The sequence below is a fragment of the Balaenoptera acutorostrata genome, chromosome 5 (genome assembly GCF_949987535.1).
Source record: "Balaenoptera acutorostrata chromosome 5, mBalAcu1.1, whole genome shotgun sequence".
Classification (NCBI taxonomy): Eukaryota; Metazoa; Chordata; class Mammalia; order Artiodactyla; family Balaenopteridae; genus Balaenoptera; species Balaenoptera acutorostrata.
Window position 1 is genome coordinate 142879553 of NC_080068.1, and position 243793 is coordinate 143123345.

At 49.0% G+C, this 243793-nt stretch overlaps 5 protein-coding genes across 14 annotated transcripts in view; 4 read left to right on the top strand and 1 right to left on the bottom strand.

The window, feature by feature from the left end:
* The window catches only part of ZFYVE28 (zinc finger FYVE-type containing 28), a 118168-nt gene extending 96452 nt beyond the window's left edge, over positions 1–21716 (top strand). For all 3 annotated transcript variants that reach the window (XM_057546543.1, XM_057546544.1, XM_057546545.1), the window contains 5 exons: positions 15008–15141; positions 16658–16774; positions 17853–17957; positions 20145–20248; positions 20422–21716. In XM_057546543.1, coding sequence (XP_057402526.1) covers positions 15008–15141; positions 16658–16774; positions 17853–17957; positions 20145–20248; positions 20422–20553 — 592 coding nt within the window. In that variant the 3' untranslated portion in view covers positions 20554–21716. The remainder of the gene's footprint in view (positions 1–15007; positions 15142–16657; positions 16775–17852; positions 17958–20144; positions 20249–20421) is intronic.
* A 9071-nt stretch (positions 21717–30787) lies between these two features.
* MXD4 (MAX dimerization protein 4) lies at positions 30788–45631 on the top strand. The gene is made up of 6 exons (XM_057546596.1): positions 30788–31017; positions 31118–31217; positions 34841–34870; positions 40727–40841; positions 41860–42022; positions 42323–45631. Exons 1-6 carry the CDS (start codon positions 30954–30956, stop codon positions 42475–42477), a joined length of 627 nt encoding a protein of 208 aa, XP_057402579.1. The 5' UTR covers positions 30788–30953; the 3' UTR covers positions 42478–45631.
* A 3764-nt stretch (positions 45632–49395) lies between these two features.
* On the top strand, positions 49396–86028 carry HAUS3 (HAUS augmin like complex subunit 3). Of its 8 annotated transcripts, none has more exons than XM_057546574.1 (6): positions 49396–49455; positions 50916–50971; positions 63927–64071; positions 76455–76534; positions 78481–78984; positions 85510–86028. In XM_057546574.1, the coding sequence occupies exons 2-6, from the start codon at positions 50948–50950 to the stop codon at positions 85708–85710; spliced, it is 954 nt and encodes a 317-aa protein (XP_057402557.1). In that variant the 5' UTR covers positions 49396–49455; positions 50916–50947; the 3' UTR covers positions 85711–86028. The 8 variants fall into 8 exon arrangements, 7 of the variants coding, with proteins under 7 accessions (XP_057402557.1, XP_057402554.1, XP_057402555.1 ...); XM_057546571.1 differs by lacking the exon at positions 49396–49455 and adding an exon at positions 50014–50143 and having other exon boundaries at positions 85510–86021; XM_057546572.1 differs by lacking the exon at positions 49396–49455 and adding an exon at positions 50026–50260.
* Positions 86029–87964: 1936 nt separating this feature from the next.
* On the top strand, positions 87965–230117 carry LOC103003599 (DNA polymerase nu-like). Its single transcript, XM_057546330.1, has 21 exons — positions 87965–88022; positions 88964–89024; positions 89118–89230; positions 99199–99356; positions 102242–102310; positions 103543–103603; positions 104297–104361; positions 117770–117853; positions 118167–118262; positions 126524–126580; positions 128151–128216; positions 163819–163876; positions 164830–164904; positions 165821–165935; positions 207528–207610; positions 212202–212333; positions 216947–217057; positions 219331–219409; positions 225595–225662; positions 228686–228747; positions 229833–230117. The coding sequence occupies exons 1-21, from the start codon at positions 87965–87967 to the stop codon at positions 230010–230012; spliced, it is 1851 nt and encodes a 616-aa protein (XP_057402313.1). The 3' UTR covers positions 230013–230117.
* A 1693-nt stretch (positions 230118–231810) lies between these two features.
* NAT8L (N-acetyltransferase 8 like) lies at positions 231811–242273 on the bottom strand. Its single transcript, XM_057546594.1, has 3 exons — positions 240266–242273; positions 238748–238912; positions 231811–236662 (listed from the first exon to the last, which is right to left on the bottom strand). Exons 1-3 carry the CDS (start codon positions 240639–240641, stop codon positions 236295–236297), a joined length of 909 nt encoding a protein of 302 aa, XP_057402577.1. The 5' UTR covers positions 240642–242273; the 3' UTR covers positions 231811–236294.
* Positions 242274–243793: the final 1520 nt, after the last annotated feature.

Consider the following 243793-nt stretch of genomic DNA (forward strand, 5'->3'; position numbering starts at 1 on the left):
GTGGCCTTCCTCCTCTGAGCACAGCCTGTGGCCTGTGACGGGGGAGGTGGCTCTGACGGAGCCCAGGTCCACCCTGCTGGCCGAGGCCACGCCACCAGTCAGTCGCCAGGGCAGGATGGCTCAGTGAGGACGGCAGGCACCAGGCAGGGTGTCTGCCCTCTGTCCTCCCTGCCTGGGGAAGCCGCGGGTTCCCGGAACTTCCTCAGCCCCTAAGGGCTCTGCAGAGTGTCCCTGGTGACGAGGGGTTGGCTGCTGCTCCCTGGCTGTTCCCCATAAGTGTCGCGGGGGACGTTCCTTCTGGATCACCATAGTGATCACCAGAGACTCCAGGTGGGCACAGTGGGACGTGTGCCCACAGACCAGCCTGGGGCAGACCTCGGGCACTCCTGGACTGGGCCCTGCTTGATGCCCAGCTCCTGCATGACCTTCCGGGGCTGGCCTCTTGGACCACGGTGGTGGTGGGAGCCTGTGGCCCTGAGGCCGCCCCCCCACCCCCAGCCTCACAGCTGGCACCCCCGGCCCTTTGCAGAGGCTGTGATTAGCCCCGTGTTACAGACCCAGGGCCACACAGCACGAGGCTGACTCGCGCACCCACCATCCCACCCCCACTGTGAGTCCTTCTCCAGAGGACCCTGAGTGGTGGTACTGTTTTCCCATTTTACAGACAAGTAAACTGAGGTCCTGGGAGGTTACATTCTCCTGCCTAGACAGCAGGGGAGTGATGCCCAAAGGCCCTTAGCCTGAGCTGTCTGACCTCTCCTGACTTCCCAGCCCCACCCTGGGAGCCCTCCCCACGGCAGGGCCTCCCCTCCCTGCCACCAGCCCAGGGCCCATCGAGGGCAGGTGCACCCAGCTAGGGCCTCATGTGCCCCCACCCCCAACCCCGTAGCAGGTGCTCACCTGACTTCACAGATGGGCCTGACCTCCTCAGAGCCAGGCCCTCTTCCAGGCTCCTGGTTGATTTTCCTGGGCGCTGGCCCTGGGGCCAGGATGGGGGCCCGGGAGGCAGAAGCCCTTGCCCAGGGGGAGGGAGGCCGGCACTTCTCAGATGCTGTGGTCAGCAGCTCTGTGGGGAGTGGGCCATGAGGCCAGAATCTGCGAGAAATGCCCCACCCGGGTACAGGCAGGGCTACGGGGTGTGTGTGCGGTGGACAAGCACCACGCCGGAAGGTGGCGGGAAGGTGGGGAGGCGGGGAGCCCTGAGGGTTCCGGTTCCGCAGGGGTCGCAGGCAGCAGAACCAGGTCAGAGCTTATAGGTGGCAGGCGCCGGGTGGGGCTGCCCAAGGCTGGGGAGGCGGAGTCCTCGGGCACTATGGGCCCCGTGTGTGGGGCGGCTGGGGTCTTCATGGACTTACAGACGGTAGAGTCACGCCTCTTGCCAGGCCGTGCTTCCGCCCGCAGGAAGCCCTCCCTGCTGCCTGGTGACTGTCCCCAGCTGGCATAGGCGCTGGTGGGATTCTGATGACACGATACTTGCTTCTGTCTCCCCAGATGGGAGCCCTGATGGGCCTGGGCAGGGCAGGAGCCTGTGGGCTTGGACGGAGGTGGGCAGGAGACAGTCTGGAGAACACAAAGGACGCTTGTTCCCTCCTACCGGCTCATCTCACGGGACATCAGTGGTCGTGCTGCTTAACTAGAGGAAACGGGAAATGAGCTAGTTTTCAGTGTCTTGTTTACATTTAGTATTTGGAACCAAGCTGCAGTCTTTACTGTCCTTCAGTGATCTCCCCGGGGGCCCTCAGAGGTCCTGCTGACCTCGTGGAATGGGAACAGCAGCCGTGAGGGCCCCAGGGAGGGGAGGCAGGGGGGTGGGCTGCACCCCAAGCGCCACGGGATCCCACAGTGCGGATCTGTGTGTGACGGTGCCTTGTTAAAACGCTGTGTTGTTGTTTTGGCTGTGGACTCACTGCTCTATTTCCTTAATCTCCAGTCTTGTGGGAATCCAGTGGGAAAGTACTGCAGCTTCCGGAGCATTTGTCCTAGGCCAGGCACGTCCGCTTTCAACGCACTGTCCCTAGTCCTTGCCATGTGGGTGTAATTATTCCCATGTTATAGAAGAAAATGATGAGGCCCGAAACCATCCCTTGAGGGACGGCGTGTGAATGAGACCCCGGTGTGCACGAGTGCAGCATGCGGAGACCGCTGCTGTTTCCATGGTCACGGGAGCCTGAGCGTGTGTGCTCTCGTGTCACACTCGTCCCCACACCCACACGTGCCCCGACGGCTGTGCAGGCCTCCACCCTTAGGGGCCTGCCCACTCTCTGTGTGCATGTCTCTGTCCTGGCCCCCACCCCGTGGCCACAGGGACTGACCAGTGAAGACCAGGCTCCTTCCCTGGGCCTCCCAGGGGGCTGGTGGGGGACCCCAGTGGTGCAGGCCCCTGGCTGCCCTCCCCGCCCCAGGACAGATGGCGCCCAGGAGGCCGCGCTGGCCCGCGGGGAGGAGATGTCTGAGGGCACAGCCCTGCTCGGTAAGTGGATGGTCCAGCCTGACAAGCTACAGTGTTTTCCCATAACAACGGTCTCTCTGTAGCATGTAACACACCTGGGATTTCATTTAAAGTCCTTTCCGGGACTTCCCTGGCGGTCCAGTGGTTAAGACTCTGCACTTCCATAGCAGGGGGCGCAGGTTCGATCCCTGGTCAGGGAACTAAGATCGCGCAAGCCACACAGAGTGGGCACCCCCCGCCAGACAAAACCTTTTCACTTTTAAAACATGACGGGATTCATTTTTAAAGGAATGCACAGATAATATACAAATAAATTATATCTTCTAAAAATATGAGCTCTAGCGCAACGTGTTCTAGAAATGGGTTTGAAAACCACCACAGAACCAGGTCTGGTCACAGGTAGGCGGGGCTGGAATATGTGAACTCGAGGTTGCAGCTGGTCCTCAAATGAGATGAAAGTCAGGGCTTATCTGGGCACAATACGTACTGGGCCGCTCTTTGGGATGGTGAGCCCTCGGGGTTGTCCTCGTGAGCCCCGTGGTCTCTGCTCGGAACTTCGGGGAAGATGCAGCTGTGATCTTCTGGGAGGCTGTCATCACGGTTCTGGGCGGCCCCCACCCTCTTGCCAGTTCGGGGCCCACTGGCTGAGGGGAAACCCGGGCGGGGAAGGGCCGTCTCACTGCCAGAGACCCCTGAAGGTGCCCCGTCTGTGAATTACGTGGTCGGTGTGCCCGCTGCTTTGGACACTTCCGTCACTCGGGCCCCCTTGCTGTGGCCTCACACTCCCCCACCAGCGCTTGGGCGCCGAGGCGTCCGCGATGGGCCCGCCCTTCAGACGTGGTCGTCCTTGTCCTCACTGCACCCACCCGCGATTATTTTACTGCCCGTTCTGGGCCTGAGCAGCAGGGTCTGGGCCACGTCACCCCCTGGGTCGCCCGGCGGGTGAGAGATGGACTCGGGACTGGACCACAGCCTCCCCTCTGGACTGGTGTCCTGCGGTCCCATACGGAGCACTACAGACTGGACGGCTTCAACAGCAGAGATGTACAGTCTCCCGGTCCTGGAGGCCGGAAGTCAGGCTGCGGGCTGGGCGGCAGCCCCGCTGGAAGCTCTCGGGGATGGTCCTTCGTCACCTCTTCCGGCTCCTGGCGGCTCCAGGTGTTCCTGGGCTCGTGGCTGCCTCACCCCAGTCTCTTCGTCATGCTCGCGTAGCTGTCTCCCTGATTCTGTCTTCTCCCCTTTCCCTTGTGAGGACGCTTGTCATTGGGTTTAGGGCCACCCAGGTAATTCAGGATATTCTCGTTTCAGATCCTTAATTTCCTGACATCTGCAAAGGCATTTTTTCCAAATAAGGTCACGGTCACAGGTCTGGGGATTTGATGTGGACATATCTTTTGTGGGGGAGGCCCTCGCGAGGAGTCATTTCGTCAGACACTTTCTGGATGCAGCAGGAGAGGAGGAGGACGCAGAGACAGAAACCTCCAAAGCTGTGAGGTTTCAGGAGGCCCTGCGGGTTGATTTGTTCACGAATCCGTCTGGCACTCGACCACAGGAGAAAGCCTTTATTCCCACAGACAGCCCGCACCTAGTTTTCCTCTGTGTCTAATGAATTTGTGCCGTGTGTTCAGTGGATACAGATTGGGAGGCTCGCGGGGTGGGGGGTGGGATGTCTTTGATGCTGGGCGCAGAGCAGTGAACAGAACAGACAGAAGTCGCTGCGCGGCCGGCCCCGCGTTCTCCGGAGTGAGACCGCTAGTCGGCACACGCGTGCTGCGTCAGGGAGACAAGCGCCCCAGGAGCAATAACGCAGGGTGGGGGAAGGAAGTGGAGATTCTGTTGGTGGCCAAGGAAAGCGTCTCTGTTAGAGGATGTTGGAACGGATATCAAAAGAATGGGGGCCTCTGGGGGCGTCCAGACAAATGCATTCTGGGCCTAGTGATGTCCATGCAACGCCCTGTGGCCGTAGTGCGCTTGTCGTGTCTGTGACAGCAAGGAGCACGGCTGGGAGGCGCCTACAAGCAGAGAGTGGGAGAGGAGGTTGACAGAGAGAGGGCCAGAGCACGCCGGGCCCCTCGAGCCTCAGGAAGGCTTTCTGGCTTTTACTCCAAGTAACCTGGGAAGCAGGGAGTGAGACGTGTCTGCAGAGGAGGGATATGGTCTGAATTTTGTTTGAGAAGATTTTCTGTCCGGGGCCTGCGGGGTCTTGGTAGGAGCTGCAGCTCCTGTGGCAGCCCCTGACAGGGTCAGGGGAGTTGTGCCTGGCGGGTCCTGGGTGCTGGGCTCCCCGCCAGGGGCCGCCCCGTGTGCACAGCGCACCAGGAGGGGCTCTGTAGCAGCCCTGGGGCCTGGCCTTTGAACAGCCCCCCCCCGGCATTCAGTCCAGGTCTGTGGTCAGCAGTGGAGCCCCAGGCTGCCTGGGCCTTCCCCACCCTCAAGCCCTGCCCAGAGGTGAACACGCCCGCACCCCCAGAGTCCCCAGGCTGCCTGGACCCGCAGCAGCCCTCATCAGCCTCCTGCCTCCGCGGGGGTGGGGACAGGCCCCGGCAGATGCGACGCGTGTGGAGACCGGGCGTCTCCCTGTAGGTGCGAGTGCCCCTCTGTGTTTAGCTTGCGTGGTGGCCGCTAGAGGCCTGTGCCTGCCCTTGGTCAGCAGTGGGGGAGGCTCTGAGGCCAGCCCCTGTCCCCCAGCACCACCCTGCAGTGCCCTGAGAGGGCGTCTGTCCCTGGGCAGTGTACGTGGCTGCCGCTGCCATGGGGGACCCATCACTTATTGTCCACTTGCACAGGCTCTTCTCAAGCTGACCAAGAGTGTCAGGCACAGGTGCTGGGTGGCGGCCACACTTCCTCCTGCTGCTCCACAGGACCTGGGCCCTGGTGTGGCGACCTGCACGGACTCAGGTGAGCCCCGGGGATGCCCCGAGCCTCCCAAGACAGGAGCTGTTAGTGGACGTACCCGCCAGGTCAGTCTTCTCTGCACCAAAGTGGTTTCATTTTGCTTTCAGTCCTGACTCAGGGTGCCGGCCTCCACTTGGTCACTCAGTTACAACATCTGCCCAGTTGTATTAGTCAGCTATGCTGCGTAACAAATTACCACACACTTAGTGGCTTCTAACAGCACCCGTTCATCATCTCACAGTGTTGGTGGGTCAGGTGTCCGGTGTGGTGAGAGGGGTTCTCGGCTCAGAGTCTCACCAGCCAGGCATCGGCCAGGCTGCATTCCCATCTAGAGCTGTCGGTGTTTCTGTTGGCCGTCCCTTGGTGAGAAGAGACTGAAACAACCCCTTTGGGTTGTTTCCTGGGTCGGCACCAGCCCTCCTGGTCCCAGTCATTTCTTCTTGTTCTCTTGTTCCCTCTGTGGACCTGAGCCGTGTGCTGTGGTCTCACTGGGGAGAGGGGTTTATCCTTCCTCCCACTCCCTCCCAGCCTGTGCTCACCCCAAGGGGATGTTGCACTGGAGTAAGAGTTGTCGTCCTTCCCAACGCAGAGTCATTCATTAAAACCACTAGAAAAAAGACTTTGCAAATGGCTGGAGAGTAGAGGAAGCAGGAAGATCTGGTCTGTTCACAATAAATTAGCATATTTGCTGCCCCAAAGATATTTGTGCTGACACCCCCTGGGCAGCCTGGGCCTGTCAGCTTTGTGCCATCACGTCTGTATTCGTTTGTAGGGTTGCTGTAACAAAGTACTACAAACTGGGGGTAAACCATAGAAATTGATAGTCTCAGTTCTGGAGGCCAGAAGTCCTGGATCAGGGTGTCAGCAGGGTGGTTCCTTTTGAGGCCATGAGGGAAGATCCGTTCAGGCCTCTGCCCTCTCACTTCTGATGGATGCCGGCAATCCTTGGGGCCCCTTGGCTTGTAGACGCTAAGCTCTGATCTCTGCCTTTTCTTTACATGTCATTCTCCCTCTGTGTGCACCTGTGTCCAAATTTCTCATTTTTAGAAGGACACCAGTCATATTGGATTAGGACCCACCCTAATGACCTCATCTTAACTAATTACATCTGCAGTGACTCTATATCCCAATAAAGCCACTTTCTGAGGTACTGGGGGTTAGCACTTCAACATATGAATTTGGGGAGACACAATTCAACCCATATCAGCACACACATACCTCCCTGCTAAATCCTCACCATACTAGGATGAATGGATGGATGGATGGATGGATTTTGTAAGGAGGAGCTAACAGGGCCCAAGCTGGCTCATTAGAATTGGTATGTGGTTGTGCAAATGTCCCAACTTTCCATTTCCCCACATCCAAGCATAAACCTTGCTTCTGGATTCCATCAGTCCCTCCTGTTCCTCCTTGTTTTTCTCTTACTTAGGCCTTTACAAAGGGTTTCAAAGGCTCACAGATTCGTCCATGTGATGTCATAGCCAGAAACAACTCGTAATGCTATTAGTTTTTCCAAGTTGTGTTATCTCTTATTTCACAGACCCCTAGAACTTCAAAATGACAAAGTCCTTTTCCTGTCAAAAGGCCGTTTTTTCTACTCTGACCATGGAATCAGATGCTTCTCCATGTGTGCCTTTCGAGGGTACCCTTTGGAAAGTTTGTCGCTATGCTGGGCCCTGACGTGGACTGTGGCCAAAGACACAGGCTGGACAAAACCTTTGGTATTAATGTAACTTTAGAATTGCGTTGTCTTTTGCTACTAGAAAATTGACACTTCCTAGTAATTCAAACCTAAGTGGAGTTGTTACGGGGAATACGTGCTGCCTTCGATAAAAGAAAGTGGCAGGAAACAGAATCCAGTTGGCCATCGGTCACAGAAGGTGCAGGACTTTCTGACATCCAGGTGACCATGCGGATTTGAAGTTGAGTGCCTGGTTAGATACGGCTGGTGACAGGAGCTCAGACTGCTTGGTGAGACAGAGGAAGCCCTTGGCAGGTGGGCGCCCCTCACGCCTTCACCCTAGCCTCTCTCGCTCACTTTCCCTCTGCGTCTCAAGTTCCGGCCATGTCTCACCCCCACTGTTCCTGCCCTCACCATAGACCTGGACCACTGGGCGCCAGCCGGCCTCTCAGCTCTGTCTTGTTAAAGCGTGTGACTCCCCCACTAGACTGGGCTCTTGGGGGCCACACACAGGGTCTGATTCATCCTTGGGCCCCTCTTCCATGTCCCCAGCCTGCTGCATAGCAGCTGCCCATGGAGGACCAGCGCCCTTCCAAAAAGGTGGCCCTGGGCAGTGTTCCTGGGGCCCCCGGTGCCCAAACAATGCCCATCTATGTGGCCCCTAGGACTGGGCTGACCCGGCCGGGCCCCAAGCTCAGGCCCCAGGTGACATCCCAGGCCCCACCCCCCGTGTTCTGTTCTTTTGTTCCCAGTGGCCCTTCCAAGCCCAGCTGGGTTGCCCGCGGGCAGCACCTTGTTGGTTCTTCTGCCTAGGACCAGGCTCTTTATGCAGCCTCTGGCTCTCTTTCCATCCACACCCGCCCCCAACACACACACACACACACACACACACACACACACCCACCCACCCACCCACCCACCCACCCACCCACTCTGCAGAGCAGCAGGAGAGGGCTTGAGGGCTTGGGGTTGAGACCATGGCTGCAATCTGACCCGCCCACCACCTGTGGGCCAGCCTCGGTCTCAGTCTCCTGGGAGGGTTCATTGCTCTTTTAAGGCGCAACATGAGCCTCAGGCTTCGTAGCTCTCAACGCTCAGCTGACAGTCAGGGCCCTTCCCCTGGTTTCTCGCAGGCGAGCTGCCTGCCAGCCGCAGCACCTTGTCCAGAAGGGCTTCCCCGCTTCCAGGGCTTTATCTGAGGGGCAGGGGCTGCGGGGCTGAGCCCCAGGGCATGCCTTCCCTCCACTAAGAAACAAACTCTGTGCCTCAGGAGGGCTGCAGTGGCTCCTGCTGTAGGCGCTGCCTCTCCTCAGCCTAACAGTTATTCTTCTGGTCGTAGAAGTAATACTCAATCTTAGAAGATGCTCAGAAAATAATCCATAGTCCTACTATTCAAATAAATGTAATGTTAATGCTTTGCCTTGACTATATTTCCCCAAATCTCACTTATGTACATATGATAGCTCTAATTTTTAAAATGCTACCTTTTTATTTAATATTTTAGCATTTCCAGCGTCATTAACTGTCCTTCGTGGAAACTGTATGACTGAGCTAATTTACTGAATCAACCCACTATTGACGGGCATTTAGCTTGAGCTCTTTCTTGAATATGAGTTCGCTAGATCATTACAAGGAAAACATCCTTTTATTCTTTTTAAAGTGTACAATTCAGTGGTTTTTAGCATATTCACAAAGTTGTGCAACTGCCACCAGTATCTAATCTCAACATTTTCATCACCCCATAAAGAAACCCCAAACATTCTCCCCTCCCTTCTGCCACTGGCAACCATTAATCTACTTTCTGTCTCTTGGGTTTGCCTAGACTTTTCTAGACTTTTCAAAGAAATGGAATCATACAATAAGTGACCTTTGTGACTGGTTTCTGTCACATAGCCTAATGTTTTCGAGGTTCATCCACGCTGTAGCACCTATCAATACTTTCTATGGCCAAAAATTAATCCCATTGTGTGGCTAGACCACATTTTGTTTATCCGTTTATCGGTTGACTGACATTTGGGTTGCTTCCATTGTTCGGCTAGTATGTATGAACATTCACGTACAAATTTTTGTGTGAATCTATGTTTCAGTCCTCTTGGGTAGATACTTTGAAGTGGAATTGCTGGGTCATACGGCACGAGGAACTGCTGAACTGTTTTCCAGAGTTCGGTAGCATTTCAGATTCTCACCAGGAATGTACAGGGGTTCCAATTTCTCCATATCTTCACCCACACTTGTTATGTTCTGTTTTCTTTTTAAACTCTTAGAGTTATCGTAATGGATATAAAATAGCACATTATCATTTTAATTTGCATTTCCTAAATGACTAATGATGGCATCTTTTCATGTGTTTACTGGCCATTTGTATATCTTCTTTGGAAAAATGTCTTTTCAAATCCTTTGTCCATTCTTTTGTTGGGTTATTTATTTTTTTATTGTTGAGTTGCAAGAGTTTTCTGTATTCCAGATACTATACCCTTGACAGATACATGATTTGGAAAATTTTTCTCGCATTCTGTGGGGTTTTTCACTTTCTTGAAGGTATCTTTTGAAGCACAGAAGTTTTTAATTTTAATTTTTGTGTGAATATGTGTTTCAGTTCTCTTGGGTAGATACCTCAGAGTGGAGTTGCTGTGTCATACTGCCTGAGGAACTACTGAATAAGATATTTGGTTTTGGTTGCTCTGTTTTTGGTTTCACACCTAAGAAACTGTTGCCTAATCCAAGACCACAAAGATTCCTGTTCTTTTCTAAGAACTTAAGAATTCTTTTAAAGAATTTAAAATTCTAAGTTTAAGAATTTTAGAATAGATACAGGCCTTTGATCTATTTGAGTCAATTTTTGTATATGGTATAAGGTAAGGTCTAACTTCATTCTTTTGTGTGTGGAAATGCAGTTCTCCCAGAAAAAAAAAATTTATTGAAGTATAATTGATTTACAATATTGTATTAGTTTCAGGTTGTACGACATAGAAATTCAATATTTTTATAGATTATACTCCATTTAAAGTTATTCTAAAATACTGGCTGTATTCGCTGTGCTGTTACAATATGTCCTTGTAGCTTATTTATTTTATACTTAATAGTTTGTACCTCTTAATCCCCTACCCCTATCATGCCCCTCCCTCCTTCCCTCTCCCCAGTGGTGACCACTAGTGTGTTCTCTATATCCGTGAGTCTCCTTCTGTTTTGTTATATTCATTTGTTTATTTTTTAGATTTCTACATGTAAGTGATAACATATAGTATTTGTCTTTCTCTGTCTGACTAATTTCACTTAGCATAATACCGTCCACGTCCATCCATGTTGTTGGAATTGACAAATTTTCATTCTTTTTTATGGCTAAGTAATATTCCATTGTATGTATATACCACATCTTCTTTATCCATTCATCTGTTGATTGACATTTAGGTTGCTTCCATGTCTTGGCTATTGTGAATAATGCTGCTGTGGACATTGGGGTGCATGTATCTTTTCTGTTTTCGTTTTCTTTAGATATATACCTAGGAGTGGAATTGCTGGATCATATGGTAGTTCTATTCTTAGTTTTTTGAGGGACCTTCCATACTGTTTTCCAAAGTGGCTGCACCAATTTACATTCCCACCAACAGTGTGGGAGGGTTCCCTTTTGTCGACATCCTCAGCAACACTTGTTATTTTTGGTCTTTTTGATGATGGTCATTTGATGGGTGGGAGGTGATATCTCGTGGTTTCGATTTGCATTTCTCTGATGATTAGCAAAGTTGAGCATCTTTTCATGTGCTTTTCATCTGTATGTATTCTTTGGAAAAATGTCTATTCAGGTCTTCTGCCCATTTTTTAATCTGTTTTTTTTTTTTTAATTGAGTTGTATGAGCTGTTTATATATTTTGGATATTAACCCCTTGTTGGTCATATCTTTTTCAAATATTTTCTCCCATTCAGTAGGTTATCTTTTCATTTGGTCGATGGTTTCCTTTGCTGTTGCAAAAGCTTTTAAGTTTAATTAGGTCCCATTTGTTTATTTTTGCTTTTGTTTCCTTTGCCTTGGGAGACAGAGCCAAAAAAAATATTGCTATGGCTTATGTCAGAAAGTGTTCTGCCGGTGTCGTCTTCTACGAGTTTTATAGTTTCCAGTCTTCCATTTACGTCTTTAATTCATTTTGAATTTATTTTTATATGTGGTATGAAAAAACGTTCTAATTTCATCCCTTTACATGCAGCTTCCAGTTTTCCCAGCAGCACTTATTGGAGAGACGGTCTTTCTCTATCTCAGCACCATCTTTTGAAAAGACCCTTCTTTCCTCATTGGATGATCTTGGCACCCCTTTTGAAAATCAGTTGCCCACAAATGTGTGGGTTTATTTCTGGACTCACAATTCTCTTCCATCGTCATGTGTCCTATGCCAGTGCCTCAGTCTTATTTACTGGCGTTTCATACTAAAGTCCACGTCATGAGTGTGAGTCCTCCAACTTGTTTGTTTCTTTTTCAAGATTGTTTTGGCTGTTCTGAGTCCTTACATTTCCATATGAATTTTAGGATCAGCTTGTCAACTTCTGCATGGAAAAAGAAAAGGCGGCTGATATTTTGATACAGATTGCATTGAACTTATTGACCAATTTGGGGAGTATTGCCATCTTAACGATATTAAGTCCTCAACCATGAACATAGGATGTCTTTCCATTTATTTAGGTCTAATTTATTTCAGTGACGTTTTGTAGTTTTTCGTGTGTAACTCTTGCACTTTTTTGTTAAGTTTATTCCAAATATTTAAATCTTTTTGATGCTATTGCAAATAGGGTTGTTTCTTAATTTCATTTTCAGTTTGTTTATTGCTACTATATCTTAATATAATTGGGTCTTTAACAGTAACTGCTTTATTGATATATAGTATATATACCATTCAGTTCACCCTTTAAAAGTGTATAATTTTTGCTGTACACCTGAAACTAACACAACATTGTAAATCAACTATACTTCAATTTTTTAATTATTAAAAATATGTACTATAAAAGTGTATAATTTAATGGTTTTTAGCATGTATTCACTCTTAACCTGTTGTATTGATGCCAAATCCATCAGCTCTCTTCGCTACTTAGACTTTTCAGTTCCCTTTCTTCTGCTCTCCCCTGTCCTAAATCTTTTTTTTCCCTACTTTTTAATTTTGGCAAAATACACATAACATAAAATTTACTATTTTAACCATATGTAAGTGTACAATTCAGCGGCATTGTACACATTCACAATGTGGTATAACTATCACCACTCTCTATTTCCAGAACTTTTCATCATCCCAAACTGAAACTCTGTCCCCATTAAAGCCCCCTTCCCCAGCACCCGGCACCCACCATCTGCTTTCTGCCTCTGTGAATGTGACTCCTCCAGGGACCTCACGTAAGTGGAGTCACACAGTGTTTGTCCTTTTGTGACCGGCTGCCGTCACTGGGCATAATGTCCTACAGGTTCATCCATGTGGTAGCTGGTGTCAGAATTTTCTTCCTTTTTAAGGCTGGATAATATTCCATTGTATGGCGGGACCACATTTGGGTTATCCATCATCTGTTGATGGGCACTTGGGTTGTTTCCCCTTTGGGCTCTTGTGAATAACGCTGCTGCGAACATTGTGTATAAGTATTTGCTTGGGCTCCCGCTTTCCAATCTTTGGGTGAGGCTGGGAACTGAGACTGGGGGTGTTGATGGAAGTTGACACCCTGGACACTGATGTTCCGTCCCCTTTCCTTACTCAGCTCCCAGGACAGGGGCCGCCAAGTCCACACGCCCCAGGCAGAAAGTCAGGGGCTACGTCTCTGGAAACCTGGCAGGTGGTCTGGGAGGGCAGAGCTGTAGATCCTCACGAGGGTCCCAGTGGAGCAGTGCACCCAGCGTCACCCTCAGCCTCCCATCACTCCTCCACGTTCTGGTGAAATATTACTTATAAGGGCACTTCCCTGATGGCGCAGTGGTTGGGAATCCGCCTGCCAATGCAGGGGACACGGGTTCGAGCCCTGGTCCGGGAGGATCCCACATGGCGCGGAGCAGCTGGGCCCGTGCGCCACGGCTGCTGAGCCTGCGCTCTGGGACCCGCGAGCCGCAACTGCTGAGCCCGCGTGCCACAGCTGCTGGGGCCCGTGCGCCTGGAGCTCGTGCTCCGCAACAGGAGAGGCCGCCGCGGTGAGGGGCCCGCATGCAGCAACGAAGACACGATGCAGCCAAAAATAAATAAATAAAATAAATTTTTTTAAAAAAGAAATATTACTTATAAACCAATGTTGACGTCGCTAGAGTGTGCCAGTCAGATGCGCACGCGTGCATCCCCACTTGGCTGAGCAGGCGGAGCCCGTGAAGCCAGCCTGGGGCCCCTTCCAGCCCCAGCGCCGCCTGCACTGAATTCTCGGCGCGTCACATCTCCGAGCTTCCTGATGGTTTGACACCAAGGGACGTTCCCCTAAGCGAGACATCGGGCGGCTGTGCGCGTCTCTGCCATGTCGGCGAGGGTCGTCCACGTCCACAAGGGGCCAGGGCGGCTCACCCGCCACGATCAGGCGGGCCACGGCGTGACAAGATGACAGTGGATTCTCCTCCTCCATCACTGGTGGATGTTACTGGAACTTCCAGAACCGCCCTGAAGATTCTGCCACATCTGCAGTTGCACAGGGCAGGGTCTTGGGTGTGTGCCGACCACGGCCCCCGGGCTGAGGAGTGTACCAGCTTCACTGAGATGGTGCCAGAGCGTCTCCCCAAAGTCATCCACCAAGTTACACTCCCACCAGTGATGTGAGGACGCCCGCTCTTCCTCCCATGCCGGGAGGCCACGCCAGGGCCTCTCTCTGACAGGGGTCTCTGTGCATTTGAGGCAGGCCTCTGGCATGAAAAAACCCAACTCCCCCACAGAAAAGCAGAAACAGAGATAGTGCAGGCCACCGAAGGCAACTTTTACAAAATTATAATGAGGGACTTCCCTGGTGGTCCAGTGGTTAAGACTCCACGCTTCCACTGCAGGCGGCACGGGTTCGATCCCTGGTCGGGGAACTAAGACCCTGCATGCCTCGCAGCGCAGCCAAAAAAAAAAATCCAAAAAAAATTATAATTAATGTTTCTAGATAGATAAAATATTTCACATCCATGAAACAACAGAGAGAGCAGGAAATTAAAAACCTGGTAGCAAAAATGTCAAGGGGAAAATCGGAGAAAAAAAAAAAAAAGGAGGAAATTTCCCATAAAGTGGGACAAAACGGTAGAAATAGAAGATGGGAGATAAATGATTTAAGAACAGGACGGTCAGTGGACGCCCTAACAGTCTAGGCTCAACTGCGGCCACTACTTAGGGCGCAGGGTGACCCCTGAACAGCAGAGCTAGCAGCACCTGCAGCAGGAGCCCTGGGCCGTGGGAAGGGATGTGCGTGGTGGGGACGAAGGACGGGTCTTAGTAAAAGAGCACCACGACCTGGGGGCTGGCTCTAAATAGCAGAAATCTCTTCTCTCACAGGCGGGAGGCCAGAAATCTGAAACCTGACAGGGCTGCCCCCGCTCCGGAGGCTCTGGGGGAGGGTCCTTCCTGCCTCTTCCAGCTTCTCGTGGCTCCGGGCACCCCCAGGCTGTGGGCACATCCCCCTGATCTCTGTATCGTGGTCACTTCGCCTCCTCCCCTCCCCGGTGTGTCTGTGTCTCCTCTTCCGTCTCCCACAAAGACATCTGTCCTTAGATTAGGGCCACCAGATAATCCACGATGTCTCCTCTCAAGATCCTTACCTTGATTGCAGCTGCAAAGACTTTTCTTCCAAACAGGTCCTGCTGGCGGGTCCAGGGGTTAGGGTGTGCACACATCTTTTGGGGGCCCATCAGCCCACTGCAGAGGGTGTGAGTAGGGGCGGTGACTCTCCCACGGGAGGGACTCAGCGCGTGGCGTTAGCCCCAGTGCGCTCCCGCAACGAGGGGGCCTCCGGGCAGAGCTTTCGCCTTCCGTCGCCTCCTCCACCCACGCTCCTGTGTTTCCTTCTCTGCACAGCGGCTCCGTGGCGGGATCCTGCTCCTCAGACGAGATGGGGCCGGACGCAGGCCCCGTGGCCATCAGAGAGAAGATCCGGTCCCGGTTCCACGGCAGCCACGACCTGATCCACCGCCTGTTTGTCTGCATTTCAGGTGCCACTTCTGGGCCTGGGGCGGGGCGTGGGCTTGGGGACACACGGGGCGGGGGGCCGTGCTTTAGGGGAGCGGCTGGCCCTGGTGCGGGAGGTTCCCCACTGATGCTGGGCTGTGGGGTGCCGGCCCTGCCTGGGGCCTTCCCCACCACGTCACTTCGTCCTTCGCCCGCGAGCCCCGCCACGAGCCCGGCCCGGTAAAGAGGCGGGCGTCGTGCTTCGCCAGGCCCTCCCGTGGAGGGTGGGGGACCCCATTCTGGTCCCAGTGGCCTCTCGCCGCCCACACCGGGAGACTCTGTTCAATTCGTAGGTCAGAGTTCATCGTGCGTCCTGCCCCGACTGATGTTGCCTCCTTTCCTCTCTTGGGGTGGCAGGCGGGGACGATGACTTTTGTCTCCCTGGGGAGTTCAGTGAGGGGAGTGAGCACAAATGGGGTCTTCTTAGCAGCGCTTTCCCTAGTTTTGTGTGTTCTAAATAGCTGCCGCGTTCTCATGGTTTAAAAGTATGACAAGTGTGCGGTGAAGTCCGCCCTCCTGGCCTCCTGCCTGCCTTCCCGACACCTCCCCGGGGCGGCCGGGTGCAGACAGTGTCCGTCCCGCAGCCCAGCTCCCCTGGCCTGGAGCTTCCGCGGCGCTCCCGGGCCCCCGGCTGCAGGGGTAGCCTGTGGGCTGGCGGACGCTGCAGAGTCGGGGTCACGATCCCCCGGGGTCCCTCCGCACAGCCGCCAGCCAGGCCGGGTGGGAGCGCGAGGACCTCGGGGTGACTCTGAGCTCTGGTTCAGACATCTGCCGCAGTCCTACCCGGGTTCGTTCAGAGGTCTGGGGAGCATCATGCCAGCTGGTGCTCAGCACGGCCGCTGGCACGCAAGGACGCGCCGGCCACGGTATCAGCGCAGCGGTGGGTCCCGGGGCGCCCACGTGCTGCTGGGATGTGCACGGCCACTCCCTGGCTTTGCTGTTAACGGCAGCCCCTCGTGCCCCTGGAGAGCTAGCAGCGCTCTTCGCTGAGAAGGGCCGAGTCCACCTGATTGGGGGACAGAGGAAACCTCTGCAGATGAGGGTGGAGAAGCCTTGTCCTGCCAGGGAGTGGGGGCCGGCTGGCGGCGGGTGCCGAGGAGCCGGTGCTGGGCCCCACGTCTGGGCAGGGTCCACCCTCGGCCCCCAGCCACGTGGAACCTCACTGCATCCCCGCAGTCGAGGTGGCCGTGGGGGGAAGGTGCTGCCATGCGGGTGGGCACAGTTGGGGGCTCTGGGGTCGTCCCTCAGTGAAGGGCCAGGATAAAAGCACGAAGGCGAATAACTGACCCCCGGGGGAGGGCTGCTGGGTAGTTTGCCCCCGTCCGCCACCTTCCCTTGACTCCTGAGCTTTTGCTTCTGCCAAAGGAGCTGTCACGGGGGCAGGGCGGCCTCTTCTTGCGCCCACTCATCCGAGGACATGTTGGTCTCTGACCATGAGCCCTGGCTGGGTTCACCAGCTGCCAGCACCTAACCGCCCCCTCCTCGGGCATCCTCCCCCAGGCGTGGCCGACCAGCTGCAGACCAACTACGCCAGTGACCTCAGAAGTATTCTCAAGACCCTCTTCCAGGTCATGGCCACCAAGCCGGAAACGGACGACAAGGAAAAGCTAAAGAAGGGTGAGTGCCAGCTCGGGACAGGCTCTGAGGCCTAGGCTGACCGTCATGCCCACCGCCCCCGGAAGTGGGGGACCTGCGGAAATCTGCACCCCCAGGCCTGGCCCAGCACCGCCACCCGGCTTTTGTGGGCAGGGGGGCACACACCACAGGCCCTGGGTACCCCGAGAGGTGGGCTTCGGGACGCATGGGGGTCACAGCCCCACGTGCACACGCCCTTGCGTGCAGCTCCTGTTCCCCTCCCTCTGCACACGCCCCAGCCAGGCCACCCCACTTCCGACGGCTGACGAGCCTGGAGACGGGACGCGGAAGTGGTACACTGCCACTTCTACCAAACTCCCGTCTGTCAGAGCAGCCAGAGGCCAGCCGAGAGCCAAGGAGGGGACATGGGTCCCCTGCTCGGGGGAGCGGCCGTCTGTGAGCTGCCTCACACACTCACACACGCGTGCACACACACACGCACACAGAACAGAGTTACTTGGTGAGGGAGCAGGTGTCAGGCAGGGAATGCTAAGGCACAGGGAGCTTGGCCCCTTGCTCCCTGGAAGGAGGTGGCAGGGTCCCAGCGTGGGGAAGGGGCCCGACCCCTGCTCGCCCACCCTCTGCTGGGCTGAGGCTCCCATTCTGGGCGAGCAACCTCCATCATAGGGGCTTCTGCTCAGGAACGTCTGGACACACGGGGCAGCTGGCCCAGCCCTGGAGGGCACGTCCTCGCCCACAGGGAGGAGAAGTCTGTACTGTGTGCCAACCCAGCTGTGCCCCCCAGGGTCTACACCACTGGAAACACTGCCCCCATCTGCCAGGGAATTCTGGGCGGGGCTGCCTTCTTGCTCTGCAAGCAAGGAGGGTGGGCCCCGGGGCTAGGAGCCCACAGGCAGGACCAGCTGCACACCTGAGGGCACTCGGACGGAAAGGCCCCCTGCGGGGTCAGCACCCAGCCTGCGGGGACGGTGGGTGAGGGCTGCGGTGACCCACTCTGCACGCGGGACTGTGGGTTGTTCGGGGGCTACTCCCTGCTGGCGGCACCTCCCAGGGACAGGCGGTGGCCCACTGACCCCAGCGGCCACCCTGTCTCTTCTAGTCACCCAGACCCTGCGGAGCGCGGCCTTGGAGGACTGCGCTCTGTGCCAGGAGACCCTGTCATCCTCCGAACTCGCAGCCAAGACCCGAGATGGAGACTTGGAAGGTGCGTGAGGGGCTGGGAGCCGGGGCCAGTGCACTGCGCGCCGAGCGGAGAGCGGAGCCCTGTCTGGATGTGTCCACCGCTCCGCGCTGGACTGCAGGCTCGGGGCGGGCAGCGCTCCTCCAGCGGGGGCCCCGCCCCAGAGGCCTAGACGTGCCGCTCCCCAGGGGCTGCAGCCTCTTACTCCAGCTTCCCTCCTGGGCTCCCAGGGTGGGCACAGGTCCTCTGAGCCGCCGCCACCTAACCTCAGGCCCGTTATTGAACATCTCAGCTTGGGGGGCAGGGGGAGGGTGTGAGGAGCAAGGAGATGCTGGGGTCCAGGCCGTTGGCCGCAGCTGGAAGTGGCTGGTCCCAGGCCACAGGCACACTGCCGACCCCCCAGGGTTCACCTGCCCCGCAGGAAAGGCCTCCCGTAGCTGCCTGGGAGCCGGGAGAGCCCGCTCCCCCGTTAGCCTGGAGGTCGGCCGGCTGCAGTCAGGGAAGGAGCGTCCAGGGTGGGCTGGGGGCACTGGCAACACACCTGGGGGGAGGGGGCCGCCCAAGGCCTTTGGAAGGGGCCGGAGGCCTGGAGAGGTGCTCAGATGGGCAGCGGCAGACAGGCCTGAGCGAGCGTCGAATGCGACCGGAGCTGAGAAGGAGGCTAGCCCCGGTGTGCCTGGCCGGCGGCGCTGGCCCCTGCTGGTCCCGGCTCAGGGCCTCCCTCACACTGCCTGGTGACCCGGGTGTGCAGTGGGGCTGCCTTGGCCAGGATCCCCTGGGGGCGGCCGCACAAGCTTCCCTGCTTCCTAAACGCCCTGAGCCCTGGTCTTCTCTACCCTCCTGTGAAAATTGCACGCGGGCCATAAATAAAGCTCCTGCCGGGAACTCGGAGCGCCCTGCTCGAGGAGCGTGCAGGGGGTGAACTGCGAGGTCTGGAGGGGCCCAGCCCACAGCCAGGGCCACGTCCCCCCGTGGGCCACCAGTCCAGCCCCCTCCTGGGAGTGGCTCGCGGGGCAGGGCCTGGACCCAGCAAGTCCTCAGGACCCTCACCATCCTCCTCGGGCGGAGGTCTCGACTTGAGTGTTGGAGCTGGCCTCGTGGCCCGGCGTGGCCCCGGAGCTGCCGGGCGCCGTCCAGGGCGTCGCTGGGGCCAGCCAAGGATTTCCCACGGGGGCGGGGGCGGGTGGCAAGCATGAGAAGCCATCTCCCTGCAGTCGGGGGTGAGCTGATGGGGGTCTAGAGCAGAAGCGGGAGAGCTGGGTGGGAGGGGTCAGGGGGAGGGGCGGTTCTGTGCGGCAGGCGGGGGAGGGGCAGGTCTTCAGGTGCAGGTTGGTGAGGAGAGGGGGCAAGAGGGAGGCGAGGAGACCCCGGTCTCTGGTGGGTGGGCGGCCTTGATGAGTTCCCTTGGGGGTTGTGTGAGAGTGGACGGGAGACCCCTGAGCCCACGGTGTGGCCCCAGGGAGCCGTCCAGGTGTTCGCTCCCCCTCTGGGCGGCGGTACTGGGCTTGGGGTTGGTACGCAGTGGGCATCTTATGTCTGGGGTGGGAGGAAAGGCATGTCCACCTATGCAAGATGGCTTCTCCCAGTGCCGACACACACTCTCCCACCCAAATTCCAGAGCAAATGCCCAGAGGCTTCCCCCAGTGATCGCCTGGAGAAGTGACATGGGACAGGCCCACAGGCAGCTGCCGGGCTGCACAGGTGTCGGAAGGGGCCGGGGCCAGGGCCAGCCTCAGTCTCTGTGAGACGCCCTCAGCACCCGCTGCTCAAGAGCCTGAGAAGAGCCCTGGAGCTGGGGTGGGCGGGGCTGATTGACAGAGGGGTCCACAGAGGGGGCTGATTTCTTCATTTCTCAGCCCCCATTTTTGCCCAAGGGCCCTGCCAGGCTGGGTACCGGCCGGGAGAGGCTTGGGAGAGGGTTGTCCGGGTGGACGCTCCCTGCCCGTGCCCCGAGTCCTGGGGCGAGGTGCAGTCCGCAGCTGGGGTCCGATCGATGAGCACGGCCGACAGCTGCAAAGATTGACCTGTCCATGGGACACCGTCAGTTTCCTGAAACCGCAGCCGGTACCGAGGCTCAGGGAGGACCGGAGGGGGGAGTGGGGGGCAGGCTGCCCCACCGGAGGCTCCTGCACACCCGCCAGCCACCGGTCCCCACTGCCGCCACCGCATGGGTCCCTCTGGCTGACGTGTCCCCCCCTGTCGTTGTCATAGACCCGCCCGAGTGGGTCCCAGACGAGGCCTGCGGCTTCTGCACCGCGTGCAAAGCCCCCTTCACCGTCATCCGCAGGAAGCACCACTGCCGGAGCTGTGGGAAGGTAGGTGGGGTGGCCGAGGTCGTCCCGCGGCCCCTCGGGCTGTCGCTGCGGGCATCCCAGGGGCCCTCGCAGACGTGGCGCTGAGGTCCGGAAGTCGGGAAGGGGTGGGGCGCAGGCGCTGCTGGGGGCCCCGCCCAGCTCACCGGCCCCGCCGCCCGCTGCTCGCCTTCCAGATCTTCTGCTCTCGCTGCTCCTCGCACTCGGCGCCGCTGCCCCGCTACGGGCAGGTGAAGCCCGTGCGCGTGTGCACGCACTGCTACATGTTCCACGTCACGCCCTTCTACAGCGACAAGGCGGGCATCTGACCCGGTGCCCCAAGCCCACGAGGGCCCCAAAGGACTCCAGGGAGGAGGCCTCCAGCCACGGGAGGGTCTTCACCACCTTTCATCCAGCTGCCACCACCACCGCTGCCGGAGCTGCGGGCCGCCCTGACTTCCAGCACGTCCAAGGCCTCCGCCCCACCCGCCCTGGCCTCCGCACCCGTGGGGACCTCGGGCCAGCCGCAGGGGCCAACAGGAGGGCAGCTTCAGCCAGTGGGGGGACCTGGGGGTGCCAGGCGGCTGCCTGGGTGGGGTGGGCTTTCCTCCTGCCCGTCCGCCTGCTCCCCTGCCCTGCTGAGATGCTGCCTTGAGGCTGAACCGTAGCAGAAGGTCCGCCCTGGAAGGGGAAAGTGGGGATGGTGTCTGAGCTCAGGGCAGCCTCAGCCCCTGGGGCTGAGTCTGGGGAGATGGTGGACACCTTTGGGGGGGGGGGCCTGGGGCACCGCAGGGCTTCCCCACATGCTGGCCAAACCAGAAAGACTAGGCTGTCCTTTCTCTGTCCAGGGCCCTGAGCCCACAGCTGCCCACGCCCTGCTCCCCTCAGGACCTTGTCTCAACAGCATGAGTCTCGTTTCTTGTCGGAGAGGGGACGTGCAGAAGCAGGCCTGGTGGTCCTCTGGGCAAGCAGGCGCGCCCCTGCTGCCGTCTGCCCACCCAGGTCCGCCAGCCGATGGCGGGGTCAGGCGGCGGGCAGAGGTTTCCCAGCTTCCGAGGCCAGGGCTCTCCAGGGGGCTGAGGACCCCCGATGTTGCCCGCTTGGCTGCCACTTCCCCCTTCCCTCTGCACCCCTGGGACCCTGGCCCACCTCCTCAGACCCCAGAGTGGCCCCGGGCCCCAGCACGGACACGTCCTCAGGCTTAAATCTCAGGCTTCACATTGCAATGACGATTGCAGTTTTATTTTTAGAGAGATGACACACCTACTGCTTCTTTTATAGGATAAAATCCAATTACTATTTGACACTGGAATACATACGCACAAAAACAGCTTCTGTGGGAGAAGAAAAGCATATAATGGAGGGTATATTATGTATGGAGATTATTTTTATTTTCTAAATGCTGTAATTCAAAACCATTTCCATAAATCTATTTAAGGATTGCAGACACTCTTATTCCTCATGTGAACATGGATGGACTCCTTTTTCTCGGTCTGGCAGGTGACGGGGTTCTTGCTAAAGTTCATTGTCCTCTAGGAAGCTGGGGGCTTCTGGACTCCTGGGACAGTTGAAGGGCAGGACTTGACTTCCCACCAGCCCCCAGGAGAGGGGTGGCCGCCCCCCGGCCAGCTCCCGCTGCCTGCGATGGCTCCAGCCTCCCCACTGCCCGCCCCCCCTGCCCAGCTCCTCTCCTCGTGTGTCTTCAGCTCAGACCCCTGGCCTCTGTGTGCATTGGGGTGGGCAGTGCTCTTGGACACCCCACCTGGGGCCCTGGAGAGAACGCAGGAGGGCAGACCAAACCCTGGGGTTGCCAAGGCGATGGGGCCTTCCCTTGGGACTTGGGTGCCCAGTCCCTCTGAGGTGGGCGTTGGGAGGCCAGAGAATGGGGGCATGGCTGCAAGAGGCCCCAATGGCCACCACACCCATTTTCTTTCTGGTAGGTGAGAAAGTGTTTCAGAACGCAGGGGCTCCTCTGAGCAGCGCTGAGTCCTTTGGGAGCAGAAGAGAAGTGGCGTCCAGGGAGACCTGCGTCCTTAGCTGCCCAAGACCAGGCCTGCCCACCTGGACAGAGTCCCTCCCACCCCTGTGGATGGCGGTGCCTGTGCCACTGGCTGGACAGCAGTGCCTTCAGGAAGTCAGCCCCCTGCAGGAAGCCCCCGTGAAGCTACGCTCTGGGGGTCCCCCTCCCTCTACTCTAGGTACCCACAGTTGTCACCTTCCAGACCTGGGACGTGGTGGTCCTCCTCACTCACCAGGTCGGGGTGGGAGAGGGAGTGGAGGCCCAGGAAGGAGGGTCTGCCCCAATGCCCACCCTCAGCCCAGACACAGCTGCCCTCCAGAGGGACGGCCTAGACCCCGGCGGACAGAGGGGTGGTCTCCAAGACAGTCTTGGGCCGCCTTTGTGCAGTGGGAGGGGATGGCAGCCCACCCCCCAGCTGTCCTGCAGGAAGGCCTGTGGCCACGGGAGCCCCCAACGAGGGTCAGTAGCCGTCCCATCTGCCCCGAAATTGGGATTTTCCACGCTAAGTGGGGGACGTGTGGTCACTCTACCCTTCTACAGGGCTGTCCCCACCCCAAGGGTAGAGCCAGGACCTGGGGGTGGGGAGGGGTTGGTCCAAGGCAGAGTTTCCCGCTCAGGAAGGATCTGGAAGGAATGACCTGCTGCCCACCTACAGCAGGGGCTCGGGACTGGTGGGGGCAGGGGTTTGGAATCAACCCTTGGGAGCCAGCCTTGGACCTCGAGCAGGTGCCCTTCCGGAGCCTCGGCTTCCCCGTTGTCCGCGTTCCTGCTTCTGTTTCCTGAGGGCCGTGCCCGCCACTCCCCATGACAATCCCCCAAGTGACAGTCCCTTGAGGGGGCAGGATCCCATGTCATAGATGGGGAACCGGGGCTCACAGAAGTTAGCAGGCGGCCCATCCGGGCCACGGGGCTTTAGGAGGGTCACGCGAGAGGCAGAAGGGAGCCCTGTGACCTGGGGGTGCTGGGAAGCACCGGCCCAGCTGGCTGTGCCTGGAGGGCCACCTCCAGGGACGGCAGCTTGGACACAGCGCCCATGGCACGCCGTGGGCTGGTGGCTGGAGGGGGGCTGGGGAGCTGCCAGGAGCCCGCCCCACCCCCTCTCGGGGCAACGCTCAGGCCTGGGGAGAAAGCCGCGGGAGCGCTCCAGCACCTCCCCCCACGAGCTTCCGGCGACAGGCGGGGGCCCTGGGCCTGGCTGGGTCCCCCACAGGCTCTCAGGACCCAGACGCAGGCTGCAGCATCCCCGCAGGGCAGGCCACCAGGTCCAAGGAGGGAGGGTGTAGGGGGGGAGCACCCAGAGCTCTCTGTGTCCCAGCGGTCGGGGAGGCCCTGGGACAGGAAGAGCCACTGAGCCTGGTCCCCGGGGAGGTGGGGAGAAGGCCGCCTCCTCTCCCGGTCCCGGTCCTGCCCTTTCCACCGCAGGCTCGGCTCAGGCCACTCCCACTCCCACACACCCTGGCCTCTGGAGGCGCCCCTGCTGCCGGCCCCCATCCGTGGCTCATCTGCCCCACAAATATGCCCACGTACAGCCGCCTGCCCCCAGGCCCGACCCACCCCCCAGGCAGGCAGGCAGGCAGGCAGGCAGGTGGACACCCACACGGGGCGGGGCCGCGGGAAGGAGAGGGGAAAGACCGTCAGTGCCCTGGAGGCTGATGCTGCTGGTGGGGCACTATCACCCCGGAGGCGGGTGGGCGGGGCAGGGCTGGGGACACTACCCTTCCCCCACCAGGGCACCGGGTGGGCTCCTCCAAGGTCCCTGCTGCAGCCCCTAATGGCCACCAGGGGGCGCCCCGCCCAACGCCTCCTCTCCCACTGTGGCCCGGCGGCCAAGGGGTTGGGGCAGCTGGAGCGCTGCCTGCAGGAGCTGCCCCACTGTGGGTGGGCACTCCAGGTCCAAGCAGGGCCCCCCGCACAGACGCACCCAGTGGCCAGGCCCTAGTCCTCCAGAGAGCGTCCTGGCCCAGCAAGGACCACAGGCAGGGCAGACCACGCCCCAAACGGCTGGGGGAGTGGGGAAGAGGGGTCCTGGTCTGAGCTGGGCATTTCAGACCACCAGGGCTGGGGGTGGGGGCTGACACCCCACGGGGAGGGGTGGCTTCCCGGCCATTCCCAGCTCTTCCTGTTCTCTGGACTCTGCAGTGGAAGCTGGGGGGAAGGTGAGCAGGACCCAAAGTGCCCGCCCTAGGCCACCGCCATGACCTGACCCAGAGTCCTGGCGGCTCTTGTCTCTTCAGCCCACCCAGAGCCACCTCCTCCAGGCAGCCTTCCCAGACAGGGGCGCCCCCCAAGCCCCCACCCTCACACACATTTTCAGAGCAGAGTCTGGGACCCTTTGCAGGAGTCAGCGAACCCCTCAGAGCCTCTCCTGCCTCTGAGACTGTGGAGGGGCGGATTCCAGGCCAGCACAAGCTCAAACTTAACCTCACCCCAAAGACTTAAAAACATGTGGCTTGGGTTCTGCTGGTGTGCTCATTTGCTTCCAGGAGTTCAGGACTGGATCCTGCACCTGAACTGGGCAAAGATGAGCACCCAGACACTCTAGACCTGCCCTAACCCTAACCCTTGGGGGGCGGCAGGTCTGGGAGCCACGCAAGCTGGCTGAGCTGACTGGGCCTTGGCGGGCAGGCAGGATGTCAGTGGAAAATGGGGTACCAGAGCTGCAAAGACACAGCCTAGTTAGAAATGGTGATGATCCCATTGGTGAGGGTGAGGGTGGAGCGCAGATGGGGAACAGGACTGGGTCACCCCAGGCACCAAATACTGGGCTTTTGCTGAGCAGGGGAGGACATGGTCAGATTTGTGGTTTGGGCCCCTCGGAAGGAGGGTGAGTTGGTGGGGCTGAAGCCAGGGCCTGCACTGCTCCATCAGAGGCAGTAACATGGCTTAGCCAGGGTCACTGCTCTGACCTTGCCATCTCCCCCGCCCCCATCACTCAGGACCCTGTTGAGCCGCGTGGGCTATGATCTGAGAGGCCTCTTCACCCTCCGACGGAGGCGGCTCAGGGCACACTTGCCAGAGCCTGATCTGCTGCCTTCTGGGTCTAGAAGCAGCTGGATGACTGACGGGGGGCCTCGGCGTGGGGGGCAGGGCTGGGTTTCCCGGGCTCAGGCCCTCAGGGCATCCAGCCTGAGACTAGGAGGTCTCCATCTTATGATTGTGTGTAGCAGCCAGGGCCAAGTGAAGGCCACCTGGGCATGGCCTGGAAGGCCCAGAAGGCTTCCTGGAAGAAGTAGGGAAGCAGGCCAGGAAGGCCTAGGCCAGAGAACCCTAGATGGTAGGACTGGGAGAGGGGTGTTGGGGTGAGCCCTGAAGCACCTATTGTTCAAGAGAGGGAGATCTGCCTGTTTACTCCAGGTTCATCCTCCCCAGGCCTCGGGGAAGAAAGGGCCCTTAGACACAGCCATTATGGCCCCTGGAGCAGCAGCAGGGCCAAGCTGGGCCCCTTGTCCTGCCCCACCTGAGCCTGGGTCCAGCCCCTGGGAGTGGAGGAGGCCCTGAGCTGTCAGAGGTCCAGACCCTCTCATTTTTGGAGGCCACACCTGACACCACAGCAAGTGCCTGAATCTGCATTACATCCCTCTTCCATAACTTTTTTTTCCTGTAAAAAATTTATAAAAGAAAATTTCATTGTCTTGCTTTTGGACATTTTTGGCTACAAGAAATTAATTCAATTTGTCTAAATTGTCTAACTTGTTCCAGGGTCATTGAGTAGAGTGGGAAAGTCTTGTAAGGTGAGAAAAAAATCTACCCCACACATTGTTCACAAGTATAATGAACTTTTTTCTTATTTTAAATTTAAAAATGATATTGACATTATGTTGACTATGCAGACATTTATTACATCTTCATGCATCTTGATTTTGCTGTCTTCTTGTATTCTGGAGACAATTTTTCCTGAGTGTTAAGCTTTTTAGAAGGCCCCCAAATGCCCTTGGCTGGGTGGCTTGGGCGCTCTTTGACGTGACTCTGATACTGACCGATGGTGACTGGACAGGCCCTGCCCCATTTCCCCACGTGGAGGGCCTGGGTTAGAAGCACTTGCTGATTTGGGGCTGACGTTAACACCCCTGCCACTTCCTGCCCCCACCCAGAGCCCACTGCTCCCCAGGGCTTAACACACATCCTTCATCACACCCCACAACCACCCTAAGAGGTCGCTACTGCCAACTCCATTTTATAGCTGGGGAAACCGAGGCTCAGAGAGGTTTAAGGGACTTGGCCAAGGTCTTGTGGCCAGACTAGAATCCAGGGTGGCTTTGGGGGAGGGACCCAGTGACAGAAGCCCCCAGAACTACCCCTGGTCCTGGCACACACCAGGCCGTCTCAGTGCAGGGCAGCCAAGGCTTCTGGGATGCCGGTCGCAATGCTGGGCTAGGCCCAGCCTTCTAGCACCTGATAACCCCAGAAGTCATCTGTCCCCAGGCCCCACAGACCCAGAACCTGCCGGAAGGGAGCTGTCTGAACCTGCCACCGCCTGGGGTCTGAGGAGCAGCAGTGTCCGGCTGGGGGAGGATTCCAGCCCTTGGAGACAGTCGGAGAGACCCTCACTCCCAGCCTCCTGCCCCGAATGCTGGGCCTGGGGACGCTGGTGGTAGCAGGAATCCACCCCAGTGACCGACGATGGGGCAAGAGAGGAGGCAGGGCCAGGGCCAGGTCATCCTGGAGGTGTGAGGGGTGTTCTGGAGGAAGAAGGGCCTCACACACCTCCTCACCTTGGGTAGCGGCGGGGGTGCTTCCTGATGCTGCGCGGAGAGCCACGGGCGTGTCCCCAAATCAGTGTGTGTGGTGGCCAGGTGGGCGGGCGGGGTGGGATACGGGGTCCGAAGAAGGGGAGCCCAGGCCCACTCAGCATGGGGGAGGCTAGGAAGTAGTCTCCCAGAGGTTTCTTTCCCTTGGGCCTCCTCAGAAGGATCCCTGGCAGGCTCCCGGGGGTGGGAGCAAGCCAGCCTTTCCCAAGCTTCCCACCAGACTCCTTCCCCCAGTGCCCGGAGCTGGGCACTGCCGTTCTCAATTGAGGGCCAGGGAAGCTGAGGCTGTTGAAACGCCGGGAGCAGACCCCGCCTTCCACCCAAATCCCTAAGTCCCTTCTGGATTCAGGCCCCACCCTTGCTCCCAGAGCCCCTGGCTGGGAGCTCGGGAGAGCTGGGCTTCCCCAGAGGGCAGTGAGGGAGAACAGTCCAGGAGGATGGGGCAGTAAGGGTAATGCGGGCTGGTCCAGGAGGGATGCACTGCAGGGGGGCCCCTAGGGGCCTGGGTGCACGAGAGGGGATTCAGGGCTGAGGGCAGGAGCAGCCCAGGCCCTGTCTTCGGCTCTCAAGGAAGGTAAGGGTGGGGTCCTGGGCTCCCAGAGGGAGGAGGCCTGAGACGCCCGTCTCCTCTCTCCCCGGCATGGGCTTTGCCGGTTCCCACTCGGAAGGTCCCCGCACAGGAGAAGGGGCAGTAAGAGCTGGGTAGGCGAGGAGGCAGCAGGCCCAGCCTGGGCTCCGAGAAGGCTTCCTGGAGGAGGTGATTTGGCCCTGTTGGAGACCTGCCGTATGGAACAGGTCCTAGGGGCGTCACCTCGCGCTGTCCTCAGGCCTGGACCAGCCAGCGCCGACCCAGGGCCGCCAGCGGCGCCCACGCCGCTCCTCCCACCTGGGGGCAGGGGCTCACTGAGGCTCGCGTGTGGAGACTTGACGGGTCCTGGGCAAGGCCATCCCCCCATATATCCTCCCCCCTCCCAGCACTCCAACCCGCGGTTCATCGTCCTCCGGAATCTCCCCGGGGAGCTCTGGACTCGCTCACAGCTGCGCGTCGGGCCGGAGCGAGGTCCAGCTCGAGGACACGCCCGCTGCCCCCGAGGCCTCTCTCCTCCCCCCATCCGCCGTCCGGCCCACGTGGCGCCGCAGGGCTCCCCTCTGCCTGGGACCCCGACGCTTCACTCACGTCGTCGGCCCCGCCCACTTCTCCCCGCACTCCTCGCGGCGCGGTGGTGCCCACGTTCACAGGCAGTGTGGACCCCGCGGGCACCGGGAAGTGGCCCGTCCCGGGTGTGGCTGGGGGAGGGGTCCCCCAAAAGGCCTAGATGTAGTCGGAGGCAAGGTGGGGACCACGCCCCTCCCCTGCAGTCACACCTCGGCACCAGCACCTGTGCTGTCCGCTGTGGCACAAAGCTCACGTCATGTCCCGTGGCAGGAAGGACAGTGGGCGTTCAGCAGGTGCACTCACACCGGCATAAGTGTAGGCTTTAGGACTGGGGCCAGCCCCCCTTCACATAAGTAGGGATGGAGTGACCTTGCAAACACCAAGTGGTGAGCCAGGTGTCCTGCCGCCCACACCCCACAGCCCAGAATGCACCCAGCCCTCCCCAGAGCTGGGCGCCCTCCGTTACCCACACAGCCCTGAGCAGCCCTCCAGACTAAGCTGGAGGGGCACAGCACCCAGCCCTTGATAGGGCTCTGCCCTGGCCCTGGGGTGATTGTGGAGCAGGGGCAGAAAAGGCCAGGGTTAACGTCGAGGTTTTTGTTTTTGTTATTTTTATTTATTTTTAAAATTTATTTATTTCATTTATTTATTTTTGGCTGCGTTGGGTCTTCGTTGTTGCACGCGGGCTTTCTCTAGTTGCGGCGAGTGGGGGCTACTCTTCGTTGCGGTGTGCGGGCTTCTCATTGCTGTGGCTTCTCTTGTTGCAGAGCACGGGCTCTAGGCACGGGGGCTTCAGTAGTTGTGGCACGCGGGCTCAGTAGTTGTGGCCCGTGGGCTCTAGAGCCCAGGCTCAGTAGCTGTGGCACATGGGCTTTGTTGCTCCGCGACATGTGGGATCTTCCCAGACCAGAGCTGGATCCCGTGTCCCCTGCATTGGCAGGCAGATTCTTAACCACTGTGCCACCAGGGAAGCCCTGGTTTTGTTTTTGGTGTTTTTTTTGGCCTCGCGCGGCATGCGGGAATCTTCATTCCCCGACCAGGGATTGAACCAGGGCCCTCTGCAGTGAAAGCGCAGAGTCCTAACCCCTGGACCGCTAGGGAATTCCCTTGAGGTGTTGTTTTAATGTCCACGCAGAGCTGTCTAATGCCAGTTTCCAAGTTCCTCACTGGGTCCTGACACCCTAGGGGGGCACACATTCCTAACCCCATTTCTCAGATCAGGTTGTGCTTGCTGGTCCAGGAGGTGATTTGGTCTCCACGCTCCTGCGTCACCAGCCCTGGGTCACGTGTATGACAGCACTGATCTCCATTCCGCTGGGACTGCTGGGAGACGCTGGTGAGTCCCTAAACCTCAGGATTCCCAGCTTCTTGTCTGTAAATTGAGGATGTGGAAACCCATATAGAGCAGTCAATAGGTCCTAGGACTGAAAGTGCTTGATTTTTAGTTTTCGTTCTGTTTTGTTGGCAGCAGCAGTGGGGGTGGGGTGTGGTGGGTGGGTACAGTCACTTATACCCCACACTCTCCAGCCTGAAGGTCCCCTCCGCAGGAGCCCCCCAGGCCATCAATCTCAACAACCTGTGAGAGGGAACATCAAGGGGGACTGAGGCCAATCCGGGGCTGCCCCCAGGCTGCCAGTCCTGCTCCTATGGGCCAGCTTAGGGTCAGGGGTCACCAGGGCCATCGGCCAGCCAGCCAGCCGGGAGCTTGATGAGGAGCTCTTTCCCCTCCCAGGAAGGGCAATTCTCTTCCCTAGAAAGCGCTTCCGTGGCCAGAGGGGACAAGTGCTAGCCTCTTGGAATGTCCCCACCCTTTGGGCCAGACGTGAGCACCAAGTCCTCCACTCATGGGAGCCCTTCTGGACTGTGGCGGCAGATCTCTGTCCCCTTCTCTTCTCAGACCCTTCCTTCCACTGGGCAGCTCTGAGGGATCCCTCCTGCCCTGGGCCTCAGTTTCCCCACTGAGATCCTCAAGGAGGCCTGGCTCTTAGGCTCAGACCGTCTACGCTCCTTCTCCAAGCCCCAGCCTTTTCTGGGGTCGCGCTATGTCCGGCGGGGAGGGTTGTGGTTTTGCAGCCCCACGGGAGACCCCGAGCTTCCGCGAAGCCAGTGTGGCAGCAGGCCCGGGGTGACAGGTTCCTGCGTAGAGGGTGCAGACCCGGCGGACCGACGAGGCTGTCCGTGACGCTCCCAGCGCCCTAACGGGCCCTCGCACGGGGCCCGGCAGCGGGCTGTACCACCGCGCTCCGCTTCCTCTCGGCAACTAGTCCGGCCGCGGAGCCCTCATTGGCCGCGCGCCCCGCAGCCGGCCATTGGTCCGCCGTACCTACTTTACATAGACCGCTCTGGGCCAATCGGCGCGCGTCGCCTACTTAACATGCACGCCGGCCGCCAGTCAGCGAGCGCGGGGGCCGGGCCACCACGTGCTGTTGCTAAGCTTGAGCTTCTAAATTGTTACTACCGCGGCGGGCCTATCGGAACCGAGCTTCGCATCTGTCAACATTCTCGGCCCGGCCCGAGGCATTCGGCCGGCTCCCATTGGCCCCGGCGCAGCCGAGCGCCCGCCCCCGAAGCCGGAGTGCCGGCTTCCATTGGCTGCACCGGCCGTCGCTCGCCCTTATGTGTCAATTTGAGAGCCTGAGGCGGAGGGTGGTGGCCGAGCGCACAGGGAGTCCGCGGGAGTCGGGGAAGTGGGGCCGCCGGGCGCGCGGGGCGGGCGGCGAGCGGAGCCGGCCGGAGCGGGCCGGACAGCGGCCGCCGCCGTCCCGGAGCGCGCGCGTGCGCGCGGTCGGGCTGGTGGGCGGGAGGATGGAGCTGAACTCCCTGCTGATCCTGCTGGAGGCGGCCGAGTACCTGGAGCGCAGGGACCGAGGTAGCGCCCGCGCCCCTTTGTGCGCCGGGCCGCGGGCGGGCGGGCGGCGACGGGGCCGGGGCCGGGGCGGGGGCCCGCTGACCGCGCCGTCTGTCCGCAGAGGCCGAGCACGGCTACGCCTCGGTGCTGCCCTTCGACGGCGACTTCGCCAGGAAGAAAACAAAGGCGGCCGGCCTGGTGCGCAAAGCCCCGAACAACAGGTACCGCCCCCCGCGCGGCTTCCCCCGCCCCGGCCCGACACCAGGGGCTTACGCCCCCGGAGCGCCCTCCCCAGCCCAGGCCCCAGCCCGTAGCCCGGCTGCCGCCGCGCGCCCCGGCGGCCAGCCTGGAGGAGGAGGCGCGTCCGGGCCGCGGCAGCCCCGCCCGGCCGGCCCCGCCCGCACCGTCGCCATCTTCCCGCGGGCCGCGCCTCCTCGGCCTCTCGCGTAAACAGTGCCACGCGTACAGCGCCCGCCGCCCGGGGTCTCCTCCCGCATCAGCTCCCCGCCCCCAAGTTGTTCTGGACTTTAACGGGCAGGAAAAGTGTTGTCAGGGGCGCTGGCCGGTGTCCCGTGGGTCTGGGGAAACTGAGGCTCGGCGCAGAGCAGCATGGAGCTGCCCGCCCTGACCTCTGCTCGCCGCGGGCGGGTGGGCTGCATCTCTCCGACTGTCTCCAAGGGCCGAGCCCCGCTACTGGGCTGAGTCCTCCCACACTCAGGGGTTTGCACGAAGAAGGCAAGAAGGAGCGTGGAGGCCTTGCCCTGGGCCCCCACCGCTCGCATAGTGGTGCCCACCGCTCGCACCCAGCCTCCTGACACAAGTGAAACTCCAGCGACCAGTGTAGGGGCACTCTTCTTTGGGCCAGAAGACCTTTTCTAAGGGACCGGAAGAGGCTGCAGGCTGCTCTGCAGCAGTCTCTCCTGGTGCCAGTAATCCTCCCCTTCCTCTGGCCTTGTACCCAGGCTGTGGAATCCCGAAAGCCGGCGTGCACAACCCTGGGTGGGAGAGAGGACCCTCAGCTAGGGCTCCCATGGGATTCCACTCCCCTGGCTGCCGTGGGGACCACAGCACACCTGGCACTGCACAGGGGCCCACTTTGGCCCTGGACCGTGTCACCAGGCTGGGAGCTGTACTTCCAGGGGCTTTGGGGCCCCTTGGCAGAGGGTGTGGCTCATTCCTGTGGCCTACTTGTTCTTGGGAAACAGAAAGGCTGGCACAAGAACCCATCTCCTGTGACGTCCTGGCGCCCTGGGCCTGGCAAGGAATTGGTTTAGTCTCCATCTGCTCTGGCTGGACATGCCTCTGAGTCCCAGCCCTTGGTGCCCTGCTGGGGACAGTTTGGGAAAGGACATGCATGGGTGGGGGGACACCATTGCCTCAGGCGTCCTTAGTGAGCGAGCTGGGCCCCTGCTGTTGGTTCTCACTTGTTGATCCCAAGTGCCCTGCCACCCGTGGAAAACTCTGGGCTGTGACCTTTTACTTCTGTGGTATAGGGTACCCAAAGCTGATAACCAGGATCATAGCTAAGGTTCTCACACATGTGCTAGTTAATAGTCACCCCACTGCCTGAAGGAAATGTTATTTTTATCTCTACTTTAGGGCTGAGGCACAGGGAGATTGAACTACTTGCTAGGGCCACCCTCCCATCTCTAGGGCTCCTGTTCTGAGGTGGGATCGCGGCCCCCTACATTCTGCTGGGATGGAGACCTTGAGGGCACCGCGGAGGGACCGAGAGGGTCTCCCGAGCCAGGGTGCACCTCCCTGCTGCTCCTCTGGGTGGAGCCCCGCTCCCCCAGTGCTTCAGGCACCCCACGGCTCACTGGCGGCCCCGCGCGGCTGTCCTGGCCCAGCGGGGCCTCAGCCAGCCCAGCCCAGGGTCCAGGGTGGTGCAGGGTCCAGAGGATGCAGAGCCCTGACTTGGCAGGGCAGCTCCACACCTCCAAGGCTCTGTGTCCCCCTCAGGTGAGGGGAAGGAATGGGCACAGCGAGGAGCAGGATGAGGCGTGAGTCATGGGGCAGAAGGGCAACGTGTGTTGGAGGAGACGGCGGCCTCCACGGTTGCCGGGGCTTCAGCAAGGGCTCTCGGGGGCAGTGGTTCAGCAGGAGGGGGCTGGAGCCAGCCTGCCAGGGATCAGATCCTGCAGGGAAGTGGGCAGAAGGGTGCCTACTTCGAGGGGTTGAAGGCATGAGTGAATGGTGAAGCTGGGAACCCACTTAGCACGGCCCTGGCCAGGGAGTCCCTCCCCTCCCCAGGCCACTGTGCTCCTGGGACCTGAGTGACCATCTTCCCACAAGGCTCTACGAGTGTCTGGACCAGGGGAGGCCTTCAGGAGGGCTCTGGCCCCTCTACGTCCCCCGGCTGCCCGAGCAGCGCCCCGTCCGTCCAGGATGGGGTCCAGCCAGCCGTAAGGGGCAAGCTGGCAGGCTTCTCTGCACTGAGGGACGCTCGCTGCCCCCTCACATCCCTGACAAGTGAGCAGACCCACAGATCCACAGTGCCGGGCTGCGGTTCAGGCCAGCGAGGAGCCTGATGGCCGTGCCCCCTCCTGGCCCCAGCCAGCCCTGGCAGAGGTTCGGAGGCTCCTTGCCCAGCCCATGTGACCAGCAAGGCCCTCGAGGCCCTGGAACCTGGGTCTGGAGGTTCTGAGGCTACACAGGGCAACCCGGGAGCCAGCTGCCCTGGTGGGAGGAGGGGAGGCCTTGGGCCCCACTTGGCTGTGGTGGGACCATGAACCCTGGCAGGTGCGCAGGCAGGCAGGATGGGCAAGCCCGAGGGGTAGGGATGGGAGACACCTACTCCTAAGCTCCTGGAGCAGGAGAGGGCGAGGGCAGGTAGGCAGGGGCGGCAGAGTGTCTGGGAAGGAGTGAGGGGTAGCGGTCGCAGGGCCTGGTCTGGGTGTGCTCCACGGGGGCCTGGGTCCTCTGCTCCCGTGTGAGGCCGCCTGGGAAGCCTCAGAGCCCTGGCTGGCCCCCAGGATTCCTGGCTGGACGAGGAGGGTGACCTGGAAGTGGGAGCTGGGCTGCACTGCCTCCCTGTCACCGTGCTCCCGCTCTCTGTGGTACGCAGGCTCTGTGCTCCTGTCTGAAGGCGGGCAGGGCTTGGGCAGCAGATGGGGCCGCCACCCCCAGAGAGGCCAGTCCTGCCAGGCCCTGGCCCCTCAGGGAAGCAGAGGGGCCAGCCTCGGTCTCCCCACTGGCCCAGAAGCATCCCTGTCCCAGAGCCCCCCTTTTGGGCTGATCCCTCATGGGCCGGGACCACTCTGTTGCCAGGTGTCCCCGTTGGCATGGTGGGCTATGATCATGCAGGTGTATGAGCCGGGTGGGGTGGAGATGGTTCTCTGGCTGGTGATACTGGGCCAGGACGCCCGTGTCCTGAAGTCCTGGCCTCTGTGGTCACCTGCCCTTGGCCTTCTGTGCCAGCCCAGGTGGCTCCCAGGACACCGCTAGCCTCGGGGAGTGGGGAGCCGAGAAGGCAGGTGGCTCTGTGCCCAGGCAGCCTTGGAAGCACTGGGTGGCGCAGCCCCAGGACCGGCTACTGCGGCTCCTCGGGCCCGGCCCACTCCTTCCGAAAGGGAACTGGACCCTCCTGCCAGCTGGGCACCCCTGGACACGGCTGCACCTCTGTGTGTCTCATGTTCGTCACTGGGTGTGAGGTCCTCCAGCTTTTGGTCAGTAGCTACTCACCTGCCCCAGCCCTGCCTGTCCTGGGCCATCCTGGGGCCCAGACCGTCCCCACACTGTCTGCAGGTCCCCGGGCCCCTGAGTAGGGCCCTCATCCTGTGCTCTGGTGGTGCTCTGGTGGTGAGCAGCTAAGTGAGCTCTGTCTTTGTGTCTCTCTAAACAGGTCTTCACACAATGAACTAGAAAAGCACAGGTAAGTGATCTCCTGTTCCCCACGCTCCGCCACGTGAGCCGCCTGGTACATCCCACCCACCCTTCTGCTGCGGGGATGCTGTGGCCAGCCCCCAGCCCCTCTCCCTGCCTCTGTGTCCTGGCTATGGCTCAGCATGCTGCCGGGCTGTGCCCTCGTCTTGGGAAGGGGCCTTCTTGACGGAAGAGGCCAGGCTCTGCTCTCAGGCACTCCCATGCTAGCAGGCAGGGGTGGGGGGCCAGGCCCTGCTCTTGGGAGCTCAGCCTGGGGTCCAGAGCCAGGTGGGGGTCAGTGACTTGGGGCAGGGCCCCTTGTGCTGTGTGTCATTCAGGGCCAGCTCCCTGGAAGAGGAGCTCCGTCTGTTTTGGGGGGTCTGAGCCCTTTTGGGAGCAGGTCCTTAGCTCTTAGGTTGCTGGCCTGCCACCTACGAGTGGCAGTCCCTCTTGGTCTGGGACCCCTTGTGCCCTGGGGCCTGCCTTCCAAGGAGTTCCCAGTAGAGTCTTGTCCACGGGCAGTGGGATGGGCAGCCAGTCGCTGGCCACGTGGGCCTGCTGGGAAGCTGTGGCCCAGGGCAGGATCCAGGGGAGTCCACTTCGTGCCCGCCCATCGACCACAGGGATGGGTCCATTCTGGTCCTCCTCTGGGGAGTTGGGGGGCTTGCATGAGAAGCAGGAGGGACAGCATGGATGCCCGAAGGGCCTCTGCCCTCCAGCCCCGGTCAGCCCCAGGGCCCTGTGCTCTTGACTGCCGTCCCCTCTCCCTGGCTGGCTCAGCCTGCTACTCGAGCTCCAGGCCTCCCTCTGCAGTGGGGACGAGGTGCGGTGGACAGGTGTCCTCATGGCCAATCGCAGCCGGGCTGGTGGGAGCTGTGTGTGCGTACAGGGGCCCCAAAGGCAGGAGCCCTGAAGCCAGGCCCAGGGGTGACTCCCAGAGGGATGCTGTCGGTAGCTTTCTCCTGACCTTTGCTCCCATCTCCAGAATGGGCCAGTTCTTTCCTCCTTTCTTGGCTTGGGATGGGGTGGGGAATGGGGGTCTGCACACAAGATGAACTCTCCCAGGCTGCCCTGGAGCTCAGCCAGCCCTGTGTCCCCACCCCCCATGTATGCACCCACGGCAGCGCCAGCTGCTTCTCCCCTGGGATCAGGGCCTCTGCTGGGCGGGCGCTGAGCGGGGCCAGGACGCTCTGTTCTCTGGAGGAGTCGCACTTCCTGGACTGCTGCTGTGCGTTTGGGGGGTTCCTGAGGGACCATGGAGGTGGGGCAGGTGCAGGCGCCCAGAGAGCCAGCCTGGCCCTGGGGTTGCTCCCTGGCTGGAGGAGACGGCCAGCCTTGACTGGGGCCCGGAGCCGGGGCAGGCACGTGGGGCTGTTCTGGGGATGGCTTCCCACGGTGGCACCTGGAGAACAGCCCCTGAGCTCAGACAGGGGCGGGGGGGGGGGGACGTGGGGGGAGGGTGGGTGGCCAGGGCATGGCAGCCTGTGGAGGAGGACGAGGGCTGGCCTTTGACCCCCACAACTGCCCCTTGACCCTGGTCTTGGCCTCAGCCTCCTCCTCCCAGAGCCTGCCCTTAGGCTGGGCCTGGTGGGGCCCTTTTGAGACCCAGAGGCGGGGCGGGTGGGCAGCCTGGGGTCTCTCTGTACTCCCCCCAGCCCAGTGCAGGGGCCTCTGTTCCTGGCTGGCCCGTAAGCAGGTGTGGTCCGCCCTGAGGAGCCCACAGACCTGGGGCTTGGGACACTGTTGGGGCCCTCGGTCACGGCTGTACCTGTGGCCGCCTGATGCAGATGCCGGATGCCCCTGGCTGCTGGCCACAGGAAGGGCTGTGTGCTGTCCCAAGGAAGGAAGGAAGCACCTGGCTGGGTCACCCGGCCGGTCCCCGGGGAGGTTGGCCCTGGATGTCGCCTTCCCCGGGAGGCATGCCATGTTGGGCCTGCGGGACTTCCCCTTGCCGGTGCTTGGAGCCCGGAGCCAGTGGCCCACCCTAGGCCCACCCTAGCCTGCCCTGTTCCTCCTCCCCTCCCTCCCCTTCCCCTCAGAGACAGCAGCTCCAGCTGGTCTGCTCAGGCCAGTGCTTGGCTCCTGACCCCGGGGACCGGGGTTTGTGATGGCCATGTGTTCCTTGGCAGGATGCTCCCGCCCAGGCCCAGCTCCAGGCTTTCGCTTTTGGGGGGGGGAGGGGGCCCTCAGCATCCCCCTGGCGGGGCAGGACCCATCACAGAGGCCAGCCCAGGGCCCTCAGTGGAGCTGCCCACCTCTCCCCAGCATGGAGATGGTTATTCGGGTCCTGGGTGGATCCTTCCGAGGGAGGAGGGAGGCCTGCTGTGCAGCTGCCCGTCTGCCTGATGCAGCCACACGAGACCTCCCAACAGCTAGGAAATACAGGGCGACAGGGAGGACCGGACTACCTCGCTCCCCGTCCCACCCCCTGAGGAACCACGGGTGGGTGTCCTTGTCGCCTCTTCCCGAAGCCAGGCTTGGGGAGGTTCAGAGCGTGGCTTTGCCCGGCGGCTGGGGGATCTGGTGTGGGAGCTCTGGGTCCTCTTCTGAGGGGCAGGGGGCTCTCGGTGAGAAGCTGGGTAGGCCTGTGTCAGGGCTGGGCTGGGGCCAGCCGCACGGGCAGGAGCTGCCGTTCACAGCGATGCAGGTCTGCACAGGGTTCCTTCAGGAAGTGGCGGGTTTTCAAAGCTCCCAGGAATGCTGGGCGCAGCCGAGGGGCACTGGCGCAGGGCTTGGGCACCGTAGCTGCTTCAGAGGAGGGCCGAGCGAGAGCCCAGTGTAGCCCGGGTCCTTGGCACCCCCTCCAGCTCCAGGGAGGTGGTGGCGATGCCCACTCCCCACAGGGGTGGGGCCCTGGGGCTCAGATGGGTGGGGGCCTGCCCGGGGCCCCGCCGGAGCTGGTTCCCAGCCCTGCAGCCCCGCTGGACGCTCTCCGGGAGTTGGCTTGGCGTGTCGTCCGGTGTTGAACATGGCACGGCTGCAGCCGGCGGCCTCTCTTTGTCTCTTGAGAAGCCTCTGCTTTATGATTACTAAAGCGGTCTGTTCATGGACGTGCGAGGACCCGCCTGTGCCCCACCCCAGAGACGGCATCCTAGGCAGCGGGGAGGCCAAGCCTGCATCCTCCGCCTCCTCCTCCTCCTCCACACGGGTACTGAGGGATAAGAACAGAACCTCGTTACCTGCTATTTCCTAACTTGACCCTTCCCCTGACACCCCGCGGGCCCTGTCTGCCTGTGTCCGTGCATCCTCCTCGTCCCCTAGGCCGGGTGCCCGCACGGGACATGCAGCTGTACTGCAGGGTGCTGAGTGATGGCTCTCCAGTAAACACAGACGGTGCTGCAGTCTGCTGGGTCTGGTGCTGGGGGGTAGATTTGTGGGGCCGCAATCCTAGACCCAGAAATGCCGGTTGAGGGCTTGAATCGCCTTGGTGGCCCTTCAGAACTGCCATCCCACCGGGGAAGCCGGAACTGCCTGCTGGCCAGCTCGACAGCTAGTTGCACCTTTTCATTTCAGCCCAAATTACCATCTCCTTGGTAAGCTTTCCTTTTCTAGATCGCTGCCAGATGGAGTTGATTTTGTGTTAGGTTAGCTGTTTGTGTTCTGCAACTTGCCTGTCTGTGTCCTTTGCCTGTTTTCACGTTCAGATACTCCTCTTTTTAGTTTTGGTGTGTATGAACTCAAAATGGCATGAATACTAACGGTTTGTCTTTTATGTGTATTGCAGATGTTTTTCTGCTGTTATTTGTCTTTTACCTGTGTTTTTTCTTTCATGTACAAATATGTTCTTTTCTGATTGTAAAAGTAATATGTGGGTTTTTTAGCATAGAAAATCTGGAAAATACAAAAAACGCACAAAGCCAAAGAAATAAACGTTGCCAACCACGTCACGCGGAGACGCATGCTTCCTGCTCTTCATTGTGTCTCGTGGAGTCTCTCGTGTGCATCTGTTGCTTTATTTTTTGACCCTATCTTGGGTTAGTTGTCACATAGGTGGTTTTGTATTCTGATATTTTCACTTCTGTTTGTGATGTGAAAATGTGGAATATACTGAAATGATGATATGCTTGCCTCTGGGTGGTAGAATTTGGGGGGTACTTTTCATTTATTTTTTTCTTTTGATTTGCATCTTCCAATTTTCCACAAAGATCACGTACAGTGTATGTACTCAAATGGTAGATTGTAAGAATTGTCATTTGCCATGATGAGTGGACAAGGGACCCCCGCTTGTGAACTTGGTGCAGGTGGTGGGTCCGGGGTCTCTGATTGTGAGCTGTGCTTGAGCACATAGCGCCATTCGCTGGGGGGGCTTTGCGCCCCCTGCCCCACAGTCCCAGCACCTTGGAGGTGGGGAGGCTAAGGCTGCCGGACCCTGGGGGCCACGCGGCAGTGAGCCCCCTGGTGTGACCCCTTCCGCAGCCCTGTGTGAGCGTGGGGCAGGGCTCCTCTCTGAAGATCTTCCAGCCTTGAGGTGGACCCTGGGGCCTGCTTGGAACGTAGATCCCTGGTGTCCAGGCTTCAGACCCCTGCTCTGCGTGGCCTGGTGTCCGAGTGCAGCCTCAGTCTCGTGTTCTAGAAGTTCCTTCTAAGGTCAAACTCAGGTTCACCAGGAGAACTCTAGGCCCCGGGTGCCAGAGGCTGGGGTGCCGGGTGGGGAGGAGCTTCGTCAGCAGGAGGGTGCCGTGTGGACGTGGGTGACAGACGTAGGGCCCTCCTCCCGTCGGGTGGGGCTGTTATCGCTGCTCCGCAGATGGGCTCCTGCCCTGCACTGAGCTGCCCACTCCCTCCCTGCGCTTCGGGGGCCCCCTCTGTCCTAGGGACATGGCCATTGCTGCCCGATTTCCTTCCAGAGTCTAAGGGAGACTGGATTTGCCAGGGCTTTGGATCATGGGGGATGACAGGTGGGGCCGCCAGGGTTGGCGCCCTCGGGGGAAGGAGCACGCCAGCACTGGTGATGGGGGGCAGTGGGTCGTCAGAGCCTCGGGGAAGCCTGCCATGTGCCCTTGCGGTCCTCTCCTAAGAGCTTCGCCTAAGCAGGGCATCTTTGTTTGGAAACCACCTGGGCAGCCTGCAGGGGCTCCGGTGGGTCACGTGCCGTCAGCGTGCTTTGGGGGTGAACCTTGGCCGCCCCGCGCCCCCGCCCCCCCGTGGCCTCTGCCACCCACCCTCCCCAGACCAGATGAGCCAGGGAAGAAGGGTACATCCAGGTCACAGCTCCTCGCCCTGTAGGTGAGCAAACGCTGTTGAGCTTAACGGTTCCAGTTCCGTGAGAAAACTGCATTCATCTGCATGGACGGGGGGACAAAACCTAGAACGAAGCAGTTTCCAAAGGGGTCCCAGACTCGGGTGGGAGAGGCTCGTCCTTGGCCTTCCCTGACTTGGACAGACTCATGTTTCTGTGGTGACGACAGTGACCAGGGAGCACCCTGCACTTGGCGAGGTGGGGGACGGAAGGCTTGTCTGGGGCGTCCCGGATCTCCGCCCAGGAGAGCATGACCAGCGCCCTGTGCCTCTCTCCCTCCAAGTTTCCCCCCACCGCCTTCTGGACCCCACTGGGGAGGGTGGGGACAACAGGGTGAGCTGGGGCTCTGAGAGCCTGGCCGTAGCACTCGGAGGCTCTGGGGGCCATGATGGGCTGGCTGGCCACACGGGCCCAGCCACAGGCCCCGCCCTTTTACTGGGGCTTCTGGAGGGCCGTGGGTGCCAGGCTGCTCCCGGGGGCTGGGAGGGTAGCCCAGGGAGGGACCCTCAGCAGGTCGGTGCGGGCTTCCGGCTGGCCGCCCCCAAAGCTCTCGGGCTGCTCTGCTGCACTGTCACCGTGCCGGGCTGTGCCGCCCCCGCCTGACCGTTCCGTCTCTGGTTCTTTCAGACGAGCCAAGCTCCGGCTCTACCTGGAGCAGCTCAAGCAGCTGGTGCCCCTGGGCCCTGACAGCACCCGCCACACCACGCTGAGCCTCCTGAAGCGTGCCAAGATGCACATCAAGGTGAGCAGGGCCGCGCCGCCATCCCGGCGGTCCCCGTGCACCCTGGGGAGTGGCCAGAGGTCCTGAGGGTGGGGTGGGGAGCCCGCCCAGCAGGTGCACAGCGGGGCCAGGGTGGGGGGCACTCTGGTGGGTGAGGGGCACGGCAGCGGGAGCCGCTGAGGGTTGAGGGAGCGGCAAGCACAGGCTGGGTTTTGTGGGGTGAGGGTGGGAGGCGGGGGTGGGCTGCACATTGCCCCCCCGGACCCTGGGGTGTGAAGTGGCAGCAGCTGGAAGGAAGGCTGGGGGAGGGTGGGATGGGGCTCCTTCCATGCCGATGCCATCGTTGGAGGCTGGTGGGAAGCAGGCGGCCCCGGTGTGTGGGGAGTTTCTGGGGCGGGGGTAGGGGTTGGTCTCCAGGGCCTGGCGGTGGGGTGTGGGCTGAGTGAGACGCTACCTCGGGCTGGCCCCCTAAGTCTTAAGACGGAGACCTACTGGCTTGGGGGTCTAGGGACACTTGGGCCAAACAGGGAGGGTCTCAGTCCTCCCGCCGGTCCCCCCCGCGAGCCTGCGCAGGTGTGCGCTCCCCCAGGCAGGGCGGCAGGAGCGCTGAGGGGGCACAGCCGGTGCCCTGGGCCCCTCACGGAGAGGCCGCGGCTCAGTGCCTGGGAAGGTGTGGAGCAGTCGGGCGGGCAGGGCGGCCGGATCGTGCAGGGAAGAGCCCCTGTGGGCAGGGCTGTTGTCTGGGACGGGTGCCAGGCCACGGCTGGGCGGCGCTGTCCCAGGGCTTCAGGCCCACACATGACTCCGTTTGGCCAAGCTGGCTGGTGGCCGTAGGCCTTCTGGAGCTGGTCAGCAGACGCAGAGCACGGGGCTAGGGGTGGCACCTACATAAACTCCCGGTGGGCACGAGGAGGGGGTGCATCAGGCCTTTGGGGCCCAGGCCGAGTGGGGGATGGGAACCCGCCCTGGCCCTTGTGCCCTGGTGCGTCCCGGTGGCGGGGGGTGCCCCGCCGCGGGCTCACAGCTCCTGTGCCCCCAGAAACTGGAGGAGCAGGACCGCCGGGCGCTGAGCATCAAGGAGCAGCTGCAGCGGGAGCACCGCTTCCTGAAGCGGCGCCTGGAGCAGCTGTCGGTGCAGAGCCTGGAGCGCGTGCGCACGGACAGCACAGGCTCCGCCGTCTCCACCGACGACTCGGAGCAAGGTGGGGACGTGCGGGCCGCCTGCAGGGGCTTTGGGTGTGGGCGGCGTGCGGCCCTGGGTGGGAAGCTGGGAGGGTGGGGCCGGCCTGGGGGAGGATGGGTCGAAAGTCCCTGGCATGTCAGAGGCATGTCAGGGCCCCTGTGTGAGGTGGCAGAGGGGACGGGATGAGGAAGGTGAGGCGTGGAGGCCAGGTGACCTGCCCACGTGAGGGCCAGAGCTAGGCTCGGGCCCGGCAGCGTGCCTCGGGAGGCCTGGCTGGCACTGGCACGGCCTCTGACCCCACCCCGTCTGTTGTGTGCAGAAGTGGACGTAGAGGGCATGGAGTTTGGCACCGGCGAGCTGGACAGTGTTGGCAGCGGCAGTGACGTGGACGACCACTACAGCCTGCGTGGCGGCTGCAGCCACGGCAGCTACGGGCCCCCCTGCAGGCGGCCTGGCCGCCCCGGCCTCTCGTAGGCCCTGCCCTCTGCTCCTCGGCCCGCCTGCCCGCCAGGCCGAGCGTGTCAACCCTCCGGTCCTTGAAGTCTCTCCACGGGCCCGCTGCTGTGCCGTTCTGGAAGCTCCGGCTGCCGCCTGGGCTGCCCGCCTCCGCCCGCCTGCCGGCCAGGGCCCGCCGCGCCGCCGCTCCTCCCACCCAGGCAGGGACCCCTACGGGGCGGCGGGGCCCAGCTCCCGCGTCCCGGAGCCCCGCATAGCCGCCCACGGTCTGTTCTCAGATTCCTAATCATTCCAGAAGTATTAAATATCATTGCTGCAAACCTCGGCGGGCGCCGTGTGAGGGGCTTAATGACCACCACGGGGAGCTCAGACCCCAACCCCGGATCCCAGGAGAAAGGAGTGGACCGAGGAAGGAAGGAAGGCGTGGCTCTCCGTCCATCCGTCCATCTATCTGTCGGTCCACGTAGGCTCCTGAGGCGTGGACAGAGGGATCCATGAAGGGCGGGACTCGGGTGAGCACCCTGGGGCAGGTGGGCGGATGGGGGCCTTTGCACCCCCAAGTGTCAGGAGCCAGGGCTGGGCTTCTGGGGAGTGCCAGGCTACCCCACTCCGATCTGGGCGGCTTCTGCTCTGTCGTTAGACCCCTCAGATGTACACACGCATGCACCTAGGCACACACGCCTGCCCGCACACACGTGCACACATGCAGACACACGCGGTCACTGGACCCAGAGGTCCTTGTGAGCCAGAGGGCACATGTCCTGGGGCCTTCAAGGGTCAGTTGGGCACATGGTGGCCCGCGGCCTGTGCCTGGGTCCCCCTCCCACCCCCCGGCTCCCCTGCCCAGTCTGGCCGGGGGAGGGACTTCTCCTCCCAGCAGGGGCTGAGGAGTGCTGGGGGCCGCGAGTTGAAACCACTGGGTCCTCAGAGGGCTTGCTCGTCTCCCTTTAAAAGACAAAACAAAAAGTTGCTGCACTGCCCAGCAGCCCAGAACGAGGCTCCCGGGAGAGAAGCTTTTCCCAAAAAACCAAGGAGAAACATTTTTAAAAAGAGAAAGAGGCCGTGATGTCGGTGTGTGTCGCCTATTTCCTGTACGAGATTTTTCTACTCTATTTTCCTAGCCGTTATCGCGTCCTTGTTTGCTGAGGGGTGGGAGCGACCCAGCGTCTCAGGGACTCGTCTGTCTGTCACCGTTGTCCAAGCGTGCCTTGTGTCCCGTGTCTGGCTCCACCCGACCGCCACCACCAGCATCTCCCGCGTGGCTCACGGGACGCCCCCAGGTGCCCTCCTGGCCGCCTCCTCGCGGGGCGCCCCTCCCGGCAGCCAGGCTTCCTGGGAGTGCGGCTGCCAGGCCAGGTCAGGTCGCGGCTGTGCAGCAGCAGGGCGGCGCTCTGTCACCTAGTGGGAGGGGCTGTGACCCATGCAGCCTGGCCTCCTTGGGGCCGGGGGTGGGGGTGTGGGTGCGGCTGCTACCAGAGAAATAGGTTCCTCCCTGCACCTAGCTAGAAGCCTGCCTCCTCCCGACCTGAGCAAGGGCTCCGGGTGTCAGGCTTTGGCAGCTGCTGAGGACAGCTGTTCACCCTGGGCGACTGGCCTGGGCATTAGGAGGCTTCTCCTGGCCTTTTGTCCCTGAGTCTTTGTCCCCGGGGACCACACAGCAGCGTTCAGGTGGAGGGCTGTTGGGCTGACTCACAGCAGCGTGGCCTCCCTGTCCGGTGCATTGCAGACGATTTCCAGATCGCAGGGGGAAGATTTGTGTTTATCTTTGTCACGCTGACGGACACCCCAGGTGGGTGGCCTGCTGAAGCAGAAAGGGATCTCTGGAAACAACTCTGGCACAGAACCTGCCCTCCACGGGCCGGGGATGGCAGTGGAGAGCAGGCTTGTCGGGGGGCGGTGCACGTGGCCAGGGAGACCATCTGAACGTTTTGCCGGTGGTTGCAAGGCAAAGCGTTGTGTTGGCACCTCCTTCCAGCGCCCCCGGGGTCCCCTGGGGTCCAGCGTGCCCGGAAGGGGCTTCTGCCGTCTGCCGGAGCACGCCCACTGAGCGCTCCTTGCGAGGACCCCACACCATCTGAGCAGGGCAGTAACACCCACGTTTAAGAGCCTTCTTCAGGAGCTATAACTCCAGGTCCCCGGGATGGTCCGTGTTCTGAATTCTTAAAGCATCCGCTCTCCAGCCAGCCCCAACACGTGGGGGAGGTTCTGCTCCCCTCTCTGGCTGGCAGAATCCTACCCAGGTGACTAGCTGTGGCCCTCAGCCGACCTTCCGGGCAGCTCAGCCCATGGCTTTTCAGGCCTCAGTTCCCATGTGGACCGGGGAGTTGGCCTCACTGGCCATCCAGAGGTGCTGGGGTCCCAGATGCCACTCCTCGCCCCCAGCAGACACCAGTGAGGGTCTGGTGCTAGAGCTACTCACATACCCACACCCCCCCTCCCCCGGCCATCGGCACAGCCCCTGCTGCTGGCCAGGGGGACCCAGAGGGTTGTTAAGAGCAAACCTGAGTGTTGTGGGGTCCGTAGAGAGCCAGCGGGACCAGAACAGGGCCCAGGGCATCCTGTGCCCTCTCTGCGTGTGCCCTCCCACACCCACCTGGACCTCGATGGCCAAGAGCTTGGAAGCCCAGGCTCAGGTTTGGGTCCACGCCCTCACTGTGAGGCGGCCCTCATGCCTCAGTGCAGGCCCAGCCGGTTGGGGTGGCTGCAGGAAGGTCCCCCCTGCCCCCCGCCCCGTGGGCCCTGCCTCTGCCCGGGCAGAGCAGGTCTCAGAAGCACGGCGCCCAAGCTCACTTTCTCGGGCGGATGGAGCCATGAGCTCAACTACGGCCCCGAGGGCCCCCACCCCCATGTCTGCCCCAGACAGTCCCCACCTGCTGGGTGGGACGGGCTCCCGCACTCTCCCACCCCGTCTCTCTGGGCCAGCTAACCGGGGCCCCGCCACTGCCGTGCACAAAGGACTCAGACCACACGCGGCCACGTCTTGGGCAGTAGGGCAGGTTCTGCGCCAGAGTCAGGGGCCGCCCAGGGGGCCTGGTGCTGGCCAGGTGGGCATGTTACAAGAGCCACGCTGGAGAGAGATGGGCCACCCACCCGCCCGTTCAGCCTGTTCACCGGGAGGGACTGTGCTGTACCGTTCTGTCTTTGTAACATAAATACAGATTTTTATACCTCACCTCTCTGGCTTCCGTTCTTTCCAGGTTCTTTCCATTACCGTGTTGGGCTCCCCTCCCCTCGGCCTCCATAGGGAGCCTGGGCCCACTGGGCGCCTTGGTGGTCCTCAGCACCCTGCCCATAGCCTCAGCTTTCTGGGAGTCCCAGGAGACCACGGGCCTCCCCCTCCTACAAGTCGGCCACCAAGACGCCACCATCACAGCTGCCTCTCTGGACAGTCACCTGGAGATGGAGGTGGGGGTCAAGGTGGAAGCCCTGCCCCCCCAGCCTTGGCCTGTTTGCCAAGCAGGAGCTCTTGCCAGCCTCAGACTTTGCCTCTGGGGCTGGGGCACTGCCCCATGAGGACAGCTAGGCCCTCAGGGTGCTCCGTGCCAGCCAGGTGTCCTCTGCTGGTGCCCGCAGCCCACCCGCGTGTGCCTGTGCCCTTTCTGCACAGCGGCTGCTGGCTCTAAGGGCTGCAGCGCGAGGAAACCCTCCTTGGACCTGTCCTCAGTGTCCCCAGAACGTCCTGTTGTGCAGGATAGGGGTGTGAAGCAGTGTGGCCCCAGGGAGGGCAGCCCGGGGAGGAAGTGCCCACCCAGAGAGTCGGGTAGCCAGGACCGGGCTTTCCTGGGAACCGGGGCTGCCATGCTGGGCTCAGGCACAGCACACACAGGCGGCTCCACGAGACCTGCCAGCGGGTTTGGTGCGCATCCATGGGAGAGGACCTAGAGGGACCCTGGGGCACCTGACTTCGTCCTCCCTCCCCCAGCAGGAAGCAGTATTCTGGCCTCTTGAACCTGTGTGAGTCCCCTGGGGGCACCTCTAGAAAAGAAGGGAATCCTACTGGGAATGCAGCTGGGGCCTTGAGCCGCCAGGACTTGGGTATGAATTTAAGTGGGAGTATTTGAATCTAAATATTACTATGACTTTAAATCACCATCACTTTTTATTGAGGGCGTCAGGGCTAAGCACTTGAGGTACTTGGCACCTAAGGTCCTCACCCTGGGCCTGTCTCGCAGGTAGCTGAGTCTCGGGGAAGGTGCCTGCCTTCCTCAGGTCGTCCGCCGGAAGGTGGTGGCCCTGGGACCCGACCTAGCCCTCTGGGAAGCCCTTCCACAGCCCAGTGCCATCTCTGAGTGTCAGGCCTGGGTTATAGCAAGCACCACCCACGCCCCAAGCGGGAGGACACCTGCCTCAGCCTCAACCCTCCCGCCCACGCTCTCCTTGGCAGCCAGAATGGCTTCTGGTGGTCCTGTTGCCCCCATCGCCTCCAGGATCAAACCCAGATGCCCTGCCCTCTCCCCACCCACTCCTGTGCCTTCAGCTCCGCCCAAGCCCACCCCGGCTCCCTCCCCCGTCCCTCCACACTCACCAACCCCTCGGCTCCCAGCTCCCAGCTCCCAACTCCTCTGGGAAGTGGGTCTTCCTATCACACTTTTGCTGGGGTTATGGCCGCCCAGATCGGTGCTGCGGTACGCTGACTACTCAGTGGCCGGGTCCTTTTCAGGCTGGTTCCTTCCCTCCTTTCCCAGCTCCTCGCCAGGCCAAGGCTCAGGGCACACTAGCCCCACAGAGATCTTTCCAGAATGTCAGTGGGATTATCCTCTTAGCCGTCTAGTTTTCGGTGGCTCTCAACCCCTCCTTCCTCATTGCCTGCCGCCTCCTCAGCCTGTCCTGGTGCTCCTTAGGAGACGCCAACCCCCTCCAGGTGCCTCGCTGCTGCCCCACCCCCATCTCCTCCACCCCCACCGGGTCATCACGGTCACCTCCTCACCCCCAGCCACTCAGGAGTTTGAGGACTGAGTTTTCACCTTCGTCACGTGATCGTCAATTCGATGGAGGACAAGCGCGCTCTCCTCCCACCCTCCTGCAGCCCCACAGTGTAAGGTACACAAGTGGTGTTCTTCTGAAGGGGAAGGACCAGGAGGGAGAAAAGGAACAAGAGCCACTTCTTGCTCAGCTGCACACGGAGAGTCCATCCAGACTCTGGTTCTCCCTAGCCATCAGGCCCCAGGCGTCTGCCCTCCAGGCTGCTCTCCGCCCTACCCCCCCCACCCCCCCACCCCCCGCCAGTGCACAGGATGCTCCCAGCATCTGTCTCTTGCCACCGATGGTCACTTTTGTGACTGCAGAATCGAACTTCTAACACTGTGTGAGAGTGTCACTCCCCCACCTGAAGGATGGACTCCCACCACCACCACTGAAAGCTATCCCCACATCTGAAAACAAAAGATCTTCAACATCAGACTGAAGTTTAACGTATCTGAAAAGAAATCATCCAAAACCTAAAATTCTTTTTAATATCAATAGGGGAAGAAAGATTTCCACAGGAAGGAAGGAAATAACAAACACAGTTACATTTTGTTCTGTTTAGTCCAACTGAGTCTCACGGGCTTTCTCAGGGAAGAATCATTACCGGTTCCCTTTACCTTTTGACTCCCTAGGTTCCCCACTAAAACCCCAAATGATTTTGATTGGAGGAAGGAAAGCTTGTCCTGGAAGTAAGTGTAACACGCTTGCTTTCTTAAATTCTAAATGCAACCTCAAGTAAAGAAGTGACCTAATAAGTCAAGTTCCCAAGGAAAACTTTCTGAGTCTGGGTAGTTAACTCTCTAGTATTTGTCATTTGTACCCTGGAGGCTAACACCGTTGTGATTTTTACTTTATATTTTTAGGGCTTTTTTTTTTTTTTTGGCTCCACGAACATCTTTCAGGCAAATAACTGCGGTCAGCAATTCAGTCATATGCGGACTTTTGTGGGCCCAGGAAACGACGCAGGAGTCACTAGGAAAAGTGGGCTTATAGTTCAGCCTCCGTGTGCTGGGGTCTCACCCTCCCGTGTCCCAGGGATCTTTCATGAAAGCAGCCCTTTTCTTTCTGCATCCTTACTTCTGTCTCCTCTGAGTTCCTCCTCACAGTCAGTCTATAAATATCCCCAAGTTCCTCCCATCTTAAAACAAAACAAAACCCAAACCCTCCCCCCAGCTCTGCATTCCCACCCCCTCATCTCCTGTCGTCCTGCTGCTTTCTCTCCCTCAGTCTTTGCCTCCTCAGCAGAATTTCTTGAAGGCGCTGCCTCCACAGCCTGCCCTTCCTCCGCAGAAAGCTGCTCGGCTCCTCTCCCCGCAGCTCGCCCCCATCCCCATCCCCACGGCTGGGCAAAGGAGTGAGTCTTCCCGGGCCCGGGGCTCTAACCCAGCCTCCCAGCTCACACCAACAGGACCATTCCCCGCCCGCCCGGGGCCAGGCCCCTGCTTTCAGGCCGGGCACTGCTCTGTGAATTTTTTCTTCTGTAATGTTTGTTTTTCCGATCATTTTAGGCTTTATTGTCTTTTAGAAGAGGAGGATTAAAAAAGTAAAACAAATGAATTAATAAATATGTTCAAGTCAAGATTAATTTCATGGTATCTGCCCCAGAACATTATTCTTTCTCTTCTTAAAAATACTAAGAAAAATTATCCGGAAAGACTTGTGCCCTTCCGATGTCGCACTAGACTAGGACATTGTCTAACAAGCCACCTTAGGGCCATTTGATGCTGGGGGTGGGGTGGGGGGGTACTGACTATGTAGTAATTGACCAGGGCCCCAACCTTGCACATTTCGATGTTAATTTGTAGAAGATTGGTAACTTAAAAATGATTTGTGTCTGGTAGAGATGCAAATGAATTCTGCCCAATACAAATGATAACCGCCAAAAGTCTGGTTTCATTGGACAGTAGGGCGTCAACCAGATTTGCATCAAACTCGGCAGTCTTATTTGAGCACTGCTCCTTTCGCTGACCACACATCTTCCGTTTCCGGCATCCTCCTTGGAAACCGTCTCCATCCCGACACATATCCACTGTATGTCTATACGAGTTATAGTTTCAACTTTTATTTAAAAGTCGTATGTGGAAAATGGGATTGTCAGGTGAGGGCTTGGTAACTAAGCGCTCTTGCAAAACAGCGTTCATCGTAAAAGGCTGTGAGGCGAGTAAGTCTGCTCCGCGAGCTCGTCCACGCGCACTCCGCAGTGGAGCGCGGCCCCGCGGCCGGGGAGGACGGGACGCAGAGGCCACGGGGCCGGGGCTGCCCGGTCACGGGGCGGGCGGCAGGGCAGGGCAGGGCAGGGCAGGGCAGGGCAGGGCAGGGCAGGGCGGGGCTGGCTCCGGTGCGCGCTCCCGACCCAACGAGGCTGCGGCTGAAAGCCAGCGCCCCCAGAGGGTGCAGACGGGGTACTGCGTGCACGCCCAGCGACTGCGCGAGGCCGGACCGCCCGCCTAGGCGACCCCCAGATCCCACCCCACCCCTCCCCAACGCGCGCCCCGGCCCCGCCCCTGAGGCAGGGAGCCAATCAGCTCGCTCCCTGCTAGTAGACGTGAGGCCGGGGGCCCGCCCCAGCCAGCCCCGCCTCTTCCGACCCTGCGCCTGTGCAGAAGGTCGCCCCGCGACCCGGCCTCGGCCTTCTGCGCGCGCGCGGGGGTGGTGTTCCCGTGAGGCCGTGCGAGGCGCGGCGGCGGGCTGTTGAGGGGTGAGAGCCGAGCTTTCTGAGGTGTGTGGCGGTCGCCTCGCAGTTCTGTCAGGCGGGAGGTGGGGCTGTGGGAGCGGCGCGGGTCAGCGGGCTGCGTCTTCCTTCCGGGCGTCCCTGGGGACGTCCTTCGGCGCGCAGGTACTTGCCCGCGCGGCGCAGTCGCTGTCCGCAGGGCGAGGGGCCGGGGGTGCGAGTGGGGGCCGGGTGGGCGAGGGGAGCGTCCGGGGCTTGGCGGCTCCAGTGCGGTCGGGGGGCGGCGCCCGGAGGGGCGAGGAGAGCGGCGGGACACTGGGGGCTCCCTCCGGTGCGGGGCGGGGGCCGGGGGCGCTAGTGAGGGGCGAGGGGCGCGGCCGGAAACGGGGGGCTCCAGTGCGGGCGTGGGGGGGCGCCCGGGGCCCCGCCCGGCCGGGCCCGACCGGGCCCGACCCTGAGGCGCTGCTAGGACGCGGGGGGGCGCACCTGAGCCCCGCAGGCCGGCCGGGCACCCGCCTGAGCTTTGTGCAGTTTGTCTTGGCGCCGATTCGGCGGCCTCTGTGGACGAGCAGTTTATTGACGCGCGTACCAGTCATCGCTGACTGCATCACCGTAAATCACCGAGGGCCGCAGATGTGTTGCTGGGGCCCTCCTCTGTGTCTCCTGTATCCGTCCCTGGAGTTTGCAGCGTGGACAGGTGGTCCCTGTGCTGAAAATAATAAATGCCTCAAGTACCTTTATTGAACGATTTCTCAGTCCTTTGGCTCTTCTCAAGTCGGGGGTGGTTCTTAAACTTTAAGCCTGATTTTCTCTGCACTAGGTTCGTCGTATCTGACTTTGGTTCTTGCGTGAATGCGGATGCTGACAGTCATTCAGGTAAATATTTAGTTGACTCTTCCTCAAAAATCTTACCATATTTATTTCTATTTTCTCAGGAAGGACAGGGAAAAGAGGCTGCTTAGCCGCGTGATGGCTTGGACATATTTACATCCGTGTATTTTGAATTAAAAACTGAACTGCTGCTCTATAAAATACAACGTACTTTAAACCGTGTTATCTTTGGAAAAAATAGGATTTTCTTGTTAATTAGGTTTTCATTACTGTTGCATTGTTCTAAGTAATACCCTAATTGTTTATCTTCATCAGACTTTCCAGCTACAACTGTATCTTGTGGTGTTTAGCTGTATCATCCTTTCAAAGATATAGTCGCCCTATTTGTGATCTAACACTTGTTTTTTTTTCCCCCCCAGGAGAAATTATTATAGAGTCTAAAAATATCTTTCCCCCTTCTCTGTGGACTTAACGTAAAATTAGTTTTGTGTGTATTTGGATTCGTTTTCTAAATATCAACACTATAAAGCCTTATCAGTTACAAAAAATTTGGGTAGTTAAACCATGAGTTGTGGAAAGGAGTTTGTGGAAACGTTAAAAAAAATTGATTATCCCAAAGCTGATATTCTTAATGGGGAAGATTTTGACTGGTTGTTTGAGACTGTTGAGAATGAATCATTTTTGAAGTGGTTTTGTGGGAATGTGAGTGAACAGAACGTATTATCTGAAGAGGAATTGGAAGCTTTTAGCATTCTTCAGAAATCAGGCAAGCCCATCCTAGAAGGAGCAGCGTTGGATGAAGTTCTTAAAACCTGTAAAACTTCTGATTTGAAGACACCTACCCTGAATGACAAAGAGCTGGAGAAATTAGAGGATGAGGTTCAAACTCTGCAGAAATTAAAGAACCTAAAAATTCAGCGACGTAATAAATGCCAGTTGATGGCTTCGGTAACTAGCCACAAATCTCTGAGGTTAAATGCTAAAGAAGGAGCAGCCAATAAAAAGCTGAAGCAGAGTCAGCGAATTCTAAATGCTGCCAGTACTAAGATCAGTAATGAGCTCCACACTCTTACCGATGGAGTTGCAAAATTACTGGTGTTCTTCAGACATTCGAATTTGGGTCAAGGGACAAATCCACTGGTGTTTTTATCTCAATTTTCATTGGAAAAATATCTAAGCCAAGAAGAGCAAAGCACAGCAGCATTAACCTTATATACCAAAAAACAGTTCTTTCAAGGTGTACATGAAGTAGTTGAAAGTTCAAACGAAGAAAATTTTCAACTTTTAGATATACAAGCACCCTCTATTTGTGATAATCAAGAAGTTCTTGAGGAGAGACGGCTAGAGATGGCTAGGCTGCAGCTGGCATATATTTGTGCTCAACATCAGTTAATTCACTTGAAAGCAAGAAATTTGAGCCTGAAGTCAAGTATAAAATGGGCAGAGGAGAATCTTCATAGCCTCACTAGCAAGGTAAACATGAGAAATGAGACTGGATTCATATTGAAATTGTTGTTGATAATGGAGTAATACTGATAGTAAAGTCTTTAGAAAGGGGCATATAGTAAGGAATCACAGTCTCTTATTTTCTGTTTGTTCAGTGTTTAGTTGTGATCTGTGTCATTGTTTCGTACAAATAGATCTTCATATTAGCCGAGGGCAGAAATAGTAATTATAACCCGACCACATTATCTAGCTCATTTTAAATAAAAGTACTTTTGCATTCTGTGTTGGTTCAGATACAGATGACCCTGACATTTCCTTTTTTATGATGAATGGGTAAAGAGCCTTATTGCTGTGTTACGGGTTTTCTGCCTTGTTTGCGCTGATCAGAGGATGGTGCTAATGAAGTTGGAGATCCAGTTCAGTGGACTGAAACCCTGATTCTTTTCTAAGAATGTACAGATGTATTATAGGTAGCCATCTGCACTCTTGGGAAGCTTGCTTTCTTGGTAATGTAACCACTAGATAGCTGAGTAAAAATATCAGCTTTTCTGAAGCTGAATACCTATAACTGACACAAACTTTGGAATGATGTGTGAAGTCCTGTTATTCTGTAGAAGTGCTAAAGTCAACAGGCAGGCTGGGAGAATAGCTACTGAGATTATTTTAATTTTAAGAAAAACTTAAATAGTATACATTAGCATTCGGTGAGTAGTGTGATTTTTATTAAGACAAACATGACAAGATGTCTGTTTTGTGTCTGGCCAAGATGTCCATTACTGTGTCTAGTATTTTACATGGTAGTAATAGCATTAAAAGTTAGCAGTTCATAATGGCTTTACGGCTTAGTCTACACTTTCTTAAACTGTGATTTTGGCTTCTGCTAATATGAAATAAGTTTTTATTAGTGAGTATGTTATCTGATAACCTAAAATGGAAAGTGAAAATAATTTTAAAACTATTTCAACTTTATACTTAACAGTTTGAAATGTAATTGTTTTCTTTGTGTAGGCTCTTGGCAAAGATATTTTGGATGCTAAAATTTCTAGCTTGAACAGTGAGATTCTGAAACTTGAAGAACAAATCACTCATATAAAAGACAAAATTTTGCCTGCTGTGGTAAAAGAGAATGCCCAGTTATTGAATATGCCAGTTGTAAAGGGAGATTTCGATCTGCAGATTGCTAAACAAGACTATTACACAGCAAGACAAGAGTTAGTTTTAAATCAGTTGATAAAGCAAAAGGCATCATTTGAACTTGTACAATTATCATATGAAATTGAATTGAGAAGGCATTGGGACATATATCGTCAGCTTGAAAACTTGGTTCAAGAACTTAGTCAAAGTAATTTGATGCTGCACCAGCAATTAGAAATGCTGACAGACCCATCAGTATCTCAGCAGATAAATCCAAGGAATACCATTGATACCAAGGATTATTCTACTCATAGGTAGGCTTCATTGTTTCTTTAGTGAATAATTATTTTTCCATTCGTTTTTGTAAAATACTAGAGTTTGAACTAAAATTGTGGACGTTTAAAGAATTCTTTGCACTCCATTTTTGGCCTTTGTATTCTTTTCTTCCACCTTTCTGTTATATTCTTGTATGTTTCTTTTTCCTTTTTAATTTCTTGCTCTCTTTTTCATTTATGTTAAATCTGGAAGTAGCTGGTTTAGAGGTGAGGTTGATGGGTTGGAGGATTGAAAATATACAATACAAGGTCTTTATTCATGTTTGGGCACTATTTATTGATAGATGTTTTTAGATTTGGGGCAGGAGTTTAATTTACAGCAGGAAGTTTGAATACAGCTGGGTGTATAGCAAGTTATTACAGAGCAGAGAATTGACTGCATTTGGAGAAGGCAGCAGTAGAGAGGAGAGAAGACTTCATTTTTGCGTCTAGTCAGGTGAATCAGCAAGAATGAATGCTAGCTTCCAGTCTTTTCTGGATGTCTAAGCAATTGATGGTATGGGGATACTGAAATTGGAGGGCTAAAGTAGTCAAAGGACTCGAAACTCTGGATCCTACTCCTGATTTTTCTCTAGACTAGAAGAAAATCATCTAATATTTTGTGTTCTTATTAATGAAATGAGGGGCATGGATAGGGCTGCCTCACTGCACACTTTCAGAGGTGGCATTGACCTCATGATTCTGTGTAAATGGTGCCCCCTGGAATTGTGTAGTGACATTCCACAAGAACAGAATTAGCCTTAGGCTTGAACCTGTTTTAGGAAACCTGTTGCAACTTGTTAAAATAATTAAAAGAATACATTTTTTTAAAATTCTAGGAAAAAGAGCAGACACTTTTTGTCATAAATATGTAGAAGGTGCTGCCTCACATTTTTCCATTTGTCTCGTAGGATATTTCTGCCATTAATGTTTGAAGTGTTAAAGTGACCTCATGGGTCATTAGGAATTTAATTTGTCAAGCAAATATGAACATGACTGGAGTAGCAAGTTTACTATTACTATTTACGTAGCTCTTTACTGTTTACTTTTTAAAACATTTTACGTTGTTTATATTTTCAGTTTTTCTCTTTTAAGTTTACCACAGTCCTTTAAAATTAGGTAGGTATTAGGATGTGAAAATTAAGTCTCAGAGGTTGACTTGACTTAGGTCTTACGTGGCAGCCAGAACTCAGATCTAGGTCTTCTGTTTCAAGTTCATTGCTGTTTCTACTACATCATAGTTGTGTTCTGTGAAAGAATTGTTTTCTAGGGAGGTATTTCTGAAACGTTTGTTTGAAGTAGGTTAATGGCAGTTAAAGTCAAAAAGAATTTTTTGTCTAAAACTTGGAAGATGGGAAAACCAGGCATTCAGATACAATAATTAGAATACGTATTTCTGTAATGAGGTAGTATTTTAGTTGGAATGTTTTTAGTTGTTTGATTAATATTTATAGATTGTTAGCTTTCCCCAAAGATGCCCCAATATAGTGGATTATAATTTTGAAAACTGTACTACTGACTTGAGAATTTTTTTCTATAATTTTTAATCTTCACATTTTAGGCTTTATCAACTTTTAGAAGGAGAGAATAAGAAAAAAGAATTGTTTATAACCCATGGAAACCTGGAAGAAGTGGCTGAGAAATTAAAACAGGACGTTTCTTTGGTACAAGAGCAGTTAGCAGTATCTGCTCAAGAGCATTCTTTCTTTCTGTCCAAACTAAATAATGATGTGGACATGCTTTGTGATGCTTTGTATCAAGGAGGAAATCAGCTTTTGCTTAGTGATCAGGTGGGTGCTTGCCATAGTAATTAAAAATACTTTAAAAAATAGTGTTTATTGTAAAAGTTGCTAAAGAAAATGTTAACATGAGGAAAATATTACTCCGTATCCCATTGCCCTAATAATAACATTTTCATATCTCATTTTTATCCACATATAAATATATTTTTCAGATAGTTTTGATCAGTGTACACAGAATTTTAAAAAGTTCTGAAATATTTCAGATGTAGAAGGATATGTAATGTTTATGCTAAGAATTAAGAAAAATAAAACCACCCCTGTATTTTTTTCACCCATCTTAGTAAATAGAGGATTGCCCTTATATCTCTAAAATCTTGTGTACACTTAGTAATAGTGTGCTCCTCCTAATAGCATTCCCGTCTCTTCTTCAAGGAGTAACTACTACGCTTAATTTTGTCATTCGCTTTCTTTTATTTATAATACAGACCGTGCGTTATTTAGTTTTGTATGTTTCTGAACTTTATATAGATTGTATTAATGTATTCTTTAGTAACTTGCTTGTTTCTTAATATGATTTTGAGATTCATCCATGTTGATAATTGTAAAGCTATAGCTCATTTATAGTTTTCTCTTTTGTATAGTTAGTATTCTCTTATGTGAAATCCCACAATTATCTGTTCTGTTGACAGACATTTAGATTATTTCCAGTTTTTGCCGTTGTAGATTATACTGCTATGTATAGTCTTGTTGCATGTCTTATAGATGCATGCCTACACACACACACACACACACACACACACACACACTCACTCACATCACTCACTGTCCCCTCACGCAGGCGTGGAATTGCTAGATAACAGGTTCAGTTTTACAGTGTACATCAAACTGATTTCTAAAGGGGTTGTACCGTACTGTACCAGTGGTGTTGAAGAGATGCTATGTATCCATATCCTTTTCATCACATAGCACTGTCTGATTTATAATTTTCTCTCATTCTGTATAGATGTAAAATAGTGTCCCGTTGAGTTTGTAATTTGCATTTCTCTGATGGTTAGGGAGGTTGAACCCCCTTTCAGTAGTTATTTATGTATTTCAGATGCCAGTCCTTTGTCAGTGATGTGTGTTATGTATATTTGCTCCCTATTTGTGGCTTGTTTTTTTCTTTTTACTGTTTCCTGTTAGTTTATTTTTGGCTTTTTTTTTTTTTTGAGATTTTAACGTCATGTCATTTATCACTCTTATGGTTTACCCTTAACATCATAATGATAGTCCCCGTTACTTTATCTTAAAGTTATGCTGTTCAAGTTCAGTTCTTTAATCCACCAAGAGTTTATTTTTATGTATGACATGAGCGGTAGAGTTCTAATTTTATTTTTATTTTTTCCCTATGAATAACCAAATTGTCCCATCACCATTTAATGAGGCATACAAATTTAAAATCAGTATCTTTCTGGTGAAGGGACCCTCTTACATTATGAGATAAAGGATCCTTAAATGCCTTCTGCCTTCATGTATGTTTTGTTAGATATTTTGGGCACCACCACTTCTGAACCATAAATGAGTTCAAACTCTGTTTTCGGAGGACCCAGGTGATTCCTATTGGGGCTGTAATTCTAACCAAGGGCTCTTCCATCTCTGGCCATCCTGATCTTAAGATTGTTGGTGTCCTTTGAGTCCTTAGTTTATTATGAAGAGAGTCTCTCCTGTTTGACTTCCCACCTTCTGTGGACCTTGGACTTTGATTTTTCTCCCACTCATCTTGTGAGTCTCAGGAATCATGGATTCCTATTTTCCAAGATTGGCAATTGAGTAAAGCACCTCCTGGGCTCCCTTACCAATCTGTATTGTTTTATGGACTTGTAGTTTCTTTTAATGTCTTGTTATCGCTTTGTTGCTTTTAGGAAGCTTTTGTTTTGTTTGACTCTTTAAGTACTTCATTTCACCTTTCACATTTTTTCCTATGGAAGAATTGATCTGAGTAACTAGCTTACTTTTCTTGAAATAAGAAGGCTTATGATTAGTTTTTTTAAATAATTTTTTTTACTGTGGTAAAATACACAAAATGTAACATTTACAATTTTAACCATTTTAAAGTGTGCAATTCAGTGACATTAAATACATTCACAGTGTCGTGCAACTGTGACACCATACATTTTCCAGAACTTTTTCCTCATCCCAAATGGGCCAATCTCTGTGCCTGTTAAATATTAACTCGCCATTCCTCCTTCCCCCCATCCCTGGTAACTCTATTCCAGTTTCTGTCTCTATGAATTTGCCTACTTTAGGTACTTAATGTAAGTAGAATTGTATAATATTTGTCCTTTTGTGTTTGGCTTATTTTAGCATAATGTCCTTAAGTATCATCCATATTGCATGAGGTGTGAGAATTTTATTCCTTTTTGAGGCTGAGTATTCCATCGTGTGTATACATCACATTTTATCTGTTCATCTGTTTAATAGACACTTGGGTTGTTTACACCTTTTGGCTGTTGTGAATAATGCTGCTGTGAACATTGTTGTACAAGAATTTGAGTCCCTGTTTTCATTCCTTTTGGGTCTATACCTAGGAGTGGATGCTGAGTCATGTGTTAAGTCTGTGTTTAACTTTCTGAGGAACTGCCGAACATTTCCACAGCAGCTGCACCAGGGTTCCAGTTTCTCCATGTCCTCGCCTACACTTGTTACTTTCCCTTTTTACAAAATATATAACAGTCATCCTAATGGATGTGAAGTGATATTTGTGATTAGTTTTTTAAAGTCTCCTATTAGTGATTTTTATTTTCTTGATCTTTTAAACAATTATGTAAAAATCCCATGATGGTGGATTTGAAAATTGCTCCTTGTAGTTCTGTCGGTTTTTTCTTTATATTTGAGTTTATTTTGTAAGTTACATCCAAATTTAAAATTGCAGTGAATTATTCTGGTAGACTTAAATTGCAGTGAATTGAACCATTGAGCATTATATAATGACCCTGTATTGTGCTTTTTGTCTTAATATTCTCTTGTCTGATATTAATATTCCTATGCTATCTTTCTTTTGGTTAGTATTTGCAAGGTGGATGCTTTTTTCCTTTACTTAATGTATCTTTCATGTTCTTCCTTTATACTTAGCATTATGAAACAGACATTTCCATGCTAAACGATATTAATTTTTAATATTTATAATACTCTTGATTTAATTACTGTGTCATAATTTGTGTAACCAGTCCACCATTTTCAGGTATTTTGATAGTCTTCATTTTTTTCTTATGTTTGCTCTTGAATGAGATCATGTATATCTTGTGTATATAGCTTTTTGTTGTTGGATACTTTCCCTTTTTTTTTTGATACATTCATTTGGATGAACTCTTAGAAGTAGAATTATTGGATTTCTTGGGTATACACATTATTTTTTGGCCTTTGATACTGCCATATTGCTTTTCAAAGGAGTTGTACCGACTTACAATGCCACCAGCACTATTAAATGTCTGCTAGACACCACTTATCATATGATACACCATAATTTCATGAATTTCTAAGAAAGAAAAAACTTTTTCAATTAAACTGACACAGTACTTCCTTATTTAGAATTTTTATTTCATGCCTATTAGAAGATACCTTTTAGGTGTGGGTAGGCATAGGTTTTTATCATAGCACTTTCGAATATACATTAAAAGGGAAAAAGCCAATTAAAATGGTTAAGGTGTTTCTAAAGCTTCACATTTAGTGTCCACTTCTATGTTATTTCTTGACTCAAAGTACTTTTAATATTTTTCCACATTATACATTAAGAATGTTGGTGATAGCAGAAAACTTAATAACCTGATTTTAAAATGGGCTAAGGACTGGAATAGACATTTCTCCAGAGAAGACATACAGATGGCCAACAGGTTTATGAGTAGATGTTCGATTATCTAATTATCAGGGAAATGCAAATCAGAACCACAGTGAGATAACACCTTACGCCTGTTAGGATGACTGTTATCAAAAACCAAAAGACTAGGATTGGTGAGGATTTGGGGAAGTTGGAACCCTTGTCCATTTTTGGTGGGCATGCAAAATGGTGCAGCTGCTGTGGAAAACAGTATGGAATTTCCTCAAAAAATTTAAAAATAGAATTACTGTTATGATCCTGTAATCCTACTTCTGGGTATATATCCAAAGGAAATGAAAACAGGATATTAAAGAGATGTCTGCACTCACATGTTCATCACAGCACTTACTCATAATAGCTAAGCTGTGGAAACAACCTAAAAGTCCATCATGGAGGAATGAATAAAGAAAATATAGTATACACATACAATGGAATATTATTCAACCTTAAAAAAAGAGAACTGCAAAATGCCACAACGTGGGTGAACCTTGAGGAGATTATGCTAAGTGAAATAAGCCAGTCACGAAGAAATAGTGCATGATTCCACTTATATGAGCTATCTAAAATAGATTTATTAGAAGCACAGAGTAGAATGGTGGTTGCCAGGGATGGGAAATTGTTGATCAACAGGTATAAAGTTTCAGTTATGCAAAATGAACAAGTTCTAGCAATCTGCTATACAACATTGTGCCTGTAGTTAACAATACCATATTGTACTCCTGAATTTAAGAGGGGAGATCTCATGTTATGTGTTCTTACCGCAATAAAAAATTTTAAAAATATATTGGTGAGGGAATTCCTTGGCGGTCCAGTGGTTAGGACTCGGCGCTTCCACTTCAGGCGGCACAGGTTCAGTCCCTGGTTGGGAGAACTAAGATCCTGCAAGCCTTGCGGCATGGCAAAAAATAAAATATTGGTGATAAAGTGCTTCTAATGAGTGGTCAATAACAGTTACATGATGCTCTTGATTGTACAGTGCATGTTGATTTCAGTTATATTAAAATGTGAAAGATTCCATCCTAGAATCACTAAAATATGGTGATTTCACTATAATGTCATTGGGTATCATTATTTAATGTTTTTCCCTATCCCAGTGAGGTATAAAGTGTCATCCATATGAATTTTAACTTGCATTTTTATTAATGAAGTTGAATATTTTTCAGTATTTGTAGGAGTATTATTTTAGTAACTGTTAAGACCTTTAGTACTGAAACTAAAGGTGAGATGTTTCTCATTGTATTCGAGTTTACAGTTTTTCCTCAAAGAGAGACCGCTTAATGTGGATATTACTTGATTTTTTTTTTTTTTTAATGTAGTTAGTTTAAGAAGTACTCTCTGGAACTGGCTTTTATGACAGGTGTGAAGCTGTTGTTCATGAATTTGTATATTAGAATCACCAAGGAGCCTGTTGATAGGTAGCTTCTGGCCCTGTTGCAGAGTGATTTAGTGTGGAATGAGGTGCAGGAATCTATTCTTAACAAACTCCCCCAGGTGATTACCATGCTGTGGACCATGCTGAGAGGCTGTGGAAGGTTGAGGTGTAGTTACAGCTACAGATTTTCTGCGAACCTCTTTGGTAATACTGGCTGAAAAATTATAGGAGTAGAATACATGACTAGAAAGCCATGGAAACTTGTTAATAAACTGCTTTTAATGTTAAGAAGTGAGGAATTTCAGTTATTAAATGTGAAGGGTCCAGCATGTCTAGGTTTTTGAGAAGAATTACATGGTTAAGTCAGGATTGTTGAATGTCACATACAGTTCCATCTTCTGTAACAATGTGAAAAAAGAAAAATGAGATTTTTGTTAAGGTAATTCTTTTATATTGGTAATTGCTTCATTTCAAGGTTTTCTCAGTACCTGTGATGTCTAGAGTAAACAGCTTAGGCTAAAACAAGGTTTGATTACTTGAGCAGAATGTAAGTTCCATGAAGGAAATGGTGCTCATTCTTCTATTTGTAGACTCTTAAAACAGTGCTTGGTGCGTGGTGGGCGTTCAGTAATATTTGTTGAATGTATGAATATGCAGAAAAGTTTACATATCAAGTACTCTTCAGGGAGTAGGAGTTTGCTTTGAATCACTTAAAATTGCCTATAGGAAGTTGTTGCAATGGATCTTATCAATACATAGACTTTTTACTAATCCTGCTATGGATTTTTTTTTTTTTTTGCCCGGGGCCCACGGCATGTGGGATCTTAATTCCCTGACCAGGGATGGAACCCCCGCCCCCCTGCAGTGGAAGCTCAGGGTCTTAACCACTGGACCACCAGGGAAGTGTACCCCCTGCTATGGATTTTTAATTGAGGTTCATTTATTGTTGAGATTGTGGGAATAATCATTATATCATTTAGATTCTTCTTATGTAAATTACATTTTAAATTTATAATTGATAGTATGAATAGAGCTCTTGAATTAAAAGCATTATTATTTTCCTTTTAGGAGTTAATGGAGCAGTTTCATCAAGTTGAATCTCAACTAAATAAGCTAAATCATCTTCTTACTGATATTCTTGCTGATGTGAAGACAAAAAGAAAAATTTTGGCATCTAATAAACTGCATCAAATGGAAAGAGAATTATATGTATATTTTTTAAAAGATGAAGATTATCTGAAAGATATTGTGGAGAATTTAGAAAACCAGTCAAAGATTAAGGCTGTTGGTCTTGAAGATTGAAAATGAAATATTTACTGCACGTGCTGTGTTTTAATGTTTTATATATTAGGAGGAGAATATAGCTAATAAACACTATGAAAATTTTAAATTCGAGGTCAATGGAACATTTCATTTAATGAATTCAAGTATTATATCAATTTGGTTTATTATATGTTTGTTCAAAGTACCAGTGCTTTTTATGACTTGAACATTTGCTTGGTGGCACTTAGTCCTGGTAACTTTTAAGTTATAGGGAAAAAGCATTATTATATAATGCAAATATTTTTTACAGAGTTAATTGTATCTCTCATTTTATTTTTTTAGAGATAGAAATTTCTGCTGTTAAATATTTTACAAATTTGTAGGACTTTGAATCAGCATTGTTAAAGCTGTAGACCTTAATAAATGGAATAGTTAAGTCTCCTCATATTTGTCTATGAAGTAAAATTCTGCCACTCAAACTGTATTCACCCATAATTCCCTGCTGTAGACTTCGAGACTATTTTAATGTTCCTACTTGTACCACAAAGAATGTCAAGTCTCCATTGGCCATTGCTCATTTTAGCGGTTGGGTCCTAGGGATTCAACATTTCTGCAGGACAGATGTCAGCAGTGCTTTGACTTCAGTCTGACTTACATATAATGAATGACTTTCAAATGAAATTTCAAAATTCCATAGAAGTGGTTGCTCAGATGTATAACACTATTTTAATCAATTTCTTAGGAGTGAAAATACCTAAGTGTTGGATTCTATTGGTTGGGATACAAGTGTAGTATTTGGACAATTAGAAATTATTTTAAGAGTTGAGGTAAAATAATTTGAAGTAGCTTATTTATCAGTTATTACATCAAATGATTCTTGAGTGCCAGGTTTATATGTGACCTCTGTTACATACTAAGTAAGCTTTATGGAGAAAAGAGAAGATTTAGACACTACCTTCAAGAAATATTACTGCTCCAAAAATGTATTACCTGCTTGTAATGTGGAATGTCTGTCTAAAAACTTCACATTTTAGGTGATCTTTATGGAGTTTTTTAGCTACAACCATCAGAAAATGGGTATGCTTAGGTGACATATGGGCCTTGACAATTTTGAACAAATATGTTTTGCTAATTATTGTATTTGTACATTTTTCAAAATTTGTATTTGTTAAGTAGATGTTAATATGCTTGAAAAATTTGTAGCAATAAGTTTTGCCTAAGATTTTGTTATTAACTCCTCACAGGTAATCTTTGTTTGTTCCTGTTTTTCCCTCTGCCCTACCTTGGAATTGAGAATTTACTTGAAATTTTTCTCCTCTCCAGTAATGTGGGAAAATGTCACCTGGTTTTCTGGTTCATGAAACAGCAAATTCTGTTTAGATTAGTGCCAAATACATTAGATGTATTACCAGCTACTCGATTTGTACTGTCCCTTCTAGACCTTCACCTGCTCAGCCCAGGAGGCCAGTACAGCCCAGCAGTGCAAGTGAAAGGATGTCAGGTTATGTGTCTGTCATAATAACCCAAGACAGTTAAAAATAATTTTTATGTTACTAGATCTGTATGTTTGAAGATTATAATTAAGCCATTTGTTTCAAACCTCAAGAAGTAGGAAATATTTGAGTAGATTGCTTGCTTCAAGATTGGAGATACGTTCTTTACTTTGTTGTCTATTTACCATAATACCCAGTTGAGCCTCTAAATGTTTCACTTCTTACTATCTTATCTGTATTATGGGGACAATTAATACCTATTTCCTGTAGTGGTGAATATAGTAATTTTTATGAATGTCTCTACATAAAATTTTTTACATGACTTTTTCTTATTTTGAAGTCTCAAAATTAATATATGGGTATTATGTTTATCTTATGTTTAGGATTTTATGAAAATGGAAAATTACGAGGCATTTGTAGGCTTTGACCTCTGTAAGATACCACTCTCCAGTGTTGCTCAGAAGATTATGTCTGCTATGCATTCAGGTGATTTAGTGGAGTCTAAGGATTGGAGAGAGAGTGAAAAGAGTGAGTAATTTTTATGAACCTTCATATTTTTTGTTACCTTGAGTCTTAATTATTCTTAAGACTAAGTTTTGAAAATCATTGACCTTAAAAATGAAACAGTTATTTTACCTGCAAAAATGGGTTTACTCGAGAATAGCAGAGAACTGGAATTTGGGACAAGCATGCTATACAAAGGCCAAAGGCAAGTCTAACAAAGGAGAGGAACATTATTTTATAGAGAAAAAGGTGGTTGTTGGCAGGGGTTGTTTTGAATCACAGTCCATTGGAGAAAAGTGAGAGTTCAGAGTGCTGCTGGTTTCTGGCCGAGTTGCTGGGGAAGTGGATTTCTTGTAGGAGATGCCCTGTACATCTTTTCCTGTGGGGACCTGTAATTGATTCTTTCCTGTTGATTCTTCCTCCTGCTGACTTTGAGTGGTACTGCATGAGAGCTCCCCCTTCTGGCCTCCCAACTCCATTTTAGTGAGCCTTCTCCTTATTAATTTTCACAAAACGAAATGTAGCAGAGTTTTTCTATAGAACTTTTTACTGTGTAGGGAAGTTCCTGCCTACAAACAGTCCAGCTTCCCCTTGTTTTACTCTCATTCAGTGATGACTGAGCTTCTGCTCACTAAATTTTATATTCTCTTAGCCCTTACTGCTTTGAAAATGTGACACTCTCTTCGTTGTTTCAGGCATTTCTGCCAAACATTCCCTTAGAATCTGGATCAGCTGTTTAAGTAACTTCAAAAGAGATGGGCCCTTTCATAGTGCCTGTTTCTAAACCCTTAGCTCTCAGGTGATTGAACCTGTATTTGCGTATTTGTGGTGGACAGGAGAAGTGTTCTTGACAGTATGTGTATTATACCGCTGTAGAAATGTATAAACTGTTACGTGACAAAGATCAGTGGACCTGTGTACATATGTTTATGACATATGATATAATAGTAAAGGCAGTGACATGCTCACAAGTGTAACTGAAATAGTTGGAATACCAGGTGGTTTTTTTTGTTTGTTTTACTAGCAAAGCAGTTTTTATTTTAAATTGTAAGTCTGGACCAATAATTTGTTTTTCTCTTCTACAGAGTAGGTTATGAGTGAGATATAATTAATTATATTGAGATGAAATAATTGAGAAGTATTAACAAATAGTGCAAAAGGTGTTACAAATGCAGTTTGTCGATTAAGATACAGTAACGCTTAACATTTCAGTCTATTCATATTCAGGCATCTGTTGTCCTTGTTATGGAAGTCAGTAACGAAGAGTAAGAATTTTGGGGTATGGACTACATACCTAGCAATTGATAGTGTTTTAGGGGGAATGTTGGTGCTGGGGGAAGTAGTAAAGTTAACATCAAACGTCAAAGAGCCGGGACTTCCCTAGTGGCACAGTGGTTAAGAATCTGCCTGCCAATGCAGGGGACATGGGTTCGATCCCTGGTCTGGGAAGATCCCACATGCCGCAGAACAACTAAGCCCATATGCCACAACTGCTGAGCACACGTGCCACAACTGTTGAAGCCCACGTGCCTAGAGCTTGTGCTCTGCAACAAGAGAAGCCACTGCAATGAGAAGCCCGCGCACTGCAACGAAGAGTAGCCCCCGCTCGCCACAACTAGAGAAAGCCCGCGTGCAGCAACGAAGACCCAACACAGCCAAAAATAAAGAAATTAATTAATTTTAAAAAAATCAAAGAGCCTTTTCCTTTATTCTGTATACTTGCTTTCCAAAATAAAAGAGCAGTGTGCACTTGACAGAGTTCGAAATATGCTTACCTTCAAAAACTGATAAAATAATAAAATGCCTCTGGAAGCAGTAATGTGAGTCTCTTGAGAAAAATGTATGGCAATCAGCCCCTGCCATGAACTGTCTTGTCATGCTCTTAAAATACCCTGTTAAAATCCTAGTTTTCATAAATTTATTGAGAAGATAAGGTACTTTCTGTCAAGTGTTCGTGGATTTGGAAAAAGTGGAATTTTCACAAAGATTATATCTGTTCCTGTGTCACACTCTTTACTATGAACTTAGTTAAAACAACACACATTTGTTACCTCATAGTTGCTGTGGGTCAGGAGCCTGGGCACAGCTTAGCTGGGTTCTCTGCAAGGCTGCAGTGCAGGTGCCAGTCAGGGCTGGGGGCTCATCTGAGGCTCGAAATGGGAAGCATTTGCTTGTAAGCTCACATGGTTGTGGGCAGAGTTCAGCCCCTTGTAGGCTCTTGGACTGAGGGTCTCGGTTCTTGGTGATGGTTGGCTAGAAGCCACCCTCAGTTCGTTTCCACGTGATTCTTTCCATAGGCAGCTTTACGTTATTGGAGCTTGCTTTTTCAAAGCTGGTAAGAGAGTGTCCCTGGCAAGACTGACATTACATTCTTATGTAAGGTAGTCACATTCTGTCACCGTTGCTGTATTCTTTTGGGTAGAAGTAAGTCCCACCCACACAAGGGGTTACACAAGGGCATGAATACTAGAAGGCAGGGGTAGTGGGACCACCTTAGAGTCTGTCTGCCACACAGTCCCACCCGTTTTATTCTTATTTCATATAAATCTGAGTTAAAGTTGGATTGCTGGTGGGTTGTTGGTGAATGAATGATGCTGAACCTGAATTGATTCCCGGACTCTTGTCACATGCTGAGCTGTTATGTCAAATCCTTCTCTCTTATAAATAAAATCGTAGATCAGCATTTCATTTCTGAAACCCCATTTCATACTAGATAAATAGCGAAATTGAACTCAGAAATCAATGGAAATAAACTACAAATATTTGCTTTTACAAAAATGTATTAAGTAGGGGCTTCCCTGGTGGCGCAGTGGTTGAGAATCTGCCTGCCAATGCAGGGGACATGGGTTCGAGCCCTGGTCTGGGAAGAACGCACATGCCGCGGAGTGACTAGGCCCGTGAGCCACAATTGCTGAGCCTGCGCATCTGGAGCCTGTGCTCCACAACAAGAGAGGCTGCGATAGTGAGAGGCCCGCGCACCGCGATGAAGAGTGGCCCCCACTTGCCGCAACTAGAGAAAGCCCTCACAGAAACGAAGACCCAACACAGCCATAAATAAATAAATAAATAAATAAATAATTTTTAAAAATGTATTAAGTAAAACCAAACAATGCTATATGTCACTTTGGAATCTAATTTTCTGATCTGCTAGGCTGACTGAGGTATACACACCCACTAAGGATTGGACAGTGTGTATTTCCTTGCAGCAGGGTTGGTCTTTATTTAAAAACCCTTTGCTGTGAAAAAAAGATGCAAAAGCTTAAAATACAGCTTAATGAGTTAATATAAAGGGGACATCATGTAACTGCCACGTACATTGCCAATATCTCAAAATTTCCTTCTCAAAACTCTTCCTGCTCAAAGGTAACCATTATGCTGACTTTCATGGCAGCCACTTGCCACCTTAATCATATGAGGGTGTTTTACATTGCTCCAAAGGCCTTTTTGGCAGAGATGACTTGTCCGCCACACCGGAGTCCATCCATCCTCCTCGGAGGCATGACAGCAGATGACGTGACTCAGTGTCCTTGCAGCCAGGTGTGGCCAAGTGGCAGGTTCCTGTCAGCAGGGTGTGCTGTTGCCAGGGCAGTCCCGAAGACACCTGACTTGCTTCCCAGCTGGCCTCTTTCCTTCCATCCAGTTGGAACCTGAAACGACTCCTTTCCAACCTGCAAATGATAACAGTGTCATAGAAGACTGTGGATCAACGTGCTGGAGGGACCCCGGGTCCAGAGTGACTTCATGAAACAGCTGCTCCACCAGCTGAGACCACTCACCTCAGAACAAGAGAGAGAAAAAAACTTTTGTGGTTTAAACCATTGTATGGGTGGGTCTTCTGTGACTGTGGCTTAGCTTTTTACCTTAGCTCTTACACCTTTAAACTAGATTCAGAATTGGGTTCATCTGACTTGTATTTACATTGTCATTTTAGTGTTCAGTAATGCCACTGAAAGTCTTTGGGAAATACTGGGGGAGGAAGATTTTTCATGGTGATTTCAAGGTTGTCAGCTGGCCTGGTGCTATGTAGAACATTATGCATTTGATTAAGCACATTTTTATTAGACTACATCTCTGTATTTTGCCTAAGTACATATAGAAATCAAGTAGCGTTTTCTCGTACACATTTATCCAAAATTGTTTTTAACTTGATAGAGCTTAGGGGTGAATATAGTTTTTTTCTAGTAAAATAAGAATAGTTTTACAGACATTACATATTTTTTTTAAAGGGCCATTTATTTAATTTAATTTAATTTATTTATTTAATTTTTGGCTGCGTTGGGTCTTTGTTGCCACACGTGGACTTTCTCTAGTTGTGGTGAGTAGGGGCTTCTCTTGTTGTGGAGCATGGGCTCTAGGCACACGGGCTTCAGTAGTTGTGGCGTGTGGGCTCAGTAGTTGTGGCCCGTGGGCTCTAGAGCACAGGCTCAGTAGTTGTGACGCACGGGCTTAGTTGCTCCATGGCATGTGGGATCTTCCCAGACCAGGGCTCGAACCCGTGTCCCCTGCATTAGCAGGCGGATTCTTAACCACTGCACCAAGAGGGAAGCCCAGACATTACAAATTAATACAGGTGTAAGGCTCCTCAAGATAAATGTTGTCAAAATCCAATTCATTAATGTGAAGTGTGTCTTTATTCCCACCATCTAGTGGAAATCTTTGCAATTTCAAGGACAGATAACATAAAGCTAAATGACAAAATAGATTTATTTTGATTATATTCATTCTGGTCAAGAATAATGTGGATAAACATTTTTATTTCTATCAAATAAACATAAAATCCTTATGTCCAGTCACTTAGCAAACCCTGCCAGGTGTTGGATTCCAATTCCCATGGCTGTAATTCAAGCCTTCATTCCTTCTCACTTGAAAATTTGCAGAAGTTTCCTAATTGCTGTTTGCCGTCAATTTATTGCCACTTTGCTCCTGCCTTTGCACTGTCGCTGGGATTAGCTCAGCTCTTGTCCTTGCTCTCTGCAGAATTTATCTGTAGAAACATCCCCATGTGTTCCTACAGGGCAGCCTGGCCCTTGCCTGCCCTCTAAGTCTTAATGTCCCATCACTTTCCCTCTCTTTATGCCCCATTCAGATTTTTTTTAATTAATTAATTTTACAGCAGGTCCTTTTTGGTTATCTGTTTTAAATACAGCAGTGTGTACATGTCAATCCCAAACTCCCAATCTGTCTCTCCCCCCACCACTCTTACCCCCAGTACCCAAGGCAATCTACAGACTTGATGCAATCCCTCTCAAATTACCAATGGCATTTTTCACAGAACTAGATCAAAAAATCTTAAAATTCGTATAGAGACACAAAAGACCCTGAATAGCCAAGGCAATCTTGAGAAAGAAAAACGCAGCTGGAGGAATCAGGCTCCCTGACTTCAGACTATGCTACAGAGCTACAGTCATCAAAACAGTATGGTACTGGCACAAAAACAGAAATATAGATCAAAGGAACAGGATAGAAGGCCCAGAAATAAACCCATGCGCCTGTGGTCAATTAATCTATGACAAAGGAGGCAAGACTATACAATGGAGGAAAGATAGTGTCTTCAATAGATGGTGCTGGGAAAACTGGACAGCTACATGTAAAAGGATGAAACTAGAATATTCTTTAACACCATACACAAAAATAAACTCAAAGTGGATTAAAGACCTAAATGTAAGACTAGATACTATAAAACTTAGAGGAAGACATAAGCAGGGCACTCTTTGACATAAACTATGGCAATATCTTTTCTGATCCTTCTCCCAGAGTAATGGAAATAAAAACAAAAATAAACAAATAGGACCTAATTAAACTCAAGAGCTTTTTGCACAGCAAAGGAAGCCACAAACAAAACAAAAAGACAACCCACAGAATGGGAGAAAATGTTTGCAAATGATGCAACCGACAAGGGATTAGTTCCCGTTCAGATTTGACTCTAACTTCCAGACATGCGTCGTTTCCTGGCTTCATCCTCTACTTACCTTTTCTTTCTCTCCGTACACGACTCTGAGTGGTGAAACCATAGCATTTTACAAAGTTCTGCTCAAATGATACTTCATTACCAGAATGCCTTATTGGAAGTAAACTGCGTTTGATTCATTTGCAACTCAGTTTAGAGAATTTCCTGTGATGTAGTTTTGGGTTATTTGCATAATGCTTTAACTCTTGGTATGTTTTGAGCTTTTTGAAGGCAGGCAAAGGTGGTCTCATCTTTGATGCTGCCACAGGTGGGTTGATCTGTGAATTCAGCTCTTACCGATTTGTAAGAGCTTTCTACAGACGTATAAAACATATATGAAGGACTTTACTATTTCATTACTTATGTTGTATTTTCCTCAACATTTTGGGGGGTCTTTTTTTGTTTGTACTACTTCAGAAAAAGTTTTGTGTTTTTTTTTGTTTTAAGTAGAAAAACCAAAAACAAAGTCCATAGTCCCACATTAAAAAAAAAAATTCTGGGGCTTCCCTGGTGGCGCAGTGGTTGAGAATCTGCCTGCCAATGCAGGGGACACGGGTTCGAGCCCTGGTCTGGGAAGATCCCACATGCCGTGGAGCAGCTGGGCCCATGAGCCACAATTACTGAGCCTGCGCGTCTGGAGCCTGTGCTCCGCAACAAGAGAGGCCGCGATAGTGAGAGGCCCGCGCACCGCGATGAAGAGTGGCCCCCGCTTGCCACAACTAGAGAAAGCCCTTGCACAGAAACGAAGACCCAACACAGCCATAAATAAATAAATAAATAAAAGCTTTAAAAAAAAAAAAAAATTCTGGGCGGGAGACTTATATGGTGGCCCAGTGGTTAAGAATCCACCTGCCAATGCAGGGGACATGGGTTCAAGCCCTGGTCCGGGAAGATCCCACATGCCGCGGAGCAACTAAACCCGTGTGCTGCAACTACTGAGCCTGCGCTCTAGAGCCCGCGAGCCACAACTCCTGAGCCTGCGTGCCACAACTACTGAAGCCCGCGCGCCTGGAGCCTGTGCTCCACAACAAGAGAAGCCACCACAGTGAGAAGCCCGTGCACTGCAACAAAGAGTAGCCCCCGCTCGCTGCAACTAGAGAAAGCCCATGTGCAGCAATGGAGACCCAAAGCAGCCAAAAATAAATAAATAAATTTATTAAAAAAACTTTTTTTTTTTTTTACATATTCTTAAACACACACACACACACACACACACACACACACACAGTGAAAGGGTTTATATGTACATTGTTTTCTTAGTTCAGGCTTTTTCTTTGTTGCAACCTCTCCCCTTATTGCTTCCCCATGTTAACAACTTAGCGTATGCCTTTTATGTTTTTGTTTCCATGACAGTAATTATAGCTTGTGTGTGTGTGGCTATGTTGTGCCACCCAGACCTCCGCCTCCTTGGATGGGATTGGCTGAGGGCTTTGTTGCAACTGTATCACATTTGAGCTTCCCCTGCCTCAGTCCTTCTGCTCCCCAAGAGCGTCCCCAAGTAAACGTTTGCAGGAAAAGCTCCGTCTGGTCCCCAGGGAACTTGATCTGTGCAGTTGGTGTCAGTAGTGGTCTGAGAAAGCAGACATGGCATTTTGGAGTTTGGTCACCCTTAGGCGGGCTGGCACTGATGACTTCATCACAAGTTGTAGGTGAAATACGGATGGCAGCGGTGCAATTAAAGCTTTTACTAGGGGTGGCTGCTCTGGCATACCAGTGCAAGCAGCTGTGCAAGCTGCTGGGCAAGACTATGTATTTGAAAAGAATAGGGCAATGGAAGAGAATGGCATTGGTGGCTGTGGCTGGGTCCTTTGGAAAAAGACAAAGGCCAAGGGTGGTTAATTAGCAATTAAAGGGTAAATGTGATAGCCAGAGGGCTCACCTGCTAGCCTGTGAAGAGACCACCTGCAGTCACAGGCCCCCCAGCCTAGTAAGGCTGGTAGAACTCCAGAGGAGGTTGGATGCTCAGCCCTGGCGGGTGTTCTACCTCAAGGTCAGGGCCTTGAGCAGGAAGAGGGACCTGACCCTGAGATGCAGGATGGGGACGTCTCGATTGGTGCATTCGAGTCTTGAATCCCAGGTACTTCTGGGACCTGCAGAAGTAGCTACTCCTCTCTGTTAAAGGCCAGCCCCCTTCTCTCTACCCGCCAGTCCCCCAGCTTGAAGACAGTGCAAGAGGGTTCTATCTTGAGAAATAACACATCCTCCCTCAGGAACTGCCACCTCCTCTTTTGGCCATTAAGTCACTACATAACCTGGCCAAGAGGTACCAGGGCCTGTTAAGGGAGTGGATGAGACACGGGCTGGTCAGGGAACAGAAACCCTATAGTCATTGGAACAGGGAAAGTTTAAAGCATTATTAACTAGTAATGGGATTAGCTGACAAGAAGTAAAGAAAACTGAAGATTACAATAAAAGCAGATGCAGGGAGCATCTACCTGCAGCAGTGTCGAAGGAAAGAACAAAACTGGAATGACCTGGCCAGGTGACGTCCACCAGCCTCTGTCATCTGTTGTCCCTGTACAGGCAACTTGGGCTCTTTAATGGAGTGACCATGGGGCTGGGGCGGAGGCTACGTGTGTGCCCAACAGCATGGCGCTCCCACTCACCAGGGCCGATCTCGCCGTTGCCTCTGTTGAAGTTCCAATGACACACTGAACTCTGGGTCCCCAATAGTACTGAACTTTGAGAACAGTCACTTGGGGGCTAGTTGGCAATACTGGACCCCTTGTGCCCCCAAAGGTGCCGTGATTCGTCTTGACTGGAATCCACATGTATTCCAGGCACAGGTTTGCCTTTCCCATACGCAGGGCCTCAGTGAGCTCCGTAATACAAGTCTCACAGAGCATTCGATCCACTGACACAGAATCCTGCATAGCATCGCCCTGGATATAGAGACCCACTTTACAGCAAAGGAGCTGCAGTGGGCACATGATCGTGGGACCCACAGGTTCTGTCACAGCCACACACCCAGAAATGCCAGCCCAACAGAGTGGTGGAGTGGTGGGTAGCAGGCTGAGCTCGGGTGGCCTCCAGGCTGCAGTATACACTGTACATCAGTGACCATTGCAGGATGCAGTGTCCCCAGTATAGATAATTAAGGGCTCAGGGAACCAAAAGGTGGCAGTGGGAGTGGCCCCGCTTACCATCACTCCCAGCGCCCCTCCCAATAAATTTGTGTTTCTCTCTCCCGACACCTCTGGGTTCTGCAGGTTTAGTCTTGACTCCCCAGGGGAAACCCACCAGGGGCAAAGGAAGAGTACTGTTCGATTTCAAGCTATAGCTGCTGCACAGTCATTTCAAGTTCCGTACTCCAGGAGACTGGCAGGCAAGCGAGGTACTCTCCATCCTGCTAGGGGTGACCTGTTCACCAGAGGTCAGGGCTGCCGTTACGTAATGGGGCAGGAAAACATCTACGTGGCACCCAAGTGATGTGATTGGACACCTCTTGGTCCTCTGACCAAATTTGCTGGTAAATGCAGTGGCCATGGCCTGAGAAGGGCATGGTGACCAGGGATTTACACCCCTCAGGGATGAGGGTTTGGGTCACGATCAGGCAAGCTACCTAGACCAGCAGAGGTGCCAAGCCAGAGTGAGGGAACCTCAGAATGGGTAGTAGAGGGAGGTGAATAGCATTTGTAGCTTTGAGACCAGCTGCAGGACAAGGACAGGCAGTTCACCCCATTAACCTTCCTTTTAAGTTCCCTCAGGAAGAGGCCCAGCAGAGTCCCGAAGGAACTGCTCCCAGAACATATCTGAGCTGCACAGTGTAGTGAACCGTAGGCAGGACTGTAGTGAACGCTGTGGGTGCCCCGAGCCCCCCATTCATCACCCCAGCTGCTGCTCACCACACAGCCCCTCCTGATGGTTGCCTCAGCTGCAAAGAGCTTCTTTGCCCAAGGGCACGCCCCTTTCCCAGGAGCAACCAGGTAGTGACTGGTGGGTGCTGGGGAATAAAGGCTCAGCTCCCTTGACCCTGTGGGGGACAACTATACAGGACCATGCCAGGTCCAGAGCAGGCGTTTGTAGCGGCCGCATCTTGGACCAGTCCTCCCTCCTCACTCCCCTACAGGCGTTGATCCTGAGAGCGCTACCCCAAAACCTTTGTGAACGCAAGCCTTCATCTCAGGGTCAGCCTCCCAGGGACCAGACCTGTGCCAGTGTATGGGTATAACATACTCATGTACATAAATGGGGAGATTTGGTCATTGTTTTAAAAAATGGGATCATATTTTCACAGATCTCTGCATCTTCAAGTCAACTAATACAGCTCATTATTTTCAATGGCTCTGTGCTTCATGCTGTGGATGTTACATAATTTATTCATCGACTGCCCTCTTGATTGGTATCTGCTTTGTTTTCAGTCCTTTGCCATAAAGCAATACTGTCATAAATGTTTTGCTTTAAACCTATTTACTGTTGCACATATTTCTATGAAGCAGATAGCCAGGAGTGAGGTGGTTTGGTTAGGTGATTTATATATTTATATCTCTTTGTTTTTATTGAGGTTACAACACACACGCACACACACAGCACAATTATTCTAAGATTATAGTTCAAAATTTCACAAACTGAACACCCGTTATAACCTTCACCCAGATCAAGAAACAGAACATTGGTAGCATCTCAGAGGCCCATCTTTCCTCCCTTTGGGTTCGTCCTTTTCTTCCCAGCTCCTGAGAGTGATGTGTGTATTTTTAATTTTAATAAGTGTTGACACTGTGCTTTCCAAAAAGATCCTAACCATTCACATTTTTACCAGCAATGAGTGAGACTCCCTCTTCTCCTCCATCTCCAATTATATTTAGTTTGTGTTTCCCTGACTACTAGTGAGTTTGAGTATTACATCATGTTTGTTTGCTTTTTGGATTTGCCATTTTGTGTGTTGCCTCTCCCTATCTTTTGCTCTCTTTTGCATTGAATCGTTTCTTTTTTGGTCAGTGTAACTTGTATAATAAAAGTATTAACCCTTTGTCTTTTTTGTCCCAAATAGTTTTCCCAATGTATTATTTTCTTTCAGAAGTGGTGCTAGTTGTACTATCCCTATTCATTGATCTATCCTTCTCTACTGCATTAAAATGCCATCTTCATTGTATATTAAATTCTCATAAGTCCTGGGGTCAGTTTCTGGATTGTCTACTCTGTTTTAGAGATCTTTTTGTCTATTCCTATTCAAATACCTTGTGGATTTGATTACAGTGCCTTTATAGTATGTTCTGATAATCTGGCAAAGCAAGTCTTCTTTTATTTTTTTAAAAAACTTACCTTTCTGGGACCTGCCTGGTGGTCCAGTGGCTAAGACTCCACGTTCCCAATGCAGGGGGCACAGGTTCGATCCCTGGTCAGGGAACTAAGATCCCGCATGCTGCATGGCGCAGCCAAAAAAAAACCTTACCTTCTCTATTTTCAGACATTTAATATTTCATATGTACTTTGAAATTATTATTTTTTTCAATTAAAAGAACCCTGTAGGGTGTCTGATGAGAATTACATTAATTTAAAAAAATATATGTATTTATTTATTGGCTGTGCTGGGTCTTAGTTGTGGCACACGGGATCTTCACTGCTGCGTGCAGGATCTTTTAGTTGTGGTATGCGGGGTCTTTAGTTGTGACATGCAAACTCTTAGTTGCAGCATGTGGGATTTAGTTCCCTGACCAGGGATCGAACCCAGGCCCCCTGCATTGGGAGTGTGGAGTCTTAGCCACTGGACCACCAGGCAAGTCCCTGCATTAAATTTATATTTAGGAGAATTAAATATTTTGTTCATATCTCAGTGCTATGTTTTTCCATTTGTATAGATCATGCTTTATGCCATTTTATAAGATTTTAAGTTTCCATCATTGAGTGCCTTGTGCCTTTCTTGTTAAATTAATCCTGAGTGTAACTTTTCTCTATTGCAAGTGAAAGATTTCCCCCATTTGCATTTCATCGTTGTTATCGTTGCTATAGAGAGAACGTACATCCCAGAGGTTACGAGCGGAGACTTGAGTCATGGTGACTGGGGTTGAACCCAGGTTCCATCACTTCCTGTCCAGCCCAAGCTTATTAAAATTAAAACGAAATCTAAATGAGAAGTTTGTATTAATGATATTTTACTGAAGTTCTAATTGTTCCATTACAATATTATTCAGTCTAAGAATTTCTTCACCTTTAATACTTACAAGCTTTCTGTAAAATGGTGAACTTGGGTTTTCAGAATCAAGTATTCAAATGCAAATACCAAGTAATACTTTTTAATAAACACTTCATGATTACATAGATCTGTCTCCAGTTAATCTGAAGATACTTTGCATAAATGTTTATTACAATGGTAGTATGCATTTTGGTTGTTAATTTTACTACATTGTTTTAATTAAGTAAATAATGAGTAAATGATTATAGAGGCTATTTTCAATGTTTAGCTAATTATATGATTTTAATTTCTTTATTCCCTCATGCTTCCTTTCTGTGTCTTTTAAAGCTGCAGAAGTGGTGGACAAATCCAGTGTTAGGTATTCAGTACTACTTGAAGATGGGAAGAATCAATCACTGGAAAAAAAGGTGAATCCTTGCAAGTATGACTAATTCTAAACAGATAACTTTCATTCATTCAATAAATACTTATCAAGTGTCTACTATATGCTAGGCACTGTGAATGCAACGGTTAAAAAAACAAAAGGAGTTCTCCAGGAGCTGATAGTTTAATTTGTATGAGGGGACTAGGAAGACAGAGAAGCACAATATTTCTGTATGATGCGGTGAATTAGTGTCACAATAGGAGACAGGGCCAAGTGCTTTGGGAACGATAGGGGAGATGGCTAACCCAGTTTTTGTGCTGTTTCATTCTGCTTTTTCTGGGAGGTGGGGAGAGGAATCTGGGACGTTTGTCTGAAGTATGAACACTCTGACTTGAGGTCTAAAGGATGACTAAGAAATGGTCAGTCTAAAGATCCTCACCTTTAGAGAGTCGGGGAAGGACTTTGGGAAAATTTTTTAGGTTAGGGGAAGAGAGCTTGGAACTTTGGGGTAATGGAAATAAAGAGAAGTTCAGAAAGAAAGGGGTATAAAATTTACAGTGGGTGAGTTACGTGGTTTGGGCTTGGGAGAGAGATGAGAAGAGGTCATGTAATTACCCAAGACCTTATATAGGAAGCAGTGGTGGAGGTGACATAATGGTTAAGAGAGTGGGCTCTGCAGCAAACTGCCTGTGTCCAAATCCAAATTTAACTTAGTCTAATATAAGCTCCCTTAGTAAATCCCTGGATTGATGGGATGGTTATTTGCCCCTGAAGTGGAAGGAGGGGCATCTTTGACAGGGAAGGGACTGTGCAGCCCTTTGAAAGTGAATGGAAATTCTCTCTCCCAAAGGTGTTCAAACTGTGCTCCTTCAATCCCTAAGGCAGAGGTCTTCAAATCATTTTGCTCCCTTTCTCACAAAAGACTTTTGAAAAGCCATGTATCTCCTGACATATTTTTAAGCTGACGTTTAAAATATTCATCACAAGTTTAAAAAGTTTCATAGGACAAGATTTCTGGTGTATTAATAATATTGACATTTAAAAAACTGTTATATCACAGTTTAAAATACGTCCACTAATATCTAAATACTGTACTCTGATAACTTGATATCTACACTCATTCCTTTAAAAAATACATGAGCAGGATATTCTTCAACAATCTGAATTTTTATATTTTCCTTTTCCTTCTTGACTCCTTTTCTTGTATACTCCTCCACAGAATTTTTAATGTGATATAATTTTATGTTTGGAAGTCTTTTCTTGAAAAGCATGCAATATTTCTCTGCAATAAAAATGACTATAAATTTAAATTTTCTGTGATCATGTGACCGTGTTAAAACATTTTCTTTCAAAATTATTTTTAAAGTATTATTGGTATACGTTTGTTCAGAATAGCATAAATATATCATAAAATCTGAAAAATAAACATAAAAAATAAAATTTTATTGCAAATGAATCCTACGGTGAAACGGAGAGATGCTTTTTCCCCCTCAGTCTGTGAATTGATGAATGAATATTGCGCAATGCTAGATCGAAACAGGAAGAGGATTGCTGCCGAGCTGTATTTTTAAAAAAATTTTAGTAGCTAGATTAACATATTATTGACTAGTTGTGGTGATTTAATTTTCTCTATAAATGGCCTTTGGTTGGAAGTTGTCAGTGGTTCATCCTCACTCTTATGCACGTGTGCAGCACACTCCCCTCCACGGCATCTCCTGTTACACGCACGGCGCCAGCGCAGGGCTGTGGTGGGAGACTTCCTAAACTAACTCCTGCCTATTCCAGCCCAGGATGCAGATACGCACTCCTACCTGCTTGAGGAAAACCACTGCTCTGGAAGACACTCCATAGTTCATTAGAAAGTTGGATCATAGTTAATGTGAAGCTGTGTTCCCACTTTACCTTAGATAAGTTTTATCAGATTTTACTTTGGTTTAGACCTGTCTTATGAATCCATATTCTAGTGAAATATTTTCCATTTTTCTATAGAATCTTAATTCTCTTACGAGCCAGACATCAAGAGTTTCCATCAAGTTCTCTTCTCAGTCCTCAAGTATCAGACTCACAGATCAACTGTCTACTGACCAAAACCAGAAGAATATCAGCTCATTGGCTTCTTCCAGGTGTTTAATTCCACAGTGTGACCAAGAGGCTTCAGTTCTACGGAAAATGGAACATAAAAGAAAACACCTACCAAAGGAAAACATAAATAATGAAAACAATAAAGAAAGCATGAGTCTTAAAAGAAAACATATCACATGTAATAATTCATCAGAGAAAACAAGTAAACTTATGGCATTGGAAGAAGATGCTGATGAGGTTGAAGCCTACCTAAATTCTAGGAACTCAAAAGCATTCACAAACAATTTTTGTGATATTAGGTATTTGGATGCTTTGGAGAAAAGCCAGCTGATTGAAATGCTCAAACAGGCAGTAGCTCTGGTGGTAACTCTGATATATAAGGATGGCTCAACTCAGCTGAGAGCAGACCAGGTTAGTAAACGGTATTGGTTTTTGTGTGTTTGTTCTGTTTTGTTGGCACCATAAAAGAAACCCATTTTCTTAGTGTCTGATTTTTTTTTCTTTTTTTATATATAAATTTATTTATTTTATTTTTGGCTGTGTTGGGTCTTCGTTGCCGCACGCGGGCAGCAGGCTTTCTCTGTGTTGTGGCTAGCGGGGGCTACTCTTCTTTGCAGTGCGCAGGCTTCTCATTGTGGTGGCTTCTCTTGTTGCAGAGCACAGGCTCTAGGCGCGTGGGCTTCAGTAGTTGTGGCCTGTGGGCTGTAGAGCGCAGGCTCAGTAGTTGTGGCGCACGGGCTTAGCTGCTCCGCGGCATGTGGGATCTTCCTGGTCCAGGGCTCGAACCCGTGTCCCCTGCATTGACAGGCGGATTCTTAACCACTGCACCACCAGGGAAGCCCAGTGTCTGATTTTGATAGGAGAGCTAGAAGTAAGATTTTAAGCCTTCCCCTTTCCCCCAGGGGTGAATGACTGATACTTCATAGTTCTCATTAGGTTAAGAAACTGCTGAATGTTTTCCAGAATACTTGTACCATTTTATATTACACCAGCAAAGTGTGAGTTTCCAAATTCTCCACCTCCTTGTTAATACTTGTTGTCTTTTTTATTTTAGCTATTCTGCTGTGTGTGAAGTGGTATTTCATTGTGGTTTTAAATTGTATTTCCCTAATAACTGGTGACATTAAGCATCTCCTCATATGCTTACTGGCCATTTGTGTATCTTCTTTGGTGAAATGTCAATTCAAGTCTTTTGCTCATTTTTTTTTTTTTTTAAAGGATTTTCTTATTTATTTATTTATTTATTTATTTATTTTTGGCTGTGTTGGGTCTTCGGTTCGTGCGAGGGCTTTCTCCAGTTGCGGCAAGCGGGGGCCACTCTTCATCGCGGTGCGGGGACCGCTCTTCATCGCGGTGCGCGGGCCTTTCTCTATCGCGGCCCCTCCCGTCGCGGGGCACAGGCTCCAGACGCGCAGGCTCAGCAATTGTGGCTCACGGGCCCAGCTGCTCCGTGGCATGTGGGATCTTCCCAGACCAGGGCTCGAACCCGTGTCCCCTGCATTAGCAGGCAGATTCTCAACCACTGCGCCACCAGGGAAGCCCTTGCTCATTTTTAAATTGGGTTATTTGTGTTTTATTTTGGATCTGTAAGGGTTCTTTATATATTTTAATACCAGTCTCTTGTCAGATATATGATTTGCAGTTCTCCAAATCTGTGGCTTGTTTTTATCAATTTCTTGACGGTGTCTTTTGAAGCACAAAATGTTTTAATTTGATGAACTCCAGTTTACCAAGTACTTTTTTATTGCTTCTGCTTTTGTTGTTATATTTAAGAATGCTTTGGGACTTCCCTGGTGGTCCAGTGGCTAAGACTCCGCACTCCCAATGCAGGGGGCCCAGGTTTGATCCCTGGTCAGGGAACTAGATCCCACATACTGCAACTAAGAGTTCGCATGCTGCAACTAAAGATCCTGCATGCCTCAACGAAGATCCCACACACCTCAAGGAAGATCCTGCGTGCTGCAACTAAGACCTGGCACAGCCAAATAAATAAATAAATATTTTTTTGAAAAAAAGAATGCTTTGCCTATACCAGGTCATGAAGATTTACTGTATTTTCTTCTAAGAATTTATAGTCTGAGCTCTTACATTTAAACCTGTGAGCCGGGACTTCCTTGGTGGTCCAGTGGTAAAGAATCTGCTGTACAATGCAGGGGACGTGGGTTTGATCCCTGGTCAGGGAAATAAGATTCCACATGCCGCGGGACAGCTAAGCCCACACGCTCTAGAGCCTGTGCACTGCAGTGAAGATCCTGAATGCCACAACTAAGACCTGATACAGCCAAATAAATAAATATTAAATATATACACACACACACACACACACACACACACACACACACACACACACACACACACACACACACACACACACACACACACACACACACACACACACTTTCCTCCCTTTCCAGAAGAAATTTTTTAAAAAATGGTATTGAGATTCTGGATGTAGAGAAATACAGAAAAATGCATCTTTGAGGTCCAACACAGAAATACCGAGTGCTTCCTGGCACTCAGGAGGGTGTGTGGGTTTGGCACCACTGGGTGAATAGGGATGACTGCCTAGTTCACTGCTCGTAAGTCTTGCACAAACCGATACTCCCCATTAGGCCTCTGAACAGCGGTGATCGGGGTGTTACAAGGGGATTGGCAGGGCCTAATGAGTCCGTGTTTTAGGAATTTGGTGAGCAGCTGTTGGATCCCCCTCAGGGCCTCAGGCTTTAAAGGATGTTATCGCCAGGAGCTGGGGCCAGCTGGGGTTGTCGTTTGGGCATCCCACAGGAGGGTGCTCAGGACATTCCCTTTCCCAGTGCCCCTCCTTCCAGAAAGAGGCACACTGATTCCTGCCCAGGTGGTTCCTGGGCTGCTGGTCTGGTCTTCTCAGCTGTCTAGTGTCCCCTCAAGATGGCGGGTGGATCAAAGCAGCTAAGAGCTGTGTTTCCTTTATTAATCTCCTATCCGTGTTGGCCTCCTTTGCCATGTCCTCGTTGTTATAGACCTTGAAGGCCTCCTCTACCAAGGTTGACGATGGGGTTTGGGGCCCAGCTTCAAGCTTTTGTAATTTCCTCCTGATATGAGGAGAGGACTGGGTGATAAAATGCATGGCCAATAGTGACCTCCCTTCTGCAGACTCAGGGTCTGTATTGGTGGACTTCCTGAATGCCTCTGTCACCCGACTCAGGAAGACTGCTGGGTTTTTATCTTTTTCCTGTGTAATCTCTTGGACCTTATCATAATTTACGGGCTTCACCATACGCCCTTTCATTCCTTCTGATAAACAAGTAATATAACGTCTCATCCTGGCTTGGCCTACATGATCCTCACAATCCCCGTGGGGGTCCTGTTGTGGGATTGCGTCACCAGTTCAATAAATGTGGTGCTGCGTGTTGGTGGCCACTAGGCTGTCTGTGTGTTCCCTGGCCTTTCTTAGTGTACATTCCTTCTTGTCCAGGGGGCAACAGTGGTTCAGAATAACTGTAATTCTTGCCATGTCAGGGAAAACATTAACCCCAGCATAGTAAATTTGTCCTAAACTTGTCATGGTTCTATGAGAACCTGCCAAACCCCTCCTTACGGATTCCTAAGTCTCCCATCAAGAAGGAGACATGCACTCTAGTAATTCCCTATTCCCGTCAGCTGCTTCCCAGAGGGGGTAAAGGCCCTGTGGTGTGGAAGTGGGGGCTAATTTTGAACCTGATCAGGGCCCCACTGGGGACAGCACTGGGGGCTCTGGTTTCAGGGCTCCTGGCTAAACGGGGTAAGGTGGGGGTCGAGGGGCTGAAGGTGATGTTGAAGGGGAAGAAGCCCTATGAGAAAGAGGCCCAATGTGCCAATGACTAGTTGGCGGTTGAAAGGGGATCTGTGAGAAAGTCTGGCTCTAAATCTTTTGGGGACAAAACAGAAATAGAGGCCACACACACAACAGGAATCCCTCAAATCGGGGTCTTGATAAAGTTTCATAAAGGCCTGCACATAAGGGAACTCCCCCCATTTGGGGGACTGCTTACAATATTTTGGTCCAGTTGTAAAATGGTGCTAAAGTTAAGGGATCCATTCTGTGGCCACTTCTTCCGGTCACCCAAGGCATATTGGGGCTAGGCTGTGTTGCAAAAGAAGATGGTTTTTAAACCATCTAATTTAAACTGTCCCCAATTTTTAAGAATTTTAATCTTTGGGGGCATTTCCCATGTTTACATATAAATCTGGTGGCTAACAAACTGAGATCCTGGGGCTGGATGGAGTCCTCAAGACCCGGCATAACAAAGCCAAAGGGTGAGATGACAGAGGAGACCTCAGAACTCCCTTCCCCACAGTTGAACACACAGGACAGAGAAATATTGGGGGGTTGTGTAAAGTTCACCTCAACAGGGGCCTCGGGGGCTGGGGGTTTATATGTATGAAGTAAGGAAAAAGAAATGGGAGAAAGAGAGAGAGCCTGCTGTTTCAGCCTGCCCCTCTGCGTTTGTGTATTCAGGCAGTTCCAGTCTGCCGCGCTCTTCCACAAGGGCCAGTGGAGGGAGGCACTCCGTCCACCACCCACCAGGGTGATCAGACCCAGAAGCCAGCGCTGGTGGGTCTAACCCACAACTGGGACTTTAACCTGGGAAAAAGAAGTTGAGACATTTGTGACCACTGGGCTTCCAGCCACTACCCAGTATGAGGATTGGACCTCTGTCCCTCTCAGAAATCTCCCCTCAAGGAAAGCCCACCGGACCAAGACCTGCGCGGTATAAGGCAAGCCTCTCCCACCTCTGTCACCTGTCAGGGTGAGCCGGTGCCAGCCAGAGGGGGCATGCTCTCACCAACTAAGGAGTTAGGCTGTAGTTGCCCAACACTCACTTTCTCAGAAGGATGTGACGGAGAAGTAGGAGAGGACAGAGAAAGGAGTTGTAGAGAGAGGGAAAGAGATCAGAAGAGGGAAAAAGGACAAAGGGAAAAGGGAAGGGGACAGTTGCCTGAATGAGGATAGTGAGACCCCTGGGGCAACGAGGGCAGACTTACCAAGCCCTGCAGCACTGAAGCAAAGATTCAGGTGGCCACTTGTCAGCTGCAAGGAAGCTGCAATCAGCTGTACCAAATGGGCCCAGATCCTCTCTCAGAGGGGCAAGGAAAAAAAGAAGGCCCCACAGGTCCCAGCAGAGTTGCCAAAAATTGTTACCGACCTGGGCCCTTGGACTCTTTAGTCAATAGAAATTGACAAGAAGCCAGATGAGAATTTCAGGCAAGGCTTTATTGGGTCTCCTGCTACAGCGCAAGGGAGCAAGAACAAGAAACAGGTTCCCTTGCCTGCCCCCTGAGAGGACCTACTTGGGTCCTTAAATGGGGTAAAAATGGGGGTGGGTCTGTGGGTTGGGCATGAGGCACAGCTTAGGGGTCTGCCCACCCCCTTGGTGGTGCCATGTGCAGGGATCATGCCCCGTGCCCTGCTTTTGCCCCCGGCACCTCAGAAATGGCAGTTTGTTTGTGGCCTTTTTGCATCCTATTGCTTATTATGGTCCCAGCTTGCCCTTGCATGCAGTTATTTTTAGTCACTTGTGGTCTCTTTGTATCCTATTGCTCAAGGAGACATTTGTCCAGGTGCAAGCACTCTGGGAGAGGATCCCAAGTCCCGGCCTAGCTCAGTTTTGCCATCTTAGCAGTATTGAATTTTCTGATCCATGAACAGGGGGTGTCCTTTCATTTATTTAAAACTTCAATTTCTTTTAGCAATGTTTTGTAAGTTTCAGTGTAGTGTATAAATCTTGCTTTACCTTTCACTTTTGAAAGGCATTTTTATGGGATAAAGAATTATAAGTTGATAGTTTTTTTCTTTCAGTAGTTTAAAGATGTTATGCCGCTGTCTTCTAACTTGCTTTGTTTCCCATAAGAAATCTGCTATCACCCTTATCTTTGTTTCTTTCTAGGCAATGTGTCCCATCCCCCCTCCCCAGCTTCTTTTGAGGTTTTCTCTTTATCACTGCTTTCAAGCAATTTGATTATGATGTAACTTGGTGTAATTTTCTTCATGTTTCTTGTACTTGGAGTTTATTGATCTTCTTGGTTCTACAGCTCAGCTTGGGAGAATTGACATTATTATTTTGAGTTTTGTAGTCCTTAAAGATGTATGTGTCTCTGTTATGGAGGTCTTCTCTGATTTCTTTCAACAGTATTTTATAGTTTTCAGTATACAGATCCCATACATGTTGTATTGATTTCTACGTATTTAATTTGGGGGAATAGTTATTATAAATGGTAATTTCTTTTTTTTTTTTTTTATGGCTGTGTTGGGTCTTCGTTTCTGTGCGAGGGCTTTCTCCAGTTGTGGCAAGCGGGGGCCACTCTTCATCGCGGTGCGTGGGCCTCTCGCTATCGTGGCCTCTCTTGTTGCGGAGCACAGGCTCCAGACGCGCAGGCTCAGCAATTGTGGCTCACGGGCCCAGCCGCTCCGCGGCATGTGGGATCTTCCCAGACCAGGGCTCGAACCCGTGTCCCCTGCATTGGCAGGCGGATTCTCAACCACTGCGCCACCAGGGAAGCCCTGATTTTTGTATTTTGATCTTGTATCCTGCAACTTTGCTAAACTCACATATTAGTTCCAGGAGGTGTTTTGTTTTGTAGATTCCTTTGGGTTTTCTACACAAACATTTATGTTATCTGTATATAGGGACAGTATAGTTCTTCCTTTCTAATTTATATGCCTTTTATTTCTTTTTCCTGCTGTATTGCATGGGCTAAGACTTCCATTATGATGTTGAATAAGGAGGAGACCAGATTTGGAGAGTGAGATCATGGGTTTGGCTTTTGACCTTGATTGTCATTAAAAGAGGTGTTCATTTACAAATTTTAATTTTAGGCCTTTTCTTTCTGCTTAATTAAAAAACATGACAGATCTTTCTTGAATAAATGCATTGTTTATGTTTGATTTTGGAACTTTATTTTATTGTGTATTCACAGGCTCTGGTTTCCTCTGTTGAAGGCATTGTGATGTTACCAAGGAGCCGTGGAGAGGAAGACAGTGGTCCTCTGGCTGCCCGAGCCTCTGACAGTGTTCTGGAGGAAGGCTTCATGCCTAGTGATCAGTGTATCTACATAAAAACTGAGCCCTCTTCTATCTGGGGCCAAGAACAGGAGGCACATCATCAATTTGCCATGTAAGAAATCTTCACTAATTACCTTAAATCCTACTTTTTCACCTGCTTTATCCTAATTTAGAGTTTCCCAAGCTCCAGTTTCAGTTATTTAAACTTTCAGAAGTTTTGTATGAGCACATGAAAATAAAATGGATCTAAATGACAGAAACCGCTACAAACACCCTCTCTCCCTCAAAGAGCTTCTGGAATGGAGGGTCCGTCTATGGGAGCCTGCTCTGGGATTTGAGTCAACATCACAATGAGAGGTTGGTGAGAAAAGCATCATCTTAAGGCGTGAAAACCCACTGTCGCTGCTGGAGCCCTGGCTGATTTCCTCATCACACTTGTTCTCTCACTCATGGCCTTAGAAAATTAAGTTAACACTGCCTTCAAAGAGTAAATAGTCCTCAATACCACCAAGATATTACTAATTTCAAAGCTTCATTCTGTGAAAGTAGACAAGAAATGTCTCACTTGTATTTGCCTTCCTAGAATCTTAGAATTTCAGAACAGGCAGGGATGCTTCTGCTGCCCCTTCTCAATCCTGAAAAGTCTCGTCGTGGGTTGGAGCCTGTGCCGCTCATCACTGTTTCTTTTCTCACATTGTCAGCCTGACTCACTTCTGCTTTGGGTGGGGGCATCCACCTCCTGTTTGCCCAGCCCTCTGAACTCAAGTCAGTTTGGTGCCTGGAAGGAGCTCCTTGAAGCCACTGCCCTGAAGAGGCGTTCAAGGAGGCTCTGGGTGAGAAGGTGGGGGCCTGGTCCTGGCCCTTCCTGCCTAATACATTCTCGCTGGGCTCTGGGTGGGTTTTGGGTAGTTGTTGTGTCGGATCCAGCCTACGGGTAGTGATGCTGTCTAGGCTGGGAGTGCCTGAGGCACTGGTTCCGCCTGTATTCCTCACACCAAGCCCCCACAGACATTTCCTCCACAGGGCCAACGCTGTAGCTGGACCAGCCCTTGTGGTTCTTATGATCACAGGGCACGCTTCAGCAAGAACTATTAGGGAGTTTGAGGAACAAGGTTTATCACTCACAAGTTCTGGAGAGTACACAGAGAGGTTATGGGTAGAGAAAGAGAGAGAGAGAGTGCATGGACCTGGGCCTCTGCCTTTATTAGGGTTTGAAGGTGGGGTGTCTAGGTTTTCATGGATTCACTCTTTACTGGCTAATTTAAAGCATAAGAGCAGGAATTAGGACACAGGAAGGTTGAGAAGCCGTGTCATCACACAGTCAGTTATCTGGGTTACCCAGGGCTTTCTGGAAGAGGGAGCTTCATCTGGCTCCTTCTCTGGTTGTTTTGCCAGCAGCTGTGTTGCATAGCTGGCAACATGTCTATTCAGGATGGATGTCTTTGAAACGGATGTCTTGGCAATCAAAGTGTGATGTCAGGCATGTACACCACAGTGTGTACATGGGATGATGTTTGACAATAGAGCACTATGCTCCCAAGAACCCGTAACCTTTGTTTTCCATAATTTTCTTTTGAAAGAACAATTGGGCAGGCTTTTTCTATGGGAGACCTCTGTGAGAATAGGGCCCTAATATTTGGACAGCCCTTTCTGAATTCTGGATTTATATATTCTACTCGACATTCTCCACTTGGACATCTGATGGTCACTTCAGCTCCGATCCTCCCTGTGCCTTTTGTTTAGCAGATGTGGCATAATTGACTTCTGTAACTGACTTAGAAAATACACTGTGTTTTAGCCACTTTGTCTTACAAGATATTCTTTGTGTCGCATGTCCTTTCTTAAGCTAGAAATCAGCTAGGCTTTGTCTCTCAGTGGGAGAGATCATAGTTGTTAGATGGCCTTATTGAGAGCTTCCGGGTTTCCAGCTACAAGAGCATCAAAGTGGGAGGACGCTCCAGTAGTCCCAGCTTATCTCCCTCATAAGCTGCCCCCACTCCTACACACCTCTCCAGGTCCAGCAGAGGCAAGACCTGAAGCTGTGCTGTCAGCAGTGGCCCTCTGCAAGGAAAACTAAAGTGAAAGCACACAAAAAAATGCAAAAAGCCTGAAAATGTCTGCGGAGCAAGCAGAGCTAATCGGACCCCAGGTTTCCTTCTTCCTCAGCCTTATCTGAAGACCCTCACTGATGTATTAATAAGCAGTTACCATAAAGGGGGATTAATACCTTGGGCCCTGGCAGCAGCAAGATCGGATCTCAGACCTCAGCTTTGCCACTTCTTAGTTGTGTAAGGCTGGGAAAATTGTTTCACTCCCCCAGCCTCAGTTTCCTTATCTGTAAAATGGATCTAGTGCCTGCCTAATGGGATTATGATGAGGTTTCAACACAACAATCCTCGTGAAGTGTTTAGTGTGGTATTTGGACATGGTAAGTGTTCGATAAACGTCAACTTTTATGAATCCCATATTCAAGGAGCTCGTGATTTAATGGGCCAAGGTAAATTACAGTATTGCAGATGTGGTCCCCGCTGTAGCAGGTGTGTGGCCAGGAGTACTAAAGGAACCGGGAACCAGGCAACTCCCTGCCCAGGGAATCAGGCACCTGAGCAGTTTGTAGAAATTGTGGGAGGGAAATTTTAGGCAGGAATACAGCATGTGCCTGTGGCCCTGGAGTGTGAGAGGATGTGCACAGTCTGGTGATGGAGGAAGGAGAATCCAGTGTGGGCAGAGGGTAGACTGGGGGTGTGCTGGGAGCGCAGGCTGGGGCCAGCTGGGAGGAGTCCAGGGTGCGTCAGCTCTGCTTAGGAGCTGGGGGCTGAGTCTGTAGTTGGTTGTGCTGCACCCAGGGATTGGCTCTGAACAGTTGTGTGAACTTGAGTTCATTACTAGCCTCTTTGTGTCTTGGCTTCATCATCTGTAAATTGCAGATAATAAGTAACACCTACAAAAAATAATGCAGGAGACTGCATATAAGAAGCTTATTTGGGGTCTTAAGAATTGCAATTCAGGAGACAAAGATTCAGGAAACGCCGAAAGAGTGTTCTGGGGAAGAGAAAGAGTCAGGGACTTAAAAAACAAAAAGCCACAAGATTGTCAAAAGTTGCCTGGCAAGAATTGGGGATTGACTCTGATACAAGTCAGAAAACATTTGTCCTTGAGGAATCACGAATTGTTTCAGGGTAGGGGTCTGACAAGTAGATAGGGTGTCCCGGATTTCTGGCAGAGGTTCTGGATACCCTCACCAGGTTGAAAGGTCAGATTCCATCCAGGCTGAGACACACGAGTCCCACTTCCTCAGAGGCCTCCTGGCTCCGTTCTGGGGACTGAGCAATACCGTCCCTGTTTCGATTTTCCTTCCACACCTCTTAGGATTTGAGTTAATCTGTGGAAAGCTTGCAGAAGAAGAATGTCTGCCCATAGAACCGCATAAGTGACAGCTGTTAGTGGAGTAGTAATAATACTTTCCCAAGGTGAAAAGCTCCAAATTACTGTGTCAATCGGTGAATGTCTTTTCATCTTCTAGGAAGGTGCTGCTTCAAACACTGAAATGTAAATGTCCTGTTATTTGTTTTAACGCCAAGGATTTTCTGAGAACAGTGATGCAGTTTTTTGGTGATGATGGCAGTTGGAAGTGTGGTATGTTTTAGTTTTTATAATCTCCTAAACTTAACTTTCCAACAGTGATTCCTCCTGGGAATGGGAGCACGGCAAGGGCTGCCGTGTTGCACAACTCGTGGGTTGGGTGTGGAAGGGAGGTCGCACAGCTGTGATGCACTACCTGTGTGGCCGTGGGCCCTGAGTGTGAGGAGGCACTTTCCCTCTGTGTTTTAGATTATTTGAATTTTTTCAAGTATATATTACTTTTGTAATTTAAAACAGGAAAGAAGTAAATTATGCAGCATGGGCAGATGGGATTTGTTGTTACCACAAATAGCTTATATATAAACTTTCTAAGAATTAAACTAAAGTCCAGAGTAATTAACATCAAAACAATATAAAACACGTTTTTTATCTTTCATTTAAAATTGTAAATAAGAATTTTTAAAACCTTTTTTTATTAGATGGACCGATATGTAATAAAGCAAATATTGAAAGAAAGTTCATTGTAGATTCTAGGTAGTAGATATATGAGTGTTCACCGTACAATTCTTTTCAAGTTGAATGTTTGAAAATATTCATAACAAGATACTGGAAAAAATCTTTTTATTGTACAAAATTTCCAACATGTACAAAAGTGCCTGTGATATGACAAGAAATGTATATTTGGTCTTTGTCCCTGGTTCCCAGCACTCAGCTCCCAAAACCCATATGGTCTCCAGAGTGAGGAGTGTCTTTTGTATGCTGACGGAGGACTGGTGCCTGGAGGCCCCCATGGCTTCAGGGTGGGCGTGGTCAACAGGAAGAAGAGGCACCATTAGAGGAGTGGTGCTCTCCGTCCCACCTGAGACCTCCAGGAAGGGGAGCAGGGCTGGAGAGCAAGTTAATCACCAGTGGCCAGTGACTTAATCAGTCATACTGATGTAACGAAACCTCCATAAAATCCCCTAAATGGTGGGGTTCCTAGGTGAGCCCGTCAAGGTGCTGGGAGCGTGGTGCGCCTGGAGAGGGTGTGGAGGTTATGTGCGCCCTCCCTATGCCTGGCCCTACGCACCCCTTCCATCTGGCAGCTCCTGTGTTGTAGCCTTTATAATAAACAGGTGTCAGTAAATAAGGTTCCCGAGTTCTGTGAGCCGTTATAGCAAATGATGGAGCCTGAGGAGGGGTCACGGGGACCCCCTATTTATAGCTGTTTGGTCAGAAGTACAGGAGGCCCTGGACTTGGGGCTGGTGCCTGAAGTGGGGCCGTCCTGTGGGACTGAGCCTTGACCTGCAGGGTCTGCACTAACCCCAGGTAGTTTGTGTCAGAATTGAATTGAGTTGTTGGACATTCAGCTGGCGTGTGCAGAGAACAGCAGGTGTGTGGTGGGGAAAACACAACAGAGTACACAACACCCAATTTCAACAGCTATCAACTATGTCCAGTCTTCTCTCCCCTATAACTTCCCACATTTCCAAATCTCCATCCCCTGGGTTATCTTGTAGCAAACCCCAAGCGTCATATTATTGACCTGTAAATATTTCAAGTAGATGAATAAAATATGAGGATTTCATTTTTCAGATGATGCCATCATCATCTCCCCACAAAATTAGCCATAATCTTTTCATATTATTAGCTATCCAGTCAGTGTTTGTACTTCCCCAATTGTCTTTAAATATTTTTGTTTGTTTGTTTTTGTTGTTCACAGTTTGAATTGGGATCCAAACAAGGGTTAGTGTTATCCTGTACTTGGGTTGGGTGTTTCTTTTACTCTGTATATTCTCTCCGTCTGTTGTATTTTCTTGCAATTATTTCGTCATTTTTAACAGACCAGGCTTTTGTCCTGTAGGATTTCCCTTTCTTGTCATTTAGCATGTTCTCTCTCTTCTGTTTCTTGTAAATTGGCAATGAGATTCAGTGGCTTGATCAGATTCAGGCTAGATTTTGGGAGTGCAAGACTGCTTCATAGTCCTGACCCTAACTCTGAGTGGTGTTGTGTCCTTCTGTCAGGAAATACATAATGTCTGGTTGTTTATCTTTTTTGTGATGTTTGAATTGTTATTGTGACTTCATATGTTGAATCTTCTCCATCTTTCCTATTTATCACTTTATCTAGAATCCATTTTCAATCTCTTCATTTTTTTAATTTAAAAAAATTTCCTCTTTCCCTTCTTCATTTTAGGAAAACTTAAGGGAGTTCCATGATGCTCTAGTGGTTAGGATTCGGCACTTTCACTGCCATGGCCCAGGTTCATTCCCTGGTCAGGGAACTGAAATCCTAAAAGCCACATGGTGTGGCCAAAAATTTTAAAAATGAAAATAAATTTAGGAACTTCCCTGGTGACACAGTGGTTAATAATCCGCCTGCCAATGCAGGGGATATGGATTCGAGCCCTGGTCTGGGAAGATCCCACATGCCATGGAGCAACTAAGCCCGTGCACCACAACTACTGAGCCTGCGTGCCACAACTGCTGAAGGCTGCGCGCCTAGAGCCTGTGCTCCTCAACAAGAAAAGCCACCACAATGAGAAGCCCGCACACCACAATGAAGAGTAGCCCCCACTTGCCACAGCTAGAGAAGGTCCATGCGCAGCAATGAAGACCCAAAGCAGCCAAAAATAAATAAATAAATAAATAGTTTTTTTTAAAAAGAAAAAAGTTTAAAAAAACTTTTTTTAAAAAGAAAAAAACTTAAGGCATTATCTATTGCACTTATTTGCTTTTGTGTGTTGCCAGTTTAGTTTTTATTTCAGAAATTTTGTTTTGTTTTGTTTTACTTTGCTTTCCTGAATTCTTTCATTTCTTCATTAAGCTTTTCTTTTACTAAGTCACCTAATCTCTATCTCTAAGTATTTCTAATTCTGAGTTCTTTGTTATTTATAACTTCTATCATTCTCTTAATTTTTCTTAGCTCATTTAAAATCTGTTTTGTTGGCATTTCTTTTTCAGTTACTGCCATTCTCCCCAGTGTGAGGCTTGTCCTGGTGGCTTCAGTTTATTAGTTATAAGAGTTTATAGGGACCAGCCCCAGACCACTCCAGTGCTGTCAGAACTTCCCCACGGATTTTCAAAAATATATGTTGAGTGGGAGTTCTTCTCGCCCTGCCCTGGACGGTGCCCCTGGAGCATCCGGGTCATCCCTCAGGTACCCGAGGCTGAGCAGTGGCATCGTTTCCTGTTCCCAGTGAGCCCCTTGGATCCCCACTGTGGTGGTGCATCCAGTGAGCAGCTTTCTTGGGGATCAAGACACCATGTGGCTGACAGGGTGTTGGTGCTCTAGCTGGGTGTCAGGCCTGGGCCTCTGAGGTGGGAGAGCCGAGTTTAGGACATTGGACCACCAGAGACCTCCTGGCCCCAGGTAATATCAGTCTGCGAGAGCTCTCCCAGAGATCTCCATCTGAAAGCTAAGACCCACCTCCACTCAACAACCAGCAAGCTCCAATGCTGGACACCCTATGCCAAACAACTAGCAAGACAGGAACACAGCCCCACCCATTAGCACAGAGGCTGCCTAAACTCATACTAAGTTCACGGACACCCCAAAACACACCACCAGACGTGGTCCTGCCCACCAGAAAGACAAGATCCAGCTTCATCCACCAGAACACAGGCACCAGTCCCCTCCATCAGGAAGCCTATACAACCCACTGAACCAACCTTACCCAGTGGGGGCAGACACCAAAAACAATAGGAACTACGAACCTGCAGCCTGTGAAAAGAAGACCCCAAACACAGTAAGTTAAGCAAAATGAGAAGACAGAGAAATATGCAGCAGATGAAGGAGCAAGGTAAAAACCCACCAGACCAAACAAATGAAGAGGAAATAGGCAGTCTACCTGAAAAAGAATTCAGAGTAATGATAGTAAAGATATCCAAAATCTTGGAAATAGAATGGAGAACATACAAGAAACGTTTAACAAGGACCTAGAAGAACTAAAGAGCAAACAAACAATGATGGACAACACAATAAATGAAATTTAAAATTATCTAGAAGGAATCAATAGCAGAATAACTGAGGCAGAAGAATGGATAAGTGACCTGGAAGATAAAATAGCGGAAATAACCACCACAGAGCAGAATAAAGAAAAAAGAATGAAAAGAATGAGGACAGTCTCAGAGACCTCTGGGACAACATTAAATGCACCAATATTCGAATTATAGGGGTCCCAGAAGAAGAATAGAAAAAGAAAGGGACTGAGAAAATATTTGAAAAGATTATAGTTGAAAACTTCCCTAATATGGGAAAGGAAATAGTCAATCAAGTCCAGGAAGCGCAGAGAGACCCATACAGGATAAATCGAAGGAGAAACACACCAAGACACATATTAATCAAACTATCAAAAATTAAATACAAAGAAAAAATATTAAAAGCAGCAAGGGAAAAGCAACAAATAACATACAAGGGAATCCTCATAAGGTTAACAGCTGATCTTTCAGCAGAAACTCTGCAAGCCAGAAGGGAGTGGCAGGACATATTCAAAGTGATGAAAGGGAAAAACCTACAACCAAGATTACTCTACCCAGCAAGGATCTCATTCAGATTCAACGGAGAAATTAAAACCTTTACAGACAAGCAAAAGCTAAGAGAATTCAGCACCACCCAACCAGCTTTATAACAAATGCTAAAGGAACTTCTCTAGGCAGGAAATACAAGAGAAGGAAAAGACCTACCATAACAAACCCAAAACAATTAAGAAAATGGTAATAGGAACATACATATCGATAATTACCTTAAATGTAAGTGGATTAAATGCTCCAACCAAAAGACACAGACTGGCTGAATGGATACAAAAACTAGACCCATATATATACTGTCTACAAGAGACCCACTTCAGACCTAGGGACACAGACAGACTGAAAGTGAGGGGATGGAAAAAGATATTCCATGCAAATGGAAATCAAAAGGAAGCTGGAGTAGCAATTCTCATATCAAACAAAATAGACTTTAAAATAAAGATTATTACAAGAGACAAAGAAGGACACTACATAATGATCTAGTGATCAATCCAAGAAGAAGATGTAACAATTGTAAATATCTATGCACCCAACATAGGAGCACCTCAATACATAAGGCAAATGCTAACAACCATAAAAGGGGAAATCGACAGTAACACAATCATAGTAGGGGACTTTAATACCCCACTTTCACCAATGGACAGATCAACCAAAATGAAAATAGATAAGGAAACACAAGCTTTAAATGATACTTTAAACAAGATGGACTTAATTGATATTTATAGGACATTCCATCCTAAAACAACAGAATACACTTTCTTCTCAAGTGCTCATGAAACATTCTCCAGGATAGATCATATCTTGGGTCACAAATCAAGCCTTGGTAAATTTAAGAAAATTGAAATCATATCAAGTATCTTTTCTGACCCCAATGCTATGAGACTAGATATCAATTACAGGAAAAAAAACTGTAAAAAATACAAACACATGGAGGCTAAATAATACACTACTAAGTAACCAAGAGATGACTGAAGGAATCAGAGAGGAAATAAAAAAATACCTAGAAACAAATGACAATGAAAACACAACGGCCCAAAACCTATGGGATGCAGCAAAAGCAGTTCTAAGAGGGAAGTTTATCAATACAATCCTACGGCAAGAAACAAGAAAAATCTCAAATAAACAACCTAACCTTACACCTAAAGCAATTAGAGAAAGAAGAACAAAAAACCCCAAAGTTAGCAGAAGGAAAGAATTCATACAGATCAGATCAGAAGTAAATGAAAAAGAAATGAAGAAAATTATAGCAAAGATCAATAAAACTAAAAGCTGGTTCTTTCTGAAGATAAACAAAATGGATAAACCATTAGCCAGACTCATCAAGAAAAAAAGGGAGAAGACTCAAATCAACAGAATTACAAAAAAAGAAAACTACAGGCCAATATCACTCAACAAAATACTAGCAAACAGAATCCAGCAGCACACTAAAAGGATCATACACCATGATCAAGTGGGGTTTATCCCAGGAATGCAAGGATTCTTCAGTGTACGCAAATCAATCCATGTGATACACCATATTAACAAAATGAAGGATAAAAACCATATGATCATGTCAGATGCAGAAAAAGCTTTTGACAAAATTCAACATCCGTTTATGATAAAAACTCTCCAGAAAGTAAGCATAGAGGGAACTTGCCTCAACATAATAAAGGCCATATATGACAGACCCACAGCCAACATCGTTCTCAGTGGTTAAAAACTAAAACCATTTCCACTAAGATCAGGAACAAGACAAGGTTGCCCATTCTCACCACTATTATTCAACATAGTTTTGGAAGTCCTATCCACAGCAATCAGAGAAGAAAAAGAAATAAAAGGAATACAAATTGGAAAAGAAGAAGTAAGACTGTCACTGTTTGCAGATGACATGATACTATACATAAAGAATCCTAAAGATGCCACCAGAAAACTACTAGAGCTAATCAATGAATTTGGTAAAGTAGCAGGATACAAAATTAATGCACAGAAATATCTTGCATTCCTATACACTAATGATCAAAAATCTGAAAGAGAAATTAAGGAAACACTCCCATTTACCACTGCAACAAAAAGAATAAAATACCTAGGAATAAACCTACCTAAAGAGACAAAAGACCTGTATGCAGAAAACTATAAGACACTGATGAAAGAAATCAAAGATGACACAAACAGATGGAGAGATATACTATGTTCTTGGATTGGAAGAGTCAACATTGTGAAAATGACTATACTACCCAAAACAATCTACAGATTCAGTGCAATCCCTATCAAACTACCAAGGGCATTTTTCACAGAACTAGAACAAAAAATTTTACAATTTGTATGGAAACACAAAAGACCCCGAATAGCCAAAGCAATTTTGAGAAAGAAAAACGAAGCTGGAAGAATCAGGCTCCCTGACTTCAGACTATACTACAAAGCTACAGTAATCAAGACAGTATGGTACTGGCACAAAAACAGAAATATAGATCAATGGAACAGGATAGAAAGCCCAGAGATAAACCCACACACATATGGTCACCTTATCTTTGATAAAGGAGGCAAGGATATACAATGGAGAAAAGACAGCCTCTTCAATAAGTGGTGCTGGGAAAACTGGACAGCTACATGTAAAAGAATGAAATTAGAACATTCCGTAACACCATACACAAAAATAAATTCAAAGTGGATTAAAGACCTAAACGTAAGGCCAGACACTATAAAACTCTTATTGGAAAACATAGGCAGAACACTCTATGACATAAATCAGAGCAAGATCCTTTTTGACCCACCTAGAGAAATGGAAATAAAAACAAAAATAAACAAATGGGACCTAATGAAACTGAAAAGCTTTTGCACAGCAAAGGAAACCATAAACAAGATGAAAAGACAACCCTCAGAATGGGAGAAAATATTTGCAAATGAAGCAACTGACAAAGGATTAATCTCCAAAATATACAAGCAGCTCATGCAGCTCAATATCAAAAAAACAAACAACCCAATCCAAAAATGGACAGAAGACCTAAATAGACATTTCTCCAAAGAAGATATACAGATTGCCAACAAACGCATGAAAGGATGCTCAACATCACTAATCATTAGAGAAATGCAAATCAAAACTACAATGAGGTATCACCTCACACCAGTCAGAATGGCCATTAGCAAAAAATCTACAAACAATAAATGCTGGAGAGGGTGTGGAGAAAAGGGAACCCTCTTGCACTGTTGGTGGGAATGTAAATTGATACAGCCACTATGGAGAAGAGTATGGAGGTTCCTTAAAAACTAAAAATAGAACTACCATATGACCCAGCAATCCCACTACTGGGCGTATACCCTGAGAAAACCATAATTCAAAAAGAGACATGTACCACAATGTTCACTGCAGCACTATTTACAATAGCCAGGACATGGAAGCAACCTAAGTGTCCATCGACAGATGAATGGATAAAGAAGATGTGGCACATATATACAATGGAATATTACTCAGCCATAAAAAGAAATGAAATTGAGTTATTTGTAGTGAGGTGGATGGACCTTGAGTCTGTCATACAGAATGAAGTAAGTCAGAAAGAGAAAAACAAATACCATATGCTAACACATATATGGAATTTAAAAAAAAAAAAGGTTCTGAAGAACCAAAGGGCAGACAGGAATAAAGACACAGAATTAGAGGATGGACTTGAGGACACGGGGAGGGGGAAGGGTAAGCTGGGACGAAGTGAGAGAGTGGCATTGACATATATACACTACCAAATGTAAAATAGCTGGTGGGAAGCAGCCACATAGCACAGGGAGATCAGCTCGGTGCTCTGACCACCTAGAGGGGTGAGATAGGGAGGGTGGGAGGGAGATGTAAGAGGGAGGGGATTTGGGGATATATCTATACGTATAGCTGATTCACTTTGTTATACAGCAGCAACTAACACAACAATGTAAAGCAATTATACTCCAATAAAAATGTTTTTTAAAAAAGTAAATTTTAATTAAAAAAATGTTGATAAGAACCCTTAATTTTGAAACATTAGAGCTTTGAAAAGGCAAGTAGAATGAAATAATCTGGCTCGGTCAGTGTTGGCAGACATGGTTACATGAAGTCATGACGGCTGACTTGGGCGGCAAGTAGCCAGAGTGCCTACAGACTTCCTGTCACCCCAAGTTCCATATCTGCCAACATAGGAGACGTCCCATGCATCAAACAAAAAGGCGATGATACTGGCTGCTTTGGTAAATATAAATCTCTTAGACTACTATGATTTAAAGATGCCAGAAAATATATTTAGTGTGATGTGATCTAAGATTACAGTTTTATTTAAAGGCAGACTCCTTATTTTTGTAAAGCACACTTCAAAATGTTAAAGTAACTTCAGAAAGCAGTCACTTAGGATTCAGACTTACGTCTTAATTTATCAGCCTCCCCATCCTTTTATAACTCCTCTCCATGTCTAAAATACTCTGGTACTAAAATGTATTTAGCAAATATCAGTTTATTTTATTTTTTTTATAATAGTAGGACATACTCTTATAAGGCTCTTTTTTTTTTTTTTAATTTGGTTGCGCCAGGTCTTAGTTGCGGCAGGCGGACTCCTTAGTTATGGCTTGTGGGCTCCTTAGTTGCGGCAGGCGGGCTCTTTAGTTGCAGCTTGCCAGCTCCTTAGCTGCGGCTCATGGGCTTCTTAGTTGCAGCATGCATGTGGGATCTAGCTCCCTGACCAGGGATTGAACCCGGGCCCCCTGCATTGGAAGCACGGAGTCTTATCCACTGTGCCACCAGGGAAGTCCCCATCACTTTTATTTTTTGAAAAGCACCTTCATATGTGTCCCATGGATACTTACAGTGATTTTTCTCCCAGTTTTCAGACGAGAAAACTAACACTTAAGGGGTGATGTGTCCTCCCAGGCTCACGGGCAGCCTTCTACCACCACTCTTTTCACACATCACGGTGCAGCACACGAGCTGTCTCACAGGGTTTCCTCACCTCAGGGTGACTGCGCAGAATGTCTGGTATCTTCGCCCTCGCGTACGCTGCCCACCAGCCGCTGTGTGCTCAGGCGGCTCCACCGCTCCTCCTTCACTCGAGAGGCTTTTTTCCTGACACCCCGATGCAGGGTTAGGGGTGGCCTGGGAGGCAGCCCAGCAGGAGGGTGGAGGAGGGGAGGCTTGGAAAGAGTGGACACGGGGACATGTGTGGTTGAAAAGAGAGGCGTGTGGGGCAGAGAGAGGCTCCAGAGCAGGGAGAAGAGTGGGGAAGAGAAGGCAAGGGTGTGGCTGAGGATTGTGACTTCCATCTCTTTTAACATTTTTGAGAGAGTTACTTTGGGATGGATTCCCCATGGAGATTGGCTGTGCGGGACCTGGTTTGTGGAGGCCACTCTTATCAAAGGCTCAACATTCTTTAGGAGTGAGGGAGCATCACGTTGGTACTTAGGTCTGTGATTTGAGGGGATGGTAGTACCATAATTATTCATTTGAACCTTGAGAACCTTGTTAAAGCAGGGAAAAGTATAATTATTCATTTTTCTTAGACTGATTAAATGATCTTTTTCTCTGTAGTTGCTGATTTTGTAGGGCTAGATCCCAGAATTGCTGCATGGCTTATAGATCCTACTGATGCTGCACCCTCTTTTGAAGACTTAGTGGCAAAATACTTTGGAAACTCCATCACAGTTAAGGTGAACAGCACATATGGAAATTCCTCAAGAAAGACCGTGGTGAGTTGTTTTAAGATAAGGTTTATCAGCCTATTTTTTTTTAAATAAATTTATTTATTTATTTATTTATTTATGGCTGTGTTGGGTCTTCGTTTCTGTGCGAGGGCTTTCTCTGGTTGCGGTGAGCGGGGGCCACCCTTCATTGCGGTGCGCGGGCCTCTCACTGTCGCGGCCTCTCTTGTTGCGGAGCACAGGCTCCAGACGCGCAGGCTCAGTAGTTGTGGCGCACGGGCTTAGTTGCTCCGCGGCATGTGGGATCTTCCCAGACCAGGGCTCGAACCCGTGTCCCCTGCATTGGCAGGCAGACTCTCAACCACTGCGCCACCAGGGAAGCCCTATCAACCTTAATACAACCCAAATTTTCCTCTAGGAACTTCTTCTACTTCGTAGACAGTCCAGTAGTAAAAAGAACATTGCTGACATTCATTTTTACTTGTTCAGCAGAAATGCTGTTCACCCTGACATTCCTGGTAGAGGGTACTGAATAAAGATGGGTGATTTCTGTCAGCTGTTCCTGGGAGGTGCCATTCGCAGCGTGGTCCTTCTAAATGGATTCTTTGCGTCAGAGAGTCGCCAGCTCTGTGAGCAGAGAGCTGCTTGATTATAAATTCTTCGTGCTGGTGATACGGCTGCTGTGGCCGAGGCCTGGGAAGGCCTCTCCTCAGTCCCTGCGGGGAGAATTGTAAGACTGCCCAGGTCTGTCTCTCTGAGCCCCCTCTTTCAAGATGCACCCAATTGTTAGGAACCACTGTCTGGAGAAGCACGGGTGCTTGCGGCTCTGGAACCTGCCCGGAGCCCAGCGAGAGGGAGACTTGACGTGGCCGCACAGCAGGGCCAGAGGAGGCGTCCCAGCGGGAGCAGCGCCGGCCACCATCACGCCACTCTGTTCAGACTTCCTGGGTGTAAGTGAACAGGCCCATGTTAAAAGCACGACTAGAAGGCCAAGCAGGAGGCCACGGGAGCCTGCCCTGCGTGCCAGGGCTGAGCTGGGGGCTGGTCGCTGCTTGGGGTGCTTGATCCTGCAGACCCGCAGCTGGGGAGGGATCTGTGTCAGACAGGGGCTTGGGGTTGGAAATACAGAAACTCACTCTCCCTTAATGTAAAAAGAGATTTGTCAGAGGAATGTGGGGTAGCTCAGAGCCTCAGAGGGAAAGCAGAACCAAGCTTTGGGAAGACAGGCGTCAGGCGGGTCTGGGGACCCAGGCAGCAGGAGCCCACGGGCCGGGGGCCGGCAATGAGCTGTGATCATTTTCTCTACACGTCACTTTTGTCCAAGATTCAAAGTTTTAGCACTTAGAGTCTCCTTTCCACGACTGTGTCACATGTCTGCCCCTCAGCAGGGCAGGCAGGGCGTGGAGATTGGCAGTCTCCCCAGATCCATGCTGCTGGGGCGGGAACTTCCCCAGACACAGGCCGAGATATCATTGCTGAAGGAGGGAGCTGTCCGCCTCTGTGTTAGCCCAGGTTTGCAGAGGAGAACCCAGGTGCAGAAGGGTTCATGTACACGCACCTTGCCCAAGGTCATGGTTCAGTTCACAGTTTGGATTTCTGACTCTAAAGTATAGTTTCTTTCCAGTATACACACGTGCAAGTTAGGGCTGGGAGTGGCTGCACGGAACAAAGCACCAGCTCCAGCGGGTGTGTTTTCTCCCTGGCGAGAAGTCGGAGCCCCTCACCCAGGCCGAGCAGCTGCTCCCAGAGCTGTGCGACTCAGTCGCTCTCCGCGCGCCGTTGCCGTATGGTCCCACCGGGAAGCTTCGCCCGAGGCCCTCCTCCACACGCCAGGCGGGAAGGAGGCTGCCTGGGCTGAACTTCGGCTCGTTTGTTGTTAAACAGGCCAGCAATGCGTCTGCAGGAGGTGGAAGGCGGCCCGCTGCTCCGCAGGGTCTCCTGCTGCCCTGGGGCGGTGGTATGAAAGGAGGGGAAAGGAAAGCGCCGTCCGGGTCAAGGAGCAGCGGGGAAGCAGTGAGGACTCATGAGCGTGTGGCTCGTGTCGGGGAGGCCGGAGACCTCGGGTGGCGAGAAGGAAGATGACGACCGTGGGGAGACGAGCTGCGGCCGGGCTGAGCCGCGAGAGGCCACAGCTCCGCCACCGAGCGCGAGCCGTCCCGGGGAAGCCTCGCGGCTCAGCGCTGCCATCGGGGAGGCGCGTTCAGGCAGCAGGGCGGCGGCCGTCTGCCGGGCACAGCCGACGCGTTCACGTGGACGTGCTCGTGGTGCCTCCCAGCTAGTGGTTCCCGGGGGAGCCAAGACCCGGGATGGCGGCAAGACAAACGCGAGGTGCACAGCCAGCCGCCGATCATCGTGGCGGGGGCGGCGGTGTGTGTGTCTCTAAACTGAGGCTGGCCGCCTGGAGTCTGCGGGGCCGTGTGGCAGCGGGAGGGGTGCAGTGGGGACGCAGGACTCTGCGCAGGGGGGCAGAATTCGACTGACTGTCGGGGCCGCGGTTCACCACCGCCCTCTTGGTCAGCTGGACACAGACCCTGTTGGCCCACCTCCCAGGGTCTCTGTGTGTGTCTGGGGCGGGGACCGGCGGGGAGTGTGGGCGAGGCGCTGGCTCCCAGACGCCCGCGGTGGGTGGAGGGGCAAGCCGAGGGGCCAGGTCTGTCTCTACCGTGCGATCTTTGCACCTTGGGCACTTAGCTTCTTTGTGGGTCATTTCCTGTAAAATGAGGAAAACTGGGTTGGGGAGAAAGTAAGAAAGCAATAGGTAGCTTGAATTTGCCTGAGAAGTACCTTCCAAAGTGTGGGAACTGCTCTGCTTGAGGCGATGGGTGGCGGCACCAGACGTGTGCTCTCTGCCGAGGCAACACTGCCGCTTCCTAGATTGTGATGAACGTTGCTGCCAAATGTGCCTAATGTTTAATTCTTTTGATCTTTTAAAGAATCAGAATGTACATGCGAACCTGAGGGTGCTCTACAGACTTACGATGGGCCTTTGTTCCCAGCTCAAGGCAAGGCATTTCATTGTAACTTCACTGTCCAAGGGCTGTCTTTCATTCGCATCCATTCTCACAGGAAACAGTACCCTCAGTGTCTTTGTGCAGGAAATGGGGTTCTGAGGCCAAGTGAACCTGCGCATCGCTCATAGAAGGGCAGTCCAGATGATAAGACCTGAAGTTTTTAAAATGTTTTCTATAGGTTGACAACAATTGTAACGTTTTTTTTAAAGACTCAGTTCAATTGGAATGTCTCTAACTCTGCAGTTAACATAAAAGCTAAGAGTTTATTTCAGTTAGTAGTGATGGACACAGCTCCACTCAGAGTCTCATTGGGAAGCAGAGGTCATTTGAAGGACCCGTCAAGAAGGGTTGAATGAAGGGACTGTGAACCATAGCAAGGGCAGGAGTCAGGGGGCCAGAAGGGACCGAGAAGCCTGCAGGGGCAGGCACTGGCTGGAAGCTTTTCCACCCCTGGGCTCAAAGGGCGGGCTGCTACAGGGACCCTGGGAAAGCAGTGCCCCTGCAGGGGGCTGCTGACCAGGAGCTGGGTGCCAGAAGCGGTGGCTGCAGGCCAAGGACTGGGGCCAGAAGTGCAGTGTGGGCTGGCGCAGGGCAAACCCGCTTCCCTCTCCTCCTGCCCCTGAATGGGCAAAACCAGCCCGAGAGCGGAGAAGGAGCCCGGCCGATGTGTCCCGGAGGGCGTCTGCCCTTCTTCCAGGGCCAAGAGCAGGACAGAGGATGGGTCCTAGGGGCAGCCGAGAAGGTGAGGGCACAGCAGAAGGACAGGCGAGGCAGAGGGCTCTCAGATGGAAACCCTGATAAAGAGCGTGGGAGGTGATCCGAGTAGACGCAGGTGGTGCACGTCTCCCCACGTTAATTTATGAAGTCTGTGCAAAATCGATGAAAATTCTAGTTAAATTTTTGGGAATTCAGAAAACCTATTTTGAAATTAAAATGGGAGACTAAAAGTCCACAAATACCTAAATCACACTTAAAAATGAGAAAGATTAAAGAAAAGTGGGAGTGGGACTTGTCCTACCAGGTATTTCTGAATATCTCTACTAGGGCTTGGTAATAAAATAGGATACTTGACAAAAATAGGAGTTTTATTAGGAAGGAGGATAGGGGAACCAACCATGCCCACCAGAGGAGTTGCTCAATGAAATTAAGTAGGCTGTTCAGCAAACGCAGGTAGAAATAATAGTTTAAAAGTAACATTGATGTCATTTCTTCCTATGAAACAGGTTTATGGTTTATGGCAACTGTTTTGTACTTTGGAGCTTCCTCTGATACCAATTTTGGCAGGTAAGGTACCCTAAAGATGTTGCCCAGTCATCCTTCTAGAGAGTTCTTTGTACCTTTTAGGAAGACTGTTTTCTCTTGACTTAGTTTGGGGCGGGCAGTGCATCATATGGGCACCGAAGAGGTAGTGAGCCCTTAACTTTCCCTTTCTCTAACAAGAGGGATTGGACCGTATCACCTCTTGGTCTAGAAGGACTCTAAGGTTCTAACACCTGGGTCATGTGGTATCCCTTCTGTACTGCCTGTTCTGCAGGTGTCCTGCCGGACTCCCACAGCCCTGAGAGTAGTGGTGGGGGGAGGAGGCCTGTCTGGATGTTTTCCAGGTCAGCACGTGTCCTTGTCCTGGTGTGATGGACACTTCTGCTTCGTGAGGACCCCCTGCAAGCACTGTTGCAGGCTCTGCTCTGCCTTTGCTCTTAGCCCCTGACCTGCCCTGTCCTGCTGGGCACCCAGGAGAGCAGAGCCTCGCCCAGCATGGCAGCTGAGCGGCCGGGGGCAACTCTCCATCCAGAGTGTCCCCATGCCCACTGCCACCATTGCTGGGCTCCAGTACTGACCCTCATGGACACTGCCGAGCTCGCACTGTCATCTTGGTCCTCATCGGGGGGTGAGGCTTGCTCCTGGCACTGCAGTCTTTCTCAGAAATGATTTGTTGCTGCAGTACAGATTTTTGTCTGCTTTGGTTTTGAATCACAGTGATGGAAAGCCACAACATTCAGGTGAACAAGGAAGAGATGAAGAGGACTTCAGCACTTCTTGGGGTACATTCTTCTGTCAGACTGTTTGCATGTGTTAGCTCTCTCCTGTCTGATGAGTTGGTCCCGTTGGCAGTTCTAGGGTGACTTTCCTTTTCTTCCCTTCCTTGTTTGCCCCAGACTGATGTTGGCACTGTTCCTCCTATCTCTGACTCCTGCAGGGGAGTACCACGCTTTGAAAGGGTTGAAACAAGCGTTACATCTGGTTGCTCTCCATGTGGATGCGTGCATGGTTTAGTGGATACCCACTGACCTTCTCCAAACTTAGGTTCTTGCAAGGACATTGCCCCTTGTAGTTGGTGACGTTTCTTGGATTCTTTAAAGAAGCAAAATCAAAGTTTTCTAACTGTGAAAAATAAAAAATACAGAGCGATGCATAAAGATGCATGAAAAAGATGCATTAAATGTTCCACTTAAGTTATTTTAAAGGAAACTCTGGTATAACCATCACTTAGGTCAAAGCAGAGAATTTCCAGAAGCCCTGCTTGCCCTCCCCTATCAGAACCCTCTCCTGCTGCCAAAAGCAACCCCCCGTCCTGACTTTTATAGTCGTTACGTTGTTGGTTTCCTTTACAGTTTTCCGCTTCAAAACCTAAACAATATAGTCATCTCTCCTTTTGAAGGAGCTGTAAGTTAACGGTTGTGTGTGACCTCTCTCACTCAGCCCTTGTGTCTCAGCTTCTAGTGCATGTCCTTTGGTGCCTTGTCCTCCACTGAAGGACTCCATCCCACTGTTGATGGCATCGGGGTCATTTCCAGTTTGCAGGCATTACAAACTGGGCTGCACCCCTGAGCACGTCTCCTGGGCCCGTGGGCACATGCTTCTTGGGGTACAAGGCAGGGTGGGCTGCTGGTGCAGCTTTATCAGACAACACCGAATTGCCTTCCAAAGTCACAGCTGCCAGAAGTGCACACGGGGTTCTGTCTTTGCGCATCTTCCCTCGCACGGGTCCACCGGCCTCTTAGTAGAGCCATTTTGGTGAGGACGTAATGGTATCTTGTTATGATGTTGGTTTCTATTGTCCTGATTACTGAGGAGGTTGAATAGCTTTTACTTCATCGATGGCTATTAGGAGTTTCTCTTTGGTAAAGGATCTGCTCAAAATTTTTACCCATTTTTATATTGAGGTTTTTGTCTATCACTTTCTGATTTTTAGGACATCTTGATATATTCTGGTTACAAGCCGGTTACATATACCTTTGCCCTCTCTGTCTTACATTTTTATTCTCCTAATGGGGTCTTTTGACCAACAGAAGTTCTTAATTTTTAATGTAGTGCACAATTTATCAATCTTTTTCTTTATGGTTAGTGCTTTTTGCATCTTGTTTAAGAAAACTTTCCTTACTTCAAGCTCATGAAATACTCTCATGTGTTATGTTTGAAGCTATTTTCATTGCCTTCGCACTTAGGTTTATAAACCTGCAACTGAGTTTTTCTTTTTATGTAATTTTTTTATTGAGAAAGAAATTACACACAATTAATAGTGCAAATCTTTTAAAATTTATTGTGATAAAGTACACTTCACGTAAAGTTTATCATCGTAACCATTTGTAACTACACAGTACAGTGGTATTAAGTACATTCATGTTTTTGTGCAGCCATCACCACCATCTATCTCCATAACTGTTTTCATCTCATAAAACTAAAACTCTATACCTATTAAACAATAACTCCCCATTCTCCCCCCCGTACCCCCGCAGCTTCTGGCAAGCACCACTCTTCTTTCTGTCTCTACGATTCTGACTACTCTAAGTGCTTCATATAAGTGGAATCAGACAGTATTTGTCTTTTTGTGACCAGCTCATTTCACTTAGCATAGTGTCCTCAAGGTTCATCCATGTTGTAGCATATTGCAGAATTTCCTTCCCTTTTGAGGCTGAATAATACTCCATTGTAGGGACTTCCCTTCTTCCAGTGGTAAAGAATCCACCCTCCAATGCAGGGGACGTGGGTTCAATCCCTGGTCAGAGAACTAAGATCCCACATGCCGCGGGGCAACTAAGCCTGCGCGCCACAACTACTGAGCTCGCGTGCCTCAATGAGAGAGCCTGCATGCTGCAAACTACAGAGCCCACGGGCTCTGGAACCCGAGCCACAACTAAAGAGAGAAAAACCCCATGCCACGGCTAGAGAGAAGCCCGCGCGCTGCAGTGAAGATCCCGTGCGCTGCAACGAAGACCTGATGCAGCCAAATAAATAAATATTTTTAAAGAAAATACTCCATTGTATGTATATACCACATTTTGATTATCTGTTCATCTATTGATGGATGCAACCTAGGTTGCTTCCGTATTTTAGCTATTGTGAATACGGGCTATGAAAATGGGTATACAAATATCTCTTTGATGTCCTGCTTTCAGTTCTTTTGAACATATAACCTGAGGTGAATTGCTAAATCTTGTGGTAATTCTGTTTATAATTTTTTGAGGAACTATCATACTTTTTCCACAGCCCCTGTACCATTTTACATTCCCACCAACAGTGCACAAGGGTTCCAATTTTTTCTATATCCTTGCTAACACTTACTGTTTTCTGTTTTCTGATAGTAGCCATCCTAATGTGTATGAGGTGGTATCTCATTGTAGTTTCGATTTGCATTTCACTAATGATTAGTGACGCTGAGAATCTTTTAATGTGTTTATTGGCCATTTGTATGTCTTCTTTGGAAAAAATGTCTATTCAAGTCCTTTGCCCATTTTTGAATTGGGTTTTTTTTTCTTACTGTTGAGTTTTAGGAGTTCTCTCTGTATTTTGAATATTAATCCCTTATGAAGATAATATGATTTCACATATTTTCTCCCATGCTATGGGTTGCCTTTTTACTCTGTTGATACTGTCTTTTTTTTTTGATACTGTCTTTTGATGCACAAAAATTTTTAATTTTCATAAAGTCCAATTTAAAATTTTTTTCTTTTATTACCTGTGCCTTTGGTGGTGTATCCAAGAGGTCATTGCCAAATCCAATGCTGTGAGGCATTTTTCCTCTCTTCTTCTAAGAGTTTTATTATTTTAGGTCTTACATTTAGGTCCTTGATCAATTTTGAGTTAATTTTTGTATATGGTGTTAGGTAAGGGTCCAGCTTCATTTTTCTTCATGTGGACATCCAGTTTTCCCAGCACCATTTATTGAAAAGACTGTCCTTTCTCCACTGAATGGTCTTGGCACCCTTATCAAAATCATTTGGCTGTATATGCAAGGGTTTATTTCTGGTCTCAGTATTTTATTCCCTTGGTCTGTATGTCTGTCTTAATGCCAATACCGCACTATTTTTTATTACTGTAGTTTTGTAGTAAGTTTTGAAAGCAGGAAGTGTGGGTCCTGCAGTTTTGTTCTTCTTTTTCAAGATTGTTTTGGCTACTTGGTGTCCCTTAAGATTCCATATGAATTTTAGGATGGATTTTTTTATTTCTGAAAAAAAAGTGTCTTTAGGATTTTGATAGGGATAGCATTGAATCTGTAGGTCACTTTGACTAGTACTGACATCTTAATATATTGCTTTCCAATCCATGAGCATGAGACGTGTTTCCATTTATTTATGTCTTTTTGAATTTCTTTCAGCAATGTTTTGTAGTTTTCATCATATAAGTCTTTCACCTCCTCGGTTAAGTTAATTCCTAAGTATTTTACTCTTTTTGATACTATTGTGAATGGAATTGTTTTTGTAATTTCCATTTCAGATTGTTCATGTGTAGAAATGAAACTGATTTTTGTGTGCTGATGTTGTATCCTGCTATTTTGCTGAGTTCAGAAAGTTCTAACAGTTTTTTTGTGGAATCTTTAGAGTTTTGTATGTATAAAATCATGTCATCTGCAAACAGGGATAATTTTATTCCTTCCTTTCCAATTTGGATGCCTTTTATTTCTCTGTCTTACCTAATTGCTCTGGCTAGAACTTCCATACCATGTTGAATAGAAGTGGTGAAAGGCAAACATCCTTGCCTTAGAGGAAACGCTTTCAGTCTTTTACCACTGAGTATGATGCTTGCTGTGGGTTTTTTATTAATGACTTTTGCTATATGGAGGTAGTTTTGTTCCATTTCTAGTTTTTCTGAGTGTTTTTATCATAAAAGGGTGTTATATATTGTCAAATGCCTTTTCTTCATCATTTGAGGTGATCATGTGTTTTCCCCCATCCATTCTGTTGGTGTGGCATATTACATTGATTAATTTTCATATGTTGAACCATCCTTGCATTCCAGGAACAAATTCCACTTGGTCATGTTGTATAATCCTTTTAATATACTGCTGAATTCTGCTTGCTAGCATTTTATTGAGGAATTTTGCATCAGTGTTCATAAGGGATACTGATCGGTAGTCTTGTAGTGTGTTTGTCTGGCTTTGGTGTCAGGGTAATGCTGGCCTTATAAAGGGAGTTGAGAATTGTTTCCTTCTCTTCAATTTTTTTGAAAAATTTTCAGAAGGATTGGACTAGTTTTTTCTTTAAATGTTTGCTGGAATTCACCCATGAAGCCATTGCATCCAGGGCTTTTCTTTGTTGGGAGATTTTTGATTACTGATTCAGTCTCCTTACTAGTTACAGGTCTATTCAGTTTTCCTGTTTCTCCATGATTTAGTCTTGGTAGGTTTTGTGTTTCTACGAGTTTGTCTATTTCATCTAGGTTATCCATTCTGCTGGTGTACAATTGTTCATAGTTCTCTCTGATAATCCTTTCTATTTCTGTAAAATTGATAGTAATTTCTTTTTTTTTGGCCTCACCGTGAGGCTTGTGGGGTTAGTTCCCTGACCAGGGATTGAACCCAGGCCCTTGGCAGTGAAAGTGTGGAGTCCTAAACACTGGACTGCCAGGAAATTCCCTGATAGTAATATTTTTCACTTAAATTTCTGATTTTGTAATTTGAGCCTTTTCTTTTTTCCTTAGTCTAGCTAGCTAAAGGTTTGTCAATTTTGTTGCTCTTCAAAGAACCAAATTTTGATTTCATTGATTTTCTTTATTGTTTTTTATTTATTTATTTATTTTTGGCTGTGTTGGGTCTTCGTTTCTGTGCGAGGGCTCCCCCTAGTTGTGGCAAGCGGGGGCCACTCCTCATCACGGTGCGCGGGCCTCTCACCATCGCGGCCTCTCTTGTTGCAGAGCACAGGCTCCAGACGTGCAGGCTCAGCAGTTGTGGCCCACGGGCCCAGTTGCTCTGCGGCATGTGGGATCTTCCCAGACCAGGGCTCGAACCCGTGTCCCCTGCTTTGGCAGGCAGACTCTCAACCACTGCGCCACCAGGGAAGCCCTCTTTATTGTTTTTATATTCTCGATTTCATTTAACTCTGCTCTCATGTTTATTATTTCCTTCCTCTGCTATCTTTGGGTTTAGTCTGTTCTTCTTCTAGTTCCTTAAGTTGTGAAGTGAGGTTATTGAGTTCAGATTTTTCTTTTTTTTTAATATAAGCATTTATAGCTATAAATTTCCTCCTTAGCACTGCTTTTGCTGCATCCCATATGCAGGTATGTTGTGGTTTTGTTTTCATTCATCTCTAAGTAATTTCTAAATTTGCTTTTGATTTCTTCTTTGATCTTTTGGTTGTTTAAAAGTGTGTTGTTTAATTTATACAATTTTGTGAATTTTCTAGTTTTCCTTTTGTTCTTGATTTCTAACTTCAACTTGCTGTGGTCAGAGAAGATACTTTCTATGATATCTGTTTTTTAAAATCTCTTGAGACTTAATTAGTGGCCTAACATGTAGTCTATTTTGGAAAACATCCCATGTTCACTTGAGAAGAATATCCCATGTGCATGTTATTGTTGGGTAGAGTGTTATGTACATGTCTGTTAGCTCTAGTTGGTTTATCATTGTTTAAGTTCTTATTTCCTTACTTACCTTCTGTTTGGTTGTTCTACCCATTATCATGAGTGAGGTATTCAAGTCCCCAACTATTATTGTAGAACTATCCATTTCTCCCTTCAATTCTGTTAGTTTTTCTTCATATATTTTAATGGTCTGTCATTAGGTATGTAAATGCTTATATTATATCTTCTTGCTGTGTTGAAAATACAATGTCATCCTTTGCCTCTTGTAACCAGTTTTTATTTAAGTTCTATTTTGTCTGATATTAATATAGCCATCCCTACTCTGCTTTCATTAATATTTGAATGGAATATCTTTTTCCATCCTTTCAATTTCAGCCTGTTTGTCTCTTTAAATTTAAAGTGAGTCTCTTGCAGACAACATATAGTTGGACCATGGTTTTTTATCCATTCTGCCAATCTCTGTCTTTCAATTGGAGAGTTAATCCATTTACATTTAATTAATTACTGATAAGGAAGGACTTACTTCTATCATTTTGCTATTTGTTTTCTGTATGCCTTATAGCTTTTTTGTCCTTCATTTCCTGCATTACTGTCTTCCTTTGTGTTTAGTTGATTTCTTGTAGAAATGTTTAAATTCCTCTCTCATTTCCTTTTGTATATATTCTATAGCTTTTTTCTTTGTGGTTACCGTGGGGATGACATCTAATAACACTCTAATTTGAATTTATATGAGCTTAACTTCAATGACATACAAAAACTGTGCTCTTTTACAGCTCTGTCCCCCCACTTCCAGTTGTTGATGTCACAAAATTACATCTTTATACATTGTGGGTCCCAAAATATAAACTAATAATTTTTAAAAATTATGTAGAAAGGAAGATTTGGAGTCACAAACTAAAGTTACAGTACTACTAGCTTTTATACTCATAATTGTTTTTTTCTTAAATCATATAGAAAACAAAAAGTATAGTTACAAATTGTTATAATACTGGCTTTTATAATTCATGTATTTACCTTTACTGAGATAATTATTTCTTCATTTGGCTTTAGGTTACTGTATAGTGTCCTTTCATTTCACCTTGCAGGACTTCTTTGAGCATTTCTTCCAGGGCAGGTGTAGTGTTCACATCTCCCTCAACTTTTGTTTATCTGGGAATGTCTTAATTTCTCTCTCACTCTTGGAGGACAGTTTTGCCAGATAAGGATTTTTGGTTCACAGTTTTTTCTTTTAGCACTTTGAATATATTAACCTACTGTCTTCTGGCCTCCAATGTCTCTGATGAGAAATCTGCTGATGATCTTATTGAGGATCCCTTGTATGTGATAACACTTTTCTCTTGTTGCTTTCAAAATTCTCTTTTGACGTTGTTTTTTGAAAGTTTGATTATATTATGTCTTCATGTTCATCTCTTTGAGTTCATCTTACTTGAAGTTTTGAGCTTCTTGGGTGTTTGTATTCATGTATTTCATCAAATTTGAGGAGTTTTCATCTTTAGTTTTCTAGAGATTCTACCAGAAAACTACTAGAGCTAATCAATGGATTTGGTAAAGTAGCAGGATACAAAATTAATGCACAGAAATCTCTTGCATTCCTATACACTAATGATGAAAATTCTGAAAGAGAAATTAAGGAAACAATCCCATTTACCATTGCAACAAAAAGAATAAAATACCTAGGAATAAACCTACCTAAGGAGACAAAAGACCTGTATGCAGAAAATTATAAGACACTGATGAAAGAAATCAAAGATGACACAAACAGTTGGAGAGATATACCATGTTCTTGGATTGGAAGAATCAACATTGTGAAAATGACTATACTACCCAAAGCAATCTACAGAAAGCAATCTACAGATTCAATGCAATACCTATCAAACTACCAAGGGCATTTTTCACAGAACTAGAACAAAAAATTTTACAATTCGTATGGAAACACAAAAGACCCTGAATAGCCAAAGCAATCTTCAGAAAGAAAAACGGAGCTGGAGGAATCAGGCTCCCTGACTTCAGACTATAGTACAAAGCTACAGTCATCAAGACAGTATGGGGCTTCCCTGGTGGCGCAGTGGTTGAGAGTCCGCCTGCCAATGCAGGGGACACGGGTTCGAGCCCTGGTCTGGGAGGATCCCACGTGCCGCGGAGCAGCTGGGCCCGTGAGCCACAATTGCTGAGCCTGCGCGTCTGGAGCCTGTGCTCCGCAACAAGAGAGGCTGCGATAGTGAGAGGCCCGCGCACCGTGATGAAGAGTGGCCCCCGCTCACCGCAACTGGAGAAAGCCCTCGCACAGAAACGAAGACCCAACACAGCCAAAAAAAATAAATAATTAAAAAAAAAAAAAAAAAAAAAGACAGTATGGTACTAGCACAAAAACAGAAATATAGATCAATGGAACAGGATAGAAAGCCCAGAGATAAACCCATGCACATATGGTCACCTTATCTTTGACAAAGGAGACAAGAATATACAATGGGGAAAAGACAACCTCTTCAATAAGTGGTGCTGGGAAAACTGGACAGCTACATGTAAAAGAATGAAATTAGAACACTCCCTAACACCATACACAAAAATAAACTCAAAATGGATTAAAGACCTAAATGTAAGGCCAGACGCTATAAAACTCTTAGAGGAAAACATAGGCAGAACACTCCATGACATAAATCACAGCAAGAAATAGATAGCTAGTGGGAAGGAGCTGCATAGCACAGGGAGATCAGCTTGGTGCTTTGTGACCACCTAGAAGGGTGGGATAGGGAGGGTGGGAGGGAGGCTCAAGAGGGAGGGCACTTCCCTGGTGGTGCAGTAGTTAAGAATCCGCCTGCCAATGCAGGGGACACAGGTTCAAGCCCTGGTATGGGAAGATCCCACATGCCACAGAGCAACTAAGCCCACGCACCACAACTACTGAGCCTGCGCTTTAGAGCCTGTGAGCCACAACTACTGAAGCCTGTGTGCCTAGAGCCCGTGCTCCGCAACAAGAGAAGCCACCATGATTAGAAGCCTGTGCACCGCAACAAAGAGTAGCCCCCACTCACACAACTAGAGAAAGCCTGCACGCAGCAACAAAGACCCCACACAGCCAAAAATAAACAAACAAATAAATTTATAAAAAAAAGAGGGAGGGCATGGGGGATATATGTATACATATAGCTGATTCACTTTGTTATACAGCAGAAACTAACACAACATTGTAAAGCAGTTATACTCCAATAAAGATGTAAAAAAAATTTTGAGGGGTTTTCAGCTATTACATCTTCAAATATTCTTGCTATCCTTTTCTTTCTCTTCTCCTTCTGGGGCTCCCACAGTGTGTATATTGGTCTGCTTGATGGTGTCCCACAGGACCCTTAAGCTCTGTTCACTTTTCTTCAATCTTTTTTTCTTTCTGCTCCTCAGCCTCAATAATTTTCATTATTCTCCCTTCAAGTTCACTGATTCTTTCTTCTGCCTGTTCAAATCTGCCTTTGAACCCACAAGTGACTTTTTAATTTCAATTATCATACTTTTCAACTCCAAAAATTTCTTTTTTAGTTTCTTTTTACATTTTCTGTCTCTTTATTAATATTTCTATTTTGTTCACACATTGTTTTCTTGACTTTCTTCACACCTTTCTTTAGTTCTTTGAGCATCTTTAAGATGGTTGTTTTAAAGGTGTCTGGTATATATCTGCCATTAGGTCTTTTTTTTCAGTGATAGTTTCTGTTGTTTTTTTTTCCTTTGAATATACCATATTTTCCTGTTTCTGTGTTTGTCTTGTGATATTTTTGTTGAACATTGGACATTTGGATCTAATAATGTGGTAACTCTGGAAATCAGATTCTCTCCTTTCCCACAGTTTGCTCTTTCTGTGTGTTATTGTTTCTGTTTATTGTCTTGGGTTTTTTTATTTGCTGTAGGTTGTCTCTGTGTTGAGGATCAACCTAAAGTATAAACCTAAGGTCTTCACAGTTCTTTTCTGAGCCTTTTCCTTGGCATGCTTGGTCACTTTCTAATTTTCCCCATGTATGTGAAGTTATTTTTGAATGTCCTTGTCTTTAATATCTGGCTTCAAAGGAGAAAAAGCAAAAAATGCAGAGGGGTTAAAAAGGGCACTGGCCCTTTAAGTCCCCTGGAAGTCACTTCAGCTGGAGGGGGAGGGTCTTGCAATAATGGGGGAAGTGCAACAACAATGGCCGCTGGCCTGTTCATCTGCACCTCTGTGACCAGAAGCAGCAATCAGTGATCAGAGCAGAGGCCCGCGATATCTGTACAGGGTCTTTTTCGCCCCACCGGTTCCTGCAAGCTGTGGGCAGGCTGCTCCAGAAACAGGTGCATGGCCTCCTGGCCTCGGGCCTCCTGGCTGGGGGAGGGGGGGTGGGTAGCTTCTAGGTGCTAAGAGCTGAAATTGACCGAAATGAACTGCAGTTTACCATCCAAGGCTTCCCCTGGAAGCCATCAGCAGACTCCAGAGTTCCCAGATGGTTACATCAGAGGGTTCTGCCCCTGCAGTTGTTGTCTGGGTGGGAGATGGAGTCTCACCTCACAGGTGCCCCCTACTCTGCCATCTTCCCCGAATCTGCTTGGTACAGATCTTAAGTGTACAGCTTGACGTGTTTTTATATATGTACACATCCATGTAACCTCCACCCAGATCAAGGTATAGAATGTTTGCAGCACCCGGAAGTCTCCTTCCTGTCCCCTCCCAGTCTGTACCCCCAGAGACAGCCATTCCTCTGACCCCGTCCTTGGTGATTCTGAGCTTCATGTAAACCACGCAGCATGGGCTCTTTGGTTCTGGCTCCTTTTGCTCACATTCTATCTGTGGGATTCACCAGTTTGGTTGAGTGTAGCAGAAGTGCATGCCAATAAAAAGTGCTTGTAGCACCTGTTGTAAGAAGCTGCCATAATTTCCTTACACCCTCTCCCATTGTTGGGCACCGTGATCGCAGTGGCTGCAACTATTCATGCGGTGTAGCTATAACCTGTGGTGGATAAGAGAGCTCCTGTCTCTCGGTTTTCTATCCAGAAGTGGAATTGCTGGGTTACAGGGTATGCATATATTTACCGATAGTAGGTACATCCAAATAGCTCTTCACATTGTTTATAACATTTTCTAGTCCCATTTGCTACATCCTCACCAGCACAGTACTGTCAGTCTTTTTCACTTTAGCTATCCTGGTGGGTCTGTAGTCGCATTTCATTGTGGATTTAATTTGCATTTCCCTGATAAGTAATAATAGTGAGCACCTTTTCATATGCTTGATGGTATTTTGGATATATTCTTTTTGTGATCCAATTTTTCAAAGAATTTGCCCATTTAAAAATTTATGTCAACCTTTTCTTATTTACTTATAGGAATTGTTTATATATTCTGTATGTGGGTCCTTTGTAAGATATATTGAAAGTACTTTCTCCCAGTCCAGGCTTTGACAAACAGTGGTCTATGGGCCAAATCCATCCTGTGGCCTCTTTTCATATGGCCTGAAATTAAGAATGGTTGTTACAATTTTTAAAAAACAAACGAAAGTAGAGAAGAATATGTGACAGAGACCATATGTGACCCATAGAGTCTGAAGTATTTACTGTCTGGTCCAGTCTATGTCTACAGCTTGTCTTTTTACTTTCTCAATAGCTATGTCCTTTGATGAACAGAATTTCTTCATTTTCATGAAGTCCAATGAACCATTTCTTAAATGTCTGAGAATTTTTGTGTGCTAAGTACTCTTTGTCTGCCCTCTAGTAAAGATATTCTCCTGTTTTCTTCTATAAGCTGTATTATTTTAAGCCTATCATCCACCTCATATTAATTTTTCTGCATGGTATAAAGTACAGTTAAGATTTTTCCCAGATGGATTTCCATTCATTTCAGCACAATTTACTAAAAGTGCCACTGTTTCCCCCACTAAGAATTACAGTAGTGTCTTTGTCATAAATCAGGTCACTGTGTATGTGTGGGTTTTTTTCTGGACTCTTTTCTGTTTTTTTGTTTTGTGTGTCTGTCCCTGGGCTAATACTCCCCTGGCTTAGTTACTGTAGGCTTATAATATGTCTTGATATCCTACAGTCTTCCATCTTTGTTCTTCCACATGGTATTTATCAATCCAGGTTCTTCGCATTTCCATATAAAATTCTATGATCTACTTTTTAAAAACCAGCTGGGATTTTGATTGTACTTTCAATGCCTATGATAAAGGACTCATATGCAGACTATATAGAGAACTCCTGTCAATAAGAAAAAGCTACTTAGCACATTTTAAAAATATTTTATTTATTTCTTTGGTTGTGCCAGGTCTTACTTGCGGCAGGTGGGCTCCTTAGTTGCAGCATGCGAATTCTTAGTTGCGGCATATGGAATCTAGTTCCCTGACCAGGGATCAAACCCGTGCACCCTGCATTGGGAGTGTGGAGTCTTAGCCACTGGACCACCAGGGAAGTCCCCATTATCTGTCTTTTAATGCTTTGTTCCTTGTTTTTCTTTTCGTCATTTGTTCCTTTGACTATAGAATTCTGGCATACCTTAACTGAGGCCATTGTTTCTGGGTTCTTCTTTTTGCCTAGTACTATTTTTTTGTATTGTACTTGTCCTGCTCCTATTTGTAAACGTCTTTCAGTATTGCAGCCTAAAGGCAGTTCTTGTCTGATAAAGGTAGAGTGCAGATGATATTTCCTCAGAGTTGGTTGATTTAGACTCTGCTCTCTCTTTTCTTTTATAATAATTTTTTTTGTATAAATCTAGCTATTTATTTTTGGCTGCAGTGGTTCTTCGTTGCTGTGTGTGAGCTTTCTCTAGTTGCGGTGAGCAGGGGCTACTCTTTGTTGTGGTGCACGGGCTTCTCATTGCGGTGGCTTCTCTTGTTTTGGAGCACGGGTTCTAGGTGCATGGGCTTCAGTATTTGTGGCTCGTGGGCTCAGTAGTTGTGGCTCGTGGGCTTAGTTGCTCCGCAGCATGTGGGATATTCCCAGACCAGGGCTCAAACCTGTGTCCCCTGCGTTGGCAGGCGGATTCTTAACCACTGTGCCACCAGGGAGGTCCCTATAATAATTTTTTTAAAGTCCTGGTCATGTTCTACTTTTCTTCTGACCAAAATGGTGAGGGGTTCATAAATTCAGCATGTCCTACTGCTCTGCTCAGCACCATATTTATCAGCTGTTTCATAAGGTACCTTTGTCTTTTCCCACCTGGGCCTTCCATGCCCCCCACCCCTCGCCCTGGGCTGTGCCCCAGTGTGTGTGGTTGTTCAGAGCGTTGTTGGCTTGTTTCCCCTGCAGCTGCTCCTCTGTTGGGAGGGAATGTCCTGCATCATGATCACTGTGGTCACCATGCAGTTTGGTCCTAGCTCTTCTGCCTTGGGATACTTTGGAAGTTTTGAGGTCTATGGTGTGATGCTGGATCCGTTTACTTGTCATAATGTTGCTGGAGAATTCCTTCTTCTTTCCCTCCTTCATTTTGGTGTGTTATTTACTATTTTTACTTCTTTAAGTTTGCTTCCTTGGGTCCACTCCACTTAAGAGAGTGATTCTGAGCCTGAGTATTGCATAATGAGTCAAAATATGTATTTTGTAATGTCCATTTTGGTAAATTTTAGATTATTTTTTATTCTTACAAGATCTCATGTTGAGAAAAATAATCTTAAGTTGTGAAAACTATTAATAAGATTGTGTCTCTCACATTCATAGTCTCGTCTCAAGGAACTGGAGCAAGAAGCCCATTTTGTTGCAGGAGAACAGTTTCTTATAACGAGCAGTAATCAGCTTCGAGAGGTAAAGCTAAATTTCAGTTCTTTTATTAAATATACTTCCTGTTCAGGGGTTAAATGGAGATTTATTCTGATTTTATAAACATTATTTTAATGTGATCATCTGAAAAGTATGTAACTTGTTCATGTCTCTCACATTGAGATGCATTACTTCAAAGCCTTTACATCTAAGAAAAGTACTGAATCAGAATCTAAGCATTTTGTCACACCTAGTCGGGTGTGTCCCCTCTGGCTGGTTGCTTTAACTCTGTTATAGTGATGTTCAGGTCCTCTCAAATCTGGGACCCGCTCATCATGTGAAATGGCTTTTGTTGCAGATCCTGTTTGGCAAACTGCAGCTGCACCTGCTGCGTCCACAGGAGACTCTTCCCAAAACTGGACTCCGGAGACACCCGTCCACATCAGAAGCCGTGGTAAGGGTCGACAAGTGTCCCCTCGCTCTCTGAGACAATAGCACCTCCCACCACATGCGAGTCCCTTGCAGAGCCCCGTGCTTGTGGTGGCACAAGCCGGCAGCAACCACCACGGAGCAGTTCCGTTCCCTCACTTCCTTTCTGCGGCAGGAGAGGTGCCCCCACCCCAAGGTTGCCCTTCAGTTATGAAGGAAGGACAAAGAGGCCTACGGTACAGTTTTCCAGAGGCAATAAATTGCCTTGATTTCCTGCGGAGGATAATTTGATGGAATTTTGTTCTGGAAACCAAATTCTTGACAATGTAGTCAGGACTTCTTCGTTTCATGCCCTCATAAGAGACTGGAAATGGGAAAAGTCATCAGTCTTCTTCTTTCCCCAAGTTTGTTTTAGAAAAATTTAGCTGCCCTTCCCTTGAGAGGAATGCATTTTTTAACAGACATGGAGTAGTGAGATGCTGCTTTAATCGAATGGCAGAGTGTGAATAGATATTAAGAACCCCGCGAGTATAATGATACCGCTGGAAGCCTGCAGCGAGGAGCTTGGCCAGTGGGCGAGAGGACACGTGTTGCTCTGGTGAGGGCCGGCTGTGGAGGCTCCGGCTCATCCTTTCTGTGCCTTGTTCAGCGTCGGATTTTGCAGCAGAGGAAAGCTTCCCTCCAGACTCCTCTGTGCACATCGCCCTTCCAGCCCCGCACTTCCTGCTCGTCTCAGCCCTGGCGGGGCACCACGCTTGCCAGCTGTCCCCACACCTGGCCCTCAGGGGGCCCAGGCATCAGTCATGGAGTGAACGCCCACCCCTGGGGAGTGCTGCTCCCTGAGAGGGACTTGCATCTTCCCTTCTCCCCAAGTCTTCCCCACCTTGGTCAGCGTCCTCCTCCGGGTCCTTGGGAGTCAGCAGTGAGCTTATCCCTGCTGGTGACTCATCACATCCAGGCAGAATGATCTTTTAAAAGTGTTAGAAAAATCATGTTGATCCCCTGCCTTCAACTTCAATGGCTTTCTTTTTTTCTTTTTTTTTTTTTTTTTTTTGGCTGTGTTGGGTCTTCGTTGCTGTGCGCGGGCTTTCTGTAGTTGTGGCGAGCGGGGGCTACTCTTGGTTGCAGTGCGTGGGCTTCTCATTGCAGTGGCTTCTCTTGTGGTGGAGCACGGGCTCGAAGCTCGCGGGCTTCAGTAGCTGTGGCACACGGGCTCAGTAGTTGTGGCTCGTGGGCTCTAGAGTGCAGGCTCAGTAGTTGTGGCACACGGGCTTTGTTGCTCCGTGGCATGTGGGATCTTCCTGGACCAGGGCTCGAACCCATGTCCCCTGCATTGGCAGGCGGATTCCCAACCACTGTGCCACCAGGGAAGTCCCCAGTGGCTTTCCATGACAGTCAGAATAACATCCCAGCTCTCGAGTGTGCCTCCCCGAGGCCCGTGGGTCTGGACTTGGCCCTTCTTTGACCTCCCTCACTCCTCACTCCCAGCACCCCACTGAGCACACTTCTCACAGGCTCCTTCCTCAGTCTGGAAACTCTTCCCACAGAGTGTGCTCAGCTGGCTTCTGATTGTCAGCTTAAGTATTGCTTCCAGAAAGGCCTCCTCTGGTCACAGGTGACAATAAGACCCCCAGCCACAACCTATTCCTTCACCTCGATTTGTTTTCTGCACGCAACTTGCCAAAATGCTGGAGAGGGCGTGGAGAAAAGGGACCCCTCCTACACTGCTGGTGGGAAGGTAAGTTGGTGCAGTCACTGTGGAGAACAGTATGGAGGGTCCTTTAAAAACTAAAAAGAGAACTACCGTATGACCCAGCAATCCCACTCCTGGGCATCTATCCAGAGAAAACCATGGTTAGAAAAGGTGCATGCACCCCACTGCTCATAGCAGCACTGTTTACAATAGGCAGGACACGGAATCAACCTAAAAGTCCATCAGCAGAGGAGTGGGTAAAGAAGATGTGGTACATGTATACAATGGAATATTACTCACCCATAAAAAGAATGAAATAATGCCATTTGCAGCAACATGGATGGGCCTAGAGATTGTCATACTGAGTGAAGTAAGTCAGACAGAGAAAGGTATATATCACATGATATCACTCATATGTGGAATCTAATTTTTTTTTTTTTTTTAAAGGAATTCCTTTATTTTTATTATTTATTTATTTATTTATTTATTTTTGGCTGTGTTGGGTCTTCGTTTCTGTGCGAGGGCTTTCTCTAGTTGTGGCGAGCGGGGGCCACTCTTCATCGCGGTGCGCGGGCCTCTCACTATTGCGGCCTCTCCCATTGCGGAGCACAGGCTCCAGACGCACAGGCTCAGTAGCTGTGGCTCACGGGCCTAGTTGCTCCGTGGCATGTGGGATCTTCCCAGACCAGGGCTCGAACCTGTGTCCCCTGCATTGGCAGGCAGATTCTCAACCACTGCGCCACCAGGGAAGCCCTGGAATCTAATTTTTAAAAAATGATTTAAATGAACTGAATTTACAAAACAGAAACAGACTTAACAGATATTACAAACAAATTTATGATTACCAAAGGGGAAACGTGGGGGGGGGGGGAGGGATAAATCAGGAGCTTGGGATGAACATACACACACTACTATATATAAGATAGATAGCCAACAAGGACCTACTGTATAGCACAGGGAACTCTACTCAGTATCCTGAGATAACCTATATGAGAAAAGAATCTAAAAAAGAAGGAATATATGTATATGTATAACCGAATCACTTTGCTATACACCTGAAACTAATGCAACATTGTAAGTCAACTATACTCCAATAAAATTAAAAAAAAATAAAAATAAAGTTACCTAGTTACTCGTTTGCTTGTTCCAGTAGGATGTAGGTTGCACAGATCAAAGACTTTATCTAACTTGTTCACTACGTCCCCAGAACCAAATGTCCTAGACTAGCACTTGCTGGGGCTGAACTGTTGGCTGTGTGTTCACAGAGCACGGCAAGGGCAGGGGGCAGGACCCACCCTGCTGGAGAGACTCTCGAGTGGGTTTCAACGCCACATGGCAGTGTGCCCTCAAGTCCCAGGGGTGGCAGAACCTGGGAAAGCCACACGTTTCCCCTCGGACTGCACCTGAGCTGGGGGTCTTGGCCTGATTTATTCTCCATCCAGGCACCAGCTGGCAGTGTTGCCCTTCCCTTTGCTGCTCCTTAGCTCTCCCAGACAACCGACAACAGAAGAGAGGAAATGGGATTCTCCTCTGGTGTCGAGGTGCTTCACTGTGCACAGAATTCAGACAATGCCCTGAATTTTTCTTCACAAAGACATAATCAACATGAATCATATTATATTAACTTTAATCTCTTACTTAGCTGAACAAGTCACACTATTCTGTACATTTAAAAAGATAAACCTGCACTAGGCAACATATGCACATGGTTCTCAATTCAAAATTAAGACTCCTTCTTCCTACTTCCCTTCACCCTCCCTGTTCCCCTCCCCGTGGGAAGGGATGTGGACTTCTGGTGAGATGGACAGCCTGGAACAATTCAAGTAAGGGTGCAACTATGAGCTTAGATATGGTTTCGTTAGACTTTGTCTTTTAGAGTAGTTTCAGGTTCACAGCAAAATTGAGCAGAGGGTACGGAGAAGTCTCATACACCCCCTCCCCACCCCACACACACACAGCCTCCTCCACCATCAGCACGCCCCACCAGGGGGTACATTTGTTACAGCTGACGAACCCACACTGACACATCATCATTGCCCAAAGTCTGTAGTTTGCATTAGGGCTCCTTCTTGGTGTTATACAGGCTATGGGTTTGGACAAATGTGTAATGACACGTATCCACCAGCATCGAACAGAGTGGTTTCACTGCCCTACAAAGCCTCTGTTCTCCCTATTCATCTCTCCCCTCAACCCCTGGCAACCACTGTTTTTACTGTTTCCATAGTTTTGTCTTTTCCAAAATGTCATATAGGAATTATACATTATGTAGCCTTTTCAGATTTGATTCAGCTAGCAATATGCACTTAAGTTTCTTCCACATCTTTTCATAGCTCATTTCTTTCTAGCACAGAATCATATTCCATTGTCTGGATGGACCACAGTTTTATTTATCTATTCACCTATTGAAGGATATCTTGGGTGCTTCCAAGTTTTAGCAGCTATGAATAAAGCTGCTGTAAAACATTTGTGTGCAGGTTTTCACGTGGACATAAGTTTCCATCTTATTTGAGTAAGTAAATAGCCTGATTTCTGGATTGTATGGTAAAAGTATATTTAGTTTTGTAAGAAACCACTAAACTGTCTTCCAGAGTGGCTGCACCATTCTGCATTCCCACCAGCAGTGATGAAGATTCCTGTCGCTCCACGTCCTCGCCAGCACGTGGTGGCGTCGGTGTCCTGGATTGTGGCCGCTCTGACAGGCGTTAGCTATGTTTTAAAAAGACCACTCTCGTCACTGGTTGGAGAATGGAGGAGTCCCATTAATAGGCTGTCGCTGCAGTGTGGGCACTGCTGGCTCAGCGTCCAGGCAATGGCAGTGAGGATGGAGCAGAGCAGACACATGCTCAGAGCATTTTGAGAACAGAAAGGAGCTTCTCTGAGTGTGAGTTCACATGAGTGTGAATGCAGAGTAGTTCCTGGTTTCCTTAGTTGTGCACCTGAGCAGATAGTGATGGCCGCTGCCCAAGGAAAACCAAGAGAGGAACAGTTTACGGGGGCTGGGGGTCAAGTGTCCAGCCTTGGACATGTGAAGACAGATGTGTGCACAAAACATCGATACAGAGCAGTTGGGTCTGTGAGGAGAAATCCTGTGCTAGAGATGCACACCTGGAAGTAGTTGGCCCTGGGATGGTGGTCCTCTACCCTGGCAGGAGCTTTGGGAAAACAGTCATGCCCAGGCCCACAACTGATCCACAGAATCAGTCTGTGGGCTGCGTGGCCCAGTCCGGACATTTTTTTTGGTTTTTTATGGATTAGTCTTGCTTAATAATGTCTTATTTATCTATCTATCTATCTATCTATTTATTCATTGGCTGAGTTGGGTCTTTGTTGCTGCATGTGGTCTTTCTCTAGTTGTGGCGAGCGGGGGCTACTCTTCGTTGTGGTGCGTGGGCTTCTCATCGTGGTGGCTTCTCTTGTTGCAGAGCACGGGCTCTAGGCGTGCAGGCTTCAGTAGTTATGGCACGTGGGCTCAGTAGTTGTGGTGCGAGGGCTTCAGCAGTTGTGGCTCACGGGCTCTAGAGTGCAGGCTCAGTAGTTGTGGCGCACGGGCTTAGTTGCTCCGTGGCATGTGGGATCTTCCGGGACCAGGGCTCAAACCCATGTTCCCTGCATTGGCAGGCAGATTCTTAACCACTGCGCCACCAGGGAAGCCCCAGACATGTTTCTGAAGCTCCCCTGCTGATTCTAGAAGCAGCCAGCACTGATAACCACAGAACTGAACTCTGAGAAACTGACATTTAGGGGTCAGAGAGAGAAGTGGTGCCAAGCGGAGGCTATGGAACGACCACAGAGAGAGAAGGGAGCTGAGAAGAATGTGGGGTCAGGAGCCAACAGAGGGAGCGTTTGATAAAGCTTGTAGAGCGGCAACGGCCACGGCACTCTGCCTCTGATCATGAACCAGCGCGGCAGGGCTTTATCCAGAGCGTTATGAGATCAAACACTTCATCCTTTTCAAGTGTTCTCAGACAGCTCGATTCGAGACATACAGGGAGACTGTGGTTAGAAAGTTATTTTGTGAGTAAGGTATCAGGATAAAGAGAGTTAGTTGATCTTAAGCAGTTTTCTTGGCTAAGTATTTTCATGCACTTTCATCCCGCTAGGGATAGCTTTTCTGAGAAACTGCAGTTCTGGATTACACCGAGGCAGGAGTCCTCCCCCTGGGTAGAGCCTGCTCCGAGGACACCAGTGTTGGCCCTCCTGTTTATGTTCCTATGGCTGGCCAAGACTCCGTGACCTCAGTCTATTAAATAGAGAGTGATGCAGTTCCGTGGCTCATGCTAGTACATTAAAGTTATGTCATCAGTTCTCCCCCAAGTTGATTTATAGATTCAAAATGATCCTAACTAATACCCTAGCAGGAACTTTTGGTAGAAATTGGCAAGCTGAATCCCAAATTTGTATGGAAATGCAAAAAACTAAGAAGAGCCAAGATAATCTTGGGAAAAAGCACTATTGAAGGACTTAGTCTATTGGATATCAAGACTAATCATGAAGCAATAGAAATTATGAGGAATTAATTAATCAGTACAAAGTAGTGTCAATTCAAGGATAAGCAAATAGACCAATGGTCCAGGATAGGGAATCTACAAACAGACCTGCACATGTGTGTATAAAGTGCATGTTCTCTGAGAGGGAGGGCTCATTACATAAGAGGCCAGTGCATCTTGACCACTGTTTCACACCATATACAAAAATAAATTTCAAATGAATTGTATATCTAAATATAAAAAGTAAAACAAAGATTGTAGAAGATACCATAAAAGAATATCTTCAAGGCCTTGAGGTAGTTAAACATCCTTAAACAGGACACAAGATGCATCAACCATAAAGGAAGAGATTGATCAATTGGGCAATAGTAAAATTAAGAATTTCCATTTATGAAAAGACACTATTGGACTTTCCTGGTGGCGCAGTGGTTATGATTCTGCCTGCCAATGTATGGAACACGGGTTCGATCCCTGGTCCGGGAAGATCCCACATTCCGCAGAGCAACTAAGCCTGTGCACCACAACAACTGAGCCTGCGAGCTAGAGCCCACGAGCCACAACTACTGAGCCCGTGCGCCACAACTATTGAAGCCTGAGCGCCTAGAGCCCGTGCTCCACAACAAGAGAAGCCACCGCAATGAGAAGCCCGCGCATCTGCAGCAAAGAGTAGCCCCCGCTCGCCCCAACTAGAGAAAGCCCCTGTGCAGCAACAAAGACCCAACGCAGCCAAAAGTAAATAAAATTTAAAAAAATAAATAAATAAAAAAGACACTATTAAGCAAATAAAAGAACAACCCACAGAGGGGTAGAAGATATTTCCACTAAATATAGCCAACTAAAGAAAACCCTGTCCAGAAAAACAAATTCCTACAAATCAAGAAGAAAAAGACATACAAACCAATGTTTTAAATGACAAAAAAAACCCCAACAACATGAACAGGGTTTAATGAAAGGAGATATACAATTAGTCAATAAACATTTGAATCATGTCTGACTTTATTAGTCAGGGAAATACACACTAAAACTACATTGAAATGTCACTTCACATTTGCCAGAATGGCTAAAATTAAGACCTAGGAGAACATGTGTTGGCAAAGATGTGGAACAAGGAGGACTTTCATGCGCTGCTGATGGGGACAAAAACCATTGTGTTTACCTTGGAGAACTGGCTGGTGTCAGCTCTGCTACAGGTGACCCAGCAGCCGCTCTCCTCTTTACGTACGTGTTCAACAGAACTGTGGATGTGTGTTAACCAAAATCTGTGTACCAGAATGTTCACAGCAGCACTCTTTGTAATAGCCCTGCAGTGGAAACAGCGCACATGTCCATCAGGGGTGGAATGGATAAATAACTGTCCTGCATTCAAATAATTCCATATAGCAGTGCAAGTAAATCATACAACAAGGACCAACCTTAAAACCAGAATGTTGGACAAAAGAAGCCACGTACAAAGAGTACCTATCCTATTCCATTGATACAAAGCTCAAAAACTGGAATAAGTGGTCTTGCTGGTGGAGGCCAGGGGGCTGGTTACCTCTGGGGGAGGGCCAGAGGCCTGCTTGGGATCCTGGGTTGTTCCCTCTGGGTGGCAGTACCCAGGTGTGTTCTTTTTGTGATAATTTAACAAACCGTGTTTACATGATCTTGTACTTTATGTATGTTGTATTTTGACTTTTTAAAATTAAGTTTAAAACCCATAGTCATATTCCAGTGTTACCTCCCCGACTTTATGCTCAGATAACTGTGATTCAGATGTTGGGTGTTCCTAAACTACTGAGTTACACATTTGTAGGCATTTTCCTAGTTTACTGTCCTACATGGTATTTTACATGCCCTGGATTTAGATTTCAGGAATTTAAATCTCAAGAGGAATCTTATTTCCGAGCTCATGTGCAGTGCCTTTAGCTCCCAAGTGTACAATAATGATTCTGTAAGGGATTAAAATTAAGACACTTGATAAACAGAGTTTATTATGAGTCTTCATTTTGGAAAACATGCTCAAGATAGACCATTTATTATTAGGACTTTTCCAGCTGAAAATAAGTGTTTGAAATGTTAAAACTAAATGAAGGAATTATATTGGTGATATTTATTCTTATTTTTTAGTTAAATGCTCTGCAAGACCTTCATCCATTACCCAAAATAATTTTGGAATATAGGCAGGTAAGTTAGATTTTTTTTTGTCAGTAAGTTGGTAATGAAGGGGGCCCACATGGCACTGTCTCTGTTCACAAAATCCGTCATCACTGAAGTAGCCCTGACAGTGTCCTAAAGGGAGTGCAGTTTGTTCACGTTGACCTCATATTAGCACTGCTTCTTGTACCAGACGTGATATTCCTCAGGTCTACAAACAGCCCTGCTGTGAATCTGAGGAGTCGTAAACGGAAGAGGACAAACAAAAATTCTGAAGGAAGTATTTGGTGTGTCATCCTTGTGTGGCCACAGTGAGACTTAGGCTTCCATCAGCGCCGAGTTCAGAAGCCTGTCCCACAAGCCTCCTCCCTCTCCCGGCCTGGTGGTGTTTTATCGTCTCGCATTGACACTTACTGACTTATGGGCATGCCCCTCTCTCTAGCTATGCTTCTGGCTCCTCCTGTTTTCCCCGTTCACATACCTGCTGTCTGTTCACAGGTATGACTTGCTGCCGCTCGGACCATCGTTATTTACTGCTGTCCTTGTTAGGGCTGGGCAGCTGTGTGTGCGTGGGTTTGTGGGGGGTGGGTACATGGTAGCACCTGAACTAAAAGAGGCCCCACGGGGGACACTGGATGCCGGGACTTCGGAACTCTCCCTTTATCTTTGCAACTTTTCTGTAAAAAGAATTATTCCAGGACAAAGTTTATTTTAAAAGGGGTAGGGTGACATCTTTCTCTGTTGGTCATTGTTATTTAATTCTGGGCACCACGTAAGGCCATTTCAGGGCCTCCTGGAGTCAGCTGAGGTGACATCAGTGGCACATGCCCAGCATTCTGTGAGACACTGCTTTGACACTTGTTCCTAATTTAAACACTTAAACACAGAAAGTGATTACTTTTGTCTTGTAACCTAGGTTCACAAGATCAAGTCAACCTTTGTAGATGGATTGCTAGCTTGCATGAAAAAGGTAACTAAAGCTAAGAAAAAAGAGATCATGATTGGGAATATGGCTTACACATGGGTTCAGCTCAGATACATGTAGAATTTCTTTAAATAATCTAATATTCTTGAAACTATGAACCATGATTTTGTTATCATTTAGGTCTATAGCATAAGTTGACATTATACCTTAAAATCTCATATTCATGTGGAAGCTCTACTGCTGACCACGTGCTTTCACATCTGTTATTGCATCTCTTTTCCGTAGTCATTTGAGGGGCATGTTGTTTTAGTTCATGCATGAGGAGTCTGCAGTCAGAGGTGTTCTGTGACTTGTCTGCGGCCACACAGCAAGTGACAGCCCCGGTCTGGGGTGCACAGCCCCACCTTGAGTCCACGCTGAGACCTCCCCCCCCCACCACGGCACGTCAGCCCATGTGTCCTACTGCAGCTTCTGCACAGCCTGGGGGAGAATCTCCTTCACCCTGATCACATGCAGCAGTTTGTAACCCCAAGGACATTTGGGTTGGGAGTTTAGGGCCCGTGGCTCCTGGTTCTCTGGATGGGAGCAGTGAGCCTTGTGTGCTGAGGGGCCCGTGTGTTTGTGACTTCACACGGCACTGTCAGAGCATGAGCTGATTCTTTCCAACTGATTAAGGGCTCCATTTCCTCCACGTGGAACCAGACTGGAACCGTGACCGGAAGACTGTCAGCCAAGCATCCTGTAAGTTAGCTCTTGTTAAATGCCTGTTTCTGTGTCGGGACTGCAGTTTTGCCTAGATGTGTGTTTGCCTGTGCACTTTTTGTTTGTAAGAGGAGACCCCATACTGATAGGCTGTGGAGTTTTTTCTGTTTATTAATTCAGCCAATGTTCATTTAGCACATACTATGGTGTTTTTTTTTTGGGTTTTTTTGTGTTTTTTTTTTTAAATTTTTATGGTAGTGTATATATGTCCATGCCATTCTCTCACTTTGTCCCAGCTTACCCTTCCCCCTCCGCGTATCCTCAAGTCCATTCTCTAGTAGCACATACTATGTTTTGGGCACTTAGTGGGGGATCAGGACACTACAAGTGTGAAGTGTTGAGTTAGTTGGGGGGGGGGGCTTCACGTCCAGAGAGTCACACACTCTGGTGCTGAGGGCAGGAGGGACAGACACCTCTTCCCACCCCATTCTTCATTTTCAGATTTGTACTGGACAGGTGGCTTCCCCAGATTATCTCTCTCTTTTTTTTTTTTTTGGCTGCGTTGGGTCTTTGTTGCTGCGCGGGCTTTCTCTAGTTGTGGCGAGCGCGGGCTACTCTTCGTTGCGGTGCGCGGGCTTCTCATTGCAGTGGCTTCTGTTGTTGTGGAGCACGGGCTCTAGGCGCACAGGCTTCAGTAGTTGTGGAACATGGGCTCAGTAGTTGCAGCTCACGGGCTCAGTTGCTCTGTGGCATGTGGGATCTTCCCGGACCGGGACTCGCACCTGTGTCCTCTCCAGATTATCTCTTGCTGAGCTTTATTCTCTTCCAGAAATGTCTCACGTCTCTGGCTTGTGGGTAGCACTCCTCCCAGGTTTTCTGGGATGCTGTAGTTTTACTTATTTATTTTTCTGTTATTTCAATTGAATTTTTTGAAAAAGGAGATAAGCATCATGTGTGCATTTGGCCCCCACCTTTGACTCAAAGTGCACATCATCATTTTAACAGCTGCATTGTACTCTACTTAGTGGCTGTCCCTACTGAGGGTCGTTTAGATCGTCTTCAGTTTTAATTATTTTATATGTGCCATAAACTGACTTGTACAAACACGTTTGGTACGTTTTCCTGTTGGTTCCATAGCATGAATTCCTGGAGATGGAACTTCTGAGTCAAAGTGTATGTGTATTTTTAAGGCTTTGCCTTGCCAAATTGTCCTCCAGAGGAAAAAAAGTTTTACGTTCCCAATCTATTTGTAAAATGTTTGGTTCCCTACATCCTCGCCAGTACAGGGAGTCTTCATTTTGATTACTAGTTCATGGCTTGATCTTTAAATATCTGTTCCTTTAAACATTAAGTGAGGTTGACTATATAAACGTTATTCTTCTGTGAGTTGTCTGTTCATGTCATTTTGCACGTCTCTGGAGGATGTATATTTTTTTCTATAGGTATGGAAAAGCTCTTTATATAATAAGGATCAACCCTTTGTAAAATACTGAATTCTTTTTCTCCGTTTTTCTTTTGCCCCTTAATTTTTAAAATATAATGTTTGCTATACTTAAAATGGCTTTTTCATTATACAAATAATATATAATTCTAAAGAATTCAAACAATAGATAAAAACATAAATGACAAAGTAAAAGTCACCTGGAATGCCACATCATTAACATTTTAGTGACCATACTCTCTTTCTTTATGCACACACGTATATGCATGCACTCACACGTGCACACACACACGTACATGACTGGGATTATATCATACATGTTTTTTTTTATTGCAGACACTCCCTCACCACACCCATATCTCAGCCCCTTACCCTCAGGCCCAGTGCCATTGGAAGCTCATGTTAGCAGCCTAGAGTGTGTACATCCATATTTTCCTCCAGACTTATAAGAAAATCTTATACAGACCCATATGTATCTATACATATATATATATATATATATATAGAGAGAGAGAGAGAGAGAGAGAGACACACAAAATGACTTTGTCATTCTTATTTTACAGAATTAGAATTTATTTTTCTGCCTCTCGCTTTTCTCTCTCAGCAACAGCTCATGGAATCCCTGCAGTTCCTCTGACAGGGTCCTGTTTCACCTTTTTTAAAAATTGAAGTATAGTTAACTTGCAATATTATATTAGTTTTAGGTGCACTACATAGTGATTTGATATTTTAACATTACACACCGTACGGCGTTATCACAATATTATTGACTATATTCCCTGTGCTGCACATTACATCCCTGTGAGTTATTTTAAAATAAATGCCCTGTTTCTCCATATCCCTCTTGGAATTGGGACCATCTTTCTTCTTTCCTGATGTCAATGGAAATAATTAATTAACAATGTAAAATAGGAATAGAAAAGAGTTTTATTTGACCCAAACTGAGGACTATAGCCCAGGAGACACAGATTCAAGAAGCACTTGAGTTGTGTTCTGTCAGACTACAAAATGGGGGAGGTGTATGAAGGCAAAAAACTCAAGGTTACAGTTAGTTACATGAGTTGTCTATCAGGAATTATAATTGGATGTGGCAAGAAGTAAGGGTGCTTGTTTAGCACTGATTGGTTGGGGTCTGAAATGGTTGCATAGTTACAAGCGGGGGTTGGGGGGGGACCTTGAGACCATAAGGTTGCAGCTGGCAGCTGCTAGCAGATGTGGTTTTGAGAATGGCTGATGGTGTCCTTGAGTTTTATACAGTTCAGGAAATTCACATTCTCAGTGATGTAGGAATGTGTCTGAAACCACATCCACACTGGCCACCCAACTTCATCCTGGATGCCTGAACCACAGTTACCCCGTTTTGATTTCTAAATGCATTCTTTTCTGTACTGGTTAAAGCAGATGTACAATGCCTATTTGACAGGCCATAAGACAGGCTGTGCTAGTTAGCATAAAGTTCAGGCAAAATCATGTGTAAGCCAGGATGACTTCTCCAAACCTCAATATGTGAAAATTTCTTCCATCACTTGATATAGGCATTCCGTGATAGAAATTTACTCCCAGGTACTGCTTTCTGGCATTCAGTAAATTCTGGTATGTTGTATTTCACTTTCATTTAGTTCAGAATCTTTTCTAGTATGTCTTCTTTGACCCAATGGGCTATTTAGAAGTTTGTTACTTAGTTTCCAGGTAATTGGTGATTTTCCAGTAATCTGTTACTGATTTCTAATGTAATTTCACTGTGGTCAAAGGATATACTCTGCATGGCTTGAATGCTTTTAAATTTATTCAGACTTGTTTTCTTGCCCAGAAAATGGTCTATCTTGGTAACTGTTCCATGTGCACTTGAAAAGAATGTTCATTCTGTTAATGTGGGTAGTATGTTTTATAAATACAAATTAGATCAAGTTGGTTGATGGTGCTGTCCAAGTCTACTATATCCCTGCTGGTTTTCTGTCTGATTGTTCAATCCGCTGTTGAGAGAAGGGTATTGAAGTCTGCAGCACAACTGTGGAATTTTCTTTTTCTCCTTACAGTTCTACCTCTTCTATATCCTTGTAGTTTTTGCTCTTTTATAAGGAGCAGAAACATTAAGGATTTTGTCCACCTGATGAATTTACCCTTTTATTTCTATGAAATGCCCTTCTTATCCCTGGTAATATTTATTTGCTCTGAAATATATTTTGTCTAATATTAAAATATTAATTTAAAAATAATTAGCAAAATACATCAAAGGTAATTTTAGAAATAATAAAATTAATAAAAATGTAATTTAATATTAATGTTAAAATAGCCACTGCAGTTTTCTTTTGACTAGTGTTAGCAGGGCATTTTCCATCCTTTTACTTTTAAGCTATCTCATTATATGTAAAGTACATTTATTGTAGGAAGTATGTAGTTGGTCTTGTTTTTTTATCCATTTTGATAATATCTGCCTTTTGATTAGGATGTTCAGTCCATTTACATTGTTTTTTTGAATTTTTGAATTTTATTTTATTTATTTTTTTATACAGCAGGTTCTTATCAGTCCATTTACATTTATTGTGATTATTCATAGGATTAGATTTAAGTTTATTATCTTGCTGTGTGTTTTATATTTATCCCAATTGTTCTTTGTTCCCCTTTTCCTCTTTTTCTGCCTTCTTTTGGATTGAGTGTTTTAATGATTCTCTTTTATCTTTTTTGATGTATTAGCTATAACTCTTTGTTTTGTTATTTTAGTGGTTAATTTAGGGTTCACAGCCTACAACTTTAACTTACCACAGTCTATCTTCAAGTAGTTGTGTCATTCCACATATAGTATTGTATAAGAACCTTACACTAGTACAGTCCCATTTCTCCTCCTGGCCTTTGTGCTATGATTGTCTTTTATTTTACTTTATACATAAGTTATAAATTCCACAATATATTTTATTTTTGTTTAAATAGTCCATATCTTTTAGGTAGATTTAAATAATAAGAAAAATCTTGAATATTTGCCCATGTAAATTTTCAGTGCTCCTCATTTCCTTGTGTACATCCAGATTTCTACTTGGTATCATTTTCCTTCTGCCTAAAGGACACCCTTTAACATTTCTTATACTGTGGGTTTGCTGTTGATGAATTCTTTCAGCGTTCGTAGGTCTGAAAATATCTTTATTTCACCTTTGTTTTTAAAAGTTATTTTTGTGAGGTATAAAATTCTCAAATTCTCAGTTGAAAGTTTTTTCTTTCAATACTTCGAAGATGTGACTTCACTCTCTTCTCTCATTGTTTCTGCTGAGAAATCTGTCATCATTATCTTTGTTTCTCCATCTGTAATGTGTCTTTTTTTTCTGGCTGTTTTTAGCATTTTCTCTTAATCACTACTTTTGAAAAATTTGATTATGATGTACCTCGGTGTAATTTTTTCATGTTTCTATGTTTCAGTTTCTTGGATCTGTGGGTTTATAATTTTAATCAAATTTGGAAAATTATTGGCAATTATTTACTCATGTACTTTTGTGTTCCTTCTCTCTCCTCTCCTCTGGGAACTGCATTTATAATTACATATAGTAGGTAACTTGTATTTGTCCCATAGCTCACTGAAACTCATTTTTCCTCTTTTCCTTGGATATTTTTCCTGTTTCAATTTGGATAGTTTCTATTGTTATATCCTATAGTTCACTAATCTTTTCTTTTGTCCTGTCAAATCTGTTGTTAATCCCATTGAGTATCTTTTCCACATTAATTATATGTTACAGTTTTCATTTCTAGAAATTTACTTTGGATCTTTTTCATACCATCCATTTCTCTACTTCATCTTTAATATATTGGGTACAGTTGTAATAACTGTTTTAATGTCCTTGTCTGTAATTTCAACATCTGTGTCCATTATAGGTTAGTTTCAGTAGTGATTACTCTAATTAGGACTCCATTTTCCTGCTTCCTTGTATGCGTGGTCATCTTTGTTTGGATACCAGACATTGTGGATTTTACGTTATTGGATAATGGACCTTTATGCATTCCTGTAAATATCCTGAGCTTTGCTCTGGGTTAGGTTACTTGGAAACAGTTTGTTCCTTTCTGGTCTTGGTTTTATGATTTGTTGGGCAGGCCCAGAGAAGTGCTTCTTATAAAACTAATTATTCCCTATCCCTGAGGAAAGACCTTCTGAGTATTCTACCTATTGTCTATAGATTATGAGTTTTCTAAGAATGGCTGATGGGGGACTTCCCTGGTGGTCCAGTGGGTAAGACTCCACTCTCCCAATGCGGGGGGCCGGGATTCAATCCCCGGTTGGGGAACTAGATTCTGCATGCGTGCCGCAACTAAGAGTTTGCATGCTGCAACTAAAGAGTCTGCATGCTGCAACTAAGAAGTCCACATGCCACAACTAAGAAGCCTGTATGCCTCAACTAAAAGATCCCGTGTGCCACAACTAAGACCTGGTGCAGCCAAAGTATAAATAAATGAATGAATGAATGAATGAATGAATAAATAAATAAATAAAAGAGCTTTAAAAAAAAAAAAGAATGGCTGGTGGGAGCAGGAGACTTTCCTGGCCCTGTGTGAGTGTTGTACACAGTTTCCAACCCCTTTAGATGGCTTTTTCCCAGCCTTTGGTAGTTTGCTCACAGGCATGCACTCATTAGTTCTCTGTTGGATACTCAGCTCTCTGCTGGGCTCAAGAAAATGATGATTTTATAGATTATCTGTCTTTTCTAATTATTAGGGTGCTTTTCAATTGTATACTTCTCAGGTGGAAGTAGAAGCTCCCATCTAATAACTTTTAATCCACCTAAAACCCTGTATTCTTTCTGTCCTCTTCGCCTTGGAGAGTACATTAATCAGTATTTGCTTTATCAGAACCTCAGTCTCGTGTCCCTCTGAGGTAGTCCCCGAACTCCCCCTTCGTGATGCTTATTACATTGTGTTTTAACTGCCTGTTTACTTCTGTGTACGTCACTGGATTGTAAATTTCATGAGAACAGGGACCTTTCCCGCCTGCTTCACTGACTATTTCCAGGCCTGCCTCTGTACCTGGAACACAGTAGGCGCCAAGTTTTTATTGAATGAAAAACTGGACGTGTGATCCACTCTCAAGTCATCTTCCAGTGTCTCAGGGTCACCTGGTTCAGGACATCATCGAGATGGCAGCGTGTTGATGATGGGGGCCAAACCCTTCCCCGTGCTGGACCATCACGCCTTCGTCCCTGGCCTGAGTTGGTCATGAGTCTCCTGTTGGTCTAGATTCCCCTCTTCCCCTGACTCCAATACTTCAGGGGTCATGCCTGTCAGTCTGTTTCGTGCGTCCCTCTCATGCCTATTGTGTTTTTACAAGACCTTCTCCTGGGAAGGTGCCGAGCACCTGCCAGGAGCTGCATTCTTACCATCTCTTCATCATCTAATACCTCCTTATCAGGCATGGCTTTAGATGTCCCTTCTAATGTTTCCACATCGACAAGGCCAGTTTTTGTCAATGCCTTCATTTCACTGCAGTGCCATTCGCGGTACTGGCTCAGAATTTATCAACATTTTGTAATTCAAAATATCTGACCTTTCACATTGTACTTTTATGAATTCTCTAGTATCCAGAGTCCTCATTCTTCTAGGTTAGTGTTTAAAAAAATTTTTTTAGTGTTACAGTTTTAAAAATGTATTGATTGGAAATGTTAAAATCCAGCCATTATTTAGCTGGATTTTTTCTTTAGTTCCTTTATGAACCTTTTTTTTTTTTTCACATCTTTATTGGAGTATAAATGCTTTACAGTGTTGTGTTAGTTTCTGCTGTATAACAAAGTGAATCAGCTACATGTATCCATATATCCCCGTACCTCCTCCCTCTTGAGCCTCCCTCCCACCCTCCCTATCCCACCCCTCTAGGTAGTCAAAAAGCACCGAGCTGATCTCGCTGTGCTGTGCAGCTGCTTCCCACTAGCCATCCACTTTACATTTGGTAGTGTATATATGTTAGTGCTACTCTCTCACTTTGTCCCAGCTTCCCCTTCCCCCCTGTGCCCTCAAGTCTGTTCTCTACATCTGCGTCTTTACTCCTGCCCTGCCACTAGGTTCATCAGTACCGCTTTTTAAAATTCCGTATATGTGTGTTAGCATACGGTATTTGTTTTTCTCCTTCTGACTTACCTCACTCTGTATGACAGACTCTAGGTCCATCCACCACACTACAAATAACTCAATTTCGTTTCTTTTTATGGCTGAGTAATATTCCATTGTATATATGTGGTACATCTTCTTTATCCATTCATCTGTTCATGGACACTTAGGTTGCTTCCATGTCCTGGCTATTGTAAATAGTACTGCATGAACATTGTGGTACATGACTCTTTTTGAATTATGGTTTTCTCCAGGTATATGCCCAGTAGTGGGATTGCTGGGTTGTATGGTAGTTCTATTTTTAGGTTTTAAGGAACCTCCATACTGTTCTCCATAGTGGCTGTATCAATTTACATTCCCAAAAACAGTGCAAGAGGGTTCCCTTTTCTCCACACCCTCTCCAGCACTTATTGTTTGTAGATTTTTTGATGATGGCCATTCTGACCGGTATGAGGTAATACCTCATTGTGGTTTTGATTTGCATTTCTCTAATGATCAGTGATGTTGAGCATCTTTTCATACATTTGTTGGCCATCTGTATGTCTTCTTTGGAGAAATGTCTATTTAGGTCTTCCACCCATTTTTGGACTGGTTTGTTTGTTTTTGTGATATTGAGCTGCATGAGCTGCTTGTATATTTTGGAGATTAATCCTTTGTCAGTTGCTTCATTTGCAAATATTTTCTCCCATTCTGAGGGTTGTCTTTTCACCTTGTTTATGGTTTCCTTTGCTGTGCAAAAGCTTTTCAGTTTCATTAGGTCCCATTTGTTTATTTTTGTTTTTATTTCCCTTTCTCTAGGAGGTGAGTGAAAAAGGATCTTGCTCTGGTTGATGTCATGGAGTGTTCTGCCTATGTTTTCCTCTAAGAGTTTTACAGTGTCTGGCCTTACATTTAGGTCTTTAATCCATTTTGAGTTTATTTTTGTGTATGGTATTAGGGTGTGTTCTAATTTCATTCTTTTACATGTAGCTGTCCAGTTTTCCCAGCACCATTTATTGAAGAGGCTGTCTTTTCTCCATTGTATATTCTTGCCTCCTTTATCAAAGATAAGGTGACCATATGTGCGTGGGTTTATCGCTGGGCTTTCTATCCTGTTCCATTGATCTATATTTCTGTTTTTGTGCCAGTGCCATACTGTCTTGATTACTGTAGCTTTGTAGTATAGTCTGAAGTCAGGGAGCCTGATCCCTCCAGTTCCGTTTTTCTTTCTCAAGATTGCTTTGGCTATTCAGGGTCTTTTTTTTTTTTTTTTTTTTTAAAGGAACTGCATTATTTATTTATTTATGGCTGTGTTGGGTCTTCGTTTCTGTGCAAGGGCTTTCTCTAGTTGCGACAAGCAGGGGCCACTCTTCATCGCGGTGCACAGGCCTCTCAGTATCGCAGCCTCTTTTGTTGCGGAGCACAGGCTCCAGACGTGCAGGCTCAGTAGTTGTGGCTCACAGGCCCAGTTGCTCCGCGGCATGTGGGATCTTCCCAGACCAGGGCTTGAAACCGTGTCCCCTGCATTGGCAGGCAGATTCTTAACCACTGTGCCACCAGGGAAGCCCTATTCAGGGTCTTTTGTGTTTCCATACAAATTGTAAAATTTTTTGTTCTAGTTCTGTGAAAAATGCCATTGGTAATTTGATAGGCATTGCATTGAACCTGTAGATTGCTTTGGGTAGTATAGTCATTTTCACAATATTGATTCTTCCAATCCAGGAGCATGGTATATGTCTCCATCTGTTTATGTTATCTTTGATTTCTTTCATCAGTGTTTTATAGTTTTCTGAGTACAGGTCTTTTGCCTCCTTAGGTAGATTTATTCCTAGGTGTTTTATTCTTTTTTTATTCTTTTTGTTGCGATGGTAAATGGGATTGTTTCCTTAATTTCTCTTTCTGATCTTTCGTTGTTATTGTATAGGAATGCAAGAGATTTCTATACATTAATTTTGTATCCTGAAACCTTACCAAACTCATTGATTAGTTCTAGTAGTTTTCTGGTGGCATCTTTAGGATTTTCTATGTATAGTATCATGTCATCGGCAAACAGTGACAGTCTTACTTCTTCTTTTCCAATTTGTATTCCTTTTATTTCTTTTTCTTCTCTGATTGCTGTGGATAGGACTTCCAATACTATGTTGAATAATAGTGGTGAGAGTGGACATCCTTGTCTTGTTCCTGATCTTAGAGGAAATGCTTTTGGTTTTTCACCATTGAGAATGATGTTTGTTGTGGGTTTGTCGTATAAGGCTTTTATTATGTTGAGGTAGGTTCCCTCTGTGCACACTTTCTGGAGAGTTTTTATCATAAATGGGTGTTGAATTTTGTCAAAAGCTTTTTCTGCATCTATTGAGATGATCATATGGTTTTTATTCTTTAATTTGTTAACATGGTGTATCACATTGATTGTTTTGTGTATATTGAAGAATCCTTGCATCCCTGGGATAAATCCCACTTGATCATGGTGTATGATCCTTTTAATGTGTTGTTGGATTCAGTTTACTAGTATTTTGTTGAGGATTTTTGCGTCTATGTTCATCAGTGATATTGGCCTGTAATTTTCTTTTTTTGTGATATCTTTGTCTGGTTTTGGTGTCAGGGTGATGGTGGCCTCGTAGAACGAGTTTGGGAGTGTCCCTCCCTCTGCAATTTTTTGAAAGAGTTTGAGAAGGATAGGTGTTAACTCTTCTCTAAATGTTTGATAGAATTCGCCTGTGAAGCCATCAGTTCTGGACTTTTGTTTGTTGGAAGATTTTTAATTAGAGTTTCAATTTCATTACCTGTGATTGGTCTGTTTATATTTTCGAATTCTTCCTGGTTCAATCTTGGAAGGTTGTACTTTTCCAAGAATTTGTCCATTTCTTTCAGGTTGTCCATTTTATTGGCATATAGTTGCTTGTAGTAGTCTCTTATGATCTTTTGTATTTCTGCGGTGTTAATTGTAATCTCTCCTTTTCATTTGTAATTTTATTTATTTGAGTCCTCTCCCTTTTTTTCTTGATGAGTCTGGCTAAAGGTTTATCGATTTTGTTTATCTTCTCAAAGAACCAGCTTTTAGTTTTATTGATCTTTGCTATTGTTTTCTTTGTTTCTATTTCATTTATTTCTGCTCTGATCTTTATGATTTCTTTCCTTCTACTAATTTTGGGTTTTCTTTGTCCTTCTTTTTCTAGTTGTTTTAGGTGTAACGTTAGATTGTTTATTGATTTTTATTGATTGAGATTTTTCTTGTTTCTTGAGGTGAGCTTGAATTGCTATGAACTTCCCTCTTAGAACTGCTTTTGCTGTGTCCCATAGGTTTTGGATCATCATGTTTTCATTGTCATTTGTTTCTAGGTATTTTTTGATTTCCTCTTTGATTTCTTCAGTGATCTCTTGGTTATTTAGCCTCCATGCATGTGTTTTTTACTGTTTTTTTCTTGTAATTGATTTCTAATCTCATAGCGTTGTGGTGTCCTTCCTTACCTCTTGTAACAGTCTTTATTTTAAAGTCTATTCTCTCTGATATGAGTATTGCTACTCCAGCTTTCCTGTGATTTCCATTTGCATGGGATATCTTTTTCCATCCCCTCACTTTCAGTCTGTATGTGTCCCTAGGTCTGAAGTGGGTTTCCTGTAGACAGCATATATAAGGGTCTTGTTTTTGTATCCATTCAGCCAGTCTGTGTCTTTTGGTTGGAGCATTTAATCCATTTACATTCAAGGTGATTATCGATATGTATGTTCCTATTACCATTTTCTGAATTGATTTGGGTTTTTAAAAAATAAATTTATTTATTTTATTTATTTATTATTTTTGCTTGTGTTGGGTCTTCACTGCTGCGTGCAGGCTCTCCCTGGTTGTGGCAAGTGGGGGCCACTCCTCGCTGCAGTGCGCAGGCCTCTCACTGCAGTGGCCTCTCCCGTTGTGGAGCACAGGCTCCAGGCACATGGGCCTCAGCAGTTGTGGCTTGCGGGCTTCAGTAGTTGTGGCTGGCGGGCTCTAGAGTGCAGGCTCAGCAGTTGTGGCACACAGGCTTAGTTGCTCCATGGCATGTGGGATCCTCCCAGGCCAGGGCCCGAACCCATGTCCCCTGCATTGGCAGGCGGACTCTCATCCACTGTGCCACTAGGGAAGCCCCTGGGTTTGATTTTGTCGGTCTTTTCCTTCTCTTGTGTTTCCTGCCTAGAGAAGTTCCTTTAGCATTTGTTGTAAAGCTGGTTTGGTGGTACTGAATTCTCTTCACTTTTGCTTGTCTGTAAAGGTTTTAATTTCTCCATTGAATCTGAATGTGATCCTTGCTGGGTAGAGTAATCTTGGTTGTAGGTTTTTCCCTTTCATCACTTTGAATATGTCCTGCCACTCCCTTCTGGCTTGCAGAGTTTCTGCTGAAAGATCAGCTGTTAACCTTATGGGGATTCCCTTGTATGTTATTTGTTGCTTTTCCCTTGCTGCTTTTAATATTTTTTCTTTGTATTTAATTTTTGATAGTTTGATTAATATGTGTCTTGGCATGTTTCCCTTTGGGTTTATCCTGTATGGGACTCTCTGCACTTCCTGGACTTGATTGACTATTTCCTTTCCCATGTTATGGAAGTTTTTGACTATAATCTCTTCAAATATTTTCTCAGTCCCTTTCTTTTTCTCTTCTTCTTCTGGGACCCCTATAATTCAAATGTTGGTGTGTTTAATGTTGTCCCAGAGGTCTCTGAGACTGTCCTCAATTCTTTTCATTCTTTTTTCTTTATTCTGCTCCCTGGCAGTTATTTCTACCATTTTATCTTCCAGCTCACTTACCCGTTCTTCTGCCTCAGTTATTCTGCTATTGATTCCTTCTAGAGTATTTTTAATTTCAGTTATTGTGTTTTTCATCACTGTTTGTTTGCTCTTTAGTTCTTCTAGATCCTTGTTCAGTGTTTCTTGTATTTTCTCCATTCTGTTTCCGAGATTTTGGATCATCTTTACTATCATTACTCTGAAATCTTTTTCAGGTTGGTTGCCTATTTCATCTTCATTTATTTGGTCTTGTAGGTTTTTACTTTGCTCCTTCGTCTGTAACATATTTTTTTGTCGTTTCATTTTTTTGTTGTTGTTTTGATGGGTGGGTCTGTATTCCTGTGTTACTGGTTGTTTGGCCTGAGGCGTCCAGCACTGGAGTTTGCAGACAGTTAGATAGAGCTGGGTCTTGGTGCTTAGATGAGGACCTCCGGGAGGCCTCACTCCAATTACTATTCCCTGGGGTCTGAGGTTCTCTATTAGTCCAGTGGTTTGGACTCGGAGCTCCCACCACAGGAGCTCAGGCCCTACCTACAGCCTGGGAACCAAGATCCCGCAAGCCGTGTGGTGTGACAAAAAAAAAAAGAAAAAAAAAGGAAAAAAAGGAGCAATACAATAACAAAGAATAAAAATAAATAAAATTAGAACGATAAGAACTATATTAGGAAAAATAAAAATATAATTGAAACAACTGCAACAAGGTAAAATAAAACCACAACAGAAAAAAGAAAAAAAAAGGGGGGGAACAAGCCAAAAGGAGCAGATCAATAACAAAGTATAAAGAATAAAATAAAATTAGAAAAATAAAAGATTTTTTAGAAAAAATAAAAATATAAATGAATCAACAACAATGAACCAACACGGTAAAACAGAACCCCAATCTAAAAGAGGAAAAAAGAAAAAAAAAAGAAAGCCTTGGCTATGGGGGCAGAGTTTAGGTGGGGTTGTAACTTAGGCAACGGTGGGCTTTAGGGTGGGGCAAGGCCTAGGCAGGTGGGGGGTGACGTTCAAGCATGGGGCGGGGCCTCTGCTTAGGACCTGCTCGTGGAAGGCGAGAGGCAGTACATGGAAAGGAGGGCCTCTGGAGTGTGGAGTTCCAGAGTTTGGAGGTAGGGCCCTGAGTGAGGGTGCGTGGGTGGGGTTTAGGCCCAGTGCGTTGTAGGGGGTCTCAGAGGGGGTCTCGGAGTGTAGAGGTGGGACCCTGGGTGGGGGTGTAGGGGAGGGGCTTGGGCTCTGCACAGCAAGAGGGAGGCTCCGAGGGCAGAGGATTAGTCCCGGGTGCCCAAGAGGCTCCCCGGTGCCTAAGTGGACAGGGAAAGCACAGGGCCCCGTTCCCTTCCATTCCTTCATGCCCCTCCCCCACTGTCTCTCCTAGGGTCTCCCCCATCCCCGCTGGACCCCTAACCATGGGTGGGTCCCGCTGGGTGTAGGAACTCCTCCCCTCCCCCAGCCGCCCCTCAGGGGTGCCCATCCTGGAGGTCCGGCCTTTACTTTGGCTCCCCCTTCCCTCCCTCCCACTCCCTCAGGACCCGTGCAGCTGGAGGGGGCCTTGGTGGGCGGAGGATCAGGACCGGGATCTCAGCAGGCTCCTGGGGGCCCAAGTGGGCAGGGGAAACCTGGCCACACTCCCTTTTGATCCTCTGCCCTCCCAGTGGTCCCCCAATTTCCCCCTTCAGGTGTGGGATCACTTCCCCTCCCACAGCCACCCCTCAGGGGCACCAGCCCCCTCCTGCCTCCACTTCTCCTCCCTCCTCACTCCCCCTCATGCCCCACGTCCTACCCAGCTGCTGGGGGTTCCTCCGTCCCCTTAGGTGTCCGTGGTCCCCCACCGGTGCCTGGTAGGTGCCCTGGTTGTGAGGAGATGCGGATTCCACGTCCTCCTAGTCCACCATCTTGACTCCACCTCTCCTGTGTGAGTATTTTTTTCCTCTTAGTTTTCTTTACTTTTCTAAATATATGTCCAATATTTTATTAGCACATTTGTACTAGCCTTTTGGTATGTGAATTGGAGCCAAATTAAGATTTTGTCATACTATGGGTAATAACTTCAATATGATTGATGATTGCTTGACCCCTCGTGCTTCCCCCTGCCTTGAACCTTTGTTCTCGTTACCTCTGTTAGATACCTTTTCCACCCCTAGATCCCTCAGCATATCCTCCTCCAGGTATGAGTGGCAGTTTCGTTTTTGCTTTTTTTAAAATTTATTTCATTTTATTTTTTTGGCTGCATTGGGTCTTCATTGCTGCGCTTGGGCTTTTCTCTAGTTGTGGTGAGCGGGGGCTACTCTTCCTTGTGGTGCACGGGCTTCTCACTGTGGTGGCTTCTCTTGTTGTGAAGCACAGGCTCTAGGCACATGGGCTTCAGTAGTTGTGGCACTTGGGCTCAGCAGTTGTGGTGTGCGGGCTCTAGAGCGCAGGCTCAGTAGTTGTGGCGCATGGGCTTAGTTGCTCCGTGGCATGTGGGATCTTCCTGGACCAGGGCTCAAACCCGTGTCCTCTGCATTGGCAGGTGGATTCTTAACCACTGCACCACCAGGGAAGTCCTGGCAATTTAGTTTTGAAGACATCTGCAGTTTTCCATGTTTTGGCTGTAATAAATAAAGCTGCTATAAGCATTGATGTACAGATTTTTGTGTGAACTTAAGTCTTCATTTCTCTGGGATAAGTGTCTAGGAGTGCAATTGCTGAATCATATTTTTAAAAAATATATGCTGAATTTTATGTGCTAATATTTTAAAAGGATTTTGTGTGTTTATTCGTGAGGGATATTGATCTGTTTTTATCTGGTTTGGTATCAGAATAATACTAGTTTCATAAAATGGGAAATGTTCCTTCCTCTTGCATTTTCTTGAAGATATTGTGTTAATTCTTTCAATATTTGGTAGAATTTGTCAATAAAATCATCTGGGCCCAAAGATTTACTTTTGGAGAGTTCTAAAATTATAAGTTCAATTTCCTTAATATTTATTGGCTTATTGATATTATGTTTCATATTGGATAAATTTTTATTGTTTGTACTTTTTTAGAAATTGGTCCTTTTTTTCTGAGTTGTGAAATTAATGTGTGTGTAATTGTTCATTAGCATTTCCTTATCCTTTTGATGTCTGTAGGGTCTGTAGTGATGCTCCCTATTTCATTCCTGACATTGGTAATTTGTGTCTTCTCTCTTTTTTCTTTGTCAATCTAGCTAGAGTTTTGTCAATATTATTGACTTTTTCAATGAAGCAGCTATTTGTTTCATTGGTTTTTCTCTGTTTTCAATTTTATTAATTTTGGTTTTTCATTATTCCCTTTCTTCTGCTTGATTTGGGTTTATTTTGCTTTTCTTTTTCTAGGTTCTTGAGGTGGGATCTTAGATTACTGCTTTGAAACTTTTCCTTTTTTCTCATGTATGCATTTTTAGTGCTATAAAATTTCCTTCTCAGCACTGCTCTAACTGTATCCCACAAGTTTTGATATGTTGTATTTTGTCAAAGAAAAAATGCACCAGACAGAGTTAAACAGGCAAGGAAGAGTTTATTCAAGATTATTGCAATAAGGGAGAGAGATTGAACTACTCCAAATGCAGTGAAGACAGCTGGAGATTTATAGCTAATGGGGAGGGGAAGGGGTCAGTGGGTGGAAAATTACTAAGAAGAACTTGGTGAGGTATGAGGGGTTGGGGGGATTCTTGCTAAACTGCTTGCTAAACTTGCTAAACTCAGCCACAGTTTTTGTCTGTGATATTTGGATTAGTACAGTTCTTGTCTAAAAATGTCCTATCCTGCTAGAGAGTGCAGGCCTTTGTTGGGGCTTTTGGTCAGTGGCCATCAGCATGTCTAGGTTACTGGCTTCTTCAACACCCAGTCTGAGACTTGTGAAGCAAAAAGAAACCCTGGGCCTCACCTTCATGTAATCCTTGGTCCTGTGGTCCCTAGCCAGTCTGCCTTACTCTCTCCACCTGCAGAGCTATCTTGTGTTTGTTTTACACATAATGGTTAGGGTTTTAGTTGTACCAGTGGGGGAATAGGGAGATTGTCCATGCCATCTTCATGGAAGCATAGTCTCCTTATTGGGAGCTTTAATGGAACAAAAGACTTGGTTGCACAAGGATGGTTTCAAAACACTGTCTGCTGTGTATTTCATTCCCAGCACCTCTTGCTTCTACGAGACTGCCCACCCTTGGGGCTGAGGCCTCTATTTCTTCAGAAGGAGAGGGGGATACGGCTGAGGATAAAGAAGTCTGTGTTCAACTCTGGCTTTCAATGCAGAACTTGTGAAAGAGCACAGCAGAAACAAGAAAGTATCAGAAATGAAGATCAGAAAGTGCTTGGGGTTTTTTTTCTTCTTTTTTTTTTTAATTTCAGAAGCTTCCCTTTAAATATCAAGACTCAGAGACTTGTATTTTCAGAGTTTATAATGTAAGGTATGCAAGATATGCTATATAGGCAGGTCCACTTCACCAGGAGGCATGAGAATGACTTGTGGGCTTGGAGGAAATGCTGAGAGGGAGACAAGCACCAGTGAGTATCTCCAAAAGAGCTCTGGCCTGGCCCCCTGGGAGAGAAGCCCAGAGGAGGGGATAGACCCCTGTAGACTATAACCCATGGGGATGAGGCTTGGCTTCTAGCCCAGAAGCCTGGGAGTTCCAAGCCAAGACAGGGCATGGGCGTTGGGCAGGGACCCTGAAGTGGCCTCCTGCCAAGTCTCCATGGGTCCCAAGGGGCGTGAGTGAGAACTGGAAAGTTCCCGTGGCCCCTTGGTCCTGTGGTCCTCTGTTGTGGAAATGCAGGACCACCATATTTGTCTGGGTCTGACTGGGCCACAGAGTGGGGCTGTGAGGTGGACAGTCCAAGGTCAAGTCCACACAGAGGAGGCATCTGAGTTTCAGCAGATCAGCAGTGTCCAGCAGAGCCAAGGCCAGGACCAGGTCATCAGGGGAGGGGCCGTTGGATGCTGGCCATGGTTTGATAACAGGCTTCACCAGCAGAAGCAACAAGGGCAGCTGGCCCCAAGCTGGTGACATAGGACCCACCCCTTCCTGATACCATGGGGTTTGTGGGCTCCTCCCCCCAGACACAGCCTGGGGCGGGAGGAGCATGACTGAAGGGAAGAAAGGTTGGGCTTTGAGGACTGTGGGTCCAACACTGACTGAGTGCTTTTCCCCAAGAGTCTAAACTGGTGATTAAAATACCTCTAATCCACGTATTCATTCAAATACGTTCAGCTGCAAATGACAGAAAATCAGACTAAATTGATCTAAACAATTAGGGTATTTCTTAGCATACCTGACTTAGAAGTCCAAGGAAGGGCTAGCTGCAGGCAAGGTTTGATCTAGCAGTCAAGTCATACAGGCAGGTCCAGCTTCTGTCCCCCATCTCTCAACCTCTCTTCCTCAGCATCCCACCAGGTCTTGGGGATACCTGCTTAGTTTCTCTCCATGTAGCTTCCATGAAAGGAGGGAGAAACATCTTTTGCAGACACCCTCAGCAAGCATCTCCTTGCATCTCTGTCTGGAACTAGGCCATCCTTGAACTAGTCACATGGCCACAAGATGGGCTCTGTTGGCTTGCTTAAAGACAGGAGAGCTCTAGTGAAAATCTGAGTGCCATTTTCTAAGGAAAAAGAAAAAGAGCATGCTTCAAGGCCCAAAACAAGTGGCAAGATTATGATATTTTTCATGCTATCAGCAGAAATAGGGTTACAAATTTTAAACCTACTACGTAAGATAAACTTAACCAATATCTCTTTGAATGCACTAAAAGAGGGTAACGGATATTTATTACTTATCTTTTTAGTTCTAGCAGCAAATGTTCTATTCTGTCTTCCTCTGTGCCAGCCATCCTTACGTTGTTATTTGGAAAAGAGCCTTAGGAAATTTGTCTTCAGGCTCAGACTGTGCCACCAAGTGTAGAGGCCTGGCTTTCCTGGTATAATATTTAAGCCCTATATTCAACAGTACCTACATAATGTTACAGTAGCTAATGTGGAAAAATTCTAATCATGCTCTTTACATTGTTGGCGTGTGAATTTTTCAGCTTTGCTTATGAATATCCCTCCTACATGATATCATTTAAATATCAAAATATTTATTAGCAAGATGTTCATACATCAAATAATTATTGCTAAATCTGTGCCACTACTTGAAACCCAAATGAGAGTTTTAAACCTCTGTACTTTGTCATTTTAGTGATGTATTACTTTCCTATTTCTGTTTAGAATAAAATGAGCAGTCCCCTCATTGTCCACGGACCACGTCACAGCACTTTTCGTGCATCTCCTTTTGATGGGGACCTTAGCAGCTAGAGGGTCCCAGGAGCGAGTACCACTGTGAGCAATGCACAGTGCTTCTTTATCCTATTCAATTTCATCTTCTTTTTTAATATTTAGTTAGTTAGTTGCACCAGGTCTTAGTTGCAGCAGGTGGGCTCCTGAGTTGTGGCCTGCCGGCTCCTTAGTTGTGGCACGCATGTGGGATCTAGTTCCCCGACCAGGAATCGAACCCGGGCCCCTGCATTGGGAGCGTGGAGTCCTACCCACTACACCACCAGGGAAGTCCCTCAGTTTCATCTTTTAAAGCACTGGTGGTGACCTGCGGCTAAACAGACCATCAGAGCCCAGGAGCCGACAGGCAGAGGAGCCTGTCCCCGAAGCCACGCCGCCCGGGCTGCGTCTCGGCACCCCCGGGCCCAGTCCCCTTCCCTGCTTAGCAGAGGCTCACCCTCTCTCCAGCAGCCTCTCGCTCCGCCTGCACGGTCCCGCCGCTGCTGCTGGGCCAGGCTGCTGCCTAATTCTGTCCTTCCTCCTCGCCTGGCTTGGTCCTCCCGCATCTGTCCCCTCTCCTCCAGGCTGGCCCCTCAGGGGCCTGTCTCCTGCTCCGACCCCCTCCTCCTTGCTGCTCTCACGCAGCCTGGCGCTCCTCCCTCCTCTGAGCCCGCCGCACACGCCGCTCCTTCGCCAGCAGCTTCCCACTTACGTACTTATGCCGCTTGCATCTCTCTCTTTGCTTAGCTCTCCTTCAGTCTCTCAGGCAAACAGTGACAGTCCCTGTCTCGGCTCCCTGGTAACTCAGGCAGGACCTGCATGTCTAGCCGATCACCAGGTACGGGGGGTCTGCCTCCTGGTCTCCTCTGCTCCCCACTGCCTTCTCATTCCCCCTCCTAGGTCTGCACGCGCTAGTCCGTCCCCCAGCCACCTGTGCGGCAGCCGGAAAACCTCTCAGATGGTAGCCTGATGCTTCTTCAGGCTTCAGCCGCTGCCAGGCCTCTCAGGGGGAAGTCTGGACACCCTGCCTCCTTCTCCAGCCCATTTCCTGCTGCTCCCCACTCACTGATTCATTCATGAGCACGTCCTGTGTGCCAGGCTGTTCATGGAGCTCGTGCTGAATGGACCAAAACCTCTGCCCTTGTGGAGTCTGGGGGGCTGGAGGGCACGAGCCAGACAGCAGACATACTAAATGAGTCACGATGTGGAAGATGATAAACAGTGTGGACGACACAGAGTCGGGGAGGGACCCAAAGCGCAGGGGAAGGTGGCGTTGGCCAGGGCAGTCAGAGAGGACTGACCGAGTAGGCTGCGTCCCGGGGGAGCACAGCTGCTCATTTATTCCCGACGGCCCGAGGTGTCTCACACCGCGCTCAGAAGAGGCTGGAGCTGCTGTCACCTAGCGACCAGGACAGAGGAAGCCAGCATGCTGGCTGTGGCCCCGCTGGATCATCTGAGGACCCACCGAAAAGACGGGGCTGCCGTCACGGTGCCTGTCCGTCTGCAGCCTCCTCCGTGTTGTGCCTCCAGTGTGGAGACTTTGGCCGAACTGAAGGTGGCTGATGCCCGGACCGGCCGTGATGCCCAGGCCACACATCCTGAGCAGAGACGCTGTGGGCCAGGGCCCATGGGTGCACCTCCTTCCCCACAGTTCAAACTTTGCCTGCTTGGCGTTTTCACTTACAACTGCTGACATTCGAACAGTCGCCAAAGTATAGACTGAAAACGTCACCTCTGCACCTTGCCTTTTGCTGAATGTGAAGCGAAGGCTGTTAACATTGAATTTTTCCAGATCAGTTCTCTTATTTTTTCACACCTGCCAGAGTTCACTGTGAAAACGAATGCTAGGAGTGTGCCCAGACTTCATCACTCCAGACACCACGGAGCCTTGGGCTGCGCAGAGCAGTTGACGGAAGCTGAGAAAAGGGGCTCGCTGCAGAGCACAGCACATTTCCTGCAGTGGGTCTCAGCGTCCTGGAGAATCTGGCTGAGCTTGTTACACAAAGGACTTGGAAGTGGTTTTCATACATTTAAGTGTCCACATTAACAGCAGAAAATTTTATAGCCGACAATTTGCTTTCAATTTCCACAGTTTGGGTAAGTTTCAGAACAGTCCCCCTGCCGTCTGGTCACATCGCTGTGTGCCCACGCTGCTGCTCACTCCAGAGAGTCCGAGAGGCTCATGGACCTGGTCCCGCCCACTGCACCTTGGACCCGGGAGAGTGACGTCGTCACTGAGGGTGGAGCCAGGTTTCTCATGTTGCAGTAGAGAGGAGGTTAGAACGACCCGTGTGGTGGATTAGAGTTGGAGACAGCAGTGTGGACTCACGTGTGGCTTCACACAGACACGGATGCCTACAGATAGAAACATTTATAGGTACGGGTACACACACAGGGCAGCGTACACGCACATATCTCCTTGCTCTGTCAGCCGAGAGGGCCTAGAAGCAAGGACACCCCCTAGCACCCAGATCTTGGCTTCTGATACCATCTCCAGTAAAAGCAACCAGGGCTCCTTGAGAAACGGCTGATTCTAGGACTGCGGCAGGAAACACACACAAGATGAGCCTGGAGCATCCTGCAGTGCCAGAGAGTAAGGAAGTGATAAACACACACACACACCGAAGAGGTTAAGTCAAAGGGCCACAGGAGCCAAGTGAAAGAGCTCCCACTGCAAAGCCGGAATAATGTGAATAACAAAATAAATAACGTCATGTTGGATTATAACCCAAAGGATAGAATAAATGTCCATGAGTTCATACGGATATAAATAAGTGACTGAATAAATACATAAATAAGGGAGAAAAGATGAATCCCCCTTGTAGAATAATTTATGTAGGTCTTGATACTTTGCCCTCAAGAAGATGGAGCATAACTGCCCACTCTCTAAGCATAGGGACTCTTTCCAGAGAGTATTGTATGAAAAGAGGAGGAAAAGGTAACTTTACAGTGGAGAAACTGAACAAACACACCTCAGCCAAGTGATCAAGGTCAACATCAAAAGTGATAAATCATATTGCTAGTAAGAACCCTTGTATTATGATGTGATGAAACACAATTTACCTCTCCAGCCTTCCTCCTCGAAACCCATATCCCCATTCTAATCATGAGAAAAACATCAGACAAACCCCAATTGAGAGATATTCTACAAAACTACCTGACCAGCAGTCCTCATTTTTGTCAAGGTCATGAGAAACAAGGAAAGTCTGAGAACCTGTCACAGCCCAGAGGAGCCTAACGGGACATGACAACTAAATGCAGTGTGGGCTCCTGGAACAGAAAGTGGACATTAGGGAAATATTGAGGCAATATGAATAATTTATGGACTTTAGTTAATAATAATGTATCAGTATTGGGTTTGTTAACTGTGACCAATGTACCATACTAATGTAAGATGTTAATAATAAGGAGAACTGGGTGTGGGATATATTTGCACTCTACTAGCTTCACAATGTATCTCTAAATCTAAAACTATTCAAAAATTTAAATTTCCTTTTTAAAAAAAGGAGGTCAATTTTCATTTATGATAAAAGCTCAATAAAGTGAGTATAGAGGGAATGTATCTCAACATAATAAAGACCATAATAAAGACAAGACGACAGCTAACATCATACTGAGTGGTGAAAAGCTGAAAGTCTTTCCTCTATGGTCAGGAACAAGACAAGGATGCCCACTCTTACCACTTTTATTTAACATAATATTGGAAGTCCTAGCCAGAGCAATTAGGCAAGAAAAAGAAATAAAAGGCATCCAAATTGGGAAGGAAGAAGTAAAACTGTCACTATTTGCAGATGATATGATGTTATATATAGAAAACCCTAAAAACTACACACACACACACACACACACACACACACACAAACTGTTGGAAGCAATAAGTGAATTCAGTAAAGTTGCAAGATACAAAATCAATATTAAAAAATCTGTTGTTTCTATACACTAATAACAAACTATCAGAATGAGAAATTAAGAAAATAATCCCATTTACAATTGCATCAAAAATAATAAAATACCTAGGAATAAATTTAACTAAGGAAGTGAAATACCTGTCAGTGAAAACTGTAAGACAATGAAAGAAACTGAAGAAGGCACAAATAAATGGAAACATATTCCATGCTCATGGATTGGAAGAATTAATATTGTTAAAATGTCCATACCACACAAAGCATTCTACAGATTCAGTGCAATCTTTATCAAAATTCCAATGGTATTTTTCACAGAAATAAAACAAACAATCCTAAAATTTGTATGGAACCGCAAAAGACCCCAAATAGCCAAAGCAACCTTGAGAAACAAGAATGAAGCTAGAGGCATCATGCACCCTGATTTCAAACTATCTTACAAACCTAGAGTAATTAAAACAGTATGGTACTGGCATAAAAACAGACATATAGATCAATGGAACAGAATAGAGAGCCCAGAAATAGACCCATATATATATGGTCAATTAATCTATGATACATAACACATTTACATTGTGATGAGTGCCAAGGAGAAAATAAACAGGGAAATGGGAATAGAGAGGGATTGGGGGGGGGGGGTGCTGCTTTGGCTTAGATGTTCCAGGAAGGCTTCACTGAGTAGGTGACATTTGAGCTGTGGCTTCAAAGCTGAGAAGGAGCTGGGCCTGCTAAGGTCTGGAAGAAAGACCATCTAGTCAAAGGCTCCAAGTCAGGATCAGTTCCGGAGGATAGAGCACCCTGTGAGACGCTGAAAGGCGTTCTGTGAAAAGGGTTCCATAGCCGACTAAATCTGAGGTATGCTGCAGGCCAAGCTCTTTTCAGGGCTTTACTTCACAGCGTAGTTGAACGATTACCTGGTAGGGAATTTGCACATCTTGAGTTGCAGCCCCAACTCTGCCTCTTGCTGGCCTGAATCCACCTTTTGCTGCTGCAAAGCTCACCTGTCTCTGTCCACGCCAGCAGCGTCCACGCTGCGACTGACATCAACCCTCCCTCCTCTGGCACTGTTGCATGTACTTCAGTTTGCTGTTTGGTCAGTTAATGTTCTCCCCAGATGGTAACCTTTCTCATGACACCACCCCTCTCACTTTGTCTCTATCATTGCACACAGAAAAATACTTTCTGTGATCACTTCCCACCCCTTAAGTGAAGGCTGTGCTCAGAAACTTGATTTCAAAGAGTACAGCATTGAAAGGGGGAAATAAAAAAAGTAACTTTTCAGTGGAGAACTCAGCAAACACCACCTGAGATCAAGGTCGACATCAGCAGTGATAGGTCATGTCGACAGCAGGTGCCGTTGACGTGATGGGGCACTTTATCTCTGGGGTCTTCCTCCCCAAACCCATAACCCCAGTCTAACCATGAGAAACAACAAGCAAATCCCAACTGAGGGATATTCTGCCTGACCAGTGCTCCTCAAAACAAGGTCATAAAAAACAAAATCTGGGAAACTGCCACAGCCAAGAGGAGCCTAAGGAAACATGATGACTGAATGTGATGTGGTGTCCTGGATGGGGTCTTGGAGCAGAAAAAGGACATTAGGTGAAAACTGGTGAAATCCAAATAAAGTATAGAGTTTAGTTCATAATAGAGTACTGATGTTGGTTTCTTAGTTGTGTGAAAAATACCCTAGAAACGTAAGATGCTAGCAATATGGGAAATTGGGTGAGGGGCATATGGGGACTCCCTATACTATCTTCCTAACTTTTCTGTAAAACTGTTCTAAAATAAAAAGTTTATTTTAATTACAAAAAAACATTTAACATAATAGAAGATTCCATAGATGTTTTTGGTCCTCTCCATCAAAATATTCTGGTTCCATTTTTATCAGCTGATGTATTTAATTTTAATAACTGTTTATCTCTAGACATATTTGGGACACTTCATAAAGGCAATTCTGATTGAAAGTAATTTATTTTTTCTTTTTTTTTTTTTTCAAACATCTTTATTGAAGTATAATTGCCTTACAATAGTGTGTTAGCATCTGCTTTATAACAAAGTGAATCTGTTATACATATACAATATGTTCCCATTTCTCTTCCCTCTTGCATCTCCCTCCCTCCCACCCTCCCCATCCCACCCCTCTAGGTGGTCACAAAGCACCGAGCTGATCTCCCTGTGCTATGCGGCTGCTTCCCACTAGCTATCTATTTTACATTTGGTAGTGTATATATGTCCATGACGCTCTCTTACCCTGTCACATCTCACCCCACCCCCTCCCCATATCCTCAAGTCCATTCTCTAGTAGGTCTGTGTCTTTATTCCCGTCTTGCCACTAGGTTCTTCATGGCCTTTTTTTTTTTTTTTTTTCCCCTTAGATTCCATATATATGTGTTAGCATACTGTATTTGTTTTTCTCTTTCTGACTTACTTCACTCTGTATGACAGACTCTAACTCCATCCACCTCATTACAAATACCTCCATTTCATTTCTTTTTATGGCTGAGTAATATTCCATTGTATATATGTGCCACATCTTCTTTATCCATTCATCTGTCGATGGACATTTAGGTTGCTTCCATGTCCTGGCTATTGTAAATAGAGCTGCAATGAACATTTTGGTACATGACTCTTTTTGACCTATGGTTTTCTCAGGGTATATGCCCAGTAGTGGGATTGCTGGGTCGTATGGTAGTTCTATTTGTAGTTTTTTAAGGAACCTCCATACTGTTCTCCATAGTGGCTGTATCAATTTACATTCCCACCAACAGTGCAAGAGTGTTCCCTTTCCTCCACACCCTCTCCAGCATTTATTGTTTCTAGATTTTTTGATGATGCCCATTCTGACCGGTGTGAGATGATATCTCATTGTAGTTTTGATTTGCATTTCTCTAATGATTAATGATGTTGAGCATTCTTTCATGTGTCTGTAGGCCATCTGTATATCTTCTTTGGAGAAATGTCTATTTAGATCTTCCGCCCATTTTTGGATTGGGTTGTTCGTTTTTTTGTTATTGAGCTGCATGAGCTGCTTGTAAATCTTGGAGATTAATCCTTTGTCAGTTGCTTCATTTGCAAATATTTTCTCCCATTCTGAGGGTTGTCTTTTGGTCTTGTTTATGGTTTCCTTTGCTGTGCAAAAGCTTTTCAGTTTCATTAGGTCCCATTTGTTTATTTGTGTACTTATTTCCATTTCTCTGGGAGCTGGGTCAAAAAGAATCTTGCTGTGATGTATGTCATAGAGTGTTCTGCCTATGTTTTCCTCTAAGAGTTTGATAGTGTCTGCCCTTACACTTAGGTCTTTAATCCATTTTGAGTTTATTTTTGTGCATGGTGTCAGGGAGTGTTCTAATTTCATACTTTTACATGTTCCTGTCCAATTTTCCCAGCACCACTTATTGAAGAGGCTGTCTTTTCTCCACTGTATATGCTTGCCTCCTTTATCAAAGATAAGTTGACCATATGTGTGTGGGTTTATCTCTGGGCTTTCTATCCTGTTCCATTGATCTATATTTCTGTTTTTGTGCCAATACCAAACTGTCTTGATTACTGAAGCTTTGTAATATAGTCTGAAGTCAGGGAGCCTGATTCCCCCAGCTCCATTTTTCGTTCTCAAGATTGCTTTGGCTATTCGGGGTCTTTTGTGTTTCCATACAAATTGTGAAATTTTTTGTTCTAGTTCTGTGAAAAATGCCAGTGGTAGTTTGATAGGGATTGCATTGAATCTGTAGATTGCTTTGGGTAGTAGAGACATTTTCACAATGTTGATTCTTCCAATCCAGGAACATGGTATATCTCTCCATCTATTTGTATCATCTTTAATTTCTTTCATCAGTGTCTTATAATTTTCTGCATACAGGTCTTTTGTCTCCTTAGGTAGGTTTATTCCTAGATATTTTATTCTTTTTGTTGCAGTGGTAAATGGGAGTGTTTTCTTAATTTCACTTTCAGATTTTTCGTCATTAGTGTATAGAAATGCAAGAGATTTCTGTGCATTAATTTTGTATCCTGCTACTTTGCCAAATTCATTGATTAGCTCTAGGAGTTTTCTGGTAGCATCTTTAGGATTCTCTATGTATAGTATCATGTCATCTGCAAATAGTGACAGCTTTACTTCTTCTTTTCCGATTTGGATTCCTTTTATTTCTTTGTCTTCTCTGATTGCTGTGGCTAGGACTTCCAGAACTATGTTGAATAATAGTGGTGAGAGTGGGCAACCTTGTCTTGTTCCTGATCTTAGTGGAAATGGTTTCAGTTTTTCACCATTGAGGGCAATGTTGGCTGTGGGTTTGTCATATATGGCCTTTATTATGTTGAGGAAAGTTCCCTCTATGCCTACTTTCTGCAGGGCTTTTATCATAAATGGGTGTTGAATTTTGTCAAAAGCTTTCTCTGCATCTATTGAGATGATCATATGGTTTTTCTCCTTCAATTTGTTAATATGGTGTATCACATTGATTGATTTGCGTATATTGAAGAATCCTTGCATTCCTGGGATAAACCCCACTTGATCATGGTGTATGATCCTTTTAATGTGCTGTTGGATTCTGTTTGCTAGTATTTTGTTGAGGATTTTTGCATCTATGTTCATCAGTGATATTGGCCTGTAGTTTTCTTTCTTTGTGACATCTTTGTCTGGTTTTGGTATCAGGGTGATGGTGGCCTCGTAGAATGAGTTTGGGAGTGTTCCTCCCTCTGCAATATTTTGGAAGAGTTTGAGAAGGATAGGTGTTAGCTCTTCTCTAAATGTTTGATAGAATTCGCCTGTGAAGCCATCTGGTCCTGGGCTTTTGTTTGTTGGAAGGTTTTTAATCACAGTTTCAATTTCAGTGCTTGTGATTGGTCTGTTCATATTTTCTATTTCTTCCTGGTTCAGTCTCGGCAGTTTGTGCATTTCTAAGAATCTGTCCATTTCTTCCAGGTTGTCCATTTTATTGGCATATAGTTGCTTGTAGTAATCTCTCATGATCTTTTGTATTTCTGCAGTGTCAGTGGTTACTTCTCCTTTTTCATTTCTAATTCTATTGATCTGAGTCTTCTCCCTTTTTCTCTTGATGAGTCTGGCTAATGGTTTATCAATTTTGTTTATCTTCTCAAAGAACCAGCTTTTAGTTTCATTGATTTTTGCTATTGTTTCCTTCATTTCTTTTTCATTTATTTCTGACCTGATCTTTATAATTTCTTTCCTTCTGCTGGCTTTGGGGTTTTTTTGTTCTTCTTTCTCTAATTGCTTTAGGTGCAAGGTTAGGTTGTTTATTCGAGATGTTTCCTGTTTCTTGAGGTAGGCTTGTATTGCTATAAACTTCCCTCTTAGCACTGCTTTTGCTGTGTCCCATAGGTTTTGGGTCGTCGTGTCTCCATTGTCATTTGTTTCTAGGTATTTTTTGATTTCCCCTTTGATTTCTTCAGTAATCACTTCGTTATTAAGTAATGTATTGTGTAGCCTCCATGTGTTTGTATTTTTTACAGATCTTTTCCTGTAATTGATATCTAGTCTCATAGCATTGTGGTCGGAAAAGATACTTGATACGATTTCAATTTTCTTAAATTTACCAAGGCTTGATTTGTGACCCAAGATATGATCTATCCTGGAGAATGTTCCATGAGCACTTGAGAAAAATGTGTATTCTGTTGTTTTTGGGTGGAATGTCCTATAAATATCAATTAAGTCCATATTGTTTAATGTATCATTTAAAGCTTGTGTTTCCTTATTTATTTTCATTTTGGATGATCTGTCCATTGGTGAAAGTGGGGTGTTAAAGTCCCCTACTATGATTGTGTTGCTGTCAATTTCCCCTTTCATGGCTGTTAGTATTTGCTTTATGTATTGAGGTGCTCCTATGTTGGGTGCATAAATATTTACAATTGTTATACCTTCCTCTTGGATCGATCCCTTGATCATTATATAGTGTCCTTCTTTGTCTCTTGTAATAGTCTTTATTTTAAAGTCTATTTTGTCTGATATGAGAATTGCTACTCCAGCTTTCTTTTGATTTCCATTTGCATGGAATATCTTTTTCCATCCCCTCACTTTCAGTCTGTATGTGTCCCTAGGTCTGAAGTGGGTCTCTTGTAGACAGCATATGTATGGGTCTTGTTTTTGTATCCATTCAGCCAGCCTGTGTCTTTTGGTGGGAGCATTTAATCCATTTACATTCAAGGTAATTATCGATATGTATGTTCCTATTCCCATTTTCTTAAATGTATTGGGTTTGTTATTGTAGGTGTTTTCCTTCTCTTCTGTTTCTTGCCTAGAGAATTTCCTTTAGCATTTGTTGTAAAGCTGGTTTGGTGGTGCTGAACTCTCTCAGCTTTTGCTTGTCTGTAAAGGTTTTAATTTCTCCATCGAATCTGAATGAGATCCTTGCTGGGTAGAGTAATCTTGGTTGTAGGTTTTTCTCCTTCATGACTTTAAGTATATCCTGCCACTCCCTTCTGGCTTGCAGAGTTTCTGCTGAGAGATCAGATGTTAACCTTATGGGGATTCCCTTGTGTGTTATTTGTTTTTTTTCCCTTGCTGCCTTTAATATGTTTTCCTTATATTTAATTTTTGACAGTTTGATTAATATGTGTCTTGGCGTGTTCCTCCTTGGGTTTATCCTGTATGGGACTCTCTGTGCTTCCAGGACTTGATTAACTATTTCCTTTCCCATATTAGGGAAGTTTTCAACTATAATCTCTTCAAAAATTTTCTCAGTCCCTTTCTTTTTCTCTTCTTCTTCTGGTACCCCTATAATTCGAATGTTGGCACGTTTAATGTTGTCCCAGAGGTCCCTGAGACTGTCCTCAGTTCTTTTCATTCTTTTTTCTTTATCCTGCTCTGTAGTAGTTATTTCCACCATTTTATCTTCCAGGTCACTTATCCTTTCTTCTGCCTCAGTTATTCTACTATTGATCCCATCTAGAGTATTTTTAATTTCATTTATTGTGTTTTTCATCATTGCTTGGTTCCTCTTTAGTTCTTCTACATCCTTGTTAAATGTTTCTTGCATTTTGTCTATTCTATTTCCAAGATTTTGGATCATCCTTACTATCATTATTCTGAATTCTTTTTCAGGTAGACTACCTATTTCCTCTTCATTTGTTAAGTCCAGTGTGTTTTGAGCCTGCTCCTTCATCTGCTGTGTGTTTTTCTGTCGTCTCATTTTGCCTATCTTCCTGTGTTTGGGGTCTCCTTTTCACAGGCTGCAGGTTCGTAGTTCCCGTTGTTTTTGGTATCTGTCCCCAGCGGCTAAGGTTGGTTCAGTGGGTTGTGTAGGCTTCCTGGTGGAGGGAACTAGTGCCTGAGTTCTGGTGGATGAGGCTAGATCTTGTCTTTCTGGTGGGCACGTCCACGTCTGGTGGTGTATTTTGTGGTGTCTGTGGCCTTATTATGATTTTAGGCAGCCTCTCTGCCAATGGATGGGGTTGTGTTCCTGTCTAGCTAGTTGTTTGGCATAGGATGTCCAGCACTGTAGCTTGCTGGTCGTTGAGTGAAGCTGGGTCTTGATGTTGAGATGGAGATCTCTGGGAGATTTTTGCCGTTTGGTATTACGTGGAGCTGGGAGGTCTCTTGTGGACCAGTGTTGTGAAGTTGGCTCTCCCACCTCAGAGGCACGGCCCTGATGCCTGGCTGGAGCACCAAGAGCCTTTCGTCCACACGGCTCAGAGTAAAAGGGAGAAAAAATAGAAAGAAAGAAAGAAAGAAAGAGGCTATAATATAGTGAAGTAAAATAAAGCTATTGTAAAGCAAAGCTATACAGACAAAATCTCACCCAGAAGCATATACATATACACTCACAAAAAAAAGGAAAAGGGGAAAAATTAATATCTCCTGCTCCCAGAGTCCCCCTCCTGAATTTGGGATGATTCGTTGTCTATTCAGGTATTCAGCAGATGCAGGTACATCAAGTTGTTTGTGGAGCTTTAATCCGCTGCTTCTGAGGCTGCTGGGAGAGATTTCCCCTTCTCTTCCCTGTTCGCACAGCTCCTGGGGTTCAGCTTTGGATGTGGCCCCGCCTCTGCGTGTAGGTCGCCTGAGGGCGTCTGTTCCCCGCCCAAACAGAACAGGATTAAAGGAGCAGCTGACTAGGGGGCTCTGGCTCACTCAGGCCGGGGGGAGGGAGGGGTACGGATGTGGCAGAGGCCGGCGTGACGTTGCAGCAGCCTGAGACGCGCCGTGCGTTCTCCCGGGGAAGTTGTCCCCGGATCACGGGAGCCTGGCCGTGGTGGGCTGCATCGGCTCCCGGAAGGGGCGGTGTGGAGAGTGACCTGTGCTCGCACACAGGCTTCTTGGTGGCGGCAGCAGCAGCCTTAGCGTCTTATGCCCGTCTCTGGGGTCCGCGCTGATAACTGCGGCTCACGCCCGTCTCTGGGGTCCGCGCTGATAGCCGCGGCTCTCGCCCTTCTCTGGAGTTCGTTTAGGCGGCGCTCTGAATCCCCTCTCCTTGCGTGCCACGAAACAAAGAGGCAAGAAAAAGTCTCTTGCCTCTTCGGCAGCTGCAGACTTTTTCCCGGACTTCTTCCGGGCTAGCTGTGGTGCACTAAACCCTTCAGGCTGTGTTCACGCCGCCAGCCCCAGTCCTCTCCCTGCGATCCGACCGCAGCCCGAGCCTCAGCTCCCAGCCCCGCCCGCCCCGGCGGGAGAGCAGACAAGCCTCTCGGGCTGGTGAGCGCCGCTCGGCGCCGAGCCTCTGTGCGGGAGTCTCTCCGATTTTCCCTCTGCGCCCCTGTTGCTGTGGGATCCGCGCTCATAGCCGCGGCTCGCGCCCTTCTCTGGAGTTCGTTTAGGCGGCGCTCTGAATCCCCTCTCCTTGCCCGCCGCGAAACAAAGAGGCAAGAAAAAGACTCTTGCCTCTTCGGCAGCTGCAGACTTTTTCCCCGGACTCCCTCCCGGCTAGCTGTGGTGCGCTAACCCCTTCAGGCTGTGTTCACGCTGCCAGCCCCAGTCCTCTCCCTGCGATCCGACCGAAGCCCGAGCCTCAGCTCCCAGCCCCGCCCGCCCCGGCGGCTAAGCAGACAAGCCTCTCGGGCTGGTGAGTGCTGCTCGGCGCCGAGCCTCTGTGCGGGAACCTCTCCGCTTTGCCCTCCGCACCTCTGTGGCTGCGCTCTCCTCCGTGGCTCTGAAGCTTCCCCCCTCCGCCCCCCGCAGTCTCCGCCCGCGAAGGGGCTCCTAGTGCGTGGAAACCTTTCCTCCTTCACGGCTCCCTCCCACTGGTGCAGGTGCCGTCCCTATTCTTTTGTCTCTGTTATTTCTTTTTTCTTTTGCCCTACCCAAGTACGGGGGGAGTTTCTTGCCTTTTTGGAGGTCGGACGTTTTCTGCCAGCGTTCAGTGGGTGTTCTGTAGGAGCAGTTCCACGTGTAGGTGTATTTCTACTGTATCTGTGGGAAGGAAGGTGATCTCCGCGTCTTACTCTTCCGCCATCTTCTCTCCCCCTCAATTTATTTTTTCTTATTCGGTGATTGTATGTTCCTCTAGTCTCCAATCAGTGTGCATAACATTTTTATCTGGCTTGTTTAAGGTTGGCTTACAGGAACTACTGTTCCTCTTCTTTCCCTGCAACTTGACAGTGAAAGACAGTGTTCAGGAGTTCCTTGGTAGCCTAGTGGTTAGGATTCTGGGTTTTCAGTGCTGTGGTTCAGGTTCAGTCCCTGGTTGGGGTACTGAGATCCCACAAGCTGCACACCGTGGCCAAAAAAACACAAAAAAACCAAAACCATATACAGAAAGAAAGAAAGAGAGCGAGAGAAAGAAAAAGAAAGAAAGGAAGGAAGGAAGGAAGGAAGGAAGGAAGGAAGAAAGACAGAAAGAGAAAAGGAAGGAAGGAAGGAAGGGTTCATGGTTGAGGTTCTCTGCTGTAGTCAGATGCCAAAGCGCTCATTCATGCCTCGGCAAGTCACCATGAGCAGAATGGCCACTGTGGGATAATAGAAAAGAAGATGCCATTTGAGATTAGTGGGAGTGCCTGGGAATTGGGCTAATGTCTATCAGCAACGGTGGAGAAAAGAAAGAGCTAACCTTCAAGTGCCTTCTTAGGATGCATTCTTCCATATGGTCGAAGGATAAAATATACATTTTAATGTTCCTTAAAATGTTCAAATTGGGACTTCCCTGGTGGTCCAGTGGTTAAGAATCTGCCTTCCAATGCAGGTGACGCAGGTTCCATCCCTTGTCGGGGAACTGAGATCCCACATGCCGTGGGGCAACTAAGCCCACGTGCCACAACTACTGAGCCAGCACACTCTGGATCCTGCGCACCACAACTAGAGAAAAGCCCGTGTGCTGCAACGAAACGACCCCACAGGACTTCCCTGGTGGCGCAGTGGTTAAGAATCCACCTGCCAATGCAGGGGACACGGGTTCGAGCCCTGGTCCAGGAAGATCCCACGTGCCACGGAGCAACTAAGTCCATGCACCACAACTACTGAGCCTGCGGGCCCTCATGCCACAACTACTGAGCCCACACACTGCAACTACTGAAGCCCATGTGCCTAGAGCCTGTTCTCCGCAACGAGAAGCTACCGCAATGAGAAGCCCATGCGCCACAACGAAGAGTAGACCCTGCTCACTGCAACTAGAGAAAGCCTGTGCACAGCAACAAAGACCCAACGCAGCCAAAAAAAAAGGCCCCACATGCTGCAACGAAAGATCCTGCGTGCCGCAATTAAGACCCGACACAGCCAAATAAATATTTTTTTTAAATGTTCAAATTGTAGAACATATTTAACAAAGTGTGCTATATAGGTTAGATATTTAGTGAAGTTTCTGTTATTTTATTATTTGTTATATTGTAAAACATAAAAAGTGGCATTTAATTATTAAAAAGCTTCCTTCATATTCTTCTGAAGATAATCAATTTAAACTTCGCATTTCTGCTTTCTCAGGACAAATAAGAAACTTATTTATCCCTCTTCGCATTGGTAAAGGAACTTTCATTAAAACTGATGTTTTATGTGCTGTGGGAGGGAAATGATTTCAGGAATCATGCCAGACGACCCTGACACCATGCTGTGCTTACCAAGAGCTTCTAGCGGGGCACGTTAGTTACAGTCTGGTCTGATCCTGATTGGACATGCTATTGGATAGAGAACACATTCTGTTTTATACAGCTATAGATGCTGACGTTACTCAACGTGAGTAAATTTTATAGATATTCTTTTATTAGTTTGAGAAAAGTCCCTTCTTTTCCTAGTTGAGTTGTTTTAATATGAATGGGTGTTGGATTTTGTCTAATGCTTTTAATATCCTGTTGTGGTGATGATGTGCTTTTTGTCCTTTATTCTACTAATCTGGTGTATTATATTAATTATTTTTGGATTTTAAACCAACCTTGTATTTCTGAGATAAATCCCACTTGGTCTTGGTGCATAACCCTTTTTACATGTTGCTAGATTCAGTTTGCTAATATTTATTGAGGATCTTTGTGTCTATTTATGGAGGATGTTCTATTTGGTGTCTGGCTTTAGCATCAGGATAACACCTCATAGAATGAGGTGGCAATCTCCTCACTCTGCCATTCTGGAAGTACCTTTCATTGCTGAATTTTTTGAGAGTTCTTTATATGTTTTGAATCTAACATGATTTGCAAAAAAAAGTTTGATGGAGTCCAGTGTTTCACTGTTTTCTTTTATGGACCATGCTGATGGTGTGTATCTAGCAACTCTTTATCTAACCCAAGATTACAAAGATTTTCTCTTAAGTTTCCTTCTAAAAGCTTTAGAGTTTTACATTTTACATTTATGATCCATAAATTATAGAATCAGCTTCTTGATAGCTATGAAAAATCCTGCTAGTATTTTGATTGGGACTGTATTAAATTTATAGATCAATTTGGGAGTCATTGGCATATTAAGGTTGAATATTCTAACCCATGAACATGGTATATCTTTCCATTTATTTAGGGCTTTTAAAATTTCTTTCATCAGGATTCTGTAGTTTTCAACATACAGATTTATACCTAAATATTTTGGGGTGCTATTATAAATGACATTGTTCATTTAATTTCAATGTCCAATTATTCATTGGTACTATGTAGACATAGAATCAATTTTTGTATATTGACTTTATGTTGATACTTTGGTCAACTCATTTATTAGTTCTGGAAAGCTTTTTTGTAGTTTCCATGGGTTCTTCCATATATGAAATCACATCTTTAGTGAATAAGGGTCATTCTACTTCTTCCTTTGTACTGTATGCTTTTCATTATTTTGTCCTTCCTTATTGTGCTGGCTAGGACCTCCTATATTATGTTGAATAGAAGTGTTCAGGGTGGACATCCTTGCCTGCTCCTGATTTTGAGGAGAATACACTGAGTTTTCCACCATCAGGATGATGTTAGCTTTAGGTTTTGTCACAGGCTCTGCTTATGATGTTAAAGGAGTCCCTTCTGTTCCCAGTTTGCTGAGAGTAGTTTTTGTCATGAATGGATATTTAACTTTGTCAGATGCTTTTTCTGCATCTATTAAGATGATCATGTGACTTTTCTTCTCTAATCTATTAATATGCTGAATGACATTGATAGATTTTCAAACGTTGAACCAGCCAAGGCTGGGGTTTGGGGGATAAACCCCACTTCGTCATGACGGATTGTCCTATTGTTGGATTTGATTTGCTAATATTCTGTTTAGGATCTTTGGTGTGTATATTCATACGGGATATGGGTCTGTAGTTTTCTTTTCTTGAAATGTCATGTCTGGTTTTGTTATTAGGATATTATTGACCTCATAAAATGAGTTAGGAAGTATTTCATCCTCTTTTTTTTTCTGGTAGGGATCATGTAGAACTGGTACAATCAGCAAGCACTAAGACCAAGGCTGGTGCCAAGTGCCAAGAGCAATAGCCTTGGTTAGAGTGGAGAGACCCAAATACTCATCTTAAAATACCTTTTTAAAGGAAAGTACAGTGTACAGATTTCACAGAAATCTACATTAGCATATTATGTAGGAATTTTAAAGGTAACTAAGTTCATAATTCAGGCTGCTGATGAAAGAATTACTGTATATAATTATGATAAGGGTCACACAGGCTAAAGTCAAAAAGAATTGTTCTCATATTTGCTGATAATACCTAGTGATATACCCACCAAAATTATGTTTCAGTATTAGTTGTATTAAGTTTGAATACACTTATGCATAGTACATTGGCATTAGTTATTTTGTTAATGTTTAGTAAAATGTGACACATTTTAAATAACGTTAAATGGTACAGATTAATTTAAGAGAAGATATTTCAACTAAAGCAATTTCCCTCTTATTATTCACAGAATATCCAAGGCATCTCCAAGCACCCAATTCAAATAACTAAACCTCAAAATTTTCAAGGTAACACATTTCTTTCTACTTTGCAGAAGTCTTGGGCAACATTTTCTAAAAACCTAGAGATGTTGTAATTGTTTTTCTGTGTAACTAACTGCTTTTCTTTCCTGAAGTTCTCCTCTGTATTTGCATGACCAGGATTTAAATATACATTGAAAAATAAAACACAGCTAAAGTGATATGGTACCTCCCCTTTAGCACTTTATAAGTTAAAATAGATGATAATTATACAAGGGAAGTAGCTCCCCTCCTACTATCTCTCCCCCACCAACTTGCCAACAAAGAAAAAACAAACAGACATACAATAGAACTGGCTTTTATTAAAGTCTGAAAATTACTGGAAATGTTTATGAAAGCATAGTAACACTCTTCTTTCTCTTAAGCTATTCCACTGTAATGCTGACGGTTACATTTCTAAAAAAGAAAAAGGTCAAATCTGAGCAAAGTAGGGCTCTGTGGCCCATTCCCAGTAAACTCCTGCCCCCTTTGCTTTGGGAACTGCTACTTCCGGAAGGTCAGGGCCAAACAATGAAGTGCGATGAGCAGTCCTTTTTAAAGTACACATAATCGTGCGTGAACACAACTCATGGGAGGTGAGCAGCAACTTCGCCTCCTCCAGCCCTGTAAAATACACTCAGTGGGGAAATCTTAGACTCTGTGCTTCCGCAAAGGAGATCTTCTCAGCGGTGAGGCCAGAGTGTCTCTAGGTGGCTCTTACTGCAATGTTTGACCTTTTCTTCATTAAGAATTCTACACAGGACAGGAGATTTTAACAGCAGAAAATCTAGTTTACTTTCAGTAGTCTTATGATGTTTTAAAATTACATTAAAAATATTAAGAAAAATCAGAAATCTAGACTCTTCTGACTTTAGAATGATGTTAAAATAACTTTGTATGAGGAATAGCTATGAATCAGCTCACGACCAAATTCACCAAGTGCTCTTGAAATAATGATTCAGGTAAAGACGAACTCCTTACCATCTCCCCGAGGACCGTGTTTGTTTCATCCGAAGGCCACACCTTCCTAGCAGCAGGTATGTGCGGGCCATGGTAGAGACACCGTGTCATTGGATCCCACGTTATGCGTTTCATACAGTTCAAATATTTAGAAATGGAATAATCCAAAGGTGCTTACAGAACTCATTCTTTAAAATAAGTCCTGGCAAGTATTTATATGAAGCAAAGATTTCTTACGCACAGTAAGTGAGAGCAGCTCTGCTTCCTGGGTCCCTTCACTTTGCCACGACTAGATCCCAAATTCCTCTGTCTGGTGCCGCTCAGTCTGCCCCCTTTCTCCTCTCTGTCCCCATCACCCGTGGCGCTCTGCCTTGCTCTCTTGCTGCAGTCCTGCTGGTCCCTCTGCTGTCCCCCAACAACCAGCCAGCTCCACCTCGGGCCCTGCGTGGAACCCCCTCCCCAGATGTGGTCCTGCTCCCTCCTCCACTTCATACCTCTGCTGGAAGGTCCCTTCCTTGATGACACTTTACAGCAGCTCCCTACACACACTGACTCCGGAAGCTCCTTCTCTTGATCGATCTTTTCCATTTCATTTCTCACCTTCTAACACGCTGAATAATTCAGATTGCCTCCCTCCCCTCAAGTATAAGTTCTACGCAGGAAGGCATTGTTGCCTGTTTTGTTCACTAGCATATCCCAAGCACACAGCCTGGCGCACAGCAGGCCTTTTAAAATTCTGATGTTCCAATGAACTGATGAATGAATACAGCCCACCCTGGAGGCATGGCCAGTCTCTCAGAAGAGGTCTCGGGACTTTTAGACCCAGGGATGGCCAATAGACCCGAGGCCTAAGGACCCTGGCATATGAGAGGTGGGCACATTGACCTTGATTCCTCAGTGGGGAGGGAAGATTGAGGGTCCCCTGGGGGTGGGTAGCAACAATGAGGAACATTGTTCCTAGATTCTGAATTAATGCAGAGCTCTATCTAACAGACTTTGCACAGATTGAATTGCGCATTCTTGCACACTTATCTGGGGATCCAGAACTTTTGAAGTTATTCCAGGAATCTGAAAGAGATGATGTATTTTCCACCCTGACTTCACAGTGGTAAGATATATGAGCTCATAATAGTATCAGATCTGCAGGAATGCTGACATGATTTTAAAAGCCTGAAGTTGTTCCAAACCTATTTTCATAAGAAAGAAATTATACTTTTCTCTAGTAGTTAATCTCTTTGAAAAGAAGAGTAGGTTACGAGGATGCCAAGAGTTTCCTAATTATGAAAGAAATGGTAATTCTTCACCACTAGAAAGGAAGTCCATTGCGAAAGAATATAATAGAAATATCGAAAAATCAAAAGTGAAAGTCACGCACGCCCTCCAGATGAGTGTCACTCAAAGACAAAGCCCAGTGCCTGAAGGCAACCTGAGGTGGCAATCCTATCTTCAGCCCCACTGAAGCCCTGATTTGCTGTTTGGGTACAAAACAAGTCTACACTTAATGCTATTCCTTCTCACTGCCGGCTCATCCTTGCTTTTTTGAATAAACTTTCATTTTGCCTACTTAGGCTTTTCTTCTTTCGGTTTGAAGCCTGGAACTCCTCCCATCTAAGGCCATGAATGCCTTTCTTCAGGGTGCAGTTGGTCCCGAGGTCCAAAGCCAGCAAGAGCAGACTCAGACCCTGCCTGCCCCCTCCCTGCCCACCCCCCAGCTCAGCAGCTCTCAGCTCAGGTTGACGCAGTGCCGCCAGGTCCTGGTGCTTTCACCCCGCCTGCAGCTCCCAGGGAAAGGCCCTTCTCCTTGGTGCACACCGTTTATTCTTCTTAAAACTGAGATATAATTCACAGACCATAAAATTCAGCCTTTCAAAGTGTACAATTCACTGGGTTTTAGTACATTCACAAGGTTTTGCAACCATCATCACTGTCTAATTCCAGAACATTTCCATTACCCTAAAGAGAAATCCCACACCCAGTAGCTATCATTCCCCAGCTTTCCCTCCCCCACGGAAACCACTAATCTATTTTGTCTCTATACATTTGTCTATTCTGGACATTTCACATTAATGGAATCATACAGCATATGGCCTTTTGTGACCGTCTTCTTTCACTGAACATAATGTTTTCAAAGTTCATCCATGCTGTAGCATGTATCAATACTTCATTCCTTTTCATGGCCAAATAATATTCCATTATATGGAATAATGTATTCTGTATATTTCAGTATAAACAAAAAAATAATATTCCATTTATTTATCCATTCATCAGTTAATGGATATTTGGGTTGTTTCCACCTTTTGGCTGTTATGAATAGTACCGCTGTAAACATTCATGTACAAGTCTTTGTGTGGAAATATGGTTTCATTTCTCTTGGGTAGATACCTAGAGAAGAATTTCTGGGTCATATGGTAATTCTATGTTTAACTTTTTTAAATTGTGGTAAAATAACATAACATAAAATTTACCATCTTAACCATTTTAAAATGTACAATTTATGTCACAATAGTGGCAACTATATTTAATTTTTTGAGGAATTGCCGAAACAGTTTCCAAAATAACTACACCATTTTACACCCCACAAGCAGTGTATGGGTTTCCAATTTCTCCACCTTCTTGCCAATACTTTTTATCCTCTGTCTTTTTGATACTAGCCATCCCAGTGGGTGTGAAGTGGTAGCTTTGTTGTTTGATTTGCGCTTCCCTGATGACTGCCAATGTTGAGCATCTTTTCGTATTCTCTATCTTTGTCTCTTTCCCTCCTCTACACCTTTACACACATGCACCTGGGTGATTTGCTCACCCCAGCTTTCTCTGCGTACTTCCTCCCAGAAGATGGTCTCTCTTCTGTTTCAGTTCCTGTCCAGTTAGGATATAAGATAACATAGAATTTTTAAGGCATGTGATAGATTTAATAATACCCCTGCCCTCTCTCCCGAGGTGTGGAAAGTCTTAGAAGATTGTTTCTACCTAGGCAGGAAGAGTATTTTGCTTATTTGTTTCACATTTGAGCTTTGTTGCCATCTTAGTGCTTTGGTGGAAGGGTGCTATGGATATTCTCCTTGACAGTGTGAAAGAATCTATCTGTGATTCAAGGTGAGTGCTTGTGCGTAGATCACTAAGCGTGTTTTTTGTTCAATGGGCCCAAAGCTACTCTGGCTGTTGCTGACCAAGTGTTACAGAAAAATATTTTTGTCGAAGTATCAGGCAAAGGATGCAACTAAAGCAGGGCCAAGAGGGAAGTGTACAGCACTGATGCTTACATCAGAAATGAGGAAAGATCTCAGATAAATCATCAAACTTTCTGTCTCAAGAAACCTGAAAAAGATGATTAAGAAGGAAGAAGGAAGGAAATAGTAAAGATAAGAGCAGAAACCTATGAAATTGAAAAGAGAAAGCAATAGAAAAATCAATGAAACAAAAGTTGATTCTTCAAAAAAATCAATAAAATTAATAAACTCTAGCAAGACTGAAAAAAATAAAAATAGAGAAGACACAAAGCACCAATATCAGGAATAGAACAGAGGATATTAGTACAGATTCTGCAGACATCAAAAGGATAATAAGGGAACACTATGAACAACTTCATGCTCAAAAATTCAACAATTTAGAAGAAATGGATCAATTTCTTGAAAACCACAAACTATCAAAACCCAACTATGATGAAATACATAACCTGAATAGTCCTATAAATGTTAAAGAAATTGAATTTTTAGTTTAAAATCTCCTGAGAAGGAAATCTGCAGGGCCAGATGCCTTCCATGGAGTATTTTACCAAACATTTAAAGAATTAACACCAGTTGTATACAACCGCTTCCAGAAAATAGAAGAGGAAGGAACACTTCCCAATCATACTGTGAAGCCAGTATTACCCTGATACCAAAACCAGACAAAGACTAAAAACAAAATAAAACAAAACACAATCCCATGCAGACCAATATCACTCCCAAATTTAGATGTAAAAACCCTCAGCAAAATATTAGCAAACCAAATCCAACAACATCTTAAAATGTTGTATGGTGTATAATTATACACCATGTCCAAGTAGGATTTATTCCAGGTACGCAAGACTGGTTTAACACTCAAAAATCAGTGTAGTCCACCATGTGGTCAAGCTAAAGAATAAAAATAATATGATTTTATCAATTGACCTAGACAAAGCATTTGACAAAATCCAACACCCATTTATGATAAAAATTCTCAGGAATTTAGAAATAAAGGGGAGCAACCCCAACTTGATAAAGAACATCTACAAAAAACCTACAGCTAACAGCATATTTAATGGTAAAAGGCTAAATGCTTTCCCCCTAAGATCAGTAACAACTTATTAATATTGAATATTGAAGTTCTGGCCACTAAATAAGGCAAGGAAAAGAAATAAATGGTATATAAATTGGAAAGGAAGAAATAAAACTGTTTCTATTTATAGATGATATGATTGTCTATATAGAAAGTCTCAAAGTATGTATAAGAAAAAAACATTTTTTAACTCCTAGAACTAATAAGTGAGTTTAGCAAGGTTGCAAGGCACAGTATCAATACACAAAAGCAAATTGCATTTCTGTAAACTAACAACAAACATGCAGAAATCGAAATAAAAAATGCAATACCATTTACATTCACTCCAAAGATAATGGAATACTTAAGCATTCAGTTAACAAAATATGTATAGGATCTGTGTGTCTAAAACTACAAAATGCTGATGAAAGAAATCAAAGAAGATCTGATAAATGGAGTGACATACTGTGTTCGTGGAATGGAAGACACAACATAGTAAATATGTCACTTCTCCCTAAATTGATCCATAAGTTTAATGCAGTCCCTATTAAAACCCAAGCAAGTTTTGTAGACATAGACAAGCTCATTCTAAAATTTAAATGAAAAGGCACAGGCACTAGAATACCTAAAACAGTCTTGACAAAGAAGAAAGTGGGAGGAATCACACCTGATATTAAGACTTAGTACACAGTACCTGGGGACTTCCCTGGCGGTGCAGTGGTTAAGACTTCGCCTTCCAATGCAGGGGGTGCAGGTTCGATCCCTGGTTGGGGAGCTAAGATCTTACATGCCTCGGGGCCAAAAATCCAAAACATAAAACAGAAGCAATATTGCAACAAATTCAATAAAGATTTTAAAAATGGTCCACATCAAGAAAATCTTTAGAAAAAATACAGAGTAATCAAGAGACTATGGTGTTGGCAGAGGAATAGACACATAGACCAATGGAACAGAAAAGAGAACCAGAAATAGATCCACACAAACACGCACAACTGATTGTCGGGAAAGGTATAAAGTCCCAGGCAGAAAATAATTCTCTTCAGATTCATGTTAAGCTGATCACTCACAAAGCCAGCTTGGGAAGTTCATTTCTGCACTGGATATTGTATATGTCTTTCCTGAATTTTTTTATCTTGTGCCGGTTTTGGGGAGAACTTCAAAAATAAGAAGTTTTTAGTATTTGCATGGTGGTTGCTTCTAATTTCCTACCAGCAGTAGTAATCCAACACTTGTGACTTACACTATAATTAGTTGCTTTGGAAATGATTTTTATGTTCCAAACAGAGGACTAGAATAGCACATGGTGAAACAGCAGCAAATGCACTCTTAAAAATGTTTGTTTCATGTAAATGCCTTATTGTTTGAAACACAAGAAGCAAAAAGGCAATTCTATGTACTCTGAAATATTTAGTAACATTTTCAAAGAATAACAATTTTCTTAAAAAAACCTTTGAGAATATGTAGATCATGTATAAAAATGGAGACTTGGAAGAAGTCTTGGAGATCATCTGTAAAGCTATGATGTGACTGATGAAAGTCTGACCCAGAGAGTTGGACCCTGCCCACGGGTGCACGTCTGAGCTGGGTCAGAGCCGCCTCCTCCAGCTCCAGTGTTTTCACCTGAGCTCGGAAGACACAACCATTCTGCACAGAGGTGGCTTCCTGCACAGTAATCACCACACATGTGCCTGATTAGGTGGTTTCCTAAAAGTTTTACAAAGCAAATAAAAAAGCATTTCTTATCGGTTGTACGTTCAACTCAACATTTTCAGACTGAAACTTAAAAACTAATTTTTCACTGCAGAATATATTAGTTTTTCTTCTGCTTAAGGCTTTTCTTGAGTGCGTTTCTGAGTCATTCCCTCGTAAGGCAGGTGTGGTAGATAGTCTTGTGGGCCTCTCTCCTTCTCTGGGGGAAGATGGTGCTTCCGTACCTGTTAGATGTCACACTTGGGCGTGTGACTTGTTCTGGCTAATAAAACGTAAGCAAAAGTGACAAGGGTCATGCCTAAGCTGGGGCTTTAAGCAACTGCACACAGCTCCTCTTGATCTCTTTTGTCTCTATTTTGGCAAAATTGACAGAGGCTGCTCCATCATCCTGCATTATAAATGGTGGACCAGACTGTGATGGAAAGGTGGTGAAGAAGAGAAATAAAGTATTCTTGCTGTAGGCAGTAAGGTTTCAGAGTGACTTATTATGGCAGTATAACTTGACCTGTCATGGCATCTACAGGACTGGGTGCCAGGACTAAGAGGCTGCTGTCATGAATCCTAAAACGTGTGGCACTGGCTTTGGGGCCAGGTGGCAGGCAGTGAGATGTTTATTGGAGGCTGGAGGATGGCACTTGGTAAATGGTATAACATTTGGCAAAACTGTCACCTGTGATAACTTGTGAAGCAAATAATACCCTAATGAGCTGAGGTTTGGGGCAGAGTGGGCCAGCAGAATGCTAGAACATGCTTTGGTTGCTGTTGTCTGCATGTGACAAGGTACCATAAGAAACAAACTCAGAAAAGAACTGGCCAGTGTACAAGTAGGAATGAAAAGAAATAAGAAGATTCCAGAAAATTGGAGTTTTACATATTTGAATATAGAAATGATTCTCATCTCCAACCAGTAAAAGATGAATCTGAAAAGGGCTTTGAACAACAAAGGCCAGTTAAAACACTGCCTTTAACGAATGAAAGGTACGGCTTTGATGTCTACTGTTAACATCTCTGAAAGAAGGTGGCATCCATAAATCCTTACAGTTAGACAACACAGCGCTAACACATGGTTATCCATATTTTCTTCTTCCTCTGCCATGACAAGCATCATGGAAAAAAGAGACTAATGGTAGCTTTCCCCCAAATTCCTGATAAGCTGCAGGCACCTGTGGTGAAGTCTGGAGAGAGGATGCATCTCTAAGCGAATTGTGGGAATGTCTGTCAGCACATGGAGCTGACTGAAGTAAAATAGGACTTATTGTGTTTCTGAGCACTGTACTTCCCAAAGAACCTCCAGTCTGGGCTAAAGGAGACTGTGATTGCAAACCTGGGGCCCCACGTATTCTACAGCCAAGAAGCAGTCCGGGAAATATGCTCATTCCCCCAAGGAAAGAAAATCCTTCAGTACCCTTTTACATGTAGCCAAGAAAGATAATGGAAAAAGAAGTCCCAGGAGTGGAGCAAATGGCCATGGTGAGCAAGGGGCTGAGAAGGGCCCCTTCAGCGCCTACCCAGCGAGAATTCAGAGTCACCGTGGACCAGTGACGCCCATGTGTCTCCCACTCTTCCCCTTTCCACATGGGAGTGCTTGTTGTGGGCGTCCTGTCCCTGCCCCACCGTTGCATAGCACATGTGTGGAGTGAAGGATAGACTTGACTTTTTAGTTCCTTGGCCTCCAGATCAAGAGAGCCCCATCAAGACCTGATATAAAGATGATCACAAAATCCTGATGCCCTATCAGATGGGACTTGGAATTGTCACTCTTGTCAAGGGGGAGGAAAGCCAATATGTGTGGTCAGAAGGGTGGAGTGTGGTGGAATGTACTATTATTCAAGCATATTTGCTATCCCTCCCTAGAGGAAGAGTGTACTTCCTTGCCCATTGACTCAGGCTTGGCCATGTGACTTGCTACCAATGACACGTGAACAGAAATGACATTTGTCACCAATGGGTAGAAATTTTAAGAGCCAACACATGGTTATCCATATTTTCTTCTTCCTCTGCCATGACAAGCATCATTGTTCCAGATGTAGGCTAGACTCTGCTCCTGAATCACAGAATGCAGACAACATGGAGCAGAGCCTCAGCTGACCTGTGTTGGACATGTTGCATGAACAAGAAATAAGCCCTTGTTTTTGTAAGCCTCTGAGCATAGCCTAGCCTGTCCTTGCTGTACAGCAAAGGTGCAACCATTTGTGTTGTCAGTATTTGGGTATGTCTCTCTTAAAAATGAGCTTAAATACCACGTTCTATCTGCTTCATCACTGAGTTGTACAAAGCTTCAGTAATCTCTGGGTAAGCAGGTTAGTGTTGCAGAGAATTATGTGAGTGCTCTGGGTACTCTAGGCTGACTTTTGGTGACCACCTGAGAGGGTCTCTGCCTGGAAGGCCAAGAACAGCTTTGGAGGGGAGCTTTTTGGGGTTGCCACTAACAGTGATGAAAAGTCTCCTTGGGACCTTGTGGTTTAGGGTCCTGGGTCACACTGCCACATGATAGTGAAACCAAGTTCATAGGCCACATGCCCTTCAAAGTTAGCACGACCTCCCCTACACCTTCCTCCTGATGCACTGTACTGGATTATATGTCCTGAAACATAGCTATTTTAGTTTTTTTCATTTGTAATTTATGAGAAAATTAAAGGATGATTTTCTAGTTAAGATATAAAAAATCATAAGAGACTCTTGCTCTAACCCTAACAATCAAACCAAGATAAATAAACTACAAAATTAGTTTTTCTAAACTTACCAGAAATCTGAGGATACAGCTAAGTTACAGAGCTCCAGAAAGTGATGAACCCTTCACAGAAAAGAAGAAACCCCTGGCTTCTCTCATCCCTGGTGGAGTGGAGGAGGAGGAGGAATCTGCCATAGAGGGGATAAGAAGAGACCATCTAAACCCTACTTGCACATGGGCTAGTGTGACAGAATTCTAAAGAGAACCTTGAAAGCCGCCCGAGGGAAGAAGACATTATATACAAAGAACAACACAAAATACAGCTGACTTTTTACAGAAACGGCAGAGACCAGAAGACGATGGAACAAACATCCTTACCGTGCTGAAAGAAACATTCAATCTAGATTTCTAGATCCAGAAAATTATCTCTCAAAAATTAAGGCAAAATAAAGACAATTTAAGATTTACAAAATCTGAAAGAATGTGTCTTAGTAGACCTGCTCTACTAGAAATGCTAACAGAAGTTCTTCAGGCTCAAGAGAAATGATACCTTATGAAACTCTGGATCTTCAGGAAGGAATAAAGAGCACCAGAACGGGTCAATACCAGGATAAATATAAAAAACATTTAAATCTTTATTTTACATAGTTTATTTTATATATATTTTATATAGTTCTATGTATAGTTTATATATAGTTTGAATTCTTGAAAAGACTAAGATTTTTAAAAAGTTTGTAACATAGATCTAAAATATAAGGCATTAAAAAGTACAAAGGGTAGGAAAGGGAGTAAATGGAATTATACTCTTTTCAGGTTCTTACACTGTGAAGTAGTACAATATTATTTGAAGGTAGACTATGATGACTTAAAAATGCATACTGTAATTTCTAGGGCAGCCTCTAAAACAATACCAAAAGAAGTATAGCTTAAAAAAATCAGTGGAGGTAGGGGCTTCCCTGGTGGCACAGTGGACTCCACGCTCCTGATGCAGGGGGCCCGGGTTCCATCCCTGCTCAGGGAACTAGATCCCACATGCATGCCGCAACTAAGAGTTCACATGCCACAACTAAGGAGCACACATGCTGCAACTAAGGCCCTGCCTCTCGCAACTAAGACCTGGTGCAACCAAATAAATAAAATAAATTAAAATATAAAGTAAATTAAAAAAAAAATCAATGGAGGCAATAAAATGGGATATTAAAAAATATGCGATTCACCCAAAAGAATTCAATGAAAGAGAGACAGAACAAAATGCAAATGGGGTAAATGAAAATCAAATACCAAGATGGGACGCTAACACTGCAAAACAAAGAGTGTGACCAGAAATAAAGAAAAACATTTCATAATGATGAAAGACTGATTCATCAAGAAGACACAACAGTCCTAAATTTGAATGTATCTACTAAGAGAACTTCACAATACTTGAAGCAAAAATTGACAGAACTAAAGAGAGAAATAGAATTTACATTTCATTCATTCATCCACTGAAAAAGTCTTACTGCATTTCCCAGAAGGGAAATTTATTTTCAAATGAGGTTTATTTTATTTTTTTATAAATTTATTTATTTTATTTATTTATTTTTGGCTGCATTGGGTCTTCACTGCTGCACGCAGGCTTTCTCTGGTTGCTGTGAGCGGGGGTTACTCCGCTGTGGTGCATGGGCTTCTCATTGCAGTGGCTTCTCTTGTTGCAGAGCACGGGCTCTAGCGCACGGGCTTCAGTAGTTGTGCCGTGTGGGCTTAGTTGCTCAGCAGCATGTGGGATCTTCCCACACCAGGGATCAAACCCATGTCCCCTGCATTGGCAGGCGGATTCTTTTTTTTAATTTTTTTAAAATTTATTTATTTATTTATTTTTGGCTGTGTTGGGTCTTCATTTCTGTGCGAGGGCTTTCTCTAGTTGTGGCAAGCAGGGGCCACTCTTCATTGCGGTGCGCGGGCCTCTCACTATCGCGGCCTCTCTTGTTGCAGAGCACAGGCTTCAGACGCGCAGGCTCAGTAGTTGTGGCTCACGGGCCTAGTTGCTCCGCGGCATGTGGAATCTTCCCAGACCAGGGCTCTAACCCGTGTCCCCTGCATTAGCAGGCAGATTCTCAACCACTGCACCACCAGGGAAGCCCGGCAGGCGGATTCTTAACCACTGAGCCACCATACATAATTAGGATGTCATGTTGTATCATTTGGATTATTGCTCTTTTAGGATACAATTTATAACACTGATTTCAAGATACAAGCATTGTTAAACATTTGATGACCACAGATTATTATTTTTTTCCTAGATCCTATGCAGTGCTTCCATAAGAAATTTCTGCCATAATGATTAATTATAACAAAGGACTCTTCTCATGATTAGCTCTGCTTCAGAGGTTTGGTTTTGTTTTGTTTTTTCTTATCCAGTCACTTTCTCCTTAGTGGTATTGCTTAATCTTTCGGATTCTTCTATTGAAAAGTTGATCAGGGACTTCCCTGGTGGTACAGTGGTTAAGAATCCGCCTGCCAATGCAGGGGACATGGATTCCATCCCTGGTCTAGGAAGAACCCACATGCCTCAGAGCAACTAAGCCCACACACCACAACTACTGAAGCCCGTGTGCCTAGAGCCCGTGCTCTGCAACAAGAGAAGCCACCACAGTGAGAAGCCTGTGCACCACAACGATGAGTAGCCCCCACTTGATGCAACTAGAGAAAGCCCGCGCACAACAACGAAGACCTAATGCAACCAAAAATAAATTAATTAATTTAAAAATACTATTAAAAAAAACTATATAAAAAAAAAGTTGATCATATCTCTGGCACATTTAATTCCTACCAATATTCCTACAAGCGCTGGCAATTTTAAAACAATTTAGTGTTTTATCACCTCTCAGAGCTTCCTAAGGTTACATATTCTCCCAAACAGGATAGTAGCGACATGCACAGGTTAATAGACAAAGCAAAATCGCCAACGCCTGTTGACGAAGGCCACCACTTTCAGTGGGACGGAGTTATTACTATTCTTCTTGTCAAAGAGGAGAGAGTCCTGGCCTGCCCGGTGACCACAGCCATGTGGCTGATTCCCCGCCGAGGTGCCGAGAGCTGTGTGGCTCGGAGGGGGCGACCCCCAGCCTCTGTCCCCCCGGCAGCTCTGATCAGCACAGCCGAGTCTCAGCGTTTGGGCGACAGAGTCTCACTGCACCCCTCAGGGTAGAAAAACTGGGACAAAATCACCTGGAGAGTTTTCTCAAATTGTAAAGGACTTCAATACACGTAATGCAATGAGTACCTTACTTTGGAGCTGTAATAGAGATTTAGAAGAAAAAGCAGCAGAATCTGCACTTTGTTCTGACTGCCTGTGCCCAGGAGGTTTCTCTCCCTCTTTCTTCTCTGCTTTCTATCCCTTTCACGGTAAAAAAAAAAAAAAAAAAAAGAATCCTTGCTGATTCTTACTATATGCCTTGTGTTGTTTCAGGCACATGTCATTTAATGCCTGTGACACTGTTATTCCCCGTGTTTTGGATAAGCTGACACAGAGGTTGTTAAACTTGCCGGAGGTCACACGGTCGCCGCCTTAGCAGCACGATCCACATGCAGCAGGATGGGTTCTAGGGTCGTGGCTCCTAACCCTTAGGGTTTCAGGGAGTCCGTGCCTTGCGCCTCTTTCTCAGCCTCCTACGTCTAGAGCTGTGATAGTCAGAGCCTCCACCGGGATTTCAATTTCAAGAGGGGCCATTTGCAGAGGTGTGGCTGGGCGAGCAGCTAGGAGTGCTTGGAGAAAGGCAGCCCTGGAGCCTGGTGAGCGCCGGAAGGGCCCGGGCAGCTGGTGATGGAGCCTGGAGGTCCCATGAGGTCACAGATGCTGTCAGGGCAGCAGCAGCCAGGTGAGGGGCAGGGACACTCGGCGCCGCCTTCTCACCATCCCATCTGCCGGTGCCCCTGTTGGCCTAGCCCGTGATGCCGGAGGGCACCAGAGCCATCTGCGGAGTCTGGTCCCTCAGGACACAGGACAGTGCGGGGATTTAGGGAGAAACCCCACTGGGAAGGATGTCCAGGGAATGAAATCCAAACACGGCCAGCTTTGTTCTGATGAAGCCGATTGGAAAGCACGGCTTGCACCATGGTCAGATGGATGGCTCCTACCTGGCCCCGAACTGGACCAAGTCCACTCTGCAGAAGTTGCCCTGCAAGGGCAGGGCTCACCGCATGGGAGGACAGACAGAACGCGTCCAAGCTGGAGCCAGCTGGCAACTTGCCGGTCAGCCAGGCCGCCCTCCCACAGGGGTAAGAGAGGAGGCATGGGGGGTGGGGGGCCTGCACCTGCTCCCAGTGAAGGGATTCCCCAGGCTTTATCCAGGGCCTTTTTCCCTCCCCTGGTTCCACCTGGGCTCCAAGTCCACCTGTGCCATTGGCTACTGGGACTAAGGACGCCCAGCTCCCGAGATGATCATCCAGTCGCCCACTCAGCAAGTAACTGAATGTCAATCACGTGTTGATACAGCCGTGAGAAGACGGCGGCCATGCCCACAGAGCCTGCAGAGGACGTTACACAATGCAGCCGAAAATTTCGTTGCGATGGTCTAGAGGCCATACGGGCGAAGTCCAGGGCGCTGCGCAGTCAGGAAGCCTTCCTTGAGGAGGTGAGGTTGCACTGGGCTCTCGGGAGCGAGGAGAAGGCGGGGAAGGAAGGTGGCTGACGGCACAGGGAGCGTGGAGACCTTGGGAAACAGTGGTGCGTCCTCACAGCGCCTCTGTCCTGAGCTCCAGGCCAGCAACTCTGGGTCTCAGCGGCGGTTTGCCTGGCTGTCCCAGGACACTTCAGACATGTCTGGAGAGAGCTCGGCACCGGGGCCCAGTCCCCGCAGAGGCCGTCCTGACTCTCCCCTTCCTCCCTCCCAACCCCCTGTTCCAGCCAGGCCCGTGGTCCGCTTTCTGGGCCTCTTCCGTCTGCGACCTCAGCTCAGGCCTCGTTACTGCCCACACAGCTTCCTGACGGCCCTGCTCCACATCCACCTCCAGCTGCCTCCACCTTATCGCTCTGAGATGCGGTCAGACCATGTGGCTCCTCTAGGCCTCCCCGGCTGATGACTCTCACCCACCCCAAGCCAACAAAGCACAGCAAGCCAGGCACGAGCCCCAGAGCAGCCCTGTGAGACCCAGGACCCAGATGAGCCGCTGTCACCACCACTCTCCACGGTCGCTCTGGTTGGTGTAACAGAGGAGAAGCGTAACAGCTGGAAAGGAAGAGGCAAAAGGATCATTTTGGGGCAATGATGGGATGACCTGCCTGGGAAACCAAGAGAACAAACTGAAAGAAAAGGTTGGTCCTAGGACCCGGAAGAAAACCAGGTACAAGTGGACCTACAGAAATTGCTTCCCAAATATAAACAACAACCAGTTAGAAAATGTAATGGTAAAAAGCATGCAAAGAGAAAGACATAATACCTATGATAAACTTAAGCAAAAGTGTGCAAAATCTAGATGAAAAAAAGTTAAAAATAGAGAAACACAGAAAAGATAGGGAATCTCATTTTTATAAAGATATTATTTACACTAATGTATAGATATAGAAATGTCCTAATAAATGTGCCAAAAATACCAGTAGGATTTTTTAGTAACTAGACAAATTAATCTGTAGTTTGTGATGCAAAAATAATCCATAATAATCATGAAAACAATTTTTAAGAGGAACAGTATGGAAGACCAAGTCCTACGAGATATTAAGATTTATTATAAAGCCACAGTTACTAAAACATTGTTATAGGATACAAAATGGGATAGATCAATTTAAAAACAAAGTCCCAGAATAGACATATATATGTATATATATACACACACACACATATATAAATTAATACTTGATAAAGGAGATGTTAAAGTGAAAAATGGGCTCTCAAATGATTTGTTAAATAATCATCTGACGGCCGTGGGTTTTTATTTAACCAATATTGTGTGTATTGGAAGAAGAGACTGCCAGTAACGCTTTTCTTATTTAACAGCCAAGTCTTATAAGTATTTATACGAATTAGGAACACAGACATGCCAACTTTAGCATTATTCCCAGGGCAAAAAAATGATCAAGCAACAACCTATCGAAATGACAGGAATCTTTTGAGATGATTCTCACAGGACACAACAGCAGATTGTGAAGTCTGGGGGCCTTTCGAGACTTCCAAGGGGAAATTTATGAGAGAAAAGGGAAGTTTGCTGCTGTTGAGGGATTCATGCCAGATTTCATACTTCTTGGGAAACCAGGAAGGACATTCATGTGAAATTCCCCATTTAGTGACTTTTCAAATCGGATCTATGAATGCTGTTTCTTCCTCCACAGCTGCACAGAAGGAACATCTCCTTCATTTCTTTCTTAGATGCTTTTTTTTTTTCAATTGTAGAAACTTGCACTTTTATGGCCAGACTTGAATCTCTTTAATTAGCATTGTGAGCACAAAGCAGGCCCGTAGGGATGACCTTGGTGAGAAGAAATGAGGAGGAACCTGAGGAGGGGTTTACGCACCTAAGTGTCTTCTTCAAGGTCGTCCACATGCACCCAGACTAAGGGGCTGCCCCATTCGGTCACACGAGGGTCGCGGGAGCGCGTGTGGATCCAGCTTCAGAGGAGTGGCAGGCGGACCTCGGTGACACACTCATCCGTTCGTAGTTCAGAGTGACATGAAAGGGTTGGTCAGAGCACTCAGTTCAAGAGTGGAGTGTTGGCCTGTGGGCCTCACTTCAGAATGACCAGGCTCTTGGGCACAACACACGGGGGACCCCCCAAGCACCCAAATACGGAGGTCACTTTTCTAGGGCCTTCTGTAGAGAGTTCTCTGGTTCGTTTTATTCATCATCATCATCTCTCTGGGGGAGCAGATGCCCGGCTAGACTCATGTTGGCCGTGTGGGGCTGGGGGCGATGGGTGGGGAGTCAGAGAGAGGGCGTCTGACCATTCTGTCCCTCTCCTGCCTTCAGCCCCTTGTCTCTCTCCTGCCTGGGGCTGTACCTGACAGTCCCAGTTGCAGAGCCGTTCTGGGCTCCACTGGGCCCAAAGCTCCGCCTGGGCTCTCACCCCTTGTGCACGTGCTCAGATGCAGCTGTGCCTGCTGATAGCCCCTCTCCCATTCTCTTCTTTCTTGTAGATTTATACCTGTAAACTCCTTTGCCCTATATTAGTGGAATCTCAGGAGGGAGCAGGTACACATGCCTGACTAGTGTGCCATCTTTAACTAGGACCCTATCGATTGGTTTTCAGCAAGGAAGCGTTTACATTTCACTGTGGCTCTTGTTGCGGGGAGAAAGGCAGAGGGGCTGTTTCGTCTTCTGGGCTCGTGTCGGGGAGAAGTCGGTAGGGGTGGCAGAGCCAGCAGGTGTGGAACTGACCACACCTGGGATGTGGGGAGGGCGAAGGTGAGTCCAGGGTGAGCAGCTTGGTGGGTGAAGGGCAGGTGAGAAGCCGGTGTGGCTGGTGGAAGCAAGAGTCCAGTCTTGAACGTGTGGAACTTGAGCTGTCTCTGCAGCATCCACGTGGAAATACCAAGAGGGCAGTTACAGGACCGAAGCCCAGAGGGAGGCCTGGGGGCTTGGTGGACGCTCAGCAAATGGTCACTGTGGGACCACGTGTGCCCTGCTTGTGCACATATCTGGCGGGGGCCAGTCTGATTCACTGTCGCCCTAGCAGCGCCTGAATGGCCCTCACCTCACCTAAACGGGGGTGAGCAGGCGGAGGGGTGCAGGCCGCATGGGGGAGGGTGGGAGGGGTGGCAGGGAGGCCTCACCTCTGGCCAGAGCTTGGAGTCAGGCTGGAAGCTGAGGAGGGGATGGCCCTGACCCATGACCCGAGGCCATAACCTGCCATCAGGGCTTGCTTCTTCCCCAGGCCACAGATGAAACTGCCACGGCTCACGTGGTCTGACGCGGCAGGAGTAACCCCGTGGCCGGGCTCGGGGGCAGCAGGGCCTCTGCTGCTCAATCGGCTCTCCCTCTGGGGAGTGTGGCTTACTCACCAAGCGCTCCAGGAGTGTGTTTTCTGGGGCAAATTGAGTGAAGAGCTCAAGGACTGGTCTTGACTTCTGCTTTCCCCGGGATAAAAGTCATCAATTCTTATACATGGCTGGTGGGTAAAGTGCTGTAGCCACTGTGGAAAACAGCCTGGCACTTCCTCAAGAAAAGCAAATGTAAAGTTACCATGTGACCCAGCCATTCCCTCCTAGGCATGTGTCTAAGAGAAATGAAAACATGTCCACCCAGAGACTCGTACTTGAATGTTCGTACAGCACTATTCACAACAGCCGGAAGCTGGCAGCAACCCAAGTGTCCACCAACAGCTGAATGGAAACCGCAGTGTGGTCCACGCACATGGCGGACTGTTATTCAGCCATAAAAAGGAACAAAGCACTGACGCATGTTACTACACAGATGAACCTAGAAAACATGCTGCATGAAAGAGGCCAGTCAGAAAAGAGCACGTGGTGTAGGAGTCCGTTACGTGAGATGAGATGTCCAGAGTAGGCAAGGGTATAGACAGAAAGCAGAGCAGTGGTGGCCAGCAGCTGGGGTGTGACAGGGATGGGGAAGGACTGATTACTGGTATTGGGTTGGTTTTTTTTTTTGACTAATGAAAATATTCTGGAATTAGATAGTACTCATGGTTGACAGAGCATTGTGAATATACTAAAAACCACTGGATTGTGCATTGTAAAAGGATGAGTTTTACACTATGTGAATTATATCTCAATAGTAAAAAAAGGTGAAAATAATCAGTTCCTCCCCCTCACAATATTTTTAATTATAGTGAGAAATGAATGGAAATATGGGTATGGAATTTCAGTTTGGGATGATAAAAAAGTTCTGGAAATAAATACATAGTAGTGGACTTCCCTGGTGGTGCAGTGGTTAAGAATCTGCATGCCAATGCAGAGGACACGGGTTCGAGCCCTGGTCTGGGAAGATCCCACATGCCACGGAGCAGCTAAGCCCGTGCACCGCAACTACTGAGCCTGTACTCTAGAGCCTGTGAGCCACAACTACTGAGCCCATGTGCCACAACTACTGAAGCCTGCACGCCTAGAACCCATGCTCCGCAACAAGAGAATCCACTGCAATGAGAAGCCCACGCACCGCAATGAAGAGTAGCCCCTGCTCACCGCAACTAGAGAAAGCCCACACACAGCAACAAAGACCCAACGCAGCCAAAAACCAAAAAGCCAAATAAATAAATGCATAGTAGTGATTCACAACATTGTGAATATACTCAATGCCAGTAAAGTGTGCAGTTAACATGGTTAAAATGATAAATTTTTAAGTTATGTATATTTTACAAAACATAATGACTCAACCGAGGGAACCATTCCTGAGTTGCACACAAGCCATTGTAAATGAGAGCCTTCGGACACGAGGAAATTCAGAGGCCCTTACAAATGTCTGTAAGTCCTGGCTCGAGTGGGGCCTGGAGAAGACAGCTCCCTCCTGGCCGCCCTGCCCACGACGGCTGCCTGCTGTGAGCCTCGAGTCCCCTCTCTGCAGTCACACTAGTTCTCTGCCTGCCTCGAGGGCGGGGGAGGTGCAGACGGCCCGGGCAGTGGAAAAGCGCAGCCACGAGGTGCTGTCCGAGGTCTGGGCGTGCCCTCAGGCCTGGCTTTCGGGCCAGCGTCAGATCCCCAGGAAGTTCGCTTTGGCTGGAGGCCAGTGTCTGTCTGCTTCCATGAGCTGGACGGCAGGTTCGAGTCTGCCCTGCGCCCCGCCCAGCTGAGCCCCGCGCTGCACCCAGAACCTGTGTCCTCTGTCCTGGCCACTCCTCAGTGTGGGCAGACTTTGTGTTTGCCAGTCTCTTCTGTGGAAAGTGATGTCTTGTGATCTTTATTTGCATTTTACAGGACTAATAAGGTTCTCTTAATTAGCCCTTCCAATTTCTACTTTTAGAAATTATTTGTTTGTATCTTTTGCCCAGTTTTCTATTAGATTCTTTTTCTTAATGACTAATAGAGGTTCTTTGTATATTCTGGATATTACCTTATTTCCCCAGTGTATAATTTTTAATTTTCTCTTAACTTATGATGCTTTTTATCATACAGGATTTTCAAATTATGATGGAGAATACTTTATCATTATTTCTTATTATGGTTTATATTGTTTGTGTCTTTTTATCAGTACTCTTCTATTTGGGGAACTTATATTCTCCTTTGTTTTCTTTAACTTGATTTAAAATTTGCTCTTTTTTTTTTTTTTCATGTGTAGGCTTTTAATCCATCTGGACTTGGATTTTTTGATTTTGTGATACATGAAAACAAAGAGCTAATTTGATCTTTTCAAACAGGGCAAGTCAGTCACCCCAGCACTACGTGTGGTCATGTCTGTGCTGTGCCCACGGCCAGCCTCTGTCATGCACCGGGGCCCACGGGCTACAGGCCTGCCTCTAGGCTTTCCGTGCTGTTCCGTATACATGTTTATCCTCATCTTTTCTTGATACCTTCATTTGTCTCTAACTTATTTTTGTGTATGATATGAAGTAGGCATTTAACTTTATAATTTTCCAAGTAGTTAATTAATTCCAACCCAATAGAGATTTGAAATGCCAAATCATAGACTCTACTTCTATATACACTATGGCCTGTCTGGGGCTTTCTGTTTTCTTCTGCTCACCTGTGTGTCTTCCGTCAGTGTCAGTACTGAGCTTTCCCTGTCGTACACGACCGCCATTACTATTTGTTCACCCTTCGTAACATCATCAGGACCGTTCTCACTTGGGTTGTTTTCAGATGGACTTTAGAATCACTTTATGAAGTTCTCACTTTATAGTCGCACTGATACTCTAATGATGAAACTTGCCATGGGGACTCGGCGTCTTTTCAGCGTCTTTTCAGTGCAGTGTCCCATCTTCAGGAGCGTGGCCTGCCCTCCATGCACCCCATGAGGTCCCCTCCTTCATAAAGAGCTGGCACATTTATTCTTAAACTTACTGTCAGGTATTTGGGGTTTTTTGCTATTGTGAGTGCTGTCCTTTTATTATATTTTCTTTCTCAGTACTGGTAGGAAAGTTGCTGATTCTTTTGTATTTATGGTGAGATTTTTTTTTTAATGGCCTAATTTTTCTGTAGAATTATTACTGGTTAGAAAAAAGTTTAATTGCCAAATGTTAAAAATAACAAGAACCAAATAGCCATAAGCCCACTAGAGTTCCTCTTGTTTTTTTCCCACATATTTGTCTACAGTTTTGATTAAAGAAACCAATCATACTATATATGCTATTTTGTAAACTAGCGTAGTGTTATCTATTCGTAAAATAAACTTTTTATTTATTTATTTATTTTGGCTGCGTCGGTTCGTTGAGGCATGTGGAATCTTTCGTTGCGGCACTCGGGCTTCTCTCTAGTTGTGGCATGTGGGTTTTCTCTCTCTAGTTGAGGCGTGGGAGCTCAGTAGTTGTGGCATGCAGGCTTAGTTGCCCCGAGGCATGTGGGATCTTAGTTCCCTGACCAGGGATGGAACCTGCGTCCCCTGCATTGGAAGGCAGATTCTTTACCACTGGACCACCAGGGAAGTCCCCAAAAATAAACTTTTTATTTTAGAACAGTTTTAGATTTACATAAAAATGGCAAAGATAGTACCACAGGTTCCCATATGTCCCACACCTAGTTCTCCCTATTATTAATCTTGGATTAATATAGTACATTCGTTACAGTTAATGAACCCAGTGCTGATATGTTATTATCAACTAAAGTCATACATTATTCATATTTCCTCAATATTTCCGTAACGTCCACTTTCTGTTCCAGGGTCCCATACTGCCTTTAGTCGTCATGTTCCCTTAAGCTCCTCTGGGCTGTGACAGCTTCTCAGACTTTGCTTGTCTTCAGTGACCGTGGCAGCTTTGAGGAGTGCTGGTCACGTGTGTTGTAGGATAGCCCTCAACTGACATTCATCTGACGTTTGTCTCGTGGTTAGACTGGGGATATGGGTTCCGGGAAGGGAGACCAAAGAGGTGACGTGCTCTCTCCTCGATCACGGCAAGGGTTCATGCTGTCAACATGACCTACCGCTGCTGGTGTCGACCTTGATCACCTGGCCGAGGTGGTGTTGGCCAGATTTCTCTACTGTAAAGTCCCCTTTTATCCCCCTAGTCACTAACTGCAGCCCACCCTTATGGAGTTGGGAGTTAGGCTCCCTCCTCTTGTGGACCGAGCATCTATGTGAGTTATGTGGGATTCTTCTGCCTGGGCAGCGTGTCTATTCTCTCTTATGTATGTATTTATTCAGTCATTTATTTATATCCGTATGACCTCATGGACATTTATTCTATCCTTTGGGTTATAATCCAACATGACGTTATTTATTTTGTTATTCACATTATTCCGGCTTTGCAGTGGGAGCTCTTTCCCTTGGCTCCTGTGTCCCTTTGACTTAACCTCTTCGGTGTGTGTGTGTGTTTATCACTTCCTTACTCTCTGGCACTACAGGATGCTCCAGGCTCATCTTGTGTGTTTCCTGCTGCAGTCCTAGAATCAGCCGTTTCTCAAGGAGCCCTGGTTGCTTTTACTGGAGATGGTATCAGAAGCCAAGATCTGGGTGCTAGGGGGTGTCCTTGCTTCTAGGCCCTCTCAGCTGACAGAGCAAGGAGATATGTGCGTGTACACTGCCCTGTGTGTGTACCCGTACCTATAAATGTTTCTATCTGTAGGCATCCGTGTCTGTGTGAAGCCACACGTGAGTCCACACTGCTGTCTCCAACTCTAATCCACCACACGGGTCGTTCTACCCTCCTCCCTTGCTTATCTATCTGGCATAAATTTAAGTTTACCAAGACCTCTATAGCATATTTTCATTTCAGTAAATATTCTTCTACAAAAGTGTCTTAAATAGCTATATGGGATTTCACTGTATAGATATGCACTAATTAAAACAATTTCCCAAATGCCTTCTTAATAAATATCTTCAAACCAAATCTATTTCCTTAGGATAAATTCCTAGAAAAGGAATTTTGGGGTCAAAGAGTATATGCTCATTTTAAGGATTTTGAAGTATACTCCCCAAATGCCTTCCAACAAGGTTGTAATAATTTACTCTCCCATCAGAAGTATATAACAATGCCCTTTACCCTGCACCTGTGCTAACAGCACATATTTCAGTTTTGCTTAATGTTTGCCAACTTGCTAAGTGAAAAAGTCTCTTATTAATTCACTTGATTGCATTTACTTAATTATTTTTTTGAATTTATTTTATTTTATTTTATTTATTTTTGGCTGCGTTGGGTCTTCGTTGCTGCATGCGGGCTTTCTCTAGTTGTGCCGATGGGCTTCACACTGTGGTGGCTTCTCTTGTTGCAGAGCACGGGCTCTAGGCTCGCAGGCTTCAGTAGCTGTGGTGCGTGGGCTCAGTAGCTGTGGCTCGGGGCTCTACAGCGCAGGCTCAGTAGTTGTGGCGCGCAGGCTTAGTTGCTCTGCGGCATGTGGGATCTTCCCGGACCAGGGCTCGAACCCCTGTCCCCTGCATTGGCAGGCGGATTCTTAACCACTGTGCCACCAGGGAAGCCTGCATTTGCTTAATTATTAATGGAAGCTGAACTTTTATTTATTCATTGATCATTTCTTTTTCTTCTGTGAATTGCCTGTTCATATCATTTGCCCATTTATATCAGGATTTCTTTTTACTTTTCAGGCGCTCTTTCTGTAATAAATGTATCAGCCCTTCAGCAATTATGAAACAAACATTTCTCCCTGTTTTTTTATTGGCCTTCAATTATGTTAATTCTTTTTAATGTTCAAACATTTAAAATTTTATACCATAAAATCTATTAGTCCTTTTATTGCTTGTTTTTGATTATCATCTTTAAAATACTATTTCCCATCCCAAAATCATATAAATAGTCAAGTATATTTTTCTGTCTTTGTGATTTAATTTGTTATATTGAAAGGTTTGATCCATATGGAATTTACTCAGCTTGTGGTGACTTGTAGGGGGTCTGCCTCCATTTTGTGAGTTTCAGGTTTACAAGGTTGAGACAATCATACTCAACAGTTAATGACACATTATCATATTTGGTCTTGGAAAGGCCCCTTGGTAAGAGTGTAAACAAAATAATATATTATAAAAATACCCTTGGTGTTAAAAAAAAATCATAGGAAATTAAGAAATGTTTGGAAATTAAAGATAATAAAAAATACAATATGTGAACACTTGTGGGACACAAAAGCAGTAGAGGGAAATTTAGAACTTTAAATACATTTTTCAAGAAATGGAAAATAAAAACAAATGAGGTAAGTATTCAACTCAATAATCTGGAAAAAGAACAAGTCCAAATTTTTCTACTACACAAAAAAGTAATTTATAAAGGGCAGCAATTTTAAAAATGAAGAAGAAAATAGAAAAAAATAAGAAAATAAAATGCTAATTATTATCCTTTTATTATTAATTTATTAGTGTATTGTAGTATAGTTAAGAATATAATTTCTGTAATATGGATCCTTTGGTAGTTAATGAGGCTTCATTTTTGGCCAAGTATGCATCCTTACTTTATTGGTCGTGGAGTTCTATGTATGTCTCACAACTTGAGCTTATTAATTGCTCTGTTCAGGTTTTCAATTTCTCTGCTTTTTGTTTGCTTGCTTGCTTGTTTTACCTACAAGTTTCTGAGAGGAGTATGCTAGAATATCCAATTTTATAATTGTTGATCTATCTGTTTCTCCCTGTGGTTTTGTGAGTTTTTTCTTGAGAGGTTTTGAGACTGAATTGTTAGGTGTTTATATGTTTTTTTTAATATTTATTTATTTATTTAATTAATTTATTTATTTATTTATGGCTGTGTTGGGTCTTCGTTTCTGTGCGAGGGCTTTCTCTAGTTGCGGCAAGCGGGGGCCACTCCTCATCGCGGTGCGCGGGCCTCTCCCTATCGCGGCCTCTCTTGTTGCGGAGCACAAGCTCCAGACGCGCAGGCTCAGCTCAGTAATTGTGGCTCACGGGCCCAGCTGCTCCGCGGCATGCGGGATCCTCCCAGACCAGGGCTCGAACCCGTGTCCCCTGCATTGGCAGGCAGACTCCCAACCACTGCGCCACCAGGGAAGCCCTATATGTTTTTGATGTATGTATCTTCTTGTTTTATTTTCAACAGAATGTAATCTCCTTCTTTGTCCTTTATGACTTTTTCTTGGTTTAAATTAAATGTTGATCAATGTTAAGATTTCTCTTGGAGCATACTTGTCTTGTATTTTTTTTCTTGTGCTTTTATTTTAACCTTTATGTGTCTTTTTGTACATAATATTGAAATTTAAATATTCAATCTGTGAGTCCCTTTCTCTTAATTGGTGAATTAACATTTCTTGTAATTACTGATATATTATGCCTTTTCTATCTTCTTATGTTATATTTTCATAACATATATGAGTTTTCTTTTCTTTCCTATTTTCCATTGATTAGATCATGCTTTCTTCTGCTAGTTTAATATTTTGCATCTAAATTTATGCAAGCAGCCTGGCCATAATTTTCCTTTCTTTTAATTTCCTTGTCAAGTTTTTGAATTAGGAAGTATTCCTTCTTTTTTTCATTCTCTGGAAGAATTTATGTAAGAGTGGTCTTGTTTCTTCCTTAAATGTTTGAAGGAAATCATCAGTGAATTGGCTGAACCTGGAGGTTTTTTTTTTTTTTTTTTAAATTTTTATAGCTACTTTATTTATTTATTTCTTTTTTTTTATTTTTGGCTGTGTTGGGTCTTCAGTTCTTGCGAGGGCTTTCTCTAGTTACGGCAAGTGGGGGCCACTCTTCATCGCGGTGCATGGACCGCTCTTCATCGCGGTGCGCGGGCCTCTCACTATCGCGGCCCCTCCCGTTGCGGGGCACAGGCTCCAGACGCGCAGGCTCAGTAGTTGTGGCTCACGGGCCCAGCTGCTCCGTGGCATGTGGGATCCTCCCAGACCAGGGCTCGAACCCGTGTCCCCTGCATTAGCAGGCAGACTCTCAACCACTGCGCCACCAGGGAAGCCCCGAACCTGGAGGTTTTATGTGTGGGATACAACACACAAAATAGCTATATGACTAATAGCTATATGACTGCTCAGATTTTCTCCTACTTCTTGTATTAGTTTTGGTTTATTGTGTTTTACAGTGAATTTGTCCATTTTGTCTATATTTCCAAATTAATTGGCATGAAGTTGCTCATATATTCTCTTTTTATCATCTTAACGAATATAGGGTCTGAAATGATATTCCCTTGCCTTTCTTGGCTTTGATAACTGTGCCTTCCTTTTTTCATTTTTATTCAGCCTTTCAAGGGACTTTTAAATTTTATTAATTTATTCAAAGAACCAGTTACGTCTTTGTTAAATCTCTTTATTATACATTTATTTTCTATTATATTAATGTCTTCTCTTTATCATTTTCTTCTTCCTACTTTCTTTGAACTCAGCATGTTATTCTTTCTTTTTCCAACTGTTTGTTATGGTATTTAGATCATTGCTTTTCAGTCTTCTTTTCTAATATGGATTTAAGGCTATAATTTTCTTTCTGAGCATGACTTTATTTAGCTGCATCTCAAATATTTTGATATCTGTTTTCACTGTCATCCAGCTAAAAATATTTTCTAATTTTTATTTTGGTTTTTTTCTTTGACTCAAGACTTATTTAGAAGTACAATGCTTAATTTCCAAATATATGGGAATTTTCTAGTTTTTGTTGTTACTGTTCCTGATGTGATTTTTTGTTTAATTCCACTATGGTGAAAGAACATTGTAGGATTTTCAGTCTTTGAAATGTGTCTTTCTTTTTTTTTTAAAGTATAGTTGATTTACAATACTGTGATAGTTTTCAGGTGTACAGCAAAGTGATTTGGTTATACATATATATATGTATATATCTATTTTTTTTTCCTATTCTTTTCCATTATAGTTTATTACAAGATATTGAATATAGTTCCCTGGGCTATACAGTAAATCTTGTTGTTTACCTATTTTATATATAGTAGTGTGCATCTGTTAATCCCATATTCCCAATTCCCTTCCCCCACCTTCCCCCTTTGGTAACCGTAAGTTTGTTTTCTATGTCTGTGAGTCTGTTTCTGTTTTGTAAATATGTTCATTTGTACTATTTTTTAGATTCCACATATAAGTGATATTGTATAATATTTGTCTTTTTCTGCCTGACTTACTTCACTCAGTATGATAACCTCTAGGTCCATCCATGTTGCTGGACATTATTTCATTCTCTTTAATGGCTGAGTAATATTCCATTGTGTATATATACCACATCTTGTTTATCCATTCATCTGCTGATGGACACTTAGGTTGCTTCCATGTCTTGGCTATTATTATAAATACTGCTGCTATGAACATTGAGGTGCATGTATCTTTTAGAACTAAACTTTTCATCTTTTCCAGGTGTATGCCCCGGAGTGGGATTGCTGGATCATACAGTAACTCTATTTTTAGTTTTTTAAGGAACCTCCATACTGGTCTCCATAGTGGCTGTACCAATTTGCACTCTTACCAACAGTGTAGGAGGGTTCTCTTTTCTCCACACCCTCTCCAGCATTTATTATTTGTAGACTTTTTGATGATGGACATTCTGACCGACGTGAGGTGATACCTCATTAGAGTTTTGATTTGCATTTCTCTAATAATTAGTGATGTTCATCTTTTCATGTGCCTGTTGGCCATTGATATGTGTTTTAAATGGGTTCACAGACCAGCCCAAGGTCAGTTTTGATAAGAACGTCATTGATAAGAACGTCTCTGTCATCCTTTCTGTACGCGTCTGTTAGGTCAGGCTTGTTACATGAGTCATTCCCATGTCCTATGTTGTTGCTAATATTCGTGTGCTTGTTCTATGAGTATCAGAAAGTCGAGTCAGTCTCCCATTGTGATCATGGATTTCTCTGTTTCTCCTTTGGGTTCTGTCAATTTTTGCTTCATATTTTTGAATCTATATTAGTGGGCATATATAAACTTACAACTATTTTTTTCTGATATAAGTACAGCTGAACCAGCTTTCTTTTGGTTGGAGGGCATGTTATCTTTCCCCCAACCTCTTACGATGTTTCCAGCCTTTCTGTGCCCTTATTTTTAAAGTATGTCTTTTCAGACCTAATTAAACTTAAAAGCTTTTGCATAGCAAAGGAAACCATTGACAAAACAAAAAGACAACCTACTGAAGAGAGAAGATATCTGAAAATGGTATGACTGAAAAGGGGTTAGTATCCAACATATATAAACAGCTCACATAACATCAAAAAAGCAAACAACCCAATTAAAAAATAGGCAGATGACCTGAATAGACATTTTTCCAAAGAGGAAATGCAGATGGACAGCAGGCTCATGAAAAGATGTTCAACATCGCTAATCTTCAGGGGAATGCAAATCAAAACCACAATGAGATATCACCTCACATCAGTCAGAATGACTATCACCAGAAAGAACACAAATAACAAATATTGGCAAGCATGTGGAGAAAAGGAACCCTTGTACACTGTTGGTGGGAATGTAAATTAGTGCCAGCCACTATGGAGAACCGTATGGAGATATCTCAAAAAACTGAAAATATAACTACCATATGACCCAGCAATTCCACTCCTGGGTATATATCCAAAAAAACAAAACAAAACACTAATTTGAAAAGATACATGCACCCCAATGTTCACAGCAGCATTATCCATAATAGCCAAGACATGGAAGCAAGCTAAGTGTCCATCAATGATGAATGGATAAAGAAGATGTGGTGTGTACACACACACACACACACACACACTCACACACACACACACAATGCAGTACTGCTCAGCCATAGAAAAGAATGAAATCTTGCCATTTGCAGCAACATGGATGGATTTGGAGGGCATTATGCTAAGTGAAATGTCAGACAAATACTGTATGTTATCACTTATATGTGGAATCTAAAAAATACAACAAACTTGTGAATATAACAAAAAAGAAGCAGACTCACAGATACAGAGAACAAACTAGTGGTTACCAGTGGGGAGAGGGAAGGGAGGAGGGAAAACATATGGCTGGGGAATTAAGAGGTGCAAACTATTATGTATAAAATAAGCTAAAAGGATAGATTGTACAACATAGAGAATATAGCCAATATTTTATAATAACTATAAATGGAGTATAACCTTTAAAATTGTGAATCACTATATTGTACAACTATAACATATAATATTGTACATCAACTATACTTTAATTGAAAAAAGTTTTAATAAATAAATAAATAAACTGTGTCTTTTGTAAGCAGCATATAGTTGGGTTTGGAGTTTTTGTTCAGTGTGACTATTATATTCTTTTAATTAGAGATTTTAGTCTTTTAAATTTAATGTAATCACTTATATTTTTTGGATGTGTTATACTGTTTTTATTTATCCTGTTTTATCTTCCATTTTCTTTTCTTTCTTGCCTTCCTTTGGATTTATGTTTTTTTTTTCTCTATTAGCTTTTGGTTTTACAGTCTTTTAATGTTCTCATAATGGTTAGATGACAGCACGAATCATTGACTCATTACAGTCCGTCATATATTAGTACTTTTACCACTTCCCAGACAATGCTCTGATCTCAGAACCTTTCAACTCTCTGCACCCCTTCCTACCTTTTGTGTTATTCCTAATCATACATTTTACTTCTGCATATGTTTAAATCCCATAAGATGATAATACCATTGTTTTTTACAGTAAATAACCTATCATTATGAAATGTTCTCCAACTCTAGTATGTGTCTTATCCTAAAGTCTTCTTTGTCTGATATTTTCTACAAAGACTTTCTTTGGTTAGTGTGTTCATCATATATCTTTTCCCATCTTTTTACCATCAACCTTTCTGTGCTTTTATATTTATGGTGTATCTTTTCTAGGCAGTGGTTTTGGTTTTTTTAAATTTATTTTATTTATTCATTTATTTTTGGCTGCATTGGGTCTTCGTTGCTGCGCACAGGCTTTCTCTAGTTGCAACCAGTGGGGGCTACTCTTCGTTGCAGTGTCCGGGCTTCTCATTGCAGTGGCTTGTCTTGTTGCAGAGCATGGGCTCTAGGTGCACGGGCTTCAGTAGTTGTGGCACATGGGCTCAGTAGTTGTGGCTCGTGGGCTCTAGAGCGCAGGCTCAGTAGTTGTGGCGCACAGGCTTAGTTGCTCCGCAGCATGTGGGATCTTCCTGGAACAGGGCTCGAACTCGTGTCCCCTGCATTGGCAGGTGGATTCTTAACCACTGCACCACCAGGGAAGGCCCTAGGCAGTGTTTCTAACATGTAATCCGTTCTGCCAATCTTTGTTTCTAAATTGGAGTATCTTACTCATTTACATATAATTGCTGATACATTTAGGTATAAATTGCTCCTTTTAGTGTTGTTTTCTATTTGTCCTATTTTGTCTATACTTCTTTTTCTCTCTCTTTTTGCCTTTTTTGGGCTTAAGTATTTTTTGTTATTTCATTTCCCCCTCTATTACCTTGTTAGTTATATATACTTTCACTACTCTTTTAGAAACTATTCTAGAGACTACTACAAGCATCCTTCACTTATAAAAATGTAATATAAAGTCGTACTTTTACACTTCTCAGACTATATAACACTTTAACTCCATTTATCTCCCTCTCCTGCCTTTTGTACTATTGTTTTCATTTACTTTTAATTCTGCATATATTTTGAACTACACAAAGCATTATGATATGGTTTTGTACAGTCAATATTCGCTTTAACTTTGCGTATAAGATCCCTTCCATTGCTCTTTATTCCTTCCTGCATATCCATGCTTCCACATGGAGTTGTTTTTCTTCTGTCTTAGCATTTCTTTTAGTGCAAGTATTCAATTGACAAATTATCTCAGTTTTTGTTTGTCCAAAACATTTTTTATTCTGCCTTTATTTTTGAGGAATATTTGTGCTGGATGTAGAATTCTAGTTTGCCACATTTGAGCTTTTTTTTTTTTTTTTTAGTATCTTTAAAATTTCATTCCTTTTTTTTCTATTTTCCGTTATTTTTGTCAAGAAGTCACTGTTATTTATATTGTTGTTTTTTTGGAGGCAATCAATCATTTATTCTAGCTGTTTTTTAGATTTTCTATGTTGTTGGTTTTCAGCAGTTTTATATTATGCTTAGATGTGGTTTTCTTTGGATCTGTCTTGCTTGTGGTTTGTACTGTTCCCTTTATCTGTGGTTTTATGTCTTTCGTCATCTTTGGAAACTTCTCAGTCATTATCTCTTTAAGTTCTGCTTCTCTCTCCTGTCTCCTCTGCTTCTGGGACTGAGGTTACACCTATGTTAGAACTTTTCACCATATTCCGTGTGTCTCTTATTCTCTTTTCTGTATTCTCCATCTTTTTTCTCTACATGCCTCAGGCTAGACATTTTATCTAATCTTCAATTACTTTGTCTACCTTCCACCCAATAGCCTTTTCTACAGGCATGACCAATAGGCTGTTAAAGTTAAACCCTACTTGAGTAAACTTTTGAGTTCTTAATTTTATTTACTGTATTTTTCAGTTGTACAACCTGCCATTTAATTAATTTGTGTAGTTTTCAATTCTTTACTTAAATTCTCAGCTTGTCATCTAATCTCTGAAACATGTTAATCACAGCCGCCCTAATATCTATAACTGATAACTGCAATATCTATGTCTCCCATAGATCTGTTTCTATTGTTCCTCTCTTGGTTTTTAGTCATTTGATCTTGTTTCCTGGGATGCCAGGTGATTTGGGATCAAATAGTGTGAAAGAAAATGAGAGTTTACAGCTATGAATAGTGTTATCTTCCTCAAAAGATAGTATAGTCTTGCTTCTGGCAGACAGTCAGACTGAGGGCAGATTGCCTTAGTCCTATCATGGATTGATCCATTGGGAAGATGAGCTTCAGTCTTTGTGAAAGCTAGTAAATTTCAAGATCACATTTTCCCCTAGACTATCAAGGATCCTCTTTCTTTTTTTTTTTTTAAGATTTATTTATTTTTTTAATTTTTATTTTTGGCTGCATCAGGTCTTAGTTGTGGCACACAGGATCTTCATTGCGGCACATGGGCTTCTCTCTAGTTGTGGCATGCGGGTTTTCTTTTCTGTAGTTGCGGCACGCAGGCTCTCTAGTTGAGACGCACGAGCTCAGTAGTTGCGGCGTGTGGGCTTAGTTGCCCCGAGGCCTGTGGGATCTTAGTTCCCTGACCAGGGATTGAACCCACATCCCCTGCATTGTAAGACGGATTCTTTACCACTGGACCACCAGGGAAGTCCTGGATCCTTTTTTTTGATAAGCCCTGAACCTCAAGTTGTTCTCCAGTCCCATAGGCTTCAGGAAGCTAAAATCAGCCTTTCAACTATCACTTCAAAATCAGCAAATTCCTCAAGGGAGAGTGTGGCCCCAAACATCAGGCTTACATTTCTACATGTTCCTTTCTCTGAAGCCATAGCCTTTCAAGTTCTTACTGCCTTGGGCTTTTTTCTTACTGTTCTCTCATGCCTTCAGACAGATGCTTTTTAATATTTTCTTCAGCAATTATAATTGTTCTACATGGCAATTCATCTACAACATGCTAGTCTGCCACTACCAAAAGTAGACAACTCTCCAGATTGTTTAAAAGTTATATACTTAAAACTTGTTCTTATGCTTTTTGCCCTTAAGAATCATACCTATTCATTTCTTAGCTCATTCACTCACTAAATACTTGTTGAATATTTTCTGTGTTCCAATCACTGTTTTAGGTGCTAGGGTAAATACTCATGTTCTTTTGTTTGTCTTTTGATTACTTAAAATGATCAATATTTACATCTTCTTTCTAATGAAACACATAATTTAGCATGTCCTTATGTACCTTTAATATCCCTTTTCCACTCCACTCCTATGTTAATATTGTCTAGAGTTTCTGTCTTGCAGTTACAGATTTCCCTGTTTCATTTGATCTGAGCTTTTTTGAGAAAAAGAAAAGCCAACAATGAATTTGCCAAAATATTGTATTCCCCTTACTTCCCAGATCTCTTATAGCAACTCCTGAAGTTGTTTATTTTATTATGGAATACTTCTTCTGAAGTTTTCTCTGAGGAGCTTTGTATGGCAAACTTTCCCACCCATCAGGTGTTTATCAAGTTCAGTTTCCTGAAGAAGTTCTCTCTGGAGCCTCTGCCCTGTTCCATCTGGACTGATTGCCCTCTAGGCCTGGCGTGTACCGTCAGCCTGTGCTGCTCCTCACCATCCTCCGGGGCCCCTCTGCTCCTCTCCCGTACTGGACTCCCTCTTCCTACCTCCCTTTCTTGGGTTACTCCATTGTCTTGGTGGAGCATATCCTTATTTGGCTCCCTCAGATATGGTACATGGATGGTTAATTTTTAGAGAACTTACCTGTCTGAAAATGTCTCACATTTGGTTGATAATTTGGCTGGGGATAGAAATCTATGTTGGAGATGGTTTTCTTTCCGATTTCTGAAGGCAGTGTTCCATTATAATATTTTGTGGGGTTTTTTTTCTTCATTTGCCAGAAGTTTTTCCTCTTAACAGGTCTTTTCCAAGTTCTATCTCTTGCAAAAAGAGAGGTTACCATGTACAACTCTCTGCTAACTAATGTGTAAGTTTTAATGATATAAATGATTTTCTAGGAAAATATAAATTACCTGCAAGGATCCGAGAAAAGGCAGAAAGCCCAAAAGACCAATAACCTTTTCAGAGGAAACAGAAAAAGAAGGAAGGACTGCAGTTCCACAAACATCAAAAAAAAAAAAAAGCGTCCAGGCCAAACAGTGCTTTCAAACCTCCAAAGGATGGATGATTCCTGTGGTTTAAGCTGGTCCTCAGGCCCAGAACATGAACAGGCCCAGCCTTCTCCCTATGGCTGGTCAGGGGAGTTGTTTCAGGAAGGCAGGGTGGCCGCCTGAGGGAAAGCGGGTTGGCAGAGTCGAAGGCAAGCCCACGACAGGGGCTTCCGGCTCCTTTCTGTCTGCTGCGTCGCTGCCCAGTTCACAACCGCAGCCGTAACAACAAGTCGGCCTCTGGAAACCAGCCTGCCCCGATTGCCTGTTGCCCCTGTTTTCTCCAGTCGCCGGCACTGGAACTGGGTGCTGCTCTCACCCCCAGGACAGAATTCATAGAGAGCGGCTGCCTGCCGTTGTGAGGGCCGCACGTTCTCTCTTGACAGTGTTTGCCCGGCCCTTTCCAGCTTTGGGATAATCCCCTTTCACCAAGGAAGCAAAAGCAATAAGAAGCCCGTGTCCCTGGGCTCTCCCGTGTCTGCGGCCTCCGGGTGGGGGAGGGGGGCCATGTCTGTGCTGGTTCGGCCTTGACCAAAGAGCCTGGCTCAGGGGGCAGGGAGCTGGGGGAGCGGGGACACTCCCTCGGTGGTACTGAAGCAATCGGGCTCTTCCGTAGGCTTGGGGGCCACCTGCAGCTGCCGCTGCCCTGGCACACATCTCGGGCCACCACTCCCAGGAGACAACCAGGTGGGACCTTAGAAGGGAACACCTGGGAGCCCATTCCTTCCAAGCCGGTCTGCTCTCCCTCTGCGCCTGGGCTGTTGACCACCTCTGCTGGCCACGCCGTGGGGTGCAGACTGAAGGCCTGTCCTAGCAGCCCTGATGCAGGCAGTGAGGCGCTTTGGCCTCCTTTTCCCTGTGGGACTCTGACTTACCTGCCCTGGCCCCTGAGGGGCCCCTTGTGAGCTTCCTGTGTTTGCGGGTGCAAAGCTGGCCCCTCTGCACTCCCTGCTCCGTCTCTGCCTGGCACTCGCAGGCCTGACTGCAGTGTCTCCCCTGCTTCTCAGCTGCCCAGGGGCGGCCTCTGGCATAGCTGCAAGGTCAAGCATAGGTTTGACAAAGATTTAGATAGAATTTTACTTACATAATTTTTGTACAGATCTCATTTCATTTTTCCATTTCTCACCAACGAACTGGAATCCAGGCTTGGCCTCATTGAATTGGGGAACCTCTGACCTCTCACACACCCTGGCCTCTGGACCACCCACTGTGACTGCATCCAGCTGTCGTTCATGGTCCAAGGCCATGTATGGGGGGCACTTCGTTCCTCACCCCACATCCAAGTCACTGTCTCCACTCAGCTTTGTCTTCCTTTGCCAGATTCCATTCCTGTCCATTCTTTCTCTGTCTCGGCCTCTGTCTCTCTTGTACACACACTTCTGTGCTTTAGATTCTTATTCCTTTGTTTTTTTGTTTTTTGTTTTCAAAACCTGGATCTCATTGTGTAAGCATTTTAAGTATTTTAAGGTTCATATGCTGTGGTAATCTGAATAATGGCCCCCAAAAGATATCTGCATCCTAAACCCTGGAACCTGTGAAGGTTGCCTTATATGGAAAAAGATCTTTGCAGCATGATTAATTTAATGATCCTGAGATTAGAAGATTATCCTGGTTATCGGAGTGGGCTCTAAATGCCGTCACAGGGCCCTTATAAGAGCCGGATGAGAGGGACTTGACACAGAGAGGAGGAGGCCCCGCGACCACAGGAAGGAGACTGGAGGGATGTGACCAAAGGCTGGAAGAAGCAAGGAATAGATTCTTGCCCTAGAGCATCCAGCAGGAGCAGCGCCCTGCCGACTCCTTGATTCTGGCCCAGCGGTGCTGATTTCAGACTTCTGACCCCCAGAACTGTGAGGGAATAAATATCCCTTGTTTTAAGCCACCAAATTTGTGGCAATTCATTACAGCAGCCACAGGAAGCTAATACATATGCCAACCTCTCAACGATTCTTTCAAGCTCCAGGTTTATGGAATATCTGCTCTGTATCTACTTATTAGTGGCCACTGCAGCAGGTAAATGCAATTAGTGAAAAGTTTATACTTTTCTCCTGGTATGCAGTCCCACGAGAATACAGGTGGCCTCATTCCCTGTCATTGTGTCTGAGCACAATATAAGGAGCCAGAGAAACGTGTACTTCACAAAGGCCCCCAAACTCTCCCTAAACCTGGAACTGGTAACGGGAGACACAGTGTGCAGTTCAGTGGATGAGAACATAGACTAAAAACCAGGAGATCAAGACTAATCAGATAAACATTTGAATGGCTGTTTTAGTACCAGACAATTAGATTTCAGGACAAGGACTATTACCAGGGACAGAGAGGGACACTTCATAAAAGGGCCAATTCATCAAGAAAACGTAACACTTCTATATAGGGTGCATCTAATAGGAGAGATGCAGAATACATGAAGCAAACCTGATGGAGCTGAAATGCAAAATGCACAAATCCACGAGTCCAGTTGGAGATTTCAACACTACTTTCTTAATAATTAATAACAAGTACAGGGAAGGTCAGAAAGTATACAGAAGACCTGAATAACATTATCAACAACTGCAGAATATACTGCATTTTACATGCACAATAAAGCATTCATCAAGATAGACCGCATGCTTGGCCATAAGATGAGTGTCAATAAATTTAAAAGGACTGAAATTGTAGAGACTATGTTCTCTAATACAGTGAAATTAAATATGGAATCAAGAACAAAAATATGAATAGAAAATCCCCAAATATTTGGAAATAAAGATGACATTTCTAAATAACCCATAGGTCAAAGCAAAAAGTCAGAAGGGAAATTAGAAAATATTTTGAGCTAAATGAAAATGAAAACACATGTCAAAAATTTTGGGAGGCAGCTACAGAAGCACTTAGAAATTTATGACATTACATGTTTATAATAGAAAATAAGAAAAGTCTAAATAAATTATCAAAGCTTCTAAGCTTCTACCTTAAGAAGCTAGAAAAATAAGAGTAATTTAAATCCTAAGTAAGTAGAAGGAAGCTAGGAAGAGTGGAAACCAATTTAATAGAAACAGAAAAATAGTTGAGAAAAACAAGGATTTTCCCACAGAAACAGGATTTTCAAAAAGATGAATAAAATTGATAAACCCCTGGAGAGACTGATCAAGAAAAAGAGACAAAACCCACAAATTACTAATATCAGGAGTAAAAAAGGGTACATCAGGGGACTTCCCTGGCGGTCCAGTGGTTGGGACTCCGTGCTTCCACTGCAGGGGGCGCGGGTTTGATCCTGGGTCGGGGAACTAGGATCCCGCAAGCTGTGCAGCGTGGCCAAAAAAAAAAAAAAGTACATCAGCATAATCTTTACAGATACTAAAAGAATAACGGGGAGATGTAATGAGCACGAAGACACACACACACAACAGATACGTTGATTAACTGTGTGGATGACGGTGATTCACTGTTCAGTGAGTGGAGGTGGATCATCACACGGTCTGCGTCCTCATCATCCTCACGCTGAGTGATCTGGGGGGGGGGCGGTGGCGGGGAGGGTTATCTTGCTGTCTAGGGTGGCAGAGGTGGGGGGGGTGGAGGCAGGAGAGGCAGGTACACCCAGTGTAACATCACGGAGATACAGCGTAATCTCTGCCTGACTTTCCTGCTTTTTCATTTCTCTAAAGATGTTTCTATATAGCACCAATCCTTCTTCCAGCATTTGCTTCAGTTTCATAGAGGGGTTCACGTCACGAAAGAAGTCAAAAGCAGTCTGGAATATCGGAGCCCTTCTGCCAGGTCATCTAACGTCAGTTTGTTCCTGGCGCTGCTTCTCCTGTCTTCCTCTTCGGCTGGCGCTGGTGGGGAAGCTCTCATCTTCATCGAGTTGTCTTCTGTTCACTTCTCTGGTGTGGTGTCTGTCCGCTCCTGAATTTCTCCAAGATCCGTATCTTGAAACCCTTCACCCCCCACCTTTTTTTGCCCGGCTCACAATTTCTTTCATGATTTCCTTGATGGGCTCCACCGTAAATCCTGTGAAGTCATACACAACACCTGGTCACAGTTTTTTCCAGCAGGATTTTATTGTTTGGGGCTTGATGGCTTTCACAGCTTTTCTGTAACAATGATGGCATCTTCAGTGGTGTAACCCTTCCAGGCTGTCATGATGTTGTCTCTATCAGGGTTCCCTTCCATAGCATTGACGATCCTTTCCATAGAGCACCGTGTATAATGAGCCTCAAAGGTCCTTATGGCCCCTGATCTAGAAGCTAAATAGAGACGTTGTGTCCGGGGGCAAGTAGACCACTTTGACACCTTCGGGGTTGCACCCATGGAGTTCTGGGTGGCCAGGAGGGCATTGCCCAGTATCAAAAGAACTTTAAAGGCAGTCCCTTCTTGGCAAGATACTTCCTAACTTCAGGGACAAAGCACTGATGGAACCAATCCCGAAAAAGGGCTCTCATTGTCCAGGCCTTCTTCTTGTCCAACCAAAAGACTGACAGCTGCTGTTCATCTTCTCCCTTTAAGGCTCGGGGGTCAGCAGCGTGAACGCTGGAGGGCAGTCCTGACCATAAACCTGACTGCACTCGTACAAAACAGGAGTCAGCCCTTCCCTTCCTGCCTTAAATCCTGCTGTTCACTTCCTCTTTACTGGTGAGTGCCCTTTGTGGCACTTTTTTCCAGAATAAGGCACTTTCATCTGCATTACAAACCTGTTCAGGCAGATATCCTTTCTCCCCAGTGATTTTCTTAACAGCGTCTAGGACCTCCTCTGCTGCCCCTTGGTCAGCAGAAGCTGCTTCTCCTGTTATCTTTACATGTTTAAAGCCAATCCTTTTACTAAAATTATTAAACCATCTTTTGTTGGCATTAAATTCTCCAGTTTTATATCCTTCACCTTCCTTTTGCTTTAAGTTGTCATGTAATGACTTCACTTTTTCTTGAATCATATTAGAGTCTATAGCAATCCTGCACCCACATAAAAGGTGCATTTTCAATACAAGATAAAGAGGTATTTTGCAAAAAGTCCAAGGTTTTTGTGCCTGCTGGCATAGCTGCAGCGACTGCTTCACGAATTTCCTTTTGTTTTCTTACAATGGTCCTTAGGCTGAATTCATTTATCTTGAAATGGCGGCAACCACAGCTGCAGACCTCGATCTACTATACATATCATGCAATTCAACTTTTTCTCATAACGTCACTTTTCTCTGCTTCTTGGGAGCACTTCCAGCAGCACTAGTGGCACTTCGTATGGGCTTCATGGTGTTATTGAAGGTTTACGATATTGCACTAAACATGATGAAAGATGTGTGAGGACCATGAGAGATCACTTCTTACCGCGATTCCCGATTTACTGGAGAGACAAACTCCTCACGTGGAAATGACCAGCGTCACGGGGCATTTTAAGTGGACACTTGAAACACTTGAGCTCAGCACAGTAGCAACAGGAGGAGACCAGGAAATCGTTAATGGCAGCGCAGGGTGCACCGCAGTTCATTCATGCAGGGATGATTTCATACTGCAGCTTCACGTTTGTCTGTCAACGGCACCGTGTACGTTCTATGTTTGTGTGCTTCAGTTTTGATAAATTTTAACATTTTATAAAAGATATGTGTCCATTTTATGGTAGTAAATGATAAACTAAATTATTATCTACATGTATTTTATGCATTCATGACACACCTAACCTTTTCTTAATATTTTTCAATATTCAGGCTACAAAGTTCATCTCTGAGTTTTTCAAATTGTTGCAAATCTCCAAAAAAATTTTCAGTCTATTTATTGAAAAAAATATACATATAATTGGACCCACAAAGTTGAAACCTGTGTTCTTTGAGGATCAACTATGCTTTCAGAACAATGTTAAGTAGTGGAGGTAGTGGGCATCCTTGCCGTGGAGCTTCCTCAGGATAAGAAGCTAGCTTTAGGAGTGAGGTGTGTTGCTTTGTAAGTTTAAGGAAGTATCCAGCTATTCCTATTTTCTCAAGAGTTTTTCCTAGGAGTAGGATTGGATTGGATTGGAGTTGGATTTTGTCACGGGGTTTTTTTCAGCAACAATGTAGATGATCATGTAGTTTTCTCCTTAGTCGTATTCATGTGGTGAATTATATTAATGGACTTCCTAACACTGAACCAGCCTTGCTTACCTGGTATAAACTCTGCTTGGCCGTGAGGTGCTATTTTCTTTTTTTTTTTTTTTAAAGTATATTTATTTATTTTATTTATGGCTGTGTTGGGTCTTTGTTTCTGTGCGAGGGCTTTCTCTAGTTGCGGCAAGCGCGGGCCTCTCATTATCGCGGCCTCTCTTGTTGCAGAGCACAGGCTCCAGACGCGCAGGCTCAGTATTTGTGGCTCACGGGCCCAGCCGCTCCGCGGCATGTGGGATCTTCCCAGACCAGGGCCCGAACCTGTGTCCCCCGCATTGGCAGGCAGATTCTCAACCACTGCGCCACCAGGGAAGCCCAGGTGCTATTTTCTTAATGTGGAGTTGGACTCTGTTTGCAAATATTCTATTTAAGATTATTACATCAATCAATATTCATAAATTTTATATTTTGAATAAATTTTAAGATTTTTAAAGAAAAAAATCAGTATTCGTAGGCAGTATAAGTCTATAGTTTTCCTTTTTTTTTTTTTTTTTTTTTTATAAATTTATTTATTTATTTTTGGCTGTGTTGGGTCTTCGTTTCTGTGCGAGGGCTTTCTCTAGTTGCGGCAAGTGGGGGCCACTCTTCATCGCGGGGCGCGGGCCTCTCACCATCGCGGCCTCTCTTGTTGCGGAGCACAGGCTCCAGACGCGCAGGCTCAGTAGTTGTGGCTCACGGGCCCAGTTGCTCCGCGGCATGTGGGATCTTCCCAGACCAGGGCTCGAACCCGTGTCCCCTGCATTGGCAGGCAGATTCTCAACCACTGCACCACCAGGGAAGCCCTAGTTTTCCTTTTTTATGCTATCTTTATCATGTTTTGGTATCACTGTTATACTTTCTTAATAAAATTAATTTGGAAGTTTTTGTTCATTTTCTACACTCTGAAACAATTTGTACAGCATGGGGACTCTCTGGTCTCTAAAGGTTTGATAGAATTCTCCTTTGAAAGCATCTTAGCCTGGTGTTTTTGTGGGATAGTTCCTTAATAATTTTCTCTATTTCTTCTATAGACATTGGTCTGTTTAACTTTCATCTCTACTGGAGTCAGTTTTTTTTTTTTTTTTTTTTAATAAATTTATTTATTTATTTATTTTTGGCTGTGTTGGGTGTTCGTTTCTGTGCGAGGGCTTTCTCTAGTTGCTGCAAGCGGGGGCCACTCTTCATTGCGGTGCGCGGGCCTCTCACTATCGCGGCCTCTCCTGTTGCGGAGCACAGGCTCCAGACGCGCAGGCTCAGTAGTTGTGGCTCACGGGCCTAGTTGCTCCGCGGCATGTGGGATCTTCCCAGACCAGGGCTCGAACCCATGTCCCCTGCATTGGCAGGCGGACTCTTTTTTTTTTTTTTTTTTTTTTTAATTTTATTTATTTATTTATTTATTTATTTATGGCTGTGTTGGGTCTTCGTTTCTCTGCGAGGGCTTTCTCTAGTTGCGGCAAGTGGGGGCCACTCTTCATCGCGGTGCGCGGGCCTCTCACTATCGCGGCCTCTCTTGTTGCGGAGCACAGGCTCCAGACGCGCAGGCTCAGCAATTGTGGCTCACGGGCTTAGTCGCTCCGCGGCATGTGGGATCTTCCCAGACCAGGGCTCGAACCCGTGTCCCCTGCATTGGCAGGCAGATTCTCAACCACTGCGCCACCAGGGAAGCCCCGGCAGGCGGACTCTTAACCACTGCGCCACCAGGGAAGCCCTGGAGTCAGTTTTTATAACTGTGTTTTCTTAAGAAATTGTCCGTTTCACCTGGGTTTTAAAATGTACTTGCATAGCATTGTGCAAAATAATTTTTAAGGTTTTTTTTTTAACTTCCTACATATCTGCTGTTACTTTCCCCCATTGTTTCTTATTTTGTATATCTGTGTTTGCCCTTTTGATTAAACTAGCTAACGGTTTGTTTATTTTCTATAAGAACTAGGATTTTTATTTCCTAATGATCTGTTTTGCTGTTCTCTACTTAATTTCTTTTTCTCATTAATTTCTGCTCCCATCTTTATTCTAGCTTTATTATTTCACTGCTTGTGTATTCTTTTGATTTTCTTGTTTTTTTCCCTTGTGTTTATTTAATTCATATACTTTTATTCTTTCATTTTTATTAATATAGGCATTTAGGGTTATGAAATTTCCTCACTGTTTTAATGTAATCCATTGTTTCTGACATAGGGTGTTCTCATTAGAAACTATGTGATTTCTGTTTATATTTCTCTTCAATCAAAAGTTGACTGATAGAAGTGTTTTCTGTTTTATTTCTAGCTAGATGGGCTTTTGGGATTTTGTTTTTGTCTTTAATTTCTAGTTTTCTTGTACTGTGATCAGAGTGTTATTTTAATATTCCTACTGTGTGCGGCCTTTTGAGGTTTTTTGTGTGCCCTGGTGCATGATGTGTTATTGTGCGTGTGCCCCATGTGCTCAAGGAGAAAGCATGTTCTCTGTTATCGGAACGATGTCCAATATATGTCCCTAGCATCTATTCATTCTGTCACACTTTGGTTCTGGGAAGAAGCAAGTCCCAGGAGAGTTAATGCTGCTCCCTCAGACAACTTTCCAGCCCCGGATAGAGCTAAGGGGGTCCCTAGTGTGGTTTGGTCGAGGGGCACACGCTCCAAAATGCCTCCCTTGTCCCCTCCCTGCAGTGTCGCCAGACCCATTTGTTTGGGCCGAGCCCTCATCTGCCGTCACTGCAGGTGGCCCTGAGCAGGTAATGGGGAAGCTAGTCTTAGGTAAGCTTTTCAGCAATGTCTTTCCTGAGCAGGTTTGGAGGGCCTGTGGGATTTCCAAAATAAAGGCAGTTCAGTGAGGACCAAGGGTGGCTGGTGACATAGGGGTTGACACACATTTGTTCTGGGCTTGGGTGCATTTCGGTGTTTTGCTTCTTATCTAAATACAGCTGTTGACAATACCAAGTTCAAGGGTGGGATTTTGAAAAGTGGGCAAAATAGCTTAACACAGAAGGAAAAGGACAAAAAGAAATGCATCAGTACTTTAAAATCAGGTGGTAAAATGAATGAACTCTAGGACATCAATGAAAATGGTGAAGCAGGCAGCTCTGAGGGCCTGTCCACCAACAGAAACATCCAAAAATCAAGCAAAAACTGTTAGAACCAACTTTGTCAGAATGCTGAAAAACAGTCAGCAGTTTACAGCAACCAAGCAAGTTCTGAATCAAGAAAAAAGCAACTGAAAACAGTTAGGAGGGCTCTGTGGTGTTTTCATTCGGCCCACACCACTCCCACGACTCAGCAGCCTCCTGCCCAGAGTGGGACCCTGTCCCTGCTTCCAGGGACAGACCTTATTCACAAAGAATAGTGTGTATCTGTTCTAACTCGTCTGGGGGCTGCCCGAAGGACTGACACGGGCATTGTTTCCCCATCTCGGAACTGTCTCCAGTCAGAAAAGTGGCCGCGTTGCTGGAAAACATCCTAATGTCAACCACAAAAGACCTCAGTCGAGGCAAATAAGAGCCCGAAAGCTTGGGAGGAAAAGCTGGGGAGAGAGGGTCTTTGGGAAATAGGGCATTCAAAGCCCCGTGCATACCGGGAAATCTAGAAGCCACATGCAGGCCCAGGGCAGCCCGTACGCTCCGAATCCCTGAACAGATCCTAAGCTTTACCCCGTGGCCACGAGTGAAGGCCAGCACTGCAAGAGGGCCCAGCACAGAGCTGCCCACAGAGGTTGGACAGGCTCCTTTTTCTGGCTCCCTTTTCTTCCTTTTCTCTCTCTCTGTCTCTGCTAATCTGACATGCTCACTCCATCAGGGAGACTTGGGGTGTGCGCATGGCTGGGCGAGGATGGCCTAGCAAGGAGGAGGGGCCCCGGGTGCCCGCCGGCCCCTGTGCTTCCTCAGGCTCAGCTTTAATCTTTGCAGAGCGGCATGACTGCACGCTGGGGGGTGTGGAGTTGGTTCTTATTCTGTCTGAACGCCAGGACAGGGCCCTTCCTTCTGTAGGAGGCAAGGCACAGGCTGCTTATCCAATCCTGCAGAAGGTCCAGAAGCCAGCCCCTACTGCAGCACCCACAGGCAGGCCCCAGGCCCCAGGCCTCCTCCTGTCTGCCTGGCACTCCGGTGGTGGAGCCGCTTTTTGGTTTTGGGTGTGGGTACCCCAGAACCTGGCTGGCATCTGTTCGGAGGGGCCAGGCTGACACGGATGCTTTAGATGCTGACTCTCTCCCCTACCGTACTACAGGCCTGACCTTGAAGTGGTTCTTGGGATGTGAGGGGATGGGTGTGGTCTGGACCCTTGAGGACCTCTGCAGACAGGTGCCACTGTGCCTGACAACATGCCATCTTTCCGTGTAGGAAGGACATTTCCGCAGAACGCGTGACGCACGCAGACAGGGAGCAGACCAAGAAGGTGGTGTACTCGGTGGTCTATGGAGCAGGTAGGCTGCGGGTAGGCCTGAGGCCTCGGTGTCACCTGTAGGCCAGGCGGAGGTGGCTCTAGTCGTGCACCTGCGTTGAAATGTGGCTGTGACTTACAGAAATCACTCTCAGCCCATGGAGCTCATTTTGTGCGTCCCTGTGTGCCGCTATCTACACACATGTTGGTGGTATTTGTGATGCACCAGACACCAGTCAGACCACTCACGCCTTTAACCCTCAGGGCTCCCAGCAATCTTTGCACGGAGAGTAGACGTGCAGAAGTGAGGGCCGACCAAAGCCTCCCCCAACCCCACATCACACCACCTGCTGGGGACCACTCCTGTGCTTTGAGATGCTCCAGGAGCCCTCTGTCGTCACCCTATTCCCCTCCCCTTTTCCAGCCCCAGAACCCAAGGCAGAGCAAACTGCTCCCGTCCCCTCTCCCGCCCTCTCCTCTCCCTTCCTGACCGTGGGCTCTCTGGGCTTTTTAAATTCTTTCTCCTTCTCGGTCTTGCTGCATCAGTGGGCCTGACGCCCCTCGGGAGTTGAGGGAGGGGGTCAGGAGAGGCTGTGGCCTGGCGGCCAGGCCTGTGTAGGCCCCTCCTGGATCAGTTCCACTTTGAGGAGCAGGGCTCGTGTAAAGACACGGAGAAGAGGGTCCCCTCCTGCCGTAGGAACCCTGTGTTCGTTCAGGGAAGAGCTGCCAGCGCAAAACCCTGGGCAAACGTAGTCAGCTGTAGGTAGGAGCCACCTTGGGCTTCTCCAGTGTGACTGCGGTGCCCTATGACCTGCTTCCAAAGTGCCTCTTCCCGGACCGTGAGTGACCGACCTGCTTATGATGAGTCTGGAACCCGCTTCAAACCTCCCAGGGCTGTGGTCTCAGCCGGGACTCGGGCAGGGGCGCTTCGGCTCCAGTCTCTGGCCGGCGGGCCTCGCCCCTGCCCCCGCTCCCCAGTGCACCCAGAGTCAGTCTTCGCTCCTGTCGGTCTGGCACCTTTTGGAGTATTCACTTTGTTATTTTCTGGGGAGGAAAAGAGCTCCACTTTGTAAATGAGCAATGAGTCATTAGCCGCTGCTTTGAGCCCTGACGGTGACAGGGTTCCCGCCCCAGGCCTTGTGTCTGCCGCTCCCGTCGCCACCTGACAGCGGGCTTCTGTGCACCTGTCGGGCTGCGTCTGCCTCGTGGGTGAAGCGGGGCCTTCGTCTCCTGAAAGGCCGGGCATCCTGGGCTGCTGGGGCCCTTTGGAAACTCAGCAGAGAAGCTTTCAACCGCCTGGCTCCTGTGGGTTGCAATGCTGTGATTTCACCTAAACATGAGGGGTCTGGAAGCGGCTGCTCTGGGTGCTGGGGGCACATGGCCCTGGCCTGGCTTCGGGGTCGTGGTCGTTGTGAGGATGACAAAAGGCCGTAGAGGGAGAGAAGGACCGGGACAAGCGAGAAGACGCACCCCCAGCCCGCGGGCAGCCTGGTCCCCACGCCTCCCTCAGCCCCTCTCGCCAGGGCTTGGGAGCCGCCAGCCCTCTGCCACCAGAGACCTGTCCCCCCCGAAATGGGAGTGCCCGCCCGCCTGCAGACCTCGGCCCGGAGCGCAGGCCCTGGGCTCACTGCTGCCCTCAGCCCACTGGGCTCAGCCGCCTGCCCAGCACTGTGCCCGCCCAGGCCCGCTGACAGCAGGCGCCTCCTCCGGGAAGAAACCCCTGCTCCTCCCGTCCTGCTCTGAGCTCCTGCTACTCTTAGAGTCAGTGTGACCCTTGCTTCTCCTCAAGCTGTTGCCGCATCTTAAGCTCACCCCACGTCCCGTCGCCGGTGTGCACCGTGTGCCGGGCCCCAGGGCTCCTGCTCCGAGGGGCTGACGTTTGTCCGATGAGACGCACGAGCAGGCCTGCGGGGACGGCTGAGTGATCGGCGACGTCCAGCACGACTGCTGAGCCCAGGGGAGGCCCCTCGCCAGCCCGGGCTGAGTTTTAAAGGATGTGCAGGAGCCAGTCAGGCCTGTGCCAGCATCCCTGGAGCCCCACGAGTGCCAGGCTCTCACGAGGCCCCAGAGCTGTAAACAAGAGTGAGAAGCTGTTGTAGTTCAGCATGGGGCAAAGAGCACATGGAGGAAAGGGAGTGAAGATTTCCTTCCTGAGCTTAAAATTGCACCACACACACACACACACACACACACACACACAGGAGGCAATTAGCCCTCTGTGGGGAAAGCCAAACTGTATGTTCACCTGGGACCTATGAGGCAGGGGCACCTCGCGCTCCCGCCAAGGGGATCCGTGCTCCCAGGGGTGCACCCACGGAGACAGGCCTGCATTTTCACAACTGAAACAGCAGGAACCTGATCAGTTGAATCAAAGTGTGAAGGGAAGTTGTGTCGGAAGTGGGGACCCATGAACACGAAGCACAGAACAGAAGCCCTCACAGAGCCAAACATTGTCCTACTTGGGGGGCAGGGGCACATTGGCCTTAGAGTGTGACAGACCCCCCAGCAAGGGCATGGGGAATAAGGACCAGGGCCTGGAGAAGTGAGCGGACCCTCGGTCTCCGGCTCAGCCCATCTCTGCTTCTCTCAGAGTTGCCACATCACTGGCTTCTCTCGGAAGCAGGCTTTCTTCCTGTGCAGAGACCTTGGGATATCCCAACAGCTCTACAGAGGAAGGGAAAGGAATTCCTTCTCAGCCGTAGGCACAGAAGGAGAAATGTGACTTCCGGCAGTGGCCATGGCACTCCGATCAGACCACCCTCCCACAGATATCAACTAGAAAGTATGCTAAAGTATAATAAACAGCTACCTAAAGGTACTGAAAAGTGACCAGAAGCAGACAGAAATTGGAGGTGGGCTAACACTTGGAAGGAAGGAATAGCACAGGGTGAGTTTCCCATTTTGTAGCTCTTCACCTGAAGACAAGCCTCTGTCCGTGCTGTGTGTGGCTAAAACTCCGACAGAAATCCAGGGTCTTACTGGCTTCAAGAAGCAGAGGACAGGGGCTTCCTTGGTGGCACAGTGGTTAAGAATCCACCTGACAATGCAGGGGACATGGGTTCAAGCCCTGGTCCAGGAAGATCCCACATACCACGGAGCAACTAAGCCTGTGCGACACAACTACTGAGCCCACATGCCACAACTACTGAAGCCCATGCACCTAGAGCCCGTGCTCTGCAACAAGAGAAGCCACTGCAAGGAGAAGCCCACGCACCGCGATAAAGAGTAGCCCCCTCTCGCCACAACTAGAGAAAGCCTGCGCGCAGCAATGAAGACTGAAAGTAGCCAAAAATAAAAATTAATTAATTAATTGGGAAAAAAAAAAAGCAGAGGACAGAGGTCAGGGCAGCCAGTGAATCTGGAAAGTGAAGGGAGAAATCTCAGAAAGAGGAGAGTCAAAGGAGAACCCCGAATTCTGGGCTTGAACTCTGCCCAGATCTCTGGCTGACCCCTGACTGTGCGTGAAAGGGGAAGACTTCAAAGAGCCCAGCTACTGCTGAAAGGACTGATGCGAGCTTTCAGCTGCTGCTCACTGCAGGGGGACAAAATTTGAAGTTTTTTTTAAATCAGCACTGCTGAGAGAAACATAACAGGATCTAGAGTGTCTACAACATATCATTTATAATACAATAGCCAGAATACAATCCAAAATTACTAAACATATGAAGAAAGAGGATAACCGATCCATACTCAATAGAAAAGATGTGTGTAACTGAATCACTTTGCTGTACACCTGAAATAACACAATATTATAAATCAGCTACACTTCAATTTTTAAAAGAGCAACAAACTATTGATACAGCTGTCAACATGGATGAACCGCAAAACATTATGGCAAATGAAAGAAGACAGCCGGATACAAAGGAGTATTTATAGTAAATAATTTATTACACCATTTATATGAAATTCTGGAACACTCAAAATTAATTTACAGTATGGCATACTTTATGTTATATATATTTTACCACAAAAAATAATGAAAAGAAAATCTGCACTGATGGAAAGCGAACAAGTGGTTTCCCGGGACCTGGAATCGATTGCAACTTGCGTGTCGTCCTGGAACTCGGGGTGTCGTCCTGGAACTCGGGAGTCATCCTGACCAGAGATCTTGCTATAAAAAGCTTCTCCAGAACACCTGCGCCCTCTAGGAACCAAATATTGGTCTGGACCAAAAGTTTTTGTCTCAAAAAAACATTCCAAGGATGGGAGCTCCTCATATTTTGGCACTGGAAACTTCCCTTCCTCTTTTATTCGCCGGCCCTCTCCAGCCTCCCCCAGTTCTGGAAACAGGCCCCCTTCTGGACAGGCTGCAAGCAGGGGCTACAACTCCTTCATCCAGGACTTCACCTGCAGCACCTGCCAGGCCCTCAGTCAACACTGTTGAACAAATAAATGTTTAACAGGCTCCCGTCCAGACTGGCCGGCACTGAGCACTTGGTGTGTAAAGCCAAAGCCAACGCCATCCTGACCAATCAGAAGAGACCAGTGGTGCCAGTTGGGCCTTGACGCACCAAGTCTTCCAAGATCCCTTCTGTGGGCTCACTTCCACGTGTGGTGGTCCCTGCCTGGTGGCCTGTGTCCCTGGAACCCGCTGGGTGAGAGGCTGGCCTCTGATTGTGCTTCTGCTTACACAGGGAAGGAGCGGCTTGCTGCTTGCCTTGGAGTTCCTGTTCAGGAAGCGGCCCAGTTTTTGGAGAGCTTTTTGCAGAAGTACAAGAAAATCAAGGACTTCACCCAAGCAACCATTGCCCGGTGTCACCAGACAGGTCAGCCAGCTGCTGCCAAAGCCATCGGCAGGTCCCCCTCCCTCTCCCGTGCCCTCTCTGCAGTAGCCAGGTGGTCTCCCAGGCCCTGCTCCTCCAGTGGGTGGGTGAACAGAGGGGAGGGTGGTGGGTTGATGGGGGCTGGGTGGGTGGGGACCGGGTGAGCATCCAGCCCCTGCTGGGTAAATGGGACCAAAAGGCTCCACGTAAGGAGGGTCCAGAGCCAGACTCTTCTTGAAGCAACAATACTAAGCTTGAGTTAGAAATGATAGATGGATAGATACACAGAGAGAGATATCCTGCACCTAAACATGGGGAACTATGTTCTTAGGAAAAGCATGTGGGATATCTACAAAATTCCGCCACAATTTGGTCACAGATTTCAAAGAATATCAAATAGAACATGTTCTGTGACCACAGTGGAATAAAAAGGTAGTTTATATCAATACGTGTGGCCATCCATCCACCTGCCTATTTGGAAAAATCATTGCACTCCTAAATGATTTAAGATTTTAAAAAGAAGTCCCAAGCAAATGACAAGCATTTTAGCAATAAATGACAGTATAAGTATCTCAGTGAAAAACTGTAAGACATGGCCAAGCTGACCTTCACTTAGAGATGAAGGAATTCTTTAAAAGAGTGTTTTAAAAAGAAAGAAAAATTTCTGAACATAAATGACTGTATTCAGCACAAGACATTTGGGAAAGAGCAGCAGAGTAGATTAAAGAAGCAAGAAGGAAGGAAATCAATGTAGGAGAAGAAGCTCATGAAGCAGACGCGGAACAGAGAGCAGCGGTCGCCACAGAGCAAGCGGAGAGTCAGCGCACGCGGGATCGCGGAGGCCCGGCACGTCCCGCGGGGCGCGGGATCCTCCCGGGGGCTCACTGATGACCTTTCTCTCGGGAGCCCGTGAGTGCAGGGCGGCCCCACAGGCTCCCCCAGGCCTGGCCGCACATCCCGACAGCAGCCTGTGCGGGGTCAGCGCTCAGCTCCTGCAGCCTCCTGGGGGCTCGAGAAAGCCGGGAAACCGTTTCTATCCCCCAGTGAGCATCTCATGGGCCTCGGCTCCTGGGCCTGGGGGTGAGCCGTGCAGAGGCTGCACAGCCCGGGTCGACGCCTGCAGCCTCCTCGCTGGGGCCCCACACTTGGGAAAAATAAAATACTATCAATTATGAAATGTGAAAACAGTGATAGAACCCAGCACTGCTGAGTGCACGGAGCCAGGGTCACTGCGGGAGGAGGGACAATCGGACGTAGGCCCTCGTGCCGCACAGCGTGGCCAGGCGTGGTGTCCACGGCTGCCCGTAACCGCCTACGTCATCCTCACTGCAACTCAGAAGCTTGGGTCGCACCATTACCTTGCTTTACAGGTGAAGAAAATGAGCCCCGAGAGGTCAAGTAGCTTCCTGAGTTCACACAGCTAACAAAACAGGCAGTGCCAGGCCGGGACCCACCCCAGGCAGCTCGGCCCCTCCAGTGCCTCTCTGCTGCACGGCTCTGCATCCCAGCTCTGCATTTAACTTTCTCGAAGGGCCGTGGAGCTTTACGCTTGCCAGCGTGAAGCATGCGTGCCCTTTGACGCAGCAATTACATTTCTGGGCAGATGCTCAACTGTCATTAAATTATGCTACAGACGTTTGTTGGGTGCCTACCCGTGTCAGGCACTGTGTTGGCACCAGGGATAGGAGCTCCTGGCTCTCCTGGAGACATGATCCAGGGAAACGTAACCCACAAGTGAGCAAGTACATCCAGACAGTGTCAGAAAGATGGGATCGTGGGTGTGGAAGAATCCCGGGGCACTGGGCAGAGAGCAGCAGAGGGCAGCCCTGGGGCCTGTCGGCCACAGTGACACAAAAAGAGGTGACACCTGAGCAAGACCAGGTGAGAGACCAAGGAGAGCCGGCAGGGAGGGGCGGGGGCCAGGAAGAGGCAGGTGCGCGCCCAGACTCTGCACAGCACTACACAGCTCACGAAAAGAACCTGGGTTTCATTTTTCGTAGATTGTTCCAGCAAGAGTGTGGAAAAGAGATCGGGAGGGGAACTGATCAGAGCCAGCACCTGGGAGCAGTGACGCGGCTGTTAGCTCAGCAACTCCCGCGGGGTGGGATGGAGGGGGACCACTGGTGAGAGGCAGACGGCAGGGCGAGGAGGGAAGGAGGTGGTGTGAGCCTGCGCTCTCCCTGCAGGCTCACTGACCTGCCCGGGGGGTGGGGGGGCCAGGTGGGCCAGGCGGGTTGACCATGACGTTGACGAAGCTGTAAGTTCAGGGTCCTCCTTGTGGGCCCCTCCTCCCAGGCCCCGGGAGGAGCCCTGCAGTGTGTTCACGTGGTCACATCTTTCGTAAAATTGGCAAAAGCAGGGTAATTTGACTGCGATTGACTACGACGCTGTCTCTTCCCCTCCACCGTCCTCCACCGTCCTCCTCTCCATGGTATGTGGCATTGCCGTGGCCACAGCTATTTTTTGAATCCGGCTTAAGGGGAAGTCAAATTGGTGACTCATTTAGTTCGTATCTCAGTGTGGGTATTCCTGAGGCTTGTTGCTCTTTCCATGCATGGTTGAGGGGTGCTAGCCGTCCTGGCACAGGGATGGCTTCCGGGAGCATTCCTTCCATGCCTTCCCACTTCCCGAGTGCAGTAACAGGAAGGTACGGGGCCAGAGGTCATCTCGCAGTGTGAACGGGAACTATAATCGCCAGCACCACGAGCCTTGGAAACAAGACTTGACATGTACGGAACCAGGGGCTTCTACTTCGGGCCACAAAGAAGTTCAGACTTTCCCCCACCATAAACAACTAGAAAACTGGGCAAAATATACGAAGCAACTGTTCCAGACACTGGATCATAGGCAGTGTATTACTCTGGTCTCTGACAGAACAGAAGCGAAGGAGGGGAGCCCTCTGACACCCTGTGTCTAGGGCCATAGACCATCGTGCAGGAGGGGAGCCCGAGCAGATTACCGTGGCCTCGCTGAGTTGAGGAGACAAGGATTGGGTCTGGGGAGGCAAAGGCAACCGGATCTTGCAAGGTAGAATATCAGAGAGGAGGAAGTTATAGAGAAAAAGTCTCCACAAACCTTCAGAGGAGTCCGCCGTCTGTCCTTAATACTAAGATACGCGTGCAGAGAGTGAAACTCCGCAGGACTAGGCAGAGTCGTTTCTGGGGAGCAGCAGGCTGAGCGATCTGAGTTCACACGGGGCCGGGGGATGCTTGGGTTCTCACCATTGGAATGGAGGGTGCTCACTGGACATCTGAGACGTTCCGTGGAGACCCCAGAAGGGTAACACTTCAGCAGTAGGTCAGCAGTAGGTCTAAACCCACCCTAACAAAGCTTAAAAGTGGGCCTCAAAAGGATCAGGTGATCTGCAAGTACCTTAGGCCTGCCTAACACTCTTGAAAGGAAAACACCAAACCCCAGCACTGAACAACATAAAACGCACAATACCCAGCATCCAGTCAAAAATCACTAGACAGGGCTTCCCTGGTGGCGCAGCGGTTAAGAATCCACCTGCCAATGCAGGGGACATGGGTTCGAGCCCTGATCTGGGAAGATCCCACATGCCGCGGAGCAACTAAGCCTGTGCGTCACAACTACTGAGCCCGCATGCCACAACTACTGAAGCCCACGCACCTAGAGCCCATGCTCCGCCACAAGAGAAGCCACCACAATGAGAAGCCTGTGCACCGCAACGAAGAGTAGCTCCCGCTCGCCACAAGTAGAGTAAGCCCGCACGCAACAATGAAGACCCAATGCAGCCAAAAATAAATAAATAAATAAATTCATTAAAAAAAAGGAAAAATCGCCAGACACGCACAGAGGCAGAGACTGGAATGTGCCAGTCAGAAGCACGGCTCTCCCTGTTCTCGCTGCCTGTCACAGTTAGGGGACTTTAATTATACGTTGCCTGGCATTGTAGCAGGTGCTTAATACACTGTCATTTTTATAATTATTGCATATGTGAGAAATTCTTCCAATCCGCAGACACATAACGTGTAAGTTGGGGATCTAGTTCTTACCAACACCTAGTAAAACCAGAGTTCTCACTGGTCAGGAACATAACCATTGCAGCACCTCTGCATTCATTTTCTTAAAGAGGACCCCAAATTCTGGAAGCTTTGGGCCCCACGAAGCTTGGATGTGCCCTCCTGTGTAGGGATGTGGTCTCTGACACAGACCATCGGCCCCTCCTTGAGTGAACTAAGGATTAATGCTTTTCTCCCCCATTCCAGCTGCCACACTGTCCAGAATTATTTCTGTCCCCAAGAACCACAAGTGGTTTTTCACCTTTATAGTGTAAAAACCGCCCTTGCTGTCCTACATCAGATCTAAGCACAGCTAGAAGTTAGAAAGTGTGCAAAACATGCCACCAGGCAAGCAAAGGCCACTCTGCTGCTGTCCTTGCTTTCCCACCACAGAACCCACCTGCCCTAGAGACAGACCCAGAGGCCTCAGGGCGGAGCTCCGGCGCTGCTGCTCCGGCTGCAGCAGGGAGGGTGCCCGCGGGGCCCCAGGACCTAATCTGAGAGCAGCTGTGCCCACAAAGGGGAGGGTCCAGCAGGGCGCCGCACCGCCCGCTCACTGCCGCTCTCATCTTGCTCTTCCTTCACGTAACGCAGGCTACGTGGTGTCCATCATGGGCAGGAGGAGGCCGCTGCCGAGGATCCGAGCACGTGACCCGCAGCTCCGGGCTCAAGCAGAGCGGCAGGCGGTGAACTTTGTGGTGCAAGGTGCCAGAGCCCCTCTGCTTCTCGGTTTTCAGCCCCAGGAGATTAGTGCCAGGGTATATCCTGCTCTCGTCCTCCTGGCGGTTACTGCTGGGAGCCGCAGGGCAGGTGCTCAGCACCTGGTCCCCTTCCTGACTGTGACGCGCCCCACGAGGCCAGACGGGAGACAGGCTCCAGGAGGTCATCCGGCCGGCGCCAGGGCCAGACCTGGAGCTCAGTCCCTTGACCCTCGGCCTGGTCTCTCTGCCACAGCCCTCATCCTTGGCAGGCGTCCGAACCCCAGCGCACCCACCACGAGTCTGTCAGTCTTCCTTAGAATGGCCAAAGCAACAGTCTCTGCGTGGAGGGCAGGTGTGAGGCGGCGCTCGGCGCTGTCCTGATGAGGCCTTGGGGGCCTGGGGGTCGGGCAGCGTCCCCACCTGTGACCCCAGTGGTTACGGATGGAGAACCAAGGTCCCTGGGCCCAGAGATGAAGACTGGAGGTAGGACCCCAGCCCCAGAGGGGTTTCTGCAGCAGGAGGGTGGCCCGGGCCCAGCAGACATGGAGTGTGAGGCGTGGATGGTGGAGCAGGAAGGCCAAGTCCCCAGCGAGTGCTGCAGAGAGGCCGGTGTGGCAGTGCTGCCCGGCTAAGCTCAGCCTTGGCGAGCAGGAGAGGGGGTGGCAGCTGCGGGAGGACGGCTGGGGCCGGCTCTGGGCTCAGTGTAGCATCTTCCCGGGTCCTGCCCCGGGGTGACCACCCAGACGAGAGCAGAGCACAGTGACAGCCTCCAACCCAGAGAGGGCTCTGCGTCTCAGGCCGGCTCTCTCACGCAAGGCCGTGGTTGGCTCATGACCACCCGCCTCTGTCCCTGAGGCGTGTGCAAGGCGGCCTTGAAGCTGGTTTGGAGAAAAAACTGCACGCAGACCTCTCCACGTGGGGAGCTGACCAGGAGGCCTGGCCACGCTTCGAGCTCCCCCGGAGAGGTGATCTCCCAGCTGAGCCGGGACAGCACAGGACAAGTGACCTGCCGTTGTCCGTGCTGAGCTGAGCCGGTGCCCACCAGGGAGCTGTCCCTCCACCTGGGCAGACACAGGGCCCGGCAGGCCTGCTCCCTCATCCCACCCCACCTGCGATCTGCTCCCCCCACCCCCTCACCTCCTCTCTCTTGGCTCTGCCCCTCCTCCCAAAGTAGCAAGCTTCCCGACATCCCAGCCCCGGCAGAGGGTCCCTGTGGCGCTGAGACCCCTCGCGGCCGGCAGGTCAGTCGCAGAGACCAGACTTGCACGTCCAGCATTCCTGCCGCACTCGTGGGAAGAGTAGCCCCGCAGTGGAGGAAGGCGGCCCACTGACTGGGGCCTTTTATTTCTTCATGAACCTCAGGAGCCTTGAACAGCTAGAGCAGCCTAAAGCCAGGAATGGAAACCTGAACTTCAGTCTGTTTCCTGTGATCCAAACCGGTTGTTGAGACACCCACTGTTTGCCTGGCGCTGGAACAAGCGTGTCCCCTACGCTGGCCAGCACCTCCAGAGTGCCTGACTGACCATGTGATTGATCCCGCCCAAGTCCTAGAAGCCCATATCATAGCCCCACTCCACACACTGGGAGGCTGAGATTCTGCCAGGTTCAAGGGCTGCACAGCGGGAGGGCCGAGGGAGTGGGGGCTGAGCCCATGGCCGCCGTCCGGGCTCCGTCATCCTGTTGGCTGGTGCAGCGGGCACAGCCCAGGTGTGGTCAGAACCTGTGAGCATGCTGAGACACTGCTCCCAGGGGCAGGTCGTGTTATACGGCAGGTGTAGGGTCCCCAGTCAGCTGACTTGAGTGCATCAGAAGGGGACATCCCAGGTGGGCCTGAGCTGATCAGGTGGACCCTTGAAAGAATGTTTAGGGGTCAGAGTCAGAGATTCTGGCCGTGGAGGGGCAAACACGCTGGGGAGAGGGCCCGTGGCACAGACCTGAGAGTCACAGCCACCAGGAAACGGGAACCCCAGTCATGTGACTGCAAGGAAATGAATTTTGCTGGCAACCTGAGGTCATCTGAAAGTGGGCCTTCCTTAGTGGAGCCCCAGGTGAGGACATAGCCAGGTCCACACTGACCTCAGGCTGTGAGACCCTGAGCAAAGGCCCAGCCACACATGCAAGAACTGAGAGATGGTAGATCCTTGTGGTTCTCCCCTGCTGGGTGTGGGATCATGCGTTACGCAGTGTAGAAAATTCAGACAGCCCACCTGGGCTTGCAGGGCTGCGGGGCCCCGGGCCTCACACTGTTCATGAACCAGCGCCCTTTGTGCCTCACAGGCTCGGCCGCGGACCTCTGCAAGATGGCCATGGTCCACCTCTTCACAGCAGTGGCCACGTCCCCCATCCTGACGGCCAGGTCAGTGAGTGAGCGCCAGCCGGCCCAGGCCCAGCCCAGGGCGCAGACCTGCCCTCCCCAGGGCTCGGGTGGGCGGCCTGCTGTTCTGCGTTGGCCCACGGGCAGACGCCTCCTGGAAGCGAAGTCACGCTGGCCACTTCCCTCCGGGTCTCGGACCTGACAAGCTCACTGACCCCCACGGAGGAACCTGCTTGAGCCAAGGTGCTCCCAGCACTCCCAGGAGAACGCTTTGTTCCCAGCTGGGGCTGAGCAAGGCGGCTAAGGGCCCGCTCACCCCGGAGCACGCTGAGTCTCCCCAGGTTGCCTGGTGCAGAAATGTGTCTCCCCTCGGTGAGCCCGAACCCCTTCGGGCACAGCCCCAGGGGTACACACGCAGCTGCCCGCCTCAGAGTTGGGTGGGCCCCGCGGCCCCTCAGACAGGACACGGGGCTCCACACTGCGTCCACTCCCAGCCCCTGATAAGTGAGCCGATGGCCCAGCTTCTGCTGCCATCCCCGCCCCGAAGGCTCTCGCCAGGCTCCACGTCTGCCTCGGTGGCTCTCCTGGGCACACCCCCCCTAGCAGAGGGAGTGTTCGGGTGTCTGGGTGACCAGGCGTGCTCGTCCCAGGTTCTGCTGGCCCAGAACCACCCCTCGGGCCGCCCAAGGTCCTGGCCTGGGTGCAGGTGGGAGGGGGTGGGTTCTCCTCCCGAATCCCAGGATCCCCTCCTGGCGGCCCACCTGGGCTCCCCAGAGAAGCGAGTATGTCCGACCCCAGGAGGTCTGCCTCCCTCCCTCCTTGGTCTCCATGTCTTTTTGCCACCCCTCCGGGCCCTCCCAGGCTCCAAGTGTGGGCCAGCGTGGGCCTGCCTGCTAAGGAGCCCTTCCCGGGCGTCAGCCTGTCTGCACCTGGGAAGGAAGCTCATGGCGGGTTAGGTGGTGAAAATTTATGAAGCGTTAAGTGGTCTCACGGGCCCCACCCTGAGGGGTGTCTGCTCACTCCCCCGCATCCCTACGGGGCGTCACCAGCACAGAGGACAGCTGGACCCTCCTCCCGCCACCTTTGGGACACAGGGGCCTGCTGGCCTGTGGCCACCCTTTTCCACGTGAGCTTATGGTTTTCTCTTGGCTTCTGATACTATTTTACATCCTCAAGGCATGGGATTTTTTCCTTGCCTGAGATCTTTCATCTTTCCTTAACGAGCTTCTGCCTTTACTTCTTCAGATGTTTCCTCCTGTTCGTTTTGATGTTTTAGCCTGCGTTCTTTTGGCAGTTTCAGCAACTTTGTAGAGAAGTGTGTCCCGGGCAAAGGCCCTGGCCTGGGAATGTGGGGTCGTGTCCTAGTAAAGGAGAGCGGAGAAGGCTTTCCCAGGCTCCACCGCTGTCGGCCTCCGCCTTCACAGCCCCTGCACCGGGCACTTCCTCTGGTCCGTGGTTCACCTCACACCCCCAGGAAGGAGCAGCCACGCCCCGGGCTGTCACCCCAGCGCTGGGAGGAAGGGCAGAGGGTGAGGAGCCCGAGACCCGGCAGGATATAAGCGCTGCCCCAGGTGCCCTGCGGTAGCTGCGCTCCGGTTTCTGCAGCAGCTGCGGGAGGTGAGGGGGCAGGAGCCGAGTAGGAAATGCTCTCCTCTCGCTGGGTCTCTCCTGCCGGCCGTCCCCCACCCCAACACGCACACGCCGAGGCCAGACGCCCCTTCCATCCAGGGTTCCTCGTGGCTTTCTGCTTGGCTCCTGAATCCACGCATCCTGTTCACTTGTGTCTTTTCTGAGGGTAAGATGCGCGAGGGTGTGTGGGGCCTGTGCTAGCGCTGGTTGTTCCGCGTCCGCGATGTCTTGCGTCTAGGAGGTCTGGTCCATCTCCGGTTTCTGTGGGATGGGTGAGGGAAGTGGCATATGAGGGTCTGGGGCTTTTTGGTGACAGTCGTCATCCAGGAATTCAGAAACCCGGTGGCCATCCCTGTTGTCAGCACTGTGTTGTCTTCAGGAAACGCGTTTCATAACAGAACACGCTAACCGCTTCATGCCATTTCAGAAAGCGAAGCAGGCCAGTGTGGAACACGGCCGTCCACACTGTGCTTGTGAACTTGAGTTGTTCTCCCTGGAGTGGCGGGAAAGGTCTAGGACGGCGTCGTGGGGGGCCGACGCGGGCCACGCGTGAGCTGGTATCCGCCTGAAGCAACGTGACTGGAACGCGTCCCCGGGGCTCCTGGCACCTGGTCCGGTCGCCCCGAAGTGCCCCGCGGGCTGGGGCCACAGGACGGCCTCCACTCACTGCCCGCGGGCTGGGGAAGGAGGGCCAGGCGGCTCGTGACCCCAAGCGCTGCCGTTGGCCGAGAGCTCACTTGGCCTCGCGCTGAGCTGTCGGCGGGGCGGCCTCCTCTCTTCCGACGTGGGACCCCCACGACAGTCCCTTCTGGGTCTCAGACCATGTTGGGGCTGGAAAAAAGCTTTGGAGGCTGTCGATTCCAACACCTGCATGTAGAGAAGGGAACCCGAGGGCGTGGTGCAACACGGCCAAAATCACCAGAGCTAGACCAGCACCGGGCCCCCCGGCACGCTGCAGATTCTCCTCGCCCTGGGCTCATGCAGAGGACCGCAGCCCCACTGCTTGCCCACTGGACGGCGTGGCAGCCTCAGAGGACACTTCCCCTGCTCCTTTGCCCGTGGTTACAGGACGGCAGGGTCATCTCACCACACAGGCAGCCCTCTGCCCACCTGGCAGCAACCCGAGGGCATCTGTGGTCAGGCCCAGCCCGACATGTGGGCTCTTGCTCTCCCCATCCCAGGAAGGGGCAGAGAAGGTGCCCGGGGCCCAGGGGAGGCAACAGGACCAGCCAAGCAGCGAGGAGCGGCCTCGAGGGACATGGGGGCAGCAGGCCCTGGTCTTCCCACGGTGACAGGGCAGCAGGTGGAGAGGGCTCTCCAGCGCCTGGGCCCTTGAGGAGGACGTATGGGAAGCAAGGCTGGGGCAGCCAGCAAGCCCCTGGACCATGGCCTGGACCACAGCAGCCGCTGGCCGGAGTGGACGGATGGGAGGCTGGGCCTTTGGGGGCGGGAGGACGCCACGCTGGTCCAGCAGGAAGAACGCAGAGCAGTTAACAAAAGCACAGAGGGACCGCAGGGGCACAGAGACCAAGCTCCCAGAGTGGCCGTCTGTGGTCACCTGCGCAGGTCAGGACGACAGCATAACGGCAGGGGCGTGGGGCCTCGCCGTGTCTCTCAAGGACTGTGGCCAGGCCGCGGGAAGGCCCGGGGCTCAGCAACCGGGCGCCTGTGCTCTCAGATGAGTCCTCACGGCGTGCTCAGAGCTGAGGGCGCCTGGAAGGGAGCTGCCCCAGGCAGCCACGCCGGCCGGGCCACCGCCGGGAGGTGAGGTGAGGCTCTCCGGGAGCGTCCCCACGAGAGCGCGGTTATGTGCGGCCTGTCCGCGCAGGACAAAGGGACGGGAAGTTCCAGCCATCAGCTCGCTTCCTGGGAAACAACGGGTCTGACACCTGTGTTCACCTGCCCCACCCGGGCGCCTCGTGTGCCTTTCCTGCGCCCCAGTTTCCAACAGGAGATACGGTAATGTCGCAGTCAGCTGTGAGAGTGATGTGTGAGTGACTAACGATTCAAACCTATTCTTAGGTTGCTGCCACGCCAGCAACTCAGAATTTCACAATGTAATTTCAAAAAGTATGAAAACTCTTCCTGCTAAATCTGGAAAAAGTTACAAGTGCCTATTCTGTGGTTTCTGCCCATTGGAAAACTAAGTCCCCTTGGGAGCCTAAGACCCCGCCAGAGGCCTAGAAGTCAGTTTAAGAAAGTAAATGCCAATGCTGCCAGCCCGGTCTGGCTGCCCAGAGGACGGTGCCGAGAGCCCTTGGCCAGAGGCTGCGCATAAAATACAGGCCCCCTCCCTGGGGGGACTGCGGGGGTCTGCCGGCCAGCAGCCTGCTGCCTGGGCTGGACCCGGCATGCCCTGGGGATTCACTCCCACGAGCAGCATGGGCTACGGCTGCTCACAGCAGCTCAGACTTAAAGGTGGGCTTTCCCCCATCGTGAGGAATCCAGTTGCTGCCTTTGGTTCAGAGGCTCAGGGCGGCAGGACTGAAGTCCCTCTGGCTCCCTGGCCGCTTCCCTCTTGGTGCCTTGATGGAGGTGGCCACTCCAGCAATCACAACGCGTAGCAGGCAAATGGAGAAAGTAGTGGTGATAGAAAGGGTACCCGCCCCCGCCCCCCCGCATGTCAGCCCTTTCAGGAGCCTTCCTGGGAGCTGCGGGGTACCCACCGCAGGTGGCTGGGAATGCAGCCTCATCTCCCCCGGACCCAGCTACAGAGAAAGGGGGAGAGTGGTTCGGGGTAGAGCCCTGTGCTTCTCGGTTACAAAGTGCTGCACAGCTTCTGAAAGCGCCGGCACGATCCGTCTCTGCACTGGGCTTGAAGACTGCTCCCTGCCCCCTGCCGGGCTCACCACTGTGGTGACCCCTGTCCGGGGGCCTCGCCTCACCTCCCCGTGCAGCCCCAGCTCCCTGGTGCCCCTGGGCCCACAGCTCTGCCAGGCGCTGCCTCTGTCTGCAAGCCCTGTGCCTGCTGTGCACAGGCTGTACGGCGACAAGGACAGGACATGGCCCCTTCCCTCGGAAGCAGGGTCCTGGAGGCAGAGACCAGGTCACACAGAGGGCAGAGCACACGCAGCCCCCCCTCGCCCCCACATGCCTACCCTCCTTCCCTGAGGGCTACAGGCCCTCAAGACCATCCTGCACCACGCCTCCCCCCTCCCTGAGTGCACAGGGCGAGCCTCCTTCGTCCGCCCCAGGGAGGGGCTGGCACTGGGTCTGGGGTCACAGCCCCTAGCAGGTGTCAGAAGCCAACCCAGATCCTACCTCCTTTTTTTTAATCAATTTATTTATTTTATTTATTTATTGTTGGCTGCGTTGGGTCTTCATTGTTGCATGCGGGCTTTCTCTGGTTGCGGTGAGCAGGGACTACTCTTCATTGCGGTGCACAGGCTTCTCATTGCCGTGGCTTCTCTTGTTGCAGAGCATGGGCTCTAGGCGCGCGGGCTTCAGTAGTTGTGGCTCGCAGGCTCAGTAGTTGTGGCTCGCGGGCTCTAGAGTGCAGGCTCAGTAGTTGTGGTTCATGGGCTTAGTTGCTCCGCAGCATGTGGGATCTTCCTGGACCAGGGCTTGAACCCCTGTCCCCTGCATTGGCAGGCGGATTCTTAACCACTGGGCCACCAGGGAAGCCCCCAGATCCTACCTTCTAAGCGCAGGGCACGCCTGGCCCATGCTGGCCAGATCCTTGCAGACCGTGTTCTGTGCGGCCAAGGAAGAGCTTCCAGGGCCGATCCCTGGGGTGTCCCCCTCCTCCATCCCCACCCTGTGCACACATGCACACCCGCCCATCCCTGGCACTTGAGTCTACGTCCTCCCAGGAGCCCTGCCCCTCAGCAGCACCTTTGTTGCCTACACACCTCCTTCCACTGCAGCGTTCACACACCCCCTCTCTTCCTCACCCAGAGGCAGGTGGGGACAGACACCCCTCAAGGGGGTGCCTGAGGGGGCTCAGAGAAGTGGGGCACCGAGCAAGGACTCGCCCAGCGGAGGGGGCTGGAGTGAGTGCTGACTCCTCCCCTGGAGCTCAGCCCTGGGCCCAGACCCGGGCGGGGAGCGTGGTGTCTCGGGGACAGGGAGTGGCCAGGAGGGCAGCAGCAAGGTGCCCAGGCTGTGGGCCAGGACCCAGGAGCAGGGACATGCTGGGGTCTTGTGCCTGCAGAATGGCCTCGAGTAGAGGCCTGTCAGGGTCCCTGCCCCCACGATGGTCCAAGGGGGGCTCTTCTTCCTCAAAATGCTCAGCCCCACCGTGTCCTCGTCAGGCTCCCCAGGTTGCGGGGTGGGGGGCAGGGGGTCGCCCGGACCCTCTTATCCTGGGCCCTCTGCCTCCAATCCATCATTCTAACCTGTGTTCTCCCCCTCCTGCAGGCTGTCCTGGTGACGGTGCCGTGACCCCCCCCAACCGGCCCCTGCCTGGGTCCTCCCACTCCCCACTGAGCCACATCCTCACGGGCACCTTGTGCCAAAACCTAGGCGGATTGGCCAGCACCGGGCAGCGCCCCTCGTGCCCGTGTGCACATGCCCCCCACGCGCCCCTTGTCACAGGCAGGGACAGAGCACGGAAGGCCCACGCACGGGGGCGACTCCCTCCACCGCATGTCTTGCAGGTTGGTTGCCCAGATTCACGACGAGCTGCTGTTTGAAGTGGAGGACTCACAGATTCCTGAGTTCGCAGGTGAGCCCTGAGGGACCAGGGTTGGTTCTGTTTCACGAATAGTTACAGTATCTCCCTGGGGGCTCACAGGCCCCCTCCCTGCACCCGCTGGGTGTCACCTGCAGAAGGGCCAGCCTTGTTTGGGGGCCCTTGAGAGGTCTGGATGGCCACTCCCTGGCCAGCAGCCCTTGGGGAACGCTAAGTGCCCTACTGGGGGCCCTGCATCAGCCCCAGGGGCCCCGGAAAGAAGGGGGCGGCATTGGGACCCCAGGCCGGCAGGAGCCAGGCGGTGGGGCCGGCAGCAGGGTTAGTGCTGGAGCATCGGGGTGGCTGAGGCCCACAGGCTGAGCACAGACTCCAAGCCTGGGTCCCACCCTCCCCCTCGATAGGCACCACCCGCTGTGAGCCCTCCGGGATTCTTTGAAGCTAGAGACCACCTGTCCCCTGACTCAGTCCTCAGGTTGGGCAGGACTCCTCTCCTAAACAACCACCACTGCAGTGGGCATGGGGGCCTCTCTTCTGCCTCTCTAGTGAGAGCAGGAGCCCTAGGGCCCTGGTCCCTCTGGGCCCTGCAGGGCCTGTGAGGGAGGTGGCCGGAGGATGGAGAGAGTACAGGGCTGGGCGTTAGGGCTGGATGCCAGCCTCCCAACCAGCTCCCAAGTGACAACTGGCCAAGCCCTCCCCCAGCTCCGCCACCGCCTGCAGACACCTGCCCTGAAAAATGGTGAGACTACTATCCTCAGCACCCCAGCCTACACGCACCTCCACCTGACAGCTGGGAAACCAACCCATAGCAGGGCCCCATCCTACACAGGGTCCCATCCTACACGGGGCTTCAGCCTACACGGGGCCCATCCTACACGGGGTCTCATCCTACACGGGGCCCCATCCTACACGGGTCTTCATCCTAACAGGGCCCCACCCTACACAGGGCTTCATCCTACATAGGGTCACATCCTACAAAGGCTTCATCCTACACGGGGCCCCATCCTACACAGGGCCCCATCCTATAAGAGCTTCATCCTACACGGGGACCCATCCTACAGGGGCTTCATGCTACATGGGACTTCATGTTACACGGGGCCCCATCCTACTCGGAGCTTCATCCTACACGGGTCTCCATCCTACAAGTGGCCCCATCCTACATGGAGCTCCATTCTCTTTGGGGCCCCATCCTACACGGGGCCCCATCCTACCCGGGGCTTCATCCTACACAGGATCCCATCCTACACGGAGTCCCATCCTACACGGGTCACCATCCTACACGAGGCTTCATCCTACAAGGGCTTCATCCTACACGGGGCCCCATTGTGCAGTGGGCTTCATCCTACACAGGGCCCATCCTACATGGGCTTCATCTTTCATGGAGTCCCATCCTACACGGGGCTTCATCCTACACAGGGTCCCATCCTACAAGGGCCCCATCCTACACGGGGCCCCATCCTACACAGGGCTTCATTCTACAGGGGGGCCCATCCTACATCGTCATTTGAAATCTGTTTGGAAATAATGGGTCTGAAACAAACCATTTAATGGGATTGGCGGGTGCTCAGCTGCTGGTTAAAAAGGAAAGAAAAAGTTCTACATCTGGAGGGAGCCGTCTTAGGAACAGTCCAGTTCCCGCTCATCCTGGGGGCAACTGCTAACCGTTTCAGGCAGGCACTGAGGCTCTGCTCCCCGTGGCTCCCTGAGGGATGCAGGGGCCTCGGCCACAGGCCAGCACTCAGAGGCACCACCTGGCGCTGTGCTGGGAGAGCTCTGGGGTCTCGACCCAGCCACGGACCGTGAGACAGGTGAACCCGGTGGGGGCCGGGGCTGGCTGCCATCTCTGAAATGCTGGGTGGTCAGGACACACCTGATGGCGACCCACAGGGCAGACCCAGAATGGGGCTCTGGGGCCCCCGGCCCAGGGACCCTGCCCTCACGGGCCATATGGTGCAGGCTGGAGACACGGGTCACCCCAGGGAGAGCACTGGGAGAGAGCCAGCTCTGCCCGACCGCCACCGCCCCTCTGCCCAGTGGTTACTCGGGGTCACTCGTTTAGTCAGTCGCACAAAGGAGGGGATACACAGGAGGACCTGGCATTGTCTGCACACCCAGTGAGGGGGTGTCAAGGTCCGACTCCTCCCATTAGAAGCACCTGGACACCCCTGCAGCTCCCCAGGGAGGCCGGGCCCTCTGCAGGGCTCCCCTAGAGTGGGCTGGGCCCACGCTGCCCGCCCACCTCCCCACAGCCGGACCCAGGAGCCCCAGCAAGTGGCTCCCCAGTCCCCGGCCGCACCAGTGTCCCTCTGCAAGCACAGAGAGGGTAGCGAGGCCTTCGGGCGGCTCTGATCCTGCTCCAGACACCCCAGGCCCCGTGCCCCGGGGAGTCGGCCAGGGAGCCCTGGGGCCGCGGAGGACAGAGGACGAGGCAGCCTCCGCCCGTTCCTTGGGCGTTCCTTTGGCAGTCTTTGTACTGAAATGTCCGATAACTTAGGGTGGAATGAAATATTCATTTATCAAAGGGGCAGAAGGGTTTGGAGCAAACCCTGAGAATCACTGAGCCAGGCAGCCAGCCCCTCCCGCCGGGCTGCTCCCGGCCCAGCCCCCAGTGCCATGGAGTTGTCCTTGCAGCGTCGCGGGCGCGTGAAACTTCACAGGGGTTTCGGCGGAAGCACAGGTCGTCCTTCCCCGGGCTGCTCGGGCCAGCGGGATTGCCTGGCCTGGCCACCCGGGGCGTGGGGGGCGGGTTGGCACGGGGGGCCGCAGCTGCAGACAAGCGTGTGGGCGGGGCTACAGCAACGCTTGGGACCCGAGGGCCCTGCTCGCGGCACCCACTGTCAGGGCCCGTTAAGGCGCCTTCAAGCACGTGCCAGTGGGAGTTGGAACCAGTCGGGGAGAACCGCAGTGGCTGCCGGAGCAACCAGTACAGGTGACCATGACTGTGGACTTGGGAGAGCCGGGGAGCCTGGGGCTGGGGTAGGGCTGGGGCCCGGGTGTCCCCCTGGCGCCAGCTCTGCCAGGCAGGCTCGGGCTGCCCCTCTGTCTTGCCTTTGTCCCAGCCCTCGTCAGGGGAACCATGGAGGCCCTGCAGCACGTGCCGGCGCTGGAGCTGCAGCTGCAGGTGAGGGGGCGGGGCAGGAGCCGGGCGGGGCCAGGCTTGGGGGAGGAATTCATCAGCCCTCCCCCCAGGCCACCCCCACCTGCCCCAGGTGCACCTGGACGTGCCAAGCCAGTCCCAGCCAGACTGCTGGCTGTTGGCTCTCAGAGGGGGCTCCAGGTCCTCACCAGGAAGACCTTCGGGTCCAAGCTCCCCCGGGGTGGTGGGGAAGGTGGAGGAATAACAAGGAGGTGAGAGTCCTTGAAGTCTTGCACACGGGCCCGCACAGGGTCAACAAGCACCTTGGAGCCCCTGGGAAGACTGCAGGGAAGGACGGCTCGCCCCTCGTCCCATGGTCGCTCCCTCCTCCCTGCCGTGGACGCAGCCGTGCTCTGTGCCCCTGGAGCCCCTGCACCCATCCCGCCGCTAACTTCACCCCTCACCGTGCCCTGCGGGCGGCAGCTCGGCAGCATGAAGGAGCGCCCACACGGGCCCAGCCAGGGACGGGGACTCCCGTGTTCTGGAGTGGTTGGCGTTTGCTCCTGTGGCAGGTGGAGACGCGGGGGGCCTCGAGGTCCCCAGGAGCCCAGGAAGCCCCACCTCACCCCAGTAGTATCCCTGCAGGTGGCAGGGGGCTGCAGCTGTGAGCGGCCCCTTCCCGTTGAGAGGGAGCTCTTGAGCCGTGGTCAAGGGCGCCCTCAGGATCAGGTCCCTGGGAGGGCTCTCCAGACCCCTCTGCACCTCTTGAAGTCAGCTGATCCCCCTGGGGGACCACAGGTGGCCCCGGGACACATCTCCCTACGCCAGAGCCCCCTGCCTGGCCAGCCCCTACGAGCTCCTTGCTGCACGGGGGCCCTGGCAGGTGAAGGGGGCTCAGCCAAGGTCGAGGCATTGTGACAGGGTGGGTGTGCGGTGAGCCCGTTTACCTGTTGCCGCGTGTGTGTGAGTGTGCGTGTGTGTGTGTGTGAGTGTGCGTGAGTGTGCGTCTGTCTGTAGCTGAGCTGCTGTGGCCGTGTCTAATCGTGTGTCTTGGGGCAAGTGGCTGCCTGCGTGGGGGTCTGGGCGGTGGCTGGGAAGGCCTGGCGCTCACCTCTGGCTGCCACCCGCAGGTGCCCCTGAAGGTGAGCCTGAGTGCCGGCCGCTCGTGGGGACACCTGGCACCACTGCAGGAGGCCCCGGCCCGTGACCCCACCACCGTCCTGCCGAGTCTCCAAGCAACCGCTCAGCCAACGCTGGCCCCTGAGCGCCTACCCCCGTGCACGCATTTTTCGCCTTCATTTGGTCTGTAGCCCCAGGCAACGGCAGGGAAGAGAACTGGTTTCCACCAGCCCGCTGTGTGGCCTTCCCCAAGGTCAGAGTCAAGCGCCTGGTACTCGGCTAGGGCCACCTTCCCACTGGAGCTGGGGCAGCCGGGTGCCCCCTGGAGTAAACGCCTCTTGTGAACGTGCTCGGCCCTGTCGGCGTGAATTCTTCCCGTGGGTGGGATACACTGCATCCGCAGCCCTCGGCCAGCTGGGCACAGCCAGGGCAAGCACCCCAGGCAGAAGTGGCCCAGCCCTAGGTTGCCCCAGGCTGACAGCTGCTCACCACCCCGCGGGTGCCCGGGAGCTGCCAGCATCCTCGCTCCCAGGGCCTCCCAGGCCAGGGCGGTGACATGCTGGCCAGAGATCACAGCCTGACCACCCTCCTGAGGGCCAGAGGGTCCCGTGCACCGGTGCTCGCCGGCCAGGTGTCCCTGCGAGCCGGTTCTCACAGACCCCCAGGGCCGAGGGAGGGCGTGGCCCGTGCACCCCTGGAGCCTCACAGCGGCCTGTGACAGAGGTACCACCCCCTGGCATGGTGGGGACACTGAGGCACGGGAAGGTCACCTCACTGGGGCAAGTGTCCCAGCAGGACTGCAGCTGGGCTCCCCCCGACCCTGCCCCGCACCACTGCCCGGCCGCCTGTCTCATCCCGGGGCCCCATTCCCAGACCACCCTGGTCTGGGTCCAGGCTCTGCATGCCACCCTCCAAGTGGGGTGCAGCGCCTACCCAGGGCAGGGCGAGCATGTTGACAGGGCCCAGATGCAGCTCCAGGAGCGGGCACGGGTGCTCCCCCCGCCCCCGGCTGTGGACTCCGCTCCTGTGTAATGGCAACTAGAGCCCACGGGACATGGCATCACCTTTTCTGAGTGACGTGGATCGTCACAGTTTATCATGCCCAGGCCCGTTTTTCTCATGGCTTCAAGATCTTGTCACTGGTCTCATGGGGTGTGCAGGGTCCAGATGGCCAGGCCTGACCACCATGTGATAGAACATTCCAGAACCTGGAAAGCTGCCAGGCCCCTCCACGCCACTGCCTCTGTTGTGTGGCCATATGTCTGAGTGGCAGCCTGTCTTCATGCTCTGTCACCTCAGAAGCAAGACCACTGCCGGGCTTCACAAGGAGCATCTCACTCAAGCAAACGACCGTCCTTGGGAGCTGACATCTCTGGGCCAGCGCGGGCCACCGTGTGCCTTGTGGGGGGACGCCACGTGGGGTGGGTGCGTCCCAGAGGGTCCCAGTCAGACCCGCGAGAAGGGACTGAGGGGTGAGGGGTGGACGGACCCTGCGAGGACGTTCCCTCCCACCCAGAAGCCGGGCCAGGGCAGGAGAGTGCAGCCAGGAGAAGGCCTGCTGTGGAGAGCCGTCCACGCTGGGTGGGCTGCAGGAGCCTTTGGACACGGCTGGGTGTATGTCCACCCTGAGCCTCAACGTCCCTGCCCCACCCCCGTGCCCTGCTCTCCAGCCTGACACCCCCATTCCATCACCCTCCCTTCCTTAACAGACACTGGGGGTCCCACTGCCCCTCCCACCTGGGTCCCACACCTCATGCGATCCTTCAGAGCCGACCTGCTCCAAGGAGGCGTCAAACAGAAGGGCAGACCCCCAGGCCCGCAGGAGAGCCCGGCCGGGGCTGCTGACACAGAAACGGGGGCCTCTCAGCCCACAGGTCACCCAGGCACCTGCTCCGGCCTCCGGGAGGAGGGGCCCAGCATCTCCAGGAAAGCAGCCCTTCCTGGCCTAGCGTCGCACAGACGACACCTCAAGAAAGCATGGAGCCCGGTTCCATCAACTCTGGTTTTATTGAAAAACAGCAGCATTGGGGGCTGGGCAGGCGGAGGGACACTGCTCCCGGCCCCTCCCGTCGCTCACACACGCACAGGAAGCCTGGGACCCTCTCCCCAGCCCTGCAGCCTGTCTCCTCTGGACGCAGTGCACGGCCCCTCCGGGCCCTCTCGGGGGCTGTTTGGTACATCCTGGGGTGTCAGGACAGACGCCACAGTCCTGGGCTCACAAACGGTAAACACAGTAAGTGAAACCAGCCACCATGACACGTTCTGGGCTCTGCCTGCCCAAGGACACCGCGTCCATGGCAGCTGGGGTCAAACAAATCTGATCTCGGCCAGTCTGGCTGAGTGTCACTGCCCTTGCCACCCTCCCCACACAGCCAGAGAGCTGGGCAAAAGCCCATCCTGATCAGCCCCCTTCACACAGGCCGTCCAGCACCCTTGGCCAGGGAGGAAGGAGCGCTAGATTCAAGGTCCGCTGGGTCCGGAGAAGGAGCGTGAACGAGGCCTCAGGCCAGCCGCACCGCCGAGCACCTCCCGGCCTCCCCTTCCCAGCCAGAGCGGGCCCTCGGCCACCAGGCTCCCTCCCTGCACACACACACGCACACACGCAGAGGCACACACGTGTGCACGTACCCACAGGTACACATGCACACACACAGGCACACCTCTTCTCCAAAACGGCTAATTATTGCTGTTAAAAAACCACATCCAACAACAGTAGCTTGGGGCTCCCCCTCCCTGACCCTGGGCAGCCCACTTGTCAGCGGACCTCACGCCATCACTGAAAGCCTGTCCTCGGCACCATGGAGCAAACACAGTCCAGGATCTGCCCCACACCCAGCCCAGAACTCGAACCCAAAAGCCTCGGCCAGAGGGCCACCAGCACAGGCACACAGCCTGTGGCCAAAACGATTCACAGAAGCGGCTTCAAACAGACACAGGAGCAGCAGGAACACGGAGGACACGGCCAGGGAGAGGCAGCAAGCTCCCAAGGCCCGGGGGCCACCGTCCAGCCGTCCCCCAGACACTGACAGGAAGGCGGCCCCGGGGGTGCGCCCAGCGCCCGAGGACGGGCAGAGAGCCACACCCGCAGTGTCAACATGCCTCCCAGAGGCCAGAGCCAGGCCCTGTGGCCCAGAGAGCCTCCCAAGCACTTGCCCGACGCCAGAGGGGCCACCTGAGAAAGGACACCCAGAGCAGGGTGGGGGCCGCCCCAGGACGGTGGGGGCCGCCCCAGGACCGTGGGGCCTCCCAGCCCAAGCCTTCTGCCCCCCGTCCCTCCCCCACTCCACCCAAGGGCAGCAGGGGGAGGCCAGGCCAGATACGATGGAGGTACCAGGTGGGAGATGCTGCCACGGCCCTTCCTGGGGCCGGGCCACCTGGCTGGCCCCAACACACGCACACCACCCACCCTGGCTGCCCACCCTCGGGGGCCAGCTGTCTGAAGAGCCCATACCTGGGCAGGGGGCACTACCCCTGGGACGGCCCGCCAGCCACATGCCAGGACCCTGGTGGCACTGGGCCATCCAGAGGTGCTGGAGCCTTCAGCTGCCCTGGATCCCATTGCCTGGACGTGCCCATCGGGCCTGTGTTCCAGGCTCACCTAACGAAGACATCCTGAGCGCTCTGCCTTCCACTTTCCGCTCCAGAAACAGACAACAGAAGCCCTGGAAGCCCGACCCCTGAGCACGGGTGCCGGGCCCAGGGCTGGCTTTCCAGTCGGGGGAGGCCCAGGGGCCAGCAGGGAGGGGAGGGGGCCCAGGGCCACCCAGTGCAGAGAAGCTGCCCAGACACATCACTGGGCAGGACCCCAGGAGGACGCTTCACAGAGGTAGAAGAAGTAACATCAGAATTTCTACAAAGGTATAAAATTCACATCTCAGTGCATGTTTGTGGAGCAGTTAGCTCCCAGGCTGGGGGAAGGACGGGAGACCTGCCCCCCGTGGTCCTCAGGAGCCCAGGAGCCGCACGCTGGCCGGGCAAGGGTCCTGACCTGGGCTCAGCATGCACCCAGCCTGGGGCACATAGGTGCCTCTGCCCACCTCAGGGGCCAGGCAGCAGCTGGACAGCAGAGTTCCAGACACATGGCCACCCTGCCACACCCCTCCTGGCATCTCTCCTGGCAGCAACAAGAGGGCATAAGGAAAGGTCAAGAGCCCAGCCAGCACCCACCACCCTCTGGGCCACCGACTGGGGCGTGGGGAGGACGCAGCGTCGACAGACACCAGCAGGACGGGAGGGGCCACACCACTGCCAGAAGCAACACCAGTGAGGCACTTTGGTCAATGCCAACAGACATGGGCAGCCCCGGGGGGCTCCCACGGCCCCACCCACGTGCCCCACACCAGGGACGGGAGGTCCAAAGGCACAGGATCAGAGGAAGCTGGCAGCATCCCACTGCCACCACCTGACACCTGACAAGACACGACCCACCACGCGGACTTCACGGGCCCCCACCTGCCCTTCCCACCCGGCCAGGCCTCAGGCCAGCTGCAGCCCCAACTCGCCCCATGCCAACTAAGGCCACCCCAAGCCGACACCGAACCAAACAGAAAGAGGAAAAAGGCACAACTGTTTGTTTTCCATTTTGCTAAAACACTTTACGTCTGTCTGTATAATCCAGATTAACAAAATCTGAGAGCTGCAAGAAAATAGGGTGCCGATTTCTGTACAGTCTACAAAATTCCCAACCCCAAGTAGGGACCGGGCGCCACCAGGGAGAAATGTACAGGGGAGCACGGGGTCTGTACAATGTTCTGCAAATATCTCGGTTGCTGACAGCACAAAAGGCCCCTCAGGAAACTAGGCTTGTTCCGTCCGTCTGCTTATTTCCAAAGCGCCTCTTTAAGAATGCTCCCTCCACGGTCCCGCACGTGGGACCCAGCTCAGTGGCCCGCGACGCCTGCCACTTTCCCCTCCCCCAAATCCCCAAATTAGGGGGTCTTGGCGGGCATCTCTGCCCTCCTGCCACCAGGCGAGGTCCGGGCTTACAGCTGGACACGCGGGCACTGCCAACCACCACCTTCCTCTCCCCCTCTGGGCCACGCCCCCACCCAAAGGCCGCTGCCTGAGACCTCAAGAAGGAGAGGGTGGAGGCACAGGTCCCCCCGAGCCCACGGTGAACTCCGGCATGGGAGGCTGCCAGGAACTTGCTCCCATCCTGCCCTCCGTCCTGCAGCCCGAGAGCCCGACAGGGGTGGCCCAGAGCCTCCTCACAAAGCGGGAGTGCTCTTTGGGGGGAAATTATGTTAAATCAGGGTCTCCCTCCAGATTCCAAACTGAAACCCTCCACCCACCCGGCCACCCACCCCCACCAAACTGGGCCACAAATAGTGCATTCTAGACCACACAGGTGTGTGTGTGTGTGTGTGTGTGTGTGTGTGTGTGCGTGTGTGTGTGTTAAGGTATAAACTACCGTTTTGTCCCAAGAATTAAAGTCATGCAGAGTGCTATTCTGTCTAAATAACTTATTAAAAAATAGGTCGGCTTCAGGCTGGGAGAAGCTGCGGGCTCGGTGGTGCAGGCAGCAGCCTGGGTTGGTAAGATTCACAGGACAGAGCCCGTCAGCCGCAAGGCAGGAGGTCCTCAGGGAGGTCTGGGGGAGGCCACCAGGATCAAGCTGGCACTGGGGGAGAGATGACCCCATGACTGCCTCCTACCCTGCTCTCCTGAAGGGCCCTGACCACGGCTGTACAACATGTTGCCATGGGAACCACACCTGGACGATGCCACCCATCAGCAAAGCCTGGGCAGAGGAGGGGCAGGTACCGAAAGGAAAGACAGGTGATCCGACGTCAAAGCAAAGCTGAACTGGGTGAAGCAAGGAGCAAGGTGGACAGTCAGGCCTCCCAAGAGGCTGGGCTGGGGCTGGGGGCGCTCACCAGTCTGGGTCGAGTCCAGGCAGGGCAGGGGGCAGGAGGCTGTGGGCATGCGGCATGCTGCGGCCAGGCCACATCCTCAGCATGCACAGAGCAAAGCGGGCCCGCAGCCAGCTCGGCGCCCTGTGGGGCAGTGGCCGACCGGTGCAGCAGGCCACGCCTGCTGGGGACTCATGGCTGAGCCACCGCCTGGCTGGTGGCCAGGGGTCTTCTGGGCGGGGTCCTCGCTGCAGAGGCTCTGTGCTTGGTGGGCAAGGCTGGGCCCGCCCCCACCCCGGGGGTGGGCTGGAAGGGGCCCCTCGCGCCAGGGCCGGGCAGCTGCGTGGGCTCGCGGTGGTCCACGCTGTCACTCTTCAGGATGCGGCCCCGGCAGACTGGGGAGGGCAGGGGGCGTGGCTGGGAACAAGCCACCTCCCCAAGTGTCACGGGTGAGCAACGGCCCCGCACCCCCCCAAGAACCAGCCAAAGAACCATGTGGTGCCGAAAAAGGAAAAACCCAACACAAACGCCAAGGTGAGCGTCTGAAAGCGGCCCGGGCGGCGGGCAGGAGGGCACAGGCGGACGGGGCGGTGGGCGGGGCAGCGGGCAGGTGGGTGGCGGTCACTCCTCGCGCAGCTGCAGGCGGTAGCGGTGGTAGCGGACCTGGAAGAAGAGGCGCTCGGCCAGCGAGAGGGTCATGCCAGGCATCACGTAGCGGTCACTTGAGCCCATGTGCCTGAAGCCCAGCGACTCGTAGAGCTTGTGGGCGGCCACCTTGACGGCTGTCGTGCCCAACACTACCGCAGAGTAGTTGTGCACCAGGGCGAACTCCAGCACCTTACGGCCCAGTGCCTTGGCGATGCCCTTGCCACGGAAGCGTGAGTCCACCGACATGCGCAGCAGCTCCACCGTGTTGTCCGCCGCGTGGGCCCGCGCTGCCACGATGCCCACCACGTTGCCATCCAACACGGCCACCCAGAAGCAGGAGCCTGCGGGGAACGGGGCGGTCAGGGCCGCTGGCACTACTGCATGACACAGCCGCCCCGGCAGAGTCCTCTGGACGGAGGGAGCCAGGCCCAATTTGCCTGCTGCCCACAGCAGCCCTGCAGCCACCCTGACCCTGAGCCTGAGGCTGGGCAGCCAGCCCTGTGGTCAGGCCAGCCATCCCCACCCCCGGCCCAGACCAATCGCGGCCCCACGCAGGGCAGGAGGAGGAGGGGGAAGACCTCAGGGAGATGAGGGAGCAAGAGAGACAGAGAGGTGAAGACCAGAGGAGAGAGGCCTGCAGGGCACAGGCCACGGGGAGAGCCACCTCCTCTGGGGACCCAAGGCCCAGGGGCTACAGGAGGCAAGGCCAGGGGGCAGTGCCTGCTCCGAGGAGCCCGGCCTGCACACGCCCTACCCACGGCCACGCCAGCCTCCACTGCCATGTCCTCCCACCAGCCACCCCCCAGGCCCTGGCCCCAGCCTCCCTCCTGCAGCGGCCAAACCCTCCCCCGCTAACACTCCTTCCCCGGACCCCCACCCAGAAGAACTCTTCACTCTACCGCCCTACGCCTGGGGGTCCCCCACTACCTCACCTGCCAACGCGGCCCCCATCAGCCCGTCAGCTCTGCCGAGCAGTCTCCTGTCTTCTTCACTGTCAGACCCCGAGACTGAGACCGGGCACGTGGCCCAAGCTCGGGAAGGAGCTGACCGCCCCCTCCACCGGCTGACCTGCCCACTGTCCGGGAGTTCGGGCTCTCCCCACCTGCCCGGGCCCAGGTCAGAGGTCAGCACAGTCCTGGGAGCCTCGTGCCTCCCCAGGCCTCGGTTCCCCCGTTGTGGGAGCAGCTCCCACGAGTCCAGCACGGCCCCACCAGCCGCTGCCCAGCCTCTCTGCCCCTGCGGGATCTTCCTGCACACCCACCAGACATCTCAGGAGGGGCGAGCAGGACCCAACCCCCATCTGAAACCCAAGGACACTGCACTCCAAAGAGGGCAGGGCCATGCCGGGCCCCAACCCCTCTTCTGCTCCTGCGGCCTGGGCTTTGGTGCCAGGTGGGTCTCACTCTTCTGTCCCCTCCCATCCTGGGGGGAGCCAGGCTGAAGCCAGAGCTCCATGGAGGCTGATAAGATGCTTTGTTTGGGATTGGGAAAGGGTCAAGGAGAACCAAAGGTGCCCAAGGCCAGCCAGGCAGCCTCGGGGCGGGGAAAGGACCAGCCACCAGCGCGCAGGAGCTGGCCAGGCCAGAGCGCGTCACCCCTGCTCCGGGACGCCTTGCCTCTCTTCTCCCCACTGCCCTTCCCTGGCATTCACCAGGATGCTGCTAGACCCTAACCAACCAGGCGCACTCTGTCCCTCTCCTCAGGGACCTTCCTGCACTGGAAGACCCTCACGCCCCAGCTCCAGGCATGCAGAAAATCATGACCCTGCCTCCCAGGACCCACCCTGCCTCAAGGCCAGCCTGGAAAGTAAAGAATGGCTCCAGACCAGGTCCCAGCCCCTCTCTCTACAGAAGGCCAGGGCCGGGGCGAGACCCTGGGCTTACTAAGTGCCCCAGACACCAGAAGTGGGACCCCTGGTCTCCTAGGGTCCTCATTCCCCCAGAGTGACCTCTGCCCTCTCCCCACCATGTGGTCCTCTGCCACACAGGGCCCTAGCATTCCAGGCCAGCCCAGGATCCAACAAGGCACGCCCAACAGGACCGGAGAGAGGTGAGAAAGACCCCCTTTCCCCCATGAACCACTAGGGCAGCACAAACAGCAGGGCTGGGACACCATGGCCCAGGGCCAGCTCAGGCCACTCAGAGCCCTGCCTTCAGAAGACACAGGACGGAGGCCCGGCCATACTCAGGGGAGAGGACCTAGTCCTGCCAACCCCAGCGCCTGCCAGCCTGCGGCCAGAGCCCTTGGGCACCCAGAAGGCTCGGGTCACGGGGGCGCCCCAGCCCAGGCTGACCTGTGCCCAACCCGTGCCCCAGGCCCGCCCCGAGGTTGCTGCGCTGGGGGCAGCTCTGCCAGAAGGAAGGGCTGGGGAGGAGGGCAGGAGGGGGCAGGGGGGAGGAGGAGTCCAGAGACCCCCGGGGACTCACCAGGGGGCTTCACGTAGTACTGCTCAATGTCGGCCATGTCCGTGTGCAGCGCGCTGTCCAGGTAGGCGAGGACCACCTTCCGGCTGTAGTAATAGCGCAGGCCCAGCAGCCCTGCTGGTACCAGGCACGTCAGCGGCAGCGAGCGGGTCAGGGCAAAGCAGAGCGCTGCGGGAGAGGTGGCGCCCGGTGAGTGGCCGGGGGGGCGGAGCCTGTGGGGACAGCCCCGCAGACCAGCGCGGGGGAGACGGACCCAGGCCCGCCAGCCCCCTGGTAAATAAGCCGGTCAGGGACATGCGCAGAGGAGAGACCATGCCAAATAGGCCAGGCCCGTTTTCTCCGGAAAAGCAAAGAACGTTACAGCTGCCCCTTCTACTTTTCCCTATGATCAAACTTCTCACCGTAGGACGCGTTACCTTTATAACCTGACATCACAGGATTTCTTAATATGCTGAGCACCGCAGCGGCCTCTGGGCAGGCTGCCCTCAATAGCTGGCGGGCACAGCCCAGGACAGGGCTACTGAGGGGTGGCCCCTGCCCATCGCCCCGGCCCCCTAGCTGGGGAAGGGGCTTTGTCCACAGCCTGGCCCACACGGGGCGGGGTGGGGGGAGGGTGCCAAAGAGCTGCCCGGCCAGGCACCTGCAGGCCGTCCCACCCTTGGGAAGTGGGGGCCCCGCCTTCCAGCAGGAGGGCCCCAGCCAAGAGCCCTCCCTGGGCCAGCCTCTGGGTGCTGCGAGGACAGGGACCAGGGAGAAGAAGCTGCTTCCAGCCTAGGCTACGGGGATGCAGACGTGCCTGCAGTGAAAGTGCCTCTGCTGCGTGACCTTGGGAAAGTCCCACCCCCCAGCCTCAAGCTCCTCACCTCTGAAATGGGGAGAACCACCCTCCCGCGGCAGAGCCTCAAGGGGCAAAGCCCCAAGGCCCCTGTGGGGGCCGCCCACCGTGAGGGCCCACTGCCCCCTCGTTCTGCTTCCTCGGCGCTCACCCTCCCCCGGAGCCCCAGGGAGCCGGCTGTCTTTCCCTCATAAATTAGCGCTCGGAGCCGCCGAGGCAGCCGCCCCCGCCCCGCGGATTATATATAGTTCCACGCGCCAGGCGCGGGGCCTCGGCAGCGGTCGCTACCTGCCGTCACCCCGCCCCCACCCGGGATGACCAGGAAGGGGACGCAGGTGGAGACCCCAGTTCCCCGCCCGCAGCCCCTGCACCCGGCCCGCACTGGTTCCCACGCCCCCGCCCGGCGCGCCTTGGCCGGGAGCCCGGGCCGGCCCCAGCGCTGGGGGCCACCTCGCCCCGGGCCTCCGCAGAACGCGCGGGTGCGTGTCTGCGAGCGTACGACGGGGGTCGGGGGTCCGCTTCCGTCCCAGGACGAGGCCCGGGCCCGAGGCGGGGCCGAACGGGCCGGAGGGAGTCCCGCGCGCGTCCCCAGAGGGCCGGGCGGGCGCAGACTGCGGCAGGCGGGGGTGCGCCCGGCCGGCCGCGGCCCCGACCCCGCCGTCCCCGCGGGGTCCCCGCGCACTGACCGGCCAGCAGGGCGTAGAGCAGCTGCGTGCGCGGGTGGTGCCGCAGGCCGCGGAAGGCCGTGTTGGGGATGCGCTCCATGATGCCGTCGTAGAAGATGCGGCGCGCCGCCTCCTGCTCCGCCGCGCGGATCTCGCGGATGTACACGCCGCGCCCCTCCGGCGGCTCCGCGCCCCCCGCGCCGCCGAGGGGCTGGGGGCCCGGCGCGGGCGGGGGCGCGGCGGGGGCGGCGGCCGGCCCAGGAGCGGCGGGCAGCGGGGGCCACATGGCGCCGGCGGCGGCGAGCAGCGCGTCCTTCTTGGCCCCCGGCAGCGCCTCATGGTCCTCGGCGGCCACGATCTTCGTCTCGCAGACCATGTCGGGAGGCCCACAATGCATGCACCCGGCCGGGCGGCGCAGCGCAGGGACGCGGGCCGGGCTGCAGGCGGGCTCAGCCCGGGCCCAGGGCAAGGGCGCGGCGCCCTCGGACCCGCGGCGGCGGCGGCAGCGGCGGCGGCAGCGGCGGCGGCTGTTCAGGAGCGCGGGGCGGAGGCGGCGGGCGGCCGGGGCGCGCGCAGGGAGCTACGCCGCATTTTGGAGAAGTATTTATAATGCAGCGGCGCCGGTGCAGTCGCGGCGCCCGGGGTCCCGCAGGGTCCTAGCGTCCACTGCATTGGCTGCCGAGGGTCACCATGTGATCTCGAGGGTGGGAGCAGACGCCGCCTCCGCGCCCGCCCGATGGCACACTTGGGTGCTTCGCGGCGGCCGGGCGGGGGAGGCGCGGGCGGCCCGGGGCGCGACGGAGCGGCCGAGCCCCGCGAGGTGTCTGGGGAAGAGCGAGCGAGTGTGCGGCCGGGGTCCTGGCCCGGAACGGGCGCTCCGCGGGGCTCCGGGTTGGGCGCCTCCCGCCCGGCCCCTGCGTCCCCGCGCCGCCGCCGCTCAGCGCGGGCCTGTGAGCGCCCGGACCTGGGGCCGCGCCACCGGAGCCCGCAGCCCTCGTCCTCCTCCTCCTCCTCCTCCTCCTCGGCCGCCGGGCGCTGTCACGGAAGCATCTCCATCTCCATCTCCCTCCCCTTTGTCTGAACGCGGCGCCTGGCCGGGGTCCTGGGGAGGGGGCGCCCCGGCTTCCCCCGGCCGGCGCCCCTGGGAACCTGCGCCCGGGGCCGCACGGGCTGCAGGCGCGGGGACGCGGTCAGAGAGGGGTCTGATGTCCACGTCGGCCGCAGCCCAGCGCGTCCCCGCGCAGCGCAGCACGCCCCACTCGAATACCAGATCCCCACCGCCGGCGCGGGGATGCGGGACCCACGGGACCCATCCCGGCTCGGCCCCCGCCCTCCTCGGTCCGCGCATGCGCCCCACGATCTCGGTGCAGGTGCAGGGGGGGCTCTCGGCGCGTGCTCCGGGTCCCTGCGAGCCCTACCCGCTGAAGCTGCGGGCCGGGGGCGAGGGGGAAGGTGCAAGCGGGAGGACAGGTAGTCCCAGGCCCGCCCCCAGCACTTTACGAACCCAGCCCCCTGCATCTCAGAATCCCCTTCCCCGCGTCGACCCAGTTCTCCGCAGGTGACCCCACAGGGCAGCCTGGAGCTGAGTTCACACCCGCGCAGGTGGATATGAGGCTTAGGGGTCCAGGCCTGAGGACCCTCAGCCCCCTTTGGGGCCCAGCGAGGCAGCTGTGGTCACCTAGAGGACAGGAAAGGGACTACCTCTCGCGGCGTCGCGCTGAGGGACCCAGGCGGAGTGAGAAGAGAGAGGACCCGGGACCCAGGAGCTGATCTGGACCACAGGCCGGACCCGAGCGCTAAGTCGTAGGGGGAGGGCCAGCCAAGCTGGGAAGTTACCCCCACGCTGTGCTTCGGAGATGCCAGGATTTGTCTGGGCCCGGATTGTGACCTTCCAGGAGAGCCAAGGGGGATCACGGAAAATCTCAAAGGCACTCATCCATCCATTCAGAAACCCCTCCACGTGCTGCCTGGGGGCCGAGTGACACTGACCAGGCACAGCGGGAGCAGGCTCTGAGGCGTCCTGAGGATGGCCAGCTGGATGGCAGGAAGCATGTCCGAGCAGAGAGGACAGCATGCAAGGAGTCCAAGAAGGAAACACCCAGAAGGGGGGGTGGGGGAGGGGCGGTGATGGCAGCTGGTGGCCTGGAGGGGTCAAGGGGCTTCCAAGAAGGCGAGGCTGGGCTCGAGTGCCAGACCAGGGATCAGGAGGACACTCTTATCATGCTCCCTGATGCGGGCCAGGAGGGAAGAGAACCAGGCCCACGGTCCAGGAGCTCTTGGGCAGCATCCTGACCCCAGATCCAGGTGTGAAGGGGTCCCTCAGAGCAGAGTGGCCCAGTCCCTACAGGGCCACAGCCTCTGCCGGCTATTACCCGCCCACCTAATCCCCAGCTCTGAGCGGGAGGCTGCCCCTCTTCTACCCCCAGCAGCCAGGCCCAAAGACGGAGGGAGGGGCCTGGGGTCCCACTCAGCCTGACCTTGTGGGGCCCCCTCCCGTCCAGGTGGCCTGACCTCACCCTTCAGCCCCCAGAAGTCCCTGAGAGCTCCCGAGGCCCTGAGGCAGTGGTCCAGCCCCTGGTCCAGAGGGTCCTGGAGAGTGCCAGGACCAGGTGGGGAGGAGGAGCCAGACTCAGCTTGGAAGGGCCAGGGCTGGGCCCCAGGGATGGCCCCCTGGGAGCTCTTGGAGGTCTTGGTCCTGGACTTTAAGGGGCTGCGAGTTGGGGGCGGCCTGAGTGGAAAGAGGTGCAGGCAACAGGGTGGCCCCAAGCCCCGCGGATGAGCCTCAGTTTGGGGCCCAGGGAGGTGGCTGTGGTCACCTAGAGGCCAGGAAGGGGACTGCCCCTCGCGGCGTCACGTGCTCAGGGACCCAGGCAGAGTGGGAGCGCCGGGAAGCACGCCCTGTGCTGCCGTCAGGAGCCCATTTTACAGAAAACCGTGGGGGGGCGAAGTCAGGGGTCTGGTCTGTCCTCCCAGTGCTGGGGTGCCCACCCCGCCCTGCCCTGCCGAATTCCGCCCACTCCTCTCGCTTTGGCTGCCCCGACCACCCTGAGATTCCCTGGCCTGATACCACCGCCAGAGCCCCGCAGGTCCCCGACAGGGGTGGCGGGGGTCCTTCACGCAGCAGCGAGACCACCGCCCCCAGATCCCAGAGGCCAGAGTGGGGAGGGCGCCCTGGGCCTCCACTGCTCCTGCGGGGAGGAGGCGCCCAACACAGGCCGGTTCATTTAGCAAAACAGCCCTCCACCCCAGGTGAAGAAAGGGACTTGGGGTAGAAAGGGCCTCTGGGGTCACAGGTCGAGGGGGGCTGGGAAGAGGGACTGGGAAGGACGACAGAGGCGGTGGGAGTGCAGGAGGGAGTGGACCAGAAGGTCAGGGGATGGGAAGGAAAAAGAACCAGGGCCAGATCAGAGGCAGCTAACAGGGGCTCCTCCAAGAGAACATGAAGGGGAGGAAACAAGAAAATAAAGGTTATTATCATTACTGTTTCCCTAACCGAAGGACAAAAACTCCTGATTAGAACCTGTGCAGCACCTTGAGTGGACCTGCCGT

Excerpts from the sequence above, each read along its gene's own strand:
- HAUS3 (XM_057546568.1), top strand. The coding sequence starts at position 51,491 with ATGAGTTGTGGAAAGGAGTTTGTGGAAACGTTAAAAAAAATTGATTAT. Across the intron at positions 52,400-53,380 it reads TTCATAGCCTCACTAGCAAG|GCTCTTGGCAAAGATATTTT; the intron begins GTAAACATGAGA and ends TTCTTTGTGTAG. Across the intron at positions 53,821-55,381 it reads AAGGATTATTCTACTCATAG|GCTTTATCAACTTTTAGAAG; the intron begins GTAGGCTTCATT and ends TTCACATTTTAG.
- NAT8L (XM_057546594.1), bottom strand. The coding sequence starts at position 240,641 with ATGCATTGTGGGCCTCCCGACATGGTCTGCGAGACGAAGATCGTGGCC. Across the intron at positions 238,913-240,265 it reads GCTCTACGCCCTGCTGGCCG|CGCTCTGCTTTGCCCTGACC; the intron begins GTCAGTGCGCGG and ends CCTCTCCCGCAG. Across the intron at positions 236,663-238,747 it reads GTACTACGTGAAGCCCCCTG|GCTCCTGCTTCTGGGTGGCC; the intron begins GTGAGTCCCCGG and ends CGTTCCCCGCAG.
- LOC103003599 (XM_057546330.1), top strand. The coding sequence starts at position 87,965 with ATGATGAGGTTTCAACACAACAATCCTCGTGAAGTGTTTAGTGTGGTA. Across the intron at positions 99,357-102,241 it reads ATTCCTCAAGAAAGACCGTG|AATCAGAATGTACATGCGAA; the intron begins GTGAGTTGTTTT and ends GATCTTTTAAAG. Across the intron at positions 118,263-126,523 it reads CGTCCACATCAGAAGCCGTG|TTAAATGCTCTGCAAGACCT; the intron begins GTAAGGGTCGAC and ends CTTATTTTTTAG.
- MXD4 (XM_057546596.1), top strand. The coding sequence starts at position 30,954 with ATGGAGCTGAACTCCCTGCTGATCCTGCTGGAGGCGGCCGAGTACCTG. Across the intron at positions 31,018-31,117 it reads CCTGGAGCGCAGGGACCGAG|AGGCCGAGCACGGCTACGCC; the intron begins GTAGCGCCCGCG and ends GTCTGTCCGCAG. Across the intron at positions 34,871-40,726 it reads AATGAACTAGAAAAGCACAG|ACGAGCCAAGCTCCGGCTCT; the intron begins GTAAGTGATCTC and ends TGGTTCTTTCAG.